Genomic DNA, 216,298 nt, shown 5'->3' with positions numbered 1-216,298 from the left:
TTCCTGAAGACTCTTAGGCTCCTAGAACCCCAGAAGCGACCTCAGAGAGCAGAATATCTGAGCTGGGAGAACTTTTCAGAGCTAGAAGGAAACTTTCTGATTACTGGTGGGGGCACAAACATTCAGTCAACCCTGGCTAGCAACCTCAGTGTCATCCTAGAGTCCTCGTTTGCAGTCATCCCATTTATCTCATCTCTTGTCAAGTTGTCTTATTTCTACCTTCCCAGCATTCTTGTGTGTGTCCCTTCACGCCACTCACACAGCTATCACTTTAGTGTAAGCCTTCATCCCCCTGTGCCTGAACTATTATAATAGTCTTCTGGTTGGTCTCTTTGCCTTAAGATGCATGCTGTTCCAGTCCATTCTCCACTTACCTGCCAAAATGATTTTCCTCAAGCTTAGATCTGATCCTATCCCCTGACTCCCCTCCTCATTCCATCACCTTCAGTTGCTCCCTGTCACCTCCAGGATCAAATATCAAATCGTCTGTTTAAGAGTACTTAAAGCCCTCCAGAACCACCTGGCTCCTTCCTACCTTTCCAGTCTTCTTATACCTTCCTCCCCTCTGCATACCCCTTGATCCAGCTATAGCCTCTACTTGCCATTTTGCTTAGTGATCTCATCAACTCCCTTGGGTTTAATAAAGCTGCTACTAGTACTACTAATACCACTAGATACCTGGCAAGCTAGCTAGCATTCATATAGCACTTTAAGGTTTGCAAAGAACTTAACAAATATTTCATTTTATCTTCACAATAGCAGTGGGAGATAGATACTATTCTTATGCCCATTTTCTAGTTAAAAAAAAACTGAGGCAGAGGTTAAGTGACTTGCCCAGGGAAACACAACTAGGAAGTATCTGGTGCTAAATTTGAACTCGGGTTACATACTGAATCTAGGTCTAAGGCTCTATCCACTGAATTCACTAACTACTTATTATCTCTATGCTGATTCCCAGATCTGTAAGTCCATTTCTAGTCTATCTACTGAGCTCTAGTTATACCACTAACTGACTGACTATGGAGCTGCTGCTGGTAATCTTTGGACTATGGAAGAAAACCCAAAAAGTGTCAATAGGGCAAATAATCATGTTTTACAGAAAAAGGAAGAGGATGGAGACTCTGGGAATGAATAGGGGGAGAGTCAGGGTGGCTCGTCAAAACTACAATGGGAATAACCTTCTTCACAGCTTTTTCATCCCTTCTCGGACTTCTGGTAGGAGACAGGGCAGCTGGATTAGGAGTTTGGGTTACCCACCCTTTCAAAAACTCTTTTCATCACACTCTGAATTTGCTGGAGGAGTCAGGGCCAGGAAGTTCTAATCTACTGGGCTTGTGTTCCAGATCTTCTGAGGGTCAGGAATCCAGAAGTCAGAGGTATCTAAAAGGCCATTTGATCCATTCCCAACCTCCTATCCCACTTATTTTGCTGCTGCTGATACTGAAGCCCAGGGAGGATAAATACTTTGTTTAAGATCATTCGTGTACTAAACATCAGATTTGGGACTATGGAGAACTGAAAGCTTAGCTTGACTTTTAAAAAATACATTTTATTTTTCTCCTTTTACATACAAAACCTTTTAAACATTATTTTCAAAATTTTGAGTTCCAAATTCTCTCCCTCACTCCCTTCCCCCCCTCATTGAAAAAGCAAAAGCAATTTGATAAAGGTTTGAAAGGTGCAGCCATTTAGCTTGATTTCTCGCCAAGTTCTTCACCCACACATGGTTTAGCTCCAAGGGAACAAAATGGCAATAAATGTGGAAAACCAAAAGAATTGTGAACTGAACAACAAAGGAGAAGGACCTTTGCTGGAACTACCTAATATCGAAGCTTGGAGACATGAGTAAACAGAAGAAAACTCCTACTACAAGGAAGAAATGCCGGGGGTTAAAAGAGTCAGAAGGTAAGATGCCAGAAGGAAATAATTGCATAATAATGACATATAGTAACCCAGAAAAAGAGAATGGTTTGGCCATAAGTATACTGTTCATGAAGGGATGGAAGAGTTGAAGAGTTAAAAGAAGATTAAAAGTAAAGAAAGAAATGAGAGCACTCACAAGGAAAATAAATAGCCTAAAATAGAAAGTAGAAAAGCTTACCCAAGCAGAGGATACTGAAAAATAGAAGAGGGCAGCCAGAACACAGAATTCAATAATGTAACAAAAAATATTCTAAGTCAAAGGATTAAAAAGTTAGAAAAATATGAGATATGTGCTATATAAAAAAACAACAACTAAGGAACATGGTGGGGGGAATTTAAGAATCCTAGGATCGGGGTGTGTGGGAATCAGATCTGAGTAACTTTTTATATTTTTCAGTGTGAGCATTTATCCCTTGGAACCTGAGCAATGCCAATAAGGGATTAATTCCATGTTTTGTTGATTATCCAGACTTAAAAAGTAATGCAAAACATGATTAAACTTGAACAAGTGTCTTTTTTTTCCAGAGAACTGGTTATTAAAAAAATGACCAGAAGACCCATGACTGTAGAGTTGATTCTTGTTCAGGTTACTGCTGGACTGTACCACCTTCCACTTCTGATGTTCTGTGTAAAACTCCTCAAAGTGTGACTATGATGGACACATTTTCCATTTTTTAGTTTCCCAATTGTTTAATAAATATGAAACTAATAAAATAAATTAAAAATAAATATAAGTACAATATATAATAAATAAAACAAATAAGAATATGTTATATTAATTAGATTACTATTTATTAATTTTATAAATAATATAGATTGTATAAATAATAATTAATAATAATTATCTAATAAATTAATATAATATATTAATTAAATTAAAATAATATATAAAATATAATACAGATGTACATAATAAAAATAAACAACACATACAAGATAATAAAATATAATAAATATAATGAAATATAATAAAAGTTAATAAATGTTTAATAAATTCCCAAATGTTTAATAAAAAAGGAAGGATATGTACTATTTTATACTATTATCACCATGGAGATGGTTTTTTTTGTCCTTGCTTTCTTTCAAGCCTTCCTATGTTTTCCCAAATTCTTCATTTTTGGCATTCCTTATGGCACAAGAATATTTCATCACATTCTGTTGTTATAGTTTGTTGAGTTGTTCTGCAGTTATTGGGCATCTAGTTTTTTCTAGCTGTTACCACAAAAAATGTTGTCCTGAATATTTTTGTATAGGTAAGTCTTTTCTTGTTAACTTTGTGGATAGAGTACTGAACCTGGAGTGGGTAAGATGTGAATTTAAATCTGATCATAGACATTTACCAGGGTGACCTGGGTAAGTCAGTTCATATCTATTTGCCTTAATTTCCTTAATTGTAAAATGGAGAAAATGATAACACTATCTCCCAGGGTTGTTTTAATGATGATATGAGATGATAGTTGTAAAGTGCTTTTTTTTTATTGTTAAGTGCCTTTCAGACCTTAAAGTTTTAGATAAATGTTAGCTGTTTTGGAAATCAGTTTGGAATCATGCAAATAAAATGACTAAAATGTCAATACCCTCTGAACCAAAGCCGGCACTTAAACCCTAAGAGAGCCACTAATAAGAAGAAAGTCCTTGTGTACTCCAAAATATTTGTAGTAGCACTTTTTGTGATAGCCAAGAATTGGAAACAAAATAGATGGAGAATAATTAAACCAATTATGGTATATGAATGTAATAGAATACTACTGTTCTGTAAGAAATGACAGGTGTGGTGAATACATGGAAGTAGAGAAAGATTTCTATGAACTGATGTAGAGTGAAGTAAGCAGAGCCAAGAAACTGTGGCATGCCCAATAACCACAACAGTATAAATGGAAAGGACAATGACACACCCCAAAATCAAAAGTATATGTAACAAAACCGTGTGGGTCAAGAGGACTCGGAGATATAAGCTTCCCCTTCCCCTTTTCTGTGTGTGTGTGTGTGTGTGTAAACTGAGTTTTCTTTTTCCTTTTTAAAATTTTAATAACAAATTTCCACATAAGTTTCCTGAAGTTATATGATCCTAATTGTCTTCCTCCCTCCTTCCAGAACTGACAATTCAATCTGGGTTTATACATGTATTATCATGCAAGACATATTTCCATGTTATTCATTTTTGTAAATGAATAGTCTTATAAAACCAAAACCCCACATCATGTACCCAAATAAACAGGTGATAAATCATATGCTTTCACCGGCATTCTGACTCCAGTAGTTCTTCCTCTGGAGGTGGAGAGCATTCTTTGTCTTAAGTCCCTCAGAATTGACCTGGATCACTGCATTGCCACTAATGGAGAAGTCCATTACATTCGATTGTACCAGTGTCTCAGTCTCTGTGTACAGTGTTCTCCTGGTCCTGCTCCTTTCATTCTGCATCAGTTCATGTCGGTCTTTCCAGCTCTTTCTGATATCATCCTGTTTATCATACCTTACCGCACAGTAGTATTCCATCACATACCACGGTCTATTCAGCCGTTCCCCAATTGAGGGACATCCCTTTAGTTTCCAAATTTTTGCCAGTCCAACCTGGGTTTTCAAATCACATCCAAAGAACCCCCATTACATTGTACTGCCTTTCAGAAAACAAATGCCTTATGTCATTCCAGTCACTCATAATCCAAACAATTCTGAACCAGGCTGAAGTCATCCCTAGTCTAAGATACTCATGGAGAAAATGTGTATTTGGGGGATTTCTCCAGCTGGTGAGGATTGTAAGAGTGAAAAATATGAAACTGGCCACAAATTAATAATTTTATTAATCAAAAGAAGTAGGAGAAAAGGATGGACAATTGAGAGAGACATAAAAGGTACTTTCCTTATTGTTCCATTTAGCTTGGGGCCACCATCATGGCCCCCTAGTCATGCTACACAAGCAAGTCCATTTGGCAACAAACCTGCAGGAGAAGAGAGAGAACTGCTCTTGCCTCAGTTTATCAAACCTCTCCGCCCACTAATTCTCATATGTCACATCTAGGGAGCCAACTATGGCTTTCTATTTTGCCTGGGCAGCCCAGGGGACATTCCAGGGGACATCATTCTGCCCTGTCTAGTGATCTCTTGACTCTACTGCTACCTTTTTCTGACTGCCATTCTATCTTCGTGACTCAATTCACCCAGTGATTTCCTTCACGCAGTCCTGGCCTCTGGGTCAAATAGTCAGCAGGAGATGAGGTTAAGTGTGCCATCTCAGGAGGGGGAAGAAGAGTCAATGTCCTTCACACAGGATCTACTATTCTGTAGCAAGGTTACTTGTGTTCGTCAAATCAGCAGCCTAATCTAGGAGGCGTAGTAGTGGAGAGTAGATTAGGACTCTTTCCTGGACTTTATATCAGCGGACCAGGATTCACAGCGTTACATTGAACAGCTATATTTAATCATGGCTATGACACTTTAACTCTTTGAGCCTCTGTTTTCATCGGTAAAATGGATCAGATCATAAGGCTTACATTATTCATCTCAGTGCCATTGTGAAGAAAATACTTTGCAAACCTCAAAGCACTAAAAACATCAATTATTATTCAATTTAAGTTCCACTAGGGCAGGAATTATACTTTACCTAAACTTTGTATCTCCCTACCTACCCACCCCTCACCCCCAACACAGTGCTTTGCATATAGTGTTCCATCCATGGTATCTGTTGGTGATGGAATACTATTGTGCTCAAAGGAATAATAAAGTGGAGGAATTCCATGGGGACTGGAACAACCTCCAGGAATTGATGCAGAGCGAGAGGAGCAGAACCAGGAGAACATTGTACACAGAGACTGATACACTGTGGTACAACTGAATGCAATGGACTCCTCCATTAGTGGCAATGCAGTGATCCAGGACAATTCTGAGGGACTTATGAGAAAGAACACTATCCACATTCAGAGGAAGAACTGTGGGAGTAGAAACAAGAAAAACAACAGAAGTAAAATGTAGACTCTAAATGATCACCCTAGTGCAAAGAGCAATAATATGGAAATAGGTCTTGATCAATGACACACGTGAAATCCAGTGGAATTGCATGTCCACTATGGGAGGGGCAGGGAGAGGGGAGGGAAAGAACATGAATCTTGTAACCATAAAAATATTCTAAATTAATTAAAATTCCCAAATAAAATAAATAAATAAAATTCTTTGCCACTACAAAGAGGGCTTCTAAAAATATTTTGGCTGGGACAGTCCTGAAAGACTAATGATGGGGAGTGCTATGCACATCTAAAGAACTGTTGGAGTCATCTTTCATATCAGTGTATTTACGATTTTATTTTGGTGTTTTGTTTATATATGAGTGGCTCTTACGATAATGACCAATATGGAAGTATGTTTTGCATAACAATAAAAATTAACTTAAAAATCAAAATTAATTTAATTTAAAAATATTTTGGTACAGGAAGAACTTTTCCCGTTATCTCTGGTCTCTTTGGTTATTTCTTTCTGTTCTCAGTAGTGGTATTGCTAGGTCAAAGGGTAGGCATACTTTTGTGACCCTTTGAGCCTGATTCCTTACTACTCTCTGGAATGATTGTATCAGTTTGAGTTCCACCAACAGTGTATTAGTGTTAATTTTCCCACATCCCCTCCAACATTTATCATTTTCCTTTTTGGTCATTTTAGCTAATCTGATAGATATGAGGTGGTATCTCAGAGTTGTTTATTTTGCATTTCTCTAATCAGTAGTGATTTGGAGCATTTTTATATAACTATGAATAGTTTTAATTTCTTCTAAGAATTGCCTCTTTATATCCTTTGACCATTTTTTGATTGGGGGATGCTTTGTATTCTTATAAATTTGACTCAGTTCTCTACACATATAAGAAATGAAACTTTTGTCAGAGATTCTTGCTATAAAATTCTCCCCCCCACCACCACATTTGTTGTTTCCCCTCTAATCTCGGTTGTATTTGGTTTTATTTGTGCAAAACTCTTTAATGTAATCAAAATTATTTCATTTTTGTAATGTTTTCTATGTCTTGTTTGGTCATAAATTTTTTCCTTATCCATAAGTCTGACAGGTAAACTTTTCCACATCCCCCTAATTTGTTTATAGTGTCACCCTTTATTTCTAGATCAACTATCCATTTTGACATTTATCCTAGTGTATGGTATAAGAGGCTGGTCCATGCCTAGTCTCAGCCATACTGTTTTCCAGTTATCCCAATAGTTTTTTGTTAGTTAGTGAGTTCTTTCCCCAAAAGCTTGGATATTTGGGTTTATTGAACACTGAGTTGCTATGGACATGAACTGCCATGTATTGGTTACCAAATCTATTCCATTGATCCCCCACTCTAATTCTTAGCCAGTAACAGCTTGTTTTGATGATAGCAGTTTTTCAGTATAGTTTGATATTTGGTATTGCCAGGTCATCTTTCTTTATATTTGTTTCATTAATTCCCATTATATTCTTGTCCTTTGTTCTTCCAGATGAACTTTGTTTTTCTTTTCTAGTTCTATGAAATAATTTTTGAGTAGTTTACTTGCTATGGCACTGAATAGGCAAATTAATTTAGGATTGTCATTTTTACTATATTGGTTCAGACTATCCAGGAACATTTAATGTTTTCCCAATTGTTAGGTCTGGCTTTGTTTGTGTGAAGAGTGTTTGGTAATTGTGTTCATATGCTTTCTGGGTTTGTTTTGACATGTATATCAACAAGTATTTTATGTTATCTAGAATTCTTTTCAATGGAATTTCCTTTTCTATCTCTTTGCTCTTTCTATCTTTGTTGGCAGTAAATAGAAATGCCTATGATTTATGTAGGTTTATATAATATCATTAATTTTTTCCATTCGTTTTTGGGTGGATTCTCTAAGAATACCATCATATTGTCTGCAAAGAGTGATAATTTTGTTTTTTATTGCCTAGTCTAACTCCTTCAAATTCTTTGCTCTTATTGCTATTAGTGAGCATTTCTAATACAATACTAAATAACAATGAGAATGAGCATCCTTACTAACTCCTGATCTTATTGGGAAGGGTTTTAATGTTTGCTGATGGTTTTAGATAGAGGCCATTCATCACTTTAGGGAAGGTTCCATTTATTCCAGTGTTTTCTAATTAATGTTTTTATAAGGGATGTGAATGGTGCTTTGTCAAATGCTTTTTCTACATCTATTGAAATAATCATGTGATTTCTGTTGGTTTTGTTATTGATATGGTCAATTATGCTGATGGTTTTCCTAATATTGAACCATCCTTGCATTCCTGGTATAAAACCCACCTCCATGATATTTGAATTGTTTCCTTTTGGCTACTTGTAGTACTTTCTCCTTGGTCTGGGAGTTTTGGAATTTGGCTATAATAGTCTTGGGGTATTTTATTTGGGGATCTTTTTCAGGAGATGATTAGTAGGTTCTCTCAATTTTTATTTTTTCCTCTTGTTCAACAATGTCAGGGCAGTCTTACTTGTTGATTTCTTATTATATGGTATTCAGGCTCTTTTTTATCATGGCTTTCAGGTATTCCATTGATTCTTAGATTATTTCTCCTGGATCTGTCTTCCAGGTTGATCTTTTTTTCCAGTGAGGTATTTTAGATTTTCTTCTGGGTATTTTTTTTTGTCTTATTGTTTCCTGATGTCTTATGGATTCATTAATTTGTCAAATTCTAATTTTGAAGCAGTTATTTTCTTCCTTTAGTTTTTGTGTTTCCTTTTCAATTCGGCCAATCTTACTCTTCCTCTTTAAAAGTTGTTTATTTTAGAGCTTTTTATGGCTTCCATTTCCTATTGGTTCATTCTTTTCCTTAGGAAACTTTTTTTATTCAATGTATTTTTGTGCCTCCCTTTCTTTTTGCCTATTCTAATTTTTATGGAGTTTATTTCTTCATTGAAAGAGGTTGAGTTTTTCTGTCAGTTCTCTTATTATTTGGTTTTTAAACACCTTTTCAAGTTCTTTCAGGGGTTCTTTGGAGGCCTGACATCCTTTCAAACTTTTCTTTCAGGCTTCACATGTTTCCTTTTTGGCATTATTGCCCTCTTCCGAGTTTGTATTTTGGTGTTCCCTGTCACTAAATTAACTTTCTACAGTCAGAATTGGTTTTTTTCATCTTTTGCTTATTTTTCTAGTTGTTTTTCTCCCGTTACTGTATCTATCTCTTAGGTTCTTCTCTGTTCCTGGGGTAGAGGGTGCACTGTTCTAAGGTTGTAGAGTATTCTTTTCTGGTACTTGGGGTAGGCCCAGCTGCCTTTGTTTCTCACAGTGTGTCTCTTGAGGAAGTGGGCCTTCTGGCTTATTCTGAGGAGGTTTGTAGCTATTTTGTCTAGCTATTTCAGTGCCCCATTATACCAGTTTCCTGTGTTGTTTTGTGGGCTGGACTGGTGCTCACTGCTGCTTCATTGCCCCTGCCAAGTGGCTTGGATCGGGCAGGTCCCCTGCTCTGGGCTCTGCTGCCTCAGGAACTCTGCTACCATGTAGGAGTGCATAATTTCCTGCAGTTCTCCTGGTCCCCCTCTCTGCTTCCTTGCAGCCTCTGGGTTCTGCTGCTGCTTTCGAGTTTGTAGGTTGCCTTTCTATACCTGTGTAGAATGGTTCTGGCTGGGCTTCTTCCTGTTCTGCAGCTTTGTTGCCTCTGGCAGAGGTGAAATTTGTTGGACTGCTCCAAGCCCTGCCAGATCTCACAGATGTTCTGCTGGCTGGGCTGCTTTCTCTTCTTCCCCCAGTGAGACATGCTCCTCTACTTTCCTTTATTTGAGGCAATTGTGTGTGCATGTGTGTGCGTGCGTGTGTGTAAGGATGGGAAAGCTGCAGAGTATCCTTTACTCCACCATCTAAGTTCTCAGCATGCAATTCTGAGAGAGAATTTGGGATCCAGAAGGGATTCCCAAGTAATCCTGAAGTCATGCCATGTAGATGAGCAGCTTCCCGTACTTGTGTGTAAGACTGGCCCTGAGCCAAGGGAACTCCTGAATCTAAAGCTAGAAGGAATCACATGTTTAGAGCTGGAAGGAACTTTGGAGATTATCTAGTTGAACCCCCTCATTTTGGAGATGAGAAAAGGCTATCTAGACGAGGGCCTTGCTTAAGGACATACAGCTAGTAGGTGACTGGTAGATTGGATTGGAACCCAAGTCTTCTGATTCTCCGGCTCCTGCTTTTTCAACTGTATCACACTACTTTCGGTGGGGGGGGGGGGGGCTTTTTTGAATCCCCTAGGAATATAACGAATAGCTTTTCCCTATAGAAATAGTTGCTCGTGTGAATATTGAAGATGGAGTGCTAGAGTGAGGTGAGTGTATTTTAGATTTTATCAGGTCATCCAAAGCCTACTTCAACAGCTATTTTCATGGTAGTGATGGGGGGTGGGAGGATAGAGAAGAAACATGGAGCCCCTAAATATCACTTCAAATAGGAAAGAGAGGCCAAAAATGTAGAAGGCAAGCTCTGTGCTTATTTCAACCTCTTAAACTATATTCAGGTCACATGTAAACAGCTCCATCTCTCTCTTTGCAGTTCTCACCCTCAATTAATTTGTCCTTTCTGGCAATAGCCTGGATTCCTGAGTCCACTGTTGGACTAGAGCCTTCAAGCCATACACGGTGTCACATAAAGTTGATTACAAAGGCAGATCTTGTTACTGGCAATCTTGGAAAACAAAACAGAAAAACAACCTTCCCATTCCTTTCAGCACACATTCTATTGGTTGGTTTGTTGGCTCTTTCTTTACCTAGAAACCACTGTCTAGCCTTTGCAAGGAAATGTTTTAGAAGGAAGAAGAAAAGGGGAGTGAGGGTAGGGAAGCTCTATGTGATTGGATGTTGTCCAGGTGGCCCATACATAGCTGAACTGTGAGGGAGTATAATGGCAGTCTTTTTCGGGAATCGGCTCGGGCCAAGGCCCACAATTTTCTGTTTGCAGTTTTGCTGGGAGAGAGCTGTGGTGGCTTCTCACAGAAGAATGCCATGCTATCATCATCTGCCAAGATGCTAACTGAAAAGATCCATTATTTTGAAACTTAATACCTTATAAATTATATGAAAATTGTGTTGACCGACACTCACATCTGCTAGGACATTTGGGGACTTTTTCCCCCCTCCTTTGGTCAGGTAGTCTGACTAAATGCCTGTTTGTACATAAATAACCAATTGTACATTCAAGGAGAAAAAGGTCTCGTCTCGGAGCCAAGGGACTGGGATTTGGTGGTGAGTGGGTAGATGTAAATGGACATAAGTGGACAGTCAGGGTTTATGTGGACAATGTATAGCTGCTTATTTTTCAACAGAGATCAGTTATGAGTTACTGTATATAAAACATTCTGATATATTTATGAGACGTAGCAAAAGAACTATCTTGGTTTATCCATGGTTGGGTCTGTCTCCTAGAGTCTTTTTTTCCCCTTCCCACAAAATCTGTGTATAGACTGGAGGTGTTTTGCCTGGATGGTATGATAAATAGATTATTGCATTTGGAACCAAAGGACCTGGGTTCAAAGTCTGACTCAGCTAATTACTACCTGGACCACCTTTGAGTGAATTGCTTAACCTCCCTGGGCCCCCATTTCTTCATTTCTATATTAAGGGAGCTGGACTAGATCATTTCCCCAGGTTCTTCATTGCACTAGATCTATGATCTTATCACCAAGGGCCTTTCTAGTTCTGTGAGAGAAGAGCCTATGATAAAAATGTTATGTATTAGTCAAATACCAGCCTATTGTCAACCATAATTCTAGACCAGTTTCCACTATCTCTGGATGATGTGTTTTCTAAAGTAGAAATCAAGATAAGTAGTCTGAAAAGGATTCTTTTGCAAAGATATATATGTTTTTTTTTTTCCTTTAAATTGGGACTGTCCTGGAAAATCCTATGAGTATGGTCCTAGAATCTATTTAGAGGGAGAATATGTTCTCTTTGAAAAATATATCACCCACAAAACTTTATAGAACATCACAGGTGATGATGCAATTCCTCTATGGCCTCTGGCTATGGAAGAATATCTGTAGCAGCATTGGTGAAACATTGTCACGCGTGCTGGGCTGGCACAGGGGGGAGCTGCTCCATGTCCCCTCTTTCCAGCATCTGAGGACATTTTTTGCATGCCGCACTCCTCTATCCAGCCACCCAAAGTGAGCACTTCCTCCCTCCACTCTCTGGGGTAATGCAAGGGACTCACAGGCAGCTTGAAGTTGCAGTTTGGGAACACTAACTCAAAAACATTCACCAACACTGATATGTAGCATGCCTGCTATGAGACTGGATATGAGTTCTCCAGAATACCATGGGATGTAGGAAGATTCAAGGATACTGAAAGGGAAATAAGAAAATATGAATGCAAAGCATAGCAAGTTTCTCTGTCAAAGATCTCATTTCTAAACTACAGAAGGGAGAGATTCAAGTACATAAGCATGGAGCCATTTTCCCCAATAGATAAATGGCCAAAAGGACATGAACAGGCAGTTCTCAACAGAAAAATCTCAAACTGTTAGTAGCCATAGTTTTAAAAAATGCTCCAAATCATTAATAATGAGAGAAATGCAAATCAATAGAACCCTGAGGTTCCACTTTATACATCTCAAATTGGCACCAGTGACAGAAAAGAGAAAAATGACAAATGTTGAAGGGGCTAAGAGAAGATGGGCACTCTGGGGTTCTTGGGAAATAATTTCTAACTACGCCATCAAGACACTAACAAGTTTGGGAAATAGGCAGTATGAGTGTTAACTACCTAATTCTTATTTCTTGTATTGTCTCTTAAGTAAATTGGCCCTTGGAATCTTTGTGATGTCACATGATTAATTCTGGTTGGCCAGGGAAAGGTTCAGAAGTAAAACAGGGACCTGTGAGTAGTGACAGTTGAATAGAAGGTTAATTCAGGGACCTGAATGCTGCAGTGGAACACTATGCCTCCACTTTTTTGACCTTTACTTCCTGTTCTAGTAATAATTCCAAGACAGAAGGGCAAGGGCTAGGCAAACAGGGTTAAGTGATTTGCCCAGAATCACACAGCTAGGAAAGGTCTGTCACTAGATTTGAACCCAGGTCCTCCTGACTCCATGCCCAGTGTGTTATTCACTGAGCTAGATGCCCCCTGTGCCTCCCCTCTTTTGTCCTTTCTGGTATCAACATTCGCACTCCTTTTTCAGGCATTAGGATCTTCCCACCAACATCTCTCACAGAAAGGGAGATAGGGAACAGTAAAACATCCAAAGAAAAGCTAAAGGAAGGACATGCTCTTATTTCTAGAATGTGTATTTTTTGGTCTATCTTAAGTATACTAAGTGCTGGGGAAGAAAGGAAGGAAGGAAAAGAGCATTTGGTAAGTGTCGACTATATGCCAGATGCTGTGCTAAGTGCTTTACAGATATCTCATTTGATCCTCACAACAACACTGGGAGGTAAATGCTATTATGGCTTCCATTTTACAATCGATGAAACTGAGGCAGACAGAGGCTAAATGACTGGCTTAAGGGGTCTAAGACTGAATTTGAACTCAGAGCTTCTTGACTCCAAGTCCAGTTCTCTGCATACTGCACCACTTACCTGCTTCTAGGCATATTTGGGGATACAAAGATAAATTGCAAAGTAGCCCCTTCATATTCTGCTGAGAGGTAATAAGACAGAAACAGACCAGGAGATACAAGACGATGATTTCTATTTGAGAAGGAGAGAACACTATCAGCTAGGGGAAGCAGAAAGGGTTTCTCCTAGGAGGTGGCATATGAGCTGACCCTTGAAGGAAGCCAGAGCTTTGGCAAAGCCAACATGAGCAGGGGAAGCAGTATGACAGACAGTTTGGGCAAAGGTAAGGAGATGGTAGATGGTACTGAACATCAGGAATGGGGAACAGCAAATGGGCAAATTCGATTGGGGGAGTGAGGAGAGGGTATAGCATACAAGAGAGCATAATGTACAAACAATCTAGAAAGACAGACTCTATCCAGATAGTAAAGGGCTTTATGAAGTTTTTCATTGGTTCAGGGCGCTTTTTTGGGTAAGTCAAATAAAGGCTATTCTATACCAGATACACACTGAATAATTTGAGTGAGTCTTTAGGACAGGCCTTCATTACTTATGTCTGAATATAACCTAGGCCCCAAACCCTCTCCCTTGCCCCCAGAACAGGTCTACTCCCAGAGGCTTGACCAGAAAGGATTTAATTATCTTCTGCCTGCTTACTCTCCTTGAATTAATCCAAGAAAATCTCCCGAATAAGCGTAGGTATAGCCTGTGTCTAAGGGGCCCCAAATTTGAGTGGTAGAGTCCCCAAGTCCTACATAGACACTAAACATACATTATTGTTATTGGGTATGGTTAGGAGCCATGAACGAATTCAGAAAATTACAGCAATCAAATAATCTATCACTTCCTACCTGGAAGAGAATTGAACTTGGCGTTCCTGGCAGGATAACCCTCTGTTATTCTGATGACCGCCTTTTTTCCACAAAATAATATACAGGCTTTATACAGGCTCCCCAAGACTCAGAGTACCATTCTGAGGTTTAGACTACATTGAAAACTAAATAAACTGTGGAACTTGCCGAGTAAGCAAACCCCTTCTCATTGGATTTATGCCAATTTCCTGTACTACCTTTCCCATCACCAACGGCAAATAATTCTCAATTTCTTTTTTCTATTTTATTTCTTTTAATCAGCCAAAATCAGATTTCTTATCCTCCCATCTCACTCTTCCCTCCCAGTTGAGAACACAGGAAAAATAAACCCCATAGCAAACATGTATAGTCAATCAAAACAAATTTCCATATTGGCCATGTCCAAAAAAATCCCATTTGGCTCATTTTGTCTCTGAGTCTTTCACCTCTCTCATAGAGTAAGTATATCGTTTCATCATTAGTCCTCTGGAATCATAGTGAGTCATTATGCTGACAACGAGATCGTTACAATAGTATTGTGCCACACTGATTTATCATAACTTGTTCATCTGTCCCCTAATTTATGGGCACCCCTCAGATTGCCATTGTGGGGCAACTGGAAGAATTAAAAATATTTTTGTGCGTTCTCAAAGTTGGTTTTGCTTAGAACTAGTCCTTTTCTTAATCTACCTTCCCTCAAGTTCTCCCTCCCTTCTTTTTCCCTTTCCTCCCCTTTCCCCTGTTGAATAAAACATATTTCTCTCCAAATGCATATGTATATGTGTGTGTGTAGATAGGCTTCCTTCTTTTGACCAGTTCAGATGAATGAGATTCAAGTGTTATCCACTCCCCTCATCCCCACCTCTTTGTGTATCTAGGTGTCTATACATACATGATTGTACCCTGATCATGTCAGGTGATTTTCCCTAACTTTTCTTTCCATTCCTTTCCAGTTCATATATTCCTCTTCTACAATTCTCTTTAGATGATCAAGACATAACAGAAACACTCCCATGCTTTGTCTACTTGTACACCCTCTATGGTCCTGATAATAGGATTCCAAGAGTACACATGTATCATCTCACCATATTTGAATGTAAGCAGTTTATCTTTGTTCATTCGTATTTACCATTTCATATTTCTTTTTACTCTTCTGTGTTTGAACTTTAGCGTTTCTATGGAACTTTGGTCTTTTCATCAGGATTGCTTAAAAGTCCTTTAATTTGTTAAAGATCTATTTTTCCCCCTGTAGCATTATATTTTTTATTGGTAATGTAGCATACCAGGCATGTTAGCATCTGGGAAGTATGATTGATGTATTGATATTGTATTACCAGACACATGATCAGACCTCTTGATGTTCACTGTATGGAAAGGGACAGTCCGAAGCACTAGCATAGGATGGGCAAATTCATGGGCTGGGCCTTAATAGCCATGCTGCCTCAGCTCGGACTACATTCATTTGCAAAGCGCCGGGTCGATTAGGGCGCTGACAACCAGAGTCCTAGCTTCTGAACTAAGACTCCAACAACTGAATATGACAGGTGTGAGAAGATAGAGTTTGACCCATTTTCCTGAATGGAAAAGCTTACCTCACTGGCCAAGTGCAGGACCGACTCTTCCGTCTCCAATGTCGAACCTGAACACTTTCTCCTCAGGTGATTCAGATCACGTGGGCGCCAGATATAGAGATCTGACCTGCTGCCACACATTGGGCACTATATATAGCGACCCCCCCACAGGAATCCTATATTATTTATCTGTGGGTAATAACCTGAGATGGAGAAGGGAGACTAAGGAAATGGAAAAATAATAAAGACTCAAAGGCAAAAGTTGATACACATGGGGAGTAACCCAAACTCCAAGGAAATATGAGGAATAAGAGAATAGGTGGGGAGTACCAACTCCTTGATACTCCTATAGACAAGAGAGTCTGCTAGAAAAATGGGGGAGTCACAACTCCTTGGTGCCTCCTATAGACAAGAGAGTCTGAGTATTGGTAGGAAGCACTTTGAAGATACAGGGAAGTAAGAGCTGTAAGAGAAGAGGAGTAAGAGATGAGGAGGGAAGAGAGGGAAAGTAAGAATAAGAATAAGAGCGCGAGTTTCGCTAGTTCCCCAGTATTTTTTGGATGTTTTAGGAATGTGAATTGGGAAATGATCCACTAATACATAACATGACATAGGTTTTAACATTGGTTGAATTGACAATGAAGAGATCAAAGAGGTAGAGATTAATCCAACTCACGCTTTGCAAATGAATGTAGTCTGAGCTGAAGCATCGTGGTTATCAAGGCCCAGCCCATGAATTTGCCCATCCTATGCTAGTGCTTTGGACTGTCCCTTTCCATATAGTGAACATCAAGAGGTCTGACCATGTGTCTGGTGATACAATATCAATACATCAATCATACTTCCCAGATGCTAACATGCCTGGTATGCTACAGGTAAGTTCTCCTTGGCTATAAGTCCATGTCCTTTGTCTTCTGTAATATGGCATTTCAAGTTTATTCCTTTATAGTAGTGGCTGCTAAATCATGTGTGACCATGACTGTGGCCCTTTGATACTTGAATTTTTTCTGGCTACTTAACAGTGTATCTTCTGTGATCTGGAAACTCTGGATTTCAGATTTACTGTTCCTGGAAGTTTTCATTTTAGGATATTTTTCAGCATATAACTCATGGATTCTTCCTATTTCCACTTTACCTTTTGGTTCTAAGAGATCTGGGCAGCTTTTTTAAAAGATGTTTTTGAAATATCTCTAGGCTCATTTTTGGGTCCATGGCCTTTTTATCCCATGATTCTTAAATTTTTCTCCTCAATCTAGTTTACAGGTCAGTTGATTTTGCTATAAGATATCTTATATTTTCTTCAGTCTTTTGACTTTGTTTTAATATTTCATGTTGCCTCATGGAGTCATTGGCTTCTATTTGGACCATTTTAATTTTCATGGAGTTGGTTGCTTGGATAAGGGCTCTATGGCAATTCTGGAGGAAAGATATCTCTTTTCTTAGAGTACTCAGTGTTGTGCTATTCCAGGATCTCAGAGACAAGCTAAGGACCAACAAACTTTCAGTATTCCCAAAGATTGCTGTCCACCTCCCTGGTCTGAGCTTTACAAGTTCCTGGCCAAAGTTTGGGTCTAAAGATTAGAGGGCTGCTGGACTCTGCCCCTATCAACTAGCTGGAAAGCTTTGCTGATTCATAATGGCAGAACTGTAGGCTCCTCTTGGATCTGAGATTTATGTTCTGCTTATTCCTCTGCAAACTGGTGCTAGAAATGAGACTCAGTTGTATGCCTGGGGTTCGAGACACATTGCTGCTGCTGGTAGTTTTTAAAACGTCTTGTTCTTGGTACGTTGACCAAGGACTTCCTACCTGGGCTATGCCACGCTCCCTCCCCAATCTGTAGATGAGATTTTTTTTATATAAATGTCTCAGTATTAATGAGCTATTCTTAGATTCAGCATTATGCTTTTAATAAGCAAGGTAATGTCATTTTAAAGGGCTAAGAATGTTAAAACAACTTTATGTAGCTGGTCATCAAAAGGATTAGGTGTTAGCAAGTCATACTTCCTTAGTTAAAGAAAGATATAAGCAGATTGTCAAGGAATAAAATTTCCATACATGAAATATCTGTGACTTTGTCAGCACGGGGAGCTTCTGGTATGGAAATTGTTCCTACCAATGCACTAGAATCTTTCTGATGTGGGTATGCCCTTTGCCAATGCAGATAGAAACCTTCTGACATTCTTATTATTCTGTGATCCGTGTTCATGTCTTTTCATAAATGCTCCAAAGAAGATCCATCCAACATTCTGGAGACCTTTCTCTTGTTCTTTGAAAAGTTCATGATATCTTGGTAGCACCAGGCCTATCCATATGTTATCATTTACCCTCACTAAAGGACTAGCCTCCATCCTTTACCAGTCATATATGTCCATCTTTCAAAACACTTCCCAGGTGTTAAGTCATCATTTGTAAATACGCTTCAGCCTACTCAGACCTGCCATGTACCTTTTCCTGATTGCCCCTTGGGTCACAAGCAATTATGATTCTTTTCAGACGTATGGTATCATGGGGAGAATATTGAACCTAAAATCACCCCATTGTATATTTGCATTGATCCAACAATGTCATGATGGGGCACAAACCTGGGGAAAAGTACCAGAGGTACAACAATATTTGTAGCAGGACTTTTGGGGGCAGGATGATACTAGAAACCAAAGGAGTGCCCATCAATTGGGGAATGTCTGAACGTAATGAAATATGATGCCATAAGAAAGGAGGAATGAGATGAATCCAAGGAAACTTGAGAATACTATGAACTGATTCAGAGGGAAGTAAGCCAAGCCAAGAGAACAATGACCAAAATAATGCAAATGCAAATATCCTTAAAAGGCTCCATATAGACCACAATATTTAGAGCAGTGTTTTTGTATGGGGTAGCAAAGAGCTGGAAACAAAGTAGATGTTACTGGTAAAAACAAAACAAGTTGTGGGACATGAATATAATGGAATGTTACCATGGTAGGAGAAATTATAAATATGCTGAATATGGAAAAGCATGGAAAGACTCACATGACCTGATGCAGAGTCAATTAAGCAGAGCCAAGAAAACAATATATAAAAGAGCTACAACATTGTAAAAAAAAAAAAGTTGAAAGTGAATGTTGCCAAAATATAAAGAAATAAGCTTGGCCCCAAAGAAGAGTGAGAAGAATATAACTCTTCATGCTCTTGGGGAGGATAGGGGGCGGGAGGGGCAGATTCCAAGGGGAGAATCTTGCATATTCAGACTTATTCAACACCTTGATTAGTTTTGCTGGTTTTTTTCTCTTTTATTTAAAAAAATATTTATCTTAAGGGATAGTTCTTTGGGAAGGGAGGAGGGGCAGGGATACAGGGAAATTTAGGGAGTGCAAAACAAAAGGTATCAATCAAATGTATTTTTCTTTTTAATTTCGTTTTCCCCAATTACATGTAAAAAAGTTTCCAACATTTTTCAAAGAATATTGAGTCTCAAATTCTCTCTCTCCCTCCCATCCTGCCCCATCCCCCAGATGAGATGGTAAGCAATCTCATATAGATTTTACACGTGTAATTTTGTAAAACATTTTTCCATAGTAATCCTTTTGTGGAAGGAAACATGAACAAAAAAAAAAAGATTAAGAAAGAAAGTAAAAAAGTTTGCTTTTGTCTGGATTCAGACTCCATCAGTTATTTCTCTAGAAGCAGGTGGTATTTTTATGAGTCCTTTGAGATTGTTTTAGATCATTGTTTGTATGACTATAAATAGCTAAATTATTCACTGTACAGTATTGCTGTCACTGTGTACAGTGTTCTTCTGAGTTTGCTTATTTTACTCTGCTTCAGTTTGTGTAAGTCCTTCCAGGTTTTTCTGAGCTCTTCCTGCTCATCATTTCTTATAAAACAATAGTATTCCATTTCAAGCATATACTATAACTTATTCAGCCATTCCCCAATTGATGCATTACCTCTCACTTTCCAATTCTTTGCCCTCACAAAAAAATTGCTTTAAATATTATTGTATATATAGGCTCCTCCCCTTTTTATCTCTTTGGAATACAAACCTAGTAACAGTGTTGCTGAGTCAAAGGGTATGTACTGTTTCATAGCACTTTGGGCATAGGTCCAAATTTCTTTCCAGAAGGATTGAATCAGTTCACAATTCCCCCAAATGTACATTCATGTCTCAATTTTTCCACCACCCCAAGTTTTGTCATTTTCCTTTTCTATCATAGGTGTGGGGTGGTACCTCAGAGTGGTTTTAATTTGCATTTCTCTAATTAATAGTGATTGAGAGCATTTTTCCACATGACTATAGAGAGCTTTAATCACTTTGTTAGAAAACTGCTTGTTCATATCCTTTAACCATTTATCAATTGAGGAATGACTTGTATTCTTATATTTCTCTATATATTTGAGAAATGAGGCCTTTATTAGAGAGACATAAAACAATTTGTACCATTCTGATTACTGTGTATTACTTTATATTCTATTTCCCCCTGTTTAGTTTGTGACTTATTTATCTCCTTTGTCAGTTTACCCTCTTTTCTATTTAGCCTCACCTCCCTTCTTATATCCCCTTCCCCTCCTACTTTCCTGAAGGGTAAGATAGATTTCTTTGTCCAAATGATTGTGTATGTTCTGCCCTCATTGAACCAATTTTGATGAGAGTGGGTTCACATGATTCTCTCCTCACCCCCCCCCACTTTCCCCTTCTGCTGTAAAAACTCTTTCATGCCTCTTTTATGTGCAATAATTCACCCCAGTCTTTTCTTCCTCTTCCTCCTCCTCCCAGTGTATTCCTTTTCTTATGCCTTAATTTTATTTTTGTTTATATAATCTCATCATATTTAACTCACATCCTTGTCCTCTATATTCACTCCTTCTAACTGCCCTAATATCTGGGAGCTACAAGAATCATCTTCTCATGTATGTAAACAGTTTAACCTTATTAAATGTCTTTTGATTTCTCTTTCCTTTTTCTTCCATCTTTTTATGCTTCTCTTGAGTCTTATATTTGAGTGTCAAATTTTCTACTCAGCTCTGGTATTTCCATCAGAAATGTTTGGAAGTCCTCTATTTCATTGAATACCCATTTTTGTCCTGAAGGATTATGCTCAGTCTTGTTGGATAAGTGATTGTTGTTTGAAGTCCTAGCTCCTTTGACCTTTGGAATATGATATTCCAGGCTCTCCTGATTATGGCTCCATAATATTTGAATTATTTCTTTTTAGCGGGTTGCAATATTTTCCTCATGATCTGAGAGTTCTGGAATTTGGCTAATATATTTCTGGGATTTTCCTTTTGGGATCTCTTTCAGGAAGTGATCAATAGAGTCTTTCAATTTATATCTTGTTCTCTGGTTTTTAAATGTCAGGGCAGTTTCCCCTGATAATTTCTTGAAAGATGATGTCTTAGCTCTTTTTATGATCATAGCTTCCAGGTACTTCAATAATTCTTAGATTATCTCTTCTGAGTTTATTTTCTAGATCATTTGTTTTCCCAACGAGATATTTGACATTTTCTCCTATTATTTCATTCTCTTAACTTTGTATGATTGTTTCTTGATGTCTTGCTAGTCATTAGCTTTCACTTGCCCAATTCTAATTTTTTAAAACATGATTTTCTTGAGTGAGCTTTTGTATCTCCTTTTCCAGTTGGCCAATTCTGCTTTGTAAAGAGTTCTTTTCCTCAGGGAATTTTTGTGCCTCTTTTTCCATATAGCCAATTCTGATTTTAAGAAGTTCATTCTTCATTAAACTTTTGTGCCTCTTTTACCAATTGACCTTATTCTCCTTTGTAAGGTGATAATTTCTTCAGTATTTTTGGGCCTCTTTTACTCAAGCTGTTGACTCTTTTTTCATCATTTTCCTGTACCACTCTCATTTCTTTTCCCAATTTTCTTCTACCTCTCTTATTTGCTTTTTAAAACCCTTTTTGAGTTCCTCCATTAATTATTTTTGGGCTTGAGAGCAATTCATATTTTTCTTGGAGGCTTTGGATGCAGCAGCATTGACTTTGTTGTCTTCTTTAGAATTTGCATTTTCCTGACACCAAAATAACTTTCTATGTTGAGTTTCTTTTTTGGTCATTTGCTTATTTTTCAGTCTTTTTATTTTCTTTTAATGAATAAAACTATTAAAGTTGGGGTTTGTAACTGTGGTGAAGGGAGCACTGTTCCAAGCTTCCAGTTCTTTGTGAAGCTGCCTTCAGAGTTGCCTCTGGGAATCTATCTGCTTTTAGTTCTCCCAACACAATATGATATAAGGAGAGCTGTGTTTAATACTCTTCCAGACTATGCTCTGGTCACAAATACTCTTTTCTAACTTTGAACTGTTATAAAGGTCCCTTATTCTCCTGTGGATGCAAATGCTGGTATATGCTAGTCTGCACCTCACCCTGTGATCTCACCTCAGGAACAGTACCTGGATCTGCATATGGGCAATGCAACAAGGATCTTACATCCAGAGCCAGCAAAGAGACTCCTGTAATCTCCTTTTGAGCAGTTGTCTGATCTCCTTCCCTTTACTATCTGTGGCTGAGAGCTCTGGAAGTCTTTGCTGCCATTTTTTTCAACCCTTACCTTCTGTCTTGGTATCAATACTATGTATTTGCTCTGGGGCAGAAGAGCAGCAAGGACTAGGTAATGGGTGTCAAGTGACTTGCCTAGGGTCACACAGCTGGGAAGAGTCTGAGGTCAGATTTGAACCTAGGACTTCCTGTCTCTAGGCCTGGCTCTCAATCTACTGAGCCACCCAGGTGCCCCACTTTGTTGCCAATTTAGCTGCTCCAAAGAACTGTTGCCAAGGTGGAGCCTGTTGCTTTGTGCTTTACTTCCACCCAGTGTGATAGATCTTTAGTGCCAGCCTTCTAAATGGTTTTGACCTGAAAAATTACTTTATCCAATTTTTTGTGGGTTATGCTGCTCCAAAATTCATTTTGAGGTGCCATCGTTTTTGGAGGTTAATTTGGTAGAGATCAGGAGGCAGCTGGGTGGCTCAGTGGATTGAGAGCCAAGCCTAGAGACAGGAGGTCCTGAGTTCAAATGTGGATTCAGACATTTCCCAGCTGTGTGACCCTGGGCAAGTCACTTAACCCTCATTGCCTAGTCCTTACTGTTCTTCTTCCTTGTACCTGTATTGATTCTAAGACAGAAGGTAAGGGTTTCAAAAAATTAATTAAAACATTTTTAAAAGATTAGAACTCTTATTGATGCAGCGACCTGAGGGGAGAGATGGGGAAATATGCCTCCTTATTTTTGACAGAGCAATGGCAGACTGCAGATGACAAATGTGTTAGTGTATTGCTTTGTTCTGTCGATCTGGATTTCTTTGTTAAACAAGTGGGTTCTGTTGGGTGACTAAGAAGTAAAAGCAACTTTAAAACGTAGTTAAAAAACTTGTTTTAAAGAACTGGGTTTTGGCACTTTGGAAATTCCAGTAGAAGCATAAGCTCATGTTTCTTGTCTTTAAAGAGTTGACAGTATTTCACTAGTTCAGTTATATGCATGTGAAACAGTATAGGAGAATAATGGGAGACAGTTTGCAATCGAGTTTTAAATTATCATGTATAGATTAGAAACACTGCAGGAATTCAGATAAAGGAGAGATCATGGGGGGGGGGTTAAAGTCATCCCAGAAGGCTTCCTAGGGTAACCAGAGGATCACAGGTCTAGAGCTAAGAGGAACTTCACAAAAAGAAAAGAAAAGAAAGAAAAGAAACTTCAGAGTGATCTGGTCCAGTCCCTTCACTATATAGATTAGGTAACTAAGACCCAGGGACATTAAGTGACTCATCCAGAGTCACATAGGTCAGAAGGAGGATCTCAAGCTGGGTCTTGAGTTAAAGGTAGGTTTTTGGAGATGTGTTAAATCAGAGTTTGGACTTGATCAGACAAACAACTGGAGGTCATTCCAGGCTCTTGGGAGAGAGAGATCTGGAGACTTGAAGATTCATGTCATGGGCCTCTTCAGTAGTCTGATGGAACCTGAAGACCCTTCCTCAGAATCTTGTATTAAATAAAATATATAGGATTACCAAAAACCAATTACATTTAAATACAATTATGCCAATTTTTTTAACCAACAGATTTCCAGATTCTGAATCAGGAACCCCTGGCTTTGAATAGTCTGTGTTGGAGACCTTTTGGATTAGAGTATGGAATGGGGATGCCTATGGAATACAAGGTAAACTTGTTACTCAGTCATTTCAGTCACTTCCAACTCTTCATGACCCCATTTTGAGGTTTTCTTGGCAGAGATACTAGAGCATTTGCCATTTCCTTCTCCAGCTCATTTTGCAGAAGAGAAAACTGAGGCAACCAAGGTTAAATAGCTTGCCCAGGGTTGCACAGCTAGTAAGAGTCTGAGACTAGATTTGAACTCAGAAAGTGAGTATAGTCCCAGGAATCTTCTAAAATAAAAAAATATCTGACTGATATGCTGTGGCACAACTGAACATAATGGAATTCTCTATTAGCAGCAACGCAATGATCCAGGACAATTTTGAGGGACTTATGAGAAAGAGCACTATCCACATCCAGAGGAAGAACCTTGGGAGTAGAAACACAGAAGAAAAACAACTGCCTGATCACATGGGTCAATGGGGATAGGATTGGGGATGTTGACTTTTAAAGGATCACCCTAGTGTAAACATCAACAATATGGAAATAGGTTTTGATCAATGACATGTGTAAAACCCAGTGGAATTGCTCATCAGCTCCAGAAGGGGGAAAAGATACAAATCATATAACCATGAAAAATATTCTTAATTGATTAATTAATTTAAATTAAAAAACAAAAAAATTACAACTCTTTTTCTAAATTCAAACATGAATTTATAGGTAGCTCATAAAAATACTTTTTATATGAATGTACATGTTAATAATGAGAAACAGAAATTATATTTTCTTATTTGAAAAAAATCTCTGTCTTGGAGATTCCTGTAGTGGGGCTTTACCTACATTTGTTGTCCATGAGAATTGGTCAGAGTTCCATGAAAGTAATGCCGGAGTCTTCGTATTTATGTTATGATGCCTTTCCCCAGCAATCACCAAGATAAACTGGGTGAACACAAATGGTTATGAACAAATGCCTTGGAACATTTCTTGACGAACAGAGCTAAGTATATATTTCGGCTCATAGACTAGAACTAAGAGTAGCTCTTGCATAGACGAGGACATTTTTAATAGTGACCTCGCGCACCCTGCCCCCCCCCCCCCATCACTGGGTCTAATAGTGCAAGGCAGGAGCTGTACCCAAATGGCTACCAGATTAATCCATCTGTGAGGATGCCTGCAGAAATGGGGCAGTGTTGTGCATATAATTCAGTTCCATTCAGATTTAGCAATCAGCTTACTGTGTGCCAAACTCTGTTCTAGGGGAGACAGGCGAAAAATAAAATCTCTGCCTCAGGCAGCAAACAGGGGCCAAACATGTACACAGATAAGGAAAACATGAACACTTGGAAGCATCGGGCCAAGTTCCCTTCAGGAGACAGCTCTTGAGCTTTTCATTGAAGGGAGTAAGGAATTCCCAAAGAATTGAGGAGGAAAAGGGTTCCAGATCTGGGGAGTAAGAATGGGGGTTTGCAAAGGGACAGACAGAAGATGGAATGCAATGTCGTGTATGAGAAACAGGAAAAATGTGTCAAGGGGGGTGTTAATCATTCTGAAATGATTTTGGAGAGACAGGCTGGAGCCAGCGTGAAAGGCTTTATTTTATTTTATTTTATTTTATTTTTTAAATATTTTCCCATGGTTACATGATTCTTGTTGTCTCCCTCCCTTCTTCCCTCCCCACTCTGGAGATGACAAGCAATTCTACTGGGTTATACATGTAATATCACTGAAATCCTGTTTTCATATTTATCATTTTTGTAATAGAATAATCCTTTAAAACCTAAACCCCAAATCACATACCCTTATTAATAAGAGATAAATCACATGTTTTCTTCTGGATTTCTACTCCCACGGTTCTTTCTCTAGATGTGGATAGCATTCTTCCTCATAAATCCCTTAGAGTTGTCCTAGATGATTGCATTTCTATTAGTAACAGAGTCTGTTACATTTGATTGTCCCACAATATTTGTTACTGTGTACAATGTTTTCCTGGTTCTGCTTATTTCACTCTGCATCAGTTCACACAGGTCTTTCCAGCTCTTTCTGAAATCATTCTGTTCATCGTTCCTTATAGTACAATAGTATTCCATCACCAACATATACCACAATTTATTCAGCCATTCAAAATCGAGGGACACCCCCCTTTTCTATTTTTTTAATTTGGAAAAATGTAATTAATCTAGAATATTTTCCATGGTCACATGATTCATGTTCTTTCCCTCCCCTCCCCTCCCCCCATAGTCAACATGCAAGTCCACTGAGTTTTACGTGTGTCATTGATAAAGACCTATTTCCATATTATTGATATTTGCACTCAGGTGATGGCTTAGAGTCTACATCCCCGATCCTTTTTCCAATTTTTTTGCCACCACAAAAAGCACAGCTATAAGAAATATTTTTGTACAAGTCGAATCTTTCCCATTTTTTATCTTTTTGGGATACAAACCTGGTAGAGGTATTGCTGGATCAAAGGAAATGCATTCTTTTAAAGTCCTTTGGGCATAATTGTGAGAGACTTTAAATGCCCTAATTAAAGAATTTGTTTTATATTCCAGGTAGTGGGGAGCCAGTGAAGCTTCTTGAGCAAGAAAGTGCTATGATCAGAGAGACCTGGGCATGAAAAGATGTGGGGGCAGAGGGAAGGGGACTGGCTTTGGAGTCAGAAGGCCTGAGTTCATGTATGGGCTCTGAAGACCATTATTTATGCAAGTTGCCTCACTCCTCTGAATTCCAGTTGTCTGGTCTTCACTGCATCATCTACACTCCCTACTTCCTGGCACAGTGATAGGGCTTGTTGCTCTCTGAAACAAGAACTGGGAGCCCTTGCCAGGCCTTCCCTCCTGCAGCCATTCTGACTCCTTCTTGACGAGTTCCAGGGGCTTGGAGAGCCAGCAGCCAGTCACCAAGAGCACGTCTCTGCAGGGAGTGGGTGACCCACGCTATCAGCCTATCCTCCTGCCTACAGGCCTACTTGTAATATGAACTTCCCCTCCCTGACCTCAGTGCTGACATTGACACTCCCTTCCCGAGAGCCAGAGAGCCACCCCAGGCCTGGCCTGCTACTGCTGAGACCTGGTCAGAACTGTAAGTAAGTGGGCCTTCGAATGCTTGGAGGAGGGGCGGACTGCCTTGGTGGCTGTGCTGGGAGTTGGTGTGCAGATGGGGTCATCTGGGGGCTGAGAACCGGAAATTGAGACAGCTAGTTAGCATTTTCCCTTGAAGCCTTTTTATGGCTTAATGTGGAGTTAGACCTTTATGAATGTTAAAAGAAACTGCAAACTCCTGCTACCCTCCATGGGGGTGGGGGGTGGGGAGAGCTCCCAGAATCCTGCTCCCTTTGAAAAGAGCCCAAATGTCGCCATTTGCCCCAAGAAAAGAATGGCCACAAGTTTATTTTAGAAAGTAAACCAACCACAGGCAGGATTGGAGCTGGGAGACAACGGAGTCCTGCATCGAAAGGATCAGATGGGAGGCTTTGCTAAGATATAGACACCAAGGGCCAAAAGTCCCAGAAAGGGGGGAGGAAAACTTCCTCAACCTTGGCCCGTTTGCCATTTTTTTGCTTCCAAAGAACTGACTGCCAAATACTTCCCAGAGGCCCCTGTGCTTGTTGTCTTCTGCAGGTAGAATTGGGATTGTATACTGTCACTATGTACATTTTCTTGCAAGGCCAAAATATTGGCAGTGTTTGCCTAAATGTGAACCCTCTCTACAAAGAACATCTCTGTGATTTTGAATTATGGGAAGGACCGTGACGTCCATTGGCAAATTGATGACTTTTATTTACGACTCTGTCTAGATCTGCCCTAGAGAGTTGACTAGTGACCCTTAGAGATAGATGTCCAGAGACTTAGAGCCCTACCTGTCAGGGCTAGGTGTGAATCAAGCTCCTCCTCACTTTGAGCTCAATGTGCTGTGCCATCTAGAGCCTGGGTGAATGTCATCTCATAAGACCAGAGATCAAGTCTCTGGGTCAGAGGGTACAGATGTTTTGGTCACTTTCTTAGAGGAATTCCTAAATTGCTTTACAGAATAACTGGACCAATTGGTAGCTCTACCAAGAGTGTATTAGTGTGCCCATCTTTCCACAACCCCTCCAACATGGACTTTTGTTATCTTTTCCAATTTGTGGGGTGTGAGGTGAGATCTCAGTCGATTCGATGTACATTTTGCTTATTAGTGATTTAGAGCAATCTTTCGCATGCTTGTTAACTTGCAATTCTTCTTTTGAGAAAAGTTTGCTCATATTATCTGGCTTCATCCATTGATGACCAGTTCTTGCTATTTGCATATTTATTCTAGTTCTCTCTCTGTGTCTCTCTTTCTCTCCGTTTCTCTGTGTGTCTCTCTGTCTCTGTTTCTCTCTCTGTCTCTGTGTGTCTCTCTCTCCATATATCTTAGGCAGTGGACCCTTCAGAGATAATTCTGATGTAAATTTCCCCCCGGTCAGCCATTTCCTTTATCATCATAGTTGCGTTCATTGGACAAAAGTTTTAAAGTGATACCTCATTGAAATGATCTATTTAGTCTTTTGGAGCAGTTGCTCAATTTCCGTCATAACACCTTCCCTACACTGAGAAACCACTATCTATCTGTCTGTCTTTCGCTGCCTGATTCTTGGTAGGATTTTCGGAGAACAAGGGAGACTGGTTATCCTCCTCAATCCCAGCATGCCAGGAGCTTGTTGCTTGGGTCTTTGCCATTTCTGACACCTCACCACCCTGCTTTCAGATGTTACTGAGTAATTGAGGGTAGAGGGGAAAGGTACAATATGAGAATGGCTCCTCTTAGAAAGTGAGGTGGGGGGAAGAAAGAGTACAGTACAACTTTGAACCTTAGGGGGAATCCTACCCTCTTAGCCTCTGTCTGACCCCCCAACATCACATCTGTGGGAACTGTCCTCTGTAAAACTAAAAAGTGGCACTGGAATGTGAAAGTCAAACAACAGATGGAGTAAGAAAGGCACAAGAAGCACCGAATTCCTCCCAGGTCTTTTGTTCTGCTTGGCTGGCAGTAAGCAGCAACTATCCTTTAGTTAACTCTCCTAATGCTTCCCCTATAGCAGAAATGAAAAATTCTCCTACTAGCAAAAAACTATGGCAGCGTATCATCAAAACAAAACAAAAAGACGCAGGCACAGAAAGATCCAGAATGCTTCTGGAGGAATAAGAGGGGCTGGAGCTGGGGAGGGGGTCGGTTTGAAGAGACAGCCAACAATGTCTTTTTGAAAATGAATAATAATTTTCCGAGGGGATTTCCTCTTTCCTATGCTTCCAATTTCCTGTTCATTAGGCTATCTGGCATTTTCTATACAATCTCTTATTTATTTGGTCCTCAAAACAAACCCATGAGGTAAGATCCAGCAGGTATTGCCCCTATTTTGCAGAGGAAGAAACTGAGGCTGGGAGAGGTTCCCTCCTGATTTCTGGTCCACTATCCACCATTGCTTTTCTTCCTGGAGATGCTAGGAGTATCACTGCTTCGTCCCCATCAGCATTCTGCAGGCTGGCTGGGGATTTCTAGTACAATAATATTGGACTCCAAAGAACAAAATCTCTAGCTTGGATAGTTCCGTAATGGGGTTTCACCTGCATTTGTTCATGATGAGAATTGGTCCAAGTTCCATGAAAATAACGCCTGTGTCTCTGGATTTATGTTTCAATGCCTTTCCACCCAAATCTTGCATGTAATTATGTTGAGGAAAATTGGCCATTAAAGCCTGCGTATACGACTAGTTTTGAAAAATTCAAGTGAAACCACATCACAGAAGGGAAGGCTCTTTGAGTGTTTCCATGGGAATAGGCTCCTTTCCCTTCCAGCCAGTCCACAGAGCCCCTTGGCCCAGATTTGGGGTAGCACATCATTTAACATCCAGAGGTGAAAGGATCACACAACACTTCTTTTGATGTTGTTCTCCTCCGTTGGACCCCTTCTGAAAGGGATCATAAGACTGCAGCAGCAGCAGGCTCATGACGAGAGAGCCCTGCTGCTTGCCAGCAAGAAAAGTTAATTAGTATCATTTGTTTCCTTTAATTTCCCATTTTCTGTTTGCAGAGACCAGGCTTGTCTCTAAGAAACAGATGTCGGACTGAAAGGCCCAGGGCGGTCCTCAGAACTGAAGGCCGCTCTGTTGCCCCTCAGACATCACAGCTCTGCCAGCTGTTTGCCAGGCTCGGGACTGGCCTGCTCTGCTTTGACCTCTTTTATTCTCTCAAGGGCTCAGAGGCTAGATGGGATCTTAGAGGTCATCCAGCCCTGATTTTTGCCTTACATTTGACAGGTCCCCATGTTACCCTGCTTTCCCCACAGCCACCCGGTGTATCAAGAGGGCCCTGCTCTGAAGCTGGTCAACACTACTATTGTATAAGGGAGCCCAAATGGCCCTGGAATGAAGCAAAATACTTCCTCCTCCTAGAGAGCTGGGCCTACTGCAAAAAGAATGGAAACACATTCTCACCACTAAGGGCTTATTGTGTGCCAAATACTGTGCTAAACATCAGAATAGAAATAGATAAGACCACTCTTACTTTCAAGGAGCTTGCATCCTATTTAGGGTAGACAATTGGCAAAAAAGTATTCAACTGGAGAGCAGATGGCAAGGCCTGCCAGTCCTTTGGGTTCAATAGTGGTTCAGATGGCAATGTTTAGAGATCCGGGTAGCAAATTGTCAAGGCCAGAAGACCATAAAAAACAATGGCAGATGTCTGGTGAGGCCTGGTGATCTTTCTTTTTACCAGAAAGAATCTAGTTGGTGACTGGTTAATGGACCTGAAGGTCAGAGCATAGCCGTGCTGATGGAAAAATGTGATGATTTAAACAGTTGTTCAGAGTACTATCATAGTCCTGAAATGCCAGGTGGTGTAAAGGAAAATTCTAGCCCCACATAAAGTTTGGCAAAAGTCTTCCCCTCTATTCTAGCCCGGTCACTTGGTGGCCTTGAACTAATCACTTCTCTCAAAGCCTGTTTCTTCATTAGTAAAATGAAGGGATTGGAACAGCTGAGCTCTGAGAACTTTTTATGTTCTAACCTTAGTTGACAAATATTTCGTAAGTATCCACTCTATGCTGAGCACCGTGCTAGCTGAAAAGAAAACCCAAAGCAAGCTTGACTCCGAAGGTGCTTCCATTTAATGGGGAAACATGTACAAAGAACTGTAATCTAGGCTCGGCTGTCACTTACTATCTCAATTCCCCACTACTACTAGCAAGTTGAGTGGCCCAAAGGCAGCTGGCTACTGCTTCAATGGTAACTGACAGAGACTGGGGTTACTTTCTAGTACTGTTGCTTATGAACCTCAGCTCATGGGCTTCCCAGTAATAATTCAATTAGTTAACATTTCCCAGACATCCAGTAGCCAATTAGCATCAGTTAACACATACAAAGACATATTTATTAAGGCAGCATGGTAAGAAAAATTGATATAAAATACCACCCTCCCAACTGGAGAAACACTTTTGCACAAGTACAGGCCCATGTAGCAGAGGGCCAGCTCACAACAACTGATTGGTTGGAAGTCCTTTTCTGCATTTGGGGTGCCTTCATGCAGTCCCCCTAAGGAGTATTTAGTTCTTTGCTTGGTTCCTTGGAGAGTCCTTAAGCTGCACGTATCTACTTTGCCTTCTCTCAGCTCCTGGCTAGATAAATTGTTCCTGGTACAGTCTCTGATAATGCAGCCAGTAGAGGTTTGGGGCACAATGACACTCCTTTTGGGCTCATTCCCTGATCCCCCTATTTCCAGTATAGATTCAAGGTGCCTGCCTTCTCTAAATATTCCCAATGCTTGACTTTGGAAGTAGTTGCTGATGGAAACTACTGCAACACCTTGCTGTTTTCTTTATATAATAACCTGCATTATCAATATTTTTCCATCACTTTCTTCATTGCTGTTGCTCAGTCATTCAGTCATATCCAACTCTTTGGGACCCCACAGACTATAGCACCCAGAGTCCTTCTGTCCTCCCCAGCTCCCAAAGTCTGTCCAAGCTCATGTTCATTGCTTCCATGACACTATCCATTACATCCTCTGCCCTCTCTTTCTCCTTTTGCCTCCAATCTTTCCCAACATCAGGGTATTTTCCAGTGACTCCTGTCTTCTCATTATGTGACCAAAGTAGTTAAGCTTCAGTCTCAGAATTTGGATTTCCATAATAGACTGATTTCTTTCATTTCTTTTCTTTAATTTAATTTCTTTAAATAGTGACTGCTTTGATCTCCTCACTTTCCAAAGACCCACAAAAGTCTTCTCTAGCACTACAATTCAAAAGCACTTATTCTGTGGTGCTCAGCTTTCCTTACAACCCAACTCTCATAGCCATACAATGCTATTAGAAAAACTATAGCTTTGAATGTATGGACCTTTGGTAGCAAGGTTATGTCCTTGATGGGGAGTTTCCCCACTAGCACCATTCTCCATTCTGCCTGAAAAATAGAAGAAAGTTGACCACACTGCATTTCTATAGGAATTTGGACTCTGTGGATCTGAAACTTTCTGGGGTCCCCAAAGGACCCCTGGAGGGAAACTTAGATGGGGGAAAGTCACCCCTTTTCACAAGGGAACAAATTCAAGTCTCCAGGTTGCAGGAATGGAACTTCTTAATTGAACTTGCCAGTATTGGCTAGTGATCTGAGCTACACCCTTGACAGGACAAGGTCAGGCTCATAGAGGAAAAACTTTCAAGTCTGAGTGTGTTTACCTTCTATTTGGGGGACTTTGATGTTTGCTCCATATTCAATCAACTGAGAGTTTCCGGGCCTCATTAGACTGGCTTTTCCGCTGAGCTGAGTCCTCACAGAAGCCAGTTTCTGAAATGGGCATGCCTATGAGCCCTGCACGCTCCTGTTGTACCCGCCCCCTGCCCCCCAGTTGGCAGCAGCTTTGCAGGTGTGGAGTGCTATAAGTGTGTTTATTTCCATCTTCCATCTCTCCAACCTACCATTTATTGGAAACAGCTGCTGCTCTCTAGGTCAGGCTGGGTAGGCCCCAAAGTGGAGGTGTTTTAATGCTTTGGACAAAAGAGGGAAGAAAAGGGTTAGTTAGGGGTCCTGTAGGCAGGATGGCCAACTGTATTCTAGCTTTTGCTGCTTCTCTCCACACTGAGGGTAGTTTCAAATAGTACAGAGTGATGGGAAGGAAGCAGTGGTCCCTCTAATATTCTCAACTGCCATAATGGAGCAGATTTTAACTTGATGTAAAGAAAGCTTTCCTAACAATCAGAGGTGTTCAAAAGTGGAATAGGCTACCTCATGACGCAAATTACCCAAGACCCTCAGCAAGAGTTGATCAGAGTCTATCTTGGTCTATCTACTGTTTTCAAAATAAGTATTGAAGACACTGAATGCTCTTTAAGGTCTGAGAAAAAGGAGAGCTTAAGATGGGCTGAAATAGCAGCAAACACCTTCAATGAGGCAGTTTGGAACTATGCCCAAAGGGCGCTAAAAGACTGCCTGTCCTTTGATCCAGCCATAGCACTGCTGGGTTTGTACCCCAAAGAGATAATAAGGGAAAAGACTTGTACAAGAATATTCGTAGCTGCGCTCTTTGTGGTGGCAAAACATTGGAAAATGAGGGGATGCCCTTTGATTGGGGAATGACTGAACAAATTGTGGTATATGTTGGTGATGGAATACTATTGTGCTCAAAGGAATAATAAAGTGGAGGAAGTCTATGGGAACTGGAACAACCTCCATGAAGTGATGCAGAGCGAGAGGAGCAGAACCAGGAGAACATTGTACACAGAGACTGATACAGTGTGGTACAATCAAATGTAATGGACTTCTCCATTAGTGGCAATGCATTGATCCAAACAACTTGGAGGGATTTAAGAGAAAGAACACTCTCCACATCCAGAGGAAACACTGTGGGAGTTAAAACACCAAAGAAAAACAACTGCTTGATCACATGGGTCGAAGGGGATATGATTGAGGAGGTAGACTCTAAATGAACATCCTAATGCAAACATCAACAACATGGAAATGACACATGTAAAACCTGGTGGAATTACATGTTGGCTATGGGGGGGGGGAGGGAAAGAACATGAATCCTGAAACCATGGAAAAACATTCTAAAATAAACCTTAAAAATTAAAAAGAAAACCTCCAATGGAGGAAGAAATGGCATCTGAATGGGTCTTGCAGTTGCATAACCTTTGAACAGACATGAGGGCAATTCATGTAGGGATAAGTACAGGAGCCAAAGCTTAAAGGTGAGAATGTGGCCAATGAGTGTGGGACTCCCAGTGGGACAGTGAGAGGGCTGATGGGACAGGGGCTTCAGAATCCTGAATGGGCACAGGGGGAGTTAAAGCTGGAGAGGCAGGTTGGAGATAGGTTGCTGGAAGTGTTTGAAAATGAATATGAGTAATTTGGGTTTGACTCTTACTTCAGTCATGCCTCTGACACATATCCCAGTCCCTCAGTGATGTAGATAAAATGGTGACAGAGAAGAATGAATGTGGTTCCCAAATTTGTCACCCTTAAGCCACATCCCTTAGGAACCTCTTCACATTTAGCTAGGCTGGGTCTCCAATGATATCCAGTCCATCCATATTCAGACCATCCTAGAACATGACAACAGAAGCTTTCTACCTTGGCAGGACCTGCAGGGACCTGGACTCTGCTAGCGTATATCTGGAGAAAAGTTCTCCTCTGGTTCTCTATGGACCTTTGGAGAAGAATTTCAGTGGAAGCTAGACATGATATGGCTGGAAACAGAAGGCTCTTTAGTGGAAGAGAGGTATCTAAGACTGCTGGTCTGGCAGCATGTGATCCTGCCCCCCCTGCATGACCCCTCAGCAGGACAAATTGTAAGAGAGAGTGGAGGGAAAGAGGGCTCATCAAAACCCATTCCCTTGGGGGAAGAATCCCACAGATTCTAAATAGCAGAACTAGTGCTCGAGTTCAGGTATTTTGACTTTAGATCATAGATTTTGACTTTCTATCATAATCCATGACCATCTGTCTCTCTCCTTCTTGTGGGAGCAAGAGACAGGAATGTTCTTACTCCAGAGCACTTCCAACTTTGAGAAACTAGAGACTGTGTAAATCTGAAATTTGAAGGGAAAGGAAATCCTAAATCCTCTTCTTCTAAAACAATGAAAGCCATGAAGCATCCCTGCAATCTATCACTTAGAGCAGCGCTAGGAAGAAGATATTTTCGAAGATCTAGAATCTAATCACCTTGGCCAATGGCTAGTCAAAGCTCGGGACCTGCTGAGGACATCTAGACCAACTCATGGTTATACATTTGTGTACTTTAATACTGCCAGTGGGTGGGGAAATCTCTCCCACCCCAGAGAGCACATTTCACTTTGGGGCATCTCTGACTCTTAGGTAGGTTTTCCCAAGATCACAGTTTTATGTCCATCAAGTGCCAAGACTGGCAGAGGTTCTAACAGACCAGCATCTACGTGTCTGTGTCATTTGTGTCTCACTCCCAATTTAGAAGAAAAGGCATAGAGAAATATATATATATATGTATATATGTAAATATATATATATATATATATATATATATATATATATATATAAAACTACGTTATCAAATGCAATACTTGTCTGTGAAATTGGAAGGAGCATAATTTACTAATCTAGGTAATTAAGCTTCTAACCCTAATTTAGATCAAAGCAGATTTGTTCTAAGTCATTGTACCTTTTCCTTTTGATCTTGATTTTTTCCTCGGCTGTTAGTTCTTCTCACCTGATTCTAACCAAGTCCTCTGTAATCCCCATCAGAGAGATTCTGGGAAGATTTTAGGAGCTCATGGGCATGGCAACGAATGAAAGGCCATGTAGGGTGATGGCCAAAATATTGGACTTGGAGTCAGAATCTTTCCTCTGACACTTATTAACTGGGTGCTCCTGAGTAAGTAGGAGCCAGTTCTAAGTAGTTAACCTCTATGAGGTTCAGTTTCCCTGTCTGTAAAATGGGAGAAAAATGTTTGTAGTACTCCTCTCACAGGATTGTTCTGAGGCTCCTATGAGAGAATGTATGTAAAATGCTTCAGAAATGTCAGTTATCATCATTATTCAGTTTGTGTCTTCAAACATCTGAAAGCCTGGCCAATCCTGGGGAAGCCTCATTCTGCTTGACCTGATATGGCTGGAAACTGCTTGACCACATAGGTCAAAACTTAGAGTTTAATTAATTAAATAAATTCAAAGGAAAAAAAATATATAAGACAAAAAACTTAGTCATCCATAAGTGGAATGGGCTACATCTGGAGGAGAGTTTCCTTTCCCTTGCAAACAGGAGTATGCTGGAAAATGTTTAACAACCAGCCCTCAGAAAGACAGGGCCTTATCCATTTTCTCCAGTAATTTCTTAAATCTAGACAATCAACCAAAGGAATCAAGCCCAGACTTCTTGCATTTGTTCATTTGTGTAATGTTAATGTTCACACAGTTCTCGCAAGCCCTTTGGAGTTGACTCTAACACACATATCCCAGCCTGGAAGCCTTCTGGGAAATGTAGTATGCCTACTTGTCAGGGCAGAAATAGAGGAGACTGCCTATTAGGGACTGGTTAGGGTAAATGATCTCTAGGGTCTCTGCCCACCCTAAGATTTGGGGTTTCTGCTCAGTGAATTCATAATCATTATTACAAGTGTAATGGATTTCGCAGTTCCTCGGCTCAGGGATAGCTGTCTTTCAGGGTATAACTAATATTTCTGTTTCTCTAGAATTTTGAAATGATTAAGGTCCAAGGACAATAGGTTCCCTATCTTAAATGTAAAAACGAGCCCCAGTTCAGTTTCAGTAGAATTTAGAAATAGGACCACAAGATTTTCACCAGGAAGGTACTTCTCTTAATGGAGGAAGAAACTGAGATCCAAACTCCTGACGTGACTCGCCAAGGGTCACATGAGTAGTAAAGAATAAGTCCTGATGTGAACCAAGGTAAATTTTCATTCTGGAAACATTTTCAAAAGATTTGATTTTCAAATTCTTTATCAGTGGAGCATGGAAGATTAGAACTCATAGCTCTTGTTTCCCTTCTTCCTGCCAGGCTCCAGTTTCTGCTTAGTGCCTGTATGTATTTTTCCTCTCCTTTTTATTCCATTCCTAGAAAAACATCTGCTCTTGGGAAGAAAAATGGTTAACTCTCGAATTCAGCAGCCAGAGGAGGGCATGGCAGGTGGGGCAATACCTGTGGTTATGTTTCTTAACTGTTCTTCAAGGAACCACGAAGCCGTCCATGGTTAGTTTGTTTTTGAATGAGACTTCTGTGGTTTGATATTAGGCAAGAACAAATGATCATTTTAAAGGATTTTACTACCAGAGTTCTGCCAGACTTTTGTTTTAACTGAAGGATTAATAGGAAACTGAAGGGTTCTGGGAAAAGTCTGAGGACCCCTGCCATTTGGGCAGCCTTGAGTTAAGCCTATGCCAAACTCCAGAGACTACTCTGAGAAGGCAGAGCTCCTGGATCCTGTGACTGGCCTCCCATTGCCACCTGTGCCTTACATGTGAGGAGCGGATGGGGAAGTTTCAGTAGTAGCAGGCGCTGTCAGGGGACAGTCATGCTCAATGTAGAACCACCAATTAGCTGCTCAGCTGCCAGTCTCTATTCTCTTCTTCTCTTTTTTCAATGTGTAGTCATTATTGATTACTATTTTAATTTAGAATATTTTTTCCATGGTTACATGATCCCCCAATTCCTCCTCCCTCCACCTCCCAAAGGTTTATAAGCAGTTCTACTGGGTTATCCATGTGTCATTGTCCAAAACCTATTTCCATATTATTGATATTTGTACCAGGTTGATTGTTTAGAATCTCCATCCTCAGTCATATCCCTATTGAACCATGTGATCAAGCAGTTGCTTTTCTTCTGTGTTTCTACTCCCACAGTTCTTTCTCATAAGTCCTTCAGAATTGTCCTAGGTCACTACATTGCTGCTAGTAGAGAAGTCCATTACATTCAATTGCACCACAGTGTATCAGTCTCTGTGTACAATGTGCTCCTGGTTCTGCTTCTCTCACTCTGCATCCATTCCTGGAGGTCTTTCCAGTTCATATGGAATTCCTCCAGTTCACTATTCCTTTTAGCAAAAATACTATTCCAATTATTGATCACATTAACAAGAGTATATAGTTATTGAATAATCCATTGGGCATGTATATCTGCCTGGGACAACATTAGGTATACAGCGTAGTGTGAGGCCTGGTGTCATTACAAAGCATTAGACCACACCATGTCCTGACAGCAAACTTGTAAGCTTGGTACTCCAGCAATATCCCTGGAGTACTGACCTCATGAGTTTGTTGTCAAGCCTCTATGCAGTCAAGTGCTGTTTGATGTCAACTTTATTAATTGTTAAGATTAAACTTCTCTGGAGACTGTATCTTAATTTATAATTATGTATTAGATACATTTTTTAAAGTGGGTCAGAAAAATAAAAGTCCTCTAGTCATGTGTGGCTGCTGGTTCCCTTCCAAAGCCTCCTATAAGCCCAGGAGTCAAGCCCATGCCAGCCTTCTTTCTTTCAATTCCCAGCCACAAAGTCCTCTCTTCCTCTCTTGACTCAGATTGATGCCCTTTATGACATTCCTTTCCAAAACCCTTCCATTTAGAGGACTCCAACCTCACTCTGTGCAAGAGATGAGTATTCTGGATGCCAGGGAGTCATGAGGGACAAGAGACAAAGGTCTTCTGCACTCCAAGAATCAGAAGGCCTCTAGTGTGGCCCCAAGAGGAGGGATGTCTACTCCTCTCTTCCCTCACTGTCTTTCCCTTGTCCACTCTCTTGATTTGATCAGAGGATGGGGGCAAGTTACAACTTCCTCCAATCAGGGAGTGACTTCAGACTTCACATCAAAACCCACCTCTTTAAAAATCTAAAGCTGGAGGTGGAGTCAAGATGGCAGCTTAGAGGCAGCAAAAATTCAGACCTATATAAATCCTTCCTCACCGATCAAAAACACAATGCCTCCAGAGGACTGAAAACCAAATCTAACAACAGAACAGAGCTAGGGAACCCTCTTCCTGGACCCAACTTAAAAGGTATGCCCCCCCCAAAGCCTGAACTCTAGAATATGTGGGTTTAAGGGAAAGGAAGAAGGAAAGTCCAAGGACCCCTCCCCCCACCTACAGTGCTGAGCCTCCAGCAGCAGCTTCTGCTCTCAGCTGGGGAAGATCAATCTACCCAATCAAACAGCAGAACAGAGAAGTAGCCCCATCAGGACAGAACAGCCCAAACTCACAGATCCAGTACAAAATGAGAGGAGCAAGACTACAGGCAACTACAGGGGCGAAAAGAAGGGGAAATATTAGTAAACAACAGAAAAAGAAAAAAGAAATTACAATCGACAGCTTCTATCCAGGCAATGAACAAAGGAGGATCAATGGAATAGAGGAGTATCAAGGAACACCAAGCAAAAACATAGAAACTCCAGTGAATTGGACACAGGTTTTGGAAGAACTCAAAATACAATTCAAAAAACAATTAAGAGACGCTGAAGACAACTGAGAAAAGAACTTAAAAAGTAAAATAAATCATCTGGAAACAGAAAAGAGTGTCTTGAAAGCCAAAATTAATCAGTAAAATCTAAAGCTAATCTTGGGGTGCCAAAGAAAAGGGCACAGGCTAGTGTTAAATTGTCACATTATTATTATTATCTTAATTCAGAACAGCACAGTTTGAATCCTGGCTCTGTTGCTGTGTGGCCTTGGACATGCCACATTAACTCTCCCTCTCCCCCATCCTATGATCAAGTTAGACTGGTCTTCTCTTTCTTCCTTGCATACAATATTTCATCTCCTACCTCCTTGCCTTTGCAGTGGCTACCCCCCCCCCCCAACTTCTACCTGATAAAGTCCTTTCTTCCTTGGAGTTAGAGCTCAGGCACCATCTTTTGCATGAAACCTTTCCTCCTCCTCCTCCCACCCTACTAATGTCCTTCCTGTTGTATAATTATTCTACAGCCTCATAATTTAATTTTAATTATTACACTGTCAAACTCCCTTGTTCGAGTGAATATCTTTATATTTATTCACTTTACAGTCATGGTGTGGAAATGTATTTGTCATCTCTCTGTCTAGAATGTAAGATCTTTGTGAGTTGGGATGATTTTGTTCTCTGTATCGGATCCCCAGCAGCTGACACGGTGCCCATTGTATGTTAGGAGTTTCATAAATGCTTGCTGGTTAACTGAGGCTAAGCATTGGGCACTGGGCAGGGGAGGGGGGAGCCCAGAGATGAGTCAGAGTAACCTCTGCCCTCCAGGCACTTCCATTCTAGTAGGGGAAATAAGACAAAGACAATAAACCATAATACAAAGCAGAATGTGCTAAGGGCTATGAAGAGTTCAGCCAAGAAATGATAGGTTTGTAAACTCTCCTTCTTAATGAAAGCTAATATTCATAGAATGCAAAAGCTGGAAGCAACCTCCAGAGCTTATTGAATCCAGCCCCCTGCCTAAAGGCAGGGAAAAGTCCTGCCTTTCCAAATATCCCATCTAAAGAAAAGCATGCCCATTGCAGTCACTCACAGGCTGGAGATGATGTGGATTCATAGGTCACATGCTTTGGTGACCCTTTCGGAAGCTATCTTGGCAGTGTAACTGAGAATCAGAGCAAGCGCCTTTATGCAGGAATAGAATAGGACCTGGTGTGGCTTTTAGAGTTCCAAGAGGCCCATCTGACCCTAAATATTTTCCTCCTTTGCCATTTAAGGGACCTGAAATGCCTTTCCATTAGCAGCATTCTTTTGGGTCAAAGTATTAAAGGCCTTGGGGAGAATACAAATACATTATCAAATTTAAGTGCCACTTACCACCTGTGAGGCCTTTAGTAAGACCCTTCCCCTCTCCAAATCTCAGAATCTCTAAGATCTTTTCCAGTTTTAAATCCATGATCCTAGGTAGTGAAGGTGAACCTTTTAGAGATCTTAGAGATTGAGTGCCCAAACTGCAACCCTCATGCTGCTTGTGAACCCCAGACAGGGGAAGGAGAGAACTCTCCCATTGGGCTGCTGGCCAGAGGGGTGGGTGATGTGAGAAATGTCCTCAGGCATGCATAGAGAGAAGAAGGGGAGCAGCCCTCTCTGACACTCTCTGGCATGTGTGCCATGGGTTCATCAACATGGTCCTAGAGCCACAGGTAGGGAAGAGCCCTGGGAAGGTGGGCCCTGGGAAAGTATACTCTGATGAGTAAAGAAGGAAGCTGTTGGGGAAGGGGGGTCCTGGGCAGCCTTCAAGGGACCATAGGGCACAGGTAGTGGGCCTCCAGGGCCAACTTGGCTAAGTTTTCAATTTCCCCAAGTTTCTGCTTGACCTGCAAAATGATGACAGATTGCACAATATCCCTGCTCCCTTTTCCCTCTCCTGAAAGCCATACCCAAATATGGCTCATAATTTTCTGTTTGGAAGATGTTTATGCTAAAGGCATTTATGAAAAGCTAGCCTTGAAGAAATAATTCCTCATTTGCAATGTAATGGTAAAATCCATAGGAATGGTAGAAATGGGGGCATACGTATATCTTTAAGTGTGTCTCTGAACATCAGAGGGGGCTCTACCATGAGGGGCTATTGGACCTGGAATAAGATCCGGATTTGTATCCCACACTGGCTGTGTGACCTTGGGCAAGTCCTTTCTCCTCCTCTAGGCCTTATTTTCCTTCTTTTTAAAATATAATATTGTACTAGCTGATCACTAAGACCCTAAATCTATGTTCCTCTGTGAAGAAAATCAAAGCTACTCCCTAAAGTGTCAAGAAAGTCCTCACAACCCAGTTTATTCTTTGGTTCTGAGCTCGACCCTGAGTTTGGATGTTTTGAAAAGCACGCAGCCCACCCCAAATGATCTTGTGTAACTGGAAACCCAGCCAAAGCCAGAAGCCAAATGTTATGTTGTCATGGAAATGCAGCCTTGTTAAGTCATATTGCTTCTGAAAGGAAGTGGTCAAGATAGGCTGGACAGCAGGTGGCCCAGTAGACTTGGACTCTCCCAACAGTCACCATGCCTAGAAGAGAGCTTCAGAAAATATTACTTAAGGGGCCTCTGGCAGAGTGAGCTGACCTTCAATTATGCTTTGTGAGGGAAAGGAAGTCCTGAATTCTCTGGCTGAGGTCACCTCTCCTCAGCAAAGCCCCAGATGGGGCATAGCACTGCAGTCTGTCACATGTTGCCCAGAGCCAGTCTGCATAGGTGGAACCTGGAGGCATAAAGACCACCGAGGTGGCCGATGGCTCTCTTCTCTTCTTCCTCCAAACTGTAGGGCCCTCACCAATCAATGCACATGATATACTTCGCCTGTCTCATACCCATAATTTGGAATTTCTACCAATGGCAAAATTGCCAAATTGGAAAGATGCCCCCTAGTTATTTCCATGCCTACTGACATGCTGAGGCCTTCTTATTCTCTCCTCTCTCCCCAATCCAAACCTGTCTTTACTTTAAAAAGGAGAAAGGAAATTTTAACTGGAGCTGGAGATCACCTAGTCTAAATCCCTCATTTTGCAGCAAAGGACACTGAGGCCCAGAGAGTCCCCGGTCTCCAAATGGAGTGCTCTCTTTCCAATACATACTATTTATTCTCTGGCCAGCCTTTTCTCTTCCTCATCCATATTGCACAGGAATGCAGACTTTACCTTGAGACCATAGATTGTGATAGGTCAACTTCTGCCTTATCATTCCTGACCCTAGTCTCTACACTTGACTTCCCCAACATTTCCAAACCATGTCAGATTCGAAATGACCCTTCTCTTCATCTAGCTCCCCTTTAAACATCGTTTTCCCTTTTGAATGTAAGCTTCTTGAGGGCAGAGACTGTCTTACTTGTATTTATGTCCCTTAGCAAGGTGCTTGGCACATAGTAGGGCTTAATAAATACTTGATTATTCATTTCCATTACAGAACAGCAAGAAACCTTTATTAAGTGTCAATTGTTTGCAGAACACTGGGATAGGCACTTGAAAAGCTAAAAATTGTAGGTGGGACACCATCCCTTGGCTTAGAGAATTTAGAGTTTGATAGAATGATAAGTTATGATAACTATGATAACCATTACCCAAGAGTACAAAACAGAGTCCTATGGGAGATCGGAGGGGAAGCATCATTGTCAATAGCAGAGAATCAGGAAGGCTTTCATGGAGGAGGAATATTGGAATTGGGTTCTAAACGTGGGCTGAAATATAATAGTGGGAAGGAAGCAGAGGGGCACGGCCTTGGCAAAGACCTAAGTTCGAGACAGATAGTGGTGTAGCTTAGCTGGAACACAGATTTCTGGGAGGGAGTGATATGAGAGAAAGCAGGAAAAACTAGGGTAAGTGATTGTAGAGGGTCAAGGAAAGACTATGATTTTAGCCCTCCCAGGGGGAATAAATGTTTAATGAACTCCAAAGCCTTAAACTTTGGGAATTTCAGGCCAGCAAAGGACAAGTGGATGGGAAGATATTTTGAGTCAACAAGACCCGTTATAGCTTTTGCAATCACATCTGTAGTGGATTGTCTATAGAGAGATGTGCCATTATATTTAGCATTCCCACTTGGGGAAAAAGACCATTATATATCGTCTGTGTTAGAACATGGATTATCTTCTCATTATGGAATTTTTCTTGAGCTCTAGTCAGAGACCATCACCTACAAATTGGTCATTTCTAACTGGACATGCTGCAAGTATCTCAAACTCGGGATGTTCAAAATAGAATTCATTCAATTTCTCCCCAATTCCCACTCCTCTTTTGAAACGTCCTCATCTCTCTTGATTACAGCACCATTCATTGAGCCACCCAAGTTCATTCTCTTGGAGTTTTCTTCATTTCTTTGTCTTCCCTCACATCCTCCATGTCTAGTCAGTTGCCAAGTCTTGCTGATTCGATGTCCACAGAATCTCTTACCCCTGTTCTCTTCTCTTTATTCACACAGCAGCCAGGTCTTCATCACCTCTTGCCTGGACTCCACACAGCACAAAATGAACATTTCTAAAGTGTATATCTAACCGTATTCTTTGCTCAAGAAAATCCAATGACTCCCTATTACTTACAGGATAAAATGTGTACTGCTCTGGTTGGCATTTAAAATCTGGTACCATCATCAGGGATTCAATAGGGTCAAACTGTCTCCATCCCTGGATGGGAAGATGATATTCACACTTCCTAAGAACGTATCATTATCAGGACAGTTGGAAGAAACACATACAGATAGATGGCAAGTGCATGGGTTTGGATATGGGTTTGGGTATTATAGCAAAAAAAAAAAATTAAAGGGGAAGAGAAAAAGAAATGCACCAGGAGAAGAGGGAAGGAAAAGGTAGGATAGGGTAAATGATCTCCCATAAAAGAGGAGTCAATGAGCTTTTATAATCGAAGGGAGGTAGAGAGGAACATGAACCTTACTCATCAGAATTGACTCAAAGAGGGAATAACACCCACTCAATTGAGTATAAAAATATAAACTTGCCCTAAAGGAAAGTTGGAGAGGAAGGTGATAGGGTATGGGAGGTTTTGGGGGGGGGTGAACTGATAGAAGAGAATGAAGATTGGGGGAGGTGATGATCAGAAGGATGGATAAGGTGAAAGGAGAGAGTAGGATAGACAGATGTAGAAATAGGATGGTGGGAAATATAAAGTAATCATAACTGTGGGGAAAAAACTTACACATTTCTCTAATAAGGACCTCATTTCTCAAATACATAGAGAAACAAATCAAATTTATAAGGAAACAAGTCATTCTCAAGTTGATATAATGCTCAAAGGATGTGAGGAGGGAAATTTCAGATGAAGTAATCAAAGCTTTCTATAGTCATGTGAAAAATGCTCTAAATCCCTTCTGATTAGAGAAATGCAAATTAAAACAACTCTGAGGTATCACCTCACATCCATCAGATTGGCTAATATGACAGAAAAGGAAAATGACATATGGTAGACAGAATTGAAACAGTGATGATCTGTTGGGGAAGTTGTGAACTAATTCGACCACTCTGGAGAACAGTTTGGAATTATGTCCAAGAGGCATCCCCTTTGACCCAGAAAAACCACTTCTAATTCTGTATCCCAAAGGGATAAAATACCAAATAGGCTAAAGGATCTATTTGTACAAAAATATTTCTGGCAGCTCTTTTTGTAGTGGCAAAGAATTGGAAAGTGAGATCATGCCCACAAATTGGAGAATGGTCAAACAAGTAGTGGTATATGATTGTGAAGGAATATTTTTGGGCTATAAGAAATGATGGGCAGGCACTCTTTGTGGTGGCAAAAAAATTGCAAAATGAAGGGTTGTCCCTCGCCTGGAGAACAACTAAACATATTGTGGTATATGATGGTGTAATGTAATGTAATGAATTGTGCTGTAAGGAATGATGATCTGGAGGATTTCTATATGAACTGGGAGAACCTCCATGAACTGATGCAGAGTGAAATGAGAAGAACCAAGAGAACATTGTACACAGAAAGTGAAACATTGTGGAACAATCCAATGTAATGGGCTTTGCTACTAGTAGCAATGCAACAAGCCAGGACACTTCTGAAGGACTTATGGGAAAGAATGCTAGTCACATTGAAAGAACTTTGGGAGTAGAAATGCAAAAGAAAAACATGACATCACTCCTCTCTCTCTCTCTCTCTCTCTCTCTCTCTCTCTCTCTCTCTCTCTCTTTCTCTCACACACACACGCACACACACACACACACACACACATATGGGGATGTGATTTGGAGTTTAGGCTTTAAAAGACTGCTCTATAGGAAAAATGAATAATATGTAAATAGGTATCAAGTGATAACAATTGCACAGCCCAATGGACTTGAAAGGAACAGTTGTGACACTGGGCCTGACCTAGGCTAAGGGCCAGTTACCTCAAAGGATAGGTTGCATTCAAAAATGCTTTCAAGGGGTGGCATCTGGGTGCCTCAATGGATTGAGAACCAGCCCTAGAGATGGGATGTTCTGGGTTCAAATTTGACCTCAGACACTTCCCACCTGTGTGACCTTGGGCAAGTCACTTAACCCCCATTGCCTAGCCCTTACCACTCTTCGGCCTTGGAACCAATACACAGTTGTGACTCTAAGGGGAAAGATGGGGGTTTTAAAGACTGCACTTTCAAGACCTTGCCAAGTCTCTGTAGCTCTTCAGTCTTTTGCGGTCTTGAAACTTTATAGTAGCTTCTAGCCTACCATGTCAGCTCTTAAAATGGATTTCATTCTAATCATTAAAAACCTTTTTAATGTTGAACTAAGTCAAACAGCTATTTGAGTCATAGGATTTTTGCTCATTTTATAGAGGAGAAAACTAGAGAAGGGACTTACTTGCCTATGGTCAACTAAGGAGGAAATAGAAGAGCCAGATTTGAACCCAGGCCCTCTGACTCCAAGTCAATGTTCTTTCTGTTGTACTATGGCCCCTCTCATAGGGGTTTCTTTTGATTTGTTACACGCACAGAGTTGTGAAGCACAAACACCACCAAATGATCACCTCTCACCCTCTTGAGTTCTGATGTTGTATTGACAGAAGTCTTAGACTCAAATTTTGCCACAAAATAATAGATCAGCAAGAGGCAGTGCCGCCTAATGGATAGGACAGTTCAATTCTGCTTGTGATCTTCACTAGTCATGTGACCAAGGGCAAATCACTATACCTTTGCTGGTTCCAGGCGATTCGCTAAAAATATGAATTACAGACAGGTTTCAGGGGTGTGAGTTTTCACACTGGGGATTCCCCATCAGAGGTCCAGACACCACCCTCCTCCCTGCTTCCCCCAAATAGAATGATAGAGAATGACTCGGTCCATAACCTAGTCTAGGTCCCTCATTTTACAGATGAGAAAATGTTGGGCCAAAAGGGGGAAGTGACTTGTTCGAGATCACCCGGGAGAGCCCAGATCTAGTTCTCCTAATTCCACGTCCTGCTTTGGCCTATTCTGTAACACAACGTGTCTAAGTAAGAATGTGTTTTCTCAAGAAGGGGATACAGTCTCAAACGTATGACTCTGTGGCCGTGATCCCCAGTATCTCAGTCCTTTAGCTTCTGCAGATGTTTGGTAGATGGGAAACGTGTGTGTGTGTGTGTGTGTGTGTGTGTGTGTGTGTGTGTGTGTGTGTTGGGGGTGAAGTCCCCAAGTCAGAACAGAACTCCTCTCCCCTCTCCCCAAAGCCCCACAAAATACAGCCTACCCACCACTGGACTGAAACCCCAGTTCCCTCTGCAATTTCCTCCCAAGGAGCTCTATAGAATGCAACCCTTGGCTGTCTAGGCCAGCATTGAAAGGCTCTTGGCTGCTTCTCAGTAACTGAGATTTAATTAGTATCTAAGGAAACAAGGAATTCCTGTTTGAAAAAAATCAAATAAAACGGAAAAAACAAATTACAATTGCCGTGCACCTTTTTCCTGGCTCGGCAGCCTCGGCCTCCACAGAAATGTGGTTCTCTGACCCAGACCTCTTTCCTCCTTGTGTGTGTCTGCCTCTCTTTCCTTCCTCTCACTGAATACAGTTTAAATAAAGAAACATCTGTTAGAGCTCAGCGATGGAAAGCCCTGCACTGGACAGACAAAGGAGGCCAAAACAAATGAGGCCTCCTTCCAGAGGTCCGTGGCACTGAGGTGCTCTGCCACAGGCAGCCCGGAGCCCGGGGAGTTGGCAAGAGGTAGACACTCCTCTCAAACAGAGAGACTGGAGAGTCACATGTGATGGTGGGAGAATGCCAAGCACATCTGGGCTAGCGGAGGGATTCAGAATAGTGGGAAGGAGACACTTGGAAAACCAGGCAGCAAATAGTCATTGAGTTCCCACTATGTGGCTAGCACTGTGCTAGCTAGCTTGCAAGGGGACATGAAAAGAAGAAGAAGCAGAAGACATTGTCTCTGTTCTTTTCTTTTCCTGGGAGGGAAGCTTAGCAGAGCTTAAGCACAGACCTCTCTGGCCTTGACTCGAAGGGGAAAGGAGAGCTGAAAGAGGGTGAGAATGCCAGGAACAGTCCTTGGGGGGTCTTCAGAGATGAGGAGAGTTGAAACGTGCAGAAGGTAGAGGGCAAAGCATTCTGGCATCACTAGAGGAACAGGCTGACTAATGGTAGGGAGGTAGAAGTGAATATGGTATACACCTGGAACAAAGGGGAGCTTGGCCCCCTTAGAGCTGAGGCTTTATGTTGCCCAATAGCGGGGAGTAGCATTGGCCGTGTGATCGTGGCTGACTCATGGAGGATCTGGAAAGCCATGCAGTGGAGTTTGAATTTGACATGATAAGAAACAGGGAGCCATGATAATTTCTTGAGCAGAGGAGTCACACAATGAAAGTGGTTGTTAGGGGCAACAAGAGGACACTAGGCTGCACTCCCTTTAGACTAGAGCAAAGTTGAACTTCTCCAAAGTCAGTCGATAACTAGAATAGTTTCCCCCCAGGAATGCCCAAGGGAGGAGTTCATTTAGTTTTGAAGTGGGAGGTGACCCTGAGACGGGGAAGACGGAGCTCACATCATCTGTGATGAGTAAACTTGTTCTGGAACTTTCATTTCTGAATAAAAGATCTTGAGAACCATGTCAAAGCCTATGAAGATCAACAGAGATCGGCGAGTCCATGATTTCTGTCTAATCCAACAGCCAGCCTCTAAGGAGACAATACCGATTGCTAATATTTGGGTAACATTTGGAGGTAACTGATCCCATCTGAGTCCCGTGACAGCCAAACAGGGTGTGTACAGCAAGGAAGAGCAAATGGCAGAGAGTAATGACTTGCTCAAGGCTACCTAGCTCTTATGGGGCAGGTTTCCTACAACAATCCAATGCAGCCAACATTAATCAAGCACCTACTCAGTGCTAGGCATTGTGTTTGGTGCTAAGGACACAGAGACAAAAATGGTCAAAGCTCCTGTCCTCAAAGAGCTTATGATGTACTGGAAGGCACGACATGAATGCAGATAACACAGAGACACATATACACACGTACACACATACATGATGGAATCTGTCCAGGGATCACATAAAGTGCTGAGTAGAGGATGGAGCCTCACCTGACCTTGGAAGGATTAGGAGAAATGTGAACCTAGAGATGAGAACAGAACCCATCCCAGGGACCCAAGGCAGCTTTTGCAAACGCATGAAGGCCAAGGAGGTAACATCCAGGAATCTGCTTTGGGTCAAAGGTGGATTTTGTGAAGGGAGCAAACTGCAGGGCCAGACAGGAAGGCTCGAGGTAACCTGTAGAGGGCCTTTAAAGCCAGGATAAATGGTCTGTATTTTAATTTAGGGCAAAGTTCTTAATACCTGACAGTTCCAATGGGTAGATTTCAGGGAGTCTAAGAACTTGGATGGGGAAAAAAGACATTGTTATTTTCACTTACTTTTAACGGAAACTGAGCAATTAAAAGCATTATTGCCCAAAGGGATACATGGGCTTCACTGAAGGGGTCCACAACACCAAAATGGTTAAGAACCGCTGGCCTGGAGCAGCCAATACAGAGCTAGCACAAGTTCTGAAGAGTAGTGTGAAACCCTGGGCAGATCTATGCCATTAGGACCACCATTTTGGCTACTCTGTAGAGAATGGATTGGAATGGGAGGCACTGGAAGCAGGACAGACAATCAGAATGCTATTACAATGGCCTCCTGAGATTTTAGCAATGCCTTTGCAAATGGGCTAGGTGACTGTTGGGTTAAGGACCTTATCCTTGAACTTGGTTGAATGATGGAACTGAAAGAGTGGTCCTTCAGTGTTCCACATCAGCTTGGAAGAAGGTGTAACCTTCTGCAGTTACATATTAATATTTTTGTGGGTGGATACCTGAGAAGGAGATTGGAAACTGAGGGAAAATGGAGAGAGGAGAGAGGGAGAGAGAGAGAGAGAGAGAGAGGAATAAAGACTCAGAGACAAGGAGTTAAAAAATATGGGCTCCATTGTGCTTGCCCCTCTGATGGAATAGAGAGAGAGCTCTACACGTGTCCTCAAACTTTTATTGGAGAGTTTAGGAATGTGGAGTGGGAGGTAACTAATGAACATGTGACATGGCATAGGTTTTAACATTGGTTCAATTGACAATCACGTAATCAGAGAGGAGGGGGTTAATCAAACATGTGACTTGGTAAGGAATGTGGTCTAACAAGGTGGGAGCTAGGACCCTGTGGCAAATATTGTCCTGCTCAGGAATTCTTTTGTCCTTTGGACTGAAGATTTGAAAATATGATAATCAATAAGTAACATGACCACGAGTCTGGTATATGAACACACAAGGTACAGTATCAATAATACTTTCAAGATGCTGATATACCTGGTATTCTACAGAAGGTCGCATGAGCACTGGGAGCTTGACTTCCTGTTGCCGTTGGGCATTTTTGCTCAGTAGTAACGATACACCAAGCAGATACATCCTCACGAAGGATAACAAATATGTTGTGGAATGGTCAAAATTCAATAAGATCTCAACAGGCTGGAGCACTGGGCTGAATGCAAGAGTTAGAATTAGCTTTAAAATCTTCCACTGGGGTTCTCATAATTAACTTCCACAAGTACAAGTTGAGGGAGGCCTGGCTAGACAGTGGTTAGTGTAGGGAAGACCAGAGGATTCTGAAGAACCACAAGGTCATTGTGAGTGAACAGGGCAATAGGGCAGTTGGCAGCTGAGGAAGCAAATGGAATATTAGGATCCATTAAGACAGGATTGGAGAGGCAAAATCCTTGGTCATGTGACACCCAGAGCATCCTGCTTTGGACACTAGGGCAGCACTACCTTCTAGAAACACTGATAAACTGGAGAATCCAAAGGAAGCAACTGATATGATGAAGGGCCCCAATTCATGCTATGTGAGGAATAATTCAAGGAATGGGAAATCTTTAGCCTGAGCAGGAAGAAGCCTTAGGGGAGACATGCTAACCATTTTCAAGTCTCTTAAAGGCCATCCTGTGCAACTGAGATCAGACTTGTACTCTCTGGCCCCAGAGGCTAAAACTAGAGAGAATGGCTGGAAATCGCAGAGGCAGAAACAAGGGAAAATTTCCCAACAGTTGGAGTTGTCCCAAGGTGAAAGTGCCTCAAGAGCTAGTAGCACGCTTTCCCTCGCTGGTCACCTCATTGGACGTGTTATTGAGGGAATTCTTTTTCAGGTATGTGTTGGATTAGATGATCACTGCTGTCCTTTCTAACTTGAGATACTATGGATGAGGAAGAAGTAAAGGCAGAAGGAATACTAAAGGAGAGGACACTGAGTGGACCTGTGCTTTACTTGGCCTGGCAAACAAATACAATCAAATCCTGTCTATAAAGGGCTGTGTTCCAAAAGTTCTGTAAACCAGGCCCTTGGAGTGGGAAGATATTTTCTAATAGAACAATGTTCCCATTGGTGGTCAGGCTTCTAAGCCAGCCACACAAGCCCGTTTAATCAGAGTACTATCAATATCAGCCTAACCTGATGAAACAGACTACCCACATCTGTCAGGATCTTTGCAGAGGGGGAAAGTGTGAGAGAGAAAAATTAAAAGGTTGATATTGTGAAAAAAGGTAACTAAGAACAATGGATGGTGTAGCCTGGGAAAGACACAGAAAGTAAGTTAGTCCTAAACTCCTCTCCATCTCTACCTTCTTCTCAGTGTACTCGAGGCTTATGGAATAGAAAATGAGGGGGAGATAGACATACACACACACACTCACAGAAACAGAGACAGAGAGATTAATATTTCATGGGCACCATTGTAGCACTCCTGTTGTAGTGGAAAGAGCCTCTGGCTTTGGAGTAAGAAAACCTGGAGTGAACCCAAGTTCTGCAGGGCTGTATGATCTTGGATAGGTTACTTCTCTTCCTCTGAGTCTTAATTTCTTCATCTCTAAAAAGAGAGAATCAGACTAGCTGATCTCAAAGATATGTTAGGCCTGAAAATTCTAGGAAATATCTGAATGCTTTTCCCACTAACGCTGTAAGAGTAATAATCTCATCCTGTTCATTATGGCACCAAGGTGACCCTGAGTACTCAAGGACTCTTCCAGTAGAGTTCAAGCTTTTGTAATTTCCTACCAAGCTGGAAGGGCTTCAACTACAGGCCCAGTGACAACTTATGTATGTCTCTTGTCCAAGGGTGAGTCTGCATAAATTTGGAAAAGCATATTCCTACAGTGACCATATGATGATGGCGTCTTCAGTGACTCAACAACTCTAAGTTATTCTATGTTATTGCTATGAAATCGGAGGTCCTAGAAATGTTAGAGTAAGCATTTGAATGTCTATTATGGGCAGTGAATGTTGTAGAAGGTTGAAGGAATTCCCTCCAGGATCTTCAGAATTTGACTGATCCTTATTAAAATGGTAGCCAACAGTAATTGAAGGTGTTTTCCCTTGTGGGTCTACTTTGCATTGTTACTGGAATCCTTCTCGACCTAAAGAAATGAATGTTTAATGGTAGAACTTAAGTGCCTGGGATGGGATGTGAGAGGCAAGAGGAAGGTCTAAAGTCACTTGGATCTATTTTATGTCTTCTCAGTCTGGTCTTGAAGTCAGAATGGTGGACACCAATCTCTGTTGGGGTTGATGCTGGGTAAACAATCTGCTCCTCAGTGTTTGTGATTGAGTTATTTAGGTGACTAAAATAAGTAGGTCACATATTGGCTAATCTGGGGACAAATGGATCATTTATTAGGGGTCTGCTCAGTGCCTGCACTGTGGTGAGCACTGGCTAGCTGGCTGTTGTTAAAAGGCTGTGCATTTGGGAGAAATGGTAAAATAATCACAACGATAGATAGCTAACAAATGATAGTACCTACTATGTGTCAGGCACTGTGCTGGGAACCAGAGTTAGACATTTGTATACTGGAACTTGTTCAGCTGGCTATTCCCTAGTTCAGTGATGGTGAACTTATGGTACAGGTGCCCAAGATAGCACAGAGAGAGCTCTCTGTGGGCACATGGTTCCCCCACCTCACCCCTGAGTTCACTACTAGAAAGGCAAAGGGCCCCTCTCCATTGTGCCTGATGACATTTTTCACATTTCCCACCTCTCCGCCTAGTAGCTCAATAGAAGTGCCCAGGGTTGGTAAGGTGAGCGTCTCACAGGTGACAGAGTTAGAGGGGAGCATAGAGATTGGGCTACTCCCCTCCCACTCTCTACACTTGCTGAGGACATTCCTCACTTCACCCATTCCCTCTGCCCAGCAGCCCAGTGGGAGAGCTTCCTCCCTCCCCTGTGTAGGGTAAGAGGAGGTGGGGTGCACCCAGCACTTGGTGGGAGGAGCAGCACAGCACATGGTCTCTGAGGGACAGATGGGCACAGCACTCAGTCTGGTGGGTGGGTTGGGGGCAGGGCCTTGTATTCCATCTCTAAGAGGTTCGCCATCACTGTCCTAGTTTATGGGCAATGTTGCAACACTACAAACAGAACTGTTAGAAATCTTTTTGTCCCCATGGATTCTTTCCCTCTTTCTCTGACCTTTTTGGGGTCTAAGCCTCATAGTGCTAGTGACGGATTGTTCCAGATGGTTTTCCAGAATGACTAGACAAGATTGCAGCTTCACCAACAATGTGTTCATTTTTGTTTGGGATGTGTGTGAGGGAGAGAACCTGAGCTATTTTCTTAGCATTTCTCTAATTTTATATATTTATTCAATTTGTATTTTTCTAATAGTGATTTGAAGTATTTTTTAAAAAAACAACTAGATTTGGTTATTTGGTTGTTTTTTTCTCCTATGAAACTCTATATGGTACTAGGACCACCTCCTGGGTAGCTCCTGGAAGTAGGTAGACCCAACTCCTACATACCTTAGCCTATTGTGTGACTGCGTTCCATATGATCACTTCTCATCTGTAATCTGAATTATTCATCATGTGTATGACACTGCTTGACCCTGGATTGAGCATGATCCATCCCCCTTTAGCCCCCTTTTGACCCACAGACTCCATGGCCCTTGTCGCATGTTTCCACCCCCACGTGAACCTTGTTGTGTTTGAACCTTCATCAAGGCTTATGCCACATATGTTTTGCTCCCCCATGATCCTCTCCCCTTGTGTGTGAACCCACGTTGTACATGACCCAAAGTTGTACAGCTTGCATGACATCAATTCATGCCAAGTGGAACCCCCTGTGACTCCATGTCTTGTGTGAAACCACACTGTGTATGACCCTACATAATACATCATGTGAGACCAGGCCCTTCGTGAACTACCTTCGCACCTGCCCCTGTGACCGTCTTATCCTGCCCCCTCCACATGACAACCATCCCGTGTGACCTCAGACATTCCAGACCCCTGTTCTGCAGGTTCCTGTCCTAGTATGACACCCCATTGTGTGTAACCCCAAGTAGGATATCATGCTTGACATCAAGTCATGTGTGACCCTGTTCCACGTGGCCCTGTCTCCCACATAACCTCCCTCTGTGGGTGATAGTGGTCATGTGTGAACCTACCCCATGTGAGGCTGATTGCACATGACCCTGGGCCCTTCATGAACCTGTGGCATGTGTGATACTCCATGACTTTACAACTGCGCCAACCCGTCTCCACAAGACCACCATTGCACCTGAACCAACCCCCATGGTGGTTGAAGATGCCCTGAGTATACCCACCCCACGTGAGCTGTCCGCCTCCCCAAGCGTGAACCCCACCCCTACCTGACTACTTCTTGTGGGTAAACCCATGGCACACATAACATGATCCACCCCTGTGTAAATCTCTTCTTCATGGGACCTCTGTTGCCCATGACCATATACCACATGAAACCTCCCCATGTGTTCCCTCCCTCATATGATAGCCTCCATGTGACACCTTCTGGGAAATCTTTCATGTGTGACAGCACAGGGTATTCCTGTGTGAACCCTGGCATGTGATCCCACCCCATATGACTCTGTCCCTTTGTAACTCCCTTCAGGCAGCCATCCCACACCCTGTGTGACCCTTTGACATCCCTGACCCCAAGCCACACATCTCTCCTCCATGTGACCCTACTTTGTGTGGGAGCCCATCCCTGTGGGAGCCCTGTCACGCATTCCCTGCCCCCATGTGGCCTTGCTCCTACAGAAACCCCTTCTCCCATGACCACGTTCCACATGACCCTGCATTTTTGTTACTTGAAGTCCTACATTTCCCTTGCTGCCAGTGAAGCTACCTTCTCCTCGTGTGTGCACCCTCCCTTGTGACCCAGCTGCCACTTGACACCTCGTGTGAAAACCATGCCATACCCCTTCATGGACCCTGCCCCGTGTTCTCTTCCAAGTGACCCCTTGTCGCGGGTGATGGCATGCATGATACCATGTGACCCCACTCCTACCCCATCACCTGAGTTCCCTTCCCCATGTGATCTCCATCATGTTATCCTTCCCCATGTGAACCTGCCCTCCCCAACCCCCCCAAGAGTGATATAACTGCTTCTCATGGGTTATCCCACTGCATATTCCATGTCATGTGACCCTGCCCTTGCATAAACCTTGTCACATGTGTTCCTTTCCTCACATCACCTGAAGAACATATGACCCACCCTAGTGTGAACACTGTCATATGTGTTCCCTTCCCCACGTGACCTCTATCACACACCATCCTTCCCCATGTGACCCTGTGTCTCGTGTCACCTGAAGTAATCCATCTTCCATGCCACCAGTTAAGCCCCCTTCCCAGATGTGTTCTCTCCCTCATGTGAATCCACCCCTTTGTGAACCCCATCATGTGTTTCCTTGCTCATAGGACCTCCATTTTGTGTGGCTCCGTCCAAGTTGTCCATCTTATGTGACGCTAGTGAACCCACCCCACCCACCCATGGTGAGAGGCACTCTGCCTCTACATGGACCCGATCACCTGTGTTCTTTAACCTACATGACCTCTTGGGGGCTAACCATAGCATTTCATATCATATGACCCCACCCCTTTCCATTGCTCATGACTGTGCCCCATGGGACCCTGCAGCCTTGTGTGCTCCCTCCCTTGGGTCATTTGGCCCCCATGTGGCCCCTTTTTGTGACACCAAATGACCAGTCCAGCGTAATGTCACTTCCTCCATTGCGTCTAACCCCCACCTCAAGTGACCCCTCCCCCCTTTGTCTTTCCCTTCGGTGATTCTGCGCCTGCGTGACCCTCCTCCTGAGCTGAAGTCACATGTGACCTTGGCCCACATGACTCTGTGCTTCATGTGACTCTGCGTCTCGCACCCCAAAGCTGCATCACCTCAGTTGCACATGACCCGGCCTCCCAGGTGACCCACCTTGTTACAGTATGTGTAATCCTGAGTTGTTTGTGACCCCTTCTTTTGTGTGTTCCATCATAGTGTGAGGCATCTCCTGCAGTCTCCCTCTTGTGGCCCGACGCTGCTATTGCAGGCCCAGTAGGAATTTTTTTTTTTTGCTCTCAGCTTTTCTAGATAGGCTTTTCTACTTGTGCCCCACCTCCTGATGTCTCCCTCTTGTGGTCAAACATTGGTATTGCAGGTCAAGGGTTTTTTAGTGGTTCTTTTGGTATGCTTCTATGGAAATGGCTCTCACTCTAACCCAAGAGCCCAGGGTCTGGTCTAGACCCAGCTGGAAAACACGACTCAAAACACAGACATTGAGTGCAAATATGGACCTGCTCATTTCCAAGCTGAAGATGATACCAAAGCTGGGAGACAGCCAGAGAAGCAGCCCTAGAAAGTAATCCTTCTGCAGTTTGATTGGTACAGTACTTCATGAGTAAGTTAACTTGGGTTAGTATTGCCATTTTTATTACACCAGAATGGCCTTATCAGGAGCAATCAGGGTCTCTCATTGTTCAGGTCTATCTTCGTTTGTCTTTTTATTTTATTTTCGTCTTCTGACCTTAACATACACTAAATAAAATGAACATCTTCAGCTATAATGTAGGCCAGTGATGGCAAACTTATGGCATGAATGCCAAAGATGGCATGCAGAGCACTCTCTGTGGGCACTCAGCCACCTTCCCTCCCCCTTCAGTTCATCGCTAAAAAAGCAAAAGGACTCTGGAAGAGCTGCTCCCCTCCCCCTCTCCACAGTGCCTGATGACAGTTTTTCAAATACCCCACCCCTCTGTGCAGCAGCCCAATGGGGGTGCACAGTGTCAGGTGGGCGGCTCACAGGCAGCAGAGCTGGAGGGAAGTGGAGCACTTGGGCCACATGCCTTTCATCCCCTGCCCCTCTGCCCAGTAGCCCAATGGGAGCACTTCCTCCCTCCCCTGTCTGGGGTAAGGTGGTGGACAATGAGTCTGAGGGAGGGTGGGGCCTGGTACTCTGTCTCCAAAAGATTCACTGATATAGGGCAAAAGGATTGGATGGAACTCTCAATCTCTCTATATAGAACTTACCTCATCATGTATCTCTCAAAGCTGTACTGCTTGCCTCTGAATTCTTCGTGTTCTCTTTTCATTTGGGGGAGGTTCAGTCAGAATCCTCATCCCAACATTTCCTTTTCCTCCAGCCTTCCTGCCCCCATGAAAAAATAAACAACCCAAACAGACCTTTGTAATAAAACCCAATCAAGGAAAACAAATTCCCTCATTGGCTGTGTCCAAAAATACACGTCTTAGTCTTCATTTGGAGTCTGTCTCTTCTCTTTCTGTCAGGTGGTGGGGAAGAGACTTCATCATTGGGGCCCAGAAAGGAGTCTTTTCCTACAAGTCTCCTCGGATTTCTCTGAAACTGTCTGTTTCATCGTTCTCCCCACAGCACTTCTTTCCCTTGAGATCCTGCACGTACTAAATGGATGATAGATAATATTGTAATTTTGATTGTATTGTCAGCCTACCTGTGAGCAATGAATATTTCTCCAGTTAGGTGGATCTGCTCTTATTTTTGTAAAGTGTGTTGTAGTTGGATTTATAAGAGTTCCTGTGCATGCCTTGGCAGGTAGATTCCCAATACATTCTACGTTCTGTAGTTATTTCAAATAGAATTACTCTCTCTTCCTGCTTTTTTTTAAAAATACATAGAGATACTGATGGTTTCTGTGGATTTATTTCATATCTTACTACTTTAAGTTATGAATTGCTTCCATTAATTTGGCTCTCTGGGGTTCTCCAAGCAGGCCATCATATCATATGCAAAAAGTGATCATCTTGTTTCCCTCTTGCCTAGGCTTATTCCCTTAATTTCTTTCTTTTTTAACCCTTTCCGTCCATTTTAGAATCCATACCGTGGATTGGTTCTAAGGCAGAAGAGTGGTAAGAGCCAGGCAAAAGAGATAAAGTGATTTACCCAGGGTCACACAATTAGGAAGTATCCGAAACCTTTCATTTATTTATTTATTTGGAAATTTTATTTAGTCGATTTAGAACATTATTCCTTGGTTCCAAGAATCATATTCTTTCTCTCCCTCCCCTACCCCCACCCCTTCCCATAGCTGACATGCAATTCCACTGAGTATTACATGTGTCCTTGATCAGAACCTATTTCCATGTTGTTGGTGTTTGCATTAGGATGATCACTTAGTTTAGAGTCTACATCCCCAACTATATCCCCTCTACCCATGTAATCAAGTTTTTCTTCTGTGTTTCTACTCCCACAGTTCTTCCTTTGGATGTGGATAGTGGTTTTTCTCATTGATCCTTCTGAGTTGTTCAGGATCAGTGCATTGCCACTAATGGAGAAGTCCATTACATTTAGTTGTACAAGAGTGTATCAGTCTCTGTGTACATTGTCCTCCTGGTTCTGTTCCTCTCACTCTGCATCAGTTTCTGGAGGTCATTCCAGCTCACATGGAGTTCCTCCAGTTTATTATTGCTTTGAGCACAATAGTATTCCATCACCAACAGATACCACAATTTGTTCAGCCATTCCCCAATTGAAGGGCATCCCCTCATTTTCCAATCTTTTTGCTACCACAAAGAGTGCAGAATATTCTTGTACAAGTCTTTTTCCTTTTTATCTCTTTGGGATACAAACTGCCTGGATCAAAGGGCAGACAGTCTTTTATTCCTCTTTGGGCATAGTTCCAAATTGCCCTCCAGAATGGTTGGATCAATTCACAACTCCACCGGCAATGCATTAATGGCCCTACTTTGCCACGTCCCCTCCAGCATTCATTACTTTCCTTTGCTGACATGTTAGCCAATCTGCTATGTGTGAGGTGATACCTCAGAGTTGTTTTGATTTGCATTTCTCTAATTATAAGAGATTTAGAACACTTTTTCATGTGTTTTTTGGTAGTTTTGATTACTTTATCTGAAAATTGCCTATTTGTATTCCTTGACCATTTATCAATTGGAGAATGGCTTGATTTTTTTGCACAACTGATTTGGCTCCTTATATATTTGAGTAATTAGACCTTTTTCAGAGGTTTTTTGTTATAAAGATTTTTTCCCAATTTGTTGCTTCCCTTCTAATTTTGGTTGCATTGGTTTTGTTTGTATAAAACTTTTTAAATTTAATATAATCAAAATTAATTATTTTACATTTTGTAATTTTTTCTAACTCTTGCTTGGCCTTAAAATCCTTCCTTTCCCAAAGATCTGACAAGTATACTATTCTGGATGACTTGACATTAGGAAAACAATCAGCATCAGAAATTATATAAATGCTTTGACAAAAGTTCCTGAGGAAACTGGAAAACAGTATGACAAAATGTAGGTATAGACCAATATCTCGCCTCCTTTACCAAGATAAGGTCCAAATGGGTATATGATTTAGACATAAAAGGTGATACCATCAGAAAATTAGGGGAACATAGAATAGTTGACCTGTCAGATCTATGGAGCAGGGAAGAATTTATGACCAAACAATGGATATAAAACATTGTAAGATGTAAAATGAATAATTTTTGTTATAGTAATTTAAAAAGGCTTTATACAAACAAAACCAATACAACCAATATTAGAAAGGAAAAAAAACAAACTGGGAAAAATTTTTACAATAAGCTTCTCTGATTAAGGTCTCATTTCTCAAATATATAGAGAAATGAATAAAAATTATAAGACCACAAATCATTCTCCAATTAATAAATGCTCAAATGAGTAAGCATTTTTCAGATGAAGAAACTAAAGCTATGAGTAACTATATGAGAAAATGTTCTAAATCACTCTTGATTAGATAAATGCAAATTAAAATAACTCTGAGAACATCACACCAATCAGACTGACCAATATGATAGTAAAGGAAAATGATAAATGTTCAAGGGAGTGTGACAAAATTGTGACATGAATACATTGTTGGTGGAGTCATGAACTGATCCAACCATTCTAGAGAATGATTTGGAACTATGCCCAAAGGGTTATAAAACTGTGCTTACCCTTTGATCCAGTAATACCAATATTAGGTCTGTATTCCATAGAGATTTTTAAAAGGGGGAAAGGATCTGCTTGTACAAAAATATTTATAGCTGCTCTTTTTGTGGAAGCAAAGAATTGGAAATTGAGGGGCTGTCCATCAATTAGGGAATGGCTGAACAAATTAGATGATGATGATGATGATGATGGAATAGTGTTATCCTGTTCATCATTTCCTATAGTATGATTTCAGAAAAAGCTAGAAAAACCTCCATGAACTGATGCAGAATGGAATAAGCAGAACCAGGAGAACATTGTACACAGGAACAGCAACATTGTACAATAAATAGTTGTGAATAACTTGGCTATTCTCAGCAATAAAATGATTGAAAATAATCCCAAAGGATTCATGATTTTAAAAAGGCACCTGCTTTCAGAGAAAAAGAACTGCTGGAGTCTGAATCTAGATCAAAACAAACTTTTTTTCACTGTCCTTTAAAAATTTTTTTCCTTTGAACTTCCTTGCACAAAGGGAATAATATGAAGAATGTTTTTCATACATGATTGCACATGTAAAAATCTATATCATATTGCTTACCATCGCAATGGAGGAGGGGAAGGAGGGAGAGAATTTGCCACTCCAAATACTTTTTAAAATTGTAGAAACTATATTATGTGTAATTGGAGAAAAATAGAATGAAATCAATAAAAAGACAAAAGAAAGAAAGCAGAAAGATGGGGGAGGGGGTTTTAAGTAGGGGAGGTGGGGATAAAAGCAAATAACTGGAATCTGAAGGTGTGCCATAGGTAATCTTGATAAATGGGGGAATGGCTGAACCAATTATGGCATATGAATATAAACTATCACAAAAGAAATTTTTTTTAAATTTTAAACATTATTTTATTTGGTCATTTCCAAACATTATTCACTGGAAACAAAGATCATTTTCTTTTCCTCCCTGCCCCCCCCCCTCCCACCACCTTTCCCTCTCCCATAGCCAACGCATGATTCCACTGGTTATCACATGTGTTCTTGACTTGAACAAAAGAAATTATTTCAGAGAATTTGATTTAGTATGAAGCGACACAGAGTGAAATGGTCAGAACCAGGAGAACAATTCACCCAAGGACAGCAAGGTTTATTTTAATTGAAAATTTTTATTTAATTAATTAATTTAGAATATTTTTCCATAGTTACATGATTCATGTTCTTTCCCTCTCCTCCTCCCAACCCCTTTCCGTAGTCGATGCACAATTCCACTGGGTTTTACATGTATCATTGATCAAGACCTATTTCCATATTATTAATATCTGCACTGGGGTGATCATTTAGAGTCTACATCCCCAGTCATGGCCCCCTCGACCCATGTGATCAATCATATGTTTTTCTTCTGTGTTTCTGCTCCCACAGATCTTTCTCTGGATGTGGGTAGTGTTCTTTCTCATAAGTCCCTCAGAATTGAAGGACAGCAAGGTTGTACAGAAAAATGACTTTGAACCACTTAAGAATTATGATCAGTGACTAACCATGTTTTGAGAGAACCAGTGAGGATGCATGTCTCTCATTTCCCAACTGAAAGAGGATGGGCACAAGATACAGAAAAGGGCAGATATTTTTGGATTCATTTGCTTGACTATGCTTATTTGTTACATGGGGATTTTTTTCTCTTCATTTCTCTTGTTTTTTAATTGGGGGAGGAAGTTGCAATAGTGATTCCAGGAAAAGAAGATCCCCATCTAACAGTGTTTTTTTTTAACGTACAGAAGAGAACAGAGGAAACCTAAGAAAGAAACAGAAAAGCAAGATCATTCTAAAAGTAAGGAACAGATTTATTATATACTTTTTCAAAGCCAGTGGTATGAAATGGAGATTCACAGGTTTCCTATGAAATCTCCCTTTTGTGTTCTGATTCGTGAATGGAAATACTTTCTTTAGTGTTTACGTTTCGGATAAAAAATGTTTAAAATAAACTAAAACAAGCAGAAGTGGTTCCCCTGAGAAGTGGCATCCTCTCTTTCCTTGGAGATTTTCAAACAGAGGCTGGACTCATTGGGTATGTCATGGAGGGAATTCCTTTGTTGGCTGCCTTTGACTAGATGGCCGCTAAAGTGCCTTCCAGCTCTCCCATTCTGTGACTAAGACGCCAGGACATTCCTTCCTCTCTTTTGAGCTGTGGTAGACGGGTATAAAATGCTGCACACTCTGTTGCAGTTGCAGAAACTGTTTGGGGCAGATTTTATGGAGTTGTTTGTTTTTTGGTAAAGGAGGATGCTATGGCTGTGGGGGAGCTGTTATTAGGAAGTGATTGTAGCAGGAGAAACAATCCACATTGAGGAAAGAATTTTCCAAGGACCAACCTTCCTTCCTTCTCCCATAGCCTTGGGAGCCCCTCTTTTCTTTCTTTCTTTCTTTCTTTCTTTCTTTCTTTCTTTCTTTCTTTCTTTCTTTCTTTCTTTCTTTCTTTCTTTCGTTCTTTCTTTCTTTCTTTCTTTCTTTCTTTCTTTCTTTCTTTCTTTCTTTCTTTCTTTCTTTCTCTCTTTCTTTCTCTCTTTCTTTCTCTCTTTCTCTCTTTCTTTCTTTCTCTCTTTCTCTCTTTCTCTCTCTCTTTCTCTTTCTCTCTCTCTTTCTCTTTCTCTCTCTCTCTCTTTCTCTCTCTCTCTCTTTCTTTCTCTCTCTCTCTCTTTCTCTCTCTTTCTTTCTTTCTTTCTTTCTTTCTTTCTTTCTTTCTTTCTTTCTTTCTCTCTCTCTCTCTTTCTTTCTTTCTTTCTTTCTTTCTTTCTTTCTTTCTTTCTTTCTTTCTTTCTTTCTTTCTTTCTTTCTTTCTTTCTTTCTTTCTTTCTTTCTTTCTTTCTTTCTTTCTTTCTTTCTTTCTTTCTTTCTTTCTTTCTTTCTTTCTCTCTCTCTCTTTCCCCTCTTTCTTTCTTTCCCTCTTTCCCTCCTTCCTTCCTTCCTTCCTTCCTTCCTTCCTTCCTTCCTTCCTTCCTTCCTTCCTTCCTTCTTTCCTTCTTTCCTTCTTTCCTTCTTTCTTTCTTTCTTTCTTTCTTTCTTTCTTTCTTTCTTTCTTTCTTTCTTTCTTTCTTTCTTTCTTTCTTTCTTTCTTTCTTTCTTTCTTTCTTTCTTTCTTTCTTTCTTTCTTTCTTTCTTTCTTTCTTTCTTTCTTTCTTTCTTTCTTTCTTTCTTTCTTTCTTTCTTTCTTTCTTTCTTTCTTTCCCTCCCTCTTTATTTTCTAGGGACTTGGAGAAAGCCCCTTTTCTGAAGTTTTCTGCTTTTACTTTGAGTGGCTCACTGCCAGAAGCTTGCTTTTCACCTTTCTGGGACTTGTGGGGTCTGTTCATTGTCTGGATGCCCTTTGTGTGGCCAGTGTTCTCTTTACACTGAATACTAATAGCTCTTCTAAGCTTGTTCACAATGCAGCTCCAGAGCAGCGCATACCAAATAAGAGAGGTTGCTAACATTGGAGAATGAGCTTAATGAGGACCACACTGGGGAGATTTTGCCCTTTTCCCCATGACTTCCCTTCTTTAGCCAGCCTCATTCTCTTTTTTCATGATGAAAGGGGAAAAAAAGGCCACTGGCCCTGGAGTCAGGAGACTTGGCTTCATTTTTGGCTCGGATTCTTCCTCGCTAGGGACATTTGTGCAAGTCACGTGCTGTCTCTGGGTCTCGGTTTCTTCATCTGCAAAATGCAGGGCCAGGACCACATGATCTCTAAGTTGCCTTTAAGTCTAGTGCCTGTGAAGGAGAAGGCTCCTTCTGTTTAAGGAGGTAGAAGCCATTTGATTAATCCAGATCTAGATTTCGCAGAGGTCTTGGGGACTCCTTTTGTTTTCTGAGCCCCCAATTACAGGGCTTGTCCAAAGTTACCCAGATAGGATAGTAAGGAGCAAAACTAGAATTTGAATCCAAGATTCTTGACTCCAACCCAGTACTCCTTCTCCTATAATTTTCCTCTGTGTCTAGCCTTTGCGTCCTCTAAACCTGATCTTGTTTTAACAAACCATTTAGGTGGAGCATGATGAGCCTTAGATCTGGGGTCAGAAAACTTGTGCTTGAGTCTTGACCTCCTGGCTCACACATTCCATGTGATCTATACAGTCTCGCCATTGTATATTCCCAGCTTCCAGTGAAAATGTTGTCTTGGAAGGAAGAAGCCCATTTGGTCCCCACTACTGACTTCCACCAGCAATGCCTTTTTTAACCCCTCGATTTTCTGTCTTGGAATCAATACTGGTTATTGGTTCCAAGGCAGAAGAGTGGTAAGGGCTAGGCAGTGGGGGTTAAGTGACTTGTCCAGGGTCACACAGTTAGGAAGTATCTGAGGTCAGATATGAACCCAGGACCTCCCTTCTCTGGGCCTGGCTCTCAATCCACTGAGCTACCCAGCTGCCCCTTCTACCAGCAATTCTTAACCAAAGGTATCATCAGTGTCTATGAATTGCTTGCCTTGTCAATTCTTCTTTATTGTGCATTTACTTCAGGGTTGGGTGGAAGGAGATGGCTCCAGTGGAAAAACTGATTTAGGAAATGAGGGAGAATGGCAACAACCAAATGGCGCTCAGGAAATGGAAAACCAGCCCACCTTTTTTCAAACAGCAAGAGCTTTCTAAACGTTTTCCCGAGTGTCCCTCCAGGAACTGCCCACACTGGCTGGGTTCCTAGGAGAGCAATTAACACACCTGCATTTCACTTAGAACATGTGCCAAGTGTTTCCTACGGAACTAGCCATACACTTTTAATTGAGTCTTCTTGGCCTGGCTTTGGATTCTCTCGGACATATGCAATGAATTACTGCTCAGAACAGTGTTCGAAAGAGGCTCCAGTTATTTTGATCCCTGGCATCTGAATAACTTCCCCCTTGTGTAGGCATGCTAACCCACAGTCTACTTTATGCATGCATGGAATATGGTATCAAAGAGGGTCTATCACTTCCCATAGTGGATCTTCTAAACCTCTGGTCTATCCCTTTTAAGCTTCTTGAGCCTATCCTCTACATTGGGGCCTCCATAATTTACCAGTCATCATTTGGTTTCTGTTCCCTTCACTCTTCTGAAAATGTGATGCAAAGGATGCCAGGCATTATAGAAATACCAAATCAAGGATGATTTTCTTAGCCTTCATTTCCTGGACCCTCCATTATTGTTTGACAGTGACTGACCACCCAGGCCTTCCTTAAAAGTCTCTCCTCTGACAGTGGCCACAACACTGCATTATCCTATGTCTCCTTCTGCTATTAGGAGTTTGAGTCTATAGTTCTTTTCCTTGGTCCTTTTCCTTCTACATCTTTTAATGTGGCCATTCCCCAAGGTTCTGGCCTCAACCCTCTGCCTTTTTCTGCTCCCATATACCCTGTTATCCATGTGGGTGAATCTCCGGTCTCCCTCTCCAATTTGACTGCTCTTTTAATCTCCAGTCCAACATCTTGGATACTTTCTGGACAGTTCCTCTTGGATGCCCTGCCTTTCCTCTGGCTCGACATCCAACAAACTAAACTGCTCATCTTTCCTGCATGGCTCATTTTTCTTACTGCCTTCCCTAGATGCTTCAATGGCCCCATCATTTTCTGTTACCCAGGCTCCACTCACCTTTGATTCTCCTTTCTACAGTTACTAAGTCCTAGTCTTTTCCCTTCATAATATCTCTTCCATTAGTCTCTTCCCATACTTCTCCTGTTGTCCCACCTTTACCAGGTGGATGCAGGCCTCACCACCTTTGCCTGGCATATTGTAACAGCTTCTTAGGAGATCTTCTGGTCTCTCTTTTCCCCCTTCCTCCACCTATCCATTTGACATTGCTTCAATCATGGTGGCAACACCTCTTGCTGAAACCCCTCCTTCCCCACTGTGCAGTGGCTGTCTACATATATCATTTCACAGGGAGATTACTCTGAAGGATGATATTGCTACGACAGGCCCAGTTTGCAGTGTCATTAGCCATGGCAATAGGTTCTATTTGAGTTTCAAAATTGAACTGGTCTTCCAGGAGTCTCTCCAGGCCCTGCGGCAGAAATCTGGAAGGAGGCAGGCCTGCAGTTGGAGGCCTGCCAGTTCCCTTCCCCCAGTAGAAGTAAGACCCTGGGGTTTGGGAAGATGTTCACAGATCACTCATTCCAGGCTGCTGACATGTTACTCCCCCTCACGTACTCTACATTCCAACCAAATTGGCCTACTTGCTGTTTCCCCATATACCACATTCCATCTCCCACCTCAGAATCTTTGCACAGACCCATCTTCCTCCTTGGCTCTGCCTCTTGGAAGCTTCATTCAAAGCCCTGCCCAAGTACCACCTCCTACAAGAAGACTGCTCCTTGCTCCCCTTTGGAATTTCATATATTCTGGATTTACTTAACTCAGTATATATGGTTTCCTCTAGGAGAATATAAACTTCCTGAGGGCAAGGACTTTGTCTTTGTATCCTCTGACCCTGGCACAGTGCCTGGTGCTACAGGTGCTTAATAAATTTTTGTTGAATTGATTTATTTCTTTAAAAAAACCAATCCATTTGGGAGAAGCTAGGTTATACAGTGGTTAGAGCACTAGGCCTGGTGTCCAGAGGACCTGGGTTCAAATGTGGCCTCAGATACCTCCTAGCTATGTAGCCCTGGGCAAGTCACTTAACCCCCATTGTCTAGCCCTTGTCACTCTTTTGTCTTAGAATGAATGCTAAGACATAAGGGAAGGGTGTTTTCTAATTTAATCGGTTTTCTTATTTCATGGTGCCACTCACTACATTTGTCAGAAAAGCATATACCACTCTGGCATTTCCATTATTCATGTGGTACCAATCCACCATCTGCTTTAGAGTCAGTATACTCTGTGTGACCTTTGGCAAGTACCATCACCTCCATGGGCCTCCACTTCTTCATCAGATCCCTTCCAGGTCTAAATCTGTGATCCTACACATTCCCAGTCAGTTTTCAAACTCCTTGAATGCTATTGTAATCATGAACATCTTATTGGGAATGACTCCATCCAATTGCCTTCCAGTTTCACAGCTGGCCAAAAGGTCAAATTGAATGAGAATGGCAGAGATATCTGGGTAGGTGCCCCGGTGGCAAACCTTACTCATGAAAAGAGGCCATGGGTACCATGGGTACCAAGGGTCAGAGGGTGGCAACATCACAAGTTCAAAATGGAGGAGACGGGACTACATACTTAGTCGGATCGGGAGGGGTTAGCCCCCTGGGAATCATCCGGATGCTACGATAGTTGAAAAGATGCTATGATGGTTGAAAAGGTGATAATGTCTCAGGTTGCATGCTGCAAGAGAAGCAGTTTCCATCTACTACTAAAGGAAGTTGCCGCTCCATACTCTGCCCTGGTCAGACTAATTATTCTACATTCTAGGAAGCACATTGATAAGCCAAAGAGTATCCCAAAAGTGGCAGCCAGGAGGCTGAAGGAATTGGGGATCTTTAGCTCATAGAGAAGAAGTCTATCATGATATCTTAGGGTCATAGATTTAGAGGTAAGAGGTTGCCACCTAATTCAATCCCTTCATTTTGTCCATGGGGAAACTGGAACCCAGAGAGAGGGTAAGTCACTTACACATTGTCCCACATGGTAAATGACAGAAGCGAGATTTGAACCCAGGTCCTCTGACTACCAATTTTGGACTTATTCCATTGGATCATGCTGCTCCTCCCATGCTATGTATATTCAAATATCTGAAGGGTAATCTCAGAGTGGGCACAACAAGATGACATTGGTGGAAGCTGCTGAGAGCAGATTTCAGCTTTCTTCCGAACAGTCAGCAGAATGGGCTGCTTCGGAAGGTGGCGGCTTCCCCTTTGCTAGAAGAATGTTCAAGGGTAGGTCTGCTGATGAGCTGCTCTTGTAGAAGAAATTCTGGCTCTTGAGCTTCTGTCCAGTTCTCCTAATTCTACTCTTGGGGGCCAGGCAGAACACATCTCATCTCCTTAGCTCATAGCCCTTCCACACTTGGATTGGACTCAAGCTCCTGAAGTCTCTCCCAATTCTTCGATTCTGTTAGTCTGAGATTCAGCAAAGGGCTCTGAAGTGAGATAACTTTCACGATTTGTCATGGGCTGGACCTGTGTGCTAACCTCTAAGGAACAGGAATATTCAAAAAGTCACATTGCTGGTCACCAGGTCCTAGAGGAGGAATATACTGGAAACCATGTTCACTTTGGGTTCTTCGGAACACTGGGCATGGCTGGCACTTGAGCGCCAATCCCTAAATACTCTGTAGATAGAGTACTTAAAGATGAGGACTCTGATGGTCAGGATAGAGCCCTGAACAAGTGTGAGAAGTTTTTCTTCACCCACCCCAGGCTCCTTTTTCTTGTTGGTGATACTACCTTCAGTTATTCAGTGCTTTTTTTCTCTTCCCCCATCCCCATCTGAACTTACTCTTGGTGGGGGGCAGCCGGGTGGCTCAGTGCATTGAGAACCAGGCCCAGAGATGGGACGTCCTAGGTTCAAATCTGGTCTCAGACACTTCCCAGCTGTGTGACCCTGGGCAAGTCACTTAACCCCCATTGCCCAGCCCTTACTGCTCTTCTGCCTTGGAGCCAATACACAGTATTGATTCTAGGGTGGAAGGTCAGGGTTTTATAAAAAGAATTTACTCTTGGGAAAGGATGGTATAGCAAATCGAAGTGTGAATATGTTGCCTCTCTTTTAAGCCTTGTTTCTATTTGTGGAATAAAAAGATTTTGTCCCTTGGCAAAAGTATTTCAGGCAATGGTGAGCCCTGGTATAAGGCAGAGATAGTAAACTCAAATAGAAATGGAAGCACCCAAACTGCATAGAAGGATCCCTGTATGCCACATAATTGACTTTGGTTTAAAATGGAATATTGATTATGTTTTATGGTATTTTAATTATCTCCTTAGATATTTCCCAGTTCCATTTTAATCTGGTTCAATGGCACTTGGGAGTGCTGGGAGTCTGAGGCCTGGGCCGGGAGGCACCTGTGAGCCATGTGTTTGCCACCCTGGCATAAGACATCCCAAAGTGGAGACCATAGAATCAGAGATACAAGGCTAAAGGGGGCCTTGGCAATTGTTTTGTGGAAGCCCCTTTTCTTACAGATGAAAAGACTAAAACTCAGAGGAGTTAATTGACTTGGTCTCAAAACTACCCATATGGTAACAGAGCCATATTTGAACTCAGGTCCTTGGACTACAACCATAGCTCTTCAGACTACGCAGTCTTGCCTTGCTGACATCAGTTGCTATGTGTGCAGAAGGACAGCCAAGAAGATTACAGTGCATGGTCCAGCCCGTCACACAGCCAGCAGTGTGCTAGGAGCACTTATCCCCAGCTTCTTGACCGAAGCTACTACTTTCAGAGATTTCCGTTATCACCATTGGATGCTCTGGCTCTTGAGTGCTCTCCAAAGCAAAGCAAACCAAAGTCCTTGTATTGGACTGCTGGCACCATATAATAGAGCTTGACCAAGGCTGAATTTTGACTTTGAGCTTTTGTCAATGTACACAGAGAGCCTTAGGCTTGTGGTTGGCCCAGATGGTTTGCTCTTCAATGAAGGCATGACCGTGAAGCACGAGCCACCTCGGGAACCTTGCAAGGGCAGCTCTCTCAATTTAGCTTCCTCGGAGACAGCAAGTTCAATATGGGTCAATAAGGGGATATTGGGCTGCACTGAGAGTCTGCTCGACATGCGGGACTTCTCTCATATTCTGCTCTCCATGGCCCTCATCTAGACTATTGTGTTCAGTTCTTGCAGGTTATGGATAAGCGGGAAGGCAGCCACAGTGGAGTGCACAGGAAAGTGGCAGGACTCAAAACCAGGATGATTGAGGGAACCGGGGGCCATTCTCCCAGAGGGGAAAGGTGTCTTCCAGGATCAGGGCAGGGGGAAAGCTACAATTGCCGCCTTCAAATATTTGAAGGGTTGGCATGTGGAAGAAGGATTAAATGTGCCCCCAGAAAATCAAATTTTAGCTTAATATAAGGGACAACATCCTAACCATTGGAACTACCCAAGAGTACAATGCGCTACCAAGAGAGAGACTTCCTTTCACTGGAGAGCTTCAAGAGATGATGAGATGATTACTTGTCTGGAGTGGATCGAGGGGATCCCTACCAAGGTACAGATTGGTCTAGATGACTTCTGAATGCCCTTCCAGTTCAGAGATTTTGGGGTTTATCTCTTCTCCCTAGTAGAGCACTAGTGCAAAGCCCATTCTAAAAGATCTTTCAATAACTGGAGGGAAAAGAGCCCCTGCAGGGGCAAGGCTAGTGCTCCTATCTTAGCTTGGTGTCATTGTACATCAGGCAGCCACAGCGACAAAGCACAACATAGAGGGAGAAATTATTACTATTCATTATGGACTAGAGGGTGGATTTTAAAAAATTCTTTTAATTGATGAGGCAGCTATGCAACATAGCGGAAAAAGTACTGGGCCCAGAGTTAGGAAGACCTTCGCTGAAAGCCAGCCTCATACACCACTAGTAGCTGTGGACCTTGGACAAGTCACTTAACCACTCTGTGCCTCAGTTTCCTCATATGTAAAGTGGGGATCATAATAGCACCTACCTCCAAGGAGTTTTGAGGATCCAGTGAGATAATATTTGTAAAGTGCTTGACATGTAGGAGGTGCTATGTCAATGCTTATTCCCTTCCCCCTGATAGTGTCCTCTTGATGAATGGTCTTCCCTGGAGCTAACCAATATGTGACTGGCTAGCTCACTTAGAGCAGAGATGTTAATAACAGGTGGTCCCCAACCCTCCTGAGTGTGGCCTAAACCAGATAAGATGTAATTGGAAAATATCGAACAAGAGAAATAAAAAGATAATAAAACAGATACTATTATTACATTGGAAAATGAAGGCAATATGTGGCCCAAAGCTGTCTTTCTGAGAGGATCGGTGGCCCTAGTTTGGCCGACTTTGACACCACTAGGTTAGAGTGCTAGATTCATGAGACTAAGTTTCGATCCCTCCATGGGCCACGAGGTAGGAAATTCAAGTGTTGTTCCAAATTTACCCAGGAGGAAACTGAGGCTAGAGCGCCAAGGCCATTTGCCTTGCCCGAGGTCATATGGGCAGTAATTGTTGAAGCCAAGATTCAAACCCAGGTCCCCTGGTGCCCAGATCAGTGCTCTTCCCACTACATGGATTTTGAGCATCAAGAACATTATAGTAACAGCCATCTCAGTGACAGGCCAGCAAAATCACTTAAACACCTCCACTCCTGTCAGTTGGAGGTCGGGCCTCTGACAACGAAAGGCCAAATTACAGGCCAGAGAATGTGGCTGGGAGAACTGTTTGGAGTAAAAAGCCATCTGGGTTTCCTTATGGACTTGAAACCTAGCCCTGATTCTCAATGGTTCCAAGATCTCCCTCAGAAACAGGGACAGAGTTTTGTTCATAGATTTGAGCCGAGCTCAGGAAATTCCCAGAAATGTGAGCTGGGTCTGGCAGAGGCTCTGGGACCAGTCTTCAGAGCCTCACACCAAGTGGCACAGATGGCTGTGGGGTGAGCCCGTGCGGTCTGGGTAGTCCTAGTGAACTCTGGGAGCTGTGTTGTCAACAAGGACTGCGAAGGCCACTGTAGCTGTCTGAGGTAGCTAGAGAAGCACTATATGGCTGGGCCTTGAAGCCTTAGCTTCCTTCTGTGAGGTTTCTCATTGCCATTGAAGTTCAGTGGTGAGTGCTAGACTGCCAAGCCCCTACAAGGTCTTACAAGAATAACTATCAGCCACCATCTTAGTACTGAGGCCCTCCAGGGGTCATCAGTATTCATGGCAGGGCACTGGCAGTCTAAAGCTATTGGCAAGGGATGAGACAGATATGATCTGCCATGACAGAGGGCTCTGGGCCATTCCTTAGGGTAATCCCCGAGTGTTACCTTCCCCTAAGGCTGACCATCAAGACCCCTAACACCTCCGATATGTGAAATACCAACAGAAAGATACCAAATGTTTCATTTCAGAAGGCTCCTGGGAAGAGGGGCAGGGATTTGGACAAGAAAGGCACAGAACGTGATCTGGCTTGGTTGGGGGAGTACCTATGCAGATGACATCACTGAGCTACTAAAATGATCGTTGGCTTGGAAGTGGCCCAGTGGCCTCCCAAGAGGGGCTCACCCAAAGTCACATGGATAGTAGGTGGAAGAGCCAGATTCAAACCCAGATATTTTGGTTTTAAATTTGAGGCTCTTTCTGGCCCAGAAGGTACAGCCTTCCCTGGGAAAAGGGGATTGGATGCTCAAAAAGGGAAGTCAGGGAGCCTGGAAGATCAAGGCCAGTATCTTTCACATTTTTCAGAGGGCCATCTTCCATCAGTGCCATAGTTTGATTCCTCTTTCCCATGGAGATTTGGGATTTCTAGTACATACTTCAAGGCCATTCAGGTGAAGGTACAAGAAACCATTTACTCAGATGGGAAGACAAAGGGAAAGCAGTTGGAGGAATTAATGAAAGAGGTCATGATAACAAAAATGCTCTTGGAACGTATTCCATAAAACTTCCCTTGGTCTCAACTGGTCTCACATTTCCCTCGTTCACTATATTCAGATCTCTCCTTTGCCTAGAACCCAGAACCCTTTGCAATTTCTTTCTTTTGGCATACATTGTAGATTGTGAATAATACTCCACACCCCATAAATCTTTGACACAATTTGGGGGTTCCAAGATTTTAAGAAGGAAGGGAATCCGATGGATCTTTCCATACCCAATGAAGAAATTAAAGCTTATCTAAAGGAAGACCATTTCCCAATAGGAGCAGAGCCCAGATTTGACCTCAAGTCCTCCGACTCCCAGATCTGGTATCTTGCTGGTGAACTCTAAGCTCTTTGAGGGCAGGGACTGTGCTGTTTTCTATCCTCATATCCCCAGTGGTGCACACAAAATCTTACACAATGTAGTCACTTGGGAAATCTTGACTGAAATTGAGAATTCCCATCCTAAAGTTTGGAGAACTGTGTGTGCAGAAAGGATTCTTCTTTTCACCTGCCTCACTATGAGATGAAGATCTCCCAGGCTGTTCGAGGCTGATTTACTAAACTTGCTGGTTTTCAAATTCTATATCACACACAGTCAGTAGCATGTCTGTCGTTTAATGCTTATTAGGTACTATCTACCATGTGTATTTTGTTTTTCTGGCTCTTCTCCCCATAATCCCCCTGGCCTGCAAGCTTCTTGAGATCAGATACCCTTCCCCAGATAGCCTAGCACAGTGTGGGCACATAGCAAGTGCTCAAATATTTTCTGCTTGTTGGAAATATTTAGCTTAAACTTAAGTCTCAGCCAATAAGAAGCTCTTTTGGTGGTGTTTGCCTCCTTCATGCGTATTTGAGATTCTTCTAAAATTAGGCTTCCACTGGCCTCTCCTATCTCATTGCCTATGATGCCTCTCAAAGAAATGTCCTTGTAGTCAAGGAATGTTATCCTCAGACAAGCTATAATAGAAAGAAAATTGCATTTGGAGTCAGACGACCTTGGGTTTACACCCCACTCCTGTGACCTACTAGCTGTGTGATCTTGGTGGGGGCACGTCACTTCCCCTCCATCTCTGGGCCTCAGTTTTCCCATCTAAAAAATGAGAGAGTTGGGTTGGATGACCTCTGAAATCCCTTCCCAGCTCCGAATTCATAGATGGAGGCATCCCTATGGCCTTCACTGCTTTTGCTTCTCTGTCACTCTCCTTAATCTCCTCTGCCCATAGCCATTTTCCCCTCTGAGTCTGAGCCCACTTACTACAACCTATGCCACTCATTGGACACATAGAATGCTCTAAACAGTCTCCGATTATCTCTGCCAGGTCTCTGTGTTTCATCTCCCACCCTGTCCAGAAACATGGGGTGGGCAAGGACTTTCTCTTTGTGTTCCTCCTGTATTTAGCAGATAAAACAAGGCTCAGGTAGGAAAGAGCTGGATTTGAATCCAAGCTTCTTCCACTGTCACTTCTTCTATCAAAGCCTTGGTTTCCTCATTCGTAAAATAGAGAGAATACTCCCCCTCTCTACCCAATGGTGCTGCCAAATGGCAAGCAATTTGGGAACCTTTTAACGTGCCAGAGAAATGGTAGTGGTTGACGTTGTTTCATCTTCAGTGGTGATTTCTTTGAGGTTTCTGGGAAAATATCATTTGAGAGTGTGTTCTTTTGTGAAGAAGTGGCAAGCTGAGCCACTGACTTATGGATGGCAGTGTAGTTGCATTGCCACCTTGTGGAAGAAAGAGATAAGGCCGAGTGGGATGTGAGCTAAAGGAAGTGTGTATGTGTGCATGCGTGCACATGGGGGGGGCACCGTGTACTCTGGAGGAGTCAGTACACCCCAGGAATGTGATCTGACCTCGCGGAGTGTGCTCCCCTGTTCTGGCATGGAATGGAGAATGTCAGAACTAGAAGGGATTTGAGAGACCATCTAGGCCCAAGGTTCTTGACCTGGACTTTGTAGACCTCTACTTTGTGGAGCATTTTCACAAGGGGAGTCTGGAAACTTGGAACTTTTAAAATTTCGACAACTGCACTTCAATATTATTGGGGTCCTTTATAACCCTCTTGATTTTATTCCTTGCATGTAAAATCATTATTTATCCGGCTTTCCCAGACTGCCCAAGGAGATCCGGGAAACAAAAGAGGTTCAGAACCTCTGATCTAATCCAGGTCTGGCATTTTACAAAGGAGGCAACTGAAACCCTGAAAGGGAAGTGATCTTGCAAAGGTCACATAGCAAATAAGGAGCTAAGCTGGGGTTTGAATATGCATTCCAAGAGCATTAAATTTAAAGACAGAAGACCCGAGTTCAAATCTTACCTCTGACATTTGTGACTTGGGTCAAGTCACTTAACTTTTTTCAGCCTCATTTCTTCATCTGTACTACTAGGATAAGAGTCGCACTTACTTCACAGGATTTATGAAGATTCACAGAGAGAGAGAGAGAGAGAGAGAGAGAGAGAGAGAGAGAGAGAGAGAGAGAGAGAGAGAGAGAGAGAAGCAAGAGTGTGTGAGAGAGAAAGAGTTAAAGAGGGAAAGAGAGAAAGCAAGAGTGGAGAGAGAAAGAGATAAAGAGGGAGAGAGTGTGTGAGAGAAAGAGATAAAGAGGGAGAGAGAGAGAGAGAGAGAGAGAGAGAGAGAGAGAGAGTGTGTGTGTTTGTGTGTGTGTGTGGTCACACTTTGAAAGTTTTCAAGCACTGTATAAATGTCAGCTGCTATATTTTTCTACCTTTCCTAAATGGAGTTCCCAAGCTGTCCTTTGCCCTCTCTGCTGTCAAATAACTCTAATCCTTGGGTTGTTCCTCTTGGTCCCCAGGGACAGCTTTGTTTTAACTGAGTAAGCTAGACCTTCAAGATCTAAAGGAAGGCAATCATAGCACTTTCTCATGTGAGTTCCCTATCAGATGGCTACCCTGTGTCAGCTGTTGGTTGGCACTGGCTTGCGGTTGGCGTTGGTCTTATGTTTACTTCCGAGGAGATTGTCTCTGCTGGATGGCTCTGCCCAGGGCATGGCCAAGCTTCTTTCTGCTACCAGCTTCTAGACTTTATTCCTTCTGGGCCCTCTGCTTTGGCTTCCATTTTCTGGGGTACAATAACTAGATAGATTCTCCCTACTAAGGACAGGTCAGCATCTCTTTTGTTATAGTTAGCTATGGGCCCCCACACCCAGCTAAGGAGGCTGCTGAACCCAAGTCAGTAGAGTGCCTCTGACCTAAGTTGAGTCTGATTTAACTAAGATCCCCGATGGCTTGATAGACCATTGATTGGAGTTAAGGAAAGGTGTCCAAGTAGTTTTCTTTCACCTATGTGACTTGCATTATTGCCTCTATTACACAAATCTATTAGTAGCAACACAACCTGAAGCAAACACATACACTTCCAAAGTTACATTGTAGTCCAGAAAAAACTCTACTCTGGGAGCAAGGGGTCAGGCAGCGAGAGAGATTATAGGGGAGCTAACTAGCCTGGGGTGCCAGGCCTGCACCACTGAAATCACACCATGGACTCTGCCAATGAGCAAGGAAAATTCGGAGGCCAGAGGGCAGGGTAGATTAGTCCTGTTCTCCCTACACCCCCACCCCAAGCTCCATTAATCTTGCTCTTACTTCAGGGTGTTTTGGTCTAAGTGCCCAAAGCTTTCCCCTCCCAACCACCCCGTAAAGAAGTTAGAGCAAATCTTAGCCCAGTTTTAAGGAGGAGGAAATCGAGTCCCTGAGAGCTTGGGGAAGTGATTTGCCCACAAGGGGAGGAAAGTGGAGGAACCAGGGCTTTACCTTTTGGGGGAGTTTTTCCTTTACACTCTGCTACTTTGGCACGGGTGTGGAAGTAAAGGCCGTTAGTAGGAGGAAGTGAGCAACCAAGTACTTCAGAGATGTGATGGGGTGCCTGGCAGTGGGGTGGTGGGGAGAGACACTGATGGCAGTAGAGTAGGAGGGGTGAAACATGCAGGTGTGAAAGCAGCAACTCCCAGGTCTTCAGATCTGATCCACTTGCCTGAGTTCAGTGGGAGCCCAAGGAGAGAGCTGGTGTTGGCATGAGGGAGGGAAGTCAGCAGGGAGGAAGAGGGAGGAATTAGCAGCTGGGGAACAATGAGGCTGGGGAACCAAACATCCAGTCCATGAGATTTACTTATTCTTCCCTTCCCAGCCATCTCTGTGCTGCCCTCCCCACCCCCACCCCAGATCCCACCCCTGCTCGGCTCAGCTAGCCTCCGAGAAGCTTGGGAGCAGGTGTGGAATGTTGTTAGGTTGGAGGGAGGACTGTCAGCCCATGGCTATGTTCTTGTGGCTCCACTGAGATCTCTAAGCCAATAAATCATGTCTCTTCAAAACAGGAAGTCAAGGTCTATTTGCCAACTGATGCTTTAAAAGCGGAAGCAGGAATAGGCTTTATTTAGGCAGCAGACATTACTATTTCAGGCAAGGAGAAATAGGTGATGAAAGCTTGGTTAGGTTGGAGTCATTGTGATATTGTGGAAAGAGGCCTTGGCTTGGCATGCCATGCGAGGCACCTCCCTTCCCTGCCCTCCCCCCCACCTGGGCCGAGTTTGAATCCTGCCTGCCAAACCCTCAGCAAATGCACTAACTACTCTGAACCTCCCCTTCCTCCTTTGTCAGATGGTTATCAACAAACTACATGCACTCCCTTCCTCCCAAGATGGTTGAGAGAGAGAGAGAGAGAGAGAGAGAGAGAGAGAGAGAGAGAGAGAGAGAGAGAGAGAGAGAGAGAGCTTTCTCTCACAGCTTTGGGGTAGTGTAGAGAGGCCTTCCCCACCCTGAGGATGGGAGTTCTACTTCTGTCTCTGCTCCAAACTGGCTTGGGGGCCTTGGACAAATGTCCTTTCTTCTTTGAATCTCTGTTTAATCAAAGTCTGTCAAATGAGGCAATTAAATTTGATGACAACGATGGCTTCGCGTCCTTCCGCCTCTCAGTTCGATTTCCAATAATAACAACAAATGACGCTAATAGTTCACATTTCTATATTGCCTTTGTCTTCTCTCCAACAGTCTTAGGAGGCAGTTGGCGCAGGCGGCTAAGTGCCCCATTTGTAGAGGGCACTGTGTAACTGTTTTTACAGGCTAGGTGCACGGCACTGTTGGCCCAGGGAAGGCTGGGTACATCCTTTCCAGGGCTTAATCCTTCTGAAAACCTGGGAAATCCTCCAAGTTTGTCTTTGCTGTCCTGCTTCCATTGCCTCTCTCCTCTAGGATCCCTCTCAATGTATGGCCTGCCCTTTGCCAAAGTGTCCCTGGGATCCAGAAACAAAGTGTCCCTGTGTTCTCTCTTCCCCTTCCCTCCCTCCTTTCTCCTGTCCAAAAGCTGGGTGTTAGGAACTAATTCATCTAAAGCTAATAAGCGAAACCCTCCAGGGACATTTTACCTTTGAAAAGGCCCAGACAAACTCTTTAATGGGTGGAATTTCAGGGAGTGTTGGGGAAATGTTTTTGAGGTAGGCTTACCAGCCCCTGAAATTACCCCCTTTCAGAGATCCCCACCTACTCTGCCTTGGGCAAGGTGGGACCATCTGGATTCAAACTACCTGTTTCCATGTCAACATCCTTGAGATGGGAGTGACAGTGGAATTTTGCCAGATGGGCTGCTCACCTTAGCTTGCAGATTTCAGACCAAACTAGCGCCGGGAGGAGGCAGAAATCAATCTTTCAGTGAGTGCGTAAAAACAAAATTCTCACCTGGGGTAGGCAGGGCTTCACTGGGAGAGGCTACATTGGGGCTCTAGAAGAACTCTGAGGAGCACGCTGAACCCTAGCAAAGTGCCTAAGATTGACCAGGGTGATTCTAGGGCAAAGTGATTAGAGATACCCTAAAGTGGAAGGGGTGGCCTCCCAAGAAATCTTCCAACAAAGGCTAGGGGACCACTTGTCCAGGATGTTATCGAGGGGCTTATTGGGCAAGAATGGGTAGGACTTCATGGCCTCAGTGTTCCCATTCAGCTTGGAGATTCTGGTATTCTGTGACTTGGAAAAGACAGAACTAGCTTTTCATAGTGGCAAAGAACTGGCCATCAAGGGGATGCTCATCAGTTGGGGAATGCCTGGATAAGTTGTGGCACATGATTGTTCTGTGGGAAATGATGAAGGAGTGGTTTCAGAAAACAATGGCAAGACCTAAATGAACTGATGCAAAGTGAAGTGAGAAGAACCAGGAGAACCATGTGTACAGTAACAGCAGTGTTGGAATGATGATCAATGAGGAAAGACTTGGCAACTCTGATCAATGCAAAGATCCAAGACAATTCCAAAGAACTCATGATGAAAAATGCTCTCCACCTCCAGAGAGAGAACTAATGAACTCTGAGTGCAAATGGAAGTCTAATTTTCTCCCTTTCTTTATTTTTCTTGCTTTAAAAATATATGGCTAAGATGGAAATATGTTTTGAATGATTTCACATGTATAACTGATAGCATATTGCCTTCTCAGTGGATGGGGGAAGTGTGAGAGGGAGGGAGAGAATTAGGAACTCAAAATTTGAAAAGAAAAGATGTTAAAAATATATAATAATTTTTAAAAATATATTTTAAAAGTCAGAGTGGCATGGGCATTGTACTGCCAGAAACTCAGGCAAACTATTATCAGGGAAATTCCTTTGCTCCCTTACATCCTTGTGACTCCTAACCCCAAACATCTGATAACTCCTATAAGACCCTGAGAGGATTATCCTCCTTGGATTGTCCTTTAGATTTTAGATGGACTAAGAGATGCACCTCCAGGCTACACCTCGATATCATCAGCCTGTATCTCAGACATCCATCTGTCCCCTAAACTATGAGGGTCACCCCCTATGTCTCTAGGCAGACCCTGATCAGATGACCAACTCCCCCACTAAATGCCTGTGTTTACACCATTCTAGAGTCACCATGACACAGCAGCATGTCCACACTGTTGTAAAGTGTATAAAATCCCCAGAATTGATGTCATCTAGGGTGCAGCTTTTCCATCCATGCTGTCCTCCCAAGGAACAGCTCCCCATCTTACTGTTCCATCTTGCTATCCTCCTGGCCACTCTCAACAATACTTTCTAAATGAATAAATTTCTCTTTTTATTTTTAAGCTAAGTTTCGGAGTCTTACATTCTTGCAAAAGGTATCCTTCCCTAACCGCAGGAGTTCAGCTTTAGTACCCCACAACAAGAGCTAAAAGGAAAAACTTTTAAATTATGCATGTCACCCTCATCCCTCCTCCCAACTTGTCTGAAGGATTGAGCCCCATCCCAGTCTGTCTAGAACCACTGTTGAATTAGCAGTGGCAGCAGTCATTGAGACTTTCCCCCAACTGTGCCTTCCACAAGATAGGGTCATAAGTGATTTCCTTGGGAGCTGTCCAGTAGCATGACTCCCCAAAACAGTGCCTTCTTTCCCTCAAGTGAGAATAGCACCAACTTCTCAATCAAGAGGTAGCTTTCCATATTATTGATTTTGGCCCACATTGAACTCCTCCTTCTTGGAACTCCCAGATGCTTCCAGTAGATTCCTTGGACTATGCCACTTCATCACAGTAGCATTGTTCCTGGTTGATTACCACTTCCTCAGCTGGAGGAAACCCTCCTCAAGGGGCACACTATGACTTCTGATTGGTTTTGCATTCCAATACCAATGACTACACTGCAAGACCTATCACAGATTTAGAGTCTATCCTATGTCCCCAATCATATCCTCATCAACCCATGTGATCAAGCAGTTGTTTTTCTTCTTTGTTTCCACTCCCACAGTTCTTTCTCTGGATATGGATAGTGTTTTTTCTCATAAATCCTTCAGAATTGTCCTGGATCATTGCATTGTGCCACAGTGTATCAGTCTCTGTGTACAATGTTTTCCTGGATCTGCTCCTTTCACTCTGCATCACTTCCTGGAGGTTGTTCCAGCTCCCATGGAATTCCTCCACTTTATTATTCCTTTGAGCACAATAGTATCCCATCGCCAACAGATACCACAATTTGTTCAGCCATTCCCCAATTGAAGGACATCCCCTCATTTTCCAATTTTTTTTGCCACCACAAAGCGTGGCTATGAATATTCTTATACAAGTCTTTTTCCGTATTATCTCCTTGGGGTACAAACAAGTCTGGGCTATTCTCAGGATAATTTTCCTCCCAGGATGGGAATCCAGTCACACCAACCTTCATGAAGTGGGGCACAGTCTGTGCTCTCTGTGCAAGCTCTGGGAACACCCAGTCAAAAACCACAAGAGCCCCTCTCCCTCCAGGAGTTCCCTTTCAATGGAGACTGGTTGGGGAAAGAGAGCTAGTTTTAGGGGAGAGGAAATGAGTCCAGCTTGGAACATAAAGAGCCACAGAAGACCAGGAAGGAGGAGAGAAAGCAGACTAGAGGGCCTTGGAGAGGGAATGGGTCGGCGCCAGTGGGAGCAATGGGTCTAGAGTACAGGTTCAGGGAGTTTGATAGTACAAGGAAAGGAAGGGTAGAAATTGGATGAGAGCAAGAAACTGGAGTAAGGGCCAGAGTAATTGTGGTGTTTGGGTTTGGTTTGGAAGTCAGGGAAGCCTGGAGTGTGTTTGAAGGGGGGGAAACAGTCCAGGGAGAGCTAGGGATTAAAGAAGCTGGAAAGAAGGGGTGTAAGAGGGAGGGGGAAGCAGGATTTGCATTTGAATAGAGGCTTCTTTGATGTGCCTGTGCCTTAAATCAAAGAATTGAAGCTTTAATCCTAGAATTCAGGTGCTTGGAGCCTTGGGGGGTTGATCCTCCTCCTCCAAGCCCCCCAGGTAGGGATCTGCCATTGCGTGAAGGTTCTCTAAAGACCCTGCGGGAGGGCCAGTCTCTAAAGTACCAGTTTCTACTAGGCAATGGAAAACCCCCAACCATTTCCAGAAAATGAGGTGCTGACTGTAGCTGCCAGAGCTGTCCTTCTCAGCTGGTTGGTTGGGGGAGCTTCTTGCAGGACCACCAGTGCTGAGTACGGAGGGCAAAGTGCAAAACATGCCCTTGGTGATGGGGGGCAGTGGCAAAAAGGTAACAGAACCCCAGCTTCCCACCAATCATTGACCCCAGAGGGAACTGGGCTCCCTGAGGAGGACTGGGGCAGTGGCTGATGGGCACAATGTGACTGCTGTGCTTGGGTGAGGAGGAGTCTTGTCCAAGTATTCCAGGGTTCACTGCCCCACCCTTAGATGTGTTCCCAAGGAAAGAAAGCAAGCTAATTGCCCTGGAATGAAAGGCCGCCATTTTCTGCCTGGGTTTTCCTTCATGAAAAGGATGCTTATTTGAGTCTGGGGAGGAACAAGAGGCATCTTCCCCATCCCACGGGTTGGCTTTTCATGGAGTATGTTGGCTTTATAAGCTCCAATTAGACCCAATGTCAGAGAATCTGAGAGCTGGAAGAATGTTTGGGGCTCATGTGGTAGCAGACCTCTTGGCCTTTTTTGGGTTATGAAAGCCCCAGATGAACATCTGGTGAAGTCTTTGGGCCCCTTCTCAGAATCGTGATTTTAAATGCAGAAAAGAAAAGGAGACCAGTTCTAGGGGCAGAAGGACTCCTTTTTTCCTCTCCAGCTTCACTGAAATCTCTGAGCCCAGCTTAGGAACCCCTGATGGAGTCCAAACCCCTCGTTTGATAGACCCAGATGGGAACTGAGGCCCAGAAGTGGGAAGTAACCTGAGGTCACCCAGCAGGTTAGGGGTTGAGCTGGGATTAGCACAGAGGTGGTCACACTCGGCAGCCCTTCCTAACTCTACCGCATTGCAGAGGCATGCTCTCATTAGCTCAAGTGCTCTTCCCCTCCCACCCACCCCCATCCTCACACACACACACACACCCCAGCTCTTTAAAATGTCAGAAGAAGTGGGGCCCAAGTGCTGTGGTTCACTGGGGAGCTGAGATGTACCAGACATAAAGAAAGGTGGGAACACCCAGGGAGGAAATGTCATCCATGCAGTGCCTTGGAAGTTGGCCTGCCATGGGGAGGGCTGGACTATCTCTACTTCTGGCAGCTGGCAAACCTCACCTCAGACAGGAGCTGCCTGAGGTTACATAGGCCAGGCCAGGAGTCTGGAGGGGGCCCTTCCCTCCCAGAGGGACCAGAGTGAATAGGCCTGCTGGAGTGGCTCAGGCTCAGTCTGGTAGAGGGCCCAACTTTGCTCAGATCCTCAGGAAGAGAAAAAAAGCAACTTCCACATAGATGAAGGTGATTGTATGGGCCGGTGGGATTTAATGACTATTTGATCCACCGACCTTTGCTACATATCCTGTGCATATGGGCCCAAGGTAGTAACCATAGCCACATATATATACATACACCTTCTCCTCTGAGTGGGCCAGCCCTCCCCAGCTAGAACATTGTGAGCAGACAACTCTTCATACAATGGTAACTCAGATAGAAATAGACCTGATAAACTAAGGATCCTTTCCTGATGTACATTGCTGTAGAAAACCACAAATTATCATTATCTATATTTTATTGTGTTTATGTTTATTTTGTTAAATATTTCCCAATTATATTTTAATCTGAGCTCTATTGCACTGGCAAATATTGTTGGTTTCAGTGTTACATGTTTGATCCATAGTTTCAGTTATCACAGAGAGGTCCGGAAGAAGATGACTGAGTAAAGTTTAGATTGGGCAATTAGATTTGACCATTAAGAATCATTGGTGGGAGCAGCTAGGTACCTCGGGGCACTGAGAGCTAAGTCTGGAGATGGAGTTTCTGGTTTCAAATCTGGTCTCAGACACTGTTTGACCCTGGGTAAGTCACTTAACTCCCATTTTTAGCCTTTACCATTCTTCTGTTTTGGAACCAATACATAGTATTGATTCTAAGATGGAAGGTAAGAGTTTAAAAGGAGAAGGAGAAGAATCATGGACAGCTTTGGAGAGAGCAGTTTCAGTTGAATGATGAGGTCAGAAACCAGATTACAAACAGTAAAAGAAGGAAGTGAGAAGCAAGGAAAGAGAGTGAGAGGCACTTATTATAGATGGCCTGAAGGAGTTTAGACAGGCCTTGGAGGAGAGATGTAGGATGATACCTAGAGGGAAGAGAGATCCTTGGGTCCAACCCTTTGATGTGCAGAGGAGTTGTGAGGACCAGAGAAGGAAAGGGATTTGTTCTGCACAAAGATAGTAACTAACAAGCTAGGATTCAAACCCAAGTGTTCTGACTCTGGCCAACATAGCACTGCACTCCAACCATAGGACTATAGGATCAGTTTCAGGGCAGAGCAAGAGAGAATGTGATAGTCTGATGGGCAGAAATTGGGAAATCAAGAGGAAAAGGTGAAAAAAATAGTAAGTTTGGTTGTAGACAGATTGAACTAGAGATGATGCTTAGATAGCCAAGTGGGATGAGTGCCTGGCATTAACCAAGAAATGCAGATCTGAAGCGATTGACCCCAGAAATTTCTCAAATATGAATTCTAGCCAACCCCCACCCCAACTCTAATCTCTTTTTTATTCTCTGTCCTGGTTTTAAACCTTTGTGTGGTAGAGTTCACTGGTATCTGGAACTACATAGGCAGCCCTTTGGTCTTCAGATCCCTGACCCCACTCCCATTCTGAACCTAGATCTCCCTACATGCTGCTTCCCTGGGTTTCAGTCCCTTTTTACCACACTTGCCCTGAACATGCCACTGAATAACTGCTTTGCCTCTCAGCTCAGACTTGTCTGCATCTCAGAAAGATCCTATTAGGGGGCAGTTGGGTGGCTCAGTGGATTTAGAGTCAGGCCTAGAGATGGGAGGTTCTAGCTTCAACTCTGGCCTCAGACACTTCCCAGCTGTGTGACCTTGGGCATGCCACTTAACCCCCATTGCCTCACCCTTACCACTTTTCTGCCTTGGAGTCAACCAAGACCGAAGGTAAGGGTTTAAAAAAAAGAAAGATCCAATTAGTTGAGTCCACGTTATCTTGACAGTGTTAGCTTTGGAGTCAGGAGACTTGGGTTGGAATTATGTGTCTCTGTCCATTACTAGCTATGTGACCTCGAACCAGTTTGTTCTTTCTGGGCATCCTATTCCTACTCTGTCAAATGAGGGGTATGGATTTTGTGGCCTTGCAGGTTCCTATCAGTGCATCCTATGATGCTCTAACAAGATTCATAAGCATTCCTGGAATGGATGGAGCCATTAGTTTCCTTCCTCCTGATACTCTTCCATCCAGTGACACTCACCTCCTTACTGTTCTTCAAACAAGATGCTGCCTCTCCCTGAGTGTCTCTTTCTGAAATGCTCTCCCTCACCTATACTTCCTAGCTTTCCTGACCTCTTTTAAGTAAAATTCCACCTTCTACAAGGAGCCTTTCTTGTCTGCATCAGTTCTAGTGACTTTTCTGTGAGATTATTTACAGTTTATATAATATAATATATATATATAGAGAGAGAGAGAGAGAGAGTTAAATTGAATTATTTTGATTTATTAGAACATCTACTAGGTCTTATAGGGAATGAACTTCATTTTGGTTGGCTGGTGAAAAAACCGAATAAGTGAAATTTTAAAACTCGAATTTGATTTGAATGAATTTAGGAATTTTGTAGATAATAACAGAATCAAACGATGTTCCGAGCCCTGCAACTACACAAAATTGAAAAAGATCATTAATACCATTGTACTCAGTAGTGCTAAAGCTGAAATAGGTTCTGTTTAATGAATGTAATTTGTAGGAAGATAAGAAACAGTTTAACAAGAGATCACGTACCAGATCCAATGTCAACGAAGACATTGGGAAGGAAGTTAGTGGATCAGGATGCAATTCCACTTGTCAAATCCTGTTTGAATTGCAGCATAGATGGCTCTAGATCGAAGAGTTCTGCAAAAATCCTTGAAAGCGTTCTGAGAGAATCAATATGCTTTATGGAATTTCAAATAAAGAGGATTATAGACGGTTATTATTTGTAAATTGTGTGTTACATACCCTTTACATCAGTAAAATCAGAATAAGCTTCTATACATACACACTCATATACGTATACACACACATACTATTTTTTTGAAGAGCCAGTTGTTAAACATTTACTAGCATACTACTGCATTGCTCCCAACTCACATCTTTGATGGCTCTCTGTACTCTCCAATGCTTCAATGGTCACATCTTTGCTGATGACTCTCAGTTCTGCTTATCCAGTCCTGACTTCTCTGCTAGACTAGGATCCCAATCCCTCTTTCAAAGGATTATTCTACAGATTCAAGGTTGGGGAAGAGAGAAATTCTATGGGAAGGAGAGAGACTGAGGATGTTACCCCCCACCCACCCCACCAACCCAGGGCTCTCAAACAGCCTTACTCTTTCCATTCCTGTCTAGGATCAAACCAAAGAATCCATGTGAAGTGCTTTGTAGGAAGCATTATAGAAATGTTAGCTATTCAGGCAGCTAGCTGGTGAGAGAGATATATAGAGCTGGTCTTAGAGTCAGGAAAACCTGAGTTTGAATCCTGCCACAGACACTTGGTAGCCATGTGAGCCTCACCACATCATTTAACTTTTCTGTGCCTCAGTTTCCTAATCTATAAAATGCGACTAATAATAATAGCACCTCATTCCCAGAATTGTTGTATGGATGGAATAAGGTATCATATTGTGCTATATAGATGTTAGCTCCTATTTTCAGATAAATGACTAATAAATTAATGGGAATTAGGTTTAGCCTTTCCCAGAGGTATCACCTTATTATAAAAAGTCTGGAATGACTTCAAAGGAGTGATTGATGGCGGTATTTCAGGCACAGTGATACTTTATTTTTTAAGGGGGAAATGGCTTCCCAATTCCTATCCCATCATTCTCTGGAAACAGCTGCCTACCCTTCTTTAACTGTCAGATCAATCCTATCTATACTAATTCCCATGATATTTAGAGCTGGAAAGGACCCCAGAGCTCATGTAGTACATCTATATCATCATGATAATGACTCCTGTGTGTATAGTGCTCCAGGGCTGACAAAATGTTGTACATGCTTTATGGTGTTTGATCTTTGCAACAACCCTGGGAGAGTATTGATATTATCATTCCCCTTTTTTATTCTTCTTCTTCCAGTTTTACAGATGAGGAAACTGAGACTCTAAGAGATTAATCGACTTGTTCAGAGTGATGAAGCAAACATCTGAAGTAGGATTAGAAGCCAGGCCATTCTAACCTCAAGCCCCACATTTTATTTTATTTTTTTAATTAATTAAGAATATTTTTCCATGGTTACATGATTCATTTTCTTTCTCTCTTCCCTCCCTGAGCTAGTGAGCAATACCACTGGGTTATACGTGTATCATTGTTCAAAACCTATTTCCATATTATTGATAATTACACCAGGGTGATCATTTAGAGTCTACATCCCCGATCATATCCCCATTGACCCTTGTGATCAAGCAGTTGTTTTTCTTCTGTGTTTCTACTCCCACAGTTCTTTCTCTGGATGTGGATAGCTTTTTCTCATAAGTCCTTCCAACCTGTCCTGAATCATTGCATTACCGCTAGTAGAGAAGTCCATTACATTCAATTGTACCACAGTATATCTGTCTTTGTGTATAACATTCTCCTGGTTCTGCTGCTTTCACTCTGTATGAGTTCCTGGAGGTCGTTCCAGTTCACATGGAATCCCTCCAGTTCATTATTCCTTTTAGCACAATAGTATTCCATCACCATCATATACCACAATTTGCTCAGCCATTCCCAAATCAATGGACACCCCCTCATTTTCCAGCTTTTTGCCACCACAAAGAGTGTGGCTATACATATTTTTGTACACATATTTTTCTCTATTGTCTCTTTGGGGTACAAACCCAGTGGTGCAGTGGTATTGCTGGATCAAAGAACAGGCAGTCTTTTAAAGTCCTTTGGTCAAGCCCAGTATTTGTTCCACCCCTGAGATCACATTTGAACCCAGTTCCTTCAAATTCAAAATCCGCCTTCCCGGGGCAGCTGGGTAGCTCAGTGAATTGAGAGCCAGGCCTAGAGATGGAAGGTCCTAGCTTCAAATCTGGCCTCAGACACTTCCCAGCTGTGTGACCTTGGGCATGTCACTTGACCCCCATTGCCTAGCCCTTATCATTCTTCTGCCTTGGAACCAATGCACAGTAGTGATTCTAGGATGGAAGGTGAGGGGTTAGAAAAAATCCATCTTCCCACTACACTACAGCACCTCCTTTGAGCTCAACTGTTCACTTTGACCTTAACTCTAAAGGGAAGTTAGGGGCTAGTGAAAAGTAGGTGATTATCTTTAGGGTCCCTTCTGGCTCTGAAGCTTGAGATCTCTAATGTCTCTGACTGAGGGGTGTGCTGCAGCCACATTTCCATCTCAAAAATCAGTGAATGCTACAAAGCAGGGCTTCATTTATTGCTTTGTCAAATGACTAGACTTAAGGAAGGGATGGAGCAAATGCCAATAATGTAGATTATCAATAATGCAGATTGAGTAGATCTTGTGTACATTTTTTGAAGAGATGGTTGTTAACCATTTACCATCATGGCCCTGATCAAAACCCTTCTGTGGATTGAAAAGCAGACTCTAGGATTTGAGGATTTAAAACTGAAAGGTACCTTAGAGGTCCTCTGATACAACCCCCTCACTGTACAGAGAAGGAAATTAAAACTTAGGAGAGTGACTTGCCTAAGCTCATGGAGGTAGTAATAGCATTGTTGAAATGATAATGTTTTTAGAGGAGGCTTCCCAGTCAGGTCTTCTCTGGTCAGTCCTCAGTTTCCTCCACTATAAAATTAGGGTATTGTGCCTAATGACCTCTTGGGGCATGCCCAATTCTAAATACACATCCTCTGATCCCCCTGAGTGTAGGTCCAACTCTGAGATTCCCTCTGTCTGCGTTCTAGAATTCTTCAGCCAAACAGTCATCCACGGGACAAAGCTGTTTAAAACTCCACACGTTAGCTCCAACAGTTTCCCTTTCTTGTAATGCTTGCGGCTGGACACAAAACAGTTTCTCAAATCCTTGCTCAATTGAAGAATGGAAAGGGTCTGAATGGCTCTGAAGAATTGGCAGGAGACCGTGGGAAGTGGAGGATTCAGCAGAGACAAGTCATTATGAGTTGGTGGCTGGCGGGTTCCTGCTCTCCAGAAGTATGTGAGCTGGTCCAAGTACTCTGAGTAACAGATGGACTGAAGCATCCCAGTTACTGCTCATCAGGCCTCATGTTTTCTGACAGAAAGGGCCCTGGCTTCCAAAAGCCATCTCATTACACACTTTCCACTGACCTGTGCCTGCTCCATCTGGTTCCCAGGTCCATTCTATGTTTGGAGTGTTTGGGCCTTCCAGTCTGGGAGCTTTGAGAAGGATGGATTCCACTCCCACCCAAGTAAACGCTGGAGAGGCTCAAGCTTGAAAACTCTCCTTAACCAAAATAAGACACTAAAAACCCAAGCCCAGAGTCCCTTTTTAATAAGCAGTCAGGCTTATTGTCTCTTACTCACAGAGCCCCACAAGGGCCCTCTGGAGATTAGGGGCTTTCCAGCCTTCTCCAGTTAGTTTGAACAGTTAATAGTCAAGGGGGGCCCTTCCTGCTAGTGTTCTGTGGACCGTTTTTGTGCACTAGTGGCCGATTCAGCAGCCTTCAGGCATTATATTCCATCAATCTTTCTGACTACACTCAGGAAGAATTAGCTAAGCAGGAACCAAGGCCATCCTTATCTGCTCTCCTAATGTCACTCATCTACATCCCCAAACCTTTCCTTTCTATATTCCTCCTCCCACAGAGGTCACTGAGAGGTTCTCTGGTGGATCTCTAACCTAAACAATCCTCTTTCCTTTCTATATTGTACATCCTACCCCAACAGGCCATTGAGAGGAGGACCTCTGGTGGATCCCTAACCTAAAAGATGCTCTCTCCTTCCTATATTGTACATCCCCACCCTATAAGCCATTGAGAAAAGGACCTCTGGTGGATGTCTATCTGAAAATATCCTCTCTCCTTTCTATATTGTAAATCCTCACCCCATAGGCCATTGATTGAAAAGAGGATCTCTGGTGGACCTCTATCCTAAAAGATGCTCTCTCCTTTCTATATTGTACACTCTGCCCCAATAGACCATTGAGAGGAAGACGTCTGGTGGACCTCTATCCTAAAAGATGCTCTCTTCTTTCTATATTGTATATCCCCCCCCCCACCATAGGCCATTGAAAAGAGGACCTCTGGTAGATATTTTCTCATCTAAGGAGAGATCCCCAATCCTTTCTCTCCATCCCCACCCCCACATAGGGTACTGACGATTTCCTGGGTTGATCTCTGGCCCAAGAGATCCCTTCTCCTCTCCCCCCTATAATTTTAATCAATTCTAAATATTTCAAAAGCCCATTTCTGGTATTGTCCTCACCAGAGTGGACATCCTGCCCCCCCTTTTGCCATATATTGCTGAAATCTGCTTCAGAATAGTAAGAGCTGGGCACCTCTGATTTCAGCCTTGAGTCCTGGTTGGGCTTCTATTCCCTTAACCCTTACTAAGACAAAGTTGAAGCATTTTGTAGGTTCAATGCCATGGTTCCCTTTACTCCATCCCTTCTCTACCCCACATATGTGTGTACCAAATACATCTGGCCTACCAAGGAGAAAGGGAATTGCCCAGCATCGTCATGTGCCATGACCGTGATTTGGGCCAACGGGGGTGGTGGTAGTGGTGGTGAATTCAAAAAAAGGAAGTGTATCTTTGAGCCTCTAAGTCTCTGTGACATTTGTATGGGATGTTTAGGGGCTTTTGAAAATGTGTGATATTCAAAGCACATGGGATCAGTTTTTCCTACAACAAAGACCTTAGAAACACCAAGCACATACTTTTTTCTTAGTAGACACGAGGACCACTGAGTGGGCCAGGGCCAGGCTGATGAAGAGAAACCATTGCCTCCTAGGGCCTCTACTTAGAGACTAGAATGACGTCGGTTACCCCAGAGAGCTCATGGTGCTGGTATCTATTGGGGAATTGGAATTTAAGCAGTTCTGGTTGTAGACTCATCTGATTTTGAGCTGTTCAGATATGTTTAATCAGTCAACAAGCCAACAAGCCTTTCTTAAGAAATTACTATATGTCAGGCACTGTGCTAAATGCGAAGCATACAGAGGAAGGCAAAAAAGAGGTCTGGCCCTCAGGGAGCTCACATTCAAATGGCATAAATAATCATGTGCGTATATGATACATGGGTATAAATGAAAGGGAATCTCAGGCGCAATCGTGGAGACAGGAAAAGTTTCTTACCAAAGATGGGATCTGAAGGGAGCCTCGAAGGAAGCAGAGGTGAGGAGGGAGAGCATTTCAAGCTGGGGATGATGGCACAAAATTTCTTCAAGGGAGAAATGACAGGATGTTGCTACAGATTCGCTGGGAATGGTGGTGAGAGGGTGAAGAGTCAAAGATGACACCGTGTTGCAAGACTGAGTGTTTGGGGGATGATAGTGCCCTTGACAGTAAGGACAATTGGGAAGGCTGGGAGGCTTTGGGTTGAACTAGAATGTTGGATCCATTATAGTGTGGATGACCTTAGAGCTAGAAGGGACCCTAAAAATCATGTAGTCCGATCCCTTCATTTCCAGATCAGGCAATTGAGGCCCCAGAGGGGAAGTGACTTGTCCAAGGTCTCCTAGGTAGTAAGTGGCCCATCCAGTATATGAACCAAGGCTACCTGCCTCTAAATCCAGTGCTCTTTCCAAACATGTTAAACCCCTCACTTTATATAATTAAAAATTGAGGCTCCAGATGGGAAATGACTAGTTAACATCACATAAATTGTAAGTAGCAGAGATGGGATTTGAATCCAGCTCCTCTGACCCTAACTCTTGCCTAAATTGACAAACTGGCCAGTTATTCCTAGGCTGGGACAAAGATAGTGCTCCAAGCAATTTGCCTTTTTATTCTGTCCTAGGAAGTCTCAGTTAAAAGCAAGGTTAACCCTAGATATTTGAAGGGAAAGTTGTGGATTCAGCGTGGACCCATCAACACAGAAATCCCAGGCCTGCCTGATTCCCAGCTCTTAGCCTAGTGACCTGCCATTGACCTCCATTGTGTTAACTTGGAATGGACCACGTGACCTTGACACTGACTGGAGGCTGGTCCCTGCTCAGAGTCCCCCAGGGGGAAATACCCTTTCTCCTTTCCCCATCCCCACTCCACCCCGCTTGGGTAGGTCTTGATTTTATTTATGGCCTGGAAAGCCCCTGGCCTTGACTTTCTGCCCTATTATGCAGGGCTTTAGCTTAGGCAGCAAAAGGACAGCAAGGGAAAATCAACAGAACTCAAATTTTGTTGTCTGTGTGCCAATGGAATCCTAAGGCTAAGTCACCCAAAGCCCTATCAGTGGCTGTAGCACTAGACTTGAATCTAGGGGTTAAGGCCCTATCTCTGACAATTTCAGCAAATCACTTCGACTTTCAGGTCCTCCAGTGCCTCATCTGTAAAGTGGGGACAAGAATACTTGCACACGAGGCTTAGTCTGGTTTCTCATCAAGGCAGGAAGGTGAATATCAGCTCTTGAAGGCTGTGTTAGTGAAGTGGGACCTTTTGAAGCTCTGGCCATACTGAGAAGGCTTCAGGTAGCATCCCAGCAATGGCCTGTGGTTCTGTTATCTGAGGCCCAGACTAGCTAAACTCAGAAAGGCCCATCATCAGCTTGACCATACAGGGAATGAACCATTCAAGAATCGCAATAGCAAAGTAGAAAAAAGCTTAGCGTAAGTCTTCTGGCCAAGTCGCTGGGTTCAATTGACTGGTAAAGGTCGCTATCCCTCTCAGAGAGCTAGCCCTTAAAATAAAGATGAAGAAAGAAAACAAGTTGGCAAAGCCAACCACCATGTCCCCCAATCTGATATTAGATATATAGATCAATAGATGAAGCATGGGATGGGCACTTACTGTGTATTAAGTACTAAAGATACAAATACAGGCAGTTGAGATAGGCCTTGTCCCCAAGGAGTTTACATTCTAACATAAAGGGGGAGCTGGAAAGTAGGAAGGAGTGTCACACTCAGAGTAGAGTGGCATGATATGGAAAGAGCCCACAAGTGTGGCAGATTCTTGGTTCTAAGGAAAATAAGGGGAAATTTCACTCAGTAGAGCTAAGAGATCAAGAAGCAGAAGATAAGGTGGCCGCGGTAAGATGGTGAGGATAATGGCAGAAATACAGGCAGCCTGGTGAGGAGATGCAGTATTCCATGCCCACATTCTCTGATCCCCATGAAGGAGCAGGGGTAAGTGTTTTCTGATATGTCTTTTTTGGAGCCAACTTTGGTCCTGGTAATGTCATAGCATTTCAGTTTGGACACATCAGCGTCCATCTTTCCATATACACCGTTCTAGATACTGGGCATATTGTTTTCCCTAGTTCTTCTCACTTTTCTCCATATCAGTTCATATTAGTCCATGTGGTAATGGTCTTCCATTATATCCATGCAACACAACATGTTTAACTACTCCCTAATCCAGTGATGGTAAACCTTTTAGAGACAAGTGCCCAAACTGCTACCCTCATGCGGCATGTGAGCCCCCCTCCCCTTACCCCAGTTAGGGGAGGGAGGAAGTGCTCCCATTGGCTGTTGAGCACAGGGGCGGGTCATGTGAGGAATGTCCTCAGGAATGGTGGAGATTGGGAAGGGAGTAGCTCCCTCCAGCACACATGCCAATACAGTCCTAATTGATCATCAAACTACTTCCCCCTCCCACCCCCAGTTCTTCAGTACTATCCAAAACGCTGCTATAAATATTTTGATATATCCAAGGTCTTTCTTTTTAGTTGTTGTCCTCCTACCTCCCTTCCATTTGTTTACCACTGAGAGATAGGAATGGCAAGAGTCAGGAGACCTGGGTTTGAATTCTGGTTCTGATATCTGCCTCGTATAAGACTCGTGGACAAGTCACTCATTGTCTTCTCAGCTCAGTTTTCTCATGTATACAATCTAAATAATACTTCTTTAGATCAGATGTCTAGATATGGAAGGGCCTCTTACAGGTAATATAATCCAGCCCTCTCATTTTATAGATGAGGGCCAGAGAAGTTGTGACTTGTCAAGGTTGCATCACCTTCTTCCCAGGGTTATGATGAGGAAAGCATGCTAGAAGAATGAGATTTCTATTTATTAGCATATACCCCCATGTATAAAAATTGGGCTGCATTATTATTATCCCCCTTTTGAAGATGAGGAAACTGAGGCCTAGAGAAACAGTATGTAATAAAGCTCATTAGTGGCAGAGCTGTTGCTGGAACTGAGGTCCTTGTCACCAAGTTCAGCTTTCTTTCCACTATGCCACTCAAATTCTCTTCCTGCCAAGGCCAGCCCACTCTTGCCTCCATCCCTAGAGGAGGCTTTTGGACGCTGGAGGAAACTGATGTCATTTGGACAGACTCCAGGGAAAAGGCCACACAGCCACTAATGAGACTAGACCTGGAACAACAGGATAAGGAGCCAAGCTTCATACAAGGGTAGGACTAATTTTAAAAGCTGGCCAGAGAATAAACAAATCTCCCTAAAGAGAAATTCAATTAGAGACAAGAATGGACTTGTCTGGGGAAGGAGCCATGGAAACCCCTAGAAGGAGTCAAAAAGGTGACTACAAGACTAGTGCGAGATGGCAGATCCAAGGGGAATTTTGGGGGACAAAAAACGAAGTATCTTTCTCTAACAGCTGCTCTGAGAGAGGTGCAGTAGAGGCTGGTTGATGCAGAAACTAGAGCAAAGCCAGACTGCAGCTCGATTTTTGTTTTGTTAGGATTAGAGCTTTGAGTTCCAAAAACTAGTCCAATTCTCCATGTGGGCAAGTCATTTTGATTTTCTCTTTGTCTCTTATTCAAGTTCCTTGTTAAGAGTGGTGAACTTGCTCTTGGGTTAGAGGACTTACTACAGTGCAGCCATTTTACCTCTCTGGGCCTCAGTTTCTTCATCTGTAAAATGAAGGAGTTGGACTAGATGACCTCTGAGAGCCTTTCAAACTAGATCCATGAAGTCCCAACTTTGTCCAAAGACAAGAAAAGAAATTTGGTAAAATGAATAGTCCCAATTTTGAGAACGGTTATGGAGATTTTATAAATTTTCAGACTATTCAGAGCCTGGAAAATGTGGTTATCAAGGTAGGACAAGATAGCTAGGGAGGTCTGAACACATTTCTAGGGATCAGGTGTGGTAGTGTCTTCTTCAGTATATCTGATGTCCATTTGGGAGGTAAACACTCAGGATATAGACAGATAGGACCTCCAATTATGATTTATTAATTTCTTACCTTTAGAACAGTGATGGCAAACCTTTTAGAGACAGTGCCAGGCCCTGCCCCTACTCCACCCTCAGACTGAGTGATGTGCCCACCCCATGCCCCCAGAGACCAGGCACTCTGCCCATTCCCCTAAAGACTGGGTGCCCCATGCCACCCCCACTTTATCTCATACAGGGGAGGGAGAAAGTGCTCTCATTGAGCTGTTGGGCAGAGGAGTAAGTGATATGAAAAAATGTCATCAGGTATGATGAAAAGAGAGAAGGGAGCAGCTCCACCCAAGGCCCTCTGTCTTTCTAGTAATGAACTCTGGGTGTGGGGTGGGGAGGGTGGCCATGTGCCCACAGAGAGTGCTCTGTATCCCAGCTTTGGCATCTGTGCCATAGGTTCGCCGTCACTGCTCTAGAACTTCTTCCTCATCTAGGATTCATAAGATCCCACATTCAGAGTTTGGAAGGTACCTTAGAGGTTAGCTAGTCCAGCCTGTACTCAGACACATGGAAGCCACATGGAAGTTCAAGAACCTAAAGACTCTCCCTCACCCACAAGAGCTGTCCAAGAGTTCCCAGAATCCTGCCTGCGGCAAAGGATCCCCAGAGAAGAACAAACAACCACAAATCTCCTCAGTCATTGAATATTTAAGGGTTTACTATAGTGCTAGACACTGTATTAAGCCCAAGGCATAGAAAAAATAGGCCCATACATTCCCTGCCCTCAAGGAGCTCAAAGCTCAATGAGGAAGCCAATGTATATGTGTATGGTATAAAAGGGAGGCAATCCATGAGGGAAGGCATTCAAGAGGCCTAGGAAAGCTTTTGGCAGAAGGTGGCATTTGAGCTGAATCTTAGAGGAAGAAATTCAGAAGGTGGAGGTGAAGAGGGAGAGTGTTGTAGGCATGGAGGACAGCTGGTAAAAGAGAGCAGAGTTAGAAAATAGGCTGTCATGTGGGAGGAACAGCAAAGAGGCCAGGGAAGCTGTTGTGGAAGTGGGAAAGCAGGAAGTCCAGGAAGGGGCCTGATGGCAAAGAATTTTACAAGCTGTGCAGAACATTTGATAGACATCAGAGTTTATGGAGTAGGGTCATGATGGCAAACCTCTGGCATGCATGTCACCACTGACATGCATAGCCATTTTCAATGACACATGGCTGCATGTGGGCTCAGCACACCTCAGGGCCCAGTAGCCCCACGGGGAGCTGCATACCCACAGCCATGGCCGTGGCCATGCCCTGGTCTGGCCTGGTAGGCAGGGCTGCTCCATGCACTGGCTGAGGGGGTGTGGGTGGGGGCCAGCAGTGGGTGGCCAGCTCCAAGTGGTTGGGGCACATGGGGTTCCTGCAGGGGTGGGGAGGAGGAGCATGGGCAGAAGGAATGTGGGTGGGTAGGTAGGCTGGCAGCAGCAACTGCTCTTATGACACCCCCTAGGCCAGCTGGTTGGGGAGGGACAGGGCCAGGCCTGTGGAAGACTGGCAGGGTTCTGGCCCACATGTAATGGAGGAGTGCCTGGAACTGATTACCAGACACTTTTAGCACCCTGAAAAATATAGCAGTGGCTTTACTCACAATTTTTCCCTCTACATACTTTTGTGAGATCTTATTCTCAGTGTTAATATCAAAACCAACAAAAGAAATAGATTGACAGATGAAGTTAGTAGCACTTGCTTGGGCTTGAAGTGTGCAAAATACAAACCTTCAATTGAAGATTTAGCCAATGAAATCCAGCAACAAAAATATCACTAATAGGCAGGTTAGTTAAAGAATTCCCCCTTCCCCTCACTTATCTTTGTTTAAGGCACCCCACACAAGTTAAATAATATTAAGACCAACAAAAGAAACTGACTGACAGATGAACAAAGTCACTAAGCAGGTAACTTAAATAATTAGTTTTTGGCTTATTAAATACAGTTATATATTACAATTATACATTTTGTTATTTAAACTATAAATATCATGAAATTATGGTTTTTTCCTTGAAGTGACACACCACCAGAGTTATGCTCGTTTTTTTGGTGAATTTTGACACACCAAGCTCAAAAGGTTGCCCATCACTGGAGTAGGGGGTGACATAGTCAGAGCTGCGCATCAGGAAGGGGCAATGGGAGATGTTTTGGAGTAGGGAAAGACTTGAGGCAGAGACACACCAGAAATCTCCTTAGATCTTCAAGGAGCTGATGATAGTCATGGGATGAGACAACTTCTCTGGAAGAATCAATATGAGAAGGGACAGCGCTGGGGAATGGTAGATTGCATTATTTCAAGGTGGGACCATTGTGGAGAGAATGAATGAAGAGTTGTCAGAAGAGACTTGTGAGGGCTCCACTGAGATCAAGGCAAAGGAAAGAGCTGTTTGGGGTTTTATCTGCACTAGTTAGCAGGTTCACAAAACCACATATAACTGTTTCTTATAAATTTGGGATTTCTGTAGAATCCACAGGCTTTTATCAGACCTTGCCCACTGTCAAACAGTTAGACCCACAGCTCTGTCTGATCAAATTGAAAGTCTTTTACACCCATTTTCTTTGCTTCTTCTTGAGGGGGAAGGGAGGAAGAGAGCTTTTAAATTATAGAAGTCTTCATTTTGTCCTGAGGCTCTGAAGCAAAGTAAAAGTGAGTATTAAATGTGGTGGTGTTTAATCAATAGAATTCTTAGTATTTTTGTTCAGAAGTCATTGAGGAGGAAGAGTCCTTCAACCCAGAGTCAGGTCATCCGTCTGTGTGGCCTTGGCCAACTCATTTCACCTCTGTAGGCTTCCTTTTCCTCCAGTGTAAAATAAAGACTCAGATTAGATGGTCTCTCAGAGCCTATCTAACCCCAATATTCTAAGAATCAAGATTCCTCCCAATCCTCGGTCTGGCTCACTGCCCAATCCATCAACTGACTTTATTTCATCTCCAGCCCATATTTACAGTATTGACGAATTTCCCCCAGGCAACCACGTTTTGCCATGGCTTGACTGCCCAGAAAAGTTTATCGATATTATATGACAGCTCCATGATGATGTGCTTGCCTGGGGGGTTCTGGGTAATGGACAGTGCTCTCATGCTTTCCCAGTCACCGATGGAGTGAAGCAGGGCCGGGTACTTTCTCCCATGCTTTTAAGCAGGATGTTTTCAAAAATGTTGTCAGACTCCTTCAATGAGGTTGAAAAAGCACCAAATTCAGCTACCACACTGATGGTAAATTATTTAATTTGAAAAAACTACAAGCCAGGGCTAAGGTGGAAGGACAGTCTATGATTGTGCACTTACTATGGCCTCTGAAACTGAGATGCAACAGAGCGTGGATTGATCATTTGTCTTTTGTGCTAATTCTGGCTTGACAATTAACATGAAGAAAACAGGGGTTTCCGGCTAGTCAGCACTGCACGGTCCATATGTGGAACCATTGGTTACAGCAAGGGGATAAATTTTGAATTCTGTGAACAAGTTCACTTACCTTGGCAGAATACTTTCCAGGGATGTCCACATAGATGAGAAGGTTGGTGCATGCCTTGCCAGAGCTAGCACGGTGTCTAGGAGACTCCAAAGGAGGGTGTGGGAGAGAAGAGGTATTAGACTGCCTACTAAACTGATGGTCTACAGAGCCACTGTGCTGACCTCATTGTGGCACATCCAGGCGAAACCTGAACAGTCTAGCAGCACTATACCAGGGAACTCAACTGCTTTCAGTTGAATTGACTTGGGAAGATTCTGAAGATCACCTGGCAAGATAAGGCACCAGACACTGAGGTCCTTTCTTGATCTAAACTGCCAGGCATGGAGACTCTACTGCAGAGAGGGCGGTTCCAATGGGCTGGCCATGTTGTTTCAAATGCGAAATTCACATTTGCTAAAAGACTATTATATCAAGAACTCACACAGAGATGAGAAGAAAGGATACACAGACATCCTCAAGGTCTCTCTGAAGAACTTTGGTATCCATTGAGAGACAAGGGAGAGGACCATCCAACACGGCATGCCTGCATCAAAGAAGGCATTGTGCTTTATGAACAAAGCAGAATTGCAGTAGCTCAAAAGAAACATGAAATCTGCAAACTTTTAGATGTCTCCATCCTAAATTTAGTTCCTGAAGGGTATTTGTGCTCTAGCTGTGGTAGTCTTCCAAGCTCATATTGGTCTAATAAGTCATAGTTGGATACAGTCTACTTTGACGCCAACAAAGTGCTGTCATTTTGGTCCTCTTCCAGTATGAAGGATAACAACCAACCAACCAACCAAGCAGCCAACGAGTTGCATCTCTCCAGTAAAATGTAAGCTTCTGGTGGTCAGGTACTGTCTCACTTTTGTATCAATCCATAGGCATTTATTAAATGCCTCATATATGCCAGCTACCATGCTAGGTTGTGCATGTTGAGTTTGAGATGCCTTCAGGAAGCCCAGTTTTAAATATCCAATAGGTGTTTAATGATGCCACACTGCTCAAGGGAGACACTGAGGCTGGATAAATACATCAGCCTAGAGATGATAATGAAAGCCATGGGAGTTGATGAGGTCATCAAGAAAAAGAGCATACAGAGAAAAGAGAAGTGGGCCCAAGACACGTGAACCCAGGACCACCCACAGTGAAAGGGTAGGATATGGAGATGAAAGAGCAAAGGAGACTGAGAAGTAGGAGTGATTCAGGGATCAAGAGAACCAGGAGACAACAACGTCCTCAAAAGACCAGGCGAGGCGTATTGTTGCACATCTGTAGTCCCTTCTACTGGGAAGGCTGAGGCTGCTTCATCACTTGAGTTGGGGACTCTAAAGCTATCATAGGCTTAAAGCTGATTGCACCCCTGCACCCTACTAGGATAAGCTCTGGGTAATGGGAAGGGGCAGAAGGGAGTGTCACTAAGCTCCCTACATGGAGGTAAACTGTCCTAGGTCAGAAATGGAATGGGTTCCCTGCTTCCAGGTAGTTCAGCAGTGGGGTCAGGCCCATTAGTGGCTGCACTTCCAGACTGGACAAGATAGGAAAAATGAATGGAAGGAAGGAAGGAAGAAAAAGAAAACCCACAGAGGTGAAAGTATCCAAGGGAAGAGGATTGTCACCAGTGTCTAATGCAATGAGACCTGAAAAAAAGACAATCATATATGGCAAATAAGAGATCACTGCACACTAAAATGAGGTTTTGGAATAGGACTTTTGTAGGGGTTTAGTATTGTGGGACAAGTATTTTCTTTTTTTTTTAAACCCTTACCTTCTGTTAGGGGTTTAGTATTGTGGGACAAGTATTTTCTTTTTTTTTTTAAACCCTTACCTTCCGTCTTGGAGTCAATACTGTGTATTGTCTCCAAGGCAGAAGAGTGGTAAGGTCTAGGCAATGGGGGTCAAGTGACTTGCCCAGGGTCACACAGCTGGGAAGTGTCTGAGGCCGGATTTGAACCTGGGACCTCCCGTCTCTAGGCCTGGCTCTCAATCCACTGAGCTACCCAGCTGCCCCCAGGGGCAAGTATTTTCTAAACATATCAAACTATTAGAATAAGTTTCTTTTAGCCATTGGTATTTTAATTTTTTTAAAAAAGGTGAACTCCCTTTCTTCTCTATTGCACACTCACCCTCCAATCCCTTGGATTTCTATTCTTTTTAGTTATGATCTTGAGCACTTACATATAAAATATAAAAGGAAAATAGGTTTGTACACAAAGCCATGGCTTTCTATCATATCCTAATCTTTCTTTTAAATCTATCAAATTTAACATGGTAGTATCTATACAATACTGTTTGTCTAGGTCCCCTTCTGAACTTCCTTCTGCTCTGTTCTATGTTTTTTAATTGCCATTCTTTTCTTTTTTCTTCTTCTTTGGCATTATTATTGCTGTCCTCCTCTTCCTTATAACTCTTCCACAGCTTCACCAACATAAAAACACTGGAGGAAATGGAAGCCCACAGAGGCAAAGTGACTTGGCCAAGGCCACATAGGCAGATGACCTGATTCGTGGTTGAAGGGCTCTTCTTCCTTGACTTCTTGCCCATATCTTGGACATTTATTCTGTGAAACACTAGTATAGACATTTCATTGAATACCAACCTCCTAGGCTTTGTGACATAGTCATGTGTTACCTGGTAAGACACATAATGTCTCTGAACCTCAGTTTCCTCTCTGTAAATTGAGAATCTTGAACTAGGTGACCTCCATGGTCCCTGGCAGTTTCAAATCTCTGGTCCTATAAATGAGGCAAATCCACAAAGATCATTTAAATTCTTACAGATCACTAGCCAGAACCAAAAAGAAAAGTACATTTATAATAATTTGTGTCAAGTTGCAAATAAAATATAAAACTTTCCTGCTAGAAATAAAAGAATTGAATAGTTGCCTGCACCTAGTAGGCACAATGAATTGAATGCCAGGCCTGGAGTGAGGAAGACTCATCTTCCTGAATTCAAATGTGACCTCAGATATATACTAGCTATATGACCCTGGGCCAGTCACTTGACCTTTTTGCTGTAGTTTCCTCATCCATAAAATGAGCTGGAAAAGGAAATGACAAACCACTCCAGTATCTTTGCCAAGGAAACTGGGGTGATGAAGAGTCAGACATGACTGAAAAATGACTGAACAACAGCAGTAGGCACTTAATGAAGATTTCTTCACTGGAATTTACTAGAACCTGCCAGTGGATAGAAAAGAGAGTAAAAATGTGTGTATTTCCCAATTTAATTTGTAAATTCAGCAAAACATAAGTGGGCAAATTCGTGGAGTTATATTAAAAAAGAATAAGAAAAACTTAAATGTAAAGGCAGATCAATAGTAATAGCAAAGAGAAAGATGAAAATGCAATTGATTTTTAGTTAAAAATTCAGTCAAATGTATAACAAGAATTCTTGATGGAGAACACTGAAAATATTGAGAAAAATCTTTCATCTCTACATCAAAGAATGATAATTACTTGGGAATTAAAATCTGAGATAAATGAGAAATAGTAGGTGTGGTGTAGTGGGGCAAGCATTAAGTATAGAATCAGAGGTGCCATTTACTATGTGACTATGTGACTTTCGCCTCCTCTTTCAGACTCAGTTTCCTTTTTTGGAGAATGAGGGATTAGACTATGGATGATCTCTAAGACCTTTAAGCTCTAAGTATTACACCCTCCACATCTTCATTTTATAGATGAGGATATGGAAAGGAGGTGCCAATCAAATAAAATATTGTCATTAATTGAATTGGTCACCTCTGTAGGAAAAGAATCTAAATACAAAAACAAATCGCTCTCATTCTATCTTGCATTTACATGTTGCTTCATGACCTTCAAGTACTTTCACTTCTTCTATAGAAGCAACTCTGGCCTAGCCAAAAGGTCTGGCGTCATTGAATAATAGATTTATACCCAGAAAGAACTTTAGAGATCATTCTAGCCCAATCGTCCTTTTCTCCAAATGAGGAAGCCAGAATGGATAGAGTTTCAATTACTTTGCACGGATCACCTAGGTAAAAAGAGGCCCAGGCAGGACCCAACCTGGCTCTGCCAAGGAGACTCCAAGGAGGCCAGTTGACTTCCTCTACTGGGTTCAAACTGCAGCCCTTCTATTTAGGAGCTGTGTGTTTGTTCTTGGCCAAGTCCTTCACTTCTCAGATTGTTTCCACTATCTTCTGTTAAGTGATGGAGTTGGACTGAATGGCCTCTCTCTTATGAAGTACTCCATTTTATTTTTTCCATTTCCCCATTTCACAATATCTCAGTTTACGGATGAGGGAACAATTTCTCTAGCCATTGGTGGCTTGCCCAAGGTCACACTGCACAGCAGTCAATAATAATTATAGTAATTGTTATTATAGCTAGCATTTATATGGCACCTATTGTGTGTCAGGCACTTTACAATGATCTCATTTGACCCTCACATCCCTAGACTGTTATTATACCCATTTTGTAGTTGAGGAAACTGAGGCAAAATGGAGATTAAGTGACTTGTCCCCGTAAGGTTACACAGCTAGTATCTAAGGCTGGACTTGAATTCAGTTCTTTCTGACTTCAGGCCCAAGGAACTCTCCTCTGGACCACTGAGCTGCCCCCAGTAGTTATCTTAGACCTTTCTCATCTGCTGCCTCAGCACACTTTCCACTAGATCAGGTAGGGGAAATGATGAGAAGCTAGCCAAAGCCAGGAGGCTGCTCTGCAAAGATCAATATTTACTTAACGAGACTTTGTTGCCAGTGAGATAAGGACCATAGTTTACACAAAACTTTCTAGGAACTCGGCAGGATGTCTGCCTTGGGTGGCCAAGTCAACACCATTCACTCCTCATACGATCTATCAGCCAAAGAGGAACTGCAGTCTACCTGCCTCCTGGCATTCCAGTCAGCCTCTGGAGCCTACGAGGGAAGCCATTCCTGGTCTTCCCGAAGGATTAAATGAATGAATGAAAGAAGGCCCGCTGGACCCAGGCCAACCCATTCTATTTCTTTGTCAGAGTAAAGTAGAGAGAACTCTGAGGACAGGGTCCTAACCATGGCCCTCTCTGGGCCCCTCAGGCATCCTCAGATCTTGGGTGCTGGTGGTGCCCGAGTGAAGGAGAGCCAATGAGGCCATGGCCCAGTAGCTGGCTCAGTAGGAAGAGCCGAGGAAATCAGAGGGCCTTTGCTATGCATCCTGGGGCTGAGAGGGGGCGAAGAGCGATTTCTGTTCAGCAGATTGTGGGTTTGGCAGAACGCGACCAGGGCAGGTGCCAGGGTGCCAAAATGCCGATGGCATCCATAGCAGTTGTACACACGTCTCCTCAGCACTGAACTTGGCAGTTAATTAGCAAGAATAATTAAACTCGGAAGCTACCAGATAATGCATTTCCTCCAGGCCTTCTCCCAAGCCATGCCTGGTCCTGCTTCCTCTGGACAGCACCTCCTAGAAAGCAGGGTCTTCCCACATAAGAGCCTTTGTCCTTTGCACCCAGGGCAGGGTCCTAACGCTTCTTCCAGGGTCAGGCCATGGGTCCTCCACTTCAAGAGCTCTCCCCACTCCCTGGAGCAGAATCTGTCTTAAGAAGCTGGTTAAAAGGAGCCTTTCATTCTGCTGGCCTGAGGTTGGGGGCTGGGGAGGGGCAGGAGTATGGCAGGCTGTCCCAAGGGCACTGCAAAGCTGTTACCCTGATTCTCCCAGCAGGAGTTCTCCCCATATTAGAGAAACTTCTGGGAAACAATTGCAATGGTGTCTAGAAGTGAAAATCAGTGAGAACCTGCCTTCAAATGGATTTGGAGAGCTTTCTGAATGGTGCCCAGGGCAGAATGGGCCCAATTACAGGGAGAACATAGCCAGGAGAATTGTGCCAACCAGGATCCCTGAATACTGCCCTCCTGGGCTGCCCAGGCCCAGTTTACAGCCCAGAAGGCACCCCCAAGGCCTTAGTGTGGTTTGAAGCTTTAATAGCGTGTACGACTTTTGGAACACTGTATTTTAGTTAAAGGGAAGTGGGCTCTGCCCTCTTGGGGATGTCGTAGAGGGACTGCCAGTCAGGCAGCACTGGGCCAAGCATTCTACTAACGCCACTTGGCTGTGAGGGCCCTGGCCGAGTCACTTGATAACGACAAAAAGGAACGTTTCTCTTATTTTAAAGTTTGCAAAGTGGTTCACGTTCATGACCTCATTTAAGCTTCGGCCCAACCCTGTCATGTAGGAACTTGCACATATTATCTCTATTTATGAGAGAGGAAATCGGGGTTCAGAGGTTATGTGATCTGACCCTGATGTCATAAATAGGAGATGGAAGGGGGTGGCTGACCCCAAATCCCACACTCTGTCCATTATGGCATACTGTCTCAGTTTCCTCATATGTAAAATGGGTATAATACCTAGAGTCCCTGCCTCAGGGGAATGATTGTGAGATATGAAGAAGCTAATGTGTATATGCAGTATCTCCAAAGTCTAGTCTGAGCTCCAAAAGCTTAATAGAGCACTGAGACTTTGGGGATGCCACCTCTTTAGAGAGACAGATTGATACGTATTGGGCTCTATCTTTATAGCTCATTTCACAAACTTTAAGCACTGCATTCATGTTAATTTTTAATTTGTATACGGAGAAGACTAACATTACCTCCTCCCTCTTGTACATACAGTAGAGGAACTGGGCTTAAATACTGTGGCTGACATTTATGACCTGTGTGACTGGGCAAATCATTTCCCCTCCCTATGCCTCGGTTTCCTCTTTAAATCCAGAGATTTGGAATAGCTATTCACTAACATCACTTTGAACCCTTGATTGTATAGTGTACAGGATCCCCTTAGGCTCTAAATTCTGTTGTTTCTGTGATGGGGAGAAAAAGCCAAATGCTTCCCAGTTCTCAGTATGTGAGGTTGTGCAGAGGTAGCATGGTGAATAGAGCTGGCCTCAAAGCCAGGCAGATGTGGGTTCAAGTCCCATGTCTCACCTCTGACACACATTGACTACATAACACTCTTAGGGATCTAGCTAATGTTCAAAGGTCACAAATTGCACAGGAAGGGCCAACTTGTGTCCATAGGGGAATGTCTTCAATTGGGAATTCCTTTCACCAACCAAAGAATAATGGATCTAACCCCTTTCCCCCTTCCTTCCTTCCTTCCTTCCTTCCTTCCTTCCTTCCTTCCTTCCTTCCTTCCTTCCTTCCTTCCTTCCTTCCTTCCTTCCTTCCTTCCTTCCTTCCTTCCTTCCTTCCTTCCTTCCTTCCTTCCTTCCTCCCTCCCTCCCTCCCTCCCTCCCTCCCTCCCTCCCTCCCTCCCTCCCTCCCTCCCTCCCTCCCTCCCTCCCTTCCTTCCTTCCTTCCTTCCTTCCTTCCTTCCTTCCTTCCTTCCTTCCTTCCTTCCTTCCTTCCTTCCTTCCTTCCTTCCTTCCTTCCTTCCTTCCTTCCTTCCTTCCTTCCTCTATCTATCTGTCTCTCTATCAGTCTATCTGTCTATCTGTCCATCTATCCTTCTAGCTCTCTCTGTCCTATTGTTAAGCTCTCTCTTTCTCTCTTTCTAGTCATCTACATATCTATCTATGGATATCTGACTTATTGTGGCCTTGATATGAGAGAGTGTGAAAAAAATGACTAATAATAGTAACAATGAGAATTTAGATTTCTAGAGTGCTATAAAAGCTTACAATAACTGCAAAAGGGAAGTAGTGGGAATATATTTTCTCCATTTTACAGATGAAGAAACTGAGGCTCAGATGGTTGAATTAACTTGTCAAAGTGACACAGCTACTAAATGGCAGATCTGGGATTCCTTTCCAAGTCTGCAGACTATGAACATCATGCTCTTAGTGCTGCCCAAGAAGGTAGGGGCTAGGTGAACAGATGGCGAGGAAGGGGCACTGAGCTGGGCCTTCTGGTTGGACAGGGAAGGGAAGAGCCAAAGAGCCTGAGAGTGGTGCTCTAAACTTGACCTGGATGTCTACACCTCTGTCTAGAGTGAGTTAGAGGTTGTGACTTTTATCTGATTTTATTCCAGACTGAAAATATATGAAAACATTCTAAACCAAACCAAACATGCCGAGGATGAAGCCCAGGGAGTCTGTGGCTACAGGAAAGGTTTCTGTGCCATTGCTCTTTGTCTTTCTTCAGAAGCATCCTTAGGCCAGGTAGGCACTCTCTGTCCCTATGAACTCTGCTGCTCTCTTCTTAAAATAGCTTTAAATACTCCAAATTATAAGGGAATTCAGGAATCATCCAGTGCAAACATTTCATTGCACACATGAGGAAACTGAAACGTAGGGACGGGAAGTGACTTATGGGGGCCACAGAGCCAGGATTCAAAGCCAGGCCCACTAGCTCCAAATCTAGCCATCTAAGCTTGGGAAGGCATCATTTGCTGAAGAAATAGAAGCATTGGCTATTTTGTTTTAGCCATGTAGCTTATTGTGGAGACCACTGGATGTTCCTGGGTTATATCCTCCCAGGACCCCACATTTCATGTGCTATTCACCAAGCACAATGTGGCCTCCTTGTGACTAAAGACTTCCATTTTTCATCTGTGCATACTATAGGAGGCACTCTATAAAGGGCTGCTGAAGTAAGCCGACCAAATGCTTACTGTGTGGTTCCAGGGTTTAGCGAGCCCCGGGTTTGGCCTGGGAGAGATGTAGGGAGGGGCCTGACTTAAGCCAGGCTCAGTGACATCTAATGTCCATCTGTACCGTACCTTCTGTTGGCCAGACCATATCTACAGTACCGTCTTTGGTTCCAGGCACCATATTTTACTAGGGATATTGCCAAAGTAGAGCATATCCAAGGGAGGGAGAGTAGGGCCTTATTAGGGATTGAGAAGCTCTGTCCTCTGTGGACCATAAAGCATCCTGGGGATTTGGGGCTTTGAAAAGGGAAGTTGGAGGGAAGATTGGACGATAATGACCTGCAGATCTACAGGGCGAGAGCCCTGTCGCTGAGCTTAGGCTGTGGAGCTTCAGTGGTTACAGAGGAATCGATGTTAGGATGTTAGGTCAGTTGGGAATAAGGCATAGTAGGGAATGCTCGTCACTTGGAATTTTTCTTTAGATTCTTCAACTTCAGGAAATCTCCTGGACTTGGATCTCAAAGACCCACAATAAACCCTTCTCTTTCCCTTCCCTTTTCCCTCCTTTGGAGGTAAGAAAGTCCCCCCTTGAATTGTTGTACTCATTGCACAGTGATGTGGTTTTGCACAGAAACAAATCTGGGGAGCCCAACTCAAGTTCTGAGTTTAAACAGGCAAAAGAAGTCTCAGCGAGCAGGAGTTTCAGAGCTGAACCGACATCTTTCAGTTTCTTTCACTTATGACGCATCTGTTTTACCCATTTCCTCCCAGGCCAAGCCCAGACATGCACGATAATGCCTTGTGTTTGTAACAAATGGCCCTGCACCCATCCTGTGCAATTCCTAGAATCGCAACAGCTAAAAATCTTTGAGACTCCCAATGTACCGTGATGATTGAGCTGCTTAATGATGCCCAGAAAGCAGAGTGAAAGCAATTCCAGAGCATGCCAGGATCGTGCTTTGGGCTACATTCCTGTATTTTCTACCACTACCACTACACTACCACCACTACCACTACTATTACTACTATTACTACCACCACTACTACTAGTTCTACTACTACTACCACTACCACCACCATCACCACTACCACCACCACCACCACTACTACTATTACTACTACTACTACTACTACCACCACCACCATCACCACTACCACCACTACCACCACCACCACCACTACTACTACTACTACTACTACTACTACTACTACTACTACCACTACCACTACCACCACCATCACTACTACCACCACTACCACCACCACTACTACTACTACTACTACTACTACTACTACTACTACCACTACACTACTACCACCACCATCACCACTACCACCACTACCACTACCACCACCACCACTACCACTACTACTACCACTACCACCACCACTACTATCACTACCACCACCACTACTACTACTATTACTACCACGACTACCATTACCACCACCACCACCACCACCACCACCACCACCATTACCACTACCACTACTACCACTACCACCACTACCACCACCACTACCACTACCACCATCACTACTACTACTACTACTACTACTACTACTACTACTGCTACTACTACTACCACTACCACTACCACCACCACCACCACTACTACCACTACCACCACCACTACTACTACTATTACTACCACGACTACCATTACCACCACCACCACTACCACCACCACCACCACCATTACCACTACCACTACTACCACTACCACTACTACCACTACCACCACTACCACCACCACTACCACTACCACCATCACTACTACTACTACTACTACTACTACTACTACTACTACTACTACTACTGCTACTGCTACTACTACTACCACTACCACTACCACCACCACCACCACTACTACCACTACCACCACCACTACTACTACTATTACTACCACGACTACCACTACCACCACCACCACCACCACCACCACCATTACCACTACCACTACCACCACCGCCACCACCACCACCACCACCACCACTACTACTACTACTACTACTACTACTACTACTACTACTACTACTACTACTACTACTACTACTACCAGTACCACCACTACCATCACCACCACCACAATGACAATGATGACTACTACTACTACTACTCAGGACATACTTTAAGGTTTAATCTGCATTATGAATATTTTTCCATGACTCTCTTAAGTCTAGACAATCAACAAAACAATCAGTTAAATCCTGACTCATAGTGTTTGTCAATTTCTGAAGGATAAATGCTTACTCTAAAATTTTAACTATCAAGTCTTGTCAGCTGCAGTTGGAACTATCTCCAGCATACTACTGCATTTATTACAGTTACATTTCATCTGTCCAGTGGAAAAAATAAGCCTTCTACTACTTGCCTCATAAGGCTACAGAAGTTCTTTGCAAACCGTAGAACTAGAGAAATGGGAGTTATCTTTTTGCTCTTGAACTAGCTATACCCTTCCACGGCCATCTTATGTTGGCCATGAATCTCATCTTGCTCAGTCTCACTGAGAAGCATGAAGTCCAGCTACCTTCTTGAGTTAATGTCTTAGTTTCTGTGCTTGGTGCATTGGGATCTATAAATAATACCTTCAGCTATGAGCTCTGGCCCCACCCACTTTGCTGGGATTTTCTGGCCATCCCCCTTCTCCATTGTGTTGTTTCTTCCTCATAAGGGTTCTCCTCCATAGTGCCCAACTTTCTGACTTAATCTCAAAGTACGGGAAAGATAAGTCGAAGTTGATCAGTGGGAATTAGTGGGGGAAAGAAGGAATTCAGGGAAAAGTAGACCAGAGATTGAATGGGAATGGAATGCGAGAGGCACAGTTTACCAGAGGGGTTGTGGTTGAAAGGATTCAGAAGCTGGGCCTCACCCTGGGGTTAAGCTTCTCCATTCAGAGGCCAGGATGCTTGATTGACAGGAGGCACACTATTCTCTTGGCCCATACTGAAGGCCTTTCCAGTTCGATAGGAACTGCCAGACTTTTTGTTCCATTGTCACACATTTGAGAAACAGGGGTTTTGAGGAACAAACTACTAATGGAAAAGAGACAAACTTGACTTCAGAAAAGAAAAACCAAACAAGAGTATTAGGAAGATTATGGGGGAATAAATGCACCACAAAATGCTGGAGTTGAAAAAAGGAAGAGCAAAGCAGATTGCAAGATGCAAGGGAGAAAATTCAGGTACCACGTGTTGGGAAGGGGCCCCAGACAAGAGGGGGTCACATCCTGTACAGTTTGGTACCACACCAACCCCTAATGTGTCCTCTGTTGTCACAGGCCTTTACAGGGCTGCTCACCCACCTTTGGTGTCACTCAACTCTCTCCAGAGCTCTAAGAAGCTGTAATATGAGCAGCAGCCACACTGTAGTAAAACCTTCTCAGTAGATGGGCTAAATCAGATTGAGGATAACTGACAGGCCTGAAATCCATAGGTGAGGTACAGGTGGCGGGGGGTGTCTGCCCCAGTCACGTGAACACTTCCCTCAGTGGAATGGACAGACAAGAACAATTCTTTCCAGTGGCAATGAAGGGGGCTGAAGCGGGCATTGTGGATCATTCAGAGCTTGGTCAGGCATCGAAGATGCCAAGGTCATCCGCTGTATCCCCGGTTGTTGCCAGTCATCTTGACTTTTTTCTTGCCACTGGACTTGGATGACTCCAGAAGAGAGAGGGAGGCTGACGAATTTGTGCAACGTAGCCTCTGATCCAATTCACTTGCAAGTTAAGACATCACCCTGTTATATCACTGGTCCTCTTCAAAAGGTGAAGGATGACTAACTACTCATATTACTTTCCCAGGAAATTGGTATGGCCTGGCTACTGTTTTCTATATACGAGTTTGGCAACTGAGTGGAGGAGGGATTGGAGAAAGTGTAGACTAGACACAGGAAAATTAATTGGGAGACCATTATAGTCATCTTTGGGAGAAGTAATGAGTTCTGGAACTAGGGTGGTTGTGTATGAGTAAAGAGAAGGATAGATGTGGAAGGTTTTGTGGAGAGGAGCAATCACATCTAGGCACTGAGGGAGAGTAAAGAGTCCTGGATGGAGAAAGAACTGTCACATAGGTCGATGGGGATAGGATTGGGGATGGAGACTCTAAATGATCATCCTGATGCAAATATCAATAATATGGAAATAGGTCTGGATCAAGGACACATGTAAAACCCAGTGAAAATGCTCATTGGCTAGTGGAAGGGGGGTGGGAGGAGGGGAGGGAAAGAACATGAATCATGTAACCATGGAAAATATTCTAAATTAATCAATAAAATTAAATTTTAAAAAAGAGTCCCGGATGACTCAGTGACTAGAAGGATCATGGGACCCTAATTAGAAATGGGGAATTCTGGAACAGGAATGGGGTGGGGCCAGGGGAGATAATGAGTTCTGTTTGGGATATATTGCATTTGAGATGCCTATGGGACATCCAGTTTGAGATGAGGGTCACGTGGGACTAGAGGTTAGGAGAGAGACTAGGGCTGGATGTTTATATTTGGAAATTGCTTTCAGAGAAATGATACGTGAACCCATGGGAACTGATGAGATCCCCAAGTGACACGATACAGAGAGGGCCCAGGGTCGAGCCTTAGAGGATGCCCACAGTTCTGGATGAAAATTAAGCAAAGGAAACTAAGAAGGGTTGGTCAGACAGGTAGGAGGGGAGTCAGGAGGGACGAACATCATAGTGACGAGAGAAAAGAGAGTGTCCAAGAGGAAAGGTTGGGCTGTCCATGAAGCCATCACATAATTTCATTTGGCCTCAGGTGTTCTGTACGCGAAGGAGATTGACACTGAGACCCTGCAGAGGAGGAGTTCCAAGGAGAGAGAAATCAGCCCTTTGAACCAATCGGCACTATTTCTTTGGGTCTTCCAGGGTGGCACAGCACTTTCCTCCCAACAGCCCAGTAAGGGAGGCAGGTCGTGATAGAACTGTCACGCTCATTTTCTAGGTGAAGAAAGGAGGTCTTGAGTTGATGAGGTACTTCACCCAGGGGAAGGTGACCACACTCCACTAGCTGGAGGGTGCCTGGTCTTGTCCAAAGAAAGAGAGATTTCTGTTCCTCTTTCACAGCACACCATATCCTCTCATTTCTTCTCTGGAAAGCCCAAACAAGTAATGGTCTAGGCTGGGATGCAGTGCTAGTGGTCAGAAGAGTAGGTGAGAGCTCAGGACTTGCAGTCTGGAGAACCGGCTTCACTTGAACTCAGGTCAGCCAGTATTTCAAGTACCTGCTGTGTCCAGAATTCTGGGTGAGGCATGCAAAGGGTACACTGGACAAAGGCGTGGTCCTTGCCCTCAAGGAGCTCATGATGGTATAAAGCGTAGAACATGGACATGGGAAACAATTCAGAGTAGAGTATGAGTATAAAAGTGGCTCAGAATAGTCCAGACTACTCGGAGAGTTCATATGAAGAAGGGATGGCCTCTAGTCGGGACTTGGCTCTGCTCCTATTCTCTGTGTCTTCCTGGGTTACATCCGATCTCATTGGCACACAGATTGTTTGTTGTGCTGCTGTGCCCATAGGAGAAGCCTAATGGAGATGTCCTCCCCGCTTTGAATGCCCCTGCCCTCGACACCTTCCCTTCTCGAAGCTAGGGGCTTCCCTTTTTTCTCAAGCTGAAGCAAGGTGCCTCATTGCAGCATGAAAAGTCTGCACTCCTGCACATCTCTAGCCTTCATGGTTTACACGGGAGCCCAAACTCAAGGAACTCCCATTCCTTTAAGCACTTAGGAAGTGTAGGCTAGGTGGGTGGCCCTGAGCCAGTTCTGGCCATGCCCAAACTAAAATGAGCCAACCCTGCCCACAAGAACTTACAGTCCCCTGAGAAGAACTGTGTAGTCGATACATAATAAAGTAAACACAAAACATATTGTGAATAAAAACAAAGAATTTGAGGAGAGATGGAAGAATGATGTCAACTGAGGTGGAGAATGAAGGACAGGCTTTAGATAAGAGCGAATCCAGGCTGAGTCTCAAATGGAGCAAAGCATTCCTGGAGGTAGAGGGGAGGAGAGAACGGATGCCAGACATGGGGACACAGCCTGGGCAAAGTCCCAGAGGCAAGAGATGGACTGTCATTTATGGGCTGCAAGCTAGTAAGTCGGCTTGGCTGCAATGTAATGTGTGTGTGGGGGGAGTAATATGAAATTAGTCTAGAACAACAGGCTGGAGTCATACTGCAAAGGGCTTTAAATGACAGACAAGTTTATGGGGAGCTCCTGATTTCCTCAGATTTCCAGATTGTGCTCCTAAATCCTTCTCAGTTTTTGGCTCCAAACCTTGAAAAGGCAACAAGATATAGGGAAAAGAGTGCTAGAATTTGGAGTCAGAGAATCTGAGTTCAAGTCTCACCTCTATTGCTTGTTAGCTGTGTAACAGGGAGCAAGTTGCTTTCCTCCCCTGGACCTCAGTTTCTTTTTTTTAAACCCTCACTTTCATTCTTAGAATTAATACCATGTATTGGTTCTAAGGCAGAAGAGTGATAAAGTCTAGGCAATGTGGGTTAAGTGATTTGCCCAGGGTCACGCAGTTAGGAAGTGTCAGAGGCTGATTTGAACCCAGGACCTTCCGTCTTTAGGCCTGACTCTCAATCCACTGAGCCACCCAGCTGCCCCTGGTTTCTGTTTCTCTAAAATGATAAGGTAGGACTCAGTGAGCTCTAAGACCCCCTTCAGCTCTAATTCTTCTGCGACTTGTACACCAGGATCTCTGGTCACGTTCCCTGTGGCCATAGATAATCCTGCTTCTACTGCTTAGCCACTGGGTCACCTTGGGTCATGTCTTTCCCTCCAAGGCTCAGTTTCCCCACCTCAAAAAGGAGGAGGTTGAACTAGTTGATCTCTAAGGTGTTCTCCAGCTGCTTGCAGGGACTCCAACTGCCAATGGGCTCTCATGAGAACTCTGGGGGGAGGTAAGTTAGGTGACAGCAAGCCTCGTGTGGGGCAATGGTTTCATGTTTTTAATGCATAGCATCGGCCTTTTGAATTCTTCTCCACCAATGGAAGTAAAAATAAAGAAAGGTTGATGACATCACCATCTAGGGCACCTAGCTTCAGCTTGGTTCTGTGGTGAGACACCACACATGTGTAGCTTCCTCTTTAAACAGCTCTCTGCGTTTGATCAGCAAGATTCTGTGCTAGCCAGGGCCCTGCTGCTGTCCCCAGACTTCATGCTGTGCCACCAAGTTGCAAGTCCAGGGTGAGCTTCAGGGTAAGTGTCACCATGCAGGGTTTGGCCAGGACCTGACCTCACCCAACAGCATCGCCATGGAGGCTGGTCACGGTAGGAGGAGGGGCCTCGACAAGCCTGGGACCTGAGAGCATTCCTGAGGGTTACACTCTCGGAGGAGCTCTTCCGCCAGAGTTAAGGGAGCAGCCCCAGCAGCGGCCGAAGAGCACAAAGACAAAGAAAGAGCTGGCCAAGACCAAGGAGGAGCAAGCTAGTAGGTAGCCTGCTCCTTGCCATTTGCTTCAGAGTGGAAGGGGAGAGGAAGTCACGGTGGCATTTGGGGGCCCAGATCTAGCCCAGCTCTGGGCACTGGGGGAGACGACCTCAGAGCAGAGAATTCTGAGCTAGAAAGGACACATCCTCCCATTTGACAGGTAGGGAAAATGAGGCCCAGAGAGGGAAAGAGAGACTTGATTTTACCACCCCAGAGGCTCTTTTTTCACATTCAGGGATGAATGGCTCAGAATCCATTTCCCAAGTCTTTGAGAAATGAGGGCTGGTTAGTTAGAGATTTAGAGAAATGAAATCTGTCATGTTGTTGGAGTCTATCAAGCTATAGCCCAAGCAGCATGGTGTGGCAGCAACCAGGGACTTAGTTGTTCTGGAAGCACTTTGTATTAGAAAGGAAAATTGCTCCGGTTTGTGTCCCGTCACCCACCCCAGGATGGTCCATGATCTCCAGTCATCTCTATCCTGATGTCCTGGCTTTGCAGGTAGGGAGCCTTTCTGTTTTCAGCTGGAAATAGACTCCCAGCTCCTTGGGAATGCTGAAGGGCCAGCAAGCTCCAAAGCTTGGCTCTCTGGTGTTTCTGAAGGATCTCTGGTTCTCTGTGGCATTACTAGGGCTCTCTGTATCCTTGAATGGTGGCACCTCTTTGGGCCTCAGCCAGGAGCTTTACTAGATGAGTCAAAAAGAGGTTACCGCTGAAGGTGGGCTGTGCCCAGGCTCTCACAACCATGACCAGTTAGGAAAGAACAAGATTTTGTTGTTTCTTCTGGGAACAGCTATCCAGTCCTGAGGCTTTCAAAAGTAAAAATCCCATCGATTTTTCATCCTCTGGGCCCCCACCAGGCACAATCTCCACCTCTGTTTACCTGGGTGTTTCAGCTTCTTGGGATAGGGAACCTAGTGCAGTTGTTAGTAATAAAAAGGGAAGCTGGGAAATTGGGGCAGGGGATGATGGCAAGAAATGATGCTAGAGATGTAGCAAGTATTTATGGTGACCGGCTTTGCAACAGGCTGGGGAATACACACAAGGAAACATTTCCAGTCCAGACAAGTGGAGCACGGCTCCACCTTTCCAGGCCCCAGGGAGTTCCCTTTTGGGCTCACCTGGGAAAACCACCCAATTCAAGTAGCAATGATGGCTCGTGCCAAGCAGCATGGCATCCAGGTAGAAGATAGCATTCAAGGCTCAGTTTCTCCCAGAATTTCTCTGGCTACCTTGGAGAAGTCTTGGCCCCTGGAATGTTTGGTTGAATTTAGTTCAATGTCACAGAATAAAGTGAGTCTGTAGCAGAGCATGGTTGTCCAGTGGGCAAGGTAGAAACATGGGATATGGAGGGATTGCTCATCTTTTTTTGTGCAGTGGGCTCCTTTGATGGTTTGGAGAAGCCTAGGGACCCCTTCTCTACATCATCTTCGTAAATGCTTTAAGGAAAATCTCTAAGATTACACAAGAAAGTCCATAGCTGCAAATCGAGTTATCAAGATATTCTAAAAACAAGTTCACAGACTCCAGGTTAAGAACCTCTGATCTAGTCCAATTTTATCTTATTTGTAAAATCTAGTTGCTTTTCAGATGAGGAACCTGAGGGTCAGAAAGAGGAAGTGACTTGTCAACCATCCTGCAGGGTGTGAAAGGTGAGGAACCCCATTTTTCTGCCTTCTGGCTCAGTATTCTTCCATCATATGCCTTGGATTTTGTCTGGTAAAGATGTCAACATCCCAGATCTGACCATTGGGGTGAAAAGAGTTGTTCCTGAATGCTTGTTCACTCTTGCTTGGTGCCAGATGCCTCAGGATTGGAGTAGGAGAGAAAATGGTCCCTGGGAACCTGCATTAGCGGGAGCCAGAGGGCCCCTAGGAGGCAGCCCCTCGATTTCTTTGTAGATCACTTCCTCTCAGAGCCTCAGTGTCCTCCTTGGTAAAATGAGATGGGGATGAGAAGCTGGTGCTCCTTTGCTCCCAGGGCTATTTCTGGGAAATCTTTTGGTTAGTCTGAAAGAGGGAAATAGGAGTGATGATCAGGCAGATCCCGGAGACCTTCCTTAGAGGACGCTAGGCTTTTTTGGGCGCGCTGGGTCGGTCCTCTGTGAAAAAGTCAACTTCATGACCACAGACAAACATTTTCTAGTCATCTCTCATTTTTCAAATGAAACAACAGCTCTCGGCCACCCCAAAAGTAAGGCACCAAGTTCTGAGATCTGGTTTGCAAGCTTGGGGCAGTGCGGGGACCAAGGTACTTGCATTTCAGCTGGGAGATCTAGCAACCCCGCTAGCCCCATATAGACCCAACTCAGTAAAAATGAGTTTCTCAGCTACTGAGCATGGAAATGACTGGATGACCCCAAATCTGAGTGAGGTCACTTGGTACTCGGTCTCAAAACCAGCTTTCTCCAAGTGGGAACCTTTTTTTAACTTTTCCGTGCCCATTGATTCTGAAGTCAGAACAAGTGTCAGGTGAGTCAGGTGGGAGCTAGCCTTGAGTGTAGACTCAGGTCAACCTGGCCCTGCTGCTCTTGCCGTATGAGCCTCTGGGTGATGAAAGACAGTTTCCTTTGTGGAGCCTAAAAGTCCTTTTCTGTAAAATGAGGAGATCCGATGAAATAATCTCTACTGTTCTTTCTAGCCAGCTGCAAGAAAAACTCAATGTTAAACCTGGTTGTGCAACTTCTTAGAGTAGAGGGTGTGAGCAAGCAGTTTAGATTAGTTGTAAAGGGGCAGCTAGGTAACACAGTGGGTAGAGTGCCAGGCCTGGAGTCGGGAGGTCCTGGGTTCAAATCTGACTTCAGACACTCCCTAGCTGTGTGATTCTGGGCAAATCACTTAACCCCCATTGCTTAGCCCTTTCTACTCTTCTGTTTTAGACCTGGTACCATGACAGAAGGCACAGGGTTTTTTTTAATCAGTTGTAAAACTAAACACTTTTCCTTTTAATTTGTTATATATATCGCCCCCCTCCCAAAATAGTCTGGCCTTCTAGGATTTGCCCAAATTTGTCATCGGTTTAGAGCTAAGGATCCTCAGAGTCCTAAAGAGAGAAAGGAACAGGCAGCCCTGGTTACTCAGGTAGGAAGTGGAAGAGAAGGGCTCCCAGCCCAGCCCTTTGGGTGCCACACCTAGGGTTCCTTGAATGACCCAATTCAGGCTGCCTCTCCCCAGGCACAGGGCTCATTTCCGGACCACAGGAACAAGTCAGGACTCCTGCTAGGGTTGTGCACAAGCAGCTGGACACCAGAGTCCATTGGCAGGACTTCATTGGTCAAAAATGAAGGGAAAATTGGGCTCTTGGCTCTATCCAATTACTAACGGTGTGTCACAGCCCTCCCCTAAAAGGCCCTCTCCTCCTTTTCCTCCTCCTAGAAAGTGGGGATGAAGGAGAGAAAGGGGTGAGATTCTCTCCTACAGACTGGGAATGTTGGGAAATGCTGCCACTTCCAGGGCTGGTGAAGAGGAGAGCGTAGAGAGAGCCAGCTTTCTGGGCCATCTGCCTCTTTCCCATCACAAAAGAAAGCCTACCAAAGGAAGCCCAAATATTCAGCCTCACTGACTGGTCAACCATTTAACTGGGTCAGGAGTGTTGGCCTTTGAGAAGAGGCTGCCTGGGCGAGGGCACCGCTTAATCCAAAGGAAGGAGGTTCTAGCTGTGGCACTTGGAGCATCAGCAGGGCAGCCCATTATGGTGCCACGCAGGGACCAGCTCCCATGAATACCAGCATGAACTGAATTGCCAGGGAAAGCACATGTCTTGGACCCAATATCTCCACCCCAGAATGCCTGGGAGTGGGTGCTAAGCCCTCTGGAGCGTCCTCCCACTTGGGAGGCAACTAAGGAGCCCAGAGCAGAGCTTTGGACTAAGGGTAAGAAGAAGGGAGTTCCCCTTTTAACAGTCCCTTGCTAAGTCCGGTGGCCTTGAGGAGATCACAGTCCCTTCTTGGGCCTCAGGAGTCTCCTCTGGAAAATGAGGGGCTGGACTCCATGATCTCTGAATCCTGCAGAGCTCACAAACAACTCTCTCCAGGCACTGCCAGGCTTGGCCCAGCTCTGACCCCTGGTGGCTTGCAGTTGGAGCTGCTGGGGAAAACTCCAAGCCTCAGGGGCTGTGCCAGCAAGCAATGGGCCCTTAACCACAGACTTGTAGGAATCTGGAGGTGAAATCAATCTTATTTTTAAGCCTAGAAGAGGTCCATTATTTATCGGCGTGTGTCAATCAGGTACAGCGAAAAGGGCTCTGAGGCCCGAGGATCTAGGTTCGGATCCTCCCTCAGAGACATCGGCTGAGTCATTTAGCTATCTTGGGCCTTAGTTTCTTCCTCTGTAAATGAGAGGGGTAGGAGAGAGGCCCTTTTCCACTCTCGGTCTGTGTTCATTTCTCTAATGCAGGGGTCCTCAAACTTTTTACACAGGGAGCCAGTTCACTGTCCTTTGGACTGTTGGAGGGCTGGACCTAACCCTAACCGGGCAGCTGTATACACAGTATGAAATCCCCTCCCCCAGATCACTGCTCACCATGCTGACGTCTTCCATTGTGCAGCCACATAATCCTTTTCACAGTGCCTCATTCTCATAGAACAAAGCACCACACAAAGGATTATGTCACTGGAAGTAGTCCTGTACGTGAGTAACACCACACTTTGTGGCCACCACCAAATACAGTGCTCCTCTCACTGCCCACCAATGAAAGAGGTGTCCCGAAGTGCTGTGGGGGCCTGATACATGGCCTCAGGGGGCTGCATGTGGCCCATGGGCTGTAGTTTGGGGACCCCTGCTCTAATGACTTATTATTTACAAAGAGCTCTTCCCTCAGTAACCCTGGCAGGTAGATAGTGTAAGAATCACTACTTTTGTAGGATGGATGAGGAAACTGAGACTGAGATGAAGCCGAGTGGCTCACTTCTGGTCATACCGGTAGTAAGCCATAGAATCAGATCTGGAGTCTGTGGCTTTTTGGTGAGAACATTGCCAAGATTTCATCATAATCAAGAATGAAAGCCTTTACTTAGAACTTAGACTTAGGGTTGAGTTGATGCCCACCTACTCCATCATTTTGCCCTCCTAAAGTTTGTAAAGTTGATATTTGGAAAAGATGGTCACCCCAGGCCTCTCTACTCCTAAAGAACTTGGGTTTGCTTCAGAAGATCTTCAAAGCCCCAGCAGACTCTTGGATGTAGAAACTCTCTTCTGTGCCTGAGAAGTTCTTTCTAATAGGGATGCTTCGAGTAAATGTATGCATCAGTGCACACATACGCATAGTATCCATAGTAGCCCATTGTGTCTGGATCATCTCCAGAAGGCCAAAGCTACCAGAGACTCAAATGGGTGGTCTTAGGGCCCCAGTCTGCAGTAATGCCTCCACTTCTGTTTCACTTCAACATGGCCTCTCTTTCCTCACACCAGCCCAGTGAGTTGGTAGTGTCGGGGTTCTTATTCCCATTTGGCAGAGTAAGAAATTTCTAGTCTGGGTCTCCACAGTGAAGAAGTACGTGAGAATTAGAATCCAAACTCAGTCTAATTCCCAAGCCCATGCCCTTCCCATTAGCCTTCCATATCCAGCAACACACATATTTCCATTATAGATGGAACTCTCATCTTTTCATTAACTTCCATTCCAGAATTTGCCTAGTCTCAACTTCTTCAGATAAGCTCTAGTTGATTTAAGAGCATACAAGAGCCCATGATTGAATCCTCAAGCTCACACAGATCATGGACCATGAGAAGCCACTTGAAAGGCAACTGGGCTGACCCTCTCACTTGAGAAATTAGGAAATAGAAGCTCAGAAGAGGCCTAGTTACTTGACTTATTTTTGACGTTGAGCTAGTAAGTAATGAGACCAGGATTCAGCCTCTCTCTCTCTATTGACCTACGTACTCATTTGCGTTTCTTTTACTTAATCATTGGCTACAATGAATGATTATTAATAATAGTGATGATGTAATAACACACTTTCCTAGGGCTTTAAGCTTTACAAAATACAATTGCCCCATGAGGATAATATAGAGATGGAAGGCAGAAGGGAGAAGTGGCTACCCCCTACAGAAATGGCGGGTGGTGGGGTTGTTCAGAGAAAAAGAAGGGAAGAGGAAGTGTTTCCTAAATGCTGTCTTATTCTTGGCACTGGTTGCCAGGGCTATAGAAGAAGGCAAAGACCTGGGCATTATTCACTCTAAGAGTTCACAGGCTGGTGGGAAAAGAGACACACAGAGGAAACCACCAGAGAACAATGGTATGTTGAGCCCCTTGGCCCTGAAGCTAAGTCTGGCTCAGTTCAGCAAAGGGGGAGAACACAGTGAGGGGGAAAGGGAAAGATAAGAGTCATCAAGAGAAGGAAGACTCATCTGAGGGGGGCCCTCCTGTATTTGTCCTTAGGCTAGCTGCTAAGGTGGGGAGGGGGCATGAGATGGCCTGCTTGGGGAGGCAGGACTCCCCCATATGTTAAAGGAATCGGCCATGCACTAAGCAGACAAAAGGAGAATAGAAAGAAAAATGGAAGGACTCTGACAGGAGTATGGGAGCAACCCAATTCTTTCAACAAACGTGAACATAAGCCCCGATGGAAGTGAGACTCTGGTGTCATGGCTGGGGATATGCAGGAGATAGAAACACAAAGGCTACTCTTAATCTGGGGGCCGGGCGAGGTAGAGTAGGAGAAAGAAAAGATATCCTTCAATCTCCACAATCAGTATTAAGGAGAAATAAAGTGCTCGAAGAAATATGAGAAGGGAATGGTCACTTTTACCTGGTGGGGGCAGGGGAGACCTTATTAAAGGAGGAGACCCCTGAGCTAGACCTCAAAGGAAGGGAGAGGCTTCAGTAGACGGCAATGGGAGGGCTGGAGGGACCAAAGCTATTGTGACTCTTGTAGTAACCTTTTTGGGATCAGAAATCCAGAGCTGGAAAGGACCTTAGAGGTTATCTAGTCCAAGCCTCTAATTTTGTAGAGGAAGAAACTGAGGCCTAGCAGGGTTCGGGTTCAATAGGCAGAGGTGTAATGTTAAAGCAGTGTCCTCTGACTGTAGATCCTGCTGCCTCCTGAAGGCTCACAGTAGTCCCATCTACCTAGCCAATTTAATGCTTCTCCAGGAAACAGGGTAGAAAAGAACAGGTTGAGAATAGATAGTTCAAGGGGATCACAGTATACATTAAGGGAAACAGTACAAGATAAGGCTGAAAAGAGGAACAAGTCAGTTTGTGGAGGGTCTTGAGTGTCTCCCCAGATTTATTTAGGGAAAAATAGAGAGCACTGAAGGTTTTTCAACAGACCAATGACATGAACAGAGAAGTACTCAAGGAAGATGGCACTGGGAAATGTGTTAGAAGTTAGAGAAAGGAACCTCTGGAGACAGGAGGACCACTTAGGAGGCTGATTCTTACTATAGTCCAGGGACTGGTCCTTGGTGGTGGTGGCCAGGGTTTGTGCAAGTGACAGAAAGTAAGGAGTGAGAGAGAGGGCAGAATCAGAGAGGAGGAGAGCAAAGTTAGGATGTTGGTGCTGCTTGGGGTGGAGGGAGGAGGCTGGAGAAGCTGGCCCCGAAAGCAGGCAAGATTTAGATAAGTGGAATAACCATCCGCATAGAAGTTGGCTCAGGCACTTGTGGTTAGATGAGGATTTTGCAGATATCCAGAGGGGACTGGACATTTCTGGGATGTTAATGTAAATCAATAAAAAGTTGGTCTGTATGTGGCTTGGGGAGCAGTTTTCTCTGAGCAGGTGCAAATTGCTTCCTGGTTAATCAGACCATCAAACGTTATCTGTAACCAAAAACACCTCCTGGGGCCCAGGCTTTGAAAAGAGGCAGTTGCCAGTTGAGGGCTGGCTGCTGATTAAGTGTGGGTGACTCCTTCCCTGGCTGAGCTGGGCTCAGGTGCAAGCAGCTGCCCTGAGGCGGTCAGACCATTGCAGAGGTACTCAGCATCCTGCTCATAGGCACTTTCTGAGGCTGAAAGCAGCGTATGAAGTCATGCAGGGCCCCAAAGAGGGCTCCAAGGCTAGCAGGAGCTGATTGTTAAATTTTCAGCAGGAACACTTACACCTCAGAAGTAGGCAAATGCTATGAATGAGGGCTTGGTTTGAAGTTTCATGATGAAAATAATGTTAATAATATAGATGAAGCTTTGAAGTGGGGCCCACATGTATTCCCCCACCCCCATCATCCCCTAGAGCTGTTTGCTAAATGTTTACCAGCACATGTGGGACTGGCAAGTTTTTTAATCTCTTTGAGCCTCAGTTAACCATATTTGTAAAATGGTGGCCCTAATGAGAATGCTTATATTGTCTCCACAGGGATGTTGCTCACAAACTTAAAAATACTAGAGAAGTAAGTGTGAGTTGTTATGATTGCTTCAATCCCTTTCCTGGCAGAGGAAGGACAGGAACTGTATTACTGTCCATGGTGCTGACCCCGAGCCAGACTCCGGGTATGCGGGCTACTCTAGGTTCCAGAGAAGTCATCTTGGCCAGTCAGAGCAGATCAGAGCTGGAAGGGACCTTAGCAATCATATACGTCAAACACTTCATTTTTTGTTGGCAAACTCTGAGGCCCAGACACAGAAGGGGACTTGATCAAAGTCAGACAGCTAATAAGTGGTTGTGGCAAGACTCACACCCAGAGCTTTGGACCCCAAAAGCCCTTATGCTTTATCCATCTTTGCTTCTTTCTTCACTGTCAAAACATAGCCTCCTTTAAGTCAGGGAGAGTTTTTTCCCTCTAGTCTTTGTTCTTCCAACACCAAGCATGGTGCCATGGCACACAGTAGGGGCTTAATAAATATTTATTAAATTGAATTGAAAGCTGTAATTGGAGACACCCACTCAAAGTTCTGTTTTCAATCTCTGGCTCAGTAGCATCTAACCACAGGATTGGGGGCTGAAATGCAAAACTTGGAGGGCCGCCATTTGCATGGGTTATCATTTGTCTTGGCCCCAGTTGTTTCTATATGCTGACTGTTCCTTCTGTTTAGCTCAGTGGGTTAGAACACAGCACTGATGATGCTAAGGTCAGGAGTTTAGATTTCATGTAAGCTGGTTAACCACAACAAGTATCTGTTGAATACTCAATATCTAGCTAGCCTCTTTAGATGCCGTGGGAGCCCCCTTAAGGCAAGGTCCACCTCCTCAAGGAAGCCATAATCTAGTCAGGGAGAGAAATCTGTTACAATACCAGAGATTACTTTCAGATTCATTTTTTGTGATCCACCTGGGTTTCATCAGTATAGGGAGGGAACTCCCTCCCCTGATGTAGCTTGGCTTGAACTTCTAGCTTTAGGGAGCTTCCTGGGATCCTGGGAGGCTAAGCCAATTTGCCCAAGACCACCCAGCCAGAATGCTATGGAGCAGACCTGAGCCCAGGCTTCCCTGACTCCAAGATGGGTCCTCTCTCCATTACATCACAATCAGAGATGCCATTTTGGTAGATCTTAGTGATTTATAAAATACCTGATGTTCTTTCATTAGATCCTCGAAACAACCCCACATTCCCAATGGGTAGAAATTCTGATCCCTATTTTACAGTTTGGGAGGCCAAAGTCCAAAGAAGGGGCTTACTTGGTACTGGGCATAGCCCCAGAAATGGAGGCAGAAAGCCTGGGTGCAGAGCTCAGCTTGACTACTTTCATTCATTCACCAAATACATCTACTGCATGCAAAGTGTAGGCCTTGTACATAGCGGAGTCCAGAGATGTTCACTAATTTGTGTGACTACAGGGGCACAGGTACTTAATAAAAATACCTAGACTGGTTGAAAGGGAAATCGCTTTCCCTCTCTGTGTCTTGTTATCTTCATATGTAAATTAAAGGGGGCAACCTCTGGGGGTTCCTTCAAGGTCTTTGAGTCATATACGATGACAATATACACTCCAGAACCAGAATAAAATCTAATTGGGAAATACTTAACAAAATACATGAAAATGGGATAGCACTTGGGCAATGGTGATATGTGGTTTTTTAAGTCAATAGGCCACCCACATTTGAGGTAGACACCATTGATGTGACTTACCTCAAGGTGCTTGCCCAAAGTTCTTAATGAGTGAAAAGTTCTGTGGACTAGAAAGGCCTGAGAAGACTTCATGGAGTTGGCAAGGCTTATGCTGAGTCCCTTTCCCTTAGCACACCTCCTAAGATTGGACAGCTCTCGTGACAGTGCATGAGATTCTGAGATTTTGCCTCTATAGGACCAAGTGGTAGCTTTGAGCATCGTAGATGACTAGGAAGCCATTTGGCTGCTGACCAGACATTGCCCGCTTCTGACCCCTGGCCAGGCCCCTGACCAACCAAAACAAGGAGCTGAGATGCCTTTGGGAGCAGATCCCTAGCACTTCCCCAAGACATAGCTACTTGGAGACCTTAGACACAATGATTTCTCCCTGCAGGAAATGTCTGGCCCCGCATGATTCTGCCTGGATTATGTTTCTGTTTCTCTGTCCTTTTCCAGGCTGATAGCTCTTAGCTAGAGAGGAAGGCTGAGGACACTCCAGCATGGAGTGGCAAGACCTACCATCCTCAGACAAATAGTTCCCTCCCTTCAGAAGGTGCCTAATCCAAGCCAAGCAATGAATGAATGAACAGCTATGTAGCATCTGCTGTGAGCCAGACAGTGTGCCAAGTATTGAGGTGATGAATACAACTGTCCCCGAGCAGTAGTGATCCATTGTTCATTTGAATCCCTTCGTGGTGTGTCTGGCGGGAGGAGTGGGGAGAGCTGCTTCCCTAAAAGATGATCCCAGCCCACTTTAGAAGAGCTCTGAGTATTATGTCCTCAGTCCCAGAAATGACTCAAGATGACCAACCAGCCCAAGTTACCTTCTCAGAATCTATCTTTCTGACCTACCCATATTTCCCTAGGGTTTTACCATTTGGCATGGTTTGGGAATCCTTTCTCTCCCCATACGGCTAGGGGAGAGATTTAGAGAAGCAGCAATGAAAGTAGAAAGGCCTCTTGCCTATCAAAGTGTGGAGGATGGGAGCACATAGCAAAATAGGTCCTGGATTTGGGTTCCACTTGAACAGGTACATGATGGTACAAAAGGACACATGATTTGGGGTCACCTCAGGCAAGCCATTTTATATGAGTCTCTAGTTCCTTATCTATAAAATGAAAGATAGGATTAGATGTTCATGAAGACCATTTCCAACTTAAGTCCTGTGGTTTTCTAGCACAAAAGAACTTTGATATTTATTCAACAGAAGACAGAAAAATTGGCTGCTTCAATGTCACATGCCAAAGTATTTCACATCAGTGAGTGAGGAATGGTCTTCCTATTTTATACCTCATTTGGTATAATCAAAATATCATTTAATCATTACCTCTGTGGTTGAAGCAATCAACGGATTTTATCCGATGTTAACATATGCTTGGGAGATACCTTTAAGATTGTTTTATTCTGCTGGATGAAATGCTTGTTTTTCTTCTCATAATTGATAAGCAATAGCAGGGATTTGTATTCTCTCTACCATTTAGTCAGATGCATGATTATGATGATATGCTTTGCTGTGGAATATTGCTTCCTGCCCATTCCCTTCCCATTTTCCTATCAAAGAAACCATTGGGGTGTGCATAGACCATTCCTCATAAGATTTTTATATAGATGAGAATGTATGTGGGTTGGTAGTTTCTAATGTTTCCTCAGTTGCCTTTTGGTGATCATAGTAACTGCATGATATTTTCCATTTTCTTGTGAACCTTCTGTCTCTAAGGCCTTTTAAAATTGATCCTGAGTGCCTTGTGAAAATATGTCATCTTCACCACAGATTTCTTCTGAGTGGAATTGTGCAGGTGTAGCTACTCTTTCCATTTTTATCTTTGTAAATGCTATTCCCATTTTCTCATAAAGTAATATGGTTACTAAGTTAATAAGTGGATGAGGACTGACTCAGTGCTGGCAAGGCACTTAAATTTCCAGCTATTTGTTATACTGCCATTTTCATCTACAAATATACTGGGATGATCTGACTTAGTGGAGTCTTATAGTATGCTTTCTGTAGGCCCATTTCCCCCTCCACTGCTTCACACTGTTTTGAGAAGTCATAATGTTTTACCAACTTCCTCTGTAAGGTTTTTACCAATGAGTCCACAGACTATGTGAGTGTTGTCCTTGGAAACCTTGTGTTTATCAAGGAGATCAAGTGTTTGTGGGATGAAGTGCTTTCTAGGCTCTTCTGGCCTCTTTATTGTGGGAATTGTTTTCTATTAGCTAAACCTTTCCTAAGAAATGCTGACAACCCAAGCTGATGTCATTACTCGTCCATTTCCCATTTTTTAGTCACAGGTTTCTTTAAGGGGGTTAGAGGTATTATAATTTTGTATGATGTTATCTTCTCATCATTTCCCTTTCTTTTAGCTTACTGTTAATGTAGACCTTTGCTCTAATCAGTCAATAGTTCAGTTACACACAGATTCAGAAATAATTCCTATGTCAGAAACCAATTACTTCCTGTTTTGAAAAGATATAGTTAATTTCATTCTTTTTTTGATTTTGTTTGGCATTTACTTGTTCTTGTTTAGTCTCTGTCTTCAAAAAAAGAAGTATTCATGGAATCAAGATAGTATACAAATGGCCATAACTTTGGCTTTTTAAATTTCCTAATCTTAAATTTTATTTGTCAACATATTTGTCAATGTCCTCCTTTATTCTGAGATTCATGTTCAAGTCATCAAGGCTTAAAGTGTGTTGCTTTCATATGCATCCTCCAAAAATGTCTTCATTTCTCCATCGTTTCCAATAGATACTAGTATGCACACTACATCTAATTATATTTGAGGTGGATTTCTTGCTTGTACACATGGGAGTCAACTCTAAAAGCTCCTTCATTCTCCTCTGTGAGGTGAGCCTGTGGGCCACCCTTCTATTTAGCTGCATTTTCCTCACAATTTCTGGTTCCACTGAGAGTGAAAACAGAAATATTACTGTGACTCAGGTCTCACATTTAGAGGACCAGCAATGAAATAATATTTAAATGTGGTTCAAAACCTGTGTGATTCTAGTCCCCGATATCCCCGTTTCCACTACTTGATCATTATCACTATGGAAGCAGGAAGGGGGCACCCAGGACTGAAAGCCATTTTGTATTTTCCTTTGGTTCATGGCTAAATAATCCATCTCCAGAGGCCAACCTGCTAATGATGGGCCTCTCTTTACTTGGCTAAGCTGATCATCAGAAAGCAGGTACTACCTATTTGTGATACCTTGATCACAGCCTCTACAGTGTTATAGAATCTATTGGAGCTCCATTGTCATGTTCTCCAAGAACCCAGGGTCATCACCATGTCATAATGAGGCACTGGAGGAGAGTTTTATGGACTGTCAACATGGAAATCTAGAGATCCCCAGTTTACTTAGTTTAAAGGTATAAACCCCAGGTTTTAACCTTGTCACAAGAGAGGTTTCCCCCTGAGGGAAGGTCCCACTTCACCAGATAATAGACATCCACTTCAGGTGGGAGGCAGATCCCATCAGGTAGCTCTTTTGTCTCCAGAAGGATCTCCCAGCATATCACACCCTCCTTAAGGAGGATCGAACTCAGGACCGTCAGCTTGTGAGACTGACATGCTACCTACTGTGCCAAAGCTTACTGAGGAGGGTGTGATATACTGGGAGAGCCTTCTGGAGACAAAAGAGCTACCTGATGGGATCTGCCTCCCACCTGAAGTGGATGTCTATTATCTGGTGAAGTGGGACCTTCCCTCAGGGGGAAACCTCTCTTGTGACAAGGTCAAAACCTGGGGTTTATACCTTTAAACTAAGTAAACTGGGGATCTCTAGATTTCCATGTTGATAGGACACATCAGAGTTTCTATGTCTCAGCAAATTATTATACCTGGTACCTCCGGAGAACAGGAGTGAGGGTGGGATGATGCAAGGAATTCTGTAGAGATCACTTACCTGACCTACTGAAATTTGAGAGAGGATAGAGTGACACAGCTGCCTCAAAGAGAAAGTACTGGACCGAGAGCTATTCTACCAACTAACGGTCTAACCTTGGATTAGCCCCATCATCTCTCTAAGGCTTTAGTTTTCTCATCTGCAACATGATTCGATTCTAAGTTTCAAGAGTAGAGTTAAGCTCAGCTTCTTGGTGAAAGTCTTGAGTTTTGTACTTTTCCACTTCCATGTGCTTGATTGCCCCATTACTTACTGCCATTTTTTGCTAGTTGAATTCCTATCCATCCTTTCAGCAGTACAAAGCCTCCCCTTTGGTTCCTTAGTCAGTTGGGCTCTTCTCACTCACTTGGAGCTCACATAGTATTTGGTTTGGTACTGATCATGTTATATAGACTATAGTTGTCTGTGTATGTCATATCTCCTTCCTGGCCTGTAGGCTCCATGAAGACAAGGGCCTTGCCTGTCTCCTCCAGTGCCCAGAGCAGGACTGTGCATGCAGTAGACACCTAGGCAGTTTTTCTTGAATGGATATTGAATGAATGACCTCACTTCTATTTCTTTGGTCTCTGCAGGAATCATACCCAGTCTCTCCTTAATAAACACACATCATCAGGCAAAATGGGCAGCAATGGCACAAGCAATACAATCGGCAATTGCAGTAACACAAGTGTGCCCTTTCAGTACTCTCTCTACGCAGCCACATATATTGTGGTCTTCATCCCAGGCCTTCTGGCCAACAGTGTAGCCCTCTGGGTCTTGTACCGCTTTATCAGCAAGAAGAATAAGGCCATCATCTTCATGATCAATATGTCTGTGGCTGACCTTGCCCACGTTCTGTCGCTGCCGCTGCGGATCTATTACTACATCAACCACCAGTGGCCCTTCCCAAAGTCCGTGTGCCTTCTCTGCTTCTACCTGAAGTACCTCAACATGTATGCGAGCATCTGTTTCCTGACATGCATTAGTCTTCAGAGGTGCTATTTCCTCCTCAAGCCCTTCAAGGCCCGCAATTGGAAGCGCAGGTACGATGTGGCCATCAGCGCCACTATCTGGGTTGTCGTAGGAACCGTCTGCTTGCTCTTTCCCATCCTGAGAAATGCTGGCCTGGCCAACAGGAACCAAAGTGCTTGCTTTGCTGACCTGGGATACAAGCAGATGAATGTGGCCCCCACAGTGGCAATGATCATGATGGCTGAGCTGGCTGGCTTTGTGATTCCTGTCGTCATCATTGCCTGGTGCACCTGGAAAACAGTGATATCTTTGCAGCACCCACATGTGACTTATGAAGGCGTTGCCGAGAAGCAGAAGGCTCTTCGGATGGTCTTCTTGTGTGCTGGGGTCTTCTTTATCTGCTTCACGCCCTATCATATAAACTTCCTTTTTTATACTTTGGTGAAGGAAAAAGTTATCACTAGCTGCCCCATCATTCAAAGCACACTTTATTTCCACCCTTTCTCCTTGTGCCTCGCAAGTCTGTGTTGCTGCTTAGATCCTATCCTTTATTACTTCACGACTTCTGAGTTCCGAGACCAACTCTCCCGCCATGGCAGCTCAGTGATTCGATCACGGCTCATGAGCAGGGAGAGTGGCTCTTCAATGATGAGCTAAGGAAGCCCAGCCCCAAAGACTTGCTTTTCTCTCCTATTTTTTGACTTGTCCCTAAACCCCAAGAAACAGCCAAGCTATGGTAGAGTTACAAGACACTCAGAGTGGAGGGCAGTGGTCACGGATGGAGTAAGAAGTGGCGTTTGTTTGTCTGAACTATTTTTGTTGTTCTGAAATTGAGGACTCCGTTATTTAAGAGAGCAAAATTCAAACTGGACAGATGTTTCAGATGTAAGAGCAAATGTTCTCAGTAAATTGTGATAGGTTCATCCAGCTTGATTATTTCTTTAGGAATGTGGATATTCTTTTTCTATAAGGAAAAACCCCAAAAGAACCCAAAAAACAGTTCTTGGACTACTATGGAGGCCAGTGCTCTTTTCCTTCTTTTTATATAATATGCATAAAAAAGCCAGACTTTGATGTGAGGATTGCATGAGCAAAGGGTGAAAAACAATAGAACTGGCTTCCCCTGGTTCCTTTTCTTGAAAAAAAAAGGGGATGGAGCTTACCTTGTCCGGTCGCCAGCACTCAATAGTTCAGTAGATGAGGGCCCAGATTTTCACCTTACTCTGCTCATGAAGATACAGACCAAATCTGGGTCAACATAAGTAAGTATGGCTAGAGAGGTGTGGCCATTGCATCGGTCCTTATGGGGTAGGACTGGTACTTTGTCTCTTAGCCAAGTCACACGTAGGCTTTTCTGTTACTCTCATTGGGCAGTGTTCAAAGATCTTGGTCCTAAAGGTTCAAATAATACACTCCGTCAAAAAGGATGCCTCACTTTAGGTATGGCCAAGGGTTGAACCCATTAAGCTGGCATGGGAAAAATGACAACAGAAAAAGAAAGAATTTTCAGGAAAGCAGATAAGTCTTAGACTTCACTCTCCCTATCGCACCCACCCATGTCCTTACAACTTTACGAATTTCCAGGGGACTTCCTTGTACCCCTGCTGCGCACCTGGAATGCTGGCACTTTGATAGACACTCTGCCACTTAACTCGGACATGGATAGGTTTGGCGCAGGAAAGCTGTGGAGTGGTTAAATCCAGTGGCAATGACTCATGCTATAATATAATGAAAACGGATCCTTATCACATCCTATGTTAAAAGGGAGAAAGGGCAATTGCTGGGAGGACATATTTCCAGCTTCATTTTTTCCCAAAGTTGATAACTACAATTTCAGGACTGCTGAAGAGGATTTCAGTGTAGGCAGGCTGCGTATTTGTAATACCCTCCAGTGAAAGGCCCATACAAAGGAACTAGTGGCAACAGCCAAGGAGGCCCAGGAGAGAGGGATAGACAAATGAGGTTCTGACCAAAGGGAGCACATGATGTGACTGTAAATAACACGAAAGATTATTTTACTTTTAAAAATACAAAGCTATTGATGCCTTTTGTTTTTGATAATATTTTCTGTCATTCAAATCACAGTGATATGCAAAATACAGTACATGTTACTAGTCTGACTCTTTCAGACCAAAACCTGTTAATGCTGTCCATGAGGATTTTCATGGCAAAGATGCTGGCGTGCTTTGCCATTTCCTTCTCCAGTGGATTAAGGCAAACAGAGGTTAAGTATCTTGGCCAAGGTTCCATAGCCAGTAAGTGTCTAAGGTCATGTTTGAACTCAGGTCTTCATGATTCCAAGCCCAATACTTTATTTGCTGAGCTACCTAGCTGCCTCCTAGGTAAACAGGGGTAAGTGACTTGTTTAAGGTCACACAGCCAGTAAGTATCTGAGGCCACCTTTGAACGTAGGTCTTCCTGATTCCAGGCCCAGTGCTCTATCCACCGAGCCAACTAGGAGCTTCTACACTGTACAAAGTTGACACTTAATAAATGTTTCTTCATTCATATGCCATCCCTCCCCTGGAAACATTCTCCTTTGCTATGAAGAAAAGACAGAGCCCAAACGGTAAACATGAATATTAAAGTATGCAGCTTTCGTCATTTGTAGTCCACCTGCCCCCACAAGGAGGGAAGTTTGTTTCATCACTGGCAGACTGATTTTCTGGTGTGGACAGTAAAATGACTGAAGGAGGTTCTCATAGAGAAACTCCAGAAGTAGCTTGAACAAGGTGACTATTTTGGAAACTAGTTTTCATTTTCATTTCTATGTTCTAGCATGGGACCTTCAGTAAGTCACAGCCTATCTGGACCTCAGTTTCCTTATATGTAAAATGGAGGTATTGGACAAGATGGCTTCTAAAGCCGCTTCCATGTGTAAATCTCATTGCTAGTCTTGAAACTCCTTTGAAATGGCTGATGAAAGGAAAGCATTTCAGTCCCCTGGCAAAGGGCAACATGGAGAATTTTTGACAAAAATGGAAACACTTTAGATTTTGTGGCTACAGGCTTTGAGTGTGCCCACCATTCGAGCCAACGTTTTGAGTCACTTTATTTTGGATATTGTGAAACAATGAGCTGGTAAGACAGCAAAGGATGGCTAATGCAGTGCTGAAGAAAGCAGATGCATGCATTGTAGAGAGGCTACCTCCCATGACATTATGGCTGTGCTAGAATGGCCATGAGACAGCTCAACAAAGGAGGAACACTATCGGCTTCAAGGCAGCCAAAGGAATACCAGCTAAGTGTCTGCTGCCTCTGTGTGTAAATCCCCAGGAAAAAACGAGGACAGCGGGACAGACATGCCGGGATTATCTCTCCGAAAGAATCCCCAGATGTCTCCTCAGAGAGGCCTGCCAGCATCTCCCCCAAGAAGCTCCTCCTGAAGTCTCTCACCCTGTTGTGATGCTCCCACTTTAATTGTAGCAAAGATGAAGAACAGGAAGAATACTGTATAATGATGCATTCTAGTCAGCACCATCGTGCGTTATTGCGTTATTGCCAAACTATTTGGGTTTTGCACGTCCTGGAAAGTGTGCATTTTCAGGATATAACAGGTTGTATATTTCATTAAAGAGCTGATTAAGCCCAGGGTCTATTGTCGTGCTTGTAAACATCGGGCGTCAAGCCAGCTTTGGGCCAGGAGCCTAGCCTGCCTTTGAAAAGACTTCTGTGACTAAATGGTTGGGCACAACCCCTCAGGAGCCTACTAAATTAGCTCAGGGGAATCCCACAAGATTCCCTAAACACCATTATTTTTCATTCAAGTCCATTTGATTCCATTAGCACTGAGTGAATACAGAGTTCATTACTATTATTACCATTATTGCTCTGGATATTTCCAAGGTGCTCATCTTTAGCCACAGAGTCCTTTGAAGGAAGGGCTAAGAGGAGAGATGTGGTTCATGAAAATCAAATGGCTACAAGCTGATGTAGTTCCCCAAAGAATGGTCGTCAGTGGCCTCTAGAGGCAAGAGTTGGGTAGAGCTCCTTTGTACCCAAGTGTTTTAGTGTTCTCTCTCTCTCTCTCTCTCTCTCTCTCTCTCTCTCTCTCTCTCTCTCTCTCTCTCTCTCTCTCTCTCTCTCTCTCTCTCTCTCTCTCTCTCTCTCCCTCTCTCTCCCTCTCTCCTATCACTTTCTCTCTTCTGTCTTTCTCCCTCCCTCCCCACCCCCTCTCTCCCTTCTCTCTCTCTTTTTCTCTACTTCTCTCTCTCCCTCCCTTCCTCCCCTCCTCCCTCTCCCATCTGCCTGACTACTCCTTCTCAGTCTCCTTTGCTGGATAATCATTCATGCATCTCCCCTAAATGAAGGGGCTCCCCTAAGTACTGAAGATTAAAAGAAAGGCACAAGACAGGCCTTGCTCTTAAGGATCTCACAGTCCAATGGGAGAGAAAACATGAAAACAACTTTGTACAATTACCATATAAACATAACAAATTGATGATCATTTCAAAAAGAAGAGGGATCAGAAAAGGCTTCATGTAGAAACTGAGATTTCTGCTGAGACTTAAAGGAAGCCAGCAGCCAGAGATGAGGAAGGAGGACATTCCAGGCATGGGCTACAACCAGTGAAAATGTTGAGTCATCTTCCCCTTCTGGCTTCTCTGGCTTCCTTCTAGGTGCCCTAGTTCCAAGTCCAGTGCTCTTTCTACTATACAGTACTGATCCTTTTTTAACCCCTCACTTTCCATCTTAGAATCACTACTGTGTATTGGTTCCAAGTCAGAAGAGTGGTAAAGGCTAGACAATGGGAGTCAAGTGACTTGCCCAGGGACACACAGTTAGGAAGTGTCGGAGGCCAGATTGGAACCCAGAACCTCCCATCTCTAGGCCTGGCTCTTGATCCACTAAGTCACCCAGCTGCTCCCTATACAGTACTGTTCTTAATAAACATAGATCTCAATATGAGCCAGAATATGGCTCATTCATTGAGCTTGTTCAAGTTTCTAATTTGCCCAGTTAGCATTTCAGCCCAAAGGTTTGTGTCTTGTGCCTGCTCCCCCAACTCCCTGATCTTCCCTGATCTCTCTGTTGTCACTAAATCTCTATGTCAGTGAAGCCATGTGGAACTTGGAATTAGAAGAGGCCTTGGAGATCTAGTTAGTCCAGGATCTGTTAACTTCGGGTCTTCAGGAATCCACAAAAACATCTCATGAAGAAGAAACAAATGTCATCTTTATTTTTACTGATCTCTTGACCCAAATAAAGCATTCCCTTCCATTTTTAAAAAGCATTATTCTAAAAGGAGTTCATAGGATTCACCAGATTTACAAGGATGCTCATGACCCCCAAACGTTTAAGAACCCTTAATTTAGTCTCCATTTGACTTAAGAGGAGATGGAGGCCAGAGAGAGAACGTGACTTGTCCAAGGTCTCACAGGTAATATTAGGAGCAGAATTTGAACTCAGATATTCTAATTCCAAATTTAGTTCATTACAGTCTACTGTGTTTTCTTGATTGTCACTTCTCTGGAAATTTGGATCCCTAATTTTATCCGTACTCTGATGGGCAGAAAAAAGTGGTATGAACAGCATCATTTACACAGGTCACTTTGGAATCCATAGTCCCATCAGGAGTAAGGGGGAATAAAGAGACACAAAGTAGAGAAGTCTCTGAGGGTGATTTAAAAGAAAAAAAGACTTGCTTTGCTCAGATGGACCACCTTGTCCATCAGTCAAAAACAGGCCAACGAGACACTTTTACAAAATCAAGACTGGTCTATCCGATTAGCCATCTTAAATGCATTGTCGACATCAGCCTTTACTTGGTTGATGACATTTTGATCAGAAGCTGGAATTCCACAGTGAGATGAGTTTGCCATTGAGGCACTCAGTTATCTGACGTGTGGGATAGATCTTTCAGCAAAAAGTCAATAACTTCATAAGCTAAGTCTGGTTGCCACATTGGAGTTTGGGGAATACAAACGGTCATGTACCAACAGTCTTTCTAAGTGATGACTGTCTAGGCTCATGGGTGGCACTGCTATTTGTCCAGACATAGTAATAAATGGGACAAGTCATGAACATGTGGGCCAACCCAATGCCTTCAGGACAGATGGGAAATTCAATCCCAAGAGCCACATATCCTGGAAAGGTTTTAGTAAAAGCTTTTAGAATCCTTTTTGCACTTGTCCTAATGGCCACTGAAAACTACAAATCGCCATTTCCCAGGATCTCCTTATTTTGGTGTCAAGAGGAGGACTTCTAAAGTTTGGATGCATAGGACTTTTGCTTGGTTTTCTTTGGAAAATAAGGCTTACTTAAAACAAGCATCTCTGGGCTTCTTCCTAGATATCATTTGCACACCACAAAGATGAGTCACTCACTCCTGATCCTCAGTGTGGTTGGGCTTGGATTATTGGTGGCCTTTCTAATGATGTCTAGATACTTTCCCATTCCAGCCTTTGGGGCAGGCAGCCAAGGCCTCCAAATAGTGGAAAACCCTCCCTTCTTCCCTCCCTCTCCCCCTCTCTCTTTCCTTTCTCTTTCTTCTTTCTCTCTTCTCTCTCTCTCTTTTTCTGTTTTCTTCTTTGTCTCTCTCATCCATATCAAAGGGAAAATGATGGATTCTAGGAAGGAGGAAGAAGAGAAATCTGGAGGAAGGAGGAAAAAGGAAATTCTGACCAGTCTGTACTCTGTAAGAACCTGTACATGTTCTTAGACGGGTGAAAGGATTTGGAGTTGAATAGAAGCCTAGCCCAAACTTCTCACTTTACAGGGAAGACAACAGAAGCCCGCTGTAGGGAAAATACTGGCCAGAAATGCATAGCTAGAAGTGCCAGAGTCAGAATTCAAACCCAGGGCTTGTGACCCCACAGCTTATTCCCATGGTCACTGTTTTTTGGATGCTTTGTTGTTCTCCAGGGATACAGCAGCACAGGGTCTTGAGCCTGGAGATCTCTCACTATCCCCCCAAATCCCCTGAAAACTAGAGAATGTTTGAGCTAAGAGAAAGGTTAGAGAGCTTCATATCCACCTTGTTCTCTCCATTTTACAGGGGAAGAAACAAGCTCAGAGAGAGGCAGCAACTTTCCCAGAGCCACCCAGCTCATCAATAGAATAGCAGAGCCAACACTAGAACCAGGGCTGTGTCAGAGCCAGCTTAACCCAAGTTGTGAATCTTGAGAATCAGTTGTTAAGTTTTCATTGGGAGGATTTATACCTGGAGATCAGTAAATGCTACAAACCAGGGCTTGATTTATTGTTTTATTGGTTGTCTAGATAAGGAAATAATGGAGCACATGCTCAGAATGTAGATTAAACTTAAAAGTATAACCTGTGCGCATTTTTTCCAAAAGGGTCTTGGTCATTAAACTTGATTTGAACCCAAGTCTCCTGAATGTTAGGTCACTACTCTAGGCTTCTGTAAGGCAATGCTTAGCTACTCTTAGTGGTGTCCACGGTGTTGACAGGGCTGAATTGGTTCTAACTGTAATGGTGTCTGTCTGTCTATTTACGTAGACCCAAAGGATGGATGTTGTTCCAATCTGCAAGCAAATTTGCTTTATATCTAGGGTCCATTCGACATCACTTCCTTATGCCTCAGTAGAAGGATCTATTGATATAATCTAGGTGTGAAGACAAACTGAGCCAAAGAGTCCACAGATGACATAGTGGACACAGTGGGGTGCTAGACTTGGGGTCAAGTATACCTGAGTTCATAACCTTCTGCATGACCCTGGACAAGTCACTTAACCTCTCTGAGTCTGTTTCCTTATCTGTAAAATGAGAATAACTCAATCACCTATTTCATAGGGTTATTCTATGAAGAATAAATGAGATACCATGTAAAATTCTTCACAGACCTTACAATGCTATATAAATATTAGGTAAGATTAAGATAAAGCAGTATTTTTGTAGAGGTACCATCATTTTATATATACCTAGGAGAGACAATGTGGGGTGAGTAGCAAAAAAAGGTCCAAGACTTAAGGGGAAGGCGCCTTGGTTCTACTCCTGACTACTATTTTCCAGTGGTAAGACCCTAGACCAGTCACTTAATCTCTTTCAGTTTCAATTTCCTTATCTGCAAAACTGGGATCATTATATATGTGGAAAGTGCATTCCAGACCTTAAAGTAGAGAGGTAATGTCATTAGAGAGGCAGCCTTGGAGTCAGGATGACCTGGCTCATATATACTATCTGTGTGGCCCTAGGTCAGTCAGTTAACCATTTCTCAGTGCTCCAGGCAAATTTCCATGACTATTCAGATGCAGACTTTGGGGGCACATGAGCAACAAGATAGAGAACTAGACATTTTTTCCAATTTCCAGAACCTCTCAGGCCTCTTCAAAATAGAAATTATGTAGCAAAGATAAAGCAACATCACTTGTCTCCACGGTCTAGGACACCTAGAATCCAAAAGAAGGTTTAGCACTTTTCTCCACTTTCCATGCCACCAGCACCAAGGCCATACTATCCCTTACAACATCACCTACCCCTGTATGACAATTTCCCCTTCCTCTTTCCAGTGCTCTGAAGCCCTCAGCTCTAGGCTGTAGAAGTTTGCCCTGATGAGGACAGAGAGTTAGGCAGAGAGTTTTGCTCAGGAGCAAAAGCCTGCCTGGGGCAACAACCCTGTAGCACCAGTACTGCAAAGCTCCAAACCATACTACCAATACTGGACTGTTAAGAATAGAGGGAGTAGGGTAGGACAGGACTTCTCTGTATGTGTTGAGGGTCAGTGAAGAGGTTTGCAGTATTCCACTAAAGCTGAGGGAAAGAGCATAGCACTCAGCCAGGACCAGTACTAACCATCCAAATGTCACTTGGACTGGTGAACTATGAATTGCCCAGCATGAGAGGAGGCTGAGATGCTTTGAGATCTAACTCACAAAGAAACTGCCATCACTGGGGGCAGCTAGGTGGCTCATTGGATAGGGATCCAGGCCTAGAGACGGGAGGTCCTGGGTTCAAATGTGGCCTCAGATACTTCCTAGCTGTGTGACCCCGGGCAAGTCTCTTAACCCCCATTGCCTAGCCCTTACCACTCTTCTGCCTTGGAACCACTACACAGTACTGAGTCTAAGATGGAAGGTGAGAGTTTAAAAAATAAAAGAAACCACCATCAAAGAGAGAGTAAAGTCAGAAAGTGAGTGATAGGGAAAATAAGGTTGAGTGAAAGACTAAAATTGCCCAAGACTTCAGGAGGGAGAAAACTCAAAGACTTTGCACTATAAGCACATAAGTCAACAGGAAAAGGAGTAACAACAAAAGGAAATGTGACCTCTAGATCTAGAGTTAGGCATTTATGAATAAATATCACAGAACAAAGGAAAATGATCCAACACTTGACGAGACAGAGGACCCTGTGGAATTTGAGGAGAACGCAGAACCACAACACATTGTCCCTGGGGATTCAAAAGAGAAATGAGAATTATGAGAATCAAATTTGTGGTCTGTAGAGTAAAAACAATAAGCAAAATGGAAAAACTAGATTCTGCCTTGGCAAGCCTCACCAAAGAAGCAAAAGAGAGAACAATAGATTGGGAATACAAACACACAAATAATACCCCAAATTAAGATCGAGAGAGAATAATAGATTGGGCATGGAAATGCACAACAAATGTAACAAATAGTAATGGACCATCTAGAAGAAAAGAAGCAAAACCCAGAAAAAAAATGCAAGCAAAACATACTAATCTCAAAGATGGGATATATAGAAACAATCTAAGGGTCATAGATCTCCCAAAAGAACACAACAGGACAAAAATCCTTAACACCACAATAAAAGAGAATTGCTCAGTAATTCTCAATATAGAAAATGAAATACCAATTGAAAAAATTCATAGATTACCTTCAGAAAAAGAAGAAAAACAAGGCTATAAACTATAAGACATGTAAGTAGCTAATAATTCAGAAATAACAAGTTCTACAAGCCATCAGTAGCAAAGCTTTCATATATAAAACAAAGGAAATCAGAATAACAAAAGGCTATTCTGTATCCACTAGAAATGTAGTGTAAAGTGTTCTAGTATCCGTAGTAAACTTCTGAAAACCTTCACATCCAAATTCATGGCAACATTATGTAAGCTACAAAAACCCAATAGTGACAGGACACTTTGATATCCCTCTTAGTTTTGGACAAATAGAACTAAAAGGTAAACAAAAGGGAAAATATGAAACGGAGCAAACTACTGGAGAAATTAGAGTTAAAGACTTAAGGTACCTTCCAAATGGGAGAGCGAAAGAATGTTACATATTTATCAGTACCACATGGAACTGACTATACCTTAGAGCCCAGAGATATTGCAAATAATTATAAAAATGCAGAAATAATCAATACATCATTTACATACTATGATGTAATTTAAAAAAAGAAATTAGTTCAGGGATCACAAACAAAAGAGACAGACCCAAAAGAGAAGACCAACCAGTGAAATCCTCAAAAACGCAGGGGTCAAAGAATAAATTGCAAAAACAGTAACTATGTAAAAGAAAATTATAATGATGAAATAACATACCATTTTAAAAAACCCTTACCTTCCATCTTATAATCAATACTGTGTATTGCTTCTAAGACAGAAGAGTGTTACGGGTTAGGCAATGGGAATTAAGTGACTTGTCCAGGATCACAGAGCTAGGAAGTGTCTGAGGCAAGAATTGAACATAGGACCTCCTGTCTCTAGGCTTGGCTCTTAGAACACTGAACCACCTAGCAACCCCCAACATACCATTTCTAGTATATGGCTAAAGCAGTCCTCAGGGTAAAAGCCACATCCTTTCAAACATTCATTAACAAAATAGTAAAGAGAGGAGTAATGAACTGAATGTGCATTAAAAAATTAGAAAGACAACATAGAAACAAACCAAAATAAGCACAAAAGGGGAAATATTAAAAATTAGAAATGAAATAAATAAATTGAAAACCAAATGTCCAAAGAAATGTTCAATAAAATTAAAGACCATTTCTTTGAAAACATTAATGCAGTTGATAAATGCTTAACTAATCTGGTTAAAAAGAAGAGAGCAAATCACACCCCCAAATCAATAAGATAGAAAATAAGATGAAATCACAGCAAAATCTGAAGAAATAAGAATAGTCAGAACATCTTTCTGTATAGTTATATGCTAGCAAAACTGAAAATACAAAAGAAATAAAGACTTAAAAATATACTCCACTTATTTGAGATAAATGTGGAAAAAGACCAAATAAAGATCTTAAGTCACTCTTAGAAAAGGAAATAGATAAAGCTGTCAAGTAAAAAAAAACCTCCTGGTCCTAGGAGAGTCAGAGGGGCCCTCTGTCAAACTTTTAATGTACAATTGGAAAGTAAATTTTACAGATTATTTTCAAAAATTGAGGAAAAACTCTGTGACCCTGGGCAAGTCCCTTAACCCCCATTGTCTAGCTCTTACCACTCTTCTGTCTTAGAACCAATATATAGTATTGGTTCCAAGGCGGAAAGTCAGAAGGTTAAAAAATTTGAGGAAAAAAATGCAACCTCCTAGAGTCCTTTTTATTAGACAAATACAAGCCAAATAGCTAAACTAGGGAAAGATAAAGCTCTAGGCCAATATAATTAATGAGCATTGACATAAAATTTTTAAACAAAATACTATCAAGTGGACAATGGGAATTTCCCCCAGGAAATCGTTTATTGTGACAAAGTGGGATTTGTATCAGAGATGAAAGAAAGGTTCTCTATTAGGAAAACAGTCAACATAAGTAATCATATTTAAAGCCAAATGTCTAAAAGGCACACGATCATGTCAACAGATGCCGAAAAAGCAAGAATAGAAAGGGAAATCCCATTCCAAGTAACTACCAAATGTATAAAATATTTGGGGGGTTGACCTCCCAAAGCACATAAATGACAAAGCACTCCTTAAAGAAATTAAAGATAACTTAAAATAGGCAGAGGAATATTCAGTGCTTATGGCTAGATTGTGCCAATATAATAAAAATGACTATTCTACTCAAATGAATTTATATTACTAATGCCTTACCAATTAAATTGCCAAGGGCATACTTTACCAAACTTGACAAAATGATAAAATTCATTTGGGTAAGACTATTCAGTTACAAACCAGTTGCTGGTTGGTATTGGTGGAGGGAGTTCCCATATAGGGAGTCCCAGAAATCAAAGATCAAGACCAGCATAAACAAACTGATAAACAAACTGAAAATGCTGTGGAAATGTGAGCTGCTATTTTTATTATTATTGGCTCTAAATGATGCTACAGCTGTTTAGTTGTCTGAGTTGCCTCCAATTCTTTGTGAACCCATTTGGGGTTTTCATGGCCACCATACTGGTGTGGTTTGCCATTTTCTTCTCTAGCTCATTTCACAGATGAGGAACTGAGGCAAAGCGCATTAAATGACTTGCCCAGACTCACACACAGCTACTTAGTGTTTGAGGTCAGATTTAAACTCAGGTCTTCCTCACTCCAGATCTGGCATTCTGCCCTTGAAGAAATCTTAGAGACTCCCTAATTTTATAGAAGAAGACACTGAGACAAAAGTGACTTGCTTAAGGTTAACTATGTAGTGTTTTTTGGCAGAAGCAGTATTCAAACTCAGCTCCTTTGCCTACACATCCAGCCATTTATCCTTCCACTGTAGTAGGCTACCTGCCAAGCTACCTAAGCATGGACTAGCTTTTGTGAGGTCATCTTCTGAGCCCTTCCAAGCCCTCATAAGCTAAATCAATGGGAAGTTGCTGTAAAATAGTGCCACTTCCCATGAGAATCAGATTTGAGCTTGGAACCTAGAGTGTATCTTGGGAAGAGCAAGGCCCCTTACTCAGTGGTACAATCAGAAACTTAAGAGACAGAGGTGACTGAGAGGTTCCCTTCAGAGATTAAGTGAGTGGAAAATGACCGAGCCATCCACCGGTCCTAGTCAATGAACCCTCATCTTATCACATCCTTTCTGAGGGTTCGTAAGGGAGATTTCTCTGAAAGACAAGCGGAATCAACTGGGCCATCTTTCTGACACCTTCTGACTAGTCTTGTTATCAGGACATCCTGAATGTGAGCTAAAAGATAGCCAGATCTAGAATGAACACTAATTTATACTCCATTTAGGACTCAAGATTTGACTCCTCTTCGAGTCAACGTTCATGAATGATATTGACCGATAGTTTTCTCTGTTTCATCATCTTTCCCTGGTTTAGTCATTAGGACTATGTTACCTCATAATTGGATCCTGCTAGGGCGCTTTCTTTCTCAATTGTGGAGGATAATTTGTGAAGTACGGGTACTAATTCCTCTATAAAAGTGCTCTTCGGAATCCAGCAAGACCAGAACTTTTTTTAGTAGCTCTCTTTATTCTCCTTGGGGGTGTTGACCAGGTACAGATGGTAGACTGGGTTCTGATGAACTCACTGGTTGCCCTATGTGGGCATTTCTCAATAGTCACAGGACCACAGACTTAGAGCTGGAAGGGAAGGACCCTAGAGGTCATCAAGTTCAACCCTTTCATTTTATAGAGGAGGATACTGAGGCCCAGAGAAAAGGATGGACTTCTCCAAGGTCATACATAGGATCACTGATCTCTAGATCAGTAGAAGGCTCCTCAGAGACTATCTAGTCTATCTTGCTTATAACCTATTTTACAGATGAGAAATGACACAGTGAGCTTGAATAATGTTCCCATGGTCACTAACTGGTATGTACTAGAGAAAGAAACCAAAGTAGAAAGAAGGAAAGAAGGAAGGAAGGAAGGAAGGAAGAAAGGAAGGAAGGAAGGAAAGAAGGAAGGAAGGAAGGAAGGAAGGAAAGAAGGAAGGAAGGAAGGAGAGAATGAATGAATGAATGGAGGGAGAATAAAAGCATTTATTAAGCATTTAACTGTATGCAGACACTGGACTAAGTGCTAAGGATACAAATACAAGCCCCCCAAAAGACAAGTCCTGCCCTCAAGGAGCTTACATTCTAAGAGGGCAAGACAACACTCAAAAGGGAAGTGAAAAAGGAGACAGGAAATTGAACGTACCCAGAGCCAAAGCTTTGTTTTGAATTCCCAAGAGTCAGGATCAAGGTGGGGAGATAGATGAAGCATGGCTGTTCTGGATCCCTCAACAAAATGGAGGCTGAAGGAAGAATTCACCAGCAAAAGAAGGATGTGGGCCTTACAGAAGGATATTCCAGAGTAAGATGGCTGCAGTGATAGACAAATGTTCCAGGGTGAGGAGGCCCAAAGCTCCAAGGGAAATTCTGGCATTAAAAAGCTGGTGAGGCATAGTTTTGAGGTCTGGAAAGTAATAACTTTCAAAACAGGGCTGAGAGGGAAATGAGCCAAGACTTACACCCAGGTCTTTGCTGACTCCAAGCCCAGGGCTTCCTCCATTGTACCACACTGCCTCTTCAGGGATATTCTGTAATGTTTTAGAGTGCTACTTCCCCAAAGTGTTGACATTTTAACATAATTGAAGCCCTGGACTAAGCTAATGATTTGTGTACCTATAGCACACTAAGATTTAGAAAATATTTACTGCACGAGGACTCTGAAAGTAAAAAAAAATTATTAAACATCTACTGTGTGTTAGACACCTTACTGAACTTTTGGCAAATATTATCTCGTTTGATCCTTACAATGACCCTACAAGGTAGGAGCTATTATCACCCCATTTTCCAGGTGAGAAAACTAAGGCAGACAGAGGTGAAGTGATATGCTTGGAGTCACACAACCAGTCAGGGTCTATCTAAGGCCAGATTTGAACTCTCCAGACTTTACGGTGGGTAGTACAAAGATGAGGAAAATGAGGCTCAGAAACATTAAGCCACCAGCCCAAGGTCATGTGGCTAGAGTTAAGATTTGAGCCATAGTTCTTGATTCCACGAATAAGGACAGCACAATCACAAAGTACCCTTTAGGAGGATTGTCGTTGTTCAGTTGTGCCTATCTCTTTGGGACACCACAGACCGTAGCTCTCTCTCCATGGAATTTTCTTGGCAAGGACACTGGAGTGGTTTTCCATTTCCTTTTCCAATGGATCCTTTTGTTAGGTAATCAATAATAATAGGTTGCCCAAAGTCACACAGCCAGGAAGTGTCTGAGGTCACATTTGAACTCAGGTCCTCCTGACTCCAGGCCCAGTGCTCTTAACCACTGAGCTTCAGCTGCTTCTGTTCCAAGGTTAGTTGTCATTTATAATGCAGTTGCCTACATGCCCTCCATTGCCCCTCCCCAGACTTTTGAACTCTGGGGAGTAGCTAAATGCTCTTTTGGAGATTGTTATGGTCTAAACTCAGCAGGATCACAGATTTAGAGGCCAAAAGAACCCTAAAGGTCAAATAAGGCCACTCAACCCCTTCCTTTCACAGAGGACAAACTGAGGCCTAGAAGAGTAAAGTGACTAAGCCTAAGGGCGAAAGGACCATAGACTTTAGATCTAGAAGGGATCTTGGAGATCTCCTAGCTTCATTTCCTCATCTGTAGAATGGGCATAATAGTAGCACCTACCTCCCAGGGCTGTGAGAACATGATTGTAAAGCTCTTTATAAACAAAGAAGTGCTGTAGAAATGCTAGGCATTAGTATAATTGAATCCAACACCTTCATTTTACAGATGGGGAAACTGAGGTGTAGAGAGGGGAAGGAACTTGCCTGAAATCATATAGTTAACAAGTAGAAAGCTAATATTCAAAGCAGGTACTCTAAACTCGACCAAGGCATAGCATTAGTAACAGTAGTAATAATAATATTAATATACAGTGATATATTAATTAGTTATTATTAGCAATTATAATAACTATAATAAAATATTAATAAAACAATATGTAATAATAATTAATATATAATATTAATAATGATAGATCAAAATAATACCAAAAGAGTATTTGTTTGTCTTTACATAGGCTTTAAGCTTTGTGAAGCATTTTATGTATAGAACCCCAGTGATCCTCCCAACAACTCAGTGAGGTAGGTGCTAATATTAGCCTCATTTTGTAGATAATGAAACTGAGTTCCGCAGAGGTTAGGTGACAGGGCCAAGGTCACACCACAAAAAAAACTCTGAGATGGGATTCCAATCCAGGTCTTCCTGGTCCCAAATCCCAGGGCTCTGTCGACTAGAAGGCTCCAAGGCAGAGCAGACAAAGCCCTCCATCCCTTCTTCTCCCCCTTGGCCCCAGCCCCCCAGCTGAGCGATAGTCACAGTTGCTTCCTCCCCCACCTCAGGGACAGCTGAAAACCAAAGTGAAAGAAAACAAAGCCATTCAACAGCAGAGCAAGGGGCCTCAGGGGTCACTGGAAGGTAAGTTCCATTCTTGTCAGGAGAGGTGTAAGGAAGGAGGAAACTGAGGTTTCCTTTTTAATACTAGACCTAAGTCGGAAAAAATGTCACCAGGTCACATTTGTACCCTAGCATGGGACCCAAGTTTTCTTTGGAAAAATTCACGGTCTGTCTGACAGCCTTCAGGTGTATCCTGTTTTATACTTGAAACTTCACAATGGCCTAAAAATGGATAGCGGTCCACCCAGGAGCGCTTAGCGGAGGCCCTCAGAATGGATCCAACAATAAAGTTGGCGACAGGCAGGGTCAATTTCAGTCAAGTACCAAGTGAGCCAATAGCCAAGCAAATGATGGATATCAGTGAATCGGTCAAGACCCATTGGAGGTCTTTTCTCTGCCCAGAGCTTGGGTCCCTGTTGGGGAGGAACAGTTGTGAATATTTGCAGAGTCTCAGAAGTAATAGGGACTCCAGAGACCATTCAGTCCAATGGTAACTGGCACATAGAAGGCACTTAACAAATGTTTGTTGATCGAATGCTATCTGAACAAGAATTCCTTCTACAACATTCCCAGTAAATGGTCATCCTACCTTTTCTTGAAGGCTATCAAGGAGGGGGAATCTGTCGCTACCAATTCAGTCTACTCTGTTATGGCTAAAGTTAACTATTAAGATGTTTTTTAAACATCAGCCCTAAATTTGTCTCTGCAACTTGCACCCATTGCTCCAGATTCTGACCTTTGGGGTCAAGTAGAACAGGGCTAATCTGTCTTCCACATGATAGCCCTTCAGATCCTTGAATATAGCTCTCCTATTGGTTCCTCTCCACCCTCTTCACTCTGCACCCCAAATCTTCTACTCAGGCAAAGTACGGCTGGTTTCATCTTCAGGGGCTCTTATCCTTGTTTGTGTCCTGGGCCACGTTGGCCATTTAGTGAAACCTATATAGTCCAGTGATGGCAAACCTTTTAGAGACCAAGTATCCAAACTGAAACCCTCATGCTGCATGTGAGCTCTCCCCCCTCTTTCCCCAGTCAGGGGAGGGAGGAAGTGTTGCCATTGGGCTGCTGGGCAGACGGACAGGGGAAGTGAGGAATGTCCTCGAGTGTGGGTGGAGAAGGGGAAGGGAGCAGCGCCCTCTGGCACACATGCCATGGGTTTGCCAATAGAGCTCTAGACTCATTCTCAGAATCATGTTTTTAAGTTGTTGAAGAAACACTAAAATCCAGTTAGGAGTAAATGAAAAAAATAAAGTCATTTTTTCTTCCCATCCAAGTTCATGGACCCCTTTGAGGCCCATTGACCCCAGGTTAAGAACCTCTGTCACATGGCATGAACTCACAGAGTGACTTTACCATCTGAATTCCTCAGCTCATCAAGTCTTTCCTAATCTGTGTGTTACTACCATGGTCTCCCAATGATTGAGAGCAGTAACCATTGTCACGTGTATCTTGGTAGACCCAGCACCTGGCACAATTCATGAAGGCAGTCAGGAAAGAGATTGGAAGCAGATTTCAGAGTTTGAGGTGCCAAATAAAGGCATTTGTGTTCTATCCTGAAAGCCATTGTCACCAGCCTTGAGGGAGCAGCCTTATGGTGAGAACATTCTGGAGCATACAAGAGAGGCCTCAGCAGAAGCCCCTGCCCACCTGTCAGCCAGTTCTGGGATCTGATGGAGAAAAGCAAAGTCAAAATGAGGGAACCAAGGAGGAAAAGACTAGATGATTGCTGTGTGCCACTCAGCAGGCCCTCCTCTGTGCACTTCCATGGCACTCTTCAGAAAGAGGGCATCGCATTGGTTGAAATCCTCCAGCCTCTGCCATTACTGAGACTAGATGGAGTTGAAGTGCCTTCTAGCCCTACAAATGACAGGAAGTCCCTTCCTCCATGTCAAGTCTACTTGACATATTCACCCACTCTTGGGAAAGAAGGAATTTTCTGCAAGCAGGAGGTTGGACCTTACACTCTGCCAGAGATCATTTTCAGTCAGTCATTGACCAAAAAAAGACACTTCTGCAATGTGCTAGAGATGGAGGGCATCATACTTCTTGCTAAGGAAGATACAGCATTGTGTGCCTACATTCTCACTGTGAAGACCACACACACGCACACGCACACACACACGCACACGCATACACACACACTCTCCCCTTATTTCTGGCAGTAGTATCATTCAGGCACTCAGACTTGGATTCAGCCCTCTCTCACCTACCACACCCAATCGACCATATTGATTCTTCCCTTGCAGCGTCTCTCATGATGATAGCAGCCTACCTATCTATCATGTTTTAAGTTTGGCAACGCAATGGGTGGGCTATTTTTTAGAACCTGGAGAATGGAGCTATTGTAGGATGTGACATTAATATGAGTCAACGGCATAATAAAGGTGGCCACGAAAATTAAAATCCAGCTTGGGTTGCATTAAGAACAGCAGGGTCCGGGACTAGGATGTTTTCTGCCCTGCTCTAGCCACATAATGTTCAGTTCCAGGAGCCAGCATTTCGAAAGGACATTGTTAAGCTGGAGAGTACCCAGAAGAGGGCAACAGAGACAGTGAAGAGCATCAAAGTTATGTCATATGAAGACCGGTCAAAGGAACTGGGAATGTTTAACCTAGAAGAGATGAGATTTGGGTGACTGGGGGGTCATGATAGCTGCCTTCAAGTACTTTGAGTGGCCCAATGGAAGCGGGATTGGATTTGTTCTTTTTTACCTTATAGGGCAGAACTTGGAATTATGGGTCCAACTTGTAAAGAGGCAGATCGAAGGTCGACTAAAGAGGGGACAAACCTCCAACGACTTTCTCACTGGACCTATGGGAAAGCAGCAGAACTGACTCCCTTTTGGGGATAAAACTAGTTGACTACTTGAAATGGAGGTCAGAGAGGAGGCAAGGGTTGGGCATCCCTTCTAACTTGCCATTTTGTGACTCTTTCCTAATTGTTTTGGGGTGGGCCATCCTTGGTCGGCATTGAGCTCTCCTTCCTTGAGAAGGAACAGGCTAGGGGCTGCCTGCAGTGGCATATCAATCATCTGCCTCTCTTGGACCCTCAAACTGGAAGTAATAAGAAGCACTCCTTTCATTTCTCCTTTCATGTTCAGTATGTGGGGTGCATTTCACCATAACCCAGGGAGACGGGACATATAGCAGTGAACAATAACTATTCCCTTTCCCGTGGTCTCATAACAGCTCTGGGAGGTATGGGCATTATTACTTGCATTTTACAGATGAGGAAACTGAGGCTCAGAAACTTTCTCAGGGTCACAAACTAATAAGTGCTTGACTCTAGATTTGAATCCAAGCCTTGCTGACTCCAGGTGCCACACTTTACCTACTGTACCACCAGCTGCCTAGTTAGTGGGAGCCAAAGGAAAGAATAGAAACCTGGGTCCTGAGACTCCAAGTCTAGCATTCTTTCTTTTCTTTTGTACTATTATTGAATTTCCTTTTTTTAAAAAAGTATGTTTCCTTTTGCTTTTTAAAAATTCAAGTCATTTCCCCTCAACATCAACCCCACCCCCATCACTACCAATCCCTAAATTGAACCCATCTTTGTAACAATGAAAGACATTTAGAGAGAACATTTAGACACAGACTGGTCTGATAGTGTATGCTACATTCCCTGGGCCCCTAGCGCCTTACTGAGGGAAAGGGAATATTTCCCCATCACTTCTCTGGGACTGAGTTTGAGCATCACAATTAATCAGAGGTCAATTACCAGTTAGGATTACTTTTGTTTATGTTATTACCCACCTGCAGAGCAGCCTGTTACCCATGTCCTGTTGAGACCACACGTGTGAATGTATGGAGAATTATACTGCCATAACCACAAAAGATGTTGGGGAAGCAATCTCATGATGAAAGATATCTTTGGAATGATCACCGATACGAGAAGCATTTGCGGGGAGGGCGGGCGGGCGGCAAATGCGGGTGGAATTTGCTTTGGTGGCACTGAATCCCAATGAGAATAAAGAGTTTTGTATTAGAATAAAACCAGCCCAGACTATCGTGCTTCAGATTTATTTTGCCCTTCATTTGTTCACACTTATCTTTCCATGTTTCTCTGCTTCTTAATGGTCATTATTTCTTACAACATGACCATATTTCTTTATATTCAGAAACCACAGCTCAATCATTTTCCCAACCAATGGATACTCACTTGCATCTCCCTGTTTCACTACCACGAAGGAGTGCTACTAGGAATATTTGTGGATATGTCGGACTTTTCTGTATGTCTCTGACCACTCCAGTAGTGAGACTGCTAGGTCAAAGGGTCTGAACACTTTAAAGGCTTTTCTCACACAATTCCAAATGGTTTCCCAGAATAGTTGAACCAAATTACAACTTCTCTAACAATGTATTAGTGTCTTGTCTCTTTCCATAGCCCTTCCACATTGATTGCTTGTGTCTTTTAACATCTTTGCCACTTTTAATTAGCATTTTTCTTATTTGGAACAATTTTTGTATCGATATTTTATAATTTTTTAAAAAATGTTTCTTAATGTCCTTTGATACGAAAGATATGAATGGATATTGATCTTTTATTATTGTTCCATGTAATCTTGGATTTTTTTCCATTGACCCATGATATCCTCATTTTGAAGAATTCCTAGTTTGGAAATTGCTTCCACCAATCTATCAGCAACTCACCAATATTTTCTATTAGAGAATCGACTGAGTCACTGAGGAGTTAAATGATTGCCTCTTTGTCAGAGATAGCATAGCTAATATATATATGTGTGTGTGTGTGTGTGTGTGTGTGTGTGTGTGTGTGTGTGTGTGTGTGCGTGTATCCAATACAGGGCTTGAATCCTTCTCGACTTCAAGACGAGACTCTACATTACACCATCTTTCACATTGTTAGGAGGTACAGTGGATAGAGTGTAGGGCTTAGAATCAGGAAGACCTGAATTCAAAATTCAAATCCTGCCTCATATCCTCACTAGCTGTGTGACTCTGAGTGAGTCATTTAACCACTCTGAACCTCAGTTTCCTCATCTGAGAAATGAGGATGAATAATAACAGTCCCTATGTCTGAGGGATGTTATGAGGATCAAATGAGTTAATAATGTAAACATAAAGCACTATATAATTGCTAGCTATGATTATTGACATTTAATATTATCCTAGATATCAGATTATGATCAGACAATTGATACAAATGTTTTTCCTTCTTGACCACTTCTTATTTTAGCTACATTGATTTTATGCATGTAAATTATTTTTCATGTTATATATCAAAGTCATCTATTTGGTTTATTGTGATCTCTCTTCTAACCTTTGTTTGATGAAAAAATTTCCCCTGGCTATAGTTGTGAAATGTACCACCTTCCATTCTCCTCTAAGTGTTTATATTTGGGTCTAATATCCATTTGGAGTTTATTGTGGAATATGGTGTAAGGTGCTTGTTGAAACCCATTTTCTGCCAAATTGCCTTCCAATTTTCCAAGCAGCTCTTGACTCATAGAAAGTCTTTCCCCTGGTCATTTTTTTCTGTGTTTATCAAACACAGGATTATTGCATACCATTACTTCTGGGACTTGCATATCTAGCCTGTTCCAGTTACATTGATCTAATTTTTTATTTTTTATACCAGTACCAAAAACTTTGATGACTACTACTTTGTATTATACTTTGAGACTAGCAATGTTTCACCCACCCCTCTTCAGTACTGTTTTTTTTAATGGAATATTTCCTTTGGTATTCCAGATCTTTTCTCCTTCCAAATGAATTTTTTTAGCATCTTATCTAATTTTATAAAATAATCATGTGGCAGTTTGGTGTGGCTTTAAATAGGTAAAATAATTCAAGTCTAATAAAGCATTATATTGGTGAGAACTAATTATAATGACTGTCTTCACAAATATGTAAATCTTCCTTTGTTTCTGCAATGAATATTTTGTAATTGTGTTTATACAAGTCTTGAGTTTATAAGTTGACTTCCAGATATTCAAATACTCACAGATGTGGATGATTCCAATTCTTGGCTCTGGCATCTATGACTTTTTTGAAACCCCTTACCTTCTGTCTTAAGACACAGCATTATGTATTGATTCCAAGACAGAAGAGTGGTAAAGGCTAAGTAATGGGGGTTAAGTGACTTGCCCAGAGTTATACAGCAAGGAAGTATCTGAGATCAGATTTAAACCCAGGACCATGAATTTGTTTTTTTTTATATTTTGATAACTATATTTTAGCATAATTGGCATCCTTTTATAATTCTTTGGGTTTTATTTTATGCATTTAAAAGCATTGTTTTGAGAAGGAGTCCACAGAGTGACAAAGGGATCCAGGACACAAAGATATTTAAGAAACCCTGCTCAATTCCCTCCCTGCCTGACTTGCTTGTATACCTTTTTACTATATCCTTCCCTTCCATTTTATAGATGAGGAAACTGAGGCACAGAGCTATTAAATGACTTGCCGTGGGTCACTTTGCTGGTATATAAGGCAAGATATAAATTCAGGACTTCTTGACTCCAAGTTCAATGTTCTATCCATTGCACCACCTAGCTGTCTTAACATTTTTCACATTTGATAGGTATTGTTAATGTAATTTCTCTTTCTAGCTTGTCCTCCTGGCTTTTGGTAGTATAGTAGGGACCTCGTTCCACACAGGATACATTCTAAGACAGTTATGGTGAACCTTTTAGAGATTGAGTGCCCAAACTGCAACCCTCATGCTGCATGTGAGACCCTCACCCTACCCCGGACTGTGGAGGGAAGAAAAAAGTGCTCCCATTGGACTGCTGGGCAGAGGAGTAGATGATGTGAGAAATGTCCTCAGGAATATATAGAGAGGGTGAAGGGAACAAACAGCCCTCTCTGGCACGCATGCCATTGGTTTGCTAACATGATTCTTAGACCTCTCATGAAGAGTTGCAACAGGGGATATAAGAGAACACCTGGTGACCCCATTAATATGTGCTTTCTCTCCTCTTCTTGCTTCTCCACTTGGTGCCCAATGGTGTCCTTACAATACAGTTTTTTTAAGTGAAAGTTGAGAAAAGTGAAAGTGAAAGCAGAAGCAACAGGGGCAGACCACTGTCCCCTGCTGACCTCCAAAGGTAGCTATGCTTCTTAGGCTGTGTGATCTTGGTAGTTGCTCTTGGATAACTGAAACTAGGGATAGCAAAACTGGGAATAGAGGAGCCCTACTCTGTGGTATAGACACGTTCATGGTTTCATGGACTTATTTTGTATCTCATTACTTTCTCGAAGCTATTGTCTTGATTCAGTACATCTTTGGGGTTTTCTAAGGAACCTATTATGCCATATGCAATTGGGGATGGATCTGCCTCCTTCTGCCCTAAGTCTATACTTTTAATTTACCTTTCTTTCCTCATTGATATAAATGGCATTTCAAGGACTAGGTCAAAGACTCATGAGGAGAGTGCCATCATCTATCCTTTCTACTGTCGGAAATGACCACATGGAGAAGCAAGCTAAAAAAATTGCAGCTGATTCATAAAGAATCAAGAAACACGGCGGGTGAGAGAGTGTGGGTGTAGACTCCACAGGAAACTCAGTGTATTTCTGACACACTTTTTCCAAAACCCATGGCAAAACAGATGACTTCACATCATTCAATGGAAGCCGTGGGCCTCGAGTCAAAAGGATAGAAGGACAGTGTCTATCTAGTCTATTTATAGAACCCCAGAGCTACCGTCCATGACATCTATCATGGAGGATGCCTGGAGTTTGGTCTCCCTAAGCCTTTGAAGGCCATGGGTTTTCATTCAGTGATGCTCAGCCCATTTCTCATTTCAATATCACAGAACCTGAAATGCTAGGTACTGGTGAGTGTGAGCAAAGAAGTACAAGCGTGGGAGTTGGAAGATTTTAGAAAATGGTGGGACATGGGTAGGCAAGACAAAGAAGCCAGCTCAGTGTCAATGTGGCACAAGTGAGTCTTGTGGATTTCAGTGAGGCCCATAAACTCAAAGGTGTTTTTTGTTTTTGTTTTTAATAACCCTTACCTTCCATCTTGGAGTCAGTACTGGGTATTGGTTCCAAGGCAGAAGAGCGGCAAGGGCTAGGCAATGGGGGTCAAGTGACTGGCCCAGGATCACCCAGCTAGAAAGTGTCTGCGGTCAGAGTTGAACCCAGGACCTCCTGTCTCTAGGCCTGGCTCTCGATCCACGGAGCCACCCAGCTGTGACCAGCTCTAGTGTTTTTAGAACAATCCCAGTATCCCCAGGACCAGGTAAGGGTACAAAAATGTAGAGTAGAGAGTCAAGCCAGGTACAAATGACCACTAGTCTTTAGTCATATACAAGCTTAGCATTTTTAATATATTTGAGCTTATTTTTTCTTTTGGTAAGTAAGGGCCAAGGGAACTCTTACAGTTAGTTCTTCTCTTCAATAAAACACCCTTTAAACATTCGGATTTGGCTAAGGCAGGACTGAAATGCTCAGACGTGGCAGGGAACAGTCAGATACTCTGTTTCTGATTGAGGGCACACACACAAATCATGGAAACTATGAATTTTATCCGAAGCCCAAATTGGCGTTCTCTTGCCCACAATAACCTCGGAGACTATTGCATTCCCAGACAACTGAGTGATGCTGACTGACAGAGTTCTCTACCTCCTATTCGAGGTGGACAGTTTGGTTTTTTTTCCTGTTTTGCTGAATAAACGGCGTTACTTCCTCTTGGAGCTGCACAAGTCTGCAGTTCACTACAGGATATCTGGGTAGAGAGGGTAAGATTTTTCTTGACTTTCTCTTGATGCCTTTAAAAACTAGAGCTTCCCAAACCGGCATGGTTGGAGACTAGTATATATACATATATATTAGTTCCTGCTGTTTCCTTCTGGCTTCGTTTTTTCTTGCCTACTGGGGCATGTTTTCTCATGGAAGACTGGAGGCTCCCGGGAGGTAATATCTATGCATGTAGAACATTCTCTCTGTAAGCGTAAGTGGTTAAACTGCTCAACTAATATTGGCTGCATGCTTCGCCTAAGGAAATGGGACTGTCTGGAGAGAAAGTGCCGTTCTTCATCTAGCTACCATGTAGTTGACGTCTAATTGACATAGACCAGGAGGCCAGCAGGGTTAAAGTAAATACCGATCTCCTTGAGAAGCCCCTGCATGGAGCAGCCGTTCAGCTTGAGAGAATGGTGGATTACTCTCAGAGAGGCGGGAGAAGAAGCTGCCCACCGAAACCTAAAGCTGCCCTGTAGGAAGCAGCCCTCCAATCTCGAAAGCCTTCTTCGTTTCTAAACTGGGCCATTTCAGAAAGTTCACCATCGGCATTTTTCCTTCCAGCGGGGGCATTCAGAGTGGCTGCATTCTGGGGTGGGGCGGCAGGGCTTCAAATAGCCAACAGATTCTCACCGAGCTTCAGAGCCCCAGCTGTCAGATGGCTGTGGGGCTGATTCTCAGCTTACCCTGAGAATTTTCTTCTCCTATATTTATAAGTTGTGAGTATGGGAAACATTTTCAGATGAGAATCCAGGGCTTGCCTGCCTCTGATGAGAGATTCCTTTCATTTTCCATTCAAATCTGGCTCTGTCTGTTCTTAATAGTACTAATTTCATGCTTGGAGTGTGACTGTAAACTCCCAAGTGGTGCAGGGCATGCAGAATTATGTATGGTCCTATTTGTGGGGTCACAAGCTTTATCGTGAGATCACTGAAACCTTCTCATATTTTGGACTTTTCATGAGAGGCAGCTGGTGGGGTGGGGTGGGGTGGAGTAGGGTAGGCTAGGTGGGATGCAATATGGCTGGGAAGTTAGCTTCAAAGGGCCTGGGTTCAAATCTTGGTTTTTGACATTCACAAACCTTTGATCCTGAGATTTTCTGAGCCTCAGTTTCCTCAATCTGTTGAAAGAAGGAATTGCACCAGATGATCCTTTAGATCCCTTCTAGTCCGAAATCTATGACTTCTAGGTACTTTTAGGCTCTTAGAGCTGCAGTGGGAAGGGACCTCAGACATGATCAAGTTTTGCCTTCTCGTTTTATGAATTGAGGAAATTGAGGCCCAAAGGTAAAGTGCTTGCCCCAAGCCATGTGATTGGTTAGAGACGAGCCAGGGTTTGAATCTGTCCTCTAACTCCTCCAGGGGTAGCATTCTTCTTTCCCTTGCTTTCCCATTCTGTCAAATGAGGGGGTTGGACTAGATGACTGGCAGAGATTCCTTCCATTGGAGTCTATGTGCACGGAATTAACCCAAGATGAGACTTTTTAAATGCTGAATTCTCTTTTAGTCAATACTAGTACAATAAACTGGGGCATTTGGCATTTGAGGGTCAAATGATGAATCAAGGAAGGAATCGAGCTGCCTTCCAGAAACCCAATACGAGTGGAACAGCTGTGTGCAATGTGAGCATGAGTCACACTCCAGCTCTCTCTACATAGCAGCCTTTGCCAAGTGGGCCCCCGAAATCTGAGATCTGGAAATCTGCTCCACCTAATCTCTATGACCACAAGTCCAGGTGGGGCTCTTCCTCCATCTGAGGGTGATTCAGAGCCATTCAATCAAGCTGGGGAGCAGCTGGAGGGTCTAGTCCTCTGGGCACCATCCGGAGGGATTGCTGAGGTCAGCAAAGTGCTCTTCCCTGATCTTACCCAGCCCCCCCCCCAAGGAATCTCCCCCAGTGAGGAAAAAAGGGCCCAGCTCAGCAGACTCAATGGCTCCAGAGGAGTTTTCTGTCCTAGGCTGCACCCATGGGTGGGCTGGCTTCTGAGCTTTGCTATCCTTGGACTTGGGGAAGAGCATTCCTAAGGAACTTGCCCAAATCCTTCCTACCATACATACCCCTGCTTTCTGCCCTGCTAAGTGGGCCACAAATTTGGGCTGGAATATCCCTTTGAGTATCCCATTAGGTCCAAGTCCTTCATTTTCCAGAGGAGGAAACTGAGGCTCATAGAAAAGACAGGATTTTCTCAAGATCACATAGTGACAGAGTCAAGATTCCCACTCAGGTCCTCTAGCCTCCAAATCTCCCGCTCTTTCTATTACAAAATACTTCCCTCAGGACCAAAAAGAAGGCATTATATGGGCAGAAACCCCAAGATGCTTGATCCAACCTCTTTCATTTTACCATTCATAGAAATGGAAAACTGGGGACAAGTGAGGGGAGATGATTTGCCTAAGGTCTCGCTCAGCTTCTAAATGGCAGAATTCTTCCTTGAACCCAAGTTGCTGACCTCTAGATTCAGAATTTTGTCTTTAGATCATATTGCTTAGGCAAAGCTGTTTGCTAAGAATGGAAAAATATGTTTACCTGTGGTATCTGGGTAACCATGTCAACATGCTTCCCACTAAGGCCAGCCTGTTTATAGACAGCTGTTTATAGGATATAATCTCAGGGGTAACAAGATGCCTACCCCAGTGCTTGAAATTCCAACGCTAAAGAATAATCCCTTTAGGGCAGAGGGTCTGGCAACTTAAAACAAATGCTGATCATTCATTTTCCATCCAATAGTGTATAATTGGAATTCTGTTACCTAAAAATTCAAATCAATGTACACTACTTAAAATATTATATTTTAGCTTTTACAATAGGCTCCTTTTATAAATCTTATGTATTTAAAAATCTTCCCATGGGCTTCTTCAGACCCCACAACACTAACAAGGTTAAGAACCAGTACTTTGAGGCAGATGTGATTTTTCTTTCTTCTTCTTTCTTCTTCCTTCTTCCTTCTTCCTTCCTTCTTCTTCTTCTTCTTCTTCTTCTTCTTCTTCTTCTTCTTCTTCTTCTTCTTCTTCTTCTTCTTCTTCTTCTTCTTCTTCTTCTTCTTCTTTCTTCTTTCTTCTTTCTTCTTTCTTCTTCTTCTTCTTCTCCTCCTCATTTTAGATAATTGTTGATCACATCAGCATTCTCCCAGTGATAAACTGGTTAACAGGAAGGTCTATTCTTCATGTTATAGAGGAGGGAACCATCTCAAAAAGAGGAAGAGACTTGTCTAAGGTCAAGCATCTGGTGAGTGATAGAAATGGGACTCAAAATCACAGTGGAGTTCAGGAGACAGAGCATTGGACTTGGAGTTAGGATCATCCACATTTGATTCCTGGTTCAGACACTAGCAGTATGATCCTGGGCATGTCACTTAATGCTCTGATGACTGAACAAGCCAAATCCACCATGCTTTCCACTATACCACACTGGCTACCCAATACCAAGCATGGTGATTCAACAGAGGTCAAGGAAACAGCCCCCCATAAGTCAAGCAAAGGAGCCATGGCTGCCCTTGTTCTTTGTCTGGGAGGATGGCAGCAGTGGCTAACCTGGATGAAGCCACCTAGCCAGCCTTTCAAACCTCATTTCCAGAGTGTCTCACCCCAGTACTCATCTTCTAACAGGAGGTTCAGTCCAGTGATCACAGAAATAGAGCAGATGTTCCTGTGAGGCCCCTTAGGGTTTCTGTGATTATGCTTTAACGAGAGCCACCGATCTTTAGTTAAAATGGAAGCAAAGTAGAAAGCCATTTTCCAAGTGTGGCCCAGCTGGCCTAATGGAAAACAGCACTTGATGGGCAAATCTTTGGAGGAGCTCTCTGTGGAGTCTACCTAGGATTTTATAGGTGGGCAACCAAAAAAATCCTTCTTGGCCTCTTTTTCCAGTGACTGTCTCTTTCCCCTAGGTTGGCTCAGCAAAGTCAGCCATATGAGTAAGCCTAGTAGGTGGCTGCCTAGCTAGTGCAATTTGAGGAGCTCCCAGTCCTTGGAATGTTACTATCTTAGATCCATAGAAGAATCATCGAATTAATGGCTGGGAAGAATTTTCAGAGACCATGTCATCTAGGAATTCTTAAAGCAGGGTTCGAGGACTGTTATGTCAGTACCATTTTGGGTATTTAACTCTATGCAGTTAAAGACGTGATTCCTAGAAGTGGTCTAAAGGTTCCACCAGACTAACTGCCACTGGGACCCGTGACCCCAAAATGGGGAAGAACCCTTTGTCTAGTGCCCATATGCCTCAGTCGACTGACTTTATCAGATGCTTTGACTCATCACTAGTTGGTTCTAGCAACCAGGACAGAGCCTGGTGGTGTAGGGAGGGCACGTTTGACAGATTTCTACTATATCCTTGGTTTGTCCCAGGACCAACCCTTCCTTTTCCCTCTTCTCAGCAACTAGAACAGTGATCCTCCCCTAACTGGGGTAACCTCTAGCAACAGTCTAAATCAGAATATTATTAAGGGCCCATTGACTGGGACGGAGATACTGGGAGTCAGGAAATATGGGTTTGAATCTCAGCTCTCAACACTGGCTGCGTAACCATTGTTGAGTCATTTCTCCACTGTAAAATGAGGGGCTTGAGCAATCTACTGAAGGCTTGGTTTCTTTGAAGCTCCTAATAAAAGAAAACCCTAAAAGGAGTAACTACAGTATCCCATTACACACAGGATTTGAAATAGAAAGAGATCACAAACTGCTAACCTCTGAGAGCCTCAGTTTCCTCTTCTGTTGGACTAGATAATCTCTAAGATTCTGCCTAGATCTAGATCCTGTGGCCCAACTCCCTTCAACATTTTACATAGGAGGAAACTGAGATCCAGAGAGTGGAAGGAACTTGCTTGAGATTACAAAGACAGTAAGTGACAGTTGAAATTTGAACCCAGGTCCTCTGACTCTATACAGGGCTCTTGTCACTGGGCCCTAAGTACCTTCCCTCCATTGTTCTACTACAGAAGAAATGGCATTCCAGGCACTCAGGAGTAGGCCTTCCTGACCAATAAAGGGGCCTCTTTTTAGTTTTTCTGCCTCCTTTCCGGGGTCCCTGCTTCCTATCTGAATATAGTGTGATCAGACTGTGCAGGCTATGCTATAAGGAGGCCCAAAAGGATAGCTAGTTAGCAAGCCTTAGGAACTACCAAAAAGGGTCAATGGGAGTTCATCCATGTGGATCCCCAATGGAATAGAGTTGACCTCTCCAATGGCCTGCAAGACCCAGGTCAGTGGGCTCCGAGTGAGAAGGAAGTAATTACATTCCATGTGCTAGCCTTATGGTGGGGAGCCCTGGATTTTATCTTTTCCTGCAGCTGTGAAGCAGGCAGGCCCAGCCTTGGAAAAGGGGTTCTTAGGGGACTAAAGGGCCATCGGCTTCCAAACTTCAGTGCTTAGAGCTGATGCCTTGTAAGAGGGTCAGCTCCTGCCCCATCTGGACCATAGCTAACTCTTTCATGCAAGCTATTGGGCATGTAAGGGTAGGGAAGGCCAGGTTATAGCTGGACATAGATGACCCAGCTCTAGAGACCCAAATAATTGGCAAGGGTCATTCCCCACACACACACTTGAATAGATAGGTAGGTGATTTGAGGAGCACAGAGAATTGCCCTCAGCTCTTTGATAGTTCCTCTGCCCACCAGGCAATGCTGCCAAATGTCCATCATTAGTGACTCTTTAGAGCTAAAGCATTGCCTCTTCCGTGTTCCAACTTGTAAAACACAGGGTCAAATGGTGGTTTGAATGCTGCTCTTGGAGTCACGAAGATCTGGGTTTGAATCCCACTTAAGTCACTTATTACTCACATGAACTCGGTCAAGTCTTATAACTTCCCAGATCCTCAGTTGGACTCGGTGACCCCATAAGGTCCTTTCTAAACCAAGATTTAGGATCATCTGATCCTCTGTGAGGGGGTGGGGGTATTTGACTAAAGAAGGAACTTAGAGATCAGCCAGTGAGTCTGGAGCAAGGAGAAATGAATTACACCCTACAGGCCTTCCATGCTGTGTAAAGGTCGCCAATGTTTGTTGGCTCAAGTCGTCCAAATTATTTTATAGTTTAGGAAGCCGAGGGCCAGATAGAGTGGCTGCCCCAAGGGTTAATAGGCAATCTTTGTTCATATTTCAAGAATACCGGAAAGGTTACAAACTGCCCTGCCAACAAGGACCCTTGCTAGTCCATGTATGTGTTATTATTGTACCCATTTTGTATCTGGAGAAATTGAGGATCCATGAGGGGAGGTGATCTAATAAGTTGCAGTCCTGGAATCTGACTCCCCAACCTTATGTCCCATGTAATTGAGCACTCTTTTGAATGCTGAATTGAAAACCGCTTGCTTCAATTCTAAAATTAAAAAAAAATGATTAAGCCCCTATTAGGTACCAGGAAGGCTATGTGCAAAGAGAATATAGATACAAAAATGAAACAGTTCCTGGCCTCAAGGAGCTTACTTTCTGTTGGCACTCTGGAATTGCACATCACAGAGGTGCCAGCTAAGAAGTTTGTCTTTCCCATGCCATGCTTCTGCCCCCTGCTCCACCTGTTTGCCAGTGTAGTCAGAAGTCCATCTCCTTCTTGCCCTTGTGCCCACCCTTCTCTCCCTGATCATGGTCCAGAGTGGGCATGGCCTTCTTTGCACCAGACGTGCAATGCACTATAGTAGAAAGGGCACTAGACCTTCTTGATCATGCTGCAATGTGAGAGGCTCTGCCATTGCTCCCGCTGGGCCATAGTTCACTCTCTCATATCACCCACTGGATATGCTAGGGTAGGAGAAGCAAAGATATGGCTGAGTATATCTGGGGCTTTGAGCAAACTTCAGGTAGTCTCCCTATGCTTCTGCTTCCTGAACTGCAAGGTGAGAGGTATCATGGGAATAGAATGAAAATCAGGCTAAGCTTAGAGTTGGGAGATCTGAGTTTGAGCCGTAGTTGCCATACCTCCTAGCCTTGTGACCATGGACAAGTCAATTAACTTCTCCGAGTCTTTGTTTCCTCCTCTGTAGAATAGAGGTAAGAACACTTGGGATGGGAAAACCCTTTAGAAATCCTAAAGCACCCAAGAAATGGAAGCCAGTGATGTTCTGGAGCTGCCTGCCCTCCTTCTCTGTGGCCTGTCATGCCTCACAGGCTAAGGTGGAACTCATGTGACATCATGAATGAGAAAGTGAAATGGCAAGAGAAGTAGTTATTATTCTGGCATTAGAGGGGCCAAGAGAGGCAGCCCACAGCCCATCCCTCTCATGAAACCATAAAGCATGGAACTAGTCTTTGATGGCCCAGCACAAGCAACAGCCGGGAGACTTGTTGGCTTCCTGTGCCCAATGGGCCTTCGGTTATCTGCATTGAGCAGCTGCCCAGAGTCCTGCATAGTGGTTATTATAGGATCCTTTACTGCCTTGGAGAAAGGCTACAAACTAGAGGATGTGGGCTCCAGTCTAGACACTCTGCCATCTATCTTGAAGCTATTTGCAGACCCACTATTTGAGGAAAGGCTGAAGGTTACTGATGAGATGAATGGGGCTTTCAATACGGGAAGAGTAGCAGGCCCTAGTAACCTTGGAGAACACAGACTTGAAACTGGGGGAAGAACAAGCCGGGACCTTTGGGAAGTGCTTGCTTGTGCATCTTGGAGTCAGTTACTTTTTGTTCCTAGAACAAGTAGCCTGAACCCCACCCTTAAATCCAACTGGAGAAGCTGCTTAGGTTGTACAGCAGGGACAGAGACTGACGAAGGGTACAGTGACTACAGATAGGGTTCCTGAGGTATGGCCTGGTTTTGTAGTTCAGTCATATACAACTCTTCATGACCCCAGTGAGGGATTTCTTGGTAGAGATACTAGAGTGGTTTTCCATTTCCTTCTCCATTTTCATTTTGCAGTTGAAGAAACTGAGAAAAATAGAGTTAAATGGCTTGGCTAGGATCTTAAAGCTAGTAAATACCTAAGGCTAGATTTGAATTCATGTCCTCCTGCCTCCAGACCTAGCAATTTATCCACTACACCATCTAGCTGTCCTTTATAACTCATAGCCTTTTAATTTGTTAGTTTGCTAGCAGGGTGCTAAGTTTGGGTTTTTTTTTCCTGTGTTGGTAAAAGACTGCAGGATGCTATCTTTGCTCTCTAAGGTTTGGCATCCTGGGACAAAAGCTTGGTTACCCTATCCTAGTTGCGGCTTATTTGAGCTGATGTTTTTGGGAACTGGTTTTCACAGATGAATGGTGGGTAAGTGGAACTGGATGTCTAAGATCTGGGAGTTGTTAAGAAGTTGTAGTAGCTATTCGACAGCTTCCACTAGGACCCATACTCTCTTTGGTGGGATCCTGAGGTGTATATGCAAATAAACCCAGGAGCCTCCCCCTCTCTCACTATGCTGGAAAATTAAATTCTGTGTCCTCAAACCTCAAACCTCAAACCTGGGGTCATCAAATCAAAGGATTTAGAGCTGGAGGAGACCTTTCCAGATCATCTGGCCCAATCTTTCCATGTTACAAAGAAGGAAACTGAGGCCCGGAGAGGAGAATGGCTTGCCTAAGATCCAAGAGGGGTCCAAGCCTTTTAGATGGGAAACAAATCCTCTTCCAGCCCTCATAACTCAGGGGCTACGAGGACTGCTTTAGCATCCTAGACCCTGGGAGGTGCCAGGAAGCTTTCTATAAGCTATCGACTTCTTTCTCCATCGGTAAGGGCAGGGGTCAGACCCAATACAGGAAGCACCAGTGCCCCTCTGTGCTTCCAGTACCCAAGAGTCCCTCTACAATGCCCAAACTCTCCAATTTGCTGCAGGTTTGTCAAAGGTTAAGAAGAATAAGCCAGTCACTTCCAGACAGAGACTATATTGTTTCTGTCTGTGTGTGCTCAGTGCCCGGCATACATGGGCACTTAAATTGAAAGAGAAGCAGCCCCTGCCAGCACTTCCTTTTCCTCTTTCCACAGACCCAAATATGACCTGGTGGAGGTAAGCTGTACATTGTTGGGTCCTGTGTGCATAGGCACGCACACATGTACTACTAATGTTCTAGGTCATGAAGTTTTGGGGAATTGTTCTTGGCAACTAGAATTTAGCCATATGCCACATGGGTCTTGTGTGCTTGGGAGGACAGACGTGCCCCCTGAATCTTGGAAGGGACCATGGAGTCTAGCCCATACCTGATCAGAACTCCCCTTGGTGTCTTCTGGCCTTTGCTTGAAGCCCTCCACCCAGGGGGAGCTTGCTGCTTCCTGAGGCAGCCCATTCTCCTTTGGGACAGTTCATATTGTTAGGAAGTTGGTGGCGGGGGTGTGTGTGTGTGGGGGGGGGGGTTCTTCCCTTTACATCAAGCCTATATTTGCCTCTTTGCAATTTCCACTCATTGTTCCCTGTTCTGCCCTCTGGGGCCAAGCCAGCCAACACTGATTCTTCTTCCACATGTGACAGCCTTGCAGATCCTGATCTCTCCCACTGTTCTAAGTCTTCTCTCCTCCAGGCTAACCATCCCCAGTCCTTTCAAACAATCATGGGATGGCTCTATGCCTGATCCCCTCATTACCTGTCTAGCTGGTATCAGTGGCCTTCCCATGCCATGGTGCTCAGACCTGGATGTGTGCTCCACAGAGACTTTGAGCAGGCCAGAACAGAGTGGACCAACTCTCCCACCCCCACCATTCCTAGTCACGGGACCTCTCTTAGTGCATCTCTAGGGGATAGTAACTTTGTCTGCTGTTCCAGTGTCTTCTTCATCCGGAGTTTGTGATCCACTAAAACCCCCAGATTGTTCTTGGGTAAACTTCTAGCCAGACCTCCGCCATCTTGTACTTGGGAAGTCCATTACTTAACACTGGAGCCTAAGGCTTTTACATTTCTACCCACAAAGCATCACCTTCTCGTATTGGGCCTTTACATCTTTTCAGTGCTGCACCAATCCAGTTGGGAAGGATTAGTCTATACCACCAAATGTTCTAGATAATTACCAAATGGCCCCTTTGAACTGTGTCAATCTAGGACCTCAGCTTCCTGGATCCTAGAGAAGCCTGTCAAAGAGACCAGAGGGAAAGTTGAGGTTTTCTATCAACAGTTCCAGCTTTGTTACTTGCTGACTGTATGACTTTGAGTAAGGCACCTTCCCTCTCTAGGCCTCAGTTTTCTCATCTGTAAAATGAAAGGGGATTGGACTAGAGGTCTTTCCAGATTCCTTTCACCTCCAAATCCTGACCTATGGTTCTGAGTCTACTTTTGATGTACAGTACTTAGGGTATGTCTAGCCCTGTGCTAGGTGCTGTGGGATATACAGGAGAAGAATATGCTTCAGTCCTGCCCTTAGGAGGCTCCCCGTTGGGGGAGTTGAGAGCAGTGCCTGTGAAAGGCTGGTACAGGAAAAGAGAACACCAAATGACAGACTCCAAACAAATTCCACGTGCTGCCAGGGTGTAGAGGAGAAGGGACAATGAAGGATGGAATAGTCAATAAGGAGGAAGTTTTATGTCCAAATCTGGGACTAAGTTTCAGATTTTTTTAACCCCTCACCTTCCATCTTGGAGTCAATACTGTATATTGGTTCCAAGGCAGAAGAGTGGTAAGGGCTAGGCAATGGGGATCAAATGACTTGCCCAGGGTCACACAGCTGGGAAGTGTCTGAGGCTAGATTTGAACCCAGGACCTCCCATCTCTAGTCCTGGCTCTCAATCCACTGAGCTACCCAGCTGCCCCCCAAGTTTCGTATTTTGAAACCACCCCACCCTCAATTTTCAGGGCCAAGTTTTTCCTCAACCTTTAGTATCACCAAATTACATTGATAAGCTTGCTTTACCTCCCTGAGCCTCAGTTTCCTCAGCTATAAAATGAGTGAATTAGACTTGTTAATCCCATTGGTTTATCATCAGCTTGTGCAGAGAGAGGACCCAAGTGGATCAGCATGCCCTGTAGGGAGCTGAGGAGGGGAAGAGTCACGATAAAGCTTGTCTCAATTGTGGTGGCAGCCCCAAGCATATGCAGCCCATTCTATGCTCATTTATGATAAGCATGTAAGTGCTGAGACTTATTCCCTGTATAGAAAGCAGTGTCTTGAATAAGATGCTTCCCCAATCTATCTACAAAGCAAAGGGGTTGGAGAGATGAGTTCTAGGTCCCTGGCAGCTCTGATGGCTGAGGATAATGCTTGCCTCAGTCTTACTTGCTCGCAGGCCAGCAGGTGGGATCCAGGATCCCTGCTCTGAAACATTTCACCCACAGTGGCCAAAAATTGGGCTACGGGACATGTTTGGGAAGCCAACATGATTCCTACATGATTTTTTAAAAATAGCCTCGTGGACAGGTTGAAAGACACTCGTTTCACCTAATCTAATTCTCTCGTCTGCATGAGAAAGCCCCTGGGTAGTAAGTGAAGAGGCAGGATTCAAACCCAGGGCCTGGGATTCCACTTCCCCATGACACCTATAATGTATATGTTTGGATGTGTGCCTAGCAGAGGAGAGATAAAAGCTTTGGGCTATTGCCTTCATCTCTCTACCCCTCCCAATACTTCACATGGTACTTTGAGCATGGCATGTGTCCAGTGGATTTGTGTTTAATAATACATGTTTTCAGGGTTTTTGAAGGAAACAAAGGAGAGGCACGAGGTCCAATTGGACCTAATGGATAGAGAACTGGCCTTGGAGTAGGAAGCCCTGGGGTTAAGCCCTGCCTCTGATATATCCTGGCTACAGCCTTGGACCAGACACCAGACCTCTTGGTGTCCCCCGCCAAATTGTCAACTCCATGGGAAGTGCTGAGCTGCCATGGCAGAGGGAGTTCCTTCTGCAGATGAAATCATAAGTCTAGGCCTCCCCACCCAACCACATACCCCTTTAGTCCCTGCTAAAAAAAGAAAACTGAATTAGGATTTGATTTGAAAAGAAACTCCCCAGAATGTCCTGAGAAAGCTTCCGTTCTTGTGGCTCCAAGGGCGTTGGCACTTCTCTAAATGACTTCTCCTTTATTAGAGAAGATCATTCATAGGAGGTTTCTCTTGATGACGCAAAATTAACCAAGGAATCATGGATCACTTATGACATCTGGTGGACAGCCCACATAGCACAGCTTCATGGCATCCCCCTTCAATTCCGTCCCCATGTACTGCATTGCTTTCTCTGGATTTATTTAATCATAATTCTTTGCAATAAGTAGTCCATTTTAAAGATCGAGAAACTGAGGCCCATAGAGGGGAGGGGACTTGCCTAAAACACACATGCAAAGTTATCTATCCTTATTGCCTTCAGTCCTGGAGACAGGCTGTTTGGAAGATCAGAATGATTTTCAGAGCTGGGAAGGAATTGGAGGTCCATCTAGTCTATGCTCCTCATTTTGTAATTGTGAGAAATGAGGCTCAAAGTGTAGAAGGGACTTGCCTCAAGGTCACACGAGTAGTGAGCAGGCGAGCCAGTATTTCAGCTAATATCCAAACCTGATGTTCTTCTGCTTTTCAAATTCAAGGATCCAGTGATTTTAAGTGATCCCTGGTCCCAGGGATTTCCAGTCAAGATTCCACTAGACACACCCATTCACATCTGGCATCAGAGATTTCCTCACTGGGGACACTCCCTCTAAAGCAAGAGATCACACCCATGGGCTTCTAAAATTGACGGGGCAAACTAATTAATTGCCCTGGGACCAACCTTCCCTGAATCTAACTAGAGTGATCGTTGAATGATAGTCATTCGGTCCATCCCCATCCTGGATGGGAAGCCTTCTCAGCAATGGAGGACCTTCTGAAGCATGTGCTGACCCAGGGGCAGAGCCTTGGAGAACTCAGTGCCATCTCCACCTCATGCCAAGGCAGCAAAGGATCTGAGAATGGAGGACGTTAGTGAGAGAAGAGGCAGGTACGCACGCGCGAGTGTGCATGCACACATACATACACACTCACACTGAGAAGTTCAATACCAATAGAGAGCAGGCAATAAGTAAAGGCAGAATGATGGATGCAGACAATAAGCACTACTTTCTGGCTTCCAGCCAAAGGTGAGATCAGTAGAACCACATTCATCCAGGAAGGAGGCAAGAACAGATGGTTCTTGAAGAATGGGTAGGAATTGTCTAGGCAGAGACAAGATGAGGAAGGCTTGGGGATAGCAGGCAGATCCCCAGTACAGGAGAAGAGGAGGGATTGACTTCCCAGCTCTGCCCCTGGCGGCTAGGGCCACAGAGGTCACCTCTTGGACTTGTGGTTTCCTCCTTTGTTGAATGGAGACAAAAAGTTGGCTTTCCCTATTGTGTAGGGTCATTTGTGGGGAACAATTGAGGTTGCACATATGAAAACATGTAGAAAATATAAAGGTTCTTTTTTTAAACCCTCACCTTTTGTCTTAGAATCAATCCTGTGTATTGGCTCCAAGGCAGAAGACTGGTAAGGGCTAGGCAGTGAGAGTCAAGTGACTTGCCCAGGGTCACACAGCTGGGAAGTGTCTGAGGCCACATTTGAACCTGGGACCTCCTTTCTCTAGGCCTGTTTCCCAATCCACTGAGCCACCCTAAAGGTTCTTCTTAAGGTATTATAATTGGCATCTCCTCTGTCCTTCTTGAATGTCATTCTCTTACCAGGTAACAAGCCTTTATTTTTCTCCCTCATATTCCTCTCCCCCACGAAAAACCTAATCAAATCCTTATGACAGTATATAAGTCAAGCAAAAAAAAAATTCCCTCATTGGCCATATTAAAAAATATATGTCTCTCCTAGAGATGGGAATTCCTGGATTCAAATGTGGTCTCAGACACTTCCTAGCTGTATGACCCTGGGCAAGTCACTTAACCCCCATTGCCTAGCTCTTACTGATCTTCTGAGAACTGACACTAAAAAGGTAAGTGGACGGGAAGTCCTGGTTTCAAATCTGGCCTCAGACACTTCCCAGTGGTGTGACCCTGGGCAAGTCACTTAACCCTCATTGCCTGGCCCTTACTGCTCTTCTGCCTTGGAACCAGACTAATGCTTAGTATTGAGTATTGATTCTAAGATGGAAGGTAAGAGTTTACACACACACACACACACATTCCTCTTTCTGGCAGATAGCATTTTTCTTCAGTATCAGATGCAGTCAGTTGGGTAGTATGATAGATTTGGAGTCAGGAAGACTTGATTTCAAATTCTGCCTCAAAGATTTGCTGGTTGTGTGTCCTTGGACAAGTCATTGAGCCTCTCTCCATGCCTCAGTTTCCTTATTTGTAACATGGGAATAATAAGATCATCTACTTCACAGGGTTGTTTTGAAGATTAAATGTGATATCCTTTGTGAAGTGCTTTGCCAACTTAAAAGCAATATATAAATGCTAGCTATGATGAAGAGCGGTTCTTTACTGTTTTTAATTGGCATCTTTCAAAGTTGTTTTCCTTTAACTTATTATTGTATAAAAAAGTTATCGTGATTTTGCTCATTTTGCTCGGGATTAGTTCATACAAATCTTTAAAGATCTCTTCAGAGCCCTCCATTTGACCATTTCTTATAACATGATAATATCCCTGTAATTGGCATCTATAGAGCACTTTGGGGTTTCCTGCCCATTGCTCTTCAGGAAAACCCTAAAAGGTATTTATTTTTTTATTTTTATTTACTAGAGATATTTATTATTTTTTTATAAAAATAATATAAATATATTTATTTATTATTTATATTTGTTAAATAAATATATAAATATAAAAAAATAAATATAAAAATAAAAATAAATTTATTATTTACTAGAGATACTACTATTACCTTTTCCAGAGGAGAAAACTGAGGCTTAGAAAGATGAAATGACTTGTCTAAGACCACACAGCTAGTCAGTGTCTGAGGCAGGATTTGAACTCAAGGCCTTCTTAACTGTACTTTTGGCACTCCCTCCATTCTGCCTGGTCTTCCCGATAGGAAACAAATGTAATCACAGGCCTCCCTACCTGCCAGCCCTCTTTCAAATCCCTATGATAGAACCCTCTCTGTTCCAAGTAGAGAATGACTGTTTTCAAGGCTCCGCAGCAGATAACAAAAGTCAATGGCCTCTTGGACACTTCTGGTTTGGTTTGACAGGGCTGCGGCCTTGGGCAGGGTTTCAGAGCCAACACAGCTGCTCAGGAACACCCCGGGGCCCCCACACACTAAAGGCTCCAAGATCCCTGATCAATGCTCAATTCAGCCACACAGTAAATTCCCTTTAAAAAAGTCGAGCAGGCTGGGTTTTGTCTGAATTGACTGGCTGTTTGCCTGAATGGCCCTATTAATTCAGGCTGAGCAGTCTAAGGACCCCCTGGCGACACAGTCTGCCTTCCAGGACCAACCTGGGCTTCACCACCAGCCCTGGTGCTCCCTGGGCCAGTGCCTTCCACGGCGCTGATTTTCCCTTGCTTTGGCCATTAAATGGTGACAAGAGAATCTGCCCAGTGCCTCAGAGGGTGGCTCGTATGTGAAATGTATGACCTGGGAATCGAGCTCTCTAACATCCTGGATGGCCTCAGGGAGTAACTGTGAACCCCAAATTCATCCTCCTAATGCCAACCTGGGGGTGAGCTCCTCTGGACCACAGATGAGCAGCCTGTCACTGGGTCCACGCCTAATGGATTCTGTCTACTAGGTATGCCCTGCCATGTGCTTCAGTGGCAAAGGCTTGGAAACACTAGACCACCATGCTGCCATGATGCATTGGAAGAGAGGGAGTAACACAATCCTAAATTTTTTTTCCAAATCTGTTGTTTGGCATCATTAGGTAAAGTGACCAGTAGCTCATCTGAAATATCCACTTTTCAATTGACTGTTTAACTGTTGTGTAGGCTGGTACGATTTTAAGCTGTCTCAAAAGACATATTGTTCCCTCCAGAAGTCAGTCAGAGCAGAGCTAATGCAGACTGTATATTTACTCTAGACCTTGGGGCCAGTTCCTTTTTAAGCAGTCTAGCTTTCTTTTCAGTTCTTCCCATTTTAATTCCATTTGCAGACAATATACAGTAATCAGAAGTTTTAATATCCTTTCATTTCTACAAATTAAAGAGGTAGTTAGATGGTGTAGTGCAGCGTTGGCGAAGACGTGGCACAGAGTACAGAACCGGCACTCAGGGCGCTGCTCTGTTCTCCCTCTTCCCAGGGCCTGAGGACATTTTTCTGCATGCCCCACTCCTCTGTTCAGCCACCCTCAATTCTCTCCAGTAATGGGGGGGGCCGCTCACAGACAGCTTGAATTTACCCTCAGGGCACTCGAACTCTGAAAAGATTCACCAATGAGGGTAGTGGATAGAGTATTAGACTTGGAAACAGGAAGACTTGAACTCACATCCTGCCTCAGATACAAGCTGTATGACCCTTGGCAATCACTTAACCTCTGTCAGTCTGGGATAATAATCTACAGAAATGGTAGCCATTGCAGTGATCTATCAAGCTTCCTTTTCCTGATATGACAAATATGGCGCAGTGGCAGAGTGGGATTTACAGCTTGGCTTTCAAACTTGAACCAAGGAAGAGTACTAACATTGTCTCTAGCTCCAAACACTCATAATCAGATAATTAAGAGCACTAGGAACAAAGAGAATACTATCCAAAGAATCGTTTTGAACCTAGAAAGAAGATTTAGGGGATCAGTGTCTTTTCCATAGTAGGTACTCACTAAATGCCTATGGTAGACCAGAATTTCTTACTAAATGGTCTCCCTAAGTCGTAGGGTGACACATTAATATAAGTGGCGCTTGAGCTACCAGTCAACCATCACTTTAATTGGTTCTTTAGACCTTGACTGACTTGGCAAGAGCTAAGCCATCCATTGTCAGGAAAAGGAGGAACAAGAAAGGTTCTCCCTCCATCTCCTATTGGCTGCCAGGCATCATTCCGAACATCATAAAGCCAATAGAATTTAGAATTTCTGAGCAGGGGATAAAGAACACCACTGCCACGGAAACACACACATATAGTCAAGGGAACTCCTGGGTCCCCAGCTTCCCAAGACCTCTTGTGTAAGTAACTTGTGAAGGGGGGGTTTCTTTCTGGAGTTTTCTGGGTGGGAAAGTGTCTCCAAATACCTTAGTATGGTCCCAGCTTTATGCCAGACTCAATTGAACCATAGTTGTCTTAAAATGTGGGAAAGGGGCAGGATATGGCATAAAGGTAGAGGGCAGAATGAGGATTTGTTGCTGGACTGGAAAGAGATATAGATTTTGTTTCATGTGTTCAGAGTAGAAAGGAACCCCAGAGGTCACCCAGTCTAACCCCTCCATTTTCCAGTTGAGGAAACAGAAACCCATAGAGGTTCAATCACCCAGTGTTATAGAGTAGGGTCAGCCAAAACTTGAACTTAGAGCCTTGGACCCCAGATTTGGCTCCCTTTCTGCTATACCATACTAACTCCAGAAAGAGAGAAGTCAGGATAGAGCAGATGATTCTAAAAATCTCTGAAACAGAAAAACCTCATCCTCAAATCTTTTTTATTGAAATTTTTTTATTTAATTAATTAATTTAGAATACTTTTCCATGGTCACATGATTCATGTTCTTTCCTTCCCTTCCTCCCCACACCCCCTAGCCGACACGCCATTCCACTGGGTTTTACGTGTATCATTGATCAAGACCTATTTCCCTATTCTTGATAATTGCACCCAGCTCACCCTCAAATTGTTCTGACTTCTGGGTAGAGTCCTTAACATCCTCCAAACAAATCCCTAGTATAATAAGTCGAATGGTGTCTATTGAATCAAAACAGCCTTCTCTGCTTTTGTATCCTCTTGGAGCTTGTGACCCTATTTGTATGATGGAAATAATTATACTTATACTTTCTTCTATTGCATGCGTTTGTTGTGAGAAAAGTGTGTTGGGAACCTCAATGTGCTTGAGAAGGCAGGTATTTACAGCATATGTATCCTTGCCTGTGTGTATATGTTGGACTGATGTTGCCTTCCCCTTGTTTTCTGCAGCCTTTCTTTTTTCTCATGCGTTCTTTAAAAAAGGAACGTAAATATTCAAGATGGAAGGGAATGGTACAGAAGTAAAATGTAATGATCTTCACCTGGCATTTCAGTATCCCCTTTATGCGATCACGTATATTGTGATCTTCATCCCTGGCCTTCTGGCCAATGGTGCTGGCCTCTGGGTCTTGTGCCGCTTCATCAGCAAGAAGAACAAGGCCATCATCTTCATGATCAACCTGGCCATTGCTGACTTTGCCCATGTTCTGTCACTGCCATTGCGGATCTATTACTACATTAACCACCAGTGGCCTTTCCCAAGGTCCCTATGCCTTTTCTGTTTTTATCTGAAGTACCTGAACATGTATGCGAGTATCTGTTTCCTGACATGCATTAGTCTTCAGAGGTGCTATTTCCTCCTCAAGCCTTTCAAGGCTCGCCACTGGAAGCGCAGGTACGATGTGGCCATCAGTGCTATCATCTGGGTCACTGTTGGGGCTGCCTGCTTGCCTCTGCCTGCCATGAGAAGTGCCAGCCTGGCCAACAACTCCAGTGAGATCTGCTTTGCTGATCTTGCAGTCCAGCACATCAGCATGACTACTTCCATCGCCATGATCACTGTAGCTGAACTGGGAGGCTTTGTGATCCCTATTGGTGTCATTACCTTTTGCACTTGGAAGATGATGAAATCTTTACAGGACTACCAAATGCCCCACAGCAACAACAACGAGAAAGACAAAGCCTTTCGGATGGTCCTGATATGCGCCATGGTCTTCTTCATTTGTTTCACCCCATACCATATCAACTTCCCAATATTCATGATGCTGAAGCAGGGTCTCTTTTCCAGCTGCTCCTTTATGAAGATCATTCTGTGTTTCCACATCATTTCTTTGTGTATTGCTAGTATAAACTGTTGCCTCGACCCCCTGGTGTATTATTTTATGACAGCTGAGTTTCGGGATCATTTGTCTCGACGCAGCTTTGTGAACATCCTGTCTCGTTTCACACCCAGGCACAAGAACTTTGGCTTTAATCGCAGACAAGATGAGCTTCAAACCATCACGTTTGAGCTCCTGGGTGACTTCAAGTCATTTTAACCCTATTCTGAGTGAGCAGAATATGTCCATTTTTGGACGTTGAAGAAGACTGATTCAGAGACAATGTCACTCTTGGTTTCTTATAAAATACCAATAAAGGAAAATAAAAATGTTCATTGAAATGCTTATTGATGTAGGGAGAAAGTTGCTTTAATCCATGTTGCATATGGTTGCCAGATAGCTTATGGAGGTAGCAAGCCCTACTCAAAACATTTGATGGTTCCCCATTATCTAATGAACAAATCAAAACTGCTTTGCCTAACGTTAAGGGGCCTTCATGATCTAGCCCCAAATCTACTTTTTTCGGCTATGTCTCCCACCAGTCTCTTTCACACACTTGCTGCTTCAGACAAACTGTACACCCTCTGCTCCCTCTCACCCACCTCGGTGTCTTTCCCCATGCCATTCTCTCAACGTGAAATTCCTCCTTTTCAAAAACCTGCCCCATATTTTAAGAGCTAGCTCAAATGCTGTCATCTTCATGAAGTCGGTCCTGCATGATCTTTCTAATCAGAGTTCTTCTCACTTTTTTCTGAACCCCAATAACCCTTAATATTTTGCTCTTCTATTTGTTCCTATCTACCTTGTGTTATAGCTAGTCGCATGGACAGTAGGGCCTCACAGGGAATATATTCCAAGGCCTATGGCAGATGGCTAAAACTGTGGATATAAGAAAATACCTCCTGACCCCACATATATACATATATATGTTCCCTTTCTGCTCTGCTCTTGCCCCTCAACTCTGTGCTCCATCGCCTCCCCCCCAAAGAAAACCCTTAAAAAGTAAAAGTAGAAGCAGATGAGAACATGCTAGGGTAGACCGCTGCCACAGGCAGACTTCTGGTGCTTCATCACTTGGGGTTGACCCTGGATAACTGAAACCACAGAAAGCGAAACCGCAGATAAGGGGGCCTGACTGTAATTCTTCTGTCAGAGCTTTCCTCTGGACACAGGTAGTCCAGGTACACTTTGGAGAACTTACTCCTCTGGTTCATTGTTCCACTGAGAGACATTGAGACCTTTAGCATTTGGCAACCCCCTGCCCCATTTTGGGGACTGTCATCATTTCCCCTTACAAGCATATGGATTCACAAGACCTACAGCCCAAGCAAGTTTATTTACAGGTTAAGGGAAACAAAACTAACTTATCAGAACTCAGAGAAAATAATAATAGCAAAATGTGAGCAACTCTCCCCACCCCCTCCTCAAATCAGGCTCAGAGTCCTTGATATTCTAAATCACTAAATACAGGAAAACATAAATTTGATACCATTGACTTCCAGCATGCCTTAATAGGGCTCTGATGGGAGTCTGAGGAGTTGTTCCTCCATGTCTGTGTGCCCTTTCATGGCCCCTCTAGCTAGCTATATAATGCTGCTTTTCCTGCCACTCTCAGTGGATGTCACTGGTTGCCGGTCCCCAAATGGGTCCCTTTGGCTTACATTTCCTACAATTCTCTTCAGCTCCCACAAAACTGTGGCCATTCCGTTTCCCAGAAACTCTCCCCCAGAATCTCTAGCAACCCACATCATAGTACCTTTTTGGAAAACTTCTCTTGTAGCCTGGTTCTGTGGTCCATGACCTGACCATTAAGAGGTCTTAAGAATCCGTCTCCCCTTATATTTTACAAATCAGTCTCTCTCCAGTTCCAGGTTGGCCTACAGTGACATCATCGTTCAGTGTCCTCTTTCCCCCTGCACCCAGGCCATCTACCTTCCTCCTGTGCCAATGGCTTCCGTGGTTTTTAAAGATCACAGAGCACCCTGATCTCTCTCTAGCAGCATGTCCTTGGGGGCCACGGAGCAGGATTATTCACAATCCCTTCTGCTGCTTCTTCAGGTTGCTGTGGCAACGGGTAGGATGCATACTTCCTGTGTAGCTAGTGGGCAGAGAAAAAGATATGACTCATGTTTATCTCTTATCTATCTTTCCTACAAAATTATATATTCTTTAAAGGTGGGGACCATGTCTTCCTCATTTGTGTCCCTCCGCCTCCACCAAGTAGCAAGTACTGTACCCTCCACTCAGTAGAGAATCAAGAAAAATCTGTTGAGTAAATGAACAAACAGACTAAGCAGTATTATCATGAGCAAAAGAAAGAATTGCAGGTTTGGGGGTAGGTGTGCTTATTTTTCTACCTTTTCCTGGGACTTTTAAAAATCAAGGCACAATTCAGAAACCAAATATACACACTTTTTCTCCTCTAGAGTCAGTGTTAGGAGTCTTTGAGATCATCAAAGCCAATCCCCTCAACTTGCAGATGTAAAAAATGAGGCCCAGAGGGAAGTTACTTGACCAAGGTCACTCAGCTAGTCAGAAGCAGAGCCAGGATTCAAAGCTAAGTTTTCTGGAATCATGAATCATCCCCAAGCTTAGTTTTGCTTTTTTTCTTATTTTTCATTTTTTTTTTAAAATTTAACATTTAATTTAAAAATAAAAAATGAATTTTGGTCAGGTTTAATATTAGGCATTAAAAATAATAATGGGCATAGAAATGGAAGGTCCTGGGTTCAAATCTGGCCTGAGACACTTCCCAGCTGTGTGACCCTGGGCAAGTCACTTCACCCCCATTGCCTAGCCCTTACCACTCTTCTGTCTTAGAACCAATATATAGTATTGATTCTAAGATGGAAGGTAAGAGTTTAAAATAATAATAATAATGTTAGAAGACCTTGCTATAGGGGGGGTTATATGAAAGTGGTCTTTTAACCAAAGGATTGTGTTACTGCCCACAATGTGAAATCCCCTCCCTGGTGCCATGCTCTCTGCCCTGTTGTTGTTTCAACATGGCTGCCATTCTTCCTTTACTCCTGGCAGGAAGGACCAATGTGGACAACTTTTGCTTAAATCCCAAGGACATAAATGAGCTAATTCTGTCCCTGATTTTAGGTTTCTGATCTCAGTTCTCCCTATGGGATTCTGAAGATCATAGATTTAGAGCTAGAAAGAACCTTAGAAGCCAGCCAGTCCAACCATCTCATTTTACAAATGGATAAACCAAGGCACAGAAAGGTTTTATGATTTGCCCAGAGTCACACAGCTAGCTAGTACGTGCCTTGGGCCTTCCTGTTCAGTACTTTGGCCATTATGCCAAACTGGCTCAGAAACCTTTGCTCGGGTTTTACGTTTTGAATTTTCTGAAAGTTTGAGTGCACCTGTTTCCCAAAGGAAGGGTTAAGAATGGCTTTGGAAGTGGGGGAAAAAAGGATCCCCAGGCTTCTTTTATCAAAGCATTAAGACTTTGTCTGATTTTCCATTACTTTCTTCCCAGCTTCTTAAGGTCTTTTCATAAACCCCAGGAAATTTCAATGGTGACTCATATCAAAGCCCCCACAGCACTTACCATAACGAGAAATGGTGCTTGTTTTGTTGACACCTGGGGTTTCTGGGAATCCTTTTTCCCTTGGCTTCCAGAACTCACACTTGCCAGCACAAGTCATTAGCGATTATGAATTTTAGAAATTTGAAAGATTAGGCTCCCCGAAGCCTTACTTATCTTACCAGAAGAAGGAACAACTTTCAAACTGTTTGAATGTTCTTGACGTGGCTAATTTTCCCATTTGGCTTTTAAGAAAATGTCTGCTGAAGTTGCCCTCACTTCCTGCCCTCTTAGAGGCACTCAGTGTTCCCTGCTGTGATTCTAATAGACTTTCAGATGTTAATCTTTCCTTTGGAGGTTACTGGAAGAGAGAAAGTAAGGACCCCCTAAGTCGTCCTGAGATCAGGTAGGCTTACCCAGAGGCCTCTGGCCCACCATCTCTCTGGACTGGGGCTCTGAACTACTCCAGGACAAGAGCTGTGGCTTTGCCAACTTTGCCACCTTGTGGCCCTATCTGAGAACTGTAGCTGCCTTTGCTCTCTCAGCATCCCTAAGGCCTGGGAGTTTAGAGCTGCTGCAGAGAGGCCAAAGGACTATCCAACTGGGCTCCATGATGGTCCCAAGAGGAGAATGCAGAGTGGTATAGCTCCAAGCTTGTTGTGTGTTCTTAGAGGTCATCGAGGCCAGTCCTCTGATTTTCTAGACACTTACCCAAGATCCCCGCCATGTGACCACCTTAAACCTTAGAGTTTCCGAACTCCAAGGGCAGTTTTTTCTCTCTCACATCATTGTCTTCTTCCTTCCACACAAAGTTTCCCAGAATGGCTGTTTGCCTTAGTTTCCCTAGTCCCTAGTGGCACAGCATCCAGATCCCTCACTCTTTTGCTTCTAAATTTACATGAACCAGGGGCAGCCAGGTGGCTTGGTGGATTTAGAGCCAGGACTAGAGACAGGAGGTCCTGGGTTCAGACACTTCCCAGCTGAGTGATCCTGGGCAAGTCACTTCACCCCCATTGCCTAGCCCTTACCACACTTCTGCCTTAGAACCGATATACAGTATTGACTCTAAGACAGAAGATAAGGGTTTAAAAATTAAACTAAAATAAATAAATTTACCCAAATAAGAAAGAAAGAGAGAATCAAGATACGGATTCTTTATTTGATTATTGCCTTTCTAATATCTCAACGGTAGTGCAGGGATGGGCATCTACTATATGCCAGGGGCTGTGTGCTCTACACTTTACAAAGATGATCTCATTTTATCCTCACAACAACTGTGAGGTAGGTGCTATTTTTATCCTCTTTTGACAGCGAAGAAGCTGAGACAAGTAGAGGTTAGGTGACTTGTCCAAAGTCATACAATTCTCAAAAACGTCTGAAGCTGGCTTTGACCTCAGGTCTTCTCGACTCTGAACCCAACACACTGTCTCCTGAGTAGCCTAGTGGTCTCTGTCAGATATATCCATTTATTGGTTATTGGAGAAGGGAACGGAAACAAGCACTTATCTAGTGCCTACTGCATGCTAATCAGCTTACAATTCTTATCTTATTTGATTCTCACAACTCTAGGAGGTAGATAATGTTATTATCTCTATTTCACAACTGAAGAAAATGAGACAGCAAGAGGCCTTGTCCAAGTTCATGAAATTAGTAAGTGTTTGTGTATGGATTTGAACTCGGGTCTTCCTGACTCTAGACTCAGTATCACTGTCTACTGTGCTGCTTAACTGTCTGTCTGTGCAACCATCATATAAGAGGGAATGGAGAAAAGGACTCAATCTTCTCTCTCGACTGTAAGGCGCCATCACTGAGCTAATTCTGGAGGAATGAGAAGCTGGTAAAGCTGATTCTCACCCAAACTGTTGTTTGGGCTCCTGCATCCCATGATGCCATCTTTAGGGTTGTCGGGTCACTTCACCAACTTCAGAAGCAAGCAGGGATGGGGTGCTTGAACCAGGGCCAGAGGTCAGGTCACCCAAGGGGGAAAGTAAGAGGAAGATGGCCTCTGTCCTAACCTGACCACAGGATCTGTCACAAGTATCACCCAATCAGAGGATGGGCTGGTGAGTGCAGAGTGGTCACAGCTGGTCCAGCATCCTCAAGGGAGTTATGGTGAACTGGCGGGAGAACTGGGAGTCAGTGGAATCTAAGGGAGAACTGAGCTCAAGGGCAGGCTTGATTGTGAGGATGTGAGGATTCCTGGACTGCAACTTTAGTTCTCTGTTGAAGAAAGTAGGGGTTCAAGGCATATTGTCCCCCCAAAAGCCATGTACAGTTCTCACCAACCTGGGTGAGCAGTCCCCCCACCCCATCCAGCTGCTACTTCCTCCCTTTGAAGATTACAGTAGCTCCCACTTATACTATGTCTTTGTTGTTTTGCATCCTGTCTTCCCTGTTAGAATGTGAGCTCCTTGAGGGCAGGGACCATGTTTTTCTATTTCTCCTATTTAGCAAAGTGCCCAGAACATAGTAGGTGCTTAATAAATAATTGACTGTTTAAACATTTGTAATGATTGTATACATGGAGATGGAAAAAACTCATGGTACCAGGGTGGATGGGATGTTTTGGGAAGACCAGCATCTCTGGTGGGAGGACTTGCTGAGTCCCTTTGGGGGCTGCTCATCTACCTTTGGTGCCCACCTCTCACCTGTGGCTCCAAAAATTGGGCAGCAGGTGCAGTAGCCACACCCTGGTAAAACCATCTCCAGAGCCTAAACTCGGTTGAGGGGAATCAGCAGTCTTCAGACCCATTGGTGAGTTCCGGGGATGTCTACCCCAGGTATACGAAGTTCTGTGGAGCCTTTCGGGTTTGGCCAGACATCAAAGATGCCAAGGTCATCCACTACCAGCCAGGTCATCACTTGCTTGCCCCTGGACCTGGAAGAAAGAGTGAGGTTCAAGACTTTATTTAACTCTGCCTTGTTTAAATCCGTTTAAACCACCTCATGATGTCATTGGTCCTTTTTGGAAACAAAGGAAGGACAATAACAACAACCATCCATAAATAGTTATTAAAGCAACACATTTTTAAACCCTTAGAGTCAATACTATGTCTTGGTTCCAAGGCAGAAGAACAGTAAGGGCTGGGCAATGGAGGCCAAGTGACTTGCCCAGGGTCACCCAGCTAGGAAGTGTCTGAGGCCAGATTTAAACCCAGGACCTCTCATCTCTGGGCCTGGCTCTCAATCCACTGAGCCACCCAGCTGCTCTCATAAATATTTATTTTTTTTATCTCAATGAATTGACTACCCAGAGGATGAAATAGTCTAATGTAAAGAGTGTTGGATTTTGGAGTCCAAAATTCCACTCTGGAACTTTCTACCTGTGTGATCTTGGGCAAAACACTTGACCTCCTGGGGCTTCAGTTGCTTCATCTGGAAAAGGAAGATGTTAAATTAGATAGCCATTAAAGCCCCTTTCATCTCTCAGCCTATGACCCTTGGATGCTTGCACAGATGAAGTCTCTAGATGTCACAACCCTTCTGCATCCTGTCCTATCATCTAAGGGGAAGTTCCCAAAGACACAACTGTTTGGAAAGCTCGCAGTGGGCTAAAGAGCCTAGTCAGCTTTCCATTCCATTAGTATGGCTCAGTTACTGCCATTCTCCTTTCCCTAAATCTTCTTGAATAAATAATTTTCGGGAAAAAATGTGTCTACAGCCAAGATACTTTTGATCATTTACTCAATGAAATCAGTGTACTTGCTACATATTTGCTTACTGTCTGAAACAAATGTTTAGGGCCTCTAAGGACCTGAACCTAGCCCTGTTGCCATATCACAGGGGGTCTGATATCCTCATGCAATCTGCCCTATCTGTGCCATCCTGCCCCCTTTCATGTAGCATGCCTTGATGAGCTCATCCTTCTGTGTGTAACTTGGTTTCTATCTTCCCCCTGATCTCTGTATCATCTGAGTCTGGGCACATCTCCCCATAGGACAAACTCTGTCTTGACTCAGGGGCAATGGCCAGTGAATCAAAGCCCCACCTCCTCATTTTTATTTGGAGTGAAACAGAATGAGGATGAATACACCCTTAACCCCTGTCTCTTGCATTGTTGTGATAGTCGTCTAAATGGTCTTCCTGCCTCTTCTTTCCCTACTCCAATCTGTCCTTTGTCTTGCTGCCAAAGTGATTTACCTGAAGTTCATCTCTGACCATGTCGCTCCACTACTCAATTAACTGCAGTGACTCCCTATTGCCTCTCTATGATCAACTATTATTTCATGGTTATCTCATCCTTCTAAATTTCTGTTTTTGTGTGTTTTGTTATGCACTTAATAGTGTAGTAGTACCTTTATATAATCTACGAATTAGTAAAAAAGTACATTTTGGGGTCATCGTTCAATTGTTTTGTTTTTATTGAAGGAGTTCTTGATAACTTCTCTATAAAACATTATAATTGCCCTCCTTTGCATTGGATTTCCCGCACCTCCTACACACGCACACACACACACACACACACACACACACACACACACACACAGCCTAACCTTAATTCACTGTTAATCTTCTATTCCACTGCAGTCCTTCAAGGGTTTCCTAAGCAAACCTGTCAATGTAGCCAAACTGTTCTACAGAACAAGCCTTTAGCTTTTCCACCTTCCTACCTTTGTTTACCCTGAAGGCCCTTTAATTGGATTCAGAGTTTGGTGCCATGCTGCCTAATTCTTCCCTGACACAGGTAGGCTGCCTTGGTCTAAAAACTCAAAATTGGCAGGGACTTTATGGACCATCTAGCCCTACCTCTGGCTGATGCCTGAATCCCTTCAACATCCCGGTCATCTGGCCACTATGTGAACACATCCAATGCAAAGAGGCTTACTACCTTACAAGATAACCCAGTTGATTTTTGGGGGGGGGGGAGGTAATTTAGTTGCTTGAAAATTCTTCCTTGACAAGTAATTTAAGTATGTTTAAGCCTCTGAGACCAAGCAGAACTATCTCAATCCCTTTTCCACATGGCTTCGTCACAAATATTTAAGGACAGTATTATTCCTTTCCCTACCTCACCAGGCCACCCCAGTCCCAAGTCTTCTTGAGGTTAGATGTCTAATTCATAGGATTATAATTGTAGAGCTAGAAGGGACCTTAGAAATCATGGCATCCTGCCCCTTCATCTTACAAAGGAGCTGTGAAGGAAAGTTCATGTCAAGATTTGAACCCAGGTCTTAATCACATAATCACAGATTTGAACCTTGAAGTAATCCCAGAGACCAACTAGTCCAATATTCTGATTTTACTGAAGAGAAAACTGGAGCCAAGATAGGTAAGTGACTTAGCCTAGGTCACACAGAGTATCACAGATCCAGATCTAACTCGGGGGCCAGTAAGTTCAACCTTTCTGTTTTACAGATGAGGAAATTGAGATCCAAAGAAGTGGTTACATGCCCTTTGTCACATAGGTAGTATGCACCAGAGGTAGGATCAGAACACAGATCCTCTGATTCCAAGCCTAATGCTCTCTCTATTGTACATACCACACTAGTTTCAGATCACTAACTATCAATAGCTGACAATTTCTCGTCTACAAAATGGGGATAATGATAGTACCTACATTCCAGGGCTGTTGTGAAGATCAACTAAGATAATAATTATGAAGTGCTCAGCACAGTGCCTGGCGCATAGTAGGTGCTATGTAAATGCTAGCCATCATTATCCTTTGTTGAACACTTACTGGGTGAGGCTCCCATTCTCTCAATGGAGCATCACGGTGGGATCGCCAACTACGCAGAGCATACTGGATTCTCCCCATTTCCATGCCGCCGAGTGACATTTTTGACTTTTCTTCATATTTCCAATGCTTAGCACAGAACCCAACACGTTATAAGCACTTAAGAAATGCTTGTTGACTTAATGATTGACTAAAATTGATTGTCAAGCAGCTCCTGAGAGGGCCAAATTGTCACTCCCACTTTGCTGCTTCATCTTTCCACAATTGCTTCAAAAGAAGTCAAGCTCCACACCCAGAGGCTTCGGTCAGGGTTAATCGGGGTGTTCCCCGATTAACCTGATGAGCTGACAGGCAAGAGAGCCTTGTCTAGGACTTTGATGGAATCTTCCTCTGGAGGGTGTGGGCAAGCCCACTGACAACCTGTTGAGAGGCTTGGGGGGCCATATCCTGGGGGTGGGACAAGTATAGAAGGGGCCCTACCACTGCCTCCTGCTGTAACCTAGCAGGGGCATGAAAGCACAGGCTCATGCCCCAAGGCTGACATAGGAGCTTGGGACTGGGGGTGGGTGCAAAGAGACTGCATCCATGCACACATACAATTCTTTTCCCCCTCCTCTCAACCTGGGGCCTTGGCTCTTAGCCCCACTGCTTTTGGCTTTGCATGCCGCTCTCTCAGGTTCAAGGGGCCCAGCATGTTTCAGTGGGAAGCTCACTTCCAATCCTATCTCCGAAATATAGCACCTAAATGATTTTGGCCAAATGACTGGATCTTTGGAGATCAATTTTTTCCTCCATTTTATGAGGGGATTGGACAACATGAGATGATTCTTTTTTTAACCCCTTACCTTCCTCCTTATAATCATTACTGTGTATTGGTTCCAAGGTAGATGAACAGTACGGGCTAGACAGTGAGGGTTAAGTGACTTGCCCAGGGTCACACAGGGCCACATTTGAACCCAGAACCTCCCATCTCTGGACCTGGCTCTCAATCCACTGAGACGCCTAGCCACCCCCAAGATGATCCTTTCTTATCAGACCCAGTACAAAAATGTAGACTTAAGCCAGTTGATTTATTCCTAGTGATGAGATGGGAAAAGTCACTCCCCTACCCAGTGCCTCAGTTTCCCCAATTATAAGCAAAGAATCTGGTCTTGATGACCTCTAGGGGCCCTTCTAGCTCTGAACTGATAACCATCAGTCTCTACTCTCAGTGAGGTGTCTCTGGCTGTCAGCTGGCCTGCCCACACTCTCTAGAGGGACTTGCAATCCAAGTCCCAGCCATGGCTCCCCTCTTGTCTGCTCATCTGGTTGATTATGGACCTTGTTATTTCCTATTGGATGAGCTCTGGGAGTTTCAGAATTATTATTGCCAAACAAGAGCCCCAGAGGCTTTTTCCTTGGCTCCCCGAAGGCCTAAATGAGCTATAACAGGACTGGCTCCAGGCTCCATGCACCTTCTTTCCCCCATCCTGCAAGGCAGAGACAGGATGGGCACTGATGATGCTTTTTACCAAGCTTAGGCCCCCATTGCCAAGTGCCTGGCCTTTTCCTCACATTCATTCTGGAAGGCTCAAGTGCTGTTCAGTTCCTGCCTGTAGTCAGAGCTTGAGGTTGAAGGGAAAGAGGGGGGTGATGGTTTCTCGAGTAGGCTACCTCTCCCCAACCCCACTTTCTTCCTCCACTCCCACCCTTGACCTCCCCTTCTCCTCAGTCTCCCCCATGTGCTAACTCAGCATGTGGGTTAGCTGGGGGAGGCAGGAAGGATGTGAGGGAGCATTTTGTACCTGCCAAGAAGCAGGGATGGGCTGGATTAAAGCCACCTCAAAGCGATCCCCCATTCCCCACCCCCTTTCCCTTCTGTCTGTTTGAAGGCCTGTCTCTAGGAGAACATCCTCCATCTCTGAGGAGGGATGCCAACTTACCAGCAGAGTCTAGTGCTGAGTTTCCATGGAAACCAGCCCCAGCTCTCACTTCAATCCCTTCTCTGCATCACCTGTGGCCTTGCCTCCCTGCCGATCTCTTCTTTTGACTCATTTGACACATTCAGTGGTTAGGGAGAACTCTGTTTGACCCAGGATGCCCCAATTCAGAAAGCCTGCTGGACAGTGACCCAGGAGGAAATGAAAAGCGTTTCCAAGGAAACGGGAGAGGAGGAAAACAGAAACCAGCTTCCCAACTCTGGCTAAGGCTTAACCAGAGCTCTCTGCCAGGCCCACCTCTTAGCCATAGAGTATGAAGCAACAAAATGGCTTTGCCTTCCATCAAGCTTTAGGGTTAGGGTTGCTGTTGGTCCCTTTTTAATCTCTGCCCCAATGGTTGTGAGTCAGGCTCAGCCCTGTTACTTGCCACCTGTGTGATTTCTGACAAGTTACTTCCCCACTCTGGGCTCCAGCTTCCTCCCAAATGAAATGAGGTGCCTGATCTCTGAAACCCTTTTCAAGCTCTAGCACTGGAAAAGTATGGGGGGATTATTTTCCTGCACCAAGGATTGGGGTATGAATGGGGGGCTGAGAGGATCTGATAATAAAAAGCAAAAGGATGAAGAGGATTGGGGGGGGGTCTGATTTAACAGACAGAGCTCAACGCTGGTCACTCCCATCACCTCTGATGGCTTCTCCTTCTATTTTATATACTGCCTCAGCAAAGCTCAGCTTCTAGGGTGCTGAGAAAGTGACCTGGCCAGACTGGAGGAAATGGCACCCAGATGGGGAGGAAAGAGAAAAAGTGCAAGTTAATGGAAGAAAACAGAAGACAAAGGGAGAAAAGGGAGAGGAGAGGAAAGGAAGAGAAAGGAGAGAAGTGAAGGTAAAAGGAGAGGAAAGAGAAGAAATGAGAGAAGAGAAAAAGAGAGGAGAGAGGAGAGAAAAGAGAAGAGAAGCTAAAGAGAGAAGGAGAGAGGAGAGGAAAAGAAGAGAGAGGAGAGAAGTGAAGGTTAAAGGTAAGGAAAGAGAAGAGATTAGAAAAGGAGAGAGGAGAGGAGAGGAAAGGAAGAGAAAGGAGAGAAGTGAAGGTAAAAGGAGAGGAAAGAGAAGAAATGAGAGAAGAGAAAAAGAGAGGAGAGAGGAGAGAAAAGAGAAGAGAAGCTAAAGAGAGAAGAGGAAGAGAAGAGAGAGGAGAGAAGTGAAGGTAAAAGGCAAGGAACGAGAAGAGATTAGAGAAGAGAAAAGGAGAGAGGAAAGGAAAGGAAAGAAAGAAAGAGGAGAGAAATGAAAGTAAAAGGAGAGGAAAGATAGGATATGAGAGAAAAGGAGAGGGGAGAGGGGAGAGGAGAGAAAAGAGAATATAAGAGAAGAGGAAAGAGGAGAGGAAAGAAAAGAAGGAGAGGAGAGGAAAGAGAAGAGAAGATAAAAGGAGAGAAGGAAAAAGGATAGAAAAGGAAAGAAAAAGAGAGGAGAGAGATGAAGATAAAAAGAGAGGAAAGAGAGGAGATGAGAGAAGATAAAAGGAGGGAAGGAGAAAAGAGAGGAAAGGAAAGAAAGAGAGAGGAGAGAAATGAAGGTAAAAGGAGATGAAAGAGGAGAGGAAAGAAAAGAAAGAGGAGAGAAGAAAAAAAGAGAGGAGAGAGGAGAGGAAAGAAGAGAAGAGGAGATAAAGGGGGAGGAAAGAAAGGAGAGAAAATAAAAAGAGAAAAGGGGAAGAGAGACGGTAAAAGTTGAAGGAGTAGAGAAGGAGGGAGAAGAAGAGAGAAGCTAACAGGAAAGGAAAGAGAGGAGTGGAGAAAAATAAAAGGAGAAAAAAGATAGGAGAGGAGAGAAGGGAGGAAGAGAAGGAAAAGAGAAAATGAGAGTGATTACATATGGGGAGTGGGAGCTGACTTTGCTGTCTTGTCCTTTTGCATTCACTTTCCTCTTTCTGACACCATCTCCCACCTCCTGGTGGTGCTCCAGCTCCAGCACTGCCTTCCTCTTTCCCACAGGACCTCAGTCCCAGCTAACTGACAACTAATCTCTGCTTAGGGCTTGGCTCTTGGAAGTTTAAAGTTTCCCCCCTTCCAGGGGTCCAGGCTAACTCACAAAGGGCTCTGGGATATCAAAAAGCCTTCAGGAGCCCCAAGACTTAACTTTGTGGGGCTAATAGCTAATATTTCTATCCCACTTTAAGGGTTTGCAAAGCATTTTATGTGTGTTAATTGAATCCTCACTAGAACCTTGGGAAGCAGGAGGCTGTTATTGTCCTCATCTTAAGAGAGAGGAAATTGAAAGCCTCACAATTACTTGCGAACGGTTCCCCGCAGCTAATAAGTGTCTGAGTCAGAACTCACACTCGTGGTCCTCTTGATTCTCAGTGCTGCTCTGCATTCTATTCATGGCACCATTTTGCTGCTTTAATAATGGAATTTCAGACATTATCAAGGTAAGGGGAGGTTTGTTTGGGTTTTAGGCAGCTTTCAAACCCCTTCCCAAAGGGGAAACTAATAGGGGCTTCCTACTCAGTGAATAGAGAACAGGGCCTGGAGTCAGAAAGACCTGAGTTCAAATCCAGCCTTAGATACTTACTATCAGTAGGACCCTGGACAAGTTTGACTCAGTTTCCTCAACCATAAAATGGGGATAATAATAGCATTTACTTTGTAGGGTTGTTGTGAGACTCAAATGAGATAATATTTATGAAATGCTTGACACAGTGCCTGGCACATAGTAGGTGTTATCTAAATGCTTATTCTCCTCTTCCCCACCCTCTTCTCTGGCAACAACCCACCGAAATCAGATGAACATCAGACCATGAGTCAGAAGGCCTAGATTCAAGTCCTGGTGCTGCCCATTAATCACTGAGTAGCAAATCACATGTATATAACAAATAATATTAACTGCTGAAATGAAAAGGACCAAAAAAAAATCCTAGCAGGAAGGAAATATTAAGTGAGCCCACAACAAGAGCATTGGTACAGGGGAAAGTGGGCAGGAATTCAAATCCCACCACTGCTCCTTCTTGACTATGTGACCTTAGTCAAGTAACTCAACTCCCACAGGGCTTCACTTTTCTCATCCGGAAAATAAATGGGCATGACTAGATGGCATCCTAAGTCCCTTCCAGCTTTTGATCTGTGATCCTCAGCTACTGAAAGATTTGGAATCAAAAGTCCTGGGTTCCAGTGCCAGGTCTATCTATTATTTATCATTCATTTATTTGTTATTTATTACCTTATTACTATTTAGCTTCTGTGAACCTCAGTTTTTGCATCCATGAAATGAGTCTTAAACCTGTGGGTTTCAACACAATCTAGAAGGCTTATTCATTATTCAATTTATACCTAGAATCCGTTATCAAGGTTGAAGGACAATGGGTAAAACAAGGGAGAGGAGAATGGCTCCCAAGGCAGGCTGCCCTCCCCTCAACCTCCACCTACAGAACCTTTCAAGTTCCTTCAAACTCGAGGTCTGTTATCCCATGATCCTAAGGACTGTCTATGGGATGGCACCTCCTAGGACTTATGGGTGGTTTCAGAACAATATCTAGAGTCCACACAGGCTACTTGTAGTAGCCATATGCCCCCTCTCTAGCTGAGAGGGACTAACCTGGAAGACAGGGGAAGAGATTGTAGTAAAAAATGAAGCCTCTCCCCAAGGCTTCCTAATCATGGAAGACCAGAAAGACTTTGTTGAGTACATGTCGTTCCAGGCTCGCCTCATTTCCTCCTTGGGCAGGATACTAGACAAGTCAATCAGAGCAGCCCCATAGATTGTAGCAAAACATTTGACAAAGTAGGATGGTTGGTGGTGCAGTGGCTAGAGTTCTGAACCTGGAATCTGGAAGACTCTTCTTCTGAGTTCAAATCTCAGACTCTCTAACCATGTGACCCTGGACTAGTCACTTAACCCTGTTTACCTGAGTTTTCTTCTCTGTAAAATGAGCTGGCAGAGAAAATGGGACACCATTCCAGTATCTTTGCCAAGAAAACCCCAAACGGGGTCACAAGGAGTTGGACATGACTGAAAAAATGAGCGAACAACAACATGCTGTTCTCATGAACAAAGCTGAAGAGACAGGAGCCACGGGCAGTTTGGTGGATGTGGTAGAGGGAAAAGAGCACAGAGGACTTGGACCCTCTGACCCTACTAGCCACACGACCTTGGACAAGTCTCAGCTGGGTCTCAGTTTCCCTCTCTGGAAAATAAGAGGTTTGGATTAGGTGACTTCTGAGGTCTAGGATTCTTTGTTCCAAGGAGCAGACTCAATGTTCTAAGTGATTGTAGCTGCCGATTTCCACTTTTAACCAACTGAAATGGAGTAGGTGACTTGCCTTGCCTGTTCTGTTGTTTGGGAGATCAGAGAAATGGGGGCTATGAACGTATGCTGAAGACTATCAAGGCTGCCACACTAGGTGGACCCACTCAATTACGATTCTCTGTAGAGAAGAGGAAATTCTCCTGTGGAGAAAGCCAAATAGCAAGTTCCAAGCAAGGTCTCCCTCTGGTGACTAGGCTGTTTCCCCACATCTTTTTTCTATGCAAACATATATGGGACTGTGCCTTGTACAGTGGGGCCTTGTTTCCCAAACCCTCGGGGAACAAAGCTTCTTTTAACTGCGCTGGCTGGCCACGGAGGGAGCCGAAGACATTCCAGGCTCCATGGCATCCGGTGGGCAGCTGCTATCCCCTGAGGAGCAGGCCGTGGGGCTCTCCCACGTAGGAACTTCTTGCAGTCAGACTCAGGGAAGAGGCAGAGCCCTGGGGTTCCATGGGCCCCTAGCTTGGGCTTAGGGATAGGGCTACCAAGGCCAAATGAAACCCAGAATTGCCCCCTCTCAAGCTAAGGGAAGCTAACCTAGAAGAGAGCAGAAGAGGGAGTTGGAATGATGAATGAAACCCCGCTCCCGCTTCCATCTGCCTGCTCTTGTGCCTCTACCAGACTGTAATCTCCTTGAGGAAAGGGTGAGACTTGGGCAGCTGTCTTGGGCAAAGCCACTTCCCTTGCCAGCTCCTCAGGTTCATTCTCTGTTAAATGATGGGATTGGACTTCTGGAATCTAGCAATATCTAGAACCCTTTTCCTTTCTTCCAAGGTTTCTTTCTCCTCTATTCTTCAACCCAGTTCAGTCTCAGATAACCAGAATCTTGTTACAGGGGGCAGATTGAGAGCCAGGCCTAGAGATGGGAGGTCCTGAGTTCCAATCTGGTCTCAGACACCTCCTAGCTGTGTGACCCTGGGAAAGTCACTTGACCCCCATTGCCTAGCCCTCAGTGCTCTTCTACCTTGGAAAAGATACAAAGTATTGATTCTAAGATGAAAGGTAAGGGTTAAAAAATCTTGTTACATTCTTTACCAGGCAACAATGACTAGCTTTTGTGCGGTGCTTGAAAATCTCCAATAGAGAATATGTTTCCTCTCCTGAGAGTTTTCATACCAATAAAATCACAGGCTCAGTCTCCAGCCCCTATCCCCTAAAGTTTGGGAATCATTATCTCCATCGAACCCTGTGCCAGACCCAAGTGAGACGGTACTTGCTACAGGTATTATTTTGCCAGGGAGGAAATTGGGATCAGAAAGGTTAAGTGATTTTCCCATCATCACACAGTGAGTGTCAGAGGTAAGATTTAAATAATAATCACAACAAGAACAAAACCAGTTACAATGGATAACATTTCTATAGCTCTTGAAGGTCTGCAAAGCACTAAGCATATATTGTCTCGTTTGTCACAGGCCTAGAGATAGGAGGTCCTGGGTTCAAATCTGACCTCAGACACTTTCCATCTGTGTGACCCTGGGCAAGTCACTTGACCCCCATTGCCTAGCCCTTACCACTCTTCTGTCTTAGAGCCAACACACGGTATTGATTCTAAGGTGGAAGTTGAGAGTTTTTAAAAAATAAAAAATAAATAAATTTGTGCTGATATCTTTTGTTTTTAAATCACCTTCATTTCTCGGTGTATCCCTCTTGACACCAGAGAGCCATCCCATTGGAACAAAGAATTTAAAAAATAGGCACAAAAACAGTATGACCGAAAGAAACGACAACATACTGGAAAAGTCTGACACTGTATACAGTGTTTTAATACCCGAAGTCCCCCAGCTCTGCGAAGGAGCAGCCCAGGTGCCTTCTCATCTTTCTTCTTTGAGGCAAGCATGGTAAATCTCATTTGGCCTCATTCTGTTGCCATTGTTGGGGTGTTGTTCTTTCCATTTCCCTTTATGGTTGGGTTGGAGAGAGGATTCTCATTTAGGGATGGGCTGGACTGGGGGCCCTTTGAGCTCTCTTCTGTCTAGCTTGGGGTCACTCACATTCAGCAGGTGATTATTAAGGCCCTATTTCTTGGGAAACTGTCCATGTCCTCTAATTCCCAGTTCTGTGCTCTGTAGACAATAGGCCTTTGAGAAATGCTTGCCATCCTCTTCCCACTTCCAGAAATGAGAGATCTCATAATCATTTCAGTAATCATAGCACCAATAATAACCAATATCTTTTTTTTAATACGTTAATGTTTGCAAAGTGCTTTATATACACTATCTCATTGGATCCTCCCAACAATGATGTCATATAGATGTTATTATTATCCTAATTTTACAGATGAGAAAATGAGGCTGAGAGATGCCCAGGGTCATGTAGCCAATACATATGTGAGGTAGGATTCAAATTCAGGTCTTTCTAAAGACTCCAAATGTAAGGCTCTATCTGCTATACCACCTCTAAGGGGCCTTAGCGGCTATCTGGTTCAACCCCTTCCTTTTTACTTATGAGAAAATTGAAGCTCAGAGAAGTTAAGAGACTTGACCAAAGTCACACAGCTAGGGAAAAGTAGTTCTAGGCACAAGGTGGTCATCCCAGAGCTGATAGATAGATAGACTGCTGAATCTTGGCTGCCCCCTTTAGCACTCCTCACTTGGTTGGGCACAACCTTAGATGGTTCTGGACAAAACCAGCTTGCTCTCTGGATCGCACTGGAGATGCCAAGCAACCGAGCCAAGGAAACAGGAAGAAAAGAAGGTACTCTGAGAAGAGTCCCACTGCCTTGTGTTCATTTCTCTGACAAATGGAAGGAAGCTCAAGTGCCAGTATGGTTGTCAAAGGAAAGCTTCCAGGTGTCCCACTCCCCACCCTGGCCACCTTCCACTCTTAGTTTATCTTGAACAAACCATCCCGAGGAAATGAAAAGCTAGGTACTGAGCCTTAGCTCCCACTGCTGCGTGTTGTTAGCCGTGTTTTGGAGGGTCTGAGCTAGCCATTAAGTGGGCAGCACCAAGAATACACAGACATTTTGAACCCAAGACATTCCATTGGAGCCAGTGCCTAAAAGGGCACATGTCTGGATAGAGGCCAGGGGCAATGGCTTCTCTTTAAGCCCAAGGGGAAACAGGATCCATCTTTAGCAAAATGGAAGCAGAAGGCGTCAGATGATCTCTAAAGAGCCTTTGGGGTTCAGAACTCCTGAGTGATAGGGACAGCTTGGGGTATTGTATTTCGAGTCTCAAGCTTAAGGGACTTGGGTATTTGGGGGATATGGGTCCAGTGACTAGATCTTCCCAGCCAAGAACTAGGATTTATGCAGAGCTGGTGCTTTTAGCAAGGATTTGGGGGACCAAGGTAACTTTGGCTCCTTTCTTTTATTAGAATTGGGACCATATAGAGGCCCCCCAAATTACACACCCTGGAGGCAGCAGCCCGTGCGAAAGCTGGCCCCTGAGGAAGGGGCTTTCCTAAACCCTGGGAGTTCTGCCTGGGCCTGCCTCAGCCACTCCCAGGATGAACTTTCCTTTTAAAAAATGATTATAATGGATGAAAACAGGTGCCATACTCAAGAGGAATGTGGGACGGCAGTTATAGACCTGCTCTCACGGTGTCTTACGAGGGAGAAAAAGTGGGTGGAAATGCTATCTCCGTGACAGCCAGAAAGAAGTCTGAACAATTGCCCCTTGGAAAATACAAATTACAGCATTTCTCCCTCACCCTGGGACCAGCTGTCCAGTCAAGTGGCCTGTACACCAGCGGAACCAGTCAATTTGTTGATTACTCTTAAAGGATATTTTCTGTAATGCTGTTGGGTGATCCAAAAGAGATTCAGCAAAGTGACAAGCAGCAGACATATACTTTGTGAAATTGTTACTTTACGCCTAATCCTCCTTGAGACATTCACACGGATGATAGCAATTCCCCCTCGATTCCTGCTAAGCCAAAAAAAAAAGCACACAGAGAAAAAAATCCAGGAAGGGAAGTGGGGGTGGGGATGGGGGAGGAGTAGGTATTTCAAGACAAACAACTTAGTGATGAAGGTTCTCTTTTTTCCCAGTACATGAGTCCCTGGCTGGGAATAAGGCACGTACTTAAGAGACCTCATTCCTTCTCTTGGGTCTCTAGGGTTCTCTGTGGGGCATTATTGCTTCAGTAATGTCTTTCAGATTTGAAAGTGAGCACCCAGTGTGGATAGAACCTGGGAAACCCCATCTCTCTAGGCCTGTGTGACTTTTATTTTATTTTATTTTATTTTATTTTATTTTATTTTATTTTATTTTATTTTATTTTATTTTATAACCCTCACTTTCCATCTTGGAATCTATACTATGTATTGGTTCCAAGGCAGAAGAGTGGTAAAGGCTAAACAGTGGGAATTAAGTGACTTGCCCAGGGTCATACAGCTGGGAAGTGTCTGAGGCCAGATTTGAACCCAGGGCCTCTCGTCTCTGGGCCTGGCTCTCAATCCACTGAACCATCCAGTTATCCCTCTGTGTGACTTTTTAGACAAAACCATACAACCTGGTTGAGTTAACCAAATGGCTTGATCCTTCTTATTTACTAGTAACCAATCAGTTCAGTTACAATGAACAGGCCGGCTGGTTCATTGTGTAGACACAGTTTGTCCACAACATCAGAGGGAGAAGGAACCTTAAAGGTCATCTAGTCCAAATCCCATCATTACTGAGGTACAGAGAAGGGTAGAGACTTGGGAACACAAAATTTAGAGCTGGAAGGAAGCTTAGAGATCATCCAGTATGGAAGGGACTTCCCCAAGGTCATATAGACAGTATGATCCATAGCTTCTGTTGGGCCTCAGGCTGACAGACTTCTAATCCAATATTCTTTCCACTACATGGTGTTAACTGGGAATTTCTCAGATGGTCTGGAAATGAAGAGAGAAAGAACAAAGATCTTTCTTTTCTGATGAGCCACCAAATGGTGATTTTGTGGGTCCCAAGGAATGGGACTCCCAAAGGTCCAAACATGAATGAATGAAAAAAGCATTTATTAAGCACTTAAGTTCAAAGCATGAAACCTAGGAGCCATTACATGATTATCTCTAATATGCAAATCTGACTCCAATTTTATATTCCCCACATATACACAAACAACTCTTTTTAGGCATCCATTTTATCTATAGGAGGCAGAATGGTATAGTACAGTGATGGTGAACCTTTTAGAGACCAAATGCCCAAACTGCCACCCTCATGCCATGTGTGAGCAACTCTCTTACCCCAGACAGGGGCAGAAGGAAGGGCTCCCATTGGGCTGCTGAGCAGAGAGGTGAGTTGTATGAAAAAATGTCCTCAGATGTGGTGGAGTGGGGAAGGAGAGCAGCCCTTCTGGCACTTATGTCATAAGTTCACCAACACGGCTATAGTATTTAGAAAGAGCTAGCCTCAGAGCTGAAAAGACCTAGGTTCAAATCCTGCCCTTGACACATCCTGACAGTGTAAGGCAAATCAGTCACTTAAACTCTCAGTTTAGACAATTCTCTAAGATTATTATTTGCAGAGAAGATGAGGACCTGCAGTGGCAGTTCTCTATAGCATGAAATCACATGTTTAGGTCCTTTTTGATTTGATCTATAGTAATAGAATGATATAATCTACTGAACTGTAAGCTCCCTGAGGACAAGAATTTTTTTCTAATTTCCCCCAGCATCTAGCACAGTTTATTGTACACAATGGACCTTTAATAAATGTCTTTTGAATGAAGGAATAAGAGTTATCCTACCAAACTGTAAACTCCCTGAGGGCAGGACCTTCTCTTTGGCCATCCACTTACCCAAGTAGGCAGTTTGTGACTGAGCCCCAACTCAATTTCCCCTCTCTAACTCTCAAGCCAGTGCCCTTATCACTGTGCCATACTGGTATCCCTACAAGCAAATGCTGGTTTGTCCAAAGAACGGCACGCTGCTGTTATTCTCAGCTGACTTTCTCCAGAGGATCCCCAAACTCGCTTCTAGCTCCCTGATTCCATGAGTCCTTGAGGCAGCAGCTCTACATACTGCCCTGAATTATGAGAAACAGGCCAAGGTGAGAGGCTTTGGAGAACACTGCCTCAGCCCCTCGGACCAGAGTATTGGGCAGTGTGTGTGTGTGTGTGTGTGTGTTTGTGAGTGAGACAGACAGACAGACAGAGACAGAGAGAGACAGAGACAGAGAGAGAGAGAGAGAGAGAGAGAGAGAGAGAGAGAGAGAGCGAGAGAGAGAGAGAGAGAGAGAGAGAGAAGGATGGAGAGATGGAGAGACAGAGAGAGAGAGAGAGAGAGAGAGAGAGAGAGAGAGAGAGAGAGTGTGTGTGTGTGTGTGTGTGTGTGTTCGCTTCATTCAAGCCCTGCCCCTTTCTCTTCCCCAAGGGACTGCTGGGAGCCGACTCTCTCAAATGGGCCAGAGAACACGGCTCCATCTTGAAGACTAAGGCAATAAGGATCATTATAAATAACTAATGGAATGGAAGACAGCAGACTGTATCAATAGCACCAATTTGCCAAAAGTCACTCCTCTGCTTCAGATGAGCCCTGCCTGGCCCCATCTTCTGCACTTACTTCTATCTATAAAGCCAAAGCAAAGCAAAGCAAACCAAACAAATGGCAGGACTCATTTATAAACTCAGCCAAAAATCCTTTCAACAATGATTTCATTCTTTCACCTTCCATTTTCTGAGATGTAACAAGACTAAAGCTCGATTGCATCCTCCCCGCCAAATCTTCCCAATCCCCCAGCTAGAAGTCACTCCCCAGGTTAAGTTTGTCACCTTTTCCAAACTGTCAAAATCCCTGTGGGCAAGTTCCACTGACTTTGGGGTCTTCACTTAGTCTGGAGGCTCCTTGAGGGCAGGGACAGGATTTTCTCTCCTCTTTCCATCTAGCTCCCCAGTAACTATGATATCACTCTACATACTATGGGTACTCCAAGGATGTTTATTATGTTGTATCACATAATGAATATTTCTTGGTTTCTAATCCATTGCAATCATCAAGTCAACTAGAATGTATTAAGCACCTACTATGTACTGGACATTGTGCTAAGTGCTATAATTATAATGGTCAAATGGTAAGAAGCTGAAATTTGATTCCAAGAACCTGGAATGTCTAATACTTACTGGCTACGTGACCTTGAGCAAGTCACATTGCTTTTCTAAGCCTCAGTTTCCTTTTGTATAAAATGAAGGTAAGACTTATAATACCAAGATGCGACACTCAAAAGAAATAACGCATGGAAAGTGTTTTGAAAACCTTCAAGTTGGTTTAAAAAATAAAAGCCTTTTTCCCCAGTGACCCTTGAGATAAATCCCGACACATAGTAGGCACTTAATAGATGTTTTGAATTGAATTATCATGCCCATTTTACGAAGGAGAAAACGAAAGCTCCCAGAGATTAGAGGACTTGCTCATGATCCCAGAGTTGGGAATTGAGGTTAGGTCTTCTGAGTATAAACCCAAGGCTCAGTATACCCCCACCTAGCTGTCCCAGGAATGCTCCCAGTGTACAAAGGATAATGTCCTAATTATTATTATTATTTTTAAACCCTTATCTTCTGTCTTGGAATCAATACTGTGTATTGGCTCCAAGGCAGAAGAGCAGTCAGGGCTAGGCGATGGGGGTCAAGTGACTTGCCCAGGGTGACACAGCTGGGAAGTGTCTGAGACCAGATTTGAACCTAGGACCTCCCATCTCTAGGACTGGCTCTCAATCCACTGAGCTACTCAGCTGCCCCCATAATGTCCTAATTATTGATGACCAGACATGGCAGAATTATGGAATGTCCTACAGGGCAGGGGGAGAATGAATTTTGTGATCTTTGAGATTATCCTCTTTATTGTACAGATGAGGGGACTGAGGTTCAGAGAGGGAAAGGGACTTTCCCTGGGTCACACAGCAAAGCCAGGCCAGAACCTATGTGTAAGATAATATCCGTAAAGCGCTTCTCCCAGTGCCTGGCACATGGGAGGCCCAGTAGAACAAATGCTTGCCCCCTTGCTTTCCCCTTCTGAGGTCCATTCCTACGAGCATTTCATTAAGCTGCCCTGCTCCTTAGATGTTCGTTATCCTTCATACATGCATTCGTGGGAGAAGGCCAGTAGTGTTTTTCTGCCTGGTCCAAGCAGCTTGGTTCTAGGAGGGCTCATTTTCTGAGTTGTTTCGGCTTCAACATGGCAATCGAACAGTTCAGATTCTCTCTCCTGTTTCAGGTGACAAGCAAGCTCACTTGGCTGCCCAGTGCCTTTTGGCTACTGTACATAGCCTGCTGGCAAAAACAGGATATGACCTCACTTCCTTGGGCTTCACAAAGTCGATTAAAACAAAAATCCCCCAAGAGAATAAACAGTGCCTTCAAAGTCTACATATGAGGCTGGGCACTACTCAGGAGAACATGTGTGAACTCACTGGGGCGGGAATTTACCCAGCTAACAAAGGCCTCCAGGGACAGAGGCCAGCCTGAAGAGATGGCGTTGCTATCTCCAGGAGGATTCCTGTAGAACACCCAGTCCTATTCGGCCTGGGATTGCTGCCTACCCTCACCCCCCACATTCAGACACTCTCTACTGCCCTAGAGAGGGGGAGGCATATTGGCTGGGAAAAAGCTGTACCCCCAGAGCCTATCCCAGAGGAACCCCGTCAACATGGCCAGGCTGTCAAGCCTGGAGACACGGCTGGTCCCAGACCCAGACAAAAGATCCCCCACAGGCCACCGGGGAAATATTCTTCTGCCTGCAAATAAGCTACAACATTTACACAGTCTAATCCGGGAGGCTAGTTAGCTTTGGGGGTGTTCTCCAACTCCAGGGAGGATTTCAAGGTTAAAACCTCTATAGCTCATTGCACACTATAGATTCTGATGCTATTCACTATGTCCTGAGACAGAATCACTCACTGAGCCCTTATCTAGTGCCCATGGTGAGTCCGGACTGGTGCTAGGGACCGTGAGGGCTCTGAGATGAGTGGTAGGATGGGAAGTCCTAGGTTCAAATCTGGCCTCAGACACTTCCCAGCTGGGTGACCCTGGGTGAATCACTTCACCCCCATTGGACAGCCCCTACCACTCTTCTGCCTTGGAACCAATATACAGTATTGATTCTAAGACAGAAGGAAAGGGTTAAAAAAAAAGATGAGTGGCGGGGTCCTAGGACCAGCAGGGGATTCACAGTCTAATAATAAGGGAGGTCACACCAACATGCATGGAACAGCAGAAATGAATACAGGGCAGTATAGGGCAAGAGCCTTGATAGGGTTGCAGGGGAGAGGGGAATAGGAAGCCTTGTCTATGTAAATGTGTTAGATGTGGAACCAGAAAACCTGGATTCATATCTTCTAGCCAAGTGACTTTGGGTAAGTCACTTAACTTCTCTGTGACTCAATTTCTGCAACTGTAAAATGAAAGAATTGAATAGATGGTTTCTGAGGTGATTTCCAGCACTAAATCCTATCATCCTATGAGGTCAAGAAGGGAAAGCACTGGCTTGGGAGCCAGAGACAAAGATGAATTATTTTTTATATGTAAGTTATTCATGAGCCCAGCTTAGAGGCAATTCCATTGTTTCAGTGGAGCGTGGCCATCCAAAATCTTGGATATTCCCTCTCCATTCTCTCTCCTGAGATATAGAAACTCTCCAAGAGTTACCATGCTCTAGTCCTAGGTTCAGGTCCATCTCCATGATGGAGATGATCTTGGAGAGGGCCTGGAGCCGCAGGATTTGTCTACAGGTACTCATTGACTGGAACCACGCTTGCATACCCTTTGACGCAGCAATACCACTACAAGGTCTATATCCTAAAGAGATCAAAGTTAGGAGAAAAGGGCCTCCATGTGCAAAAGTATTTCTAACAGCTCCTTTGTGGTTGCCAAAAATTGGAAAAAAAGGGATGTCCATCAACTGGGGGAACGGCAGGCAAAACAAATTGTGGTCTCCAGTCATAAGGGGATGCTCTTGTGCCAGAAGATATGATGCAAACAAGATGATTTCAGAAAAAATTTGGAAAGACTTGTATGAACTGATGCAAAGTGAAGTGAGCAGAACCAGATGCACATTGTATACAATAACAGAAATACTGCCCAATGATCAACTGTGAAGGACTCAACTCTGATTAGCAAATTGAGACAACTTCAAGGGACTCATGATGAAAAATACTATACACAGCCAAAGGAGGAACGGTCAGAGTCTGAATGCAGATCAAAATATACCTTCTTTCCTTCATGAGTTTTTTGTGCATGTGTGATGTCTTCTTTCATGACATGAGGAATATGGAAATTTGTATTGCATAGCAACATTGGGATAACCCATCTCAGATCATTTACCCTCTTGGAAGGAGAGAGGGGGGAAAGAGACGGAGGAAGAGAATTTGGAATGCAAAAGGTCAGAAAAAAAAATTGTTTCTATGTGTAATTGAAAAAATAATAAAAGGAATAGTTAATAGAAAAAAGAGGTGCCCATTGATCCATAGACCCCCTGACGAGGTGTCAAGCCTCTTGGACCTTAGCTGGGCAGGACCTTGGACAACAAACACACAGTCCATTTTGGGCTGGACCCAGGTCCAAGACCTGCTAGAGTTTGCTGATACGATGTAGTCTTTGAAGAACCGGAGCTGCTTCCATGTTGAGCTGGAGCATATATGAGGATGGAGGGGTGTCCAAGAACCAATGGAAATGGACCTACTTAGTGAATATAAATTTGATTTTTTATGGATAAGGGTGGGGACTGCAAAAGTCCAGTGGATCTGCAATCTCAACAGTGTAATTAGGCTGCCACCCATCTGTATCTTTCTGTGGTTCTCATTCAGGTCTTCCCATAAATTCTCTGTGGAAGTCTTCCAAATCAGCTTGGGGCCTTCCTCTCATCCTTTTGATATCTCAAGGCTATCAACAGAGTATGTAGGTGGCTGCCAGTCATTTCTAGCTATCAACACATGAGTACCCATCTTCTTGAATAGGCATCTCTTTGGTCAGAGCCTCTATGGTATGGTGGATAAAGAACTGGCCTGAGAGCCATGAAGTCCTGGATTCAAATCACACTTCTGACACCTTTCGGTGCTCTAGACAAATCCCTAAGATTGAAAGTCACAGAGAAAGTACATAGCTACTAGCATTGGGAGAGGGACTCTCCTTATCCAGGAATTTCCCTTGGCAATGAAATTATAGGTCTAGTCTCTATTTCTTTGACCACATCCTTTACCACTCCTCTTGAGTAATCCCTAGTTTGTAGCCTGCCCATTCTTACCATTCTTCTCTCTATTGCCCTACTGATGATCCTCACTTTCACTTCTTTAAAGAATATAGTGTCTCATGACTGACAGTCATTCAGTTTTATTAGAATAGTGATAATGTTAAAAAGCTGGACTTTCACTTAGGAAAGAAGCTGCAGGATCATTAAAATCACTGCATTCTTTTCCAAATCCGGTCCTATCTCTTCCTCCTGTTTAATTCAGGTCCTAGCTCATTATCTATTTGCCAAGGTTTGTCATACCAATGTATGAGTTCCATGATCTTTCTGTCCAACTGCATATGATAGGACTATAGGCATTCTTCATCCACTTGGTTTCCCAGTGTGGATGGTTAGGCCTCATGCTTTTGGGAGAAATGAAGGATCTCACGATGCATTTGTCACCAGGCTCCATCCTACGTGCTCCAGATGAATATGAACTAAACTGAATAATTATACTTCTCATTTCTGCAGCGCTTTAATGTTACTGAACATTTAAATCACAGTGACCCTTTTGGTTAGAGAACATAAATGTTAGTACACTTCTTCTACAGATTTTTACAGATTAGAGAACTGGGACCCAGAGAAATAACATGAATTGCCCACAAAGTTATACAGCAAGGAAGTGTGAGCGCCAATACTGGAACGCGGGTCTACCGACTCCGGATCCAATGTTCTTTCCACTACGCCCGCCATGCTGTCCCTCCTTGTTGGAAAACAAGGCGAATCCTTGTTTGAAAAAAAGGAGCCAAGGAAAAAATAAAATCCTTTGGACTCATTTGATTTTTGGTTTTTCTCCAAAGCAGGGAGGCGTTCAAAGTTAAAACCTATAAATTTAATGTGGAAACAAAATTCCCCATAGCAGCCAGGGCCACCTGTATTTACACAGCCCTCCCCATCAAGACTGCCCAGCATGGGGCCAAGCAGCCAAGTCCATGGCAGACAGCTTCAGCCTAAGGAGAGATGAGCCATTGCCTCTGAGATTCAATTCAGTTAGAATCAGCAAACATTTATTAAACTCCTACTATGGGTCAGCCATTGTGCTAGGCATCAGGAATATAACAGCAAAAAATAAAAAAGAATTCCTGGCCTTGGAGGACTTAATCCTAATGGGGCAAGGGGGAGCAGGGTCCAGCATGGACACACCAAAATAAATACAAAGTCTGTACGAAGTAATATTGGAGACCCTATTATCCACCCCAAAGATTCACGGCTCTAATCCACTGGCAGAGCTCTCTAAAGATGTGATCTAAAAGGTCAGCTCAGAAGATGAAATTCAATTAAAAATTTCAAACTCGGTGCCTTCAATCTCTACGTTAGACTCTTGAAATAAGGGAGATTTTATTGCAAGGTAATAAACTGAAATCAAATAAATGCCCCGGAAAGGAGACGTTATGTGCTTTATGTAAATTCCTGGAAATTGGATTTTTTTAATCCTATAAAAATGACACCAATGGTTACCAAGGTAGAAATTCCATTTCCCCCATGAATCATCCTGGCAACTCCAGATGCTCAAGGGTCCAAGCTAAAGTATCAACTCCTGGGGGTGTTAGACTTGGGGAAGCACAAGGAAAAGCCATTTCCCTGACCCAGAGCTGTCACTAGTGGAAAACAGTGACTGAGGCAAATTCAGTGGGGGCCAGGGGTGGGCATGGGCATGGATGGGCAGGTGGAAGCTCCTGGGCAACAGAGGGCCGACCATCTCACCATCATGGATGTAGGCATACCTCAAGGGAGCAGTCTGTCCTTTGCTCACAAGAAGGAGTGGAAGGAACAAGTCCTGGAGGAAAGAGATCCACTGGGATAGGACCCAGGAGACAATGGTCTGGCTTGGTTGCCTCCAGAGGGCCATGAGACACAGTGGAGAGAAGGAAACAATACCCTTGGGGAGGAGATGAATTCCATGATGGGTGCGCACCTTGGGGCAGTATCCATTTGCCCTGTGCTTGGTACAGCTTTACTCTGACCCTCCTTTAATACAGAGGCTTTAGGAACTGAAAGCATGGCTTCTGCTACCCAGCACAAGTCTCAGGCTGGAAGTGATTAGATTAGTCTACCCCTGGTCCTTCCAGCATTCTTCTTCCATATCCTTTTCCTCTTTCTGAGGTCTCCATGCCCCTTGAACCCTCTCTTCCTCAGGTGTTTGGTGTCCTCTCCTCCTCTCTGTGGGCACCCACTCTCAACTCTTGTCCTCTCCTCCCTTCCTCTTTGTGGGCACCCATTCTCAACTCTTGTCCTCTCCTCCCTTCCTCTCGTGGGCACCTACTCTCAACTCTTGTCCTCTCCTCCCTTCCTCTTTGTGGGCAGCCACTTGCAACTCTTGTCCCCTCCTCCCTGTAAGCACCCACTCTCAACTTTTGTCCCCTCCTCTCTGTGGGCACCCACTCTCAACTCTTGTCCTCTCCTCTCTGTGGGCACCCACTCTCAACTCTTGTCCTCTCCTCCCTTCCTCTCTGTGGGCACCCATTCTCAACTCTTGTCCTCTCCTCTCCTCCTCTCTGTGGGCACCCATTCTCAACTCTTGTCCTCTCCTCTCCTCCTCCCTGTAAGCACCCACTCTCAACTTTTGTCCCCTCCTCTCTATGGGCACCCACTCTCAACTTTTGTCCCCTCCTCTCTGTGGGCACCCACTCTCAACTCTTGTCCTCTCCTCTCTGTGGGCACCCACTCTCAACTCTTGTCCTCTCCTCCCTTCCTCTCTGTGGGCACCCATTCCCAACTCTTGTCCTCTCCTCTCCTCCTCTCTGTGGGCACCCACTCTCAACTCTTCGATTCACAGTGACAGAGGAATTGGAGAATTGTAAGGGCTCTTGGAGATCATCCAGACATGGATTCAGAACTGGATTGGGCTCAGAGGACATCTTATTCAACCTTCTCAGATGAGAAGATGAACAGATGAGGAAACTGAGGCCAGGGAGAAGAAGTGACTTGCCCAGTGTCTCACAAATAATAAGTGGCCAAGTTGAGGCCAGAACTCAAGTCTGTAGGGATGCTTTTCCATTCTCCATTCTCCATATGAACACTGGCAGATTTATCTTCTCTACTGATTAAAACCGTTCTCTTACAGTCAAAAGTCCCAACCAAATGCTAGTTTAACAAAAGGATTTGCATGCACAATTTGAACTGGACCTGGGGGGTGGGGGGGCGGTTCATCCCTGAGAGAGTGCAAATCCCTCAAGGAAAGGAGAGAGGTTGGGATGAGGGAGACAGCAGCCAACAGCTGTGGAAGGAGAGGAAGGCTGCGCATCAGCCTTGGAATTTATTGATTTTGGGGCCAAATTGGCAGCAGCTAGAGACCAGGCTGAGAACTGAGCATGGGAAACTGGGGCTCTGAGGAACTGGGACTGCAAGAGACCTTGGAAATGAGCCCCTCATTTTATCCAAGGACGACAGCCAGAACCAGAGGGGTCAAGGGACTTGTCCAAGGTCACAGGGGAAACAACAGTTGGGATACTAAGCTAGAAGCTTGGTCTCCTGGTCCAGTGCTCTCTTCCCAGCAGGAGTCTGTTTGTCTCTTGGGGAGGCTACCCTCAGATGCAATCAGCCACCCTCCTGAAGGATAGGGCCTAGAGACAGAAGTGTGGCTGCCATATTGATCCCAGTGGCAAGATGGCAAGTAGTGAGCAGAAGTCACCCAAAGTAATTTCCTTTTTCCTTTTTCTAGTGATCTCATTTCCTTCACCTAAAATGTTATTCAGCAAATGTGCCTGACCTTTAGAATGCTAAGAACCCCTCTACGCCCCCCTGGGCCCCCCCTCCTGAGACCCGTCCTTCTAAGGGAAAGTCAAAGCCCTGCTTTGTCAAGGGTCAGTTTTTCATTTGATTTTATTTTTACCAATTCGAGTTTCTTTTTAAATTTGCATTTCTGGTAAACTGGCCCCCTGGGACAGGAAGTACACTGTTAAAAATGGGTCTCCCAGTTAGGAGCAGCCTGAGAATCACTTCCCACCTAGACAGTGGCTAGCAGAGGCAGCTCTTAGGCCAGCCACACATCAGCCAGCCCTCAAGTCACCCCAAAAGGAGCCCTTCTGAAGCTCCTGAAGGCAGCAACCTGCCCAGCCAGGAGGGGCGTCCCGCTAGATCTGGGGCCCTCCACCAGGGGTTTAGGGCTCCATTTTGAGAGGTCTTTGAACTTGGATGGGAGAACCCTGATCTCTTTCTTTCAAGAGAATCGGTTCCCTTTGCAATTTATTTTATTTTTCAACTGTCACCTTCCATCTTGGAGTCAATACTGTGTATTGGTTCCAAGGCAGAAGAGTGGTCTGGGCTAGGCAATGGGGGTGAAATGACTTGCCCAGGGTCACACAGCTGGGAAGTGTCTGAGGCCAGATTTGAACCTGGGATCTCCCATCTCTAAGCCTGGCTCTCAATCCACTGAACCACCCAGCTGCCCACTGTACTTCCTTTCTAAGAGCCTGCCTTCTGCCCAGTTTTTATAATAAAGCCAAAGCTGCTTCTTAGGGGATGAGTTTGGTTTCTTCATTTTCTAAAAAACCCTTTCCTTTCACCTTAGAATCCTATTGATTCTAAGGCAGAAGAGTGGTAAGAGCTAGGCAGTGGGGGTTAAGGGACTAATTCAGGGTCACACAGCTAGGACATATCTGAGGCCACATTTGAACTCAGGACCATCTCTAGGCCTGGCTCTCCATCCACTGAGCCACCTAGCTGGCCCCTTTTTACTCATTTAAAGACATTACTCTGAGGGGGTTTCAGCCAGCTGCCAAAGGGGAGCCATAACACAGTGAAGGGAAAGACGCTCCCCCCCCCACCCTGGTCCACTCCAGAGTGACCCTCTTTGGGACCTCAGCATTAGAAAAGAGGAGGGTGCTTTAGATGAATTTCTGAAAGGGTGGGAGGGGAGGCGGCACATAGGAGAGGGGAGAGCCCTCCTCAAGGCCACAGAGAAAGTGGCAGATATCAACTTCCAGCTCTGAGTGCGAGCCATATTTCCCCCTTGACCTTTCTGAATAAAACCACCTTTTCCTCACCGGTCCTAGAAGGCACATAGAATCACTTAGTCGGTCAAGAAGCATTTATGAAGGTGTGGGCCTAAATGCTGAGTAAACCAAGGAAAGGGGCAACAAAGGTGTGCTCTCCTTACTTTGGTGGAGGGAATCAGTGGGTGGGTGCGGTGGGGGGAATGGCTGGCACTGGCTCCTCATTGAAGAGGGCCAAGCCCCTTTAAAGCCCCCTCTCTATACCCTCAGTCTCCTCGGGGCTCCTGAGTTACCAAGAGCCCATTATGTTTACAGTTGAGTAAACTGAGGCCCAGGGAGGTGAAGCGACTTGCCTCCATTTTGCTCCCAGTTTGTCTCTCCATGGCCAAGTAGAACAAATCTATTCCTATTACTGTGGACCATCCTTGAAATACTCTGAAAGAGCCATCATGTCCTGCCACTCCCCCCACCTCCGCCTCCAGCCGGATAACTTCAGGTCCTTCCATTTGTCCTTGCATGCCTGACTCCTCGGTCCGCACGTTCTTTGTCAAGGTGAACCAGATGTTCCCTTTGTCAGGCGCCTCTCTTGAGAAAGGGCAGACTGGCCCAGCCAGGGCTCTCTAACCCCAGTTGCCTATTCAGTCAAAAGAGAAAAGGAAGGACTTTGTAGAAGCGGAGCACCCCTGCCCCCCACCAATGGAATCTCAGATCTGGACCAATTAAAATAAAAATAGTGGACAGGAAGTCATAGAATCACAGACTCTGAGTCCAGACCACAGAGGGCGGCACGTCCAACCCATACCTGAACAGGAATCCCTTATTCTGCAGCCCCGACAAGTGGGCACCCAGCCTCTCCTCAAAGACCTTCAATGTTGGGAGAACCCGCTACCTCCCTGGGCAGCCCATCCCCCGGGGGGGGGGGCGCCTCTGATTGTTGTTAGAAACTTTTCCCTTCCCTCTTTGCAGTTCTGCATTGCCCCCCCCCTTCCATTGCCATTCCTCCTACTGTGGAACCAGTAGCCCAAGGCTAACCCTCTTCTGGGGGCTAAACATCCCCAGTTCCTTCAACAGATGGTAATAACAGTAACATTCACAGCAGCAATCACTGACATTCACAATGGGCTTTAAAGTTTGCAAAGTGCCCCACAAACATTTTTCATGGGATGTGCCTTAGGGAGGCAGAGCGACCTGGAGAAGGTCTAGCCCTTTCTTTTGTACAGAAAAGAGGAGAATGGGGGCAGCTGGGTAGCTCAGTGGATGGAGAGCCAAGCCCAGAGACGGGAAGTCCTGGGTTCAAATTTGACCTCAGACACTTCCCAGCTGTGTGACCCTGGGCAAGTCACTTATCCCCCATTGCCTAGCCCTTACCACTCTTCTGCCTTGGAATCAATTGATTCCAAGATGGAAGGTGAGGGTTTAAAAAAAAGAAAAAAAAGAGGAGAATCCCCAGGGAAGTAAGGAACATGGGATTGCAGGGCCAGTTAGGCAACTTCCTTAAGACTCTAAACTCCAAAGGATGGCTGAGTTACACCTGGAGAAGGATCCCCCCTCCTCCCTCAGCAGTTGCACAGACTGATGAAATGCACCAGAGAGGGGAAGAACCAAGCAGTGATGATGATGTGAAGTTCAAGTGGTGCGAGGTCCAAGGGGATGCCAGCAGGCTGCTGGAATTGGGCTTCCAGGATGGCGAAGAAAACAAAAGGATCCCTCGCCAGGGTTCAAGCTGTTAGAAGCCCCTGGCCTGAGTTTAGCTCTGCCATTAGTCAGCCAAGTGAGCAATGGAACACATCCATTTATTTATATATATGTGGAGAGAGAGAGAGAGAGAGAGAGAGAGAGAGAGAGAGAGAGAGAGAGAGAGAGAGAGAGAGAGCTTTACATATATCCTCTTATTTGATTTTTAAAACCCCATGAAGTAGGTGCTATAGTTATTTTTTTAAACCTTCACCTTCTGCCTTAGAATCAGTACTCTGTATTGGTTCTAAGGCAGAAGAAAGGTAAGGGCTAGGTAATGGGGGTCAAGTGACTTGCCCAGGGTCACACAGCTGGGAAGTGTCTGAGGCCAGATTTGAACCTGGGACCTCCCCTCTCAAGGCCTGGCTCTCAATCCCCTGAGCCACCCAACTGCCCCCTAGGTGCTATAGTTATGGCCATTTTACAAATGAGATAACCAAAACAAAAAGAGGTTAAGTGACTTGCTCAAGGTCACACAGCTAAAGTAGAATTCAAACTCTTATCTTCTTAACTTTTCATGTCCAAAACCATCCACCAGTCACTTACTGGCAACACCTACGTCCCCTGGCCTTGTCCCCTCTGGGGTGAGGCTAAATAACCCCCAGAAGGGATGAGGCTGGCTCTGGAAGGGCTGGCTGCTCTAGGCCGCTAGGAGTCTGCCCCTGCTCTGTAGGCCAGTCCAGATCCTCCTTAGAGGGGCAGGGACGTGCCGAATATAAAGGTGCTTTATGTCTCTGTAGGACCGTACCAGGCCATGCAAGAGGGCCTTTCAAGACCTGAGCTCTCTCTTTAGGACACATTCCCAAACCAAGGAGCATCTGCAGGGAGCCGTCCATCCCTTGAGCCAGTGGCCTGAGCTAAATTGGCTGCATCTTCCTCTGATCTCCGAGTTTGCTGAAGTTTGCTCCCTGTGGTTGGGGGGAAATGAAATTGATTGGAGCCCATCTGCTAGTTGGGAATCTTCCAGTCCAACTTGGCCATTAGGACTCCCCTAATGAGGCCACACAGGTTTTCTGTTCTACACAGTCTGTCCCTGTCTTTGAAAGCTGGGACTGTTCCCACATACTTTGGAGCCGTTTTCCTGGTTGTACTGGGAGAAGAATTCTCTTTGGCAGCAGAGCCAGGGGGCTCATTTGGGGCTGCTTTCTCATTTGTTTTAGATCAAAGTTCCTTCCTCGTTAGCTAGTTATTATCAATTGCCTCCTAATTTCGGGCGTTATTAACCTGTTTTGGAAGAGAGCGCCAAGTCGCCATTCATCCCAGCCTCTAAACTGTTCAATGACAGAGAATAGCCGATCGCTCTAGCCCTTTGCAGTTTGCAAAGCGTGTTGGGAGCCCAGGGGAGCCAATTCTACCAAGTTAATCCTCCCCACCCAGTACAGGGTTAGGAGAAGATGCAGGAAGCATATGGTGGTTGTTTTTAAAATCTTCTTTTGTAAATTAATTAATTTAATTAATTCATTTAGAATATTTTTCCATGGTTACATGATTCATGTTCTTTCCCTCCCTTCCTCTTTCCCCCTCCCATAGCCCATGAGCCACACCACTGGGTTTTATATGCATCATCGATCAAGATCTATTTCCATATTATTAATATTTGCATTACGGCGATCGTTTAGCATCTACATCCCCAATCCTGTCCCCATCGACCCTTGTGATCAAGCAAAATCTTCTTATACTTATCCTGACCTTCATAGTCTAGAAAAGGAGGCAAATACACGAGACTGCAAGTCTCGATTCTATGCAGTTTTTCCTTTTCCTTTTAAGGATATAAGAAAAGTAACCTTTAGCTTTCAAAGTTGCCCCTCCTGGCTGGCATTCTTTTGAGTCTTCTTATTGTTCTTTTCTCTGTCTACCTCAATGAGCCTCTTTTCATTTTTTGCCACCCTGTTATTCCTCCTTGCCTTTTCACTCCTTCACATTGTTTTGTTTTGTTATGAACCCTTTACCTTCTGTCTTAGAGTCAATACTGTGTATTGGTTCCAAGGCAGAAGAGTGGTAAGGGCTAGGCAATGGGGGTCAAGTGACTTGCCCAGGGTCACATTGCTGGGGAGTGTCTGAGGCCAGATTTGAACCCAGGACCTCCCATCTCTAGGCCTGGCTCTCAATCCACTGAGTCACCCAGCTGCCCTCCTTCACATTGGTTTTTAAAAAACACTTCAAGACTCTTATAATAATTACCTAGTTGGTTTTATCTGAAAAATGTAGGGCTCATTGACTTGACATCCTGAACCTTGGTATCATCTTGGGCAGAAGGTGGGTAGTAAAAGCACTTTGTAAATGTACATGTAGATGAAATACTTTCTCCTTCCCTCCTTTATTATCATCCTGCACAGAACCCAGTGGCCCCCTCCCCATCTCCTTCCCCCAGCCCTGATCTCGGTAGGCACTCCCTTCTGACTTTGGGCTTCCTTTAATCAGTTTTCCAAGTTTGAATTTCGTAGAAAGGAGCTTTCTTCCAGAAGGGGCCTTGCCTACATTCGCTCCATGGTAATGGAAGCTTTTCGATGGCAAAGCACCCAAAGGAGCATTGGCTTACGGGATCTCTTTGAACTGAGCAAAGACATGACTGGGAGGCTTCCTCGTAACAAGGAAGGGGCTGCTTCTGTGCTCTCACACCTTGGGGTAACAATGGGGAAGTCCTCAATTTTTCCTCCCAAGGAAGGAGAACTCTGGGAAGAGTCTCAGAATTGGCACATTTCTGTTCTGCCTATATATTTTCAAACTCTTGTGGCATTACTGGTCAAGACAATGGGAAGAGGGGTCAGACTCGGGGGATCCAGGCTTACGTCCCATCTTTGCTGCTTTCTGCCTTCATGGCTTTGGTCATGTCCTTTCCCCAATTTTGGGCCTCAGTTTGCTCATCTGTAAAACAATGAATATAAATATGTTGATAATAGCAATTAATAACCATATTAATCATTAATATTCAATAAATTTAAATATAAATTAAAGCTTAATTTAAATTGCATAATTAAATTAATAATTAATCAATTAACTAAGATTAAATAATAAAAATAAGTAGATTGATATAGATGAAAAAAGGGTATAAGCATTTATTAAGTGCCTACTATGTACCCGGTACTGGGCTAAGCACTTTACAAATATTATCTCATAACAACCCTGCAAGATAAGTGCTATTATTATTCCTATTTTATACATCTGGAAACTGAGGCAAAACTTAAGTGACTTGTCCAGGGTTCTAGAAGTAGGAAGTATCCAAGGCCAAATTTGAACTCGTATCTTCCTGACTCCAGGCCCCGCTCTCCATCTAGTATTTTACCTACCTGCCTCAGAGTATGACAGAGTACCTGACAGGCTTGGTGAAACCTGACACTACCCAGTTGTGCCAACGCAATATTGTATGTTAAAGTAGAAAAGCCACAATTGGAACTCACTAAGTTTAGAGTCGTGGATTTAGGGCAAGGCATTGGGATGAAACTTCATTACTTCAAAGAATTATTGAGAAAAGAAAAGAATGGACCCATCCATAATATGGGAATTGCTCGTTGGCTACGGGAGGGGAGTGGGAGGAGGGGAGGAAAAGAACATGATTCATGTAGCCTTGGAGAAATATTCTGGTCATCATTCTACCAATCAGACCCATAACTGCTTTGCCATTTGTAGTCTTAGAGAGTCGCTTGGGATTTATCCAGAATTCCACTATCGGAATTTGGCAGAGTTAGCCTTGAACCCATATCTTCCTGACTCTGAGGGCACCTCTCTGGCCACTACTCCCTTCTTCCCCAAACCTTTGCCTCCCAAAGTCCATTTCATTCCTGAGTTCCAGTTTGAAAGTCATCCAATATCGTTTTAGAGAGAAGGAAGGAGAGATCTAGAAGAGGGGAAAGGACTTGCCCAAGGTCCCACAGAAGAGAATTGGGATCTGAACCTTGACCATTTTTTTTGTAGTCATGCAAAGTGCATTTCCATATTGGTCACTGTTGTAAGAGCAAAGTCATATATGACCAAAACCCCGACATGAAACTATAAATCCATAAGATCGCAGATTTAGAGCTGAGGAATCGAAACTGAGGTTCAGTGCTGGGATTTCTGACTCCAAATCCAGTGTTCTTGACACTAAATCGGCTCACTTTCATCTTCAGTACTCTGGGAAGAAAACAGGAAAGAATGCAGTTTGTGTGCATGTATACAAACTAGTCTGGCTAATTTGACTTCTTTTCCTTTCTAGTTTGACCAGAAAAATCAATCATCACAGTTTGTTTACGGGATACAGTATAGGACAGTGGGAAGTGTGATGCTGGGCTCAGAACTGCCTTTACGTCCTGTCTTGGACACTTCCCAGCAATCTCACCATGGATACATCTTGTAACCTCTCCGAACCTCAGTTTCTTTATCTGTAAAAGAGGGATCGTAATACCCATTAGGCTTCCCTTTAAGGCAATGGTTCTAAACTCCTCTCGTGTCATGGACCCCTCTGTCAGGCAGGCGAAACCTATGGGCCCTTTCCAGAACTACATTGTTCATAGTCTTTAAAAATTCATAACTGAAAGAAATGCTAATTCAGTTAGAGGTTAATGGAAATGAAGACGTAGTTCTTTTTTTGCCAGCCAAGTTCATGGGCCCCCTGGACTCGGTTGTTGGAAATCTGGGAACTTAAGAACCCCCCGCTTAAAGTGTTGGGTGAATCAAGTCAAATCATACCTTCGAGGTATTAGATAAATGTCAATTCATATTATCATGTGAACGATAGATTGTTCTATAATATATACATACACATGTATATATACGCTACTTCTGTCTCTATAACACATATGTGTACATATAGATATAACATAGATAATATGTATGTACATGTATTTATGTTATGGAGACAGATGCATAGTACCAAGGTCATTTGATTCTTCTGTCTGGGAAGGAGAAAGGCTGGTTAGAGATGATGAAACACCTGAAAAAAACTCACAATCTGACAAATGTCATAAGACCTCAAAGAGGCGGCAGTGACCCTAGTGAATAAGAGCTCACGTGAGAAATTTCTGGGGACTTTAGTGGACCACAAATTCAATAAGGAGTCAATGGTGTGCCATGACATTGGGTCTTGGGCTGTGGTAAGAGATGCCTAGTGTTCGGGATGAGGGAAGTGTGAGTTAATCCTACTGTTCTCTGCCATGATCACGTCACACTGAAAGGTCTGTGTACAGCTCGGGGCTATGTCTTAGGATGGTGTAGGATGGTGCTACTCCAGAGAATCGAGACCAGGATGGTGAGAACACTGACCACCATATGGGTATGAACATTTAGATTGAAGGAAGTGGGGCTGTTGAGCTTGGAAAAAAGAAGACTTGGGATGGACATAATTCAAGTCTTCAAGGATTTAAAGGTCTCTCAAGTAGACGAAGAACTCAACTTGTTCTGCTTGGCACCAGAGAATAGAACTAGGGCTAATGGGTGGAGGTTACAGCAAAGTGGGTTTTATTTTATTTTTTTAATATAATTAAAAAATATATTTTCCCATGGTTACATGATTCATGTTCTCTCCCTCCCCTCGTCCCTCCTCCTCCCAGGGCTGACAAGCAATTCCACTGTATTATACATGTATTATTGCTCAAAACCTAGTTCCACATTATTCATTTTTGTCAGAGTGATCTTTTAAAACCAAACCCCAAATCTTATACCCATATAACCAAGTGATAAATCATATGTTTTTCTCCTGGGTGTCCACTCCCACAGTTCTTTCTTTCTATGTGGACAGCATTCTTTCTCATAAGTCCCTCAGGATTGCCCTAGGTCATTGCATTGCTATTAGTCTATTACATTTGATCGTCCCACAATGTTTCAATTACTGTGTATGATGTTCTCCTGGTTCTGCTCATTTCACTCCGCATCAGTTCACGGAGGTCTTCCCACTTCTTATAGAAATCATGCAGATCATTATAGAGAAGTGGATTTCAGCTCAATAGAAAGAAAAAAAGTTCCTAATGATATGGACTGTTGGAGAATGGAATGGGCTATCATGGTAGTTGTGATTTTCTCATCACTGGAGGTCTTCAAAAAAAAACTGGATGACCACTTGTCAGCAATGTTGTAGGAGAGATTTATTTACTCTGATCAACTATGATTTCAAAGGACAGATGATAAAGCATGCTAGCTACCTCCTGACAGAGTGCTGATGTCCTGAGGGTGCAGAGGGAACACTGTTAATACAGGAATTTAACTTGCTTGACTAGGCATATTCCTTCCAAGGGTTGGGGGATTTTTTTCCTTCTTTTTTAAAATGAGAGCAGGAGGGATAGAAAAGATAGTCTTGTTAATTGAAAAAGAGAAGAAAATTTTAAAAGGAGGGGTTCAGGTCCCAAGTGAGGGGAGCAGGGGTTAGACTAAATATGACCTGTGAAGGCCCTTCCAACTCTCAGATTCCAAGTTGGAACACTCAGGTTCTGGGCTTGGCTCTGACACTAATAATACTAACTCATGTTTCTAAAATGATCCTTCTAAGCGATCAGTCTAATGTAAATATTAATAATATGGAAATAGGTCTTTATCAATGACACGTGTAAAGCCCAGTGGAATTGCTCGTTGACTACAGGAGGAGGAAGAAAACATGATTCATGTAACCATGGAAAAATATTCTGGATTAATTAATTAAATAAAAATTTTCAAATAAAATAAAATGATCCCACAAGGTAGGTAGCACAAGTTTTAATATCCCCATTTTACTGAGGAAACTGAGGTTCAGAGACCTGATCAACCCTCTCCCAGTTCACTACTGACATTCTGGGCTTCTGCACTGTGACCCAGCAACTTTCTTACTCCAGAGGATCCCTTTTCCCTGTAATGGGCCCCTCACAAGAGTGTGATCTCCAAAGCTTCATTTGGGGGAATGGACATTTACTTCCACTCACTCCAGTCTTCTCTACGGTGTCCTCACACCTCCCTCTCCCTTTTATGTGTAGTCTTCCTCCATCGCAATGGAGGCTCCTTGAGTGTAGACACTATCTTTCCTTTGGCTTCTATTTGTATTCCTAGCCCTTAACCCAGTCCTTGGCACACAGCAAACACTTAATAAATGCTCATTAACTTGTTGACTTGAAGCTATTTGTCCCTATTCACACAGCTAGCAGAGTGTTTCAGAGCCTGGATGGATTTAAAGCTGGGTTTTCTGACCTCCCATCCAATGAAATTCTTGGGAAACTAAGCCATTGTGTATTTTCCCTTCTCTGGACTCCAGTCTCCCCAACTGTAAAAAATGAGGAGGTTGGACAGCGGTCTGTAAGATCTCTTCTAGTTCTGATCCCCTCTGATGCTAGAACATTGCCAACTCAGAGCAGCCTCTTTATTCTAACCCTGATCCAGTCACACTCCTTTGACTTGGGAAATCAATTCATTAATGGCGTCTAACTCAAAGGTCTGGCTGTTTGACATCTCATCATAATGTAGCTGCCACGTCCACTCCCTGCAAGTTAGACTTGTTCCTTAGGACCAGGTTCTGATGCCCATGCCAAAAATGAAAAGGGATTGAATTTGGGTATGCTAACCTTGAATCTTCCTCATGGAACGCAGGGCACTCTGGCTTTTCAAAGGCTTGGCCAGTGGAGGCGAGCTCTGGTCAATGATAGCAGCCTGGAAAGGATTCTTGCGCTGGCCCAATGATGGAGTCTGTCTATTCTTTGCAGAGAACCATCCAGCTAAAGGTGAGAAAGCTCACTAGCCACAGGTGACCATAGGGAGATGGACTATTTGACTGTCACAACTCAAAAGGCTTTCCACCAAGGCATGATTTCCAGAAGCATCAGGGAAAGAAGTGTCCACCTTGATGAAATTACAGACGCTGGTGGATCATCTGCTTCTTATCTTCCCTTCTTTCAATCATCCATCTTCCACATAGCTGCTAAAATCATCTTTCTCAAATACAGTTCTGTCACTCCCTTGCTCAAAAGCCTTCAGGGGCTCCCTGTTTCCTTTGGAATACAATGAAAATTCCTCATTTTAGCATTGAAAGTTCTCTACAATCTGTTTCTGGCCTAATTTAGATTATATTATATAGATAAAAATCTATTCCGCCTGTGCCTATTGTAGTAGAAAAAAACTATGGGGGCAGCTGGGTGGCTCAGTGGATTGAGAACCAGGCCTAGAGATCTGAGGTCCTGAGTTCAAATCTGGCCTCCCTCCCTCACTTCCCAGTTGTGTGACCCTGGGCAAGTCACTTCACCCCCATTGCCTAGCCCTTACCACTCTTCTGCCTTGGAACCAATATACAGTATCGATTTCAAGACGGAAGGTAAGGTTTAAAAAAAACTATGGCCTCGGAATTGGAAGCCTTGAATTTGAGTTCCAGTTCTACTATTGTGTGAGCCAGATGAAATGACAGTAGGGCCCCCTTATCCACAGTTTCTTTATTCACAGGTTCAGTTATCCCCAATCAACCACTAAGCCCCTCAGCATTGGGCTACTCCCTGTGGAGGTCTCCAGGGCAGCAGTTGGTCCTCATGGAGATCTCTTCAGCTTTCATTTCTTCTGCTTTCAATTTCACTTTTTTAGTGTTTTGGGGAGGAGGGGTGTGGAGGAGCAGGAGCAAGGAGAGAGAACACACACATATCTATATGAGGTCAGCAGGTATTTGCTTATATCCGTGGTTTCAGCTATCAGCGATACCTTTTGGAATGTAGGGCCTACTGTACTACCAAAAACCAGCAGGAAAAGCTAGAAAGAGAAATTTTGTTAACAATAACTACTCTGTTACTCTTTTCACCTCCAGTTCTTTCTCTTCTCTAAAATGAGAACAGTATTTATCTGCCCTTATCCAAAGTTTGCCATAAAGCTGAAACAAAAGAATAAAAATACTTTGTAACCATCAAAGAGATATATTTATTCCTATGTCTACGATAGCTAGGTAGTATATTTGATAGAGTGTTGGGAAGCTGTAAGTTTGAATCCTGCCTGAAACATTAGCTGTGTGACCCTGGGTAAATCAATGTAACCTCTCCATGCCTCAGTTTCCCCATAAGTAAAATGCAGATAATGGCATCTGCCTCACAGAGTCATGGTAAAGATCCAATGAGATAACATGTAAAACACGTTAGAAACCTTAAAGCATCATACAAATTATCATTATTAGACTTTAAAATATCCCATACCCAAGGCAGTGTGGCACAGTGGAATGAACGTTGACTCTAGAGTATGAGGATCTGGGTTAAAATCCTATCTCTGACACCTTGGACAAATCACTTCACCTCTGTGTGCCTCCGTTTCTTCATCTGTAAAATGAAGGTATTGGACAAGATGGCCTGTGAGTTCCCTTCCAGATAGAATGCTCATCTACCTACAAGGATCACAGACCTTGCTGTACTTTGGCAGAGAGCTACATGGGTTTCTGTGGTCAAAAGCAATCAACCCCCTGTGGCTGAGCTTCTTCACATTGAGTTAGGCCAGTCCTCCAGTGACAGTTACACAGTCCATTGCTTAATCCCTATTCAAAGATTGTCCTGTACTTTAGGGCTTATATTTCTCTAGCAGAGTCTTCGGGAGCCTGTGAGCCTGGAGTGGATGTGGGGATAAGCAGATGGAAGGAAGGCAGGACACTTTAGTGGATATAATACATCCAATAATATATAATAAATATAAGCTCTTTTTAAACACATGGTCATCTCTCCCTTGATCCCTGTCCTGTGAAGTCTGTTTTCTTCTCTAAACCTAGAATTAGAAACCAAAGAGCAAGGTCTGGGTTCAGATACCCCTTGTCTAATTCTTGACTTAGGGAATCACAGAGGTAGTGTGGAGTCTGTAGTGCCCCTAGGGTAGGGCTGTAGCACTCTTGATGGCACTGTGTCTGGGGGTTTCTCAATATAACATCCCAAACTCTAGGACAGTGATGGTGAACCTTTTAGAGACCCCACCCCCAGACTGAGTGCCATGCCCCTCCCCCCACCAAGTGTGGGGTATGCCTTGCTCTCCTCCTTTACCCCACATAGTAGAAGAAGAAATCATTCCCATTGGGCTGCTGGGCAGAGGATGGGTGAAGTGAGGAATGTCCTCTGCAAGTATAGAGAGTGATCTGAGCACTCTGCTCCCTTCCAGCTCTACTGCCTGTGAGCTGCCCACCTTACCCTCATGTTCTCCCATTGGGCTGCTGGGCAGAGGAACAGGAGATGTGAAAAAATGTCATCAGGCATAGTGGAGAGGGGGAAGGGAACAGCTCTATCCAAGTCCCTCTGCCTTTCTAGTAAAGAACTCCGAAGTGGGGATGGAGAGGGCAGCTGAGTGCCCACAGAGAGCTCTCTGTGCATCATCTTTGGCATCCATGCCATAGGTTTGCCATCACTGCTCTAGAATGTCCCTAAGTCCCAAGGTTGCCAGTGTTAGAACTCTAAGTACCTATAACTTCTGGAGGGTGGGAGAACTAGGGGTCTACTCTGGGGGTGGAAGAAGCAGCAGCCTAAACAATCTAGATCGCTCTGAGCTACCTTATCCCTGAATTCTAAATCAATCTTGGAGAAAAGAGGAAATATATTGCTGCCCCCCCATTGGGACCCCATAGGTGGGTTGAATTTGGAGCCAGAGGACATGTCTTTGAATGCTGCCTCCGCTGCTTTCTATCTATATGACCTCTGCCAAAATATTCCAGCTTTCTGGGTCTCAGTCCTCTTCTGTCAAACGAAGGAGCTGGTCTAGATGAGGTCTCTTCCATCTGTGCCATTCTAGGTCCTGACTGACT

The 216,298-nt window shown here is 43.7% G+C and overlaps 2 protein-coding genes across 4 annotated transcripts; both read left to right on the top strand.

The window, feature by feature from the left end:
- Positions 1-23,875: 23,875 nt before the first annotated feature.
- P2RY10 (P2Y receptor family member 10) lies at positions 23,876-132,524 on the top strand. Of its 2 annotated transcripts, XM_007507480.3 has the most exons (3): positions 23,876-23,973; positions 26,462-26,990; positions 128,401-132,524. In XM_007507480.3, the coding sequence occupies exon 3, from the start codon at positions 128,447-128,449 to the stop codon at positions 129,434-129,436; it is 990 nt and encodes a 329-aa protein (XP_007507542.2). In that variant the 5' UTR covers positions 23,876-23,973; positions 26,462-26,990; positions 128,401-128,446; the 3' UTR covers positions 129,437-132,524. The 2 variants fall into 2 exon arrangements, with proteins under 2 accessions (XP_007507542.2, XP_056664822.1); XM_056808844.1 differs by lacking the exons at positions 23,876-23,973; positions 26,462-26,990 and adding an exon at positions 61,461-61,801.
- A 20,880-nt stretch (positions 132,525-153,404) lies between these two features.
- Positions 153,405-172,701, top strand: LOC100020369 (putative P2Y purinoceptor 10). 2 transcript variants are annotated; one of them, XM_007507481.3, is made up of 2 exons: positions 153,405-153,663; positions 171,504-172,701. In XM_007507481.3, exon 2 carries the CDS (start codon positions 171,554-171,556, stop codon positions 172,589-172,591), a length of 1,038 nt encoding a protein of 345 aa, XP_007507543.2. In that variant the 5' UTR covers positions 153,405-153,663; positions 171,504-171,553; the 3' UTR covers positions 172,592-172,701. The 2 variants fall into 2 exon arrangements, with proteins under 2 accessions (XP_007507543.2, XP_001372899.2); XM_001372862.4 differs by lacking the exon at positions 153,405-153,663 and adding an exon at positions 170,477-170,550.
- Positions 172,702-216,298: the final 43,597 nt, after the last annotated feature.

Source organism: Monodelphis domestica, chromosome X (assembly GCF_027887165.1).
Source record: "Monodelphis domestica isolate mMonDom1 chromosome X, mMonDom1.pri, whole genome shotgun sequence".
In the NCBI taxonomy this organism is placed as follows: Eukaryota; Metazoa; Chordata; class Mammalia; order Didelphimorphia; family Didelphidae; genus Monodelphis; species Monodelphis domestica.
This window is presented reverse-complemented; position numbering and strand designations above follow the sequence as displayed.

Bases quoted from the DNA above. Each gene is read 5' to 3' on its own strand.
- P2RY10 (XM_007507480.3), top strand. From the start codon at position 128,447: ATGGGCAGCAATGGCACAAGCAATACAATCGGCAATTGCAGTAACACA.
- LOC100020369 (XM_007507481.3), top strand. From the start codon at position 171,554: ATGGAAGGGAATGGTACAGAAGTAAAATGTAATGATCTTCACCTGGCA.